At 46.4% G+C, this 273,898-nt stretch overlaps 5 protein-coding genes and 1 pseudogene across 10 annotated transcripts; 5 read left to right on the top strand and 1 right to left on the bottom strand.

Moving 5' to 3' along the window:
- The first annotated feature begins 21,998 nt into the window (after positions 1-21,998).
- Positions 21,999-70,813, top strand: FUBP3 (far upstream element binding protein 3). Of its 4 annotated transcripts, XM_082628727.1 has the most exons (19): positions 21,999-22,162; positions 33,635-33,740; positions 44,751-44,784; positions 47,128-47,177; positions 47,543-47,614; positions 48,900-48,957; positions 50,956-51,118; positions 52,372-52,470; positions 54,921-55,025; positions 56,085-56,187; positions 57,006-57,106; positions 59,130-59,271; positions 63,083-63,243; positions 63,913-63,986; positions 64,321-64,401; positions 64,529-64,605; positions 66,944-67,015; positions 68,301-68,428; positions 69,456-70,813. In XM_082628727.1, exons 1-19 carry the CDS (start codon positions 22,079-22,081, stop codon positions 69,462-69,464), a joined length of 1,719 nt encoding a protein of 572 aa, XP_082484853.1. In that variant the 5' UTR covers positions 21,999-22,078; the 3' UTR covers positions 69,465-70,813. The 4 variants fall into 4 exon arrangements, with proteins under 4 accessions (XP_082484853.1, XP_082484854.1, XP_082484855.1 ...); XM_082628728.1 differs by lacking the exon at positions 66,944-67,015; XM_082628730.1 differs by lacking the exon at positions 33,635-33,740 and having other exon boundaries at positions 22,109-22,162.
- A 19,477-nt stretch (positions 70,814-90,290) lies between these two features.
- PRDM12 (PR/SET domain 12) lies at positions 90,291-103,813 on the top strand (the record flags this gene model as incomplete). The annotated part of the gene is made up of 5 exons (XM_082614152.1): positions 90,291-90,513; positions 92,280-92,470; positions 93,932-94,087; positions 101,898-102,009; positions 103,410-103,813. The coding sequence occupies 5 exons, from the start codon at positions 90,291-90,293 to the stop codon at positions 103,811-103,813; spliced, it is 1,086 nt and encodes a 361-aa protein (XP_082470278.1).
- Positions 103,814-112,407: 8,594 nt separating this feature from the next.
- Positions 112,408-127,060, top strand: EXOSC2 (exosome component 2). The gene is made up of 9 exons (XM_082629130.1): positions 112,408-112,535; positions 113,872-113,973; positions 115,763-115,808; positions 116,062-116,151; positions 117,240-117,305; positions 123,670-123,738; positions 124,900-125,076; positions 125,477-125,605; positions 126,134-127,060. The coding sequence occupies exons 1-9, from the start codon at positions 112,414-112,416 to the stop codon at positions 126,212-126,214; spliced, it is 882 nt and encodes a 293-aa protein (XP_082485256.1). The 5' UTR covers positions 112,408-112,413; the 3' UTR covers positions 126,215-127,060.
- A 3,408-nt stretch (positions 127,061-130,468) lies between these two features.
- On the top strand, positions 130,469-131,347 carry LOC309800464 (uncharacterized protein). The gene has a single exon (XM_082614591.1). The coding sequence runs from the start codon at positions 131,242-131,244 to the stop codon at positions 131,338-131,340; it is 99 nt and encodes a 32-aa protein (XP_082470717.1). The 5' UTR covers positions 130,469-131,241; the 3' UTR covers positions 131,341-131,347.
- A 27-nt stretch (positions 131,348-131,374) lies between these two features.
- Positions 131,375-266,173, top strand: ABL1 (ABL proto-oncogene 1, non-receptor tyrosine kinase). Of its 2 annotated transcripts, none has more exons than XM_082614574.1 (11): positions 131,375-132,089; positions 235,022-235,195; positions 235,742-236,037; positions 243,295-243,567; positions 251,444-251,528; positions 252,186-252,363; positions 254,172-254,356; positions 256,727-256,879; positions 258,090-258,179; positions 258,524-258,688; positions 260,923-266,173. In XM_082614574.1, the coding sequence occupies exons 1-11, from the start codon at positions 131,954-131,956 to the stop codon at positions 262,638-262,640; spliced, it is 3,453 nt and encodes a 1,150-aa protein (XP_082470700.1). In that variant the 5' UTR covers positions 131,375-131,953; the 3' UTR covers positions 262,641-266,173. The 2 variants fall into 2 exon arrangements, with proteins under 2 accessions (XP_082470700.1, XP_082470701.1); XM_082614575.1 differs by lacking the exon at positions 131,375-132,089 and adding an exon at positions 219,009-219,219.
- LOC309801705 (S-adenosylmethionine decarboxylase proenzyme-like) lies at positions 157,077-191,673 on the bottom strand (annotated as a pseudogene). The gene is made up of 6 exons: positions 190,721-191,673; positions 163,207-163,257; positions 162,745-162,917; positions 161,603-161,734; positions 157,653-157,712; positions 157,077-157,172 (listed from the first exon to the last, which is right to left on the bottom strand). The product of its transcript is annotated as an S-adenosylmethionine decarboxylase proenzyme-like (transcript).
- Positions 266,174-273,898: the final 7,725 nt, after the last annotated feature.

Raw genomic sequence — 273,898 nt, 5'->3', positions numbered from 1 at the left:
GGGTGACCTGTCCCTTCTGTCAGACAGGTGCGACGCACCCTGCTCTCTCTGGGCTCAACTGTCACCGCTGTGCACTGTATCAGGACTCCATTAGGGGGCCCAGGCGCTGGCTGGCAGCTGTCAGGCCGGGGGTCTTGAGGACGGCAAGTCCTTACCCCACTGCACCTGCATGTGAAGATAGCTCTGTCCGCTGGTCCACGCTGCAGCCTCCACCTGCCGCTTCCCCAGAGGCAGGAGAGCCATGGGTGCAGGCAGCACGTGTGGGCTTGGCTCTGAGCAGCCCCAGTTTGAAGCCTGCCTCTGCAGCTCCTGGACCTCGGATACGATGCTCAGTTCTCTGAGCTTCAGCTCTCTCATCTGCACGGTGAAAATGGTGATGGCAGCCTCCCCAGGAGGCCAAGGAGAGGTCTCAACAAGGCCCTAGGCTTCAAGGAAGTGCCCAGCACACCGGAGCTGCTATCATATTCCCTGCTTCTTTCGCCTGCCTTGCTACCTGGCGAGGTGCTGGTTATTATCATCACCCGGTCTTTCGCTTCTGCCAGTTTCCCTTTTGGCCTGGTCTTTGGAAGCTCAAAGTCAAAGTGAACCACTGGTCAAAATAACTCACTCTTCCCAGGTTCCTGGTGTAATTACCACCCTCTTTTTTTAAAAAAAAAAAACATTCAGCTTATTTATTTTTTAGATGTTGGGGGTAGGAGTTTATTAATTAATTTATTTATTTTTGCTGCGTTGGGTCTTCGTTTCTGTGCGAGGGCTTTCTCTAGTTGTGGCAAGCGGGGGCCACTCCTCATCGCGGTGCGCGGGCCTCTCACTGTCGTGGCCTCTCTTGTTGCAGAGCACAGGCTCTAGAGTGCAGGCTCAGTAGTTGTGGCTCACGGGCCTAGTCGCTCCGCGGCATGTGAGATCCTCCCAGACCAGGGCTCGAACCCCTGTCCCCTGCATTAGCAGGCAGACTCTCAACCACTGTGCCACCAGGGAAGCCCAATTACCACCCTCTTCACCATCGCTTCTGATGCCTCCTGTATTTTTGCTTTGCAAACTTTAACCATCCTTGGTGAGTGTGATTTCAGAGGCACCACAAAAAAAAAAAAAAAATCTTGCAAATGAAAGTAACTTAATTGCCTCCCTGCCCTTGACAGTGGGCGGTCACTTCCAATCCTGGGATGTGGGCCCTGGAGGCTGCCCAGGATGCCTGTGCTGGGGGCAGCATTAGGGGTCCTTCCTCTTGGCCTCCTGCTCTGCTTCTGGGGGTCCACCTTCTCTCACAGCAGCTACAAGAGGAGCTCCAGTCCCATCCTCATCTCCCACTGTAGAGTCGCTCGCACCGGCATCTATGGATTTTGTGGCCTTTCCTGGAGATGCTTGGGCTAGGGGGTCCCAGAGAGGCCCGTGCTCCCCCCACACCTCTGTTTCTCACCCTCAGCCCCAAAGACGCCCCAGTTCTTCTCCCTCTGCTCTGCAGGGCACCTCCTGACACCCCTGATGTCTTGGGTCCCTCCTGGAGCTCCCATCCAGCCCCAGCTCGAGAGAGCTGCCGCGTGGTTTGGCACGGAGCTCCAGTAAGTCTGCCCCTGCGACACATTGTTTTGCAACACTGATGCTGGATTAAGCCGCGCAGTAACCCACGTGGGGTACCACGACTGGGGAGTGTGCTCCCCTCTGGAGGAGCCACTCTGCTTCTCAGCGCTGCCCTCTCTACAAAGTATGTCGTCGTGGGCGCTTTTATGGAATAGTCTCTCCGCACAGGGAGCTCATTGATCTTTCCCAGGTTGTTCACGTCTTTCTTTTTTAAGAGGAAGAGGAAAATAATTCTTTAAATGCTAGTGGAATGCTCATTTTCCTGTTCCCCAGATAGGTCAAGTTTATATACAGTCAATAAGCCCATCTTCATTTCTCATAAAAAAATATCCCCTATGTTTATGTGACAGCTCACTTTTGCAGTGCATGGGTGAGAAGAGGAGGCCGGGAGAGTGACTTCTGCCATTTTTCATTGATTCGTTAATTCGGCAAATACTGTTGAGTTCCTGTTGTGTGCCAGGCAGACCCTGTGTTACGTGCTCAGGATATAACTTTGAAAAGGGCAAACAAAAGCCCTGACCTTGGGAACCCACAGGCTAGTAGAGGGATTAGCCAGTTAGTATAACAGCCTCAGGGAAAGGAGGAGAGCATCCCTGAGGAAGTTAGGTCTGGCTGGGACCTGGAGGAGAAGGAAGGTTAACCAGACCAAGAGGAGGGGAAGGGTGTTCTGGGTAGAGGGAACAGCACGTGCAAAGGCTAGGAGGTCAGAGAGCCATAGACCTGTCTGGGGACCTGACAGATCCGTGTGGCTGGAGGGAAGTACCCAGCCAGGGTGAAGGGACTCAGGGGGGACAGGAGAGACTTGAGGGAGAAGATGAAGGCAGGGGTCAGGTCTTGCTGTACCCTTGGGCCGAGTTCAGGAGTATGGAGGCCATGGGGGAGGATTATGCAAAGGAGTGGCCCAATCAGATGCGTGATTAGTGGAGGAATGTTCAAGATCTGGCTTCAGAAAGGTTTGAATTCAAATCTCAATTCTGACACTAACCATTGACCTCAGGCAAATTGCTCAAGCTCTGAGCCTCAGTTTCTCCAGCTATAAGATGGGGACAGTCATAGGTTCTACCACCAAGAGATGTGGAGAGGAGTCACTGAGACACTGTGTGAAGCCATCAGCCCAGGACCCACATGCAGTGGGCGCTCCATGGACGGTATCTTCTGTGGGCAGGCTTTTTGCTTGATTTACTCACTGCTGCATCTTCACACCCGGACATGCAGTAAATACATGTCAAGTGAATGGAGAAGTAGACAGTGGATTGGAGAGGCAAGCGGGGATCAACCAGGGATCTCTCTTGATTACGGAAGACAAGAGGATAAGAAAATAAGAAATGAAGCTAATTCAATAATCAAAATGCTATAAGCCGACACAAAAGGTTAAGTAACTTACACACAATAGCATTTTCCCTGCCTGTTTACAGGTGAGGGCACAGAAGCTCAATCAATTGCCCAAGGCCACCCAGAGAGAGAGAGATCTGAGGCTGGAATTTGCATCCAGGCCCTTTGACCCTGAACCTTTGAAGAACAACTGTGATGCCATGGGTCCTACCCATGTCCTGTTCCACTTGATTTACTTACCTTTTGGCTGCCCACACGCAGCTAAGCTACATGCAGGCATAAGAGGGGACTGGTGGGCACATAAATCAGAAATCAGTGGTCCCCAGAAAGGGCCTTGTCCCAACGGCCTTCCAGTCCATCAACAGCTTTTTTTTTAAATTTTTGACCATGCTGTGCGGCATGTGGGATCCTAATTCCCCAACCAGGGATCGAACCGTCACCCCTGCGTTAGAAGGGCAGAATCTTAACCACTGGACTGCCAGGGAGGTCCCCGTCAACAGCTATTTATCCAGCACCTGCGCTGTGCACTGCCCTGTAGATACAACAGGGAGCACGGTCTGTCCGCACGGGGCTTACAGCTCGTGGGGGGTGATGGGCATCAAACCAAGAATGACTAGTGGGCGGACAGTCGTGTTGGAGAAGGACAGTCTGCAGTCAGCGCCCATTGTGGTTGGCTGTACCTGGTCCATGCAGCCATTCAGGATTTTGTGTGGTACTCCCAGGTGCAGAGGCTACAGAGAGATTTGAGGGCCCGCCCTGATGGCGGAGAGGAGTGAACTGGGAAGGCTGCTTGAGGAGGGGACATTTCAGGGATACCTGAGGCTGAGTGAGAGTGAGGTGGGTGAAGAGAGACAAGCAGAGGGAAAGCCAGGAGGAAGGAGACACAGCTGCAAAGGCCCAGGGTGGGAAGGTGCTGGGAGGGGATGGAGAGAGACTCCATGATGAAGCTGGAAGGAAGGAGGCCCTTGGGGGTGGGAGTGGGGGGAGATTTAGTTTTTATCCCAAAGCCAGGCCAATGAAGGGCTTATCCCAAGGTCAAAGAACCAGAAGAGGTTCAAGGAAAGAGAGGGTCCTGGCTTGGTGGGAGGGGCCAGAAGGGGGAAGGGAGATGGGTGGAAGGGGAGGCTGGGGCCATGGTGAGGAGAAGAAGGCCAGGAGAGTGGGCTGGAGAGGGAGGCACAGGCCCCAGTCAAGCAAGAGGTCGAATCCCCCATATAGCCCACCCACCAGGGTCCTGGAGCCTGACGCTCAGACATCATTCCTTGGACCCTCAGAGCCCCAAAAGGAGCTTTCTGGAACCGGAGGCAGCTTCCAAGTTTCAGAGCAGGCAGGTGTGAGCGCTGCAGCGTCCAGGCCCGGCTCCCCGGAGCACCAATTCTGAAAATGACACATGGAGACCCAATAAGAAGGTTGGACAATGGGCACCTTGGCGCCTCCCTGTGTCTATTGCAGGGTTTGGAAATAGCTGAGATGAAAAGAGAGCCACCAGGCGGGGTACCCACTGGGCAGCTGGGAGGCCAGAGGGAACTGCCGCCACTGGTACAGAGCAAGAGGCCGAGGAGGGAAAGGAGTCACAGGGAGGATGATAGGACAGCACGATCGGACACGACCGGAAGATGGAAAGGACAAACGTCAAAACGGACACGCACACAAAGACCAGCTGTGGTGTGTGTGTGTGTGCGCGCGCGCGCACGACGCGGGCTTGGAGGAGCAATTTCAAAAGCCTCCAGCCCCTTAGCCCATCGGAACACCCCCCTACTCTCTTCACTCCCGACCACAAAAAAAAAAAAAAAAAAAACAGAGAGAGAGAGCACGAGAGAAAGAAGGAAAACAAAATATCTACAGTTGTCGAGACAAGAGGAGAAAAATAGAGGCAAACATCCGTAATTTTCTCTGTGGGGCTTTGAGGTAATTGAGCCATTTGGATAAAAATAAAGGCAGCAGGCCCCTTAGGTAAGAAGAGCTTTTGCAATCTAAGAAGCTTGAATTATGCGTCTTGTGTCACTTGAAATCCCCCCATCTCCCCCCTCCCCGGGCAGCCCAATCCACTTTCCCTTTTCTTATTATTTTTTTAAGTACCCTGTCAAATGTCGTCTGCAGAGCAGAGAATTTCAGCTGTCACAACTAATTTCAATTTTTCCATGTGCTTTTCCCCCCTCGGTGTCCCGGGGGAGGGGCCTGGCTGAGCCCCCGTTCCCTCCCTCTAGCATCCGCTCACTCTTTTTATTTATCATTATTGTTATTATTTCAAAACCAGATTTACATCATAAATTTGTTTGGGGAGTGTTTAAGGACTGTGGTTTGCTTCTGTGGGAAACTGGGCCTGGCCTTGTAGGTTTCCAGCTTCCACCCCCCTCCCCCGTGCACACCCCCAGGTCCACCACCTTGAGCCCTCAGGGACTCCCATCACTCTCTTCTCGCCACCCACCCCGACCCCAACCATCCACCAGAGAAAACCCAGACCCCAAACACAACACTGATGCTTGAGGTTCTATCAGAAGCGCGGGAACCACTCACGTCTCCCCTGGTAGAGGGAGGGCCAGCAGGGACACGTGACATTGATTTGGCCCACTCTTCCCCATTTCTCTCATCTTTTCTCATCTTTCTTTCCTTCTTAATTTATGCATTAATTCAAGGGGCATTGAGCCAGGGCCGCCTCCTATGTGCCCATCCTGCCAGGGTTCTGGACACAGGAAGGTCTGCAGGCACAATCCTTACCCTTGAGGAAACAACAATCTGGTAGAGTCAGGAAGGCAGACAGATGGGTACAAAGCATTTGGTGTGCTGGCCGGTGGCTGTGCAAGGACAGTGGGGTACAGTGGAGGCTAGGTCACAGTAGCTCAGCTACTATGAAGCCTTTGCCATGGAGCGGTGCTTGAGCTGACATTTGGAAGCAAATGGAAGCTTTCCTGCCAGACAAGTAAGGGAAGGGAGTTCCACACAGAGAGAACAGCATGGGCAAAGCCTAGTGTTATGAGTTGAACTGTAACCCCCAAATTCATATGCCAAATTCCTAACCCCCAGTACCTCAGAATATGACCTTTTTTAGAAATAGGATCCTGACAGATGTAATTAGTTAAGATGAGGTCACATAGGAGTAGGAGGGGACCCTAATGCAACATGACACAGATGGACACACAGGGAGAGAAGGCCACATGAAGATGAAGGCAGAGATTAGAAGGACGCTTCTACAAGCCCAAGAGTGCCAACGATAGCCAGCAAACCACCAGAAGCTGGGTTCTGCCTCACAGCCCTCAGCAGGAACCAACCCTGTGGACACCTTGATCTCAGACCTCTAGACTCCAGATCTGAGAGACAGTAAATGCTGCTGTTGAAGCCACCCAGTTTGTGGTGCTTTATGACAGCGGCCCCAGTAAACTAATATGCCTGGAGCGCATGAAACAACATGTTCTGAGAAGTGCGTGTGACTCAGCAAGGTGGGTGCTGGGAGTTTGAAAGGGGTGGGGCTGGAGTACAGCAGGGCCAGATCCTGCAAAATTGGAGACATTATCTGGAGAGCAGGGTTGGGGGGGAGCATGCGGGGAGGGCATGAGAGCATTTTAAGCAGAAAGGGGGTGGGATGGAATGAACATTGTTTTCTTTCAATTTTTTAAATTGAAGTAGAGTTGATTTACAATGTTGTGTTAATTTCTGCTGTACAGCAAAGTGATTCAGGTATGCATATACATATTCTTTTTTTTTAAGATTTTTTTAAAATTTATTATTTATTTTATTTTTGGCCGTGTCAGGTCTTCGTTGGGGTATGCAGGGTCTTCGTTGAGGCATGCTGGATCTTTCGTTGAGGCACGGGCTCTTCGTTGTGGCACACGGGCTTCTCTCTAGTTGTGGCGTGTGGGTTTTCTCTCTGTAGTTGTTGTGCACAGGCTCCAGAGCGCACGGGCTCTGTACTTTGCGTCACGTGGGCTCTAGTTGAGGTGCACGAGCTCAGTAGTTGTGGCGCATAGGCTCAGTTGCCCCGCGGTATGTGGGATCTTTGTTCCCTAACTAGGATCAAACCCACATCCCCTGCATTGTAGGGCAGATTTTTTACCACTGGAACACCAGGGAAGTCCCTCTTTATTTTATTTTATTTTATTTTATTTTATTTATTATTATTATTATTTTTTGTGGTACGCGGGCCTCTCACTGTTGTGGCCTCTCCCGTTGCAGAGCACAGGCTCCGGACGCGCAGGCTCAGAGGCCATGGCTCACGGGCCTAGCCGCTCCGCGGCATGTGGGATCTTCCCGGACCGGGGCACGAACCCGTGTCCCCTGAATTGGCAGGCAGATTCTCAACCACTGCGCCACCAGGGAAGTCCCCTCTCTTTTTTTTAAATATTCTTTTCCATTATGGTTTATCACAGGATATTGAATATAGTTCTCTGTGCTATATATACAGTAGGACCTTGCTGTTTACCCATTCTATATATAAAAGCTTACATGTGCTGACCCCAACCTCTCACTCCCTCCCTCCCCCAACCCTCTCCCCGTTGGCAACCACCAGTCTGTTCTCTATGTCCATGATTCTGTTTCTGTGTTGTAGATAGGTTCATTTGTGTCATATTTTAGATTCCACATATAAGTGATACCTTACGTTATTTGTATTTCTCTTTCTGACTGACTTCACTTAGTATGGTAATCTCTAGTTGCATCCATGTTGCTGCAAATGGCATTATTTCCTTTTTTATGGCTGAGTAGTATTCCATTGTATATATGTACCACATCTTCTTTATCCATTCAACAGTTGATGGACATTTAGGCTGTTTCCATGTCTTGGCTATTGTAAATAGTGCTACTATAAACATTGGGATGCATGTATCTCTTTGAATTATAGTTTTGTCAGATATGTGCCCAGAAGTGGGGATTGCTGGATCATACAGTAATTCTATTTTTAGTTTTCTGAGGAACCTCCATACTGTTTTCCACAGTGGCTGCACCAACTTACATTCCCGCTAACAGGGTAGAAGGGTTCCTTTTTCTCCACACCCTCTCCAGCATTTGTTATATGTGGACTTTTTCATGGTGGCCATTCTGACTGTGTGAGGTGGTACCTCATTGTAGTTTTGATTTGCATTTCGGGATGAGCTTTGTTAAATGCACACCCTGGTTACAAAGAAGCACTGGGGGTGAGACATCTTTTTTCTCCCACTCGCTTACTTTCTCTTCCCCTTCAGCGCGTGCTCCAGAGCCAGGCCTGGTTTACTCACCAGTGGGTTCGGGGGCTCACAACACAAGTTTATTTGGTGTGACAGCTCACAGGGACCCTGCTCCACGCAGCACTGGCAGCCAAAGCATAACATTTAAAGTCTCATCTGCTTTTCATTTGTAATGAACAAAATGGGTTTCAGACTCCCTCAGCCAGCTTGCCCAGAGCTGAGAAGCAGCTCTCCCCAGGATACATTTGGGCTGGGCCCATCACTGAGCAGACACCATCATGGCCTGGAAGGATGGACAAGAGAGACCAGCTGGCTGGGAAGCAGCATTTCCTGTGGCAGTTCTGGGTCCAAACCTTGAGTCCTCCACTTCCTGGCTGTGTGGCTTCAGTAACGTTGCTTGTCCCCTCTGAGCCTCAATTCTTCATCTGCGGAAGAAATGATGAGGTCTTTGCCACCAGGGGTTCCCCTAATTCTGATTTCTCCAGCAAGGAACCAGCAGGGGGAGTTCTTGGTTTTCCACCCACCACCCGCCATGACAAAGGCTTCAAAAGTCAGCTTCTATATTTGCACACCCATGTTCATAGCAGCATTATTCACAGCGGCCAAAAGGTAGAAACAACCCAAGTGCCCACTGACAGATGAATGGGTAAACAAAATGTGGTATACGTACAGTGGGATATTATTTAGCCTTAAAAAGGAAGGAAATTCTGACACATGCTACAAAATGGATGAATCTTGAGGACATTATGCTAAGTGAAATCAGGCAGACAGAAAAAGACAAATATTGTATGATTCCACTTACATGAGGTATCTAAAGAAGCTGAATATTAATATAGACAGAAAGTAGAATGGTGGTTGCCAGAGGCTGAGGGGAAAGAAGAATGGGGAATTAATGTTTAAAAGGTCAGAGTTTCAGTTTCACAAGATGACAAAACTCTAGAGATGGATGGTGGTGATGGTTGTACAACAGTATGAATGTACTTAATGCCAGTGAACTGTGTGCTTAAGAATGGTTACAATGGTAAATGTTATGTATATTTCACTACAATTTAAGTTTTTTGTACATTAGAAAGAAAACTCAGCTTCGTTAAAAAAAAACTAAAAAGGAAGAAAAGAGAAAAACAACAAATATAAACATTAGGAATGGGAAAGGGAATACAATGATGGAGGAGATTTCAAAAATGATTGGGGATTCCATGTATAGATCTGGCTAGTAAAATTGAAAATCTGGATGGAATTCACAGTTTCCAAGACATTATAAAATTACTAAAATTGACTTTAAAAGAAGTGGAAAACCAAATAATACATTAACTATGGAAGAGGTAGACAATTTTCTCCAAGAATTCCCTCCCCAAGGAAAGTATCCAGGGCCTGATAGTTTTATGTCTGGATTATTTCAGACATCCATGGAATAAGTAATCCCAAGATTCAGACTCTTCCACAGTAGAGAAAATAATGGAAGCGCCCCAACTTATCTTATGAAATTTGCATTAACATCATTGTCAAATGGTAACACAGCACAAAAAAAGAAAATCACAGACTATGTGTCTTACAAATACAGATGCAAAAGTCATGAATTAAATTCTGGCAATTTTAATCCATCCATATATCATTGTCACAGAATCAGGATTTGGCAACAGCCATTTCTACCTTTCCTTTAATAACTTGCTACATGTGTAAATCAGGAATTCATCTTCAAAAATTTTTTAATTAATTTTTGTCGGAGTATAGCTGATTTACAATGTTGTGTTAGTTTCTGCTGTACAGCAAAGTGATTCAGTTATACATATACATATATCAACTCTTTTTTAGATTCTTTTCCCGTGTATTGTAGTCATTACAGAGTATTGAGTAGAGTTCCCTGTGCTATACAGTAGGTCCTTGTTGATGATCTATTTTATATATAGTGGTGTGTATATGTCAATCACAATCTCCCAATTTATCCCTCCCCCTCCCTTTCCCCCTTGGTAACTGTAAGTTTGTTTTCTACATCTGTGACTCTATTTCTGTTTTGCAAGTAGGTTCATTTGTACAAAAAAAAATTTTTTTGAATGTTCAGTGCTTTTATATAGAAAGCATGGGAGGGATATAAAAATGTGAACTATAAAGTTTGTGTGATAGCTCAGCTCCTGTAGACACAGGCGCTACTGGGAACCCCTTACTGCTTAGAGATAAAACCAAGGCTGCAAGGATAAACCAGAAAGACTTAGAGACGTGACTTTTTGTGGGTGTTAAATGCTGAGACCTCCCCAGAGAAGGGGGAGGCTGTGTGGACTGGGTTGTCACAGAGAAGTCTTCATTTATATACTCATACATTTATTTATTCACACGGGAAACATAATTGAGTGCCCACCCTTCTTGCTCCGCTAAAAATAATCCCTGAGTACTTACTGTGCGCTGGACACTGTTCCAGGCACATGGCTACAGTGCAAACTAGAGAGACAGAGTCCCTGCCCTCAAGCTCCCATTCTCAGAACCCTCAGGCAACAGAGGCAGGCCTGGTAGGGATGGGAGTACCTTCCTGCTGCTGTGCTACAGGCCCCATCCTCCTTGGTCTCTGCTACAGAGTGGAAGTGCTCACAGTTCGGTGGCTCGGTGCTTGCTTAGGACCCAGCCCACAGCCTCATCGGTGATGCCAATACTAACAATGGGCACTTCCGGGCATCCTCTTGCCATCGTCTTCCGGAATGCTCTGCGTGCATCCCATGTGCACTCCTAGAGCAGCCTTGGGACATGGCCATTTTCCAGGCGAGGTCACTCGGCTCAGTCAGAGACTTAAGGGACTTGTTCAAGGTGACTTAGTTACTAAGTGGCAGAGCTGGGATTGGAGCTGGGTCTGACTCCAGAACCTGTGCTCCTAGCCACTGGGCAACCCTGCCTCAGCCCAGGTGTGGCACCTGGTGGCAGTTTTCAACCAGCTCAGGACCCTCGGGATTCTTGAGGCTTCACCCTACAGGGCTCCCAGCACCTCTTTTCTCTGCCCGGTCTCTTTCTCTTCCTTCTTCTTCTTCCCTGCCCCACTCTCATCGCTCTCCTAACATTCTTAGAAGATAAGGGAGTCTGAGTAGCAGGGGAAAATTTTTACCAGATAGTGTAACATTGTAGTTAAAATTTGAGGCTGTGAAGTCCAGCAGACATGGCCTTGAAATCTGGCTCTGCAGTGTACTAACCTTGGGCAGGTCCCTTCAGCTTTCTGAGTCTCAGATTCCTCATCTGTAACATGGGAATAATTGACAGTACCCAACTCATAGGTCATAAAACTTAAATTAGATAAAGCTGCCCCTAGTTCAATAAACTTGGCATCATCATCACCACCGTCACCATTGTCACTTGTTATGATGAGGGGCAAACGACAGGCAAATGTTCATTTCTATCCTTCCTTTATCTGACCTACAATATATTTTTCACCCGGTTAGATATTCTCACTATGCACTAAAGAATAAGATCTTTTTCCAAAATTGATTTTTAATTGGGAACTATATTCAATGTCTTGTAATAACCTACAATAGAAAAGTATCTGAAAAAGAATTATATATATAATATTCAGTTATATATACATAAAATGGAATCACTTTGCTGTACACCTGAAACTAACACAACCTTGTAAATCAACTATACCTCAATTAAAAAAATAAAGGAAAAAATTTTAATTGAGTGTTAATTATATGAGCAATGCACAAATACATACTACTTGTTTTTTTTAAAACTACCATTATAGGTAAGACTAAAGTGTCTTTTTTTTATCCTTATTGGAGTATAATTGCTTTACATTGTTGTATTAGTTTCTGCTGTACAACAAAGTGAATCAGCTATATATATACATATATCTCCATATCCCCTCCCTCTTGTGCCTCCCTCCCACCCTCCCTATCCCATCCCTCTAGGTCGTCACAAAGCACTGAGCTGATCTCCCTGTGCTATGCAGCTGCTTCCCACTAGCTATCTATTTTATGTTTGGTAGTGTATATATGTCCATGCCACTCTCTCACTTCATCCCAGCTTCCCCTTCCCCCACTGGGTCCTCAAGTCTGTTCTCTACATCTGCATCTTTATTCCTGCCCTGACACTAGGTTCATCAGTACTGTTTTTTTTTTAGATTCCATATATATGTGTTAGTATACAGTATTTGTTTCTCTCTTTCTGACTTACTTCACTCTGTATGACAGACTCTAGGTCCATCCACCTCACTATGAATAACTCAATTTCATTCCTTTTCATGGCTGAGTAATATTCCATTGTATATATACATGTGCCACATCTTTTAGGTAAGACTAAAGTCTCTTTTGAGTGCCTGTCCTATAGGCTCCGCCATCTTCTCATCCCTTCCCTCCCCACCCCATCCTTCCCCATCATTCTCCAAAGGTAATCTCTATTATCATTTGCTGCCTCTGCCTCGGGCATTTTTTTTTTCTGTGCATTTGCCAGCGCATGAATTTATGTGTATGCAGTACATTTGATTTGCTTTTTACATAAAGGGATCAGACCTTTACTCAATAACACCTCTTTCGATTTACTAATGTCAGTAAGAAAGGAAGAAGGAGGGGCATCCTAGGTCTGGAAACTTCAGGACCAAAGACTGCAACTCACAGACTAGTCATTCCACTGGGACACTTGAATTTGCTGAGCTCACCTTTGCTCTCCCTGTGGCTTATCTGTTTTATCTTTGCAAACAAACCACAGTTGTTCTCTGTCTGAATCACCTGCAAGCCTCAGGTTCTAAAACATGAAAACATCTTTCTCTCCACTCAGTCGGACAAGAGTATCCATCAAACCCAGCCAGTGGGAGGGAGGCTTTCTTTACAACATTATGAAAAGACAGCTCAGGGTCTGCGGCTACGAGGCCCAGGCCTGTTGTCAAGGCCTCTTTTCTTGAGCCCCAAGTTTTTGGAAGCTGTGATCATCAACAAGAAAAACCAGAAAGACATGTGTCACTGCGAAGCATGGAAAACACACCCGAATATTACAAAAGCAGCCTGTGATTTGACCCTGGAATCACACCTTGTCCCAGGCATTGGGGTGAGAAAGGATAACCCACCACCTGGCCTTTAAGACTTTTTGACCCTTGAGGCAATTCCAGCCACTGATTTTGTCTTAGGGATGAAAGGCCCTTAACCAAGAGTGACATTTTGTTGAAAATGCAGCCAGGTTACTTCCTGTTTCCACATGGGGTAGAATTTTCTTTGGAAGCATCACATTTTTCCTGCTTCATGGCAGCCTGGTTCTAGTGAAGTAGTCATTGTTTTTCCCCCTGGCCTCCAGGTCCAGAGCTGAGTCAAGCACCAAGCCACAGATAAAATAGACAACTAATGAGAACCTACTGTACAGAACAGGAAACTCTACTTGATGCACTGTGGTGACCTAAGTGGGAAGGAAATGCAAAAAAGAGGGGATATATGTATAGCTGATTCATTTTGCTTACAGTAGAAACTAACACAACATTGGAAAGCAACTATACTTCACTAAAAATTAATTTAAAAAATAAAAAATAAAAATAAATAAAAAACAAACAACAACAAAAAGTAAAAAAAAAACAAAAACAAAAAACCAAGCTGCAGAGCAGAAAACTGGTGTCCCTAAAATGGACATAGAATAGAAGCAGGACACCTATGTGACTGCGAGAGAGAAGCCTGCCTACCTCCCTCTCTCTTTTCCAGATACTTCCAGGCTCAACCAGATTCAACACGCACACACACACACGTGTGCGCACACACACACACACACACTTTTAACTCTATCCCTAATTTGTGGGACCAAAAGGCTTGAGAATCTCTAGAAATCTCTGTGTAACAAATAGAGCATATGTTCTGATAGAAACTGTTCTTTTCCTTTACAACAAGCAACTCAGCCTCTGCGCCTAGTTTATTCTTTGCAGTGTTCGTCACTGCTACCACCACCACTCCAGCCCATTTCTGTCTGCTGACTCATGTCTCTTTCCTGTCACAGATATCAATTGCAGGTTTTCTTTATGATTTGGTTATTATCTTGTGTTCCTTGCAACTCCTTCCTGGATTTCATTTCCAGCCCCCATCCTAGCTATCTTTTTCCTGATATCATGCCATCTTGGTGAGGATGATTATTGAAGACAAGGGCCTTTCAGAGACCATACCTCAATAATCCATCCACAGGAAGAGCTTTTGTTGGAAGGATGGATGGGTGGATGAATGCATGCATGGATGAATGGTGGATAGACTGATGGATGGTGGATGTATGTATGTATGGATGGATGGATGGATGGATGGATGGTTGTATGGACAGAGGGTGATGGATGGATGGATGGATGGTGGGTGGATGGGCGGATGGATGGATGGATGGATGGATGGACAGGTGGATGGATAGATGGTTAGATGGATGGTTGGAAGGGAGAAAGTTTAATGTAACAATCCCTAGCAGTCATTATTTACTCTCTATGCAGAAGGAAAAGAAACAGTTTCATAGGCAATCAAATGATTTTGTGTTGGTCTAGCCAGGAAAGAAGATAAGTCCATCCAAGTCTTAGCTAAGGATGAGGGAGGATGGATGTGACCAGCGGGGCACATATAATTTACTGAAGTATAGTTGATTTACAATGTTGTGTTAATTTCTGCTGTACAGCAAAGTGACTCCCATATATATATATATATATATATATATATATATATATATATATATATATATATCCTTTTCCATTATGGTTTATCACAAGATGTTGAATATAGTTCCCTGAGGGCACATATTTTTTTGAATGCTGTCTGAGCATGACCCATTTGAATGCATCCTCTTTCAACCAAAACTCTTTCTTCTCCCACACCCTCAAACTGGTTTTGTGTCACCATTTTTAGTGGACAAGAGTTGTTTATTTCCAGAGTATCCACTTTTCTTCTGGTAACAGTTATATTTTCCTCCATCCCTTCATTCCCTCTCAAAATCTATGGCTCTGAGATCTCTGAGCTCTCAGAGTTCTATGGCTGAGATCCATGACTCAACTTCCTCCCCCCAAGATGACTTATGTAATCTTTTTTCCAACATATTACTATGAAATTTTCAAACAGAGCAAAATTGAAAGAATTCAACAGTGAACACCCATTAACCCACCCCCTAGTTTCTGCTATGAACGTTTCACCCCGTTTGCTTTGTCTCATGTCTATCCATCTATCTGTCCCTCCGTCAAGCACTTAATCCATCTTATTTTTGTTGCACAATGGCAAGCAACATGGACACACTGCTGCTGTCTCTGAAGCTGATGATCTTGTGGGGGAGACAAGCTTTAATCAGATAATCAGGTGAATGAAGTATAACCTAAACTAAAATAGGTGCTCTGACTTCCAGGAAGGAGACTGGGAGTTCTCTATGGAAGGGTTTAACTGGTCCAAGAGAAACAACTTAAAGATGCTGACATTGGGAGATGGCCAACAAACAGCCCAGCTGGACCATTCTACATTGAAACCCACAGTCAACAACCCCCACCCACCCAGAAGCATGAACAGGCCACCATGTATTCCCAAACATCTGAGGAAAGTCTGTAACACGAAAGATAGGGACCATAAAGCCTACCTACTTAGATACATACATACATATATACACACATAAAACAACTGAGATCATTGCAACATGAACTGTGCAGGTAGAAAAAACTTCTATTAAAAAACTATGTTTAGGGCTTCCCTAGTGGCGCAGTGGTTGAGAGTCCGCCTGCCGATGCAGGGGACATGGGTTCGTGCCCCGGTCCGAGAAGATCCCACATGCCGCGGAGCGGCTGGGCCCGCGAGCCATGGCCGCTGAGCCTGCGCGTCCAGAGCCTGTGCTCCACAACGGGAGAGGCCACAACAGTGAGAGGCCCGAGTACTGCAAAAAAAATAAAAAAACAAAAAAAAACTATGTTTATCATCCTCAGATAAGGGAAGGTATTCCATCCACAAAACAAGAATGGAAGGCTACTTTTTAAAGAAAGGACTGTTGGGAGAGCAAAGGAGATCTCTTAGGAATTAAAAACATGACAGCATAAATGAAAAACTCTACAGAAAGACTGGAAGATCAAATTGAGGGAATACTCTTTTTTTCTCCAGAAAGAAAAGCAAAAGACAAAGAGATGGGAAATAGAAAAGATAGGACAATTAGAGGACCAGTAAAGGAGGTCCAGTATCCAAGTAATAGAAGCTCTAGAGAGATAAATAGAGAAAATGATGGAGGAAATCCACAATTAAATAGTTCAGGATAATATCCCAGAATTGAGGGACATTAATTTCCACATCAAAAGGGTAACTAAGTGGCCAGCATAATGGATGAAAAAAGATCCACTTCAAGACACATCACCATGGAATTTCAGAACATTGGAGAAAAAAAGAAGAGTCTATTAGATTTCCAAAGAAAAGGGGAAAAAAGTCCAAAAGGATAATATATCAGAATAGCATCAATCTTCTCAACAGCAACAATGCTTGCTAGAAGATAATGAAGGAATGCCTTGGAAATTATTCCCTCAATCTAAAATTCTTTACCCAGCCAATCTATGCATCAACAGTGAGAGTGATCAGTAACGATCTAGAGTAATTTTCCTTCTGTCAGCAAGGAGTGGGATTGATTCTACTACTTAAATTCTAGCAGATCATCTGAGGGAAATTGTATCCAAGTGATAATATGCTGGGATTTGATAAACTGGGATTCATCCACTCAACATAATTTAGTGTCTCTGTGGACCAGATACTTGGTGTTGGGAATACTGACATGCAACACAGTGTAATTTCTATCAGGAATCTGGATATGTCACTTGACTTCACTATGTCCTTACTTTCTCCACTATTAGAATGGATCAGATGCTCACCTGCTTTGCCTCACAAAGATGATGGAAAAGACAAGAGTATGAGAGAGAGAGTATTTTCAGCTCCTCAAAAGGAAAATATGAACAAATATGAATCCAGTTCTTTCTCTGCTTAGCTCTGTTATCAGCACTGACTTTTGTCTGCCCAGCAAACATCTCCAGGCACACAGTGTATTTGGAGAGCTGGGTGCCTCCCTTCCACTCCAATTCTAAAGTTGATGGGGAACTCCACTCCTGGCCACAGCCGATTGGTTTAGGGTGGACACCCAACCTTTCTGAGCCAATCAGAACCTTGCCCTGGAATTCTTTTTTTATATATATATAAATTTATTGTATTTATTTATTTTGGCCGCTTTGGGTCTTCGTTGCTGCACGTGGGCTTTCTCTAGCTGTGGCGAGCACAAGCTACTCTTCGTTGCGTCCATGGACTTCTCATTGCGGTGGCTTCTCTTGTTGTGGAGCATGGGCTCTAGGCACATGGGCTTCAGTAGTTGCAGCACGTGGGCTCAGTAGTTGTGGCTTGTGAGCTCTAGAGCACAGGATCAGTAGTTGTGGTACACGGGCTCAGTTGCTCCGTGGCATGTGGCATCTTCCCGGAGCAGGGATTGAACTCATGTCCCCTGCATTGGCAGGCGGATTCTTAACCACTGAGCCACGAGGGAAGCCCCACCCTGGAATTCTTAAACTGGAATGGAGATAAAGAAGTCAGTTTCTCTACAGGTGGCTGGCAATGATGTTGTGTAGACTCCAGTGCTGTTTGCTTCGATATTCCACCTTCCAGTCTGAGGAGCAGAAATAGCAAGTTGGCCACAAGAAAGGATGAAGCCACAAAAGGCACAAGACAGTTACCAAGGTGAGAGATGAAAAGAGAACCCTTCCTGACTTGGCAGCCTTGCTCCATTGCCAAACCCATTCCTTTCATGGCCTGCATTTCACAAGCTTCCCACAGAAGCACTCCAACAGATCCCCCCTTTTTTGGCACCTCAGTATTTTATTTCCTAGGGTGATTAAATTTTTTATTGTAGTAAAAAATATATATAACATAAAATTTACCATTTTAAGTGCACAATTCAATGGCATTAAGAACGTTCACAATGTTGTGCAACCATCACCACCATCCATTTCCAGAACTTTTTCATCATTCCAAACTGAAACAGTACCCATTAAACACTAACTCACCATAAATGTACACTTACCATATGATCCAGCTATGCCTAGGTATTTACCCAAGAGAAATAATAGTATATGTCCATAGTAAAGACTGATATTCAACTGTATTTATAACAGCCCCAAATTGGAAACTGTCCAAATATCCACCAACAAGTAAATGGATAAACAAATTGTGGTATGCCCATTCAATTGAACACTATTCAGCATTCAAAAGGAATGAGCTACGATACACAGCATCACATGGATGAATCTCAAAATAATTATGTTGCGTGAAAGAACTCTGACAAAAGAGTACGTACCATGTGCTTTTATTTATATAAAATTCCAGAAAACACAAACTAATCTATAGTGACAGAAAATAGATGGGTGGTTATTTGTGGATGAGGAGGCCAAAGGTGGGGAGGCTGGAGAATGGGGAGGGGTGGGATGGAAAAATTACAAGGGGGCATGAGGAAACTTTGGTGGGGTGCATGTTCATGACTTTGATAGTAATGATGGTTTCTTGGGTGTATATGTAAAACAGTGTCAAAGTATACACATTAAATATGTGCAGTTTATTGTATATCCAAAATTTTTGTTCTTTATTATATATCAAATTTTATCAATAACACTGTTGTAAAAAAAATACTGGATGTTAGAAGACAATGAATGATGACTTCAGTGTCCTAAAGGAGAATTATTTGCAATACCAAATTCTACAACTATCTAAATTGTTAGTTGAGACAGCAGAATAAATATTGTTTTGGACAAGCATGGCCCCAGAGTATTTACTGCATGTACCCTCATAGGAACTTACTTGAGGATGTAGAACTACTCTATGAAGAGTAGGGTGGTATGAGGGCAAGACTGGTACTCTTACTCTGATGGTAAGACACAGGGTACCTGTGTCTTAACATTGCTCTAAGGAATGCCCTTATTCCTCATCAGTGCTGGAGATTCTTAGTAACTCTCCTTTATTTTTAGATTTGATGCTGACATGCTCTTTAGTCTGCATTTGAAATTCCAGTGGATGTTTGACAATAGAAAAGGGGGTCTATGAACACCTCTAAATGGTGAACACCCCACTCACAAAGAGTTACTGCTATGAATTCATTCTACCTCAGAGAGAAAGAAAAACAGTGCAGATCCTGCGATAGGAATGCAAGCCTTCCCCAAATTACAAATGACCAGATGTCAAGGATCCTTAGCATAATGAATACTGGAAATACCCATACTATATCCTTTAGGGTAAGGGTCTACTATACAACATTCCCCATATATATTTTGTTCCTCTTAACTTCTTTAGAAAATCATATCAATGTTCAGAAATATTCGCCTTTTCTCCCTGGAGGTAGATTATATTTCTCTGCCATTTGGCCAATACTTGACCACTGGCTTGTTTTGGTCAATGAAGTGTGAGCAAATGTAATGCATAGCATTTCTGAGGTGAGGCAGAAGCTTTAAAAGACAGTCCGTGCTTTACCACACTTTCTTTTCCCTTTGCCTCAATGACGTTTAATGTTTGAGATAGGCTGTTCTATCAGCTTTGGTTGAAGAGTGAAGGCAATGTATAGCAGAGGCACAACCTACCAGCGATGTTCATCATGTAGCATGAATGTTCGTGTTCATGTGAAAAATAACCTTTCTTGTTATTAGCCACTGATATTTTGACGTTTGTTACTGAAGCATAACCTAGACTCTCACAGATAAAATTTCATTTTAGAGTGGCTTCTAGTTGGTAATATCTAAGGAAGCATTTCAATGTCATCAGTAATGTACCTCTAAATCCCAGGGTGGGATGGCTTATTTAGGTGACAGTCTCATATGCAAAGCGAGTCACAACCACAGTATGTGGATTTTTTTTAACCTCTGAGAATCTTTTCCTATCCAGTTTGGGCAAAATCATCCTTATTCATTCATTTCAGAAATATTGAGAGCCAACAAAATGCCAGGGATTTTGTTAGGTACTGGGAACAGCAATGAACAAGGCAGGTGAGGTCCTGTCTCAACAAAGGTTTTATTCTAGTGGAAAAGACAGACAATAAACAAATAATTACACAGTGATTTAAAAACAGTCGCGATAAATGCTAAGATGATGAAGTCTACGGTGTTAGTAGAACATAGAACACTGGACCTGACTGGGTCTGGGTCATCCTCCTCTTTGGTGCCCCCAGAAATAAGTGAGTTGCCCAGAGTTACTCAACAACTAAAAGGGGGAAGAACCAGAACCTCATCCTCTTACTTAGGCATTCTGTGATCTTTGGACCAAACCTGGAACTGGCCCTTATATTTGGGTCAATAACCCTGTTTTCACTCATAGGGAGAGCCAGCTGGAATTTGGATGAACCAACATACTCACCTCAGATTTTTAAAAGTATTCAAAACTCAAGTATCACTGATACTGGGTCAGCAGAACCATCCCTGTTTGGGAAGGCTGATGCCATATCCTTGATTTTTACAAGGATAGCAAATGAAAACACTCAGCACACCCAGGCTGGACCACAGGTAGATATGTTGGCATGTGTTGGTCCTGCCTCACAACAGCAACACCACCAATTATGTGCTTTCCTACATGGCTCGAACCATTTTGTCCAGAAGCGATACTCTCCAATATTGCAATTTTGCCAAATTCTTTTACTTTACCATAATCTAGGAATTTCCGATTTGGCTTTATTCAATTCAAAATAAGTTTCCTAAGCACCTAGGGATACAGGGAAAAATAAGACTCAGTCTCTGCTCTAAGGGAACTCACAGTCTAGTAGTGAAGTCATTAACAAATGAAGAACTGCTCTTTGATTATTGGCCATTTATTGCTCATACTACTTTCCAAAATCTAAAGTTCTCCTATCATGCTGACACGAGAGCTCAAGAGTCACATTGGATTTTACTTCTTTATTTCCCCTTTCTTAGTGCTCATCTTCCTTCATAACTTCAAGATGGGCATAAAGTAGTTGACAACGTGACTCTCCATTAAATTCGATTCCTTGGCACCATAGAGCTTGGAAATATTAATCATGAGGGCAATCTTGTTAATCCAAAGAGGGGCACCTCTATTTGGATCTGCCACTGACAAAATGTGTGTCAAGCCCCTAAGTCTTGTTTCTTGGTGGGGGCGGGGGGTGGCTGTTTGCTCATTTGTAAAATCCACCTCAAAAGCTCAAGTGTGTTCCAGCGTTAAGATTCCTTCCCTTGCTTTGAAATATCTATATCTAGTTACCATCATTTTTAAAAGTTACTTAAGCATTCCAAGAAGCCCTCTTGCAATACTGTTTTGACTCAGCAGGCAGGGAAGCAATGATGGTCCTGTGGTATTTCCTGTATCCCCAGAGTCCCAGAGTTCGTGAAGGAATGTGTAAGAGGACACCACGCTGGCTTTCCAGTAGAAGCGCCCTTCCTAAGCTTGTGTCGCTAGGCAACCCCAGGTGTGGTATTAGCCCATCCTCGGGGAAACTGATTAAGATGCAAGAACTCGGGCCCAGGACTCTGCAAACGTGGGGCATTATTTTGTGGTGCTGTTCCTTGCCCTCCAGCCTCCCTCTGGGTCCTCACGGTGCCATTTCAAAGCGCTCAGTCCCAGTATTCTTAATCGATGGTCGTTTCTGAGAGGGGCAGCGAGGGTGCCGTCTAGGGAAAGCCAGGTCACTCCTCTCTGGGTTTCCAAACGGTCGACAGCAGGACACCTCGAGAGAGAGAGAGACACACACACACACACACACCCCTCGAGACACACACACACACCTCGAGACACACACACACACACACACACGCCTCAAGGGTCTTTCACGACATCATCGACGGCCCTGGATCAAATCGCGTCTGGGAATGGCGGGATCGCAACCTATCCCTCGAAACCAGATGGCAGCCTCGCTCGCAGGGCCCGCCCCCCACTTCCGGCCGGACCACGGTCACGTGCTCTGACCCCGCCCCGCAGACGCGGCTCCTCTCGCGTCGGCGAGCGTCCCGTCTCCCCTTCCGCCGGAAGTGGGGCGACTTTCCTTTTCCGGCTACGGGTCCCCAAGCGGAGCGGGAGGCCCGACGGGGGAGCCGAGCGGCGGCGGCGGCGGGGGCGGTAATGGCGGAGCTGGTGCAGGGGCAGAGCGCTCCGGTGGGGATGAAGGCCGAGGGCTTCGTGGACGCTCTGCACCGGGTCCGGCAGGTACGGGCGCGGCCGGCTGGTAGGAGCACGGGAGCCCGAGGCGGGGCTGGGTCGGGCCTGATGGGGAGAAGGGGGTCCGGCCTGGGGGCGGGAGGTAACCTGGCTGACGCCCCAGCTGGGCTCGGCCGTTCCTTGTAGCTCCTGCAGCCGAGAGGAGCCGAGGGATGAGGCGCCACTGGGAGGCCCAGGCCCAGCCTGTCGGGCCGGTCTCCCAGGTGCCTGCAGCCGCTGGGAAAGGATTTGTCCGGGACGCCTGGCCCTATCGCGTCCCCACGCCGGGGCTGGACCCGCAGGGCAGCCAGCGTGGGGTTCTGAGGTTTACGGGGGTTGGGGGCTAGGGGAACTCACGGCAAGGACCCGGTCTAGACAGAAGGGGGCTGTCTCAGGCCCAGTAGCTTTTTAAAATTTGGAAAACATTCTCTTCAGACTTATATTTCGAGGGTGGAGTGGAAGGAATTCGAGGGTATTTTACCTTTGAGGGTGCTCTGGGAGAGGAGAGAAGGAAAGATGTTAGATAGGTGTGGGTGGTCCATAAGACGTAGAAATTTCTTATGGGCAATAGTTTTTCCTCTTTCAGGGAGCATGTGATATGAAGTCATTCCAACAGTGAAACTTGACCATCTGACAATGTCGTGCATTTTGTCAGAGTTAAATAAACTGATTTTTAAGAGGTTGCAAGCTTCCCTGGAGAATGAATATGGGACCTGCCAGAAATACTCTTTGGTTTCTGGTATGATGTTTAGAACAGAACATGTCCTTGTATTGTGTGTGAAACTTACTGAACTTAAGTGTTAGCTCTAACACTTAAATTTCTTCTGCTGAGTGTCTTATACTCATCGTCTCTTCCTATTTAATTGTAGGCATACTAACGGATACTTTAAAAGTTGGGCTATCACTAATTACTGCTTGATTCCTAACAGAAAGCTACAGGACTCATTGTATTAGAAGAAAGCCTCCACTCGGTCGCTTGAAGATACGGTCTTTACACCTCTTTCCAGTATTCCAGGGGAGGGAACCCTACCTGTTTCCCAGATACTGACTTTTCATTGTAATACTGATGCTCTTATAGACATTACATTGGATCCCAGAAGTTTCCAAACCTGTGGTTCCGCCTAAAATTTTATCCGATGACTTGTTACTTACTGCCTAGGCACCAACCAATATATAGTGAGTATCCATCTTACTTAGACTTCAGAGCCAACCAGTGGCTGTAATGGATGAACAGTGCCATCCAGCTCCCCTTCCAGCACTCTGCTTGCCGGCGTGTTACACTGCTCTCCTCTACAGTACAGGGTCCTGAACCTTGTTTCTCACTGGCTACTAATTTGTAATGGCTTTCACTCTGTGCTGATGTGTGACAATCACCTTGTCGGCCTCTGTATCCAGGAAGAATTATAGTCACTACCCTAAAGAGCTCAGATCCTCAGTTTGCAGAAGGCCTGTAGTTGAACATAAAATGAATTTTGAACCATTGAGAAGACTTTCTGCTTCTCTTGAGCCAGTGGTTGAACTCATATTCTTGGACAACCTGCTCAAGAGGGAGGGAGACCCTCTGTTAAATGCTGACCTAATGTGGATTGTTGAAGCAGTGGTGTTTACTACTAGCAGAGGAAACTTCACTGGAAATGTTCCCAGCTCCGAAATGCACCATTGACTGGAGCAGTTGTAAGCCCAATGGAGACAGTGCTGTAAATGTATTACTTCCGAATATTAACAGCTGGAGGGCGATCCTATCTCCAAGGATTTGATGGCCTTTAAAAACTAAAGAAAACACAGGTTTGTGGGTAATTTTAGGTTTAATTGTAGATTTGCATTGGGCAAGAATGGAATGTTAGAAATCTAAAATACTGTGTGCTTGTATCAATGGTAAAGCTTACCTCAAAGGGTCTCATATCATTTGGGCATCTGATAATGGTGGTTCTACCTCGCCATTGTATACACAGCATGTTGCAGAAATGTGATTTTCCCCCCGGTAACTGGAGATAAAAGACAGTGCATTTCTTTATTTAAATGATTGGAAAGCTTTCTCTCCTCTTAGGTGTCCTCATAAACACCAGGGACAGTCTGTAAGGCCCTCATAAGTTTGTCAGGGAGCAGTAAGCTGTCTGGTGCTCAGTTTATCCAGAATATCACAGTAGAGTCTGAGTTGCCCCTGATGGGGTTTGAACCTGCAGTTTCTATTAAGTCTGATATGTAGAGTCCAGTACCTAATCCACTGAGCTTCCCTCCTGGCATCTTGAAACCTCCTTTTGTATCCTTTGGACTCTTTCCAACAAAGGGAACCAGTTGTTGTATTCCTAGATCTGAAGGGAGTCTCTGAAGATGTCATATAAAATTTAAAATTCCTGCAGCAGTGCGAAGTCTGGTGAGCTAATAATGTTTGGCCAAAGGGATAACAGAGTCATTTTGTAAGGAAGTACAGAAATGTAGAACTGTGGTCTGATTCAGTCCCACTGGTGAAGATCTAAAACTGCTGGGTGTTAAAAAAAAAAAAAAATCACGTCCAGTTCTCTGAAGTCACTGGCTGGTTAGCAAAAATAGAGTGTTTCTTCAATTCTTCAACTCGTCGTTTAGAGAGCGCAGGACCCTAGTAAGAATGGGATATGGACTTAAAGCCAGATTATCCTGTTCTGTGGCCACACTGCACCTCTAAGCTGACTACTGTCTGTCAGGCTTTCAAGGGGACCTCATGGAGATTATGGATGAGTAGATACAATTCTGTTTTGTTTAGCTTTTCTAAAAATATAAAAGAGTTCCTGGAAAGCCCACTGCTGATAGTTTAGTAGCATCCATCACCAGGTGCACCCATTCGCATGTTAACGGGACGATGTCACACCACAGTGTACTTCACATTCCCAGCAGCCTTCCTTCCACGAGCTGGACCAACCGCCTGCCAGTCATCACCCAAATAGACGTTCTCTTATCAAACTGCTAGGGCTTCTTAGGACTTTAAGCTCCTGTTTTGACCTAGACCCAGTCATTGCCTCTGCACTGCATAATTCCAGAGTGTTCTACTCACATAAATACAGTGTTCATTGGTACCTCATGGAGTTGGGCATCATGGTGATTCTGCTCCCAAATGATTGTGACCAAGCCACTGAAGAGTCCGTGGAAAGTAACCTTTGACAGATTTTAAGGCCTAGAGCCTATTCTCTCCTAGCACTGTTTTTTGGAACTGTTGGTTGGTGTGGGGCCTCAGAAGTTCCACAGTCCTGCAGAGAATGCTTCCCAGGGCTGCCGTCTCACACTTCGGGCCTGAGCAGTAGATGATTTGGCACGTGTGCTGTATGGAAACACTAAATTTCCTTTAAAAGAATGGGCCTCCACCATTTAAAGAAAAGGCCTGTGTTCACTGACTCTTGGGCACTCCTTGAGAGATACTGCCTCTGCTCACCTCGTATGTGATGTTTGTGCCTCATGGCAGAGTCACGTGTGCTGAATGCTCAGTGGCTTTAAGTTTACTCCACTGAGACTGTCTTAGACGTGCCCAGTGGTTGAGTAGCTCAGATCATCATTTCACAAGGGACTAACTCCTGCATGTACATTCGTTTGAGCTTTCTCAGACACTTGAAGAAAAGCAGTGTCTGCAGGACATCTGTGGGTCGCTCTGTGTCTTTGCTTTGATGGGACCCAGTAGAGGACCCTACAGAGAGCGAGTTCTTGTTTAAGGGTTTTCATGATGTGACTGAGCCCATTTGGGTCACCGCCCTTTAGTGGAAGCACTGGACTTCATATTTGGTTTTGAAAAGTAGATGGTAAGTGAACAGTACGTTCCACTGTATGCCTCTAACGCCTTTCTGATATTCAGCTGGGACTTCTTTATCTTTCTTTTAAAATCTGATAACCCATGTGTATCATCAAAGTAAGGTTTCTTAAGTCCCAAATACAAATTTGCCTAGACCAGAGTTTTCAGACTGGTGGCTTGTGGGCTGGAGAAGGCTCAGAGCGGGCCTGCAGGCGTACTTTGTTTGACCACACAGCGCCAACACTTAGAAACTAGAACAGTTGCACGTAAAAAGTGAGATTTTTATCTAATACTTGGCCGTACTGCTCCCACGTTCTGCAGTGACTTTATCTGGCAGGAGCTGGGCAGCAGCTGCCCCTCTGCACGGGGCACGGACTCTCCGAGTTGTCTTTGTTCTCACCACTTTGCTTTTGTTCTGCACTGCCCATCGGGATGCCTAGTCAGCAGCTTTTTTCCCTCATCCTTTTTCCAAATTGTGAGCCCATACAATAGTTTAAATTTCTAATGGAAAGAGCTCTGGTGGAGAGTTAAGAGATCTGAGTCTCCTGCAAGTAGCTGCATGACCTTGGGCTAGGTTGGCCTTTCCCAGCATTTGATCTGCAAGCTGTTCATAGATCTTCCATGGAAAAGGGCTCATGGACAGAGAAGTTTGGGGGATACAGGGTTAAATAAAGGTGAATTGGCTTCTTTACTGCAGGACTTCTCAGAGCCCTTAGTATGCTTCTGTGCGTTAAGTCCTACTAGGCTTTGGGATGTGCATTGTCAATATACCCAAGTCCTGTCACTTCATACCCTCTTTTCATAAAACCAAATCACTGTCTGTGGATCAAACTTGAGGAAATATTAAGCTAGATAATCTCAATGGCCCCTTCAAGCTCACCAACATTCAGAGCTTCCATCTAGCTAGATGTGAAAAAAGTTTTGGCCATATTATTTTGGTTCTTTTACTTTCTAGTGTGTTGTGTTAGGTGTCTGTTCAAGCTCCCCTCTCCCTAGCTTTGCTGTGCAATTCTTTTACTCTGTTAATCATCCCTCTTGAAAATGTTTTGCATTTAGAGTTTTGTTTAAAGACACTTGGGAAAGAATAGCCAATACTTTTGGAGGCATGAACTACATTTTTATCCTAGTATCAGATGATAGCAGATCACTTGCAAGACTGAGTAGTGTTCATGGAAATTGTGATGTGATGGGGATTGCCTGCTATTGTTTGAGGATCTGCTGAGTCCAAGGCCTCTTGCTGGATGCCGGGCCAGTGTAAAGATAAATAAGACAAGTTTGTTGCTGGTTTTATCTTAACTGTGGAATTAGATCCTCAGAACAACCAAGTGAAATAGTCAGGACAAGGGTTATAATTTTCATTTTATATTTGGAAATAATAAGCCAAAGGGAGATAAAGCAGTATTCTCGGAGGCACACAAACAGTTAGTATATGCAGTAGTTCTTGGACCCATGTCTTCTGCATTCTAAGAGGGACTCGGTTCCTTTGCAGAGGTAGCTGGGTAGTTTTCCATCTCAATGAGAATTCTGCAGCAGAATCTTCAAAGCATCAAAGGGGATGCTGGTGGAATTAGATGGGACATAGGGGAGAAAACTAATGGTCATGTCATCTTGAGGGTCTTTGGAGGGGGGTTCCTAGCTGGAACAGTATTTCAGCTTGGAGCCTCAGCTGGTCATCTTAGCATTTTTCCGACAGGCTTCTCCATATTCACTTTAATTTTAGCAAACGTTTAATGAGTACTTTCTATGTGCCAGACACATTGCTGTGCATTAGGGAAGTTCTTGAACTCTTTGGAGCACAGACCTTTTTAGGACTCTTGAGAACTTTGAACCGCTCCTCAGAAATATTTAAATAGTTTGTAATTTCAGGAGTTTCGTGAATTCTCTAAAGCTAATCCCTGGAGCTCCCAGTCAAGGAACCTTTGTCCTGGGAGTACCAAGATGATTGAGACAGGTCCGTACCTCAAAGAGCTCCCTGTAATGGGGAGACAGTATAACCAGCAACTTTCTCAGTGAGGTCACGCTACTTAAAGGTAGTTTGTAAAGTGCTTTGCAGACAGATAAGGGAGTATTTAATTCTCCCCAAATGTGGGTGGCATGAAGTTGTCAGCAAAAGCTACTAAGAAGAGCTGATATCTTATTCAATTGACATATAGAATTCCTTGTTTTGGTTCATGTCAGTTAATAGGGCAGAATCAGCCAGGGCCCCATCTCTAGTGACAACAATAGCTACCATTCATTGAGCTTGTGTTCTGCTGGGTGCCAGGCAAGGGCTTTCATATAAGTTCTCTCATTTGATGGTTGCAGAATACCCAAGAGGTAGTATAGTGAAGTGGTTACTAAGGCTCTGGATTCAGTCTCTATGAGCTCAAGTTCTGGTTCTGCCAATTACTAGCTTAGTGACTTTGGATAAGTTATCTAACATCTTTAAACTTCAGTTTCCTCATCTGTAAAAAGGAGATCATTGATGGTGGCTATATCTATCTATATATATCTAGATAGATAGATAGATTTTTTTTTTTTTTGGAATAGCTAATATTAGAAGTTAGGAGGTTACCCTTGGGAGGTGGAGGTGGGTAGTGACTGAAGGGGTCATGAGGCCAGCTTCGGGGGTGCTGGTTCTGTTCTGTTTCTTGATCTGGATGCTAGTTGCACAGGCATTTTAGTGCACGAAAATTCAAGCTATCAACTCACCCATGTACTTTTTTTGTATTATTATTATTTTTCAATAGAAGGTTAAAATAGCAAACATTTCTCATGCCTTACGATGTGCCCAGCGTTGTTCTGGGTGCTTTACATTGTTATCTTGGTATCCCCGTGGGTACCATTCCAGGCAGACTGGCTCCAGATCCCACAGAATTGAGCTACTGTCTGAGGTCACCATGAAGATGAAATGAGGGCACCATCAGGCACTTAGTGAGTGCACAATAAATTTGATGTACTGCTGTCTTCATAGTAACCTAGGTAGTGGGTGCAGAGCGAGGACTTGCCTCTGTGCACCATGGCTCCAAGACCTGCCCTCTGAGACTTGCTCACTCTCAGCCACTGGGCTCCACCGCTCTGGCCACATACTGTGTCTTCCTGCTGTGGGGAATAGAGACTTTCAGTCCAGTCTGTCCGTTCGCCAGGGCGGGGCCACCCTGGGTGACTTTAGAGCAGAGGTTCCAGGGAAGCAGGTTGGGTTCCTCCTCCCTAAGTGGTGGTGTGAGCTGTCACCTCTACTTTAGAATCGACAGTGACTGTGTTGAATGACATGGACCCAATCAGTGTGTGGATGACTTGCCGCCATTCAGATAGCTTTGCCTGTTTCCATTTAGTGTAAAGTTTTATTAAATGTGAAGTTGTGGAAATATTCACAGCTTTCTGTTTGGGTTTATAGGGTGAGCTACTCTGATTACAAAACTTAAAGATGTGCACTGGGAATAATTAATTGCCATGTTTCCTAACTTTAGTGAATCGTGTGCCACCTTTATTATGATTTTTGTCCTATCAGTGAACCCTCAGTATTCTATTTACTTTGTATTTTAAAATCATTTTAAATTTAGATTTATTTAAAATATTTTTGAACATTCATCCATGCACCTCCCCAAATTGCTTTGTACTCTTTAGAAAACACTGGTTTAGTTCATCCCTGCATTTTCCAGGGAGCAAGACCACTGAAGGTCTTGCCCAAGGTCGTACACCGGAAGAGCCAGCTAGAAAACCAGGTCTCCTGGCTGATTCCTGGTCCGGTGCTCCGCTCTTCCACATCTCCGCTGACTGCTGGCAGCGGAGGGTAAATGTCTATGACGTTGATTTATATTTCATCTATTAGCTGTGCTTAAAATAGCATGGGTAGTGAGGTAACCCATTCTTGCCGCCTCCCCCCAGAAAGGGGGGAAAGTGAATCAAGTAGTAGAAAATCGGTAGCAGCGTCCCCTCAAGGCCTTGCTTTCAGATAAGCACTGGAGTGGCCTTGGTTTTCCTGGAATATCGTGGCTTCTGTGACTATTTTCTGGCCTACACCATTATTAACTGAAAATGTACCTCACTCCCCTTAAGCAGCTACTGTTCAGAATGGTCAGTTATGGACGTGAGGAATTACTTGACTTCTGTGCACTGGAAATCATTAGGTTTTAAGTCCTCGGGAAGTGACTGTGTCTAAGAAAGTATTGGGTGGAGGAAAGAGAGTTAGCCTAGTGCTGTGGTCAGTAGCATGGACTCGAGTCAGGCAGGCCTGGGCTTCAATGCTGTTTCTGCCATTTATAAGATGTGTGACTTTGGGCAGGTCACTCAGCCTCTCTGAGCTTCACTTTTCCTTGTCCTGAAGTGAAAATAATAATACTAACCTCCTGAAGAATCATCATGAGGAATAAAGGGGGTAGCACCTTTACAGTGTTCTTAGCAGAGTGCCTACACATGGTAAGCGCTCATTGAATTTTAACTCATTATTGTAGTAAGCATTTAAAATCATGTCTTAGAACAAGGCTGCATTTGTATCAATAAAGGAATACATTGTTTCTTTATAGCATATTGTAATATAATATATAATGTGATATCAATGTAAGTTATGGTATAATTGTATATTATAATGTTAAACTCACATCTAACATTTGTTTAGCCACAGTTGTTGACTTCAGAGCTACACCTCTTAACCATGATCCTGTGCTGCTTTTCTCGTAATGAAAATTTCCCAAATTATAGATAACCTGAAGCAAACATGATTTAAAAACAAATCTGAAATCCTCAGTCACATTTTAGAAGGTCGCTTGTTGATTTAATCAAAATTAGGAATAGAAAACTATTGTAACACTTACGGCATATCAACTTTGGGGAAAAAAATTACGTTCCAGCAATATATGAAACATACCATGTAAATTATAAGGAATTATAAGGAACGCCAAGGCCTCAGGAATGACATCTGAGCTAATTTGGAAGGAAAAGAAGAGGTCTGAAAGCTAAGAGGTCTCATCAGAAGAGGGTAGAGAGAGTGCCAGATACGTAGAGCTTACATTTAGGGTCCTGTCTTTGAGGGTGATCTGACATGCACACTACTGGGGGACTCCACTGATAACCGTAGCCTTTTCTCTCATGTTTTGGGGTCGTCCTTACTGTCTCTTGCTAATGTTTTGGTCTGTCATCAGACAACTGGGCCAGTAATCTTGAAAACCCTCACATTGGCCATTTACTGCTCAGTTTATTGAGCAGACGAAAGGGTCTCGGTGGGGCACAAGCCACTGCAGTGTCCTCACCTTTTAATCTGCCTGCTTCCTGAGCTGAGTCCTTAAAGATAAGTTTTGCATCTTAAGTAAGTAGCCAACCTCCACAAGCTTATCCAAAACAAATAACGGAGAGCAAGGTAGAAAGCTGGTGGTAGAATGCTGTTAGGCGAGATTTATACAGTATTCTGTTTTAGAGCAAATGCCCACTTGCCTTGAAATCTGAATTTAAGAGATGGGGTTTCTATCAGCAGTCTTAGTATTTTAACTATTTAGCTTAAAATAGTGTTTTTCAACGAGCACCTGTCCAGGCTACCATCATCTGTAGCCTAGACAGGGCAAACATTTTCTTCAAAAGTCCAGATGGTGGGAATTCCCTGGTGGTCCAGTGGTTAGGACTCTGCGCTTTCACTGCCGAGGGCCCAGGTTCAGTCCCTTTGCGGGGAACTGAGATCCCACAAGCCGTGTGGTGCGGCCAAAAAAAAAAAAAGTTCAGGTAGTAAATTTCATGTATATATATATATATATGCTCTGCACACCATATGATCTCTATGAATGGGTGTGGCTGTGTTCTAATAAAACTTTATTTACCAAAGCAGGTAGTTCACCAGCTGGAGTTTGCTGACTCCTGGCCTAGAATACCTCCTAAATGGTCCTGCTACTCTTGTCCCCTTAGAATCTATTGATATTTTCCTTGTCCAGGGCATTTTTTTAAATCATAAATCAGCAGGTTACTCCCCTTACTAAGCCTTGTAGTTGCTTTCCATCACCCTTCATATAGAATCCGAGCCCCAGAATTCCCTGGCGGTCCAGTGGTTAGGACTCCATGCTTCCACTGCAGTGGGGCACAGGCTCGGGGAACTAAGATCCTGCAAACTGCGAGATGCAGCTAAATATATACGTAAATATAAATAAATAAGTGAATAAATCCAAGCCCCTTCCCATGACCTCTGAAGCCCTATGTGAACTGCCCTTGCCCACCCCTTGGAACACATCTAGTTCCTTCTGTTCTAGTGACGTCAGCTTACCTATCAAGCTTTCTCCTGCCTTAGGGCCTTTGTACAAGCTGTGCCCTCTGCCTAGAATGCTCTTCCTCATCATCTAGGTCTCAGATCTCATCTCACCTCCCAGCAGCCTTCCCTGATCACCCTGTTTAAAGTAGCTCCCCTGAGGGCTCTGTGTGTCCTTGTCTTCTCTTATTAGTATCATGCTTATCACCAGCTGAAATGATCAGTTGACTGATTAGCTTGTGTACCTGTGACTCCCCACTGACTGCCGACTCTGGGAGAGTAAGGACCTGCTTATTCTTGTTCACTGCAGGGCCCAGGACATAGTAGACACTCAGCACTTGTTGGGTGAGTTGCCTTCTTTCACAGCCCTGGTATTTGTGAAGTGCTTTCTCGTGTACAGAGCTCCTTTGTGTTCAGAGAATGTTGTTATCTTTTCGAAAACTATGAAGCAGATGGTATTATACCCAGAGGATCTTCGGCAGAGAGGAAGGGGACTTGCCCAACACCACAGAACTAGGAAATGGAAGGGACGAGACCTGACCCAGGATGCCTGACATTTAAAGTCTGCCTTAGGTTTTCAGTATCGTGATTGTCTTTGGTTGTTTATTTGTTTAATTTATGTTGGTCCCAGAAAGTCTCAGAATTCTGGGCACATTTGGACAGCCTCAGGAAAACTACCACTGAAGACGTAGGTCTGGGACATCTGTGCCGGCTGCCCCTAATCCACCCTTGCTTGTTAGGCTTAAGTGAGGGACTAACATCAAGACCAGTCGTAAATATTCCTTTGATTAAATCAAAGAGTTAATTTATTGTGAAAATCACGTTTAATTCCTAATGGAAACAAAGCAGATAAGTGTAGGAAGCTCTACATAGCATTTGTTTCTAGGGGAAAAACTTAATAGCTATGTTCTGTTCTTTGATGATAAATGTTGAAAGTTAGAATAGCTCTCAGAGGTTATCTCGATTTCTCCAGTGCAGGAATCCTTCCAAACTAGTCTGGACAGATGGTCATCTGCCTGCTGTTTGAACTTCCAGTGAAGAGCAGCTTGTTGTTTTATGTTTCTGTAGATCACATCATCACTTTATAGGGGTTAAAGTTAATAGGACGAATATATTCCTAAAGAACTGTCAACATTTGAGCAAACATGGCCTTTTAAATATTGCTGGGGGAATTTGTTCCTTAAGGGAATCCTGTGCTAAAACCTTTTGAACAAAGCTCTTCATATTGTTGGCCTGCTTTTTTCCTTAAAATGTGGTATACCTGTATTTTAAGTGATGACTTAAAAATTTGCTTGTAGAAGACAAATTTTTGGAAGTATCATTTCTAAAGACACATTATTACTAAGACCAAAAGGGAACTCAGTTAATAGTGCAGAGTCCATGTCCTGTCACGACATTGCTTTACACTAATGTCCGTCGGGGGGAGAAATGGGGTAACAGCCCTTTAAAGAAGACTCTTGTCTTTCTCCCTCGATGGAGCCATGATTTGTTACTGAGCATTTAAATCTGATTCTCTCTGTAGATTGCTGCTAAAATTGATTCAATTCCTCACTTGAATAATTCCACACCTCTAGTGGACCCCTCAGTGTATGGCTATGGAGTACAAAAACGGCCCTTGGATGATGGAGGTAAGTTGCTGTAAATATCTTTGCCTTTCAGGTGGTAGTGAACCTGCCAGTTAAGTTGGAGTCTGTGTCAGCCATTTCCTTAACAGCTTTCTCCAGCGTCACTCTCTGAAGAAGAATGGTTGCGGGGAAGTATTTAAGATGATTTTCCTCAGCAGTTCCACGGCATTTGAGTTCTTACTTGCCTTGATAATACAGGAAGTCTTTTCGGCTGGGCTGTAAGGTAAAAGACAGTCTTCGAGCATCAGCTTGGAAGTAATTTGACTGATTCGAGAGTTTTGCTTGATTTAGCCCTCAGTTATTCCTCAGTGCACACGTGGGAATTGAAGTTCCCACTTTTCTCCAAAGAAAAGCTGAGATTTGGTGCATGGCTCTGGGGAGGCTGTGGCTACATACTGACCTTAAAGAAAGGAAAGGGGAGTGATGACCTTTTTTCAGTTTATCTGCTGGTTTTTTTCCCGCCATTCCCATTTATAACAGGCTCTTTCTAGCAGCATCCATTTTTCTTTCATTCATTCCTTCGTTTATTTCATTGGTTTGTTTATATACCCTACTCATCCCCAAAAGAATTTGAGACCACTTAGAAGTGCGTCATTACCAGCACTTTGGCAAAGAGTATCAGATGTGTTTCTGCAGAGAACTTGGACTTCCTTTATCATATTTCATCTCCCACAAAGTAGCTCTGTAAAAGGGATTCTGAAATACACTAGATTGCACGTGAATATGCACATAGTGGGTGGGCCAGTGTCTTCTCTTCCTGTCCTTAATCTGCATGTGTACCCAGCCACGTATGTGTGTTCATATTTCTGTGATACATTATTAAGTGAAAAACAGTCAAGGTATACAACAGTATATATTTTGTAATCTCCTTTCCCAAAAAAAGTGCATGTTTTACGTTCATAGAAAAAATGTAATTTGGCATGACTAATTGCTCTGGTCTCTTTGGAGATTCTAAAAGAGAGATCACCATCGTTTTTGTAAGTGGGAACCTTTTTGGAATAATTATATAGACTCACACGGTGCAGATTTTAATGGAACAACCCGCAATTTGGGTGTAAAAGTTCTTGTCTATTTAAAAAAATTATTAATGTTTATGGTCACTCACAGAAAATCTACCGCAGGGCCACTGGAACTAAGGTGACCATTTACACTGCTACTCTGAAACGGTATCTTGTGATCATCTTATATTTGATTGGCATTAGTGATTTCTTAGACCAAACATGAGTGATTGCATTATCTGCATTTTTGCCTTAGCAAAAAGCTGTCATGCAAAGCAACCTTTTTTACCTTTTCGGGGCAATCATGTTTCAGTTCCTCTTATGGGACATCAATATAAAAAGAACACTAAGTTGTCTGGCTCTGAGCATATGTCTCATTAATGGACAGTGTGTCTCTCTGGCCCACCATTTCCAGAAATTGAGATCAGTACATTCCACAACTCTTAGCCTTGTTTTCACCCACTGCCTGGAGTTGAAGTGTAAAACTTGTGCCCACAGAGAATAGTATCACTATGTCCTTTGCATAATGAGTGCCTGAAAATTTACAAATGAAACCTCTGGCATCTTGCAGACTTTTTTTCTCTCATTAATCCTTTGCACACCCATTTGAAAGAATGTGGCTCGTTAAGTCACCAGTAAGTCCAGAATCTCACTTGAAACTCCAGTTCATTATTATATGTGTATCATCACCTTTTTTTTTTTTTTTTGAGAACCATAATTTTTTGCATTTTGGGGGACTAAGTTCTTGTGATTAGAGAATAAATACAATTCTTCTCTTTCCTCCCCCCAAATATTAAGTCTCCTTTAGTAGGAAAGAACTGAGGGAGACCCTTTGCGCCTTGAACCGCGTCTCCTGTCATCCCCAGGCCTGTGTTTTACCATGACGACAGACTGTATTTGAAGTATGAGAAATTTCTCTCAGGCTTTTTACGTTCTACATAATGGTTTGATAAAGTTAATCCTCTCTTCTGTTTAAATAACAGAATTACACAAATTGTTTGTTTTTCTCCAAGTTGGTCTCTTTGTGTAGAGTTTGAGATTTGCTGTGGAGCTTAAGGAGAGCTGGGCATCCGGGGCCTGCCCCAGCCTCTTGTCAGTTGTCTCCTGACAGGGGTGAGGTCACTGGGCCAGTTCTGTTCTCTTGAATAAATATGTGGATAAACAGATCCTGTCAAGGAAGGTGATGTTCGTGTTTACCCGACAGCTTTCTAAGGGTCACAGTCTTGCTGTTTGTGAGATGAAAGTTTAGAAAAGCAGAGACGAACAACAAGCAGGAATGCCGGCACTTTTTTCTTAGCAGTAAAGATTTCCGAGGGCTTTGCGGTTTTTTGTTTGTTTGGGCTTTTGGGATTTTTTGACGGATGTTCATCAGATCACCTCTTTAGCAATATGAACTTGCAGACTTTCTCAGGAAGCCAGGTTCTTTGACCTCTGGGATGTTAAAGTTCAGTCCCCTAGAAGTTTCTGGAGGTGTTATTTGGGTCTGTTTAAAGGTACTTCAACTCTTAAGTCAACCATAAAGAACCTTAACATAGGGCTTATTCAGGACATTGAGATGTGCAAACACGTGTAGGAATGGGAAGATTTTTTTTAAAGTGCTAGACAGTAAAACAGGAGGAAAGCGATTTGAGTTCGTTGTGTTCTGATGTAGAAAGCGATTTGGGTTAGTTGTGTACCAAGGCAGTTGTGAGTTGTCCGTCAAACTGCCAGTTCATGAGCTCACTTGGAAGCCAGCAAGACCTTTGCACCCAGCCTCCAGAGCCTGCCTTGGTCCCTGATCTGGGAAGAGCAGTCATTCTGCTGCCCTCCCCCTCTGGGTCAGGTCATTTTAACTATCAGCATCTTCCTTCTTGGCACCCGCGCTTTCTCACCGCTTTTGAGGTGCGCCCTACGGATGCAAGAAGCTGCCTGCTGTTCTTGGCGTGACAGTGGTTCCATCCAGTACTTTCTTCATGCTTCTGCTGGAGCCCATCCAACCAGTTCCATCCCTCTGCTCTATGACTTGTGGCAGCTTCTGGTAACCAGGGGGGCCCAGCCCTTCCTAACCTGGCCACCGCCTCCTGCCCTTCTAGTCTCGCTCCCCCGTTCTGCACTCTGCAGCGGCCTAATCAGCTTTCTTCTCTTTGCTCTTCCAGAAACACTTCCCCCATCCCAGCCCTTTACCTGGCTGACTCCTGCTCACCCTCAGTCTCGGATGTGATGTGACTTCCTCCTGGAAACCTGTTCTCATCCTCACCTGTTGACTCTCTTCAGTGCCCCGCTCGCGTGCCCCCTCAGGGTGCCCCCTCCCTTCTTTCGTTTCCTTCGCCCCCTATACTCCTTCCTCCCCCCCTGTTCCCCCTCTTCCTCCCGTTCTCACACGCCCACCTCATCGGGAAGTAATAAATGGCACTCCGCTCTAAACTTGGACAGCAGTTCACTTGTCCCCTTCTTGGGGCACATTTCATCTTCTTTATTCTGCAGGTGACGGGAACGTCACATCCCTCTCCTACCAGATTCCACGTGCCATCATCATCAAGACAGTTTATTTCCCTACCTACCTCATGCAGTGAGTGAATAAATGCTTGATACCTAAGTTCTCCCTCTGTGTATCCTATGATAGCATTGAGGAAATTTTGTGAAAAGGAAGCTCCAAATTTAAGAGAATAGTATTAGCTAACTGATTTAGAAATGCAAGTTTAACTTTACTCTAAATCAGAAGTTGGCAGGCTTTTTCTTAAAGGGCCATGTAAATATTTTAGGCTTTCAGGCCGTATGGTCTCTGTCCCACCCACTCAGCTCTGCCATTGGCACTCGAAAGTAGCCTTAGACAGTATGTATACAAATGAGCATGGCTGTGTCCCAATAACTGGTTGTTTACAGAAGTGGAAAGCTGGCCCTCAGGCGTAGTTTGCCAACCTCTGATCTCAAATCAGCCTTGTCAAATGATTAACTCTAACACTTGCCTAATCGTCAGTTAGGAAGGTGTACAGAGGGTCCCCCCTCCCCTCATTTCCTTAAACAAATCTCCTTGTCTCAGGTTCCACTCTCTGTCTTGACTGCTGGAGAAAACAAGTGGTTTCTACTATTTATGTCGAGCTGGTTGACAGATGGAAGAGGCACTCTTCCCATTGTCCCCGCCGTATTTTGAGGGGCGATGAGAGCATCTTCTCCAGTTTTTTTTTACTCTGGGAGAGTTTTAGGTAATCACGTCCCCTTGAGCTTTTTTAGTTCCAATAGACCACACTCTCTTCCTGTCTTCTCTGTAAAGAGTGGCACCAAAATCAGAACTTGGGGTGAATAAAGCACCATTCCTGCCATTGCAAAGGGTCGGGGTTGGGGGACGGGGAGTGTTATGCTAGTGACTTTGAAAATATGCCTGCCTTTTCTACCAGAGACTTACCTTTGATACTTACGTAGTACCATCTTAGATTTACCACACTTTCCGGTCTTCTTGTGGAATGAAGGAGGGAGAATTTTTAGGGGTGCTACCAAATGAATGATATACAGGAAGATCGGAATAGAATATGGTCCTTTCCAAGTTTTATTTCAGCACTTGTGGCATAGGGCAAGGACGAGGAGGAAAAAAGAGTGAGGAGGAAAGAATGTTTTAAATTCCAGACTTTCAGAGAGAGAAGAGGGATGAGAGGTGCCCGTGCTCGGGAGTGGCGAGGGCCAGTGTACCTGCAGCTGCATGGCAGGGGCGTCCGTGCAGCTGCAGGCACGGAGCCTGCACCACCTCAGGCAGGAGCCTCTGCTTTGGAAAGAGAGAAAAATGCATCTCAGAGATGCTCGTACTCTCCCTGTATGGAGGGTAAAAATGATGCTACAGGGATGAAGAGCCAAGACTAAAACCCGGTCCCTGAGAGTTGGAGGGAGTGGGGGAAGATCTGCCTTTTACAAAGTAGGGAAAGTAAATCAGGGGTGTTGTCAAGCAGTAGTCTTCAAGCTGGGGTGCATGATGTCCTCCCAGGGTTAGGTGGGTGTGGACAGGTTCACGGGATCCTTCTCCAGCTCTTACACTTCTGTGCACCCTCTCCCCTAAAATGAATCTCTCTGAGAATTGTGTCTCTGCTGGGGATGCCACGTGGGCCTTCTCCTTTCCATGCCCCTTTTCACATCGCCCTTCTTTAGTTTATGGCGGTTCGTCATCAAGAGCGGTAAAATCCTCAAATGCCTCAAAAGGGGTGAGTCCAGGATTCTGAGTGGGGAATCCCAAGATGATAAAAGCATGAGAGTCTTGGTAAGAAATATTAAAGGGGTCAGGATCTGATTTTTATTTTATCCAGGTAGCAGCTCATGGCAGAGGCTCATGCTGTCCCCTCCTCCCCTCCATCTGATCCATCCGGTTTAGGATTATAATTCAGAAGTGAGTTGTAGTCACGTGAGTTTATATTAACACATGTGTGAGTTGGAAAAGGGAAGTGAGCTTTTTTTCCCCTGGCAAAGTATGATCTGACTGGTTGGTTTGACAGTTGGCTTAGCCAAGTAGATGAAATCGTAGACATCTTCCATGAAAATAAATGAGCTAAATCTGCAGTATCAGTGTTGCAGCAGAGATATAACTGAAGCCACGTACAATACCTGATTTTTTTTTTTTTTTTTTTGGCGGTACGCAGGCCTCTCACTGTTGTGGCCTCTCCCATTGCGGAGCACAGGCTCCGGGCATGCAGGCTCAGAGGCCATGGCTCAAGGGCCCAGCCGCTCCGCAGCATGTGGCATCCTCCCGGACCAGGGCACGAACCCGTGTCCCCTGCATCGACAGGCGGATTCTCAACCACTGCGCCACCAGGGAAGCCCCCTGATGTATTATTTGCACCCATTAACCTAGGAAAATAACATAATTGTCAAATCAAAAGGGTTTCATAGTTTTTCAAAATTCTTTTAGGGAATATATGACCCAGAGTGGTTCTTGACCCTGGCTGTATGTGAAAACCACCTGATTAGCGCTTTTTTTTTTTTTAATTTATTTTTTATTTTTATTTTTGGCTGCGTTGGGTCTTCATAGCTATGTGTGGGCTTTCTCTGGTTGCGACAAGCGGGGGCTACTCTTCGTTGCGGTGTGCAGGCTTCTCATTGCGGTGGCTTCTCTTGTTGTGAAGCACGGGCTCTAGGTGCGCAGGCTCAGTAGTTGTGGCACGCGGGCTCTAGAGCGCAGGCTCAGTAGTTGTGGCACACTGGTTTAGTTGCTCCGCGGCATGTGGGATCTTCCTGGACCAGGGCTCAAACCTGTGTCCACTGCATTGGCAGGCGGATTCTTAACCACTGCGCCACCAGGGAAGCCCCCTGATGAGCTTTTTGCAAAACTAAATATGCACTTACCATTCAGGCCACAGTTACACTCCTGGGCATTTATCCCCAAGAAAAGAAAACTTGTGTTGACACAAAAACTTGCCCACACATCTTCATAGCAGGTTTATTCATAATAGCCCCAAACTGAAGCCGGATGTCCTTCAACAGGTGACTGGTTAACAACCTGGTACCTCCATGGTCTCCATGGAATACCAGTCAGCAATATAAAGGAACAGACTGTTGATACCTGCAGCCACCTGGATGGATCTCTAGGAAATTACGCTGAATGAAAAAAGCCAACCCCAAAAGGTTACATACTGTATGATCCCACTTATATGACATTTTTGGAACAGAAAATAGATTAGCAATCACCAGGGTTTAGAGATGGAGTGGTGGGAGAGCCCGTACAGAATAAGAAGAGGCCGGAAGGAGCCCTGGAGCCTGAACTCCTTATTGTAGAGGTGTCTAGAGAAGTGGTTTGAGCAAGAGCGGGTACCTGATAAGTGGCAGAGGAAAACTTGAACCTGGGTCCCTGTCTCATGTGCTGTAATAGGGAGTGCTTGAGAATGGAGACTCCAGAGTCTGAGTTTGGGGTTTGAATCCCAGCTCTGCGTGGTGTTAGCTGTGTGGCCTTGGGCAGCTTGCTTCACTTCTCTAAGTCTGTTTCCTCGCCTGTAAAATGGAGATAATATTTACCTCATGAAATTATCATCAGGATTGTAAGAAATTATTTTCACATTTTTAAAATACTACTCACAGTGTAAGAAGTACTCATATCTCCATCAGAACTAGTTACTACACACATACTAAAATCACATGTGTAATTGAAATTATAACTTTATGAAATACATACCCTTAACATACATGGTCCCTTCTGTTTTCTGTTTCATTTTTTAATAAAGCTGGTCATGACCCCCTAAATTGACTTCATAACCGCTGGATGAAATGAAAATAAGGCATAGTGCTGTAAATAAGTATCATACCCTTTATTTTTCCTCTTAATTTTTCTCCCGAGACCCTTGGGTGGGCACTGGAACTGGGGAGGGGTGCGGGTGGGGTCCTAACACCTCTGCTCTCCTGGAGACCAGGGTAGGTTGCTGCTCATCCCAGAGCCGTCTGCTTTCCCCATGAGATTCTCACCTTGAAGGCAAAGATGACCTCGTTCACCATTTCACGCCCAGGACCCAGCACAGTGCCCAACGCCTGAAAGGCGTGACGGTTCAGAGGTCACGTGGGCATGGGCACTCGCTCACCTGTGCCCTTTTCTGAGGGCTTGGGTGTGATCGCGCCTCCATCGGTCAAATGGGACGGGTAGTAACAGCATCTGCCTCGCAGGGCTCTTGTAGGACTCAGTGGGTTCGTGCAGGTGAGGCACCTACAGGAGCGCCCTTTGAAGCTACTGGTGGTCTTTTTCCACTCACAGAGCATGTCAGCTGCAAGTGAAAGTGACATTATTGAGATAAACTTGGATTTACTCTCACCTTAAAAAAAAATAATTTGCCAAATTAGTTACAGATTATGTGTCTAGGGACTTACAGCTGAACTTAGCGTGTCGTGTGTTGTGACTCTGGGATGGGGGTTGCTGCCTTAGAACACAGAAAGCCTTCCTATTGTCCTTGGCAGAAAAGCTTTTTAAAAATGCCTTGGAAACTGCAGACGTCCCTGCAGCTAACTGCAAGTCTCACTGCCCTTAACTGGGGCTCGGAAAGGCATCGGTCAGAGTTGAGGAGACTGGAATCCAAGCACGGGCGCAGGAGGGTTGTGTTCAGAGGCTGAAGAGGAAGGTTTGGTTTATTGCTCTGTTCTGCAGGTCACGGGTCACATAAGAACTGCCGGCGCTTCCTCTCCGGACCTGCCTGCTCACCTGCTGCAGGTCTGCTGCTCTGTGCGGGAGGCCGGCCTGTTGTCTGCGCTGTGACGAGGGATGACGGATGCTTTGGTCCCTTGAGCTTTTCTGAAGGGGAGTGGGAGGGGGTAACCGTTAAGATTGTTGTGTATTATAAAGCTGGGTGTGTTCCCCAGCGATATTTTGATAGCATTTGTTTGGGGGGAAGAAAATGGAGACGTTTTTCCTCCTCACTAATGGGGGAAAAAAATGTGTCCAGTGCCTTATTTTTTTTCAAAGATCATGATTGAAACTGGCAGAGGGTTACTCTTCAGAAAGGATTTCTCTTATTGTAGCGTGAATATTGTCTCTAGGAAGCTCACCTTCCTTTCCCATTGCCCGGGCGGCCTCCCATTACATAGCGCGCAGGATACGTGAGAACCACACCTGTGCACGCTTGCGCCGAGGGGAGCTTCAGAGGCAGGCTGAGCCGTGGTCGACCAGCAGGTGCCATGAACAGGAAATAGGACTGATTTTATTCAGCACTTTTCCTTTTTTACAGTAAAATGACGGTAGTTACCATAAATTGAGCTTGATAGGCGTTCCCATGTGCCTCCCTCTCCTGACCCCTTTTCATCCTGAAGGCGCAGAGAAGGCCCCCTATTCGTGGAGTCGGACGTTAGCGGTTTGCTGTATGAGTGCCCAGTGCCCCTTATCTAACTGCTGGTTTTCATTTTTAGGCATCAAATGGGAATGTTTCCGAAGGGAATGAAACTTTAAATGGCGTTGCAGCCTTGGGCTACAGCATTTGCATGGAGGAGGGAGGCGATTTGTCCTGCTTAAGAGTCCACCAGCTCAAAGAGTTGGATCTGGATTTGAATTTGATTTCATTCTTCAGTGCTGTGGCTCTCAGCAGTCCGTCTATTTGTGGGATGGTGGTGTGTGCACTTTTATTTTCGATCTCTGTAGGCGCCTCCACTTGGCAGCAAAGCAGTTGGCTGTCAGAAATGATACGGTGTGCATGACACCCGTCACACGTACTTTGCCAACAAAAAGGAATTTCCTTTTTCTGATGAGCACAAAATTTCAAATGGATTTTGACCACTTACCCTCTGACTGTTCTTGTGAATCTCATGAAGTCCTTTATGGTAGTGTAGCCCTTTACTGTGTTTCTGTGGCTTTTCTGGCTGAAATATCAGAAAATCATCAGCCCTTTGACACCTCTTACCAAATAGCACAGGAGACCAGGAGCCAAGGTCCGGCCACGTTGCCACGTTTGGGGACTGGGCACCTCTCCTCTGTGTTTGCATCATTTCAGGACATTTTAGTTCCTCTGTCTTGCCTGGATCCTTTACCCCTAAGAGAAGAATTCTGACAGTAAGCAGGGAAGCTGAGCTTGACCCTTAAATAGGAACAGGGGGCCAGCCATACTCAGCAACACTCTGTCGTGGACCTTCTGCTTCAGTGTGTTGTTTTCATACCCACTGCCTTAGGTGTGGGCGTTCCCCTCTCACAATGTCCACTTTTCACGTGGAATGGGAATCATGAACACTGCCTATCCCAGGTGAGGGCGTTTGTCATATTCAAACTGGAAATGCAAAAAGAAAATTTTAAGATGCAGTAAAAAACAATTCTGTTATCCCTGAGATAAGCAGGTTAATAGTATATAATGTCAGTATTTTGGCTGTAGACCATTATGTTGCTGTTGATCCGGGAGAAACATGGTATTGACTCAATGGCTTCTTGTACTTTTTGCTAGCGTGTTTCTCCGTGCTTTTTATTCTTCTTCTAAAACATCATGATCTGGTTTCTTTTCCTTTGTCGTTTTATGACCAGCTCCTCCCCGGTCAGAGAATGACAGGGTTAAGTTCAAGCAGAGAGGAGAGCTATATTGGAGGCCTAGATTTCGGATGTCAAAGCATTCCAGTCTTTGTTCTGAGGTTGATGTAATTGATCCTTCCCCACTTATCGCATATCTGTCCTTCTTCTAACTTTCCCCAGAGACATATTTTTGAATGCTCGTGTTAGCATATTATAAGATTCATTCAATTCTTTGTAAGACAGTTAGGACTTATACTTTTTTGTTGTCTGCTGACCGTGTTTTCTGGGCTGCATTTTCCAAAAGGGAAACACCACAGAATCATTTTTTGCTGATGGCTGGTGGAGACACTCATCAATAGCTGAAAGAGGAGAAACGAACAAAAAGCGTAGATGAAATGTTGTGGGGCTATGATTGCAGAGTTGGTTTTCATCATTAGAGCCTGTTGGGCACCGTTGTCTCTGTGAAATGGGCTTGAAAGGCGGTTGCTCACTCTTAGTGTCCACTGTATACAGACGGCGGTGGTGGCTCAGCGAGAGGCCCGGGGAGGGAGGAGGCCAGATCCTCTCCTTGAGATGCTTGTGCTCTGGAGAGGGTAGGGAGAGTGGAGGGGGTGCCCCATGGCATGGCCGGCGGGAACATATGTGCACTTTCTTAGTGACTGCAGCTGCCACGGAGCAGTCTTTAACAATGCTTCCGAGCTAGGAGGTTAAATCTTCTCATTTGTTTTAAAAAGAGAAAGAAGGGACCCTCGCCATCTTTACATTGAGTTTGGATCCCAAGCCGGAGGGAGGTAGGAAGAGAGAGGGATTTAGGCAAGCAGGATTTTCTCCCAGGCCTCTCAGCATGTGGACACACAGATCAATTTCTTATCCTGCGTTCAGCTGGACACTGGGTTAGAGACTGTGTTGATCACGACGTCCCCTCCTGTTTCATATCATATAACACATTCATTTCAGCCACTGAGCCTAAATTACTGTTTGCTTTCTTTCTCCCTTTCTTTTTTTTCCCCCCTGAAATGGTAAGAACTCATGTAAGGATGAAGTTAGTTTATCCGTGCTAATGCTTTGATTTTTCTTTTCTCTTTCTCTTTGCCACAGTAGGTAACCAGTTAGGGGCCTTGGTACATCAAAGGTAAGCAGTGGGTTATGTTTTATTATTTATTGATCATTTCTAATTGTTTATTGATCCACCATCTGTACTAGAGTGTTAGAAAGTCAGAGGTTGAGAGTGTGAAAAAACATGGGCTCGATTTCCATAAGACTCAACTTTTTTTGTAGTCCTTTCCAAGACAGTGTAAGCTGAAGGGATAAACTAATACAAGGTATTAAAAAGCAGCCGTTATCTTCTGTAAACTTAGAAGACTTCTGGGATGTTGACGCTGCTCTTGCTGCCCACATACATTGAAGTTAAAAGTAGAGAATGTGAGGATTGTCCTCCTGGTTGGATGGTTTTCCCAGTATTTGTTTTATGGACCCTAACCTCTTCGCTTGAGGAAAGCTGTGCTGAAGAAGTGTGACTTGCTGGGCTTTCACAAGATGGAGCTTTTGTTGCTCCAGTAATCACGGTCTGGGAGGTGGGAGCCCGGGTTCCCCCACTGTAGGGAGAGGCCTCGCCACGGCACCTTGGATGGCTGCCCGGTTGACTCCCTTCCTTAGTTTCCCCTCACAGAGTTCCCTTAAACACTGAGGATTTAGAGAGAGACAGAGACCTCTGGGCTTTAAAAAGACCAGTCTGTAAGATGGAATATTTGTGGTCACAGTGTTGTCCTTCAGAAAAGGATAAAATATACAGGAAACCGCCAGGAAGGCTTCTCTTCCCTAAGGGGTGAAATTTTATGCTGTGTATTTGTTACTGTAACATGTTATCCTTAACCTTCACCAGCAATGATACAGTTATGTCCTCTTGTGTTCTATGCAAATGTTTAGGAGTTTCTAGAAATCACCAGGCATCAGATAACCAAAAGATCTATTCTGGGGTTTTTTAGTTATTGTGTCTTTGTTTGCTTTGTTTTTTAATGAATTGAAATGAGGTTGTGTCAGTATCAAATGTAACTTTCCTATAAAGCCATAGTTAATCAGGATTTTACTTTCCAAAATGTTTATACTTTATGTGTTAGACCAGTTTCAGCCTTGCATTTAGAATAGAGCTTTGTCTTCCAGGAAGCCAAAAGCAGTTTATCCTAATACGTTTTTTCCTCAAAGAGAGTCTGCTAAAATTGTTCCTGTGGGCTGAGGAACTGCCTGAGTTTTGAGTTGTGCTGGTGTTGAACCCCTTCTAGTAAATTCCCCAGTACTGTTTCCTGAGAGTAGACAGCTTGTGCTGCGTGTGAGCAGCAGCCTGGTGGCTACACATACAGGAGCACTGTTACCCTTCACCACCATCAGGGAACATCCCAACAGGGACCCCCCGTCTATTGTACGACCTACTGTTAGGCCAGCCGAGCCTTGGCATTAACAGCCACACTCTTACTGATCAGGAAGCCGGGAATTGCCTGATTTCGGTGTGAATTTGGATATCCCAAGAGGTAGAGATAATCCCTGTGCATATGTAATCTGAGGATGTAAACACAAGAAGTCTGTTTGCTCGCATCAGAATGATACAGTGGCAGTACTATTTATGATATTGCATTTATGATATTGAAAACATGCACTTTATTCATTCCTTTCCATGATGGGTAAAATTCCAGCTGTGTTGAGAGATGTTTAAAAATGCTTACTTCTTTTTTTTTTAAACTACTTGCATTTAGCTTCCTCCTAAGGTAAATGTTTAGATTTAATTGCTTTCTGGGGTGTTGGACAAATTGGATATTGTCCACAATATACAGCAAATTTGAAGATTTGTTTGAAAGAGCCAGTGCAATCGTTGTTTGTTTTTTTTTAAAAAAAAATAAAACACATAATGGACGGGGTAGCATTTAACAGAAGTACGTTGCCAAGTAAGCAAGGTAATTATTCTGTACTGGTCAGCACTGTTTAGGCCTCGGTTGGATACCGGTTCCATTTGGGACGTCTCACACTAAAAGGCAGATAAATTAGAGGGAGGCCAGAAAGCAGTAAAAAGATTGGGAAACAAGGAATATTGAAGAGTAGTTGTCCCTCTTCATCTAGGGAGACTTGAATAGAAGTCTAAAACACTCCCCACTCCCCAGAGGATCTTCAGGTGTTCAGCAACGCTGAGGGTAGCTGTAGGAAGAAAAAGCAGTTGTTAGTACAGTTGATGGTTTAATGAAAAAAATAGAGGTTTCCTCCTCTGACACAAGGAAAGGGGAGGCTTGGATCTTTTCAAGGAGTGATGGACCGAAGGGTTCATTAGATGACAGTCCTTGTGGATGGTTGTGGACTTGTTAGCCAAATTGGCATGATTTCTTTTAAGCCTTTATCTTCTAACATTGCCAATATGGGAAATTCGGGGAACCTAAAATGACTGCAGAATTCTTTATTCTGTGTATTTTTCCAAAATGTTCTTTGTTTTTAGGGCAGTAATAACAGAAGAATTCAAAGTGCCTGATAAAATGGTTGGATTTAGTAAGTATCCACATTATCTACTTTTTCCCTCATTTCTGTCCCTTATTTTCATTTTAATCTCTTGGTGTGAGTGTCACCCGTGGTAGAATGCTCTGCACATCGTGTTCTCTAGAGCCCCGGAACCAGGCTGAGGGGGAGACCGGAAGGTTGGGCCCTGGGTCCCCCCCACCCCCGCCCCCACTTCAGCTAGAGAACCCCGTGTCGTCGGCTGTGTTTCACATGCAATTCCTGTGGGCTCGCTGAGGCCGACCTGATGTGTTGTGCTGTGAGCCAAGCGCAAATGTTTGCTGAATTGATTGTCACACGTGTGTGGTTAAATATGGAATGAAGGGGGCGTGGTCTCACCCTGTTTTAATTTGTTTCAGTTATCGGCCGGGGAGGTGAGCAGATTTCACGGATTCAAGCAGAGTCTGGTTGCAAAATTCAGATTGCCTCGGGTAAGGGCTACTTTTTTTTTTCATAGATGTCAGTTTGGTAGAAATCGGTCCTTTTTTTACAGAGTTTTTCATATTTAGTACCTTTGCTTGTTGCTTAGAAGTTTAGGGGCTTGGGTAAGTATATGTAATTGCTGTTTTCCTTGCACTTTTGGAGCTGACCTCCCAGTTGAGAACCAGAAAAACCAGAGCAGAAGTGGGCCCAGAGGTGGTGCCGCCCGTCTGGCCTCTGGGGAGACCCTCTGCAGCTCTGGGCCCAGTGTGGCCCCTCCCAAACACCTGCTGGTCTAGGACCTCTGTTTTCTGCACCAGAATGTTATGCCAGACATAGTGGGGCGTGGACGAGTCCTGGGGCTCTGGGCTCACGCCTGGGGACTGCTCGCCAGCTCCCCTGGATTAGACCGTCCTGCCCTTTGTGGAAAGAGGCCAGCTGAAGGTTCTGGCTAAATTAGCACATGTTAAACACAGTTCAGGACCTTTCCCAGCCTGGTGCATTTTGACCATGTGATATGGAGAGAGACAAACTGAGGAAGGAGAGTTTTTACTTTTCGTTTATAAGTTTCATCATCTGAGTCTGACCTCTTTCCACAGCAGAGGATGGGATTTGGAGGACATTCGACCACAGAAACGTTTGTCATTTTAAAAGATACTTAGTACAGTGTCTTGAAGGCAGTCACTGCTGTTAGCTATTTCTCTTTAATTTTTTTTGAATATGAGTTTTCAGAGGCAATTGTTTTTAGGAACAAAATAAAGCGTCGTGTGTGGTGTTGGAAAGTAAGATTTTTTTCCTCTCTTGTCAAATGACCTGGAACCAGTTCCACATGGATGTCACTGTTCTCTTGAAGTGGTCATGCAATTACTGGTCATAACTCTGATGTGCATGCCATTAAATTCCTTACGAGTGTGCCTCAGAGCTGCAAACAGATAACCATTAAACTACACTACAAATGGACCAACTGAGGAACAACGGGTTCAGTGACTCTGGCACTTCCTAGCGCGCAAGCGGGTCAGATGTGAAGCTGAGGCTGGTAATCAGGACCAACTCAGAGACCTCTGCTGCGTCCTCCCAGCTTCCCGTTCAGGCCTTGTTTTCATTTGGAGAATCTAGGGTGGAGCTACCAGCTTGATATTCTCTCCACAAGTGGAAGCAAGCTGTCTTTTTCTGGGAGCCGGGCCTTCTGTGGGGCTGGTGTAGGAACCAGCCCAGAGAGACAGTCTGTACACAGGCGAAGGTGCACGGTTGCCTGATGCCCACCAACACACCTCATCTTCTTGATTCTTCTTATAGAGAGTTCTGGGATTCCAGAGAGGCCCTGTGTACTTACCGGAACCCCAGAAAGTATTGAGTAAGTTTATTTTATTTACTTTTTCCTTTCACTCTTCTTCCTCCTTCCCCAGATGGGGAGAAATGGAAGGGCAGAACCGTTACTGAGCACTGTCCATCTGTGCGGCAATCTGGCCACGAAAGCAGGTGCTCCCTTAGAGAAGGATCTGGGAGGTTGCCACGCCAGGGGAGTTGTTCTGTTACCTTAAACACATAAGGTATCACCTTTTTTTCAAACCCCACAGAATTTCTCACAGCTGTCATAACATCTGCTTCATAAACCAGGTCCTCGAGAGTGTACTTTCACCCTGTCTGAATGCTCTCATTAACTCGCTTCTTCCGTGTTAATATCTCCTTTACCTGAGCAGGTCTGGATCAGTAAGCCTCTCACTTTGTGAAGCATTGAGAATCCTGGCATCAGGTCTTTTGCCTGGGGCTCATCCCGTTGCCCTTCTGATGTTTGTGAACCAAATGAATCTACTCTTTGTGGCCATCGCTCCACTCAGAGGGCCATATGGACCGGCCAGAGGGTGTTTGGACTTTTGGGGCCCTTACTGCAGCCTTAAGACGAGCATTGCTCTCCTGGTACACGCATGCTTGGAGCCTTGTACCAGATGCAGGCCTCGTAAATCCAAGAAGCCCCTGGGGAAAGGGGAGGTACTAACTTAGAGTCTGCTCTCCTTCCTCTTTCAGTCTACCGAGTAGCGTTGCATTTGGGGACAGGGGTGCTGAGATTATGTCTGGCTCAGTAGGTAGGGCTGTTTTATTGTTTCCATTTCTCAGGGAGTCTAGATGAGTTTAAATTTTCTTGTTCTGCTGTAACATTGCAAGCAGTGAACCAGAATAAATATCACTGGCGGGTGTGCATTATAGGGCAAGCAGGATGCTTTTGCTGGAGTCAAGGCACTTTTCTTCCAACACAGGTTAATCTGGTACACAAGCAAAATATTAAAAAGCTGCCGTAACTGAGAAGATACACAAAGGCTCAAGACTGCAGAAGGCAACATCTATTTCCTGCCATTCGCTTCTTTCTTCCTGCTCTTCTAAACATTCCTGCTTCCTCTTCTACCCAAGCAGTGGAGGCAATGGGATTACAACTTCAGGAGGAAACAGTTTTTCTTCAGTGCGCAGCACAGCCAGCCTGTTGAGTAGCTGAATTTTTCCCCATTAAAAGAACCACAAAATAGATTGTACGTGGTGACTTAAAGAATAAATACTGCAAATAACAGCCAGGGGAAATTCTGGTGCAGAAAAGGAAATTGGCCCAACAGATGACCTTGGTAGGCTGGGTTGTTCTATTTCAGCATTGCCATTTCCCTCCCCAGTCTCCAGGTAAATCAGCATAAAACCCCATGTGAAATGCAGCCTCTTGACAATCTGACATGAAAAGCACAAAGCAGGTGTATATGACTGTGCAGCTGCACCAGGGCCCTGCCTCCTGTTTTTCCCACCCCTTGAAATCATACTGGTGATTTGTAGCCATAGCTTAGAAGTCATGGAGCAGTCTGGTCGGTTATGGAGAAGAAATTTGGAGTTTGAGAATTCAAATGATGATTACTAACCCTTGCTTTCTCTCTTCCCGTCTTTCTCATTGCTTTCTCTCCTGCCCTTATTTAACAAATATCTGTTGAGCGTATGCTCTGTGAGAGGGGTTATACTGGATCGGGGAGCAGCAAGAGATGCAGAGGGGTCAAAGGTAGACAACTGCCACCAGAGCAGCTGACATTTGAATCGGAGACAGGCGTGTCTGTGGTGTGCACGCGAGACACAAGTGCAAGCAGAGGGCAGACATGGAGGGGCTGTGTTGGAACGTGGCTGCTGTGGTGTGCGTTGCTTTTAAATTCCAGCCCAGTAGCGTGGCGGATGGCAGAGACCTCCTGGGTTGTGAGGGCAGGAGCTGGAGCTGGATGGAGGGCTGCCTTGACTCCTTCGCGTGTTCCCCCGGTGCTGTCTCCCCTTCCTGGGCGCCTAGAGCGTTCATTTAATGCTGGTTCTCTTGTGGTTCTTTTCCCTCCCAAAGACAAGCCAAACGGCTCCTGGGACAGATTGTGGACCGCTGTCGGAATGGACCTGGCTTTCATAATGACATAGACGGCAACAGCACGATCCAGGAGATTCTTATCCCTGCGTCTAAAGTGGGGCTGGTCATCGGCAAGGGAGGGGAGACAATAAAGCAGTTGCAGGTGCGTGACCCTTGGCAGAGCAGTGCTCGACAGCCCTCCGCCTCCTCCGTCTTCCCGGGTTGGGAGGTTCTGTCCGAGCTGGGCTGGCTGTGCACCACGGTGCAGAGCTCCCCTCGAAACATCTGCCCGAGTGCCTCTGCAGTTCTGAACATTTTCTGTGGCCAGGCTTGATGCCAGCTGTGATGCCAAGGCCCGGGGTCCCCGTGAACTGGCAGCATCCACTGTGGCGATGAAGCCCTGTTAGGACTCTCAGATAAAAATCCTGTGTCCAGAGCCAGGGGCCCTGAGCCAGGAGCACTCTTGCTCATTAGTTGTGAGATCAGAGTTATGTTCATGTACTTTTCTAAGGCTCAGGGTCCTCGTCTATAAGAGCAGGGAGGTGCCGGCCTTGCTGTTGTAACGAGCTGAAATAATACCCGTTATTTTGATTTACATGAGACCCTTAGTGCAGAGCCCACCGCTGAGTAAAGGCTCCGTGCACATTTGCTGCTCTGAGCTCCAGACTCCCTCGCGTGAGACACGGGCCAAACGTGTTGTTGAATTTAATACCCCCAGCACGTTTTGGGGCTGCATCCTGGAACCAAGTGCAGGTTTCCATGGCTAAACCTAACATCACAGTCCACGAGAGGTGGGCTGGAAGTTCGCTCACGGGAGTTCAGGTTGGTTTTGCCGCCAGATTTAGTCGGAGCAAACTCTTCTTTCCGAGCTCTGGGCTTTCAAAGTTGCGGCCTACCTGTGTGCTCTCGTACAGCCCAGTCCTCGGATGTGGAAGGCATTCTACTGTGGACTCCTAAGAGTTCAGACTTTGGAATCCCCGAATCCAAATTTCGGTGCCGCGCTCATCGGCTCTGGAGCCTTCGGGAGCTTACTCAGAGCTCTCCTCTGTGAGGTCGGGAAGTGGTGGCTCTTCCCTCCCACTGCTGTGCGTGAGCTCTGACCACGTGACGTTACATAGACTGTCAAGCTCAGTGCTTAGTATTTTGTGGAAGTAGCTCATTCATACTTAGATATTCCAGGGACCGGAAAGGGAGGAGAGTTTTGGGAAACGGTTTTCTCTGTCAGGCTGGGATGCCCTCAAGCACGGCGTGTACATCAGCATTCTCGGAGGCCAGCCTCACGGGCCGGATCAGAGAGCAGTGCCTTTGGTAGTGGGGCATGTCTTACTGCGGACCCGACCCGACCCGTGCAGCTTGTGCCATCCTGCGTGCCTCTTCCTGACAGTGAGGGCTGTACCGGTGTGTGTACCCTCACAGGAGCGGACAGGTGTGAAGATGGTCATGATCCAGGACGGCCCATTGCCCACGGGAGCAGACAAGCCTCTTCGCATCACTGGAGACCCATTTAAAGTACAGGTAGGAGAGAAACCATGGATCAGGCAGGTCCTGGGTGTGGCAGCGTCACTTGGTAGTACTTATAGAGCTTTTTTGTCATTAGAGAAATTATAAAACTGGATGTTCCTTGAGCTGTTTTCCCAAACCAAGTTTGGTGATGCAAAGAACGGGGCTGTGCTGCCCAGTACCAGAGCTGCTGGCCACGTGGCTGTTGGAATTTGTTCAGATTAAATAAAAAGTGAGGTCTTCATGTATACCAGCCGTGTCTCAGCACTCAGAGTGCTCAGAGCCACATGTGGATGGTGGCTGCCGTCAGGGCAGCCCATGTACGGAACTTGTCCATAAACGCAGAAGGTTTTACTGGCTGGCACAGCTCTGATCGAATGCAGGTTTCGATGTTGAGCTGCGGTCAGCTCAGATGCAGGCTCCCTCTGGCTTTTATTTGTTTCTTCTCTCAACCCGTTTTTACAAGATCACTGGCTGAGGTGGGAGGTGAGCGAAGGTGACAAGGCACGTGTGTGCCCTCGTAGCAAGCATCGTGTGTGCCCTAGAGGACAGCCGCAGGTGCTGAAAGCAGGGGCTTAGGTCTAAATCACCCAGGTGCTCCATCTTCCAGCACCTGGGCTATTAGCAGGAATGTGCGTGTGCTGTGGGTTTGGGTGTGTGTCCGTCCCCGTGAGACACGAACGCTCTTTTTTCTGCCCGCTGCAGCCTGCCTGACCTTCGCTGCATTTAGAGTAGCTCCAGAGCGACACACCTTGGTGAGCCAGCCCGTCAGCGACAGCTGTCCCTCTGCAGGGGCTGTGGGGCTTTGATCCAGCAGAGGTTACCAGTCTCTGGCAAAAGAATTCCCATAGTTCTTAAGCTGTCATTCAGCTGAACTCAAATGATATCACTGGTAGTTTTTTTTGATCAGGGTTTCTATATGTAAAGTAATGATTTTAAAACAGGTTTGAGGGCCGGTGATAACAATGGCTGCTTTGCTTAGGTTCCCGTCAGCAATGCAGCCCTTCACTATCTGCTGCCCCGTCAGGTCCCCTTTAGATGTGAACAGGTGGGCGTTAATAAAAAAAACAGACTGCACCTAATCTTGCTCATTCGGCTCATGCAGTCCAGCCTGGGACTCCTGTGCTGTGCGTCGTAGAGCTCTTTGCACGGAGGGGAGAGCCGGCTGGACCCAGAAAGCCTGCCTCCCAGAAGCCCTCCACTCTTGCCTGCTCCGGTGGAACATTTGGCTTTATCTTTTGTAGAAAAAATACCTGGGCAAAGAGCTTATTTCATTGATGTTTCATGAATTTGCAGGAAAATTATTATAAAGAAAGGTTTTCAGTATTTTTTTTATTTTAAAACTGTGTATTCCATATTTTTTATTATGAAGAAGCTGTCTGCTGTATTTAGGGTATATTGTTCTTTGGGTTTCTTTTTTTTTTTCCCTCTTCCCAACTTTTTATTTTAAAAAACTTCAAATATATAGAAGAGTTGAAAAGATAGTGTAGCAAACATCTGAATACCCTCAACCTGCTTACTGTTTTGTTTGTGTGTTTATGTTTTATTTTTTGCTTTACCATTTGTAAGTAAATGTCAGATACTGTGACTTTTTACCTCCAGATCCTGCAGTATGTATCTCCTAAGAATAAAACTTGATTCTATAAAACCAGGCCTAAGAAAGTAACGGTAATCCCATAACATCATATTATAGTCAGTCCATGTTCCGATTTCTCCAGATGTCATGAGATGTTGTGTTTTGGGTTTTCTTGCTTTCGTTTGGTTTGATTTTTCCAGAACTGGGACTCAGTTTCAGTTCTCACATGACCTTGAGTTGTGCACGGTTGCTCCTTAGCACGGCTCCTGCGGGGCCAGTGCTGGCATGGGAGGGATGGACTGACTCAAGTGCATTCTTGGGGGTGAGGACACTGAGTGCACCTTAGAGACAGTCAGGTGTGAGGGATGGTCTTGCCAGTTGGTGAGATGTTCGAGCTCTGAGTGCCAGAAGGTATTTTCGGGCTCCCAGGCTGGCCTTTTCCCTTTTCCTCCCTGGAGCTTCTCTGCCATGGGATGCATTGTTAATGTCTTCCTTCCCGTGGAAACTGCCCACTGTCAGAGCTCTCAGACCCCACCCTCGCCCACTAGAAAGGAATGGCACGTCAGAAATACGGTGGAGCGACCATCGTCAAGTTCTGACCGAGCACCAACGTGCTGACCCAGCTGTGGCTTAGAAGACTGTGAACCCTTATCTGTGTGGACATTTTGGACAGTGTAAAGAAAACGTCATTTAAGATGTGATGTACATGATATACTCAGTAGCAGCCTGCCCGTGTCCCATGTAACAATGATAACATAGTGAGTTCTCCCACCGCTGAGCACCTCCTGAGGCTTTAAGCCCAATTTAAGAGGGTTTGATCTTTCATCTGGTGTCGTGTCTTTTTTCAGGATTTTGTTTTCCTTAATACCTTTTATCTGTGTTTATGCAGCAAGCAAGAGAAATGGTGTTAGAGATCATCCGAGAAAAAGACCAAGCTGATTTTCGAGGTGTACGCGGTGATTTCAGCTCCCGGATGGGAGGAGGCAGTATAGAGGTAAGCTTGAGTTACAGGTTAGCAGGTAGGTTTAAGGTTGTAGGGCACGCTTCCGTTAGCTCTTTAACCTCGAGCAAGTTACTTAACTCTTACCTCACCTGCAGAACCCTCCGAGTGCACTCGCTTCCCCGGGTGGGTGTGAGGAGGGAGTGGGGCGCCAGCTGCATGCACTTCAGGGGATGGGGCCGTTCCCCCTGCCCGGGGGGTGTGCTTCAGAGCGTACCCCACTGCCCAGGTGAAGACCGAAGTCCGGGTTTTCGTGGTGATCTATGTTGTGATAGTACCAAAATCCTAAGCCTGTTTTACTGATGAGGTGGAATGGGATCGAAACATATCCTTGATGTCCGCTACAGCATGGGTGGACCTTGCAAACGTTACGCTTGGTACAATAAGCCAGGTACAGAAGGATGAACATTGTTATGATTCCACTTACATGAGGCACCTAGAATAGGCAAACTCATAGAGACGGAAAGTCACGTAGAGGTTAGCAGGGGCTGGGGAAGGAAGCACTGTGGTTTCACAGGAGTTCTTATTGGGGATGATGAAAAGCTTTGGGCTGTAGACATCTGTGGTGGTTACGCAACATTGTGAGTGTGTTTAATGCCACTGAAGTGTGTATTTACAAATGGTTAAAATGATGAATACTATGTTATATATATTTTACTACAATAAAAGAGTGAAGGAAAAGAAAAACATTTTATAGGACCATAGTATAATCAACGTGTATGGTACATTTATGTTTATTTCATAGGATTTGGAAGATAAATTTTTAATCTTAAATTTTTTTTTAAATCTTTCATCTATGAGGTTTATTCTTACTTTACTTCATCTTTATAACTATTTTTGATCAGACCTATTGGATGCATTTAATGGACAGGAATGCAGTCATCAACCACAGTATTTTTCCTAAGAGGAAAAAAAAATGCTTTATTGTATCATTTCCAGAAATGCACTGTGATAAAAATCATTGTATGCACGCGCGCGCGCACACGCACGCACGCACACACACACACACCAGGTTTGCAGAAAAACTCTGATGTTTTGTTTCTCTGTGCTTAGGTGTCTGTGCCTAGGTTTGCAGTTGGGATTGTAATAGGAAGAAATGGGGAAATGATCAAAAAGATCCAGAATGATGCCGGTGTGAGAATTCAGTTCAAACCAGGTAGGTTTTGATGGTTCTCAAAAGTCCTCAGCATTATGAAGAATTAAAGGACACCTCACAAAACAAGGACTTTGTCATTAGCCCACTGTGTGTTCTTTGCTCTCCCTCACCCTCTGTTTTGCAACATTCTGTTGCCAAATTTCCAATTTAGGTTTGTCCTCTGGTCCCTCATTTCTTTCTGTGGATTTGCTGGCCGGGTCACCCTTCTTGTGCCAGGACACTCTAGCCCAGGGGTGTCCAGTCTTTTTTTCTTTTTTTCCTTGGACTAGTAAAATTGGGGGGAATCAACATAGCATTTCCAGTTTTTAATTTTGCCAAGTAAAGACTTAAAAAGAAAAGAATAACTGTTATTTTGATTTCATAAGATTAAAGATAACTTAAAACCATTTTAAAAAATCGTAAAATCAAGGACCGTTCTTTAAATTTTATAAATTTACCTTTGTGAGCAAAACCATCTACACTGTCTTTATTTCCCTCATTTCTCTGAAGATGGGAAGACATCACGATGGGCTACTTCTGGGAAAATAACTGCTGTCGCTCAACTCTGTTTCCCGTGGCACTTTTTTTTTTAAGTTTAATTTAGTTTCTACAGTGATATCTTTTTTAAATGGCTGTAATTGCATAAGAAATGAGTATTGACGTGGATCATGCAGAAAGATGTAGCCGTACACGCTTCCCTATCCAAAAGATTCCCTGATATGGTGATGTTCTTATTACCCCTTTGGCACTGGTAGGAACCTTGATTGCAAATCAGATTGACGTTTGTTTCCTTCTGAAGTTGGGCTTTTCCTAATCCCGTCTCTCACCTTGTTCCACAGATGATGGTATTAGTCCAGAGAGAGCTGCACAGGTCATGGGCCCCCCAGAGCGATGCCAGCATGCAGCACATGTCATCAACGAGCTTATTCTTACAGCCCAGGTGGGTCTGGCTCTCTGGAGCTTCAATATCTCACCGGCAGAAGCAGCAAGTGCCACCTGGGGCTCTCGGGGCAGCACCCTGGAGCAGTCACCCCCTCTCAAGTCACGGTTTTGGAAACCAGTACTCTTGTCAGTTACCTCCCTCCAGGATTATAGCCATGGGCTTCTCTACATCTGTCTCTTTCCCGCTTTCATTTTTGTTTTTGTTTTTGTTTTCCTGCTAGCTTATTATTCTTCTGCCTTTATTGTCGCAGAATCTAGATTTTTTTTTTACAAAGTTCCTGACTATTTAAACTGTGGGATGTAACAGTGCAGATTGCCAGGTTTCAAACAGTTCAGTGTACCTAGTATAAAACTACAGGTGAAGTCTAATCTCGGCTTTAGAAGGCACTTCGTGATCTACCAAAATCCTAACGCTGTCTTCATGTACTGGATTCCATGCACGTCTTTCTCTGAAATGTGAGCGGGCTTGTGTGATGCTGTTAGGATACACCTGCCCCCGTTGTAAATTGCTCTGAAGAACTACTGTAGCTAGTGGCAGGTTGGCACATCATGTCCCCCAGGTTTGTAGGAAAAGTCTGAGAATAATAGGAGCTGAAGAAAGAAGCCAGAGATTAGAAATCACCATCCCAGCTCTGCCATTTTTCGTGTGACCTTCAGCGAGCCTTTGAACTCCTCTTGGCGTAGTTTTTTCAACAGCAAACCAAGGGGTTTGTACCAGGTGATGCACCCCACATGATCCCCTAAGTCATCTGGGGGCACCTGCTGAGGTTACAGGTTTATAGACCCCACCACCTGCCCCAGATCTCCTGAATCAGAGTATCCAAGAGGGTGGCTTGGATCTCACCCACAGTGCCAGGCAGTTCTTAGGATGAGACAAGTTCAGAGAAGTGTCACTAATTCATCTCTGACATCCTTTTTAGTAGTAAGGACTGATGATCCCAGGACTGCAAAGGCTGTGAGATGATGAGGGGACAGCTTGTCTTTGAGAATCTGTGGCGTACCCAGAAAGTTGGCCACGTGTTTGTGTTCTGACATAAATCCCTGAAATCACCTTGTTTACTTGTCGTTTGTCGCTCATGAAAGCAGAGTGCAGCAGAAAGCACTCCAGTGAGCTCGGCTTTCTGCTGGTTTCGGTTCTGGGTAGACATTCAGTTCACCCTTCATCGACAGGAGCGGGCTGTGCCGGACGCCTGCCCAGCTTCTCCTTTCCGTGAAGGGGCTCTCAGCTTGGCTGGGTTCGCCCTCAACCTTTCCAAGATTTTAAATATTGCTGCTCCAAAGTGACTCAAAGGACAAAGGCTGGAATGAGGTGTGTCGCCCTCGAGTGAAAGGAGTTTTCCTCACTTAGGTGTGGGATGTGGGTTTCACTCTCTGGTGGGGAAACAGAATAAGTCGGGAGACTTCTCCAGCCCCGGACCATGGGCAGATGGGCCTGGCTTGTTCCTCCCTGTCTTGGGGAGCGAGACAACCAGTTTTTCTTTAAAACCCTTTTATTCTTTTTGCTGGTGAACTGCAGGGTATTCTGACTCTTAGAGCGGTGTCTGAATTGTTCTCTGTAGCAACTTTGTCGGGGGAGGGTCAGAAGTCATCCTTGCTACTCATGTGTCACTTTCAAAAGCTCGTAGCTCTTCAGCATCTAATATCTGGTTTCTGGTAGGCCCAGCATTGAGAAGAAAACCAGCTCCTGATGCCTGTAGATTAAGGCCCAGTAATTAAAACTCTAGGGATAAGGGCATTGGGCTTCAGACTTAGGAATTTATATCTGACTGCCTGTTTTAGTTGTGTGTGTTTGTGCTGTTTATGTAACCACGTGATTTATCCGCACACATCTTCTTGAATGCACCTGTGATTGGTGTTAATTCTACTTGTAAAGACCACTTCAGAATCTGAAATGTGGGGAGGTGCTCAGGTTCTAATGTGTGGCGTTGATTACATCCTGTCACTTCACCTCCTCCCCGGAGATGAAAAATAGTGCTGGTGGCAGTGACAGAAATGTCACCTGAGCTTTGCTTCCTTCCCAGGAAAGAGATGGCTTCGGAGGCCTGGCGGTAGCCAGAGGAAGAGGCCGTGGCCGCGGGGACTGGAGCGTGGGAACCCCTGGTGGCATCCAGGAGATAACCTACACAGTGCCGGCAGATAAGTGCGGCCTCGTCATAGGCAAAGGTAAGAGGCGGTTGCTGGAGGTCGGCGTTCCCCTTCCGGGTGTTTGACCTGAGAGCAGACAGGCCACGTCCAATACCTTTGAAGCACAAAGTTCCTTCTGTTTGCTGCACTTGACTGAGGGGCCAGGTCCGAGGCATCAGCTGCCTTCTGCAGGAACCGTCCTCTGCATGGGCCTTCTCATGAATGGGGCAAAGCCATTACTTCATTACAGCGTGTAAACAGATGGTCAGGAAGACCCGCTGCCTATGGAAGCAGCTCAGGTTGTTGAAGAGGCACCCTGAAACATTTCAGAGCGGCCTCTGAATGTCTGTCGATCGACGGATTGGTGATTAACTCACCTCCGGGGAGCTTAGAGGAACCGTTAAGATAATTTCCGCGAGTGCGTCACTTTTTTCCTTACTGGATTTGGGTATTTGTTCTCTGTTGACACAGCGTGTGAAAGTGGTTTTTATCTTTTCAACGTATTTACCATGAGTATCAGGCACCCTGTGGAGGGAAATAAAAATTGATCTGTTAGTTGTTTCTAGGCATTTTAGAGGACGTTAGGTAGAAACCCTCATTACTGGCTGATGTGGCTCCTTCCTGTCCTTCAGCGAAGAGCCAGGGAGAGAACAGGCCGGTTTCTAGGCCGTTGTTGCTGGCTCACCTGGGCTGGCCTTGACCAAGGAAGGCTGCTGAGAGCAGGCCTGGGGCTCCCGGAGCAGTGGGCCCGGCTTCTCTGCTCTCTAAGCAAAGCCCTTGACCTGGCGGGAAGCTCATGATCAGCATTGGGTTTTGTATTTGCCTATTTATTCCCTTTGTATGTGTTTGACAACATATGGAAGAAATAAATACAGTTTTCTCCCTAGAGTTTCCCCAGTTTCTGTGATCACCAGACATCTCTCAGCTATTGGAGGGGTGCTAGCATCCCGTGGAACCTGACTTGGGAACGTCTTCACCAGCAGAAAGCTGAGGCTGCCGTGGCGCGTCCTCACGAGCTGGCACAGGGCTGGAATCCCTCTTGTCCCCCTCATTCACCTCCCAGAATCGGCACTGGGTCCCACTCCTGGACAGTGTGCGTTCTATGCTCTTTTAACACGTTTATCTCCTGTATCTGTGTTGTCTCTTGGGTGGTTAACCTCTCAGAGGTGGTAGGAACGACCCAGGTCTGTTTTAATTTTCTGGCAGGGTGTACGTGCTGGGAGGTGTTTAATGGACATTGTTGGCTGCCCAAATGCTGTGATAAGTCACACGTGCTGCCCAGGCCATCAGCGGGCCTGCTGCCGTGAGGTTAAATCCAGCTGATGCCTGGGGTTCAGGAATCAGATCTAGGTTTTTCTGTGCTTTTTGAGAACCGTTTTGTCAACGAGGTTTTCACGGGAAGTGTCTTCTCTAGACCTGGCAGAGCCTTGCTGTCGTCACTGTGACGGTTCCTCCTAGTCAGTGAAACCTCGGGGCTCACAGGACAGTCGCTCATAGTTTGTCCTCCACAACGTCCTCCTGAGCGATCCCCAGAGGGACAGACAGCAGACCGTAGCGGTAACCGATGCTGCGTCCTGGTGCTCCAGTAGCAGCCTTGGGAAGCCAGGCTACGTCTCGTTTAGGCAGGAGCAGGGGTCTTTCTGTAATCCCCCGCCCCAGGGGCTGGGTATGGGGTCTTCCTGTTTCTTGGGAAAGGCGCGGGGTGAGGGGAGCCACACGCAGGCAGGCCCTGCAGCCCTTGGACAGACGCTGCACCTCCCTGGGCCCCTGCTGGATTTCCATGATAAATACAGCAATAGTGACAGATAGTGTGGCCAGCCCTGCTCTTGTCAGCCAAGCCTTTTAGCAGGTTTGATTAATTGCTTTACGATTTCACATCCAGCCGGGGGCCACTGGTGGGTCGCTTCTGCCCCCCGTCAGGTGGAAGAATGGAGCAGGCTGCTGAATGAGCCTGTAGACGGCCACCATGTGCCAAGCTGGCGACCTCATCTTAAAGGAAGATGAACTGAAATTAACTCCTTCCGGCCCCGTGCAGCTTTGCGGTGCCTCCTCGCCTTATTAGCATGGGCCTGAGGCCTCAGGGAGGAGTCTGGGGCTGCTGGCCCAAGTGCCTGATGGAGGGGAGCCGGTCTGGGCCCGTGGGCTTCTGCGTTCCAGACACGCACGCCCTTCTGTGCTTTTGTCTCCGGGACCGAGTGGTCTGGGCAGAGGGTGGGGTGGGGGTCCCTTCACGTGCTGGCTGTGCGGTGGGCAGGTCTCCGCCTATTCTTAGCTCTTTGGCACTCCCTAAGGACACTCTTGCCTAGGAGCGAAGCCGCTTACTTTTCATGATACAGAGGAGGTAAAATTCATGACCTGAGGAAAGGTCGGTAGTTGTGGGGCTGGGAGGGGCTTGCACGTACCTGGAAGCAAAGTGAAGCTGCTTAAGACTTTCTGCGACTCTCTTGCCTTGGTTGGTGCTGCCCCTGAGCCCACGTGTTTGCTCAAGGTCGAAAACATAGGGACACCTCCCTTAAACTGCAGCAGATCTTTAAGAAAACCATGCATACAACACTTTGGTCTGCTGGGCTTTTCTTTTTTTTAATTTGCTTTTAAATTTAAAGCTACCCTAAACCAAGCTAACATCCTCCCCAGACTAACATTTGAACCAAGCTTTCTTGAATGCCGACGGTCTCCTGGTTTCCTTACTGCGGTGTAAGGGCCGCTCACACTGCCTTCAGGAAGAATGGCCGGACCCAGGCTCCATCTTGGCATCCTGACCCTCCTAGAATCCTGTCATGCTTTCTGGATGAGATGAGCCGTGCCTGCTGTTGGTGTCCCTTACTTACCTACTCCTCGATGCTTTTGTTCAGACGTGGCTTTCCAGCAGGGCCGGTGGAGGGCAGGTTGGGAGTTTGAAGGATTGTGGACGTGTTACAATGAATCGAGAAATGTCACTGCAGCTTGTTTGGACTCTGGGTGGGGAGGGGTGACACAGAGACTGGCCTTCAGTCTTCGCTTTGACCCTTTGGGGCTCCCTGGTACCCTGCATCAGATTTTATACGCATCGTCTTTTTCCAGTTCTGCAAAACTCAGTGCTCGAAGTTTTCCTTGAATTCTGGCTCCGCCACCCCAATTGAGCAGAGCTGATCTGTAAGTTCTGTGAAACTTGAAGAGAAGAATCAAACCATTGTTACACTGGTGGGGCTTTTGTTACGCAAATTTCATTAAGAGACTGGGACTCACACAGGTTTTTCAGAGAGTCCAACTACATTTTCATTAGCCCCGCTCCACCCAGGCCTCTGTGACCTCCATTCCCGGGCTGACGCTCTGTCTGGACCTGTCCCCCACCCACGGAGGAAGCAGAGACTTGAAAGGGACAGGATGGGATATTAAAGGCCTGAGTGGGCTCTGGGTATTGGGGCCTGTGGCCGTCTGTTTGACCTGTGGAGGGCGGGAGACAGCAATGTGGTGGCCCACACCGGGGCCGAAGGCCCGCTTTGTGCCATGGAGGGGCCATCAGGTCACCATTCTCATGCTGAGAAGGATGGAGTGCCTTCTCCAGAGCTGAGCTCATTGTGTGCAAATCTGTGGGCCAAGGCCCAGACCTGGTTTCTGGGCCGTTTCTCAGTGCATAGGACACTGAGATGGAGACCAGCTGGTGCCACGTGGTGTCATTGCGCCTCAGCTTTGCTTCACAAGTCTGGCTTCACAAATGAGACGGCTCTAGTTTTTACAAGTGCCGTTTTAAAGTAGAGATGGAAGGTACTTGTCTACTCTTAGGACGAGCACTGGTGTGCAGGAAATAGCCATTCCTCCTCTGGAGGAGAGAACTGTAGCCACTTATTCTTCTGTGTCCTCCTGCCCACAGGGGGTGAGAACATCAAAAGCATAAACCAGCAGTCAGGAGCACACGTGGAGCTTCAGCGGAACCCCCCTCCCAACACGGACCCCAACCTGCGGATATTCACCATCAGGGGCGTTCCTCAGCAGATTGAGCTGGCCAGACATCTCATAGATGAGAAAGTTGGCGTACGTACAAGGTCCTTTCCCCACCTGGCCTGATAGTAGCTGGGTTTTCATTTGGATGTCCAAGGCACCTGTTTCTCCCCAGAACCTTGTACTTCCTGTGGCTCTCGGTCCTCACGTGATGGGAGGGCAACAGCCCCCTCCCACTTCGCTGAGGGGGAAGGTCGGGGCGCAGGGACACCAGGGCCAGGCCCAGACGCGCAGAGCTCGCCCAGGCCACCGCAGCTCAGGCCCCGAGCCGTTGGCCCTGCAGGCAGCATTCATTGACTCTGGCTTTAGTTTCAGGCACCTCAAAGCAGATAAAGAAAGGGAGTGTTGGAGGACAGATTGGCCACTGCTCACCTCAGAGGGGCCATAGAATGGCAGGAAGCTGTGGGCAGCCTGAATTGACGGGAGAGTCAGCAGGTTGGTCCCTACCCCCAGGGTGACATGCCAGGGCAGTTGTGGCGGTGCCAGTATTGGCTGTGTGGTGCTATCGGTCGCTCAAGGGGCAGGAGCTGTTTCTGCAGATAAAGCCCACTGTGGGCAAGGAAGGCTAGCGCGAGTGCCGTAGGGTATCTTCACTTCACTTGTCTCTCTCCCCGAAAGCTGTGGTTTGCCTCGGGGCGGGGCCTGGGCAGAGGGTGCGGGCGCAGCCGACAGGAGGTGAGAGTTCCCTCTGTGCCCTGACAGGGTGCCAGTCTCGGAGCGCCCGGAGCCTTCGCACAGGGCCCCTTCAGCCAGCCACCTGCCGCGCCGCATCAGAAGTGAGTCTTTTCTTGACTGGAAGGACTCACTGCCCCCAAGGGGTCCTCCCTTTCCAGCTACTTCCAGGGAGTGCCAGCCGAAAGCCGCAAGTTCTGGGCGTGGGCAGGACTCCTGTCCTTCTCTCTCACTGGTGGTCCCTCTGGCCTGTCTGTTGCTCAGTGACCAGTGCTTGGGCGAGAGCCTTCCCAGAGGGCGGAGGGTCTTCTGGTCCCGCCAGCATCCCCAGGGAGAGCTCACCGCCCTGGGGCTGGGTGGCGGGAGGGGTGTTTGTTTGTTTGTTTGTTTTTGCAAAAGCCGTTGTATTGTCTTTATTTGTTTTCCACTTTCTTTCAGCACCTTTCCTCCAAGGAGCTCAGGGTGCTTCCCAAACATGGCCGCTAAAGTGAACGGAAGCCCCCACAGCGCGCCTGTGAGGTGGGTGGGCCGCCTTTGCTCCGCCCCGCCGCCTCTCCAGCAGAGGGCGCTGTGCTGTGCTTGCCCCGGGGGCGGGGGCGGGCGCGGGCGCGGCCTGCCCTGGAATGAGTCCTCTTGTCCTCCGCAGTGGTCCTCCGGCCTTCCTGACCCAGGGCTGGGGCAGCACCTACCAGGCTTGGCAGCAGCCCACACAGCAGGTTCCAAGTAAGTGACTCGGGAGGAGGTGCCTGCTGGGCGGGGACGGGGCCCGCCTCTCTCCTGGCCCACCTTCTCAGGCCTTTCTTTCCCACCTACTGCGTCCTTCTCAGAGCTGCAGCCTTCCGTCGCTCTGGTCCCCCAGAAACGGGTCCGAAAGGCCTGTGGGCCCCGAGAGTGTGGTTTGACCTGAGCCCCTCCTGCCCCTCGGCCCCTCCCACCGCTGCAGCCTCTTCAAGCAGCCGCGCCTAATGGGTGCCCCGCCTGCCCCCCCTCCTCTGGCCTCAAGGTGGCCTTCTCCCTCTCTCCTCCCCAGCACCATCTTAGAAGGGGACTCTATCTCCTGAACTTCCAGAAAGCGCACGATTCGAGAATTTGCTCTCTAAGAAAACTGATTGTAAAGAGAAGGTGGTTCTCCTTGGAATTAAACCCCCTCCCACTCTCCGGCCCCCACGTCAACTTCAGGAGTCATTCTTGAGTTCTACTGCTGGTAGAGCCCATCTTGCACAGCCTTCCAAACAAAAACAAAAACAAACCAAAAACCTTACCTTAGGTTCTTTTGACGTCTGAAGGGCTAGCCTGGTGGTGTTTGGAAAGCGCTCTTCAGCACGTCTGCAGGCTCTCGGAGCGCCAGGCAGCTTTGCCCACAAGGGGCTGGTCCCGGGGTTCCACCCCTTTCCCCTTGAGCAGAGTGCTGGGTGTGAGACCCTGCCCCGGGGCGCCTGGTCAGGTTCACAGCTGGAGAAGCCCCCCCACGCGTCTGGAGCAGTGCTGGGCAGCCTGAGGCATGTCCCCGCTTCTCTGGGGCTCCAGTTCTGCAATCTGTGAAATGAAGGGTTTGGATTTGATTTCTAAAGTACTTGTGAGCTCTGAAATTGCGTGGTTGTGTTTGTTCCCTCTCTTCGCCCTTTCTTACTTTCTTACGAAATACCTTAAACGTGCAGAATATCTTAAAGAACTTCACCACAAACACCTACACACCACCCAGATTCTACCCTCCGCATTTCACTGTGCTCACTTATCCCGCAGCCCGGGCGTGTTTTGTTTCCTCCTGTTCCATCAGAGGGCACCCCCAGGGTGGGAGGCGACCCAGATAGGGTTCCCCGGTGCCCATCGACCAGGACAGAGGACCTGGGAGAAGTCCTAGACTGTGGGGAGGCTTTGCGTTGAAGCTGCAGGGGACACGTCCACCTCCGTGCGGGGGCGGTTCCCACAGAGCCCGCCCCGCTCCGCCTCAGGCCAGGCGGGCGGGGAGTTGGCAAAGGCACATGGGCTGAGCGAGAGAAAACGCAGCTAGCGCCTGCCCCTTGCACCGTGCACCAGCCTTCACCTGTGGTGTCGCTTGGTTCGTTCAGGGGAATGGAGAATTGGTTTTGGTCAGAAGAAAAATCCCACTTGCCCACAGTCTCCGTGTCTGAGGGGGCAGTTCCTGCTGCCCGTTGCCCAGGCCTTGCCTTCTCCTGGCGCCAGCGTCCAGGTCCGAGTCCCATCCTGCCGCAGTGCGGGGAGGAGGGGTCCCCCCCACACACACCGAGTGTCCTCGTGCCTGCGCCCCTCCTCAGCCTTGAGGAAATTAACTCTTGGGGAGAGCATTGTGCCACGAGATGTGTTTTTGAGCACGTCCTTCCTGCCTGCTGCAGGCTGTGATTCTAACCCAAGAAAGGACTTGGGGGGTGGGGGGCGGCCCTCAGCAGACAGAGGGTCCCGACTTGCAGCTGTGGTCAAGTCTTTTAAACGCTACCCGCCCCCCGTGCCCCTGGGCAGCCTTTCTGCCCAGCCTTTCTGCCCCCAGTGATGTGGAGAGGAGGGCGGGACGACCCCCAACACGTCCTCGCCCTCACCCCGGACAGGTGCGAGGCTGGGGGTCAGGTGTGTACCCCGTCTTCCGTCGTCACCTTGAGCGCAGTCTCTGGACACTTCCCTGTGTGTCCCCTATACTTCTCCTCGTGCAAAGGCAAAGCCATCAGTCCTTGAACAGAAGGGTCAGGGAAAGGGAGTGGTCAGCGCCATTTGGATTCTTTGTCGGTTTGCAGGCCAATCCAGGGAGCCGCAGATAGCACTCTGGCCCCGGGGGCTCTGCTCGTGGCAGCCCAGGGTCCCCGACTAAAGGGAGTTGAGGCCCTGCCTGCTGGTCGCCCTTGCGGGGCAGCTGTCTGCCAGCCCCAGCCTTGCTGGCCTAGGTGGAGGCCCTCTTGGGGGTCTGCCTGGCTCCTCCCCCACCCCCCACCCCCACCCCGGGCCACAGGGGCAAGGGAGTGAGTGCAGAGAGCAGGGCCTGGAGCCTGCGGGCTGGGGGCCTCGGCCCCGGGAGCCCGGAGGCCTGACTGCTTTTGTGTTCTTCGCCCAGGCCAGCAGAGCCAGCCGCAGAGCAGCCAGCCCGACTACAGCAAGGCCTGGGAAGACTATTACAAAAAACAGAGTGAGTGCGTTGGCCTTCTTAACAAGCAGCTCCCCAGCCACAGAGCCCCCAAGACTGTAGACTTCAGAGTCCGTGGTTCCCTGACCCCTTTTTCTCTTTCCCGCTTTCCCTGTGTGAGTCGGATCTGCGCGTCTACCTTTGCCGCCCTCTCCCCACGTGTGCCTGTCAGGGGAGATGCGCAGTCGTCCTTTGCCGTCCTCCACTCCTCCTCCTCGCGCTTCTCTTCTGGACTCCAAAGGGCCCGAAGGGCATGGCACCTCCCCTCAGGGACAGTCCCGGCCTTGGCCGTCCACTTGAGAACCACTTGGTTAGGACTCAGGCCAGCCACGAGCCGTTTCCTGACTGCCTTGCGGTCTTGCCACCACCCGGCTCCTTCTGGCCGTTTCAGGACAGGTGAAGAGGAAGGGGACGGTGAGGCTCAGAGCAGGGGGTCCAGGGTCGGAACGGGTGCTGAGTTGTTTTTCTTCCAAAGTAAGCTCTTTTCCTAACTGTGCCAGTTTGCTTAATTAAGCCAGTCTTTTTAAAAAGAGGAGGAGGAAACCTAATAACAACAACCAAAAGCAAACAAAAAAATACCCTAAGTGAATCATTTAAAATTAGTACTAAGGTCTCTGGTGTGAATCCCAAAACCGCTGAAGCAGAATGTTCGGGTATTGTTGGAAGGAGGTGTCTCACGTATCTTGAGTCTGAAGGGTGTTACTTGCTAGTTGGAAGAGCTCAGGTCATAGGCCGTCAAAGAAATGTTCACCCTGTGTTTGGGATCATTACAAGGTCAGCACCCTTCTGGGGGCCAGAGTGGGGGTCAGGGAGGTCACCGTCACCTGGAGCCCCTGGTGAAAGTCTTCCCAGAGCCCCCCATCCAGATTCCCAGACACACATGGGCCGGGATGCCCTGCGCAGGTGCACACACCCCCGTGCTGGGGCACCCGCTTTCTCGCCCTCCCTCCTCCCCCTCCGGCCTGGGGCACTGACTGGGAGCTGGCAGGACAGGCAGACAGATGCAGAGAATGTGATTCTGGAGAGAGAAGACAGACAGGAAGGTCTTGTAGGATTGGAGCGGGGACCGGGCGAGGAGAGGCTGATAACCACGCTTTCTGCAGCAGTGCTTGGGCAGACCAGTCCTGGTGCAGCTCGCTGAGGGGTCTGGAGGGAGAGCGTGAGCGTCGGGCACTTGTTCCGGACGCCCCTGAGGCTTGGGGAAGGGATCCCTCCAGGCTCATGGTGTCCTTGCCTCCCACAAGTGCGTCCCTGCCCCCAATAACCCGTGCTTTGCTTTGTCGATCAGGTCACGCTGCCAGCGCCGCTCCTCAGGCCAGCTCCCCGCCGGACTACACAATGGCCTGGGCGGAGTATTACAGACAGCAGGTCGCGTTCTACGGGCAAACATTAGGGCAAGCTCAGGCCCACAGCCAGGTCTGTAGCCGATCGCCAGCACTGCCAAGACTTCCCAGACCAACCCTGACCCCCCTCCCAAGCCTTCTGTGTGTGCCTGTCAGCCCCGGGGCTGTGGAGGAACCGCTTGGGCCCCGGTACTGCTCAGCATGGCCGCTGTCTGCAGAGTGCCCCGCGGCAGCCTCCCTGGCCCCCTCCTCGCCCCAGACAGGACAGGTTTGAGCCAAGTGGAAGAATTGTATGGGCAGCCCTACCAGGACAGGCCTGATCTTCCCTCAGATCCAGACCCAGAGCACAGTGCTGAGTGGCACTCAGTTCTTCCTCTGGACCCCAGGTCCCCCAGCTATAAAGGAGCGTGCCAAACTTAGCTGACCCTGGGCAAGTGTGGCACTGTGCCTAGGGAGTAAGACTAGCATTGGGGTCACTCCCCAGGCCTGTTCTTGAAAAGGGTGGTGTGGCCAGGCTGTCACGCTCGTCCACGGTCGGCAGTGCGGGCCAGCAGGAGCAGGGCTGGTCCGCAGCCTCCGAAGGCCAGGCCCTGCCTGGAAGCCTGGAGACTCTGTCTCATGAGAGGCCCAAAACGCTTTTCTTACAAATGCAGGGAAGAGGACCAACTACTCCCGCAGGCCACATTTCAGGTGCATTTTTCAGGCGACCCGATGCCAGTCAGGTCCCTATGGACAGTGTCAGTTACCACAGGCCCTGGACCCAAGGCCAGTCGTTCATCTCACTGCCAGAATGGCCCTCTGGGCCTGGGCCTGGTGGGAACAGGTGTCAGGGTGGTAGGTGACTGAGAAGAAGTATCACTCGCTCACTCCCCTCTCCCCGCCCAGCATCCCCTGTGGAAGGAGGTGCCCCGGGGCCTCCTGTACAAGAGAGGTTTTGTCTGGGCCAGATCCCATGACGAGGCCCGGAAGGGTGGCGTGTGCCCGCGGGCGTGCGTGCATGTGTGTCAGCTCCTGTCACCTCCCTGCAGACAGCCCCCGAGCCCAGGCCAGCACTTGAGAACTCGCCGTCAGACTAACTGCTCTCCCGCTTCCTTCCACAGGAACAGTAGGACAGTGGCCTGCAGCTCCCTTGCCCGCACCCCCCACAAACCATTGTGAGCAAAACCTATTTGTAACAGAGGTTTTTAGATGTGCAAACCTTTTGATGAAGAACCTTTGTTTTGTTCTGTGAAACACTATATTTAGATTAACAGAATTTTTCTAAAAATCGGGAGAATCAGTTACTAAAAATTGCTGATAATTTTTGTTTTGTTATTTTTGTTTGTTACTTCAAATGTGTAAGCTCTGGGATTCTTTTTGGAGCAATACCTGCAAATTCGGGCACCAGAATGTGCCACAGAGCAGTGACATTTCAACTTGGTGTGTTTTTGTTTTGTTTTGTTTGCATGTCTTTTTATTTACAGTTTTTTCTGTTGCAACAGAAAGTGGCTTGGAAGTCTTAGGTGGCTTGTAACAAATTCTTTAAAAAAAAAATTTAAACAGTATTTAAATATTCTTAAATGTGTAAATTCATTAAATGTTTTACTTCTAATTTCTTGTATCTTGGCTGTCTGGTTTTATTGCATTTTTTTAAAAACTGAACTATTATGTATTGTAATTAATTATGTGAATTCTGAATTGAGACAGATAATTGTATTGCTGTCCAACAGGGCTCGGGAGGGGGCATTTTATAGGGTTTGTATAATTTCTAGAGTTCTAAAGGGGTAATAATATAAAAATGTGTTTGTGTGTTTAGCAGACGTTTTTTCATGTCTCCATTACCTACCGATTGCAATTGTGTATCTAAGACCTCCAAGCTTGTTTTAAAAACAAAACAAAAAAACCTTTCTCTATTCTCTCAGAAATATAAATACTGTTATTTTTAATATTAAAAATAAATTCAATATAACTTTTAACAAACACTGTGGAACATTAAACCGCATAAAAATGTAGTAACTATTTTTTAATTCCAAGGTGTTTTTTGCTTTTTCTTTTAAATATTTTCTTAATATTTGTCAAATTAACTAGATGAATAAATAAATCTAGCATTAACCACAATATGAATTAAATAATTTTGATTTAATAAAAGGGATAATATGATTTCCAGTGTTTACTGTAGTGTATCTTGTACAGATAACATGTATTTTTAAAGGAAAGAAAAACGGAATTGAAGCTATTTTTTCTTGCGTTTTTCAATTGACCTGGGGGACATTCCGTTTGAGATATACTGAAGTTACAGTGTCTGGGGTTTTTCTCCTTATTTTCCTTATAATGCTTGAAATGTCTAACTATTAAAAAAGGCAATTGGAAAATGTTATGCATGTTGTTTTTTTAAAAAAAGTGTTGTTTTTATTGGACTGACAATTCATTTTACACTCTACATAATAAAATTTCCACAAGACATCTTGTGGGCAAAGTATTTTTAGTCTGTTTGCTCTCTGTTTGCTTGTCCCGCCCGCTGCCCCTGCCCGCTGCCCCCTGAGATAAAGGCGAGGATTCTGGCCGCTCTTGGCCGATCGTCTTGCGCTACATCAACCCGACCTAGCTGGTGCACAGCCTACGTGTGTAGCTACTTCGTTAAGCTAATTTTATCTTCACGGCTTTGTATAATCTAACAGTTTAACTTGAGAGCCTTGGTCACCTCAGCCCCTCTTACCTGTCACATCTGCTCATCTCTTGACGTGGCTGTGACACCAAGAAGTCAAGCACGAGGTTCCTTGCGCAGAGGTGCTGCCATCCCAGGTGGAGCCGGAAGATTCATTGAAGGGGGTCAGCGCGGCTCGCCCTCTCCCCTCCACACACCTCCCCACACGTGCGCCTGAGAAGTGGGGACCGAAGTGGTCAGTCTGGCCCGCGGCCTGCTCCCTCCCTGTGTGGGTGCTGTTTACTCTCAGCCCTGGACCGGCTGTGGGACCCTGAGCTGCTGAGAGAGCTGCACTTTGTTTCACTGTTTTCATTAAGGAAACAAAAAGGGGGTGTCCTTACCCATCGGTTGAAACCACCATGGAGGGTCCTGTGGTTTCAGGACACACGGGGACAGTGTGGGCCCTGCACTGCAGGGTTATTGAGGAGCAAAGGAGATGGGCCTTCGACTCCTTGTTTTCCTGCTTCCTTGCCCGTTGACGGAAGCAGCGGGCTTTGAGCACAGCTCTCCCCTTGACTGTGAACGTGCCCTGCCTCTGCCGCTCGCTGTACACGGAGGCATCTCTTCATTCAGACACAGTGCTGCTAGGAGGATCCTGTTAGAACCCTCGTGATGGCTCATGCTTGTGTGTGTGTGTGTTTGCAGTTCTGGTCCCTTTTCTTTTCTCTACCCCAGGCTCTAAGAGGAGGGGAAAAAAAGCATCTGTGGCTCCTTTAGGCCAAAAAGGGGTATGGAGAGCAGCCCATCTGCAGCCATTCCAAGGCCTGTTGAGAGCCGGAAGACAAAAAGGAGATGTGGCATCTTTAACTACACCTCTAGAGAATCGAGTCTGACGTTGAGAAATTGAATAGTAAAAGCCACTTGGAAGGAAGGAGGGGTCGAGCCAGAGGAGGGCATAAACGCTGATGATGGGAAAGGGAATTAGGGAGAGGGCATTACAGAGAAGGCTTCCTTCTAATTCATCTTCCGAGCGCTGTGCCAAAACAGCATTTGGCATGGTTCGCAGGGAGTGATTGTGTGATAATGAACCCTAAGGTGTCCCTTAATTGAAGACTGAGCATTGCGGTTTGTGCCAAGAGTCATAAATGGTGCAGGCTTGCAGGAGGATGCATTTTCTTAAATGTATCGGTGAGTACAGATTAGCCCTTGTCCCCAGTGAAATGCCCATACTATAAATTATGGAAATCTCTCTCTCTCTCTCTGTCTCTCTCTCTCTGTCTCTCTCTGTCTCTCTCTCTCTCTCTCTCTCTCTCTCTCTCTCTCTCTCCCTCTCTGATGCAGCCTTTTATTGAGGCACGGGGGAGGAGAGGCGGGGTGCAGTCCAGCAGGAGGCTGGGGGAAAGTTTGCAAGCATATGAAATTTGGCCTCTCATTAACATGGCGCCCACGGAAGATGGTTTTCATCAGCAGTCTGGTGTCCTGGAAGGCTGAAGTGCTTGAAATGTACCAAGTTCAGCGATTGTGTTCCATTAAGAAAGCTGCATGGTCATCACGGAAGGGACAGTCTGTGTGTTGGGGGAGGCAGGGGAGGAGGGCGGGTGCCCAGTCTGTCTGCAGGACTCTCGCCCCACCTCCCATACTCCAGCACACTTGCACGCTTGGGCTCTGCCCAAACTCAGGATCCAAGGACCCAGCTGGGCTGTTCCCAACCCACCCAAGAGTTTGGGCTGAGGGCAGGGAGTCCGCCAGCCAGTGTGCCTCCATCACTAACCCTGGTCTCAGGTAGGAGGTGCAGTCTTCCCAGTGTCCCTCTCAAGTGGTGACCATCCACGATGTCCTCCTGCAGCCCCCGCAGTCAGGTTGGCTGGGGTACAGATGGCGTGTTGCAGGGCTTTGGTCCAAGAGGGAGTTTGGACGCCAGGGGGCCTCAGCCTCTAGCTGGCTACGGCAGCACTGTTTCCGGAGCCCACTTCTGGCCCACTGGGGCCCAGCTGGGGGTTTTTAAGATGGGCTAATGCAAATGGCCCTGATAGACTCTTCGAGATTAATGGCCAGAAAGTGGGTTGATGCTCAGTTCCGCGGGGCGTGCTGGTCCTGGGTCCGCATCTTGGGTGGGTGGAAGGGCAAGTGAAGACAGCCCTGAAACAATGGGAATCTTCGCTGGCCTTTGTCTTGAGGGTCTTTTAGTAGCATCTACCAAGAAGGTTCTGGCCCTTTCCAGGCATCTCCTTTGCTGGGGTTCTCCACACCTAGGGTGGTAGGCAGGTCTGTTCTTCCCGTTTTACAGACGAGGGCTCAGAGTCCAAAGCTAAGTCAATTGCCCTTATCCACACAAGTACGTGGGGTTCTGGGCCAAGTTCTGTGCTGCCCTTTACCTAGGCCTTCAAGAGAGCATCACGACTGCCCACAGGGGGCTCATGGTCAAGCAGGGGGACACGGCCATCACCACCAAGTGAGACAGTTGATAGGATGAGGACACAGCCCTAAAAGTTAGTGCCGTGTGCCAACCACGGGTCAGGCCCTGTCACTGCATTGCAGTCAATCATAATCTCTGATTCCGTATTTGCAAATTCACCTATTCACTAAAATTTATTTATAACCTTAAAATCAACACTCACCACACTTTTGTGGTCATTCCCAGAAAAGAAAAAAAAAATTGAGTTGCCCGCTGCTCGTGTTCCCAGCTGAAATGAACCAGGCAAACAGTCTGCCTTCCTGTTCCGGCTCCTGTTCCAAGCAAGGGTCCTCCCAGCAGTCTCTTCAGTGCCGTGTATTTTGCATTTTTGTGCTTTCCCTTGGTTATTCTGCGTTTAAAATGACCCCTAAGCGAAGTGCTGTCTAATGATGTCCTTTACAGAGAAGACACAGGTGTTAGATAAGCTTTGCTCAAGCATGAGGTATAGTGCTGCTGGCTGTGAGTTCAACGTTCATGAATCGACAATATATATTAAATAAGATGGCTTTAAACAGAAACACACATAAAGCAAAGTTATTGTGCTGGTTGGTTGGTGAAAAAATGCGGTGAGCCTGTATTTCCCTGAGGAGCAAGGGTTCAGTATTCGCTGGTCCAGTTTCTCTGCAACTTTATAGAGCATCACACTACAAGTAACAAGAACAGCCAATACCTTACTTTCCCGTAAGAGCCTCTTGGCCCTGGGGGCCCACCTGGGAGATGAGGAAACAGGTTTGAACAGGTTCTTGCCAGAGTCCTGGCTATGGAGGCGACAGAGCAGGGCTCAGACCTCAGTCAGACTGCAAGACCGGCCCACTTTGCCACTCCGAGGACAGACACGTATGCAAGGGACACCTAAGTTGGTTCTAGAGGGACCTAACAGGTTCAGCCCACCGGGGGCACAGACTGGAAGATTTAAAGGTACAAACTCAAGCTCCACTACTCAACAGTCTCCTTACCTGCAGCGGGAATAATAATTACCTCCCCGATCACGGGGCTGAGGTGGGATTGAATGACACGTATGTAAAGCCCTTGACATCTGGCTTATCATAAGCTCTCAGACAGTGGCAGCTCAGAGTGGTAACTGAGTCCAGGGCTTCTGACTGCTTTGGTGGCTTCTTCTGCTCCCCTCTGAGCACCAGGACAGACTGTGTGATCTGAAACAAATGTCAGCCTCAGCACGAACCCTCTAAGCTTCTCCTGGGCTCTCTTGGTCTCCCCAGGACACATGATCCCAGGTCCAGCTCGCTGGTCCCCTGAGGTCCGGGCAGCTAGGCCATTAGGAAGGAGCTGCCCCCGAGGGGCAGATGAGGACCAGGACCACCCCCGACCCCAACACACAGATGGGTGGGTGACGGCTTGGGCCAGTTGTTCGGTGATTCGAGGCTGCTCAGTATTGGCCCACAAGATGCTGTGTAGGAAACCCTCTACAGGAATTCCCTGGCGGTCCAGTGGTTACGACTCGCCGGTGCCACTGCCAGGCCTGGGTTCAATCCCTGGTCGGGGAACTAAGATCCCGCAAGCTGCATGGCGCGGCCAAAAAAATTAAAAATAATAATAAGGAAAACCTTTTCAAGCACATCAAAAAGGAATATGTGATCCTTTGGTCTCTCCCTCTTGCATCAGATTCTCTAATCCTGACTTTGCTGGGAAGCAGGTACCTTGGCCCCTGAGCAGGGACCTGAGCCCCCCCCACCTGTCCCAGCTGTCACTCACTGCCAGCCACTCTGCTGCATTCAGACCAAGCCCCCAAAGTCCACGTACCTTCCTTTCACTGGGGTGCGGTCAGATGCTTGCAGCTGCAGCTCTGTGTTTAAGAGAAGGATGACGATCAAGATTGGGTGCGGACAGGACAGAGATCATAGTTTTGTCCTGGGGCTTGATGTCATGCCACGAGGTCACCTGTCTGAGCTTATTTACTGAAAGGTTCTTCCCCAGACCTGCCTTTTCCTCAGTCAAGGGGAGACAGCGACCAGCTGCGGCATCCAGAGTCCTGGCTTTTGTTCCCTGCTTGGATGTCTGACTTCCTCTGTGACTTGAGCGGATCATGTCTCTTCATCTCAGTTTGTCTTCAGGAACCAGACTACACCAGTGGTTTCCTAATTGTGTTAGTGTTCCCTAGTTGTTCAATTCCAATTCCAATAAAATGCATTAAATGTCTTTAAACATTTTCCATTATAATTTTTTTAAGCACCATGCGCTCAAGTATGTCATATGCTGAATTTCCATTTGTTCCATCTGCTTGTCTATCTTTGTGCCAATGCAATGCTATCTTAATTACTGTACATATATAATGAGTCCTTCAACTTTCTTGTTCTTCAATATTGCCCTGGCTATTCTCAGCTCTTTGCATTTCCATAAAAATTTGAGAAGCAGTTTATCAATCCCCTACTCCCCACAAAAATGACTTTAAAACTACTGGGGTTCTGATTGGGATTGCACTGAATCTATGGGAAGAATTGACAACCTAACAATATTGAGTCTTCCTATCCATGTATGTGGTGTATCCCTATCTCTTGTTTAGTTGTTTGATTTCTCTCTGTAATTTTAGTAGTTTTCGGTATAGAGGTCTTGTACATCTTTCTTTCCATTGACTTCCGGGTTTTTTGATATTTTGCTGTTATCGAAAATGGTATTTTTTTAAATAAAAAAGGTCATGGGGCTTCCCTGCTGGCGCAGTGGTTGAGAATCTGCCTGCCAATGCAGAGGACACGGGTTCGAGCCCTGGTCTGGGAAGATCCCACATGCCACGGAGCAACTAGGCCCGTGAGCCACAACTACTGAGCCTGCCCATCTGGAGCTTGTGGTCTGCAACAAGAGAGGCCGCGACAGTGAGAGGCCCACGCACCGCGATGAAGAGTAGCCCCCGCTCGCCGCAACTAGAGAAAGCCCATGCACAGAAACGAAGACCCAACATAGCCAAAAATAAATAATAAATAAATAAATAAAATTTTTTTCAAAAGGTCATGAAGAACCTAGGGATAAGTCAGGAATAAAGACACAGACCTACTAGAGAATGGACTTGAGGATATGGGGAGGGGGAAGGGTAAGCTGTGACAAAGTGAGAGAGAGGCATGGACATCTATACACTACCAAACGTAAAATAGATAGCTAGTGGGGAGCAGCCGCATAGCACAGGGAGATCAGCTCGGTGCTTTGTGACCACCTAGAGGGGTGGGATAGGGAAGGTGGGAGGGAGGGAGATGCAAGAGGGAAGAGATATGGGAACATATGTATATGTATAACTGATTCACTTTGTTATAAAGCAGAAACTAACACACCATTGTAAAGCAATTATACTCCAATAAAGATGTTTAAAAAAAAAAGAAAATGGTATTTTTAAATTTCATTTTTAATTTCTTTGTTGCTGGTGATAGAAATATAATTTACGTTTACACATTGACCTTGATTCCAATGACCATACTTAAATTCCTTGTTAATTCTAATAACTTGTAGATTCATTTGGCTTTTCTATGTTCAGAGTCATGTCATTTATAAATAGTGATGGTGTCATTTTTTGCGTTCCAATCTTTATGCCATTTGTTTCTTTTTATTGCTTCCTTGCAAGGCCAAGACTGCCAGTACATTGTCAACTGAAAACAGTGAGAGTGGACATCCTGGTCTTGTTTGCATTCTAAGGGAACACTTCCAATAACTCACCATTAATTATATGTTGTACATTTGTCGTATATACCTTTTATCGGGTAAGGAAATTCCCTTCTGTTTCTAGTTTGCTGAAAGTTTTATCATGAATGGGCGTGGAATTTTTCAAGTGCTTTTTCTGCATCTATAGACAGCATCACATGAATAATCTCCTTTTTAATTTTAATATAGTGAATCACATTGATGGATTTTCAAATGTTAAACCAGCCTTGCATTCCTAGAATAAATTTCACTTGGTTGTAATGTATTACCTATCCTTCCTGTGTATCATCGGATTGATTTGCCAATATTTTTGTTTAGGATTTTTGTATGTATATTCATGAGAACAATCGGTCTATAATCTACACCATAATTTAACCCACTGAAGACCTGAAACATGCCCACTCATGCTCCTAGCTTAACCCATTTCCATCTGGGTTATGCCACCACCATTCACATTCCTGGTGAGGAATGTTCTCACTCTGGGCTGCTCTTTGAATTCAGGCCTGCAGGCATCGTACCAAAAAGTTCATCACTCAGTTTGTTACTGAGTTCCATGCTCAGTTAGAAGCGAGGCAGATCATCTCACCATGGCCAGTGGTCATTGTGCCGTTAACACCCACAACTAATATTGCTAAAGCACCAGCCATACTCAAGACACTGTGCTTGGCCCTGGGGGGTAAAGCAAAGCCACTTCTCCCCTTACGGAGCTTCCCATCCAGGAAAGGTGTTCGTTTACGCCCGGCAATGGCTACTTAGCAACTCAGCTTTGAGACAAAAATTTCTTCCTACACCTTCCCTTTGAATCTTCTGAATTTGTTCTATTAAAGACTATTTAAAATAACAAGGTAGGGCTTCCCTGGTGGCGCAGTGGTTGAGAGTCCTCCTGCTGATGCAGGGGACACGTGTTTGTGCCCCGGTCCGGGAGGATCCCACATGCCGCGGAGCAGCTGGGCCCGTGAGCCATGGCCGCTGAGCCTGCGCATCCGGAACCTGTGCTCCACAACGGGAGAGGCCACAACAGTGAGAGGCCCGCGTACTGCAAAAAAAAATAATAATAAAAATAAATAAAAATAACAAGGTAAGCAGTTTTAATACTGTTGTCCTTAGCAACTGCTTATTTGTCTGAATCGAGGTCACACCCACACTGTGCAACAAATTCAGAAATAACATGGATGCTGTGGCTCACGTGAAACTCATCCCCAAACTCCTTGTTTTGATTCTATCACCAGCCTCATTGCTGTCATGGATTGACTGGCAAGTAAGTATGTAAACGTGAACTTATTCATCTCTTGCTATTTAAATGCCACTTGTATCTGTTTTCTTTGGTTTTCTGCAGTTTGAATATGTTACGCCGAAGTGTGGCATCTTTTGTGTGTTTGTTTTTTTGTAGTTGTTTGTTTTGTTTCTTGGTTTTTAAAAAATTTATTTCATTCATTTTTTGAATAAATGTTTTGCTTCTTTTTGTTTGCTTTGTTTTGGGGTTTTGTTTGTTTTAATTTTTATTTATTGATTTTTGGCTGTGTTGGGTCTTCGTTGCTGCGTGCGGGCTTTCTCTAGTTGCAGCGAGCGGGGACTACTCTTCATTGTGGTGCGTGGGCTTCTCATTGCAGTGGCTTCTCTTGTTGCAAAGCACAGGCTCTAGGCACGTGGGCTTCAGTAGTTGTGGCACGCGGGCTATAGAGCACAGGCTCAGCAGTTGTGGCACAAGGCTTAGCTGCTCCACGGCATGTGGGATCTTCCCGGACCAGGGCTCAAACCCGTGTCCCCTGCAATGGCAGGCAGATTCTTAACTACTGCGCCACCAGGGAAGTCCCTGACCTTGTTATTTATCTATTTTATATACAGTAGTGTGTAGCTGTTTATCCCAAGCTCCTAGATTAGGAGGAATAAATCAGGTGCCTCTCACTAATTTTTGAAAATTCTCAGCCATCACTACTTCAAATATTCTGCTCCATCTCTCTTTCTTCTCCTCCTCCTGGTATCCCAACTTCACAAACGTTATACCCTTTGAGATTGTCCCGCAGTTCTTGGTTACCTATCCTGTTGTTTCTTTCATTCCTTTTCCTCTTTGCACTTCAGTTTGAGAAGTTTCTATTGACGTCTTTTCAAGCTCAGTGATTCTTTCCTCAGCCGTGTCCAGTCCACTGATGAGCCCATCAAAAGGATCCCTCATTTCTGTAACAGTGTTTTCAATCTCTAGCATTTCCATTCGATTCTTTCTTAGAGTTTCCATCTCTCTGCCTATGTTACCCATCTGTTCTTGCATGGTGCCCACTTTCTCTATTACAGCACTTAACATATTAATTATAGTTATTTTAAATTCCCTTTTGATAATTCCAGGCTTGGTGTCCTATCTGAGTCTGGTTCTGATCATTGCTTTGCCTCTTCAGATCGTATTTTTCCTTGCCTTTTGGAATGCCTTGTAAGTTTTTGTTAGAAGCTGCATACGTCGTATGAGATGATAGGAAATGAGGTTAATAGGCTTTTAGATGTACATTAATCTGCCTAGGAGTTTGTAGCTGCAGGTGTCCGAAGCTTCAAATTCTCGAGTGTCTTTTTTTGTCTCCTCCCTTGACTTTGGGCTTCCCTGCGTGCTCCTCCTCAGATAGAGTCTAAGACCTGCAGCTCTTTCAGCTGTAATGCACCATTAGTATACTGGGGCCCTGCTGGTGCCGTGGTGGGAGGCAGGAGGTGGGGAGAATCCTATCATCTTCCAATTAAATGTCAGTCTTCTAAGTGCACCTGTGTCTCAGGGCTGCTTCTCCAGTGGTAGAGCTTTTCCCTCTGACTCCCCCTCCCTTCTCTGGCTGCAGAAATTCCAAGCAAATTCCTCTTCCCTGTTTGTTTGTTTGTTTCTCCCTTAGGTGAGACAGGAAGTCTGGAGGGGCCTGGAGGGAGAGGAATTCCCTTCCCCCACGTGGGATGAGGCTCTGGGTGAACTTCACCAGGATTTCTCTCCTGTCCCCCTACCAAGGACACTGGGAGGTCTTCTCAGATCTTCTCCTGGAGAACCTGGTAGGGTTCCTGGTGGTAAAACCCATGAAAGTGCAAGCCTTCTCCCCCAAGACTGGGCGCCCCAGGAGTTTCTCACCCTGATGCCAGTCCATACTCGGCCTTCCAGCAATTCATCAAAATTGCCATTCAGTGTTCCTACCAGTTTGTGACTCCAGGGATTCTGCTCCAGGTGAACAGATCTCAGCTGCGATCCTCCAGAGTCCCCCCTTCCCTCCAGATGGCAGCGTGACAGTTTGCCTGGCAACCTCAGTTCTCTGATGGGTCCAAGAAAAACTGCTGATTTTCCATTTGTAAAGGTGAGGGTGATGACTTCCAAGTTTTCTACATGGCGGAGTTGTACCTGGAAGTCCTATAGCTGTTTTCTAATTAGATTCCTTCCTAAGATCTCATCCGAAGAAAGCGTTTCACCACTCACCCAGCATCTGAAGCCACCCCCACCCCGTCCAGGGATGTGAAAGTGCAGCTTCTCACTTCATGGTGGGGTCACAGACCTGGCACAGAACTAGGCACAGTTGGCTGGTGTCTCCAAGCACCCCCTTCACGAGAGCTGTAGGGAAGAAGAGGACATTCCAAGCAGGCTGGAGATCAAGGAGGCGAGGCTTTTCTCCTTGAAATCCCATGGAGAAGAATTCTACAACTCCAGCTAGTATCTCTCAGCCTGGGCACGAGGATGTGCCTGGCTTGCTCAGGAAACATCAGCATCTTGAGGGTGGAGACCAGCTGGGTCCTTTTCAGCCTCTCAATGCTCGGACAGGGCTGGCACAGGGCAAGTTCTTCGTAGATGCTGGTTGAACTAAACAACCTTTAACTAAAGTCTCTGGGACTGGAAGCTACCAGGGTTGGACTGACGCTGCAGGACATGACACTCCCTTGCCTGATGCTCCAAGCTCCAGGTCCAGCCCGGCACACTGTGAGTGTGCATTAAATATTTGCATAATTAAAATAAATACATGATGCTCTGAGAGTCTGGGGTGTCCAGAAGCCTCTAGAATAAATACAATTTGTGACTTACTGGGCACCTGGAGCAGCACATTTCCCTTTCATTGTAACTATACCTTTTTTTTTCTTTCTTTTTTTTTTTTTTTGCGGTATGCGGGCCTCTTACTGTTGTGGCCTCTCCCGTTGTGGTGCACAGGCTCCGGACACGCAGGCTCAGCGGCCATGGCTCACGGGCCCAGCCGCTCCGTGGCATGTGGGATCTTCCCGGACCAGGGCACGAACCCGTGTCCCCTGCAGCGGCAGGCGGACTGTGAACCACTGCGCCACCAGGGAAGCCCCAACTATACCTTATTTAGCTGGTCTTCAGGTGAGTTTGTCCTCCCTGATTGCCCAAAGTCTGCCATTGGACAAAGAGGAGGGAAGAGGTGGGAGGATGTAAATGAGTCTAACATTAAAAAATCTCGGCCTTCCCTGATGGCACAGTGGTTAAGAATCCACCTGCCAATGCAGGGGACATCGGTTCGATCCCTGGTCCGGGAAGAGCCCACATGCTGCCGAGCAACTAAGCCAGCAAGTCACAACTACTGAGCCCTCGTGCCACAACTACTGAAGCCCGCACACCTTGAACCCGTGCTCCACAACCAGAGAAGCCACTGCAATGAGAAGCCCGCGCACCGCAACGAAGAGTAGTCCCTGCTCGCAGCAACTAGGGAAAGCCCGCCCACAGCAACGAAGACCCAACACAGCCAAAAATAGAATAAATTAATTAAAAAAAAAATCTCCATCCAGCCCAGTTTAACATTCATTTCCTGACACCTCTAGAGTCTTGCATGGGGCACACGGATATGATGATACAACCCCGAGGGCTTTCTTCTCTGGCTGTAGAGAGCAGGGAAGGCATAGAAGCGAAGGGCCCAGGCTTGGAGAGCATCCATTACTCTTGCGTAGCCTCCATTTCCTCTGCTGTAAAATGGGGTGAATGTTGGGCCCTATCTTGCAGAGTTGCTACATGAGCTGTTCATAGTCTCGCGTGCGTGTGCCTGACCCAGTGCAGCAGAGGAGCAAGAGGAGCCCTCAGACAGCAGAAGCCAGCACCACTTTATCCTCACGCTGCCGATGGTTTTGGAACTAGGACAGCAGTGGTGATCAGGTGCTACAGGAGAGGCATCTCTCTGTGGACAGGATACAGACTGGAGGCAGGGAGGCCCAGGGAGGCCCAGGGAGTCTGAGGCCCTGGCTGGGACGAATGGGAGGAAAAGAAAAGCCTTGGGCGGGCCTGGTCCCCAGCAGTGGGTCCCTCTGGCTCAGCCTCTCAGGCCTGAGGACACCCGTCCCAATGGCTCATGTCTACTCAGGTGGGAGCATCTGTGGCTGGGCCTCAGCCTCTCTTCCCACATCTTAACCGGGCCCCAGGGTTCAGAGGATCTGGGCTCCCCTAGCTTGTTGGCTGTGCCAGCTTGATAGGGGCTGGCGGTCCCCAGATGTCACTTTGCTGGGACACAGAAGCTCCTTCATGCCGCCCAGAGAAGGTAAGCAAGTCCAGAGGCCTCATGGTCCTTCAAGCTTGTTCACACCATCATGCCTGGAAGCATGCCTATTCATCTCTGTACACTTCATGCCTAGTTCCCCCACAGCAAATGAAAGGTGCTTCCCTGACCACGGGAACAGCCTCTTGGCATTGACAGACAGTGCACGGGTCCGCCTAAGTCACGACTGTGACTTAGCAGCCCCAGCCAGGAGGCTGTACAGGACAGTGGTGGAGGCCCAGCCCTGGAGTCAGGTTGCCTGTTTGGACAGTGGTGGAGGCCCAGCACTGGAGTCAGGTTGCCTGAGTCTGAGTCTCAGCTCTGCTCTTTGCTCACTGTGTGTGACCATGGGCATGTCAGTGACACTGCCCCCTTCACCTTCACCTGTGATGGCAGGGCTGCAGCAGCCACCTTGTGACCATGAGAACAGAGGGAACCTCGGGCCTCTCACCCTTGACATGCTAAGCAAACTTATGCCTACTTACCTCTGCAATCTGTTTTGTGAGAAAATAACCCCCTTCCTACAGCAGCCATTGAGGTCAGGTCCACTGTTGATGGGACCAGAAGTGTTCCTAAGACACCTAAAACTTCTCTGTGCCTGTTTGCCTTTCTGGTAAATGGAGATAATTATAGCAGCTACCTCAGTGTGCTGGGGTGAGGACGGATTGAGAAAAATCCATGTGAAGTACTTAAAAGTACTGATACTTAGTGAGTGCCCAGCAAGTGTTCATTACATTATTGTTGTGGTGGTGGTGGTTGTTTTCATTCCAGCTGCTTTTTGTAAGACATGGACTGGAACACAGACTCCTTAGCATACAGATCAACTACCTTAGCATATGGTTTCCAATGTCCCTTTGTAGGCGATATTTGGTACCCACTTTTGTACTTTTATATTTCCCAAAATTTCAAGCATGGACATGTGTTACTTTTTTAAAATTAATTAATTAATTAATTAATTTTTGGCTGCCTCATGTCTTCGTTGCTGCGCGCGGGCTTTCTTTAGTTGCGGTGAGCAGGGGCTACTCTTCGTCGTGGTGTGTGGGCTTCTCATTGCAGTGGCTTCTCCTGTTGCAGAGCACGGGCTCTAGGTGCGCGGGCTTCAGTAGCTGTGGCTCACAGGCTCTAGAGCGCAGGCTCAGTAGTTGTGGCTCATGGACTTGGTTGCTCCGAGGCACGTGGGATCTTCCTGGACCAGGGCTCGAACCCGTGTCCCCTGCATTGGCAGGCCAATTCCTAGCCACTGTGCCACCAGGAAAGCCCGTTACTTTTAAATGTAATAAAGTTGTTAATGTTTTCGATATATCAAGTACATTCTCTATCCTATGAGCTTTCCACGCATGATGTCTTTTATCTCTCATGACAGCTCTCCCAATGGAGTTTCTATTCTTATCCCCATTTTGCAGATAAAGAAACTGAGGCTCAGAGAGGGAAAGTGAGTGCCTTGGCTCCCGGACAGTACCTGCTGGAGTCAGGATTGGACTCGCATCCTCAGGTCTCTGGTGCTTAGGGCATCTCCTGATTGGGCCAGTGGACCCGTACATGGGCCAAGTGGTCTTTGGAGAGGGGACAAGAATGGGGACGACAGCCACAGGCATCTCCTCAGTGTCAGCTCACGCACCGGGCACATCAGGCTGCATGAGACAGGCAGGGTGATTGTCCCCACTTTACAGATGAGGCCGAAGTCACTTGGACAGAGGCATCAGAGCCAGAGAGGTGCCAGAGCCACCAGGCTGGCCTGGGAGAGGCTGCCACCACCTCTGGCCCCACCAGAGTGTGCCCCACCCATGGAAGCTGGTCAGAGTTCGCAAGGACTGGGTCTGCCCTGGTCACCTGCTCCCCCCAGGGCCTTGCCCAGAGCCTGGCACACATAGGCACTCAATAAATATTTCTGGAACAAAGGAATGACCAGGGCCTCCAGGATTCCCCATGAGGCCGGAGATGGTGTGGGTGGCAGTGGTGGTGGCAGGGAGCTGCACCTTTAGGGCACAACTCCCTGTGCCAACCCTCTCTCCTCTGGGGACATCCCAGGTGGAGGGTGAGCAGATGCAAGGGCCTGGAGATGGAGGAGGAAGGCCAGCAGGCTGAGTGTGGGGTGGGCAGGGCCTCTGGAGAAAGGAAGGGGCATGAGTGAGTCAGGGATGGTTCCTTCTGGCTGCCCCTAGACTCACAGGAGGGGCAGAGAGCTGGTGAGGGTGAGGGGCCAGGCGACGGGCAGGGAAGGGGCCCGCCCATCTCCCACCTACCCCACCCGACTCCCCCTCTTCATCTTTCCTGCCTGCTTTCGTCGACCCCTCCCCCACTCCCACCCCCTCCCCCAGTCTCCGTGTCTGAGGCACCCCCATTCCTCCCCATTCCTGCCTCTCCTCCGTCTCTCTAACTCTCAAAGAGGTCTCCCCAAGCCTCGGGCTCCTTTGGAATCCCTGCCTCCGCTTCCTTCATTTCTCTGTGTCCTTGTGTCTCCACGTCTCAGACTGATTTTTATCTGGATCCTTCCCTCTCGGCGTCTCTTTGCCTCAGTCTCCCTCCACCTCGGCCCCACTATGCCTTCCGAAGCCTGTGCTTCCTCTCCCGCCGTGACGCGTCCCCCTGGAGGTCCAGGACTCTAGCGGTGGCAAAGGCGGGCCTGGGGGTCCGGGCTTGGGAGACGCTGGAGAAGGTTCCCGGAGGCGCAGGAGAGGGGGCACCCGGGCCTCAGCGCCCAGAGAGGCTCGCGTGCCAGTCACCTGCCGGCCCGGGCGCCGGCTCCGCGCCGACGCGCTCGACGTGGACGCCCCGAGGCGCGCCTTTGTCTCTCCGCGGCCTCGGAGGCTAATTAAATTGAGGAAGGGGCGCTGTCCCCCTTCACAGCGCTGCGGCCGCCACTCCACCCGGCGGCCCTGCGCTGGCCGGCCCGAGTCACGTCGACTGAAACCGTCTCTGCGGCCCGGGCCTCCCATCCCACCTCGGCAGCGGTCGCTCCTTTGTACGCGCGAGCCGGGGCGCCCCCGGAGCCCCGAATCGTCCTGCGGGAACGCGGGAGGGGGCACACGGGCCCCACGCGGGGAAGGAATTTCCCTAGGCCACGCGGGCGTGGGGACCAGGCAGATTTTGAGACTCAGACAGCAAGACAGAGAAATGGGAGGAGGAAGCCCAGAGGGTGTGAGAAAGCCGGAGCGGGAGCCGGAGCGCCCGCGAAAAAGGAGAGGCGCAGAGGAAGGAGTTAGAGGAGGAGAGAAGTGGGTGGGGGACGCGCGACGGCGGCGGCGAGCAAGCGGAGGAGGGAAGTGGCGGGAGGAGGGGCGGGGGCGCCGGGCGGGGGAGGGCGAGTAGCCGCCGGAGGCAGCCGTACACGCGGACCGCGAGCCGCGCGGACGGCGCAGGGGCCCCACTCCCGCCTTGCGGCTGAAGCGCCGGAGGCCGGGGGACCGGGGCAGGGGGTCGGGGAGCCGCTCGTCCACATTCTTCGCCTTTTCTTCCTCTGGCTCATTCTGGCCGATCGATACCTGCGCGGGACCTGCCCCCGCCGCTAATAACTTTTTAATGAGTTCGAGGGGCTTAGAGCGAGCGCGATCTGCCCTCCAGGGTGGATTTTCCCCTGGCAGATGTTTCGGGAGGAGGAGGCGCGCGGGGCCCCCGGGAGGTGGGAACCAATCTTTCCCTCCGAGGCGCGAGGCAGAAGACTTTCTTCTAAAGTTCAAAAGAAAGACGGGCTTTCACTCGGCCCCCAAAAATGTATTTCCCGGCGGACAATGGGCTCCTTTCTGCGCCTCCTAGGGCCAGTGGGGCGGGAGGGGCGGGGACCCGTGCGCCTTGGCCCCGCCTGACCGGCGAGCGCCCCCTCCACCCGGGCCGGGACGCCGAGCGAGGGCGCGGAAGCGAGGAACCCGGCCTCGCCTCCGAACGCCCCTGGAAAAGCGCTGTCCGGACCTGGGTGCACAGGCAAGAACGAAAGTGCCCCGCGGGTCGAGAAGCGTGGCCTGGGGAGCCCTAGGCTGCCCCCCACCCCGTGCCCTGGGCCTTGCGGGTGCGGCCGCCGGACCCGAAGGGGCTAGTGCGGGTGCCTCGAGGGGAGGTAGGACAGGTCTCCGGGCTTGGTCAGCGGCCCCGGTTCTCTCCGCGATCCGCCCTGCGCAGGGCACCAAGGAGAGGTCAGCCGGCTTCCAGCGGCCGCGGGGCACTGAGGCCCTCTTCACCTGCCCCGGCCCGGCCACCCCTCCCGAGGTCCCCGTGCCCTTGCCACCTCCCCACCCACCCAGTGCCCCTCAACCCGTGGGTCCGTCGGCCTGCCGCCGCCTCCCTCTCTCCACTCCCGTGGGCGCGAGGAGACGGGGGTGCCAGGGCTATGAGGCTGACCTCCGAAGAGCCGCGGCCGATTGATTCGTTCCGCCCGGAGCCCGGGCCGCGTGAATGGGGGCCCGGGCGGCGGCGGCGGCGGCGGGGATAAAGATGTTCTGCCCGCAAGGGGGAGGGGGCGCGGGGCGGGAAGCGGGGCCATTCACTCCTGGCCTGGCCCCTCGGGAAGCCGCGCCGAAGAAAGGGGGCCGGGGCCTATTCAAGCCCTACGAGCCGCCCACAATGGACCGATATACTGGGGGCCTCTCTATTAACGTCCATGAATATTGAAGAGAGCTCGGAGAGGCGGCCCGCGGCCGCGAGGGGGGCGGTGCCTGCGAGTTCAGGCTGCCGGGGCTAGGGGAGGGGGCTTGGCGCGGGCACACTCCGCGCCCGGGCCCCGCGGAGAACTACACGGCTCCTCCGTGGAGAAACCCCAGAACGTGCCGTGTTTTCCCTCGCGATCTCAGCGAGGGGAGGTGCCAGCGCGGGGGGCCTTGCTCCCCAATTCCAATGGGCCCTGAGACTGGGGCGCTCCCCACAGATCCCCTTTTCCCTGGGGCGCGGTCGGCTGGGTCTGCGGCTAAAACAGAAGCACAAAACTTGAGGGCGCAGAGGAGACGCTCGGGGCCGGCTCCGCTTCCGCCTCGCCCCCAGCACCTCTCTCGGGGTTTGCGGGTCCAGGGGAAAGAAGAGGGCTCCCTGGCCGCAGTCCGGACCCTCGATCCTCTCATCTTCTGACCCCGAGCTAGCGTCCAGGACCCACATGCTGCATCCCCAGGACGGAGGGACCGCACAGAGCTGAGGACTTTTTGTCAGTGGGGTGTGGGCTGGGAATCCTCGGGGCTTTCAGAGGCAAGTGACCTGACCCAGAGAGACAAGAAGGGAAGAAACCTCAGTTCACAAAGTCCAACCCAAACCATTGCACACATCAGGACACTGAGGCTCAGAGAGGGGAAGGGCCGACCCAAGGACGCACAGCGGTCCTCATCCCTCCTTGGTCTCCCGGAGGCGCCGCTGAGGTTGGTTACGACTCCTGGTGACTCTCTTCCCCTCCATCAAGTCTTTGTAGAAGCCGAGGCCCAGGCGCGGGTGAGGCTCCCATGCCCGGACTCCATCCGCCCTCCTCAGATGCGAACTCTGCGCCCAAGCCAGAGCCAGTGTGACTCTCCGGCGACCTCTGGAAGAAAGTTGAGGTTCCGGGACCCTAACCCTTGGGCTGCCCTTGCTCCTCCGCAGCTCTGCCCTCTGCTGGCGCCGGGCCCGACGGTCGCCCCTGCTGCCCAGTGCGGCTTCTCCCGGGCATCAGATTCGAGGTGACCCGGGCTCTGGGTCTGAAGGCCAGTGGTTGCTGCCTTGCTTACTCTACGCCCCGATGCGGACCCCGGGATGCCAGGAGACCACTGGCCGGAACGGGGTACGCAGAGGCCGGGTGTCTGCGGCCGCCAGGTGTGAGACTGGCTTAGCAAAGGCAGGACCCCGCTATGGAGGGAGCACTTTTCCAAGGAGCCTGAGGACGGTCCTCCTTGTAGGAAGGCCAGGCCCCCTGCCCCTCCACCCAAGTCCTCTCTCTGAGGACAAGGCCTGGGGAGTCCGATTCCTCCAGCTAACCGTGAGCCCAACGCACTGCCCTGAACGTCTAGAAAACCCGGCTCCATTATCGGAATCTGACATTGCAGGGAGGTGGGGGGGGGGGCGCTGAGGAGTTCAGCAGATGGAGATGTCCCTGTGCTCCCCATCCCTTGTCTGGGGCTGAGGTGGGGATGAGGCTAACCCTGGGAGGCGGCAAAGCCCGCAGGAAGCGGTGACCTTTCCCGCTTTGGCTCCGGGCTCAGCAGCTCCCTGTCTCCAGGGAAAGACCGCGCTGGCGCTCTGGGTACCTCGGAACCTCCGCGAAGAAAGCCGACCGGTGGGACGAGGTTGAGGTGGGGTGGGGTGAGGAAGCGAGTAGGGAAGAGGGGAGAGAGGAAGAGGGGGGCCAGAAGAGAAAGGGTGAGAGCTGCGAGGCAAGCAGGAAGGAGTGCAGGACGCAGCGGGCCTCCCTAAGTCGCAGCTGAGCGAAGGAGCCTGGAGGCTCGAGCCTTAAGCCGAGGGCGCACAGCGGCCTGGCCCGGGGCTGCCTGCAGATTCGGAGGGCGTTCGCTCCAGGGCACAGCTGCTGCTCCCATTCACGACGGTCCGGAGACCCCTTTCGGTCCCCCTGCCTCCGTAAGGAAAGCCTTTTCCAAGCGACCCGCGGCTGTCTCGGATTTCGGTCTGCCCTTCTCGACCCCGACCTAGCCCCCTAGGGCCGGGAGTCGGTCGCCTACGAAGCCGTCTCAGGCCGGGCTCAGCCCCGACGGCAGCCCCGCCCCGCAGCCCTGTCTGCCCAGGGAGGAGTTTGACAGCCGGCCGCGGGCAGCGAGCGGGGCTGCTGCAGCTGCCCGTTTGAAGCGAAGAGCAGGCCTCCGCAGCGCCGTCTGCGCAGGAGTTCAGCGCGGCCTGCGCCGGGCCTGCTGGCTCCAGGGCGACTACCGCAGTCTGGGGCGTGGAGCCCGGGAGAGCGCGGGACCCGGCGGGCCGGGCGGGCCAGGGAGCGGTAGGGGAGGTGAATGCCGGCCCGGCCGGGCAGGGATGCTGAGCGCAGAGCCGGCCTAGGATAGTGGCTGAGCGCGGGGCCCGAGGCCAGGCGTCCCCTCCGGCCTAGTCTGGTCCCCGGAGTCCGAGCGATCCTCTCTGCGCCCCCTGCCCTGCTCTGTCCCCTCCTCTCCTCGCCCCGGGCTGAGCCTCCCTCCCTGCCCGGCACTTCCCACGGGGAGAGGAGGAGGAAGAGGAGGGGGGTGGAAGGGCCGGGGAGGGGCGGGAGGACGCAGGGTGAATGTTCCGAGCGGCCCGAGCGCCCCCGCCCCTTGAGCTCTCGAGGCGGAGGCTCCTCGAGCCAGGCCGGGTACAACAAGTCTGTCCTCCGACGTCAGGGGGTCATTAATAACCAATTAGGAGGGTCACTGCGGCTCCTATAAAGGCGCTGAGATTTTGCCAAGGGGAAGACCGTCCGGGCCGGGTGTGCGAGAGGCGAGCGCGCGGCCGAGAGCCCCTCGCCGCCGTTTCTCTGAAGCCACCCGCCTCCCACCCACCCCGCACCGCCCCCCTCCCCGCACCCGTCTCCGCCTCCACCCCTGGCTCTCCAGCCCTCCGCGCCGCCTCTGCCATCTCCGCAGATTTCTCCATCTCTCTCTTCATTTCTGCCTCGCTCCCCCTCGTTCACTTTCCTCCCAGCCACCCCGCCCCCCGCCTCCCACTACCTCCGGCGTCCTCGTCCTCATCCTCTCCCATCCCAGCCCTCTTCTCTCGCCCCTGTGCTCCCCACTCGCCCACCACATCCCCGCCTCGGCCCGGCCGTCCGTCCGTCCGTCCGTCCCCGGCGCCGGCGAGCCCCGGGCCGCCCATGATGGGCTCCGTGCTCCCGGCTGAGGCCCTGGTGCTCAAGACAGGGCTGAAGGCGCCGGGTCTGGCGCTGGCAGAGGTCATCACCTCCGACATCCTGCACAGCTTCCTGTACGGCCGCTGGCGCAACGTGCTGGGCGAGCAGCTCTTCGAAGACAAGAGCCACCACGCCAGCCCCAAGACAGCCTTCACCGCCGAGGTCCTGGCGCAGTCCTTCTCGGGCGGTGAGTCGCGCCGTCGAGGCCGATCGCATCCCCTCCTCCCCGCGGCCCCTGATTCCCGGGCCCACACGCGCAGGACGCGGCGGGGACACGGGGCGTCGCAGCAGCTCGCGCCAATCTGGGCGTTCCAGATGCTGCGTGTGACTCAGTTTCCCGCGAGCCGAACCAGGGAGCGAGCAGCCCAGCCCGGGCGGGGAGGGTCCGGGGGAGGGGGGCACCTCCACCCCGCGCGGCTCGGTGAAGAGATCTCGGCGTCCAGGCGGCCGGGCGCGCCGCCCCCGCGCTTCCCCATCCGCCCCTCACCCCTTAGAGCCGGCGGGTTCCCGGCATTTAAAGCCTTACTAGGCGTGTAATAGCAGTTGACTCAAAAAGAAGGGGTTTTAAATTCATTTAGTTAACTTGGGCTTGACCCGCGAAAGTTCCCACTTAAACCAAGAACTTTAAAAGGCAGTGGGGGCTGGGGAGGGGGCGGAGGGCGGGCGGACGGGAGAGAAAGCCGCGGAGAGAGAGACGGAGAGAAAGAGCCAGAAAAGTTTCTTTTCTTTAAGATGTCTCAAGTTCTTACTCCTCATTCATCAACCCGCAAACAATATCTTTCCCCGGCGCTGGCATCTCTGCGCGTCGCCCCCTTTTCCCCCTTTACGATTTCTGTTCCTCTCTTAATTTACCGTGCAGACTAATTCCACTTCCATTCACGCTATGTCAACCATCTAATCCCCCCTTTTTGTAAGGGGAATTCCTCGGCCCCTTTTAAACAAGTCCCCTCCGCATTGAGCTACAATTTACTGCTACAGCATTCTTCCAGGGCTAATGAATTTAGAATTAGCAATTTCTTTCGAATGGAGCCGAATGAATGCGATCACTTTAACAGCGTGACAAATTGCCGGCCGCGCCGCAATGGACACCGTTTAACCCCCCCTTTCAGCTGGCCCGCTGGCCGGGTATTTTCCCAGGTAGCTTAGAGGGGGACCTTGTAAGACACGGAGGCCGCCCCTGTGCGCCTCGCCGCTCCCACTCCGGCTGCCCGACCAGGCGGGGGGACCCCCGGAGGTTGCGGGCCGCCCCGGCTCTTGTCCGTCCAGAGAGGCGACTGCGCGGCTCGCCTCGATCCGGGCACTGCCCTTCCTGGCACCCCGGATCCTGGCGGCGGCGAGGGACCCAGGCGCGCCCGGGGTCACCCAGAGAGCGCGAGACACGGCCCGCCGTCGCCCGCGTTTCTTTTGAGCTTCCGCCGCCTCGAAACTAGGCTTCCTTTCCGGGCGCTGCCAGCCCTCCCCGGGCGCGAGGCCCGCCCCCCGCACCGCGAAAGGAGTCAGAAGCCCTGACCGCGTCCTGGGTCCTCCGACAGTGCCCTGTGCTCGGTGCCGCGACGCGCAGTGAGCGCCGAGCGACGCACGATCGGCCCAGAACCAGACAGGGCGAAAGAGTCTTGGCTGGGCCGTCACCCCCTCGTGGGAGCGGGCCTCAGTTTACCCACTGGTAAAGCCACGCACTGCGGTCGGCTCAGTAGTTCTTAAACTTTGCCGGGGTGGGGGGCAGGGGAGGTTGTGGGTGCTTTGAGAATTCGTGGAGAGACTAAAAACAAAAACAAATGCAAACAAACAAACAAAAAACTCTCCTCGAAATGAGTCCCAAAGCACCTCTTGCTTTCGGAGGGTCCCCGGGTTGCAATCAGAGGAGGCTCGGGTCGCTGAGCCTCCAGCCCCGGGGAAGAGCCGGGCCTCCCCTGCCTCAGGCTCTGACCCGGTCCCCATGCCTGGCGGCCACAGAGGTTCAGAAGCTGTCCAGCCTGGTGCTGCCGGCCGAGGTGATCATCGCGCAGAGCTCCATCCCCGGCGAGGGCCTCGGCATCTTCTCCAAGACGTGGATCAAGGCGGGCACCGAGATGGGCCCCTTCACCGGCCGCGTCATCGCCCCGGAGCACGTGGACATCTGCAAGAACAACAACCTCATGTGGGAGGTACGCGCGGGCTGCTGGGCGCTGGCTGTGGGCTTCGGGTGGGGCCCAGGCGTCCGGCCGCTACTTCCGCCCTCGCTGGAAGCTGCGGGCGCCTTGGGCCAGGCCTTGACGCTCCCTGAGGCCGGATCCTATGCCGCCTGATGCCTGGAGGTTCTTCCCCAAATCGCGAGGCGAAGGCGCTCTCCTCTGGCCAGCCCTAGGGATCACGTCTGTTGTTAGGTCCGCTTCATAGAGGAGGGCACGGAGACCCAGAGAGGCCGTGCCCTTTGCCCAGGGTCCCACGGAGAGCCGGCAAGCCACTCCTGGGAGCCACCGCCCAGCCACCTGCATTCTTTCCCTCACTCCAGAAGCAGCAAGGAAAGCCCCTCAAAGCCAGCCTGGCCTCGGGGTGAGGGTGGCTGGAAGGATGAAGGGAGCCTGTGCTCCTTGGGCCTCGGGCTTCTCAACCCAAGCACAGTAATGGCATTGGAAATGAACACCGACTAACCGGCACTGAGTCGGCTTTCTGAGCGCTGGGCCTACATTCCACCAGATTACCTCAGCAGCCCCATGAGTTATTATTCCCATTTTACAGAAGGAAACTGACCTTCCATCCAGGCTCTTCTGACCCTCCTCCTCCACAACTGTGCCAGATGCCAGGGAGGGCCCCCCTGGGGACAAAGCCCCTCCCAGAGCATTTCCTCCTCTTGGGGGTCTCACCTTGAGGAGGCCAGGCTGAGGCACCCTCTCCCTAATGTCATTTCCCCTCTTCCCCCCATGGCTCCCCACCATAGCCCCCACCGGGCAGACCATTAAGGAGACGAATGGGCCAAATCCTGCACCTGGTCACCGGAGCCAAGGAAGAGAGCAGAGGGCCATGAGGCCTCTCCTAACCTCACCTCCTCCCACCTCTGGAGGCCTGGGCCGTGGTTCCCATCTCCCGTTGTTGCTGGGTTAGGAAGTTGGGGTCCAGTTTGGTTTCTGAGTACTTTTGGTAGCTCCCACAAAGGGGGCCTGGGCCAGGCCAGGGTGACACAGTGAGCCAGGCTTCCCTTTCTAGGCTCTTCTGTGTCCCCCGCTGAGGTCCTGGCCAGTGCCCTCCGCTGCTTTGGGGAGCACCTCTGCATCCCCGGAGAACTAGCTGGAGTGGATGTCACTTTGTGTACTCAGTGATCTCTTGGAGATGCTTTTCATCTGGGGATGGGGAGAACATGGCAGCAGGAGCCTGTGGGGCCCTAGAGACTGACTCCCTGTTGGCCACTTCTAGCCAGCTGGCCTCAGGCAAGTCACCGTCCTGCTCTGAGCCTCCCTTTCATCGGCTGGCAAACCAAGACAATAATAGCTGCGTCCACTTCCTGGGGCTGTTGTGAGGATGGAGAGACAGAGTGTGTGGATGTGCCCAGCCTGAGGCCTAGCCCTGGCCACGGGCAGCACACATGACCCAGCCCCGCCTCACCTGGCTCCCGATTCACCTGTGCCCAGGTTTTCAACGAGGATGGCACGGTGCGCTACTTCATCGACGCCAGCCAGGAGGACCACCGAAGCTGGATGACCTACATCAAGTGCGCACGTAATGAGCAAGAGCAGAACCTCGAGGTGGTCCAGATCGGCACCAGCATCTTCTACAAAGCCGTCGAGGTGAGTGTGTGTGCTGTCGTGTAGGGAGAAGCGCGTGCAGCTGGCGGGGGGCGGGGGAGCCAGGCAGCTGTGTCCAGGGACTGAGGGGGAGAGAGGGGCGTACATGCTGGCCCAGCTGGCCCTGCCCAGGCTGGAGGACTGAGGCCCATGCATCAATGTCTCTGGGAGCACGACCTCCAGGGCAAGCTTTCTGCTGTAGATCAGAAAGGACAGGGCTTTGCACTTTATGCCGTTGTGAATATCATGAGCACCTCAACTGGGGTCCCCAGATAACTGCTGAGGGGGTGCTGGGGTTGAGAAGCCATAGAAATACAGAGAGAGAGACACCAGAAGGCAGCCCAGAGAAAGCATTTGGGTGGGAGAGAGGGTGTTGTCTCGGCAGCATCTTGGTTGTGCGTGGCCTGTCACCGGTGACGGGTGGACCACGCGCGACTCTAATCTCAGCTATCACATCCTGATCGCTTGTGGCATCAGGCTTTTCCTAGACACTGTATGTGCATTATTGTATTGAATCCTCACGTATTTAATCCACAAGGGAGGATTCTGTGATTACCTACAGTTTGCTGGGTCTCACTTGATGACTGGCAGACTCAGCAGCTTTCATGGGCATTTGTGAGGGATGCGAACACTAGTGTCTGAGCTGGGTGAAGCTTCTCAGATGAGAGAGAAAGGGAGAGATTAAATAGCATATCCCATGGTGGGTGGGAGGGGCTGTCAGAGGAGCTGGCCAGGCCCAGGGCAGGGAGAGGTTCAGGCGGGATGGGGAAAGAGGTGTCCCCAGTGGGGAAACGCCTGGGCAGAGGCAGACAGGCTCGCAGTGTCTGGAGAGCTGATGACAGCACAGAGCAAGCCGAGTGGTGGTAGCCGGGCGGTGGTAGCCGAGGCAGCCATGCTGTTAGGACCCTCCCTGCACGTTGTCTCTTGGCAGGACATTTGCTCAGCGTCCCGCCCAGGAGGGGGCAGGCAGCCCAGCTTCCCTGTGGCAGGTTGGTGGCGAGTGCTCGGCCCGGGTGGTGGTGGGGCTCTTCCCCCAAGAGTCCTCTGGACCCCACGCTTCTGCTCCTCTGGAGGGAGAAGCACGGTGCCCCTTGGGGTGCGGCTAGGCTTGGCTGAGTTTGGAGGTGTTCTGAAGGAGCCGCCCGCCCCAGGCCAGAGAATGACTCTCCTTTCGTTTAGTCCGTTTTCTTCCTGTAACTCAGAGCCCCATGTCTCTCTAAGGCCCCGAGGGGCACTGGACAGCTGTCCCTCAATAACCAGGCCCCTGGGAATCTTCCAGGAGTGACAACAGAATGGCCTTTGCCTGGGCCCTGGTGTGGTCCAGCCAAGGGCTGGACCTGAGGAGAACCAAGAAGGGTAAAGAAAGGTTGGGACTTCCCTGGCGGTCCAGTGGTTAAGACTCGGCGCTTCCACTGCCGGGGCCTGGGTTCGATCCCTGGTCAGGAAACTAAGATCCTGAAAGCTGTGCGGCACAAAAGAAAAAACAAAGAAAGGTGAGCCGTTCTTGGACTGGGGTTCAAGTGAGGTGGGACAGTGCAAGGATAGGACGGACGGTGGCCCAGGCTGAGGACTGAGTTGTTTCTTGTGACTGTTGGCCGGGCGGCCACCCTGTGGGAGCAAGGGCCTCGCATTAGACTTCCTAGGACCAGCCTCACGTGTGGCTGAACCTCGCATCTGGCAGAGAGCACCCCCCTTTACCCGCTCAACCTTACACACGGCCTCACATTTGCACACTGCTTCCCGGCCCCCCTGAAACAGATGAGATGGGGGACACACAATCATTCCATGCCTCCACGCAGACATACGCACGCTCACACACACACGTGCTTACACACAGGAGAGAGGGTAAGGATGCTGATGTGATTTTGGCAAAAGGACTCCCCAAGGCGTCAGATGCGGAGGCCTGAGTCTCATCTTGCTGTTCAGGTCACACTGGCTGAGAGCTGGACAGAGTCAGGAAATATTAATAGACGTTTATAGAGAAATTCAGAGTCGGAGGGCAAGGTGGCTGAAGTGTATCTCCACGGAGGAATCTAAGATTATCAGATTTTTTAAAAGTCATCTACATCTGATCAGGAATTTAAGTTGAAAAAAGAGGATCGGGAAAACCTACCGTATATGACCAAGATAAGTAGATATCACCGGTTTGGCTATTCGTGCTTTTACAGAGTTAGCAAGCCGAGTGCTGGAGTGAGGAATAAGGAAACACAAAATATCACCCATTTTACTTTTAATAAGTGAAGTTAGGTACATTTTTCGTGGTGGCAATTTTCTTAAAGCAATGTGTCAAAATGTCAGACGCCACTTACGGGACCAACTGCGTGTCCAGGTGTGTGTGACTACTGTGCAGCAGGGCTCGGCCAGAAGAGATTCCTGCTGCTCCAGGCCACTCGCCGGACGCCTCTCGAATTCGTGGGCTGTTTGTTCTGTGCATGTGTGTGAGTGAGCCAAGAAGGGTCTGTGCCGTGACCTGTTTTCTTAATCTTTCCGCCACTCAGAACCACTGTGTAGATTTCATAACAGTAACCCATTACTTGCCAAAAAAAAATGAGAAGAAACATCTTCATTGAATAAGCAGAATATACTACTGCTGCCCTAAAATTTCCCACAGATACAAAATTAACAGCCGTCCAAACAGAGACGAGGGTGATGGGTCTCCAGGCTGGCCAGTCTGTGCAGAATCCCTAGGCGGGGTTTATGCATCTGGCTGGATCTACCAACATGTTATCCCAGGCTCTCCCCTCGCTATCTTCAACCTCAGGTGCCTAAAGTGACATTTCTAGAAAGTGCCCAGCACATAGAAAATGGGCACTAAATGTTGAATGAATAAGTCTTTCTCCAGGTGGTGGGGGCTGGGTTGAAAATGGACACACGGACCCTTTTCTCCCAAGAAAACAAAACTGGCAAAGAAACCAGCTGCCCCAGGGAAGCAAGAACTTTGACCCCAAAACTCAACACAAGAAAACGATTTAGGAATAAATTATGAAAATTTTGGATTTGGGAACTGGGAAGAAAATTCCCAGGCTTTTCCCCTCCTGAGGTTTTGGCAAATGACTGTGCCCTGAAGTGTGGGCTTTTTCTTTCAGCTGCTTTTCTTCTCATTTCAGGCAATTGAGGTTTGTTTTGGGGTTTTTTTTCCCCTAGAGCCTCATAGCCCCATCTCTCTTTTTCTTGGCTCTATGAGGGCAAGCACCATTTTCCTTCTGATCTTGCTCACCGGTGGGTGCAGTTAGGCACTTTGATTATTAATAATCAGCATAATTAAGGATGCTACGATCTGTGGAGCCGTTACCGTGTGCCAGCACCGTGCAAAGGGTCTTAGCAACTTTGAAAAAATCGAACCCACTCAGTCCGGTGCTATCACTGTCCCTGTTTTAATGACGTTGAAACTAAGGTTCGGGAGATCTTGGGAGACTGTTGAGCTGTGATTTGAATCCAGACCTGTGTGACCCCACGGTGGAGCCCTTGGTCACCACGCCGTGGGACCTCCCTGGCCAATATCTATTTGCTGGAACTCTATTAATTGGTGTGTTGGGACATCTGTGGTACAATGGAAATTGATATTCGTCCAGATGACACTGAGGTCCTTCTAGACAAGGGCTTCTGTACCACCGGGGGACGGGGAGGACATCAGAGCCTCCTGGGAGCACGTTCAATACCGTGACATGAATTTGTATTAGGAAAACAAACCAAAACCCCCAAGCGTTTTCAACTGATAGTAAAAATTCAGAAATGGGTCAGAGCAGAACTTCTGGGCCAACAGGGAAGCTGAAGAGGCACCAGTTGGGAGATTATATAATTTGTCAGCCAAGGAGTCAGGCGCTGATGTTCACCCCGTGTCTTGAGGATGTGGATTTTATGGTACAGGATGCATTTCTTTGGGAATTGCTTTGTTTATTGTGTATCCTGAGCCAGTCTCAGATCCCCAGAAAAGTAGAGAAGCAGCTGATTCTCCTTCTCCGAGCCCCCGTGGAAAGCCCTGGCTGGGCCAGGCCAGAGTGTTGGCCATAAAGAAACAGGGCTACTGAGGAGGCCTGCACGGGACTGTGGCCGTTCTTTGCTCTTAGGTGATTGGCTGATGGGACCCTGGCAGCCTCTGGACAACGGTACTAAGATCTCAGGGAAGAGGCTGTGGGTCTCCCCGGCACTCCTGGTCTCCATCTCCGGGGTCATTGCATGAGGGGTGTCTGGGAGCAAGCAGATGACAGAGGTCTAGGCCAGGAGGAGCTGCTGCTGGTTTCCCAGAGCTCTGAAGGGCAGAGAGAGACTCCAGTGCCCGGTCTCTGTGCGGGTGAGGCCGCCTTCCCCAGCGCTGCCTTACAGCTGGAGGCTTCTTGCTGTCTGGGGATGTGTGTCATTCTCAATTCTAGTAGGTTCTTTTTAATAGATTTTCTCTCTTTAAAAAATATTTTTTTGTATAAACGTAATATGTGCTCATTAATTCTTAAAAAATCAGGTGCATCTCGTAGAAAATGAACGTCACTCTGCTCCATCACGCTGTTCCTCATGCCCCTTAAATCAGCATTAAAAAAAAAAACTGGTCTCAAAACGACAAACCCTTCTGAGGAAAGATGCGCAGAAAACCGGCCACAGTGGCTGGATGCCCTGAGTGCGAGAGAGAGTTACTTTTCCTTATGTACTGCTTTGTGTCTGTATCACTGTTTTAATTTTTAAAATGCACTAGTAAAATTAATTTTAGTGCATTTGAAAAATGTGTTAGTAAATACATGACTCAGCCTATATTGAAGCAGTCAATATTAAAGCTCTTACTGTAAAAATATGATTCCCAACCACCATTTTCTTTTTTTTTCTTTTTTTTTACATCTTTATTGGAGTATAATTGCTTTACAATGGTGTGTTAGTTTCTGCTTTTTAACAAAGTGAATCAGCTATACATATACATACGTTCCCATATCTCTTCCCTCGTGCGTCTCCCTCCCTCCCACCCTCCCTATCCCACCCCTCCAGGCGGTCACCATTTTCAATAATAATATTCAGGATTTGTTCTTGGCTTCTCACTCACCACCATGATTGTTGTTGCTGTTATATCTGTTTTATATTTAATAATAATTGTTAGTCAATTCAAATGAAAAGGCCGGTGTTGACTTAGATATTTGATTCCCAGACTGCACGTCTGGGGGTGGAGATGCAGCTCCCACTGGCGACTTGCTGAATCTGTCATCCCACATCTGTGCTCCCCCCGGGCAGATGGGCCAGGGAAGAGGTGGCACCGGAGGGGCACTGGTGTCCTGGGAGCATGTGGGTCCAGCCTGTGCTTCTTTTTGCTTTTTTCGCTGTGCGGCTTGTGGGATCTTAATTCCCCGACCAGCGATTGAAGCCAGGCCCTCAGCAGTGAAAGCGCCGAGTCCTCACCACTGGACCACCAGGGAAGTCCCCAGCCTGCGCTCTTGATGGTCACTGAAGGCAAAGCCGCAGGATATCCTGGGCCACCCCTCACGTTCCGTGGGGACAGCTGAAGGACCCCATGTCCCAGAGATGGCTGCCAGCTTCTCTGAGCGGTTGATGAGCTCTCAGAAAATAGTACAAACAGCTTTAAGTGCGTGGCCCCGTTGAGCCCGGACAAGCACCCTGTGAAACTACAGAAGGGGCTGTCCCTGTTCTGCAGTTGAGGAAACTGAGGACCAGTGACAGAAGGCACCTTGCCCAAAGTGGCACGCTCAGCAGGTGGGGAGCCCAAGTGGACCCCGACGTGTGTGAGCCCAGGGCCTGAGCCAGGAGCCTCAGCAGGACGGTCTCCTGAAGGAAGGGGCGTGTACAGACATTTGGACAGGTGGTTGGTTGCTTTAGAAGAACCGTGATGTATAAACATCTGGTGTCGTCTGAGAATTGAAACCAGGGGTTGGGACAATGTCAGAGGTGACATAATCAGAGTCTTAGAGTTGGGGGAGCCTCAGGGATCATGCTCCCCACCCCCTTCACTTGAGGAGACAAGCTTAGAGAGACAGAGTGCTTGCCTAGGGTCACCCAGGGACCTGGTGACCGAGGGCCCACCGGCACCATCTCTCAGCAGCTTCCTTCACGGTGAATTTATCTTGAATATTTTAGCTCCGTCACCCTCTTTTCTAAGGGGTTCACAAAACTCTCTCAGCTCCACCCTTTCTCCAGCAGGGCCTCCAGCTCTGACCCCCACTGGCCTCCTTTACAGCGGCCGTGACTATGAATGACCAGAGAGGCCTCGAGGACTCTTGCTGTGGTGCCAGATTCTAACCTGCCTGCTTTCTTTGACACACTGCCTAATTTTCCTTGGGTTCAGGGACTGCATTTGGTTTTTCCATATTAAAACCCCGTCACTCCGCGCTGGTGTGGCACCCTCTGCCCGGCTCCTCATCACTCACTGTCCCTGAGGCTTGATGTGACACCCCATGGGCTGTAGGGTCTGTTGGGAAGGGGCACAGTGACCCCTGGCTGAGTCTTAGGAGGATGGACGTTGCCTAGGCCCCCTGGAGCTTCACTTCTCCCACCCCCTCCTCTCTCTGCTTCCCTCTCCTTTCAGGGTCCAGCAGGGCTGGCTGTGATGCTCTGAGGCTCTTCCTGGCTCTGACCAGAGGAAGGAAGGTGTGGTGAGCAGATCGGGGGTCTGCAGGCCAGAACCAAAGGGAATGGAAGGGAGCCTTCTCTGTGACCATGGAGGCCAAGGAGAAGGGCCCTATTCTGGTGTGATTTCAGACAGCCCTAGATGGAGTCCTGTGTGATCTTTTGTACTTCAACTAAAAGAAGACCCACCAGGAAAACAATCCAGCCATTGCCCGGGGGGCGGCATCCATTTTTCTCTGGGCAGATAAGAGAGTGACCCCCCAGGGTGGGTGCCACAGCTAGCTCCTCCGGGGTCCAGGCCTTGGGAGGCGATGGGCCTTCCCCTCTCTCGTTTGCTCTAGCTGTCTGGGGCCTGAAGGTTCTTTGCTTTGATGAATAACTGGCTTCCACCAAAGGTGTGGCGGGCCCCTGGGCTGTCCCAGAGGGCGGGGTCAGCCTCACCTCTGGAGCAGGCCTTCCACTGCCTTCCTGGATTGTCGCTGCAAAGCCCTCCCTCCTGACCGCAGGCACCGTGTCCCTGGGGCAGTCCTCCCCTGGGAGCAGCAGAGCCCTGTCACCATTTGTGGAGTTCTCTGCCACAGACCTAGGACATGGCAAACGGATCTTGTTTAAGGCTGTGTGCCCCAGTATTTCCGGAGGTGGAGGTGTTCACTGAACCGAATGCTTCTTTTTTAGCTGCGTACAGGGAGTCAGGCAGAACCCTGTGATGGGGAGAGAAGGGTATGTGACGTGGCGCTGCCTCGTGGCTGCTCTGGATAAGAGATATTTCCAGAACATCATCAGGCTGGGTGTAAGCGAGAACCACAGGGTGCCCCGCAGGCCACTCTCCTTGGGAACGTCTGGCTCAGCCCCACAGACCTGAGGGCTGGCTGACTCTGCTTCCCCTCGGAGAGAAATGAAAAGTTTTCTAGCTTTCCTTCTTCTTTTACTTCTGCTTGTGGCAAGGCTTCTGTTCCATTGCTGTCAGTTTGGGAGCTCCTGTGTGGCCAGGAGACAGCTCTGATCCCAGCAGCAGAGCCAGGACAGATGCAGCGAGAAGTCCAGGCAGAGGGGGGCAGAGGGGGAGAGCAACCCAAGGCCTTCCATGTCTGTGAAGCTTGCCGGGGATAGAAAGGGACCCAAGTGTGCCTTTCTTGGGGCTGAGACTGTATCCACATCTCCATGGTGGGCACCAGGACAGCCCCTCCCCGCTGTGAGGGGACCCCCCCCACCCCCGGGCTGCTGCCTTCCTGATCTCCTTTTGCCTCCTTCCCTACAGATGATCCCTCCAGACCAGGAGCTGCTGGTGTGGTATGGAAACTCACACAACACCTTCCTGGGGATCCCTGGTGTGCCCGGGCTGGGGGAGGAGCAGAAAAAGAACAAGCATGGTAGGTAGTCCCCATGAGGCCACAATGACAAGGGAGCCACGGAAGCCAGAGAGAGAGAGTGTGTGTGTGTGTGTGTGTGTGAGTGTGTGTGTGTGTTTGGCAGGGAGGCTCCTGGTCTCTGGGGACCCTGGTTCCACGTCCAGCAGCATCAAGCACATGGGACCTACTGGTTCAAGGAGGCCAATGCCCCTGGAGCCGCTGCCATGGTCCAGGCATAGATGGAAGACAGTTCTGATTTTGGACAAGACAGACTGTCTGGGGGCAGATTGGGTGGAGGTAGCAGCAGTGCGTGGTGGAGAAGCAACGGGCCAGGCAGTAGGAGCCTGGATTGAGTCCCAGTTCTGCTGTGCAATCTTAGGAAATGGCTCGGTGCCTCAGTTTACCCACCTGTAAAAGAAGGATGTTGGGCGAGATGATCTCTAAGCTCCCTTCCAGCTTTCACAATCTACATTTCCCTGCCCTGTCCCTGGTGCCGAGCCTGGCCCAGAGTAGGTGCTCAGTATAAACCTGTTGAATGAAGACAGAGCAAAGTGTGCCTGTGTGTGTGTGTTGCAGCAGGGTGGGGTGGGGCGCTGATCATCACGGTAGAGACCATTTGCTCAAGACCTATTTCCTGCCAAGTACTGGGCTAAACCTTCTACAGGTGTCATCCCACATGGGTCCTCATAAAACCCTTGTGATATTTGGTTATCCTTATTTTTAGAGGATGAACCTGAGGCTCAGGAGCTACTGTTTATCCAGCACTTGCTCTGCAGCTAATGTTTCACAAACCGTTTCTCTGATCCTTACAGCAACCTTTTGGGGGTGATGCTATTATTCCATTTCGGGGATGAGAAAAGTGAGGTGCAGTTCACTGGTACATAGTTGGCATTCAGTAAATATGTGTGGGATGAATAAATGAAAGGTTTTGGGGGGAAAGGAGGAGTTATAACAGTGGCTACCATTGATGGAAGATTACTATAAACCTGGTACTTCCCCATATCCGGCCTCAGGCAGGTAAAGTGATCAATACAGAGTAATCTTCAAAGACGTCAGTTTTTTGTGATCATCTCGTGTAGTCGTGCATAGCCCCGTGAGGTCGTAGTAGGTTCCCATTTTACGGATGAGAAAGTTGAGGTTTCCCGAAGCTAAGTCACTAAGTCCCTGAGATCTCGCAGCATGGTCTGGAGTCCAACTCCTATTTGATCCCAGGCCAGGGCTCTTGCTGCCCCTACCACCCCTCTGCCAGCGCCAGCAATCTGCGCAGTGGGCACCCGACGATCGGAGGCTGTTGGGCCCTGGGAGGGGCGCACGTGGGGGAGGGGTACGGGGAGATCAGGCCGCGGCCGCACGGGTTCTAACAAGGCTGCTCTCTCTCTCCCCCTCCCCGCCTACCCCCCGGGCCCCGCCCGCGCGGCCAGAGGACTTCCACCCGGCGGACCCGGCGGCTGGCACCTCCGGCCGCATGCGCTGCGTCATCTGCCATCGCGGCTTCAACTCGCGCAGCAACCTGCGCTCGCACATGCGCATCCACACGCTGGACAAGCCCTTCGTGTGCCGCTTCTGCAACCGCCGCTTCAGCCAGTCGTCCACGTTGCGTAACCACGTGCGCCTGCACACGGGCGAGCGCCCCTACAAGTGCCAGGTGTGCCAGAGCGCCTACTCGCAGCTGGCCGGCCTGCGCGCCCACCAGAAGAGCGCGCGCCACCGGCCACCCAGCGCCGCGCTGCAGGCCCACTCGCCCGCGCTGCCCGCGCCGCACGCGCACGCGCCCGCGCTCGCCGCCGCCGCCGCCGCGCACCACCTGCCGGCCATGGTGCTGTGAGCGCCGCGGCGCGCCCGCTCCCGCCCGCGCGCGTCTCCGCCGGCCAGCCCGCCGGGGCGCGCGGCGGGGCTGCTCTCCCTCCCGACTCGCGCTCCCTGCGGCACGCGGCCGCCGGACCGGCGCTGTAGGTGCGCCCCAGAAATGACGCCCAGGCATACACTCTTCGCCCCGTTTCGCAGATGAGGACACTGAGGGGCGACGTCCTTTTCGCCCAGCTGGTGCAGCTGCTCGGCCGCCTCCTCTTCAGGGGATCCCCATGCTCGGCCTCACCCCTGAGTCTCCCTCCTCTTGTGGAGTCGGCTGCCCAGGCTGATAGCCCCCTGGTGGGTGCCAGGAGAGGGGACCGAAAGTCTCCGAGGGCCCTCAGCGGGGAAAGGGGGCCCTCACCACCCCCACAGAGAGCTGCGTGTTGGGATGGAGCTCTCTGTCCCAGTGTGGGCAGCGGGCCCGGGCACTACGCGCATCTGTCTCCTCCTGCCGCCTCTGAGACTGATATCTTGCAATGTCAGGACTCAAGGACGCGACCTTGAGAGTTGGGGACTGAAGGGGTTCAGGAGCAGCCAGAAGAGGCCGGAGAGACCTGCCCTTTCCTGCCAAGCGGGCCCTTCTCTCCTTCGGGCCACCTTCCCCCGAAAGTCGGCTCCTTGGGGACGGACGAGGCACAAATGTGCCAGGTAGGCTGAGAATGAAGGCAAAACGGAAATCCACTATGGGGACCCCGGGAAAGGCCCTGCCCTTCTTTGGGCCTCCGTTTACCCTTTCCCCATCTGTAAAATGAGAGAGTTGGACCAATGCCTCCTCCCCTTCGGCTCTGACATCAAGCTTGGAAAGAGGAATTTTCCCGCCCCTCCTCGCCACTCTCCGACCCGAGGAGGCCAAGACTGGCTTCTCAGCCCGGAAAGCATCTCCGAGCTGTGCGGGATCCCGGGAGGTTCCGCCCTTGCTCTGTCCCAAGTTTCCCCAAGCTCCGGCCGTGGGCGCCCTCTGGTGTCGCCTTTCCCACCTTGCAGTCATTTACTAGAATTCCCGTAGGGCGTTTTGTAAAATAAACTATAATAATATTAATGAAAAGTACAAAATGTATAGGATTTTCAAAAACTTGTGTTCTACTTCCAGAAAATGGTCACTTTAACTTTGTAAATATTTATCTAAAATGATATTTACGAAACTGTGATATATATTATTTGATTGTATATGTACAACTGTAAATACATTTGTACCTCTCTTGTATTCTAAAATAAAAATTACTTGGAACATTTATCACTTAGCATCTGAATGGATTGACGCTTTTGTCTGCATGAAAAGGAAATATAGAAAAGGAAAAGGAAAAATGTCTAGAAGTTGGAGAGGGGGCAGGAAGAGTTGTTCCACTTACTGGTTTTGAAAGTCACCCTTGTCACAGCTGGGTGTCAGCTCCCAGAGATATGACCACAGTACAAATCAATCAGAAATCTCCCGAGGGGCTGGCAGATTCCTCGTGGTTTCCAGCTGACTCCCAAATATCAGTGTCTTGCTTTGTTACTGCCCCCAAATCTTTACTTACTTTTTTTTTTTTTCATTTTCATGGACAACTTGAGGAATCTAAGCAGCCAGTGTGGGTGGACCAAGATGGACACCAAGTGCACTCCCAAGGCCTAGAATTTCCAAATGCTCTGGGCACCCATTTCCAGACCCTCCTTGAGGAAGACCAAAGAGCAAGGAGGCCATCAATGTAGGGCCAGGCCCTGGCTCTCCTCTCCAGGACCTCCTGACCAGGAGGTGTACAAACTGGGAAGTGTGAGTTCTCACCTGTGCTCCGGCATGTAAGGCTGTGAGGCTGTCACCCTTCCAACCTACTGGCATCCCCCAGGCACACCTCTCTGTGCACCCTCGTCTAGCTGTACACACACACACACACACACCTGAAGACACTGGAATTCACACTTGTACACACAGGCCATCCCAATTTGGAGCTTCAGGTATTCCCAAAGACTGCATACTTTGGGGGACTGGTCTTGCACCCTGGAAGATGGGGGCACAGACAGAGATGCACACTTGATGTGTTCACTTGTAGGTCCCATCTGGGGTCTGGGGTTTCCTCCTTGGGCTAGTGGGGGATGTCACCCTTGGTACTCCCCCTCCTCCCATTACAAATCTTGCCTCTCCTTTGATTCCTCACCGTGAGGCTTCCGATGCCTCTGGTGGCCCCTGGCCTTACCCTTCTCTCACTGCAGTGCAGGTGTCAGACTTCAGAGAAGTCAGTGGGGCCCTTGATCAAAAAATCTAAATCGCTCTCTGTAGGTAATTCTGTGAAGTTTCAGCTGCAGTTCACAGGGCCGCAGCGCGGGCTCCAGAACCCACCTGGTGGCAGCAGGCTGTAATTGCAGACGAAAGTGCATGTGCTCTGCCGGCTGCTGACCTGGTTCTCCTCCAGAAGTGTGCTGGCGCTGGAGATGCTAGGATGAGCAGATAGGAATCATCATTCTGAAGAATTGCACGCTGGTGGGAGGCCTGGTACTCAAAGCCTAATCTACCTTGCTCCCATTTCCAGAAGAGGCTTCGGGCCCCTTTCCCAAGAGTGCACGCCCCCTCCTCCCCACAAAGGCATGCAAACACAGCCAGAGTCATTTTGGGGTTTAGAGATTTACCTGCGTGCATTCCAGGAATCCTCCCCGTGAACCCATGAGCTTGGTACTCTTTTTTCTTGTTTCTCCCCCATGCTCTATTAAAGTCCATTTGAAGCATGAGAAAACTGTGGCAGAGAGGAAGTCATTTGCCCGTGTCACTCAGCCAATGAGTGGCAGAGCAGGTGTCACCATGGCAACTGACCTTAGAAGCCACGCTCATGACCAGCAGGCCACACCACCTCCCAGTCAGCCTGCAGATTCGGCCAGAAGGGCTTGCTGCATAACCCATAGGGATGCAGTGTAAACCAGCACTGTAAATTGTCCTTGTATATTTCAACCTTGCAAAACTCACTTATTCATTCTCGTAGTTTTTTGGGGTAGATTCCTTAGGACTTCTATGTACATGATCATGTTGTCTGTGAATAAAGGCAGTTTTATTTCTTCCTTTTCAATCAAGATGCCTTTTATGCCTTTTTTATTGCATGGTTCAGGACCTCCAGGTGTAGAGGATTCTAGATAGAGGCCACTGGTCTGTGCTTGAAACCCTGCTCGGCCATTCACTAGCTGTGTGACCTTGGGCAAGTCAGTTAATGGCTCTGTGTCTCAAGTTCCTCAAATGAAAAGTGGGGTGATACTTAGCTCCTCAGGATATTGTGAGGATTAAGTGGGATAATATAAATAAATGAATAAAGTACATGGCTTGGTATCTGGCACATAGTACGTGCTCAATAAATGGGAGCTGTTGTTAGCATATGGATGCCTTTGGTGGGTAAGAAGGGTTGTAGCTGCTTCTACCACCTACCTTACTGTACATCCCCCAGAGGGCATCTAAGGCAGCTGTCCATCTCCTCTTCTCCTGCCCTTTCCTATAGCCATTATCCTCAGATCTCTTGAAATGGAAGAACAGATATCCTAAGCTTTCAGCTTCCTTCCCACCTTGGATCTGGTCTGCTGGGATGTGTGGCCGTGAGGGGTGGGAAAGGTTATGGATGGTGGCTGGTTAGCACCCAACCCGACTGCTTCCTACAACATGGCTGCCTCAGGGAAGTCAGACTTCTTGCATGTTGTCTCAGGGCTTCAAGGGCAGGTGTTGCAGGAGAACCAGGTGGAAACTGCCTCGTCTATTCTGACCAGTCCTTGGAGTCCCCTAGAGGCACTTCCGACACATGCTAACTATCGAAGCAGTCACAAGTCTGCCCAGATGCAAGACGAGGAGGCACTGACTGCACTTCTTAATTGAAGATGTAGCAAAAATTCTGTGGACATGTATAAAAACTGCCACAGACATCAAGGCTATTTCTATGTTTTCAGAAGGCAATACTTTGATGAGGGTCCTCGGGCAGAAATCTTTGTGCACATCTCTGATTAGAAATTTTCTGAAGAAAAAAAAAAAGGGGAATTCCCTGGAGGTCCAGTGGTTAGGACTCCATGCTTCCACTGCCAGGGGCATGGGTTCGATCTCTGGTTGAGGAACTAAGATCCCACAAGCCGCGTGGCACGGCCAAAAAAAAAAAAAAAAAGAAAACTTCTGCAGTTACTTTTTTACCATTTCATGGAACACAAGCACAAGGTGAAGCCAGCGGGTGGATCAGGACTGGGCAAGAGCTCAGGGCCAGAGGGTTCCTGCTGCTTCGGGTTTCACACTTTTCAAGATTTCCTTGTTGTTTACTTTCACTTGAAGTTCATCTGTCCCTCTCAACCCACTCCCCAGTGTCAGTAGTTCCTTTCCTTCAAGGCTCACTCATATGCCGCCACTGTCAGGAGGGCTTTTCTGTCTTCCCCTCACCACCACCCCCATCCCTGAGCTCCTGACCGAGCACCTTGATGCCTGGGGCAGAAAATGCTCCAGAAATGCTTGCCGAATAAGTTTATTCATTCGTTCTGCAAATATGTATTGAGTGCTGTTCTAAGGGTACCTGGGATTTGTTTTAATCAAGTATGGTAAGACATGCAAACATGGAAATGACTGGCCTGAAGGGAGAAGTTCATCATACTTAAGATTGCCTAGAAACAGGAGGCACGGCACACCACGCAGAGCCACATGGGGAAGCACGTGGGGGGCCGATCAGAAGGCAGCGGGAATGAGGAGAAAATGTGGGAAAGAGCCTTTGCTAGGGTTTCCAAAAGGAAGGACCAGGGGAAGCAGGGGAAGCAGGTTTAGGATTGGCTGGTTTGAATAATTTCAGTAGGCTCTGAGGCACAAAGCCTGTCCCTAGTTGTCTGGTACGGGGCACTGGGGGGATTAGGGCAGGCGCATAGGGGTCCAGAGTCTGAGAGCCCTGTAAAAGAGGTGGTAGGGGGCATGGGCTCTGGATTGATTGGTTTGCATTCAAAAGGCACACTCCTGGGCCAGGTGTTTACCATTTCTAGGAATCAACTAACCCTGGAAGGGGCAGTCCTTCCAGGATCTGGGAGGCCCCAAAATGTCCAAACATCAGACTACCATCAAAGATATGGTTAATAAAAGGGCCTACTCTGTACCCAGACAGTGCTAGGGACTGGACAGTGAACAGAAAGTCTGGGCATTTGCGGGGCTTATACCCTGTGGGGAAGATACATGGTGAGTAAATATTTTGTAAATATATGTCATTTTTTCGACAAATGTTTTATGGTTGCCCTCTAGGTACCAGATGAACAAAATAGATAAAGGCCCTATTCTCAGAGTATTCCCGTTCTAGTGGAGGAAGACTGCAATAAACAAGCAAACAAAAAAACAAATAAGAAAATTCAGTGACAAGAAATAAAACAGGATCAAGTGGTAAAAGAGGGACTGAGGATTATTCCAGATAAGGTAGTCAGGGAAGGCCTCTCTGAGGAGGTGATATTTGAGCAGAGATCTAAGTGAGGAAGAGCAGCCAGCTACACAAAGACTGGGAGAAGAGCATTCCATGCAGAGAGCACAAAAGCACGCAGGTCCTGGGGCCAGCGCCTCTGGCTGCAGCGTCTGTAGTGAGTAATAGAGCAGGTTAGGTCAGAGATGGGAAGAGCCAGGCAAATGCGAGTTTGGATTTCATTCTTGTGTACAGGGAAGCTGCCAGAAGTGTTCTAAGCAAGGAAGTGGTTTAATCTGATCTGTTTTTATTTATTTATTTATTTATTTTTGAATCTCCTAAAAGATTTATTTATTAATTTTTATTATTTTCCATTATGGTTTATTACAGGATATTGAATGTAGTTCCCTGTGCTATACAGTAGGACCTTGTTGTTTATCCATTCTATATATAATAGTTTGCATCTGCTAATCCCCAACTCTCAACCCATCCTTCTCCTACTCTCCCTCCCCCTTGGCAACCACAAGTCTGTTCTCTGTGTCTGTGAGTTTGTTTCTGTTTCATAGATAAGTTCAGCTCCCTCTGGCTGCTGCATGGAAATTGGGTGGTAGGAGGGGCAAACACAGAATTAGAGAGCTGAGTTAGGTGGTGATGCCCAGGTGAGAGATGACATAGATTGGCTTGGGGAGATGGCCCTGGAGATGCCCAGATGGGGAGGTAGAAGGATATGGGAAGAAGTGGTGAAGGTTAGACCTGATCAGCAATTAAAATCACACTGGGGGTTAAGACACACCCTCACAGACTTCTGGACCCCACTTTGCAGAGCCCCAGTGCCTAAATCTGGGCTCAGGAATCTGTATTTCTACCAAGCCCCTTAAGGATGTGCACTCAGTGGCCCCAAACGTCCATCAGGGATAGCAATGCCTACGTCCAAGATGGGCTGAGTATAAGGAATTCATAAAGTAATGTTCGTAAAGCATTCAGCAAAGGACCAGTCCTTCAGGACGTGTGGGCTCTAGGGTAAAGCAGGTGCAGTCTGAAGGAACATGGTCCTGCTACCAACTGCTGTATGAATTCTAGTCCTTTTTGGGCCTCGGTTTCCTCCTCTTTAAAAAGGTACCTACAATGGACTGAATGTTTATGTCCCCCCCCAAGTTCATATACTGAAATCCTAACCCCAAGGTGATGGTAGTAGGAGGTGGGACCTTTGGGAGGTGATTAGGTCATGAGGGTGGAGCCTCCATGAATTGGATTAGTGCCCTTGTACAAGGGACCCCGGAGAGTCCCCAGCCCCGCCCACCATGTGGGGACACAGGGAGAAGACAGCTATCTGAACCAGGAAGTGAGCTCTCACCAGACACTGAATCCGCCACTACAGTAAGACAGATCCATAATCCCGAAGTTGTGACAAGCTCCCTAAATGTAAGTGCTGTGAGAATGGGAGGGGTTAACGTTATGTCCATCCCTCCTTGAAACTGAATGATGTCAAGACTATACCCCAGCCTTGGTCTAGGGGCACTCCAAGGCCTAGCTGCCTAGCGGACTGAACTATGCTGGTTCAAAGGACAGCACCGCCCTCTTCTGGCTGAGGCCAGACTCCACATATGGACCCGTCTCATGCTTTCTTGGCTCTAGCCCCTTCCTCCAGGCAAGGAGGAGGGCAAGCGTCTGGCCTGTCCACTTACCCATGACCTGTGGGGCATTCGAATTTATATCATTGACTGTCTCACAGGGTTGGCTTTCTTGACAAGTGTAGTTTGTGAGCCGTGCTTAGGTGAAAGAAATGCTGTCCTTTTGGAGATTTATCCATCTATTGGTCTGTTGGACCTTCAGGAGGCAGCAGACCTGATTTACTGGGCTCAGTGTGTGGTGACGACACAAGTTATTTCATTGAATCCTCTTTAGAGTCTCTGTGCATGAAGAAGTATCATCTCCAGTTCCCTGAGGTTGAAACTCAGTCTGTTGTGGATGCTATAAACCATGCCGGGGAAAGGTGAGGGAGAGGGTAGTGGGAAGCAGGGAGAGAAACGAGGGAAATGCTCCTGGCCCAGAGATAAAGCCACACATCCATCTATCTGTTCATCACGGAACCCTTAGAACAGCTCCTGGCTCAATTCACTGTATGAGTAAATACAAGCGAAGATCTCCGTATTATGTGTGCATTTGTCCTCCCTGCCAAATACACCCTTCTGGCAATGTCTTCCTAGACGGTTCCTTTTTTTTTCAAAAGAAATACTAGGGAAATCAGCTCACTTAAGAAAGAATGGAAACAGCACCTGGAGCATTGTTTGGGGGTGTAGGTGATGGTTGGTGCTGAACCAGCACCCACGAGGCAGTGGGGGTGTAGGTGATGGTTGGTGCTGAACCAGCGCCCACGAGGCAGCAGCGTGTAGAACACAGGGGCCACTAGTAACAGTATGAAAAGGGGCTCTTCTCTCTGTCCAGATGGTGTTTTCTGTATATCCCACCTCCTGATCCTCCTGGGCAATCTCATACCCAAAAAGTTCGATTTTTTTTTAAGATAAGGACTTCTTAAAAATTAATTAATTTATTTATTTTTGGCCTTGTTGGGTCTTCGTTGCTGCCCGTGGGCTTTCTTTAGTTGCAACAAGCTTCATTGTTGTGCGTGGGCTTCTCATTGCCGCAGCTTCTCTTTGTTGCAGAGCACAGGCTCTAGATTCACGGGCTTCAGTAATTGCAACACACGGGCTCAGTAGTTGTGACACATGGGCTTAGTTGCTCTGCGGCATGTGGGATCTTCCAGGACGAGGGCTCAAACCTGCGTCCCCCTGCATTAGGAAAGTGGATTCTTAACCACTGTGCCACCAGGGAAGTCCTCCCCAAATTAGATTTTAGCAGCTTAGAGTTGGAAGGAAGCTCTGAGGCCCATTTCTCAATTATCTCTAACCCTGTAAAACAATAACTGGGATGACGAGTACAAGAGAGTTTTGGTGAAAAGTCAATACATCATACAACTTGAGATTTTCACTACTCCACAAAGGCAGCCTTGCCAATAATAAAAATGGCAACTCGACTCCTTCCTTCCCTTCATGTTAACCTAATGGTTGACAATAGTCAATATGGCAGCCAGACCGTGAGTTCCCATTGGCGGCTTCTCTGAGGCCCCGCCCTGCCCCGCCCCTAAGAGCGAAGGGCGGGAATTGCGGAGGCGGATATTGCGACTCCGAGTCGGGCTGCGCCTGCGCAGGTTATTGACACCAAGATGGCGATGGAGATGAGGCTTCCCATCGCTCGCAAGCCTCTTAGCGAGACCCTGGGCCGTGAGACGAAAAAACACCTGGTAGTGCCGGGGGACACGATCACCACGGACACAGGCTTCATGCGGTACGTGGGGACGTGGGGGACTCTGGGCCACAAGGGGCGGCTCCATTGCTCTCCACGTGAGACCCGGGCCTGTGCTCTCTTCCATCTAAGTTCCCGTGGTACCCGGGGCACATCTGCTGAGCATCTCAGTCGCCTAGTTTTCTAGGTTTCGGACTTCTTACCCCCTGCATCTTATGTGGCCTTGTCTGCATTTGCCCCAGTCTCCCGAAACCTTCCTCTCTTGACCTCTGGTGGCCGCGACTCGTGGGTCCTCTGCCTGAGGCCCAGATCCTGAGCCTTCCTCGTGGAGGACTTGGAAAACTGGGGTGGGTTAGGAGCTGGGGCCCCTTAACAGTTTTCGGCGGGGAGACGGTGGGCGTTTTTGACTTGGCCCCCGTATCCCTCAGCGCCGTCTCCTAGCCAGGGGTTACGGTTTTGGGACGAGTCATTGTTTGGGCTTAGGGCGTACAAATACATTGTTATATGCACCCAAATATCCACCTTTGAATCTGAGGGCAGTACCGTATGTTGTCGTTAAGAGGGCAGGCTCTTGAGTTGGACGGCTGGAGTTCCAGTCCTGCTGCCGTCACAATATTATTGGCTGTACTGTCTCTCCGAGGTCAGTTTCCTCATCTGTAAACTAGTGATATTAACTATTCGACAAGGTTGTGAGTATTAAATTACGTAATGATTACGAAAAAAAGCAAAACTCACCGTTCTGTCACCATGATAGAGAAACACTAGTGGTTATCTCAGCCTTTTTGGGGGGTGGGGTACACTTGTACATACAGGAGAGGTACAGCATTTATACCATTGCCTTTTAACCTCTTAGTCTGGGGTCGTTGGATCCCAGAAAACCTTAAGATTCAGCCCTTTATTCATGCATTCAGTATATGTGCGCTTGGGGTACAACAGTGAACCAAGTGGAAATCAATGTCCTGGAGAAGTTTATTTTCTATTTGGGAGAGACAGATAACAAACAATAAGCACAACAAGCAAATACGTTATTCAGAATGTTTGGCGATAAATGCAATAGAAAACATTAAAAGCCAAGCAGGGTGAGTGGAGCGTAGTTGGGATGTGGTAGTGGCGGCAGCAGGGTGGGTGACTATTATAAATGGGATAGTCGAGGAAGGCCTGGTGGAGAAGGTGATATTGGAGTAGACTTGAGTGGAATGAGGGGGATGTCCACGTAGCTGTCTAAAGAAGGAGTGTTTTGGGAAGAGATGGCAACCAGGGCAAAAGCCTGCCTTTAAGGCAGGAGGAGGCTGTTAGGTTTGAGGATCACATTGGGCTTGATGCGAGAGGTCACCTCAAGTGTTACCCTGGTATTCTTTGTATCTTCCTGTTGCAACAGGGGCCATGGGACCTATATGGGCGAAGAGAAGCTGATTGCATCTGTGGCTGGCTCTGTGGAGAGAGTAAACAAGTTGGTCTGTGTGAAAGCTTTGAAAACCAGGTGAGAACAAAAGGTGTGTATTCTCTTGTGGCATCCGAGTTGCACAGCCAGGTCTTTTCTGCCACGACAAACCCTCCACCCCCATCCTGGCCTGCTGTATCCTTCTGTAGGTCTGGGATTGTGGGAACATGGCTATAGGAAGGGTATAGATGACTACAGGTAAGCGCGGGCTTCAGAGGTTTGCCTATGTTTCCTGACCTCTCCAAACTTTGGTTCCCTCCTCTGCAAAATGAGACCTAGCATGACCTACCTTGTAGGATTTTCATTGGAATTCATTGAAGCAGTGCATGTAAGGTACTTACACAGAGCCTCCTACCTAGAAGGGCTCCATGAAGGTTAGCCCCAGAATGTAAGCCAGTGGGGTTGGAAGAGAGCGAGCAGGCGAGGGGTAGGAGCGGATGCAGGCAGAGAGGTGAGGTGGGCAGTCTGTCTGCCTTGTAGCCACACTAAACATTTTCGACGTGCACTTTGTGTAATCTGGGAAGCCACTGGAGGAGGTGGAGCAGAGGGGGGACATGACCTGACTCCTGTTGGAATAGAATCACTCTGGCTGCTGTGGGTGGCCGGGAAGGTGGGGGGATAGGGACAGGGTTAGGGAGACAGATGAATGTACTGTTTTGAGTACGTTTTGTGTTCTGAGTATTTTTTTTAATCACGAAAATGTGTCGGATTTTATATTCTTTGGCATTTTCTATATATAGGACCATGTCTGTGAGAAGAGATATTCTTCCTTTCCGATTTGGATGCCTTTTATTTTCTGCCTATATTGTAAAGGTAGAGGTAGTAGGATCTGCTGCTGGACTTGCCCTGGAGCCTGAGAGAGAGAGAGACAGAGAGCGAGAGATTGAGAGAGATCAAGGGTTCTTCCAAGGACTGTGGCTTGAGCAACTGGAGGAGTGGAGTTGCCATTTCCTGAGCTCGTGACAACTGGGAGAGTTTCAGTTTGCTATGAGGGAGTGAAGGGGGCTGCTGGATAGCTTTGTCGTAGGTGTGTTACTTTTGCAGATTCCTATTAGCCACGTAAATGGAGGTGCTGGGTAGCCAGCAGTTGACTAGAGTCTGGAGTTGAGGGGAGTGGTATACTCATCAGTGGTCTTTAAAGCCATTAGGCTGGATGAGCTCACCAAGTGGGTATGGGCTGAAAAGAGAAGAGGTCCAAGGACTGCGCCTTCGGCATGGAACACGTCATCATTAGAATTGGGATGAGGAACTGGCAAAGGGGCCTGATATAGGCAGCCAGTGGTCGGGGGGACAGTGAGCAGGCTGGTTTGGGCGGTGTCCTGTCTCAGTTTCCTTTCTCCTCCTCTGGCTGAGGCAGAAGCCATCTGTGTTCCAGAGCCCACCAGAAAAGATTCCATGCTTATCGTTTTCTTTTTATTTATTTATTTATTGTTTTAAGTTTTTGGCCGCACCCCACGGCATGTGGGATCTTAGTTCCCCGGCCAGGGATCGAACCCGCGCCTCCTGCATCAGAAGGCAGAGTCTTAAACCACTGGACCGCAGGGGAAGTCCCTCATTTTCATGTAATTAACAAAATAGGGGTTTCAGGCTTAATGAACTATTTGCAATAAATGGTTTAAGAATAGTTAGTTAATGGAGACTTGATACATACAGGATGTTTGAAGTTATCAGTTCCTGAGAATAAGTCCAAACAGCATAGTTATGTGAATTTACTAAATGTGGTGCCTCATCAAGGCCTTCATCCCTGTTTAACTGAAATCTCAAATGGTAACTTGGTCTTGTAATGAAGTCTTTTCACTGATGGAGGACCTTCTGTTTTATCTTTCAGATATAATGGTGAAGTGGGAGACATTGTAGTGGGGAGAATCACAGAGGTAAAGTCTGTCTGATTGGTTTTTACAAAGTAAAAGCAGGCTGGTGAGAAGAGATATTCTTCCTTTCCAATTTGGATGCCTTTTATTTTCTGCCTATATTGTAGGCATTTATGCGAACTAGGCATTCGTTGTGTTTGGCTCTCATGTGACCTTTGATGTAAACAGTTTGTTACATTTGGAATTATTGGTCATTTACAGTGTGAGCTCTGGTCCCTGGCGTGTGTGTCCAGGTGTGGGGTTTCTTTGTTTGTAGGTTCAACAGAAGAGGTGGAAGGTGGAGACCAACTCCAGGCTGGATTCAGTCTTGCTTCTCTCATCCATGAACCTTCCCGGAGGAGAGCTGGTAAGGGTCTCTGGCTGGGACTGAATAGTTTGCTGGCGAGAGCTCTGGGGTCCTTTGCTCCACCAGAGAACTTTGCTTTACCCTGAGGTTGCCACTTTTACTCCTGTTTGTCTGCTGTGAAGTTTGCTGCCTTGATGTACACGAAGGCTTTTCACTTGGCTCAGGCCTCCCAACTTAGGCAGCAACTGGTATATGGTAGGATCTGGAATGTCCATGGGGAGCGATCCCAAAAGAGAGTTGAGAGAAGCTCTCAGATGCTTGGTGCTAATAATTTTCCTTTTCTGGGTGTATCAGCTTTGCTCAGTGAAAGTGTTCCTTGAAAAGTTGTGTTTAGATGAGCTTTTCATGAATTGAGTGGCATTTGATTATTCCAGACAACCACAGGACCTAAGCTGCCTCCTTCTATAAAATGCAGTGGTTCAGCTTTACCTTCAGGCCAGCATCTATCTATAGAGAGGCTCACTGTGCTAGGCTCTCTGGAGAATGCCAAGATCCAGGAGGCACGACTGAGTTCCTGAAAGAGCTTAGACTAGCAGGGGATATGAGATAACTGGTCTGAATACCCAGCAGTCCAAGAACAAACAAGCGTGTGATTGTACAAAAGGAGTGATTAAGTTCCCGGAGAGAAGCTCGTAGGAAAGATGAGTGTTGGAGTTGATCCTTGAAGGATGGGTAGAATTTTAGTGATGAGTTCAGGGAATCTGAGATAAAGGGAAACGTGTGAGCAAAGATACAGTCAAGCTGGAGGTAGTCTGGTCCTGCTGGAGCGTGGAGGGCCGCCACAGAAGGTAAGCGTGGAAAGGGGGCCTGGTCTAGATCGGGAGGGTTTTGAATAGCACGTGAGGAGCTTGAGTATTATTCAGAGGAAGGCGAAGAGAAGCCGTGGGAAGGTCTGTCTGTAAGACGGAAAGCAGTGGTTGTCACTTTGTCTTCCTTCAGTGGTACAGGTTACCTACTCTGGTGTGTGAACATTGTGGCTGCCTTCAGAGATCGCGGGAGGAAGTGAAAGAGAAAGAAGAGATGGATGGAGAGAGATCTTCCTTTAGGATCTGACTTCTATAACGTGGCCATCTCTTTGTGTATTTCAGAGGAGAAGATCTGCAGAAGATGAGCTGGCGATGAGAGGTTTCTTGCAGGAAGGGGACCTTATCAGTGTATCCTGTACCTTGCATTCCAGCATCTTTATGTTTGCTGTGGAGCTGGCAATTGGGGCTTAAACTGTAGGTCTCCCACACGAGAAGCGTGTAATCCTGGCAGGGTTCTGAGTCCTTGACTGAGTGTCAAGGGCTCTGCTACAGCCTTTCTCTGTCTCCTTAACCCAGCTGACCCTCCAGCTCTTGTTCAGACCTGCTGCTGCTCAGTCATGTCTTTGGGTCTTGTAACTTACGGTGGCCCATGCTTTAAGCTAGCTCAGATTTTCTTAGCGATGTTAACTTTTTTTTTTTTTTAATGAAACTATAAGAAAGATATTGTTTGGTAAAACTTTTGTTTCAGTTGCTTACACAAACACAAATACATGTACTCTGAGTAAAGTATGCTTCTTGCTGTGGGTTGTATAAAGAAAAGTTTGAAAGCCACTGATCTATATATCTATATCTATATCTATATCTATATCTATATCTATATATAGATATATTTTTTTTTTGTGGTACGCGGGCCCCTCACTGCTGTGGCCTCTCCCGTTGCAGAGCACAGGCTCTGGACGCGCAGGCTGAGCGGCCATGGCTCACGGGCCCAGCCACTCCGCGGCATGTGGGATCTTCCTGGACCAGGGCACAAACCCGTGTCCCTTGCATTGGCAGGCAGACTCTCAACCACTGCGCCACCAGGGAAGCCCTGATCTATATTTTTGTTTATTTATTTATTTATTTGAATTTTTGAATTTTATTTATTTTTTTATACAGCAGGTTCTTATTAGTCATCCATTTTATACACATCAGTGTATACATGTCAATCCCAATCGCCCAATTCATCACACCCCCACCCCCACCACCCCTCCACTTTCCCCACTTGGTGTCCATACATTTGTTCTCTATATCCGTGTCTCAATTTCTGCCCTGCAAGCTGGTTCATCTGTACCATTTTTCTAGGTTCCACATATATGCGTTAATGTATTTATTTTTCTCTTTCTGACTTACTTCACTCTGTATGACAGTCTCTAGATCCATCCACGTCTCTACAGATGAACCAATTTCATTCCTTTTTATAGCTGAGTAATGTTCCATTGTATAGATGTACCACGTCTTCTTTATCCATTTGTCTGTCGATGGACACTTAGGTTGCTTCCATGTCCTGGCTATTGTAAATAGTGCTGCAATGAACATTGGGGTGCACGTGTCTTTTTGAATTATGTTTTTCTCTGGGTATATGCCCAGTAGTGGGATTGCTGGATCATATGGTAATTCTATTTTTAGTTTTTTAAGGAACCTCCATACTGTTCTCCATAGTGGCTGTATCAATTTCCATTCCCACCAACAGTGCAAGAGGGTTCCCTTTTCTGCACACCCTCTCCAGCATTTGTTGTTTGTAGATTTTCTGATGATGCCCATTCTAACTGGTGTGAGGTGATATCTCATTGTAGTTTTGATTTGCATTTCTCTCATAATTAGTGATGTTGAGCAGCTTTTCATGTGCTTCTTGGCCATCTGTATGTCTTCTTTGGAAATATGTCTGTTTAGGTCTTCTGCCCATTTTTGGATTGGGTTGTTTGTTTTTTTAATATTGAGCTGCATGAACTGTTTATATATTTTGGAGATTAATCCTTTGTCCATTGATTCATTTGCAAATATTTTCTCCCATTCTGATGGTTGTCTTTTCGTCTTGTTTGTAGTTTCCTTTGCTGTGCAAAAGCTTTTAAGTTTCATTAGGTCCCATTTGTTTATTTTTGTTTTTATTTCCATTACTCTAGGAGGTGGATCAAAAAAGATCTTGCTGTGATTATGTCAAAGAGTGTTCTTCCTATGTTTTCCTCTAAGAGTTTTATAGTGTCTGGTCTTACATTTAGGTCTTAATCCATTGTGAGTTTATTTTTGTGTATGGTGTTAGGGAGTGTTCTAATTTCATTCTTTTACATGTAGCTGTCCAGTTTTCCCCGTACCACTTATTGAAGAGACTGTCTTTTCTCCATTGTATATCCTGCCTCCTTTGTCATAGATTAGTTGACCATAGGTGCGTGGGTTTATCTCTGGGCTTTTTATCCTGTTCCATTGATCTATATTTCTGTTTTTGTGCCAGTACCATATTGTCTTGATTACTGTAGCTTTGTAGTATAGTCTGAAGTCAGGGAGTCTGATTCCTCCAGCTCCTTTTTTTTCCCTCAAGACCGCTTTGGCTATTCGGGCTCTTTTGTGTCTCCATACAAATTTTAAGACTTTTCGTGCTAGTTCTGTAAAAAATGCCAGTGGTAGTTTGATAGGGATTACATTGAATCTGTAGATTGCTTTGGGTAGTATAGTCATTTTCACAATATTGCTTCTTCCAATCCAAGAACATGGTATATCTCTCTATCTGTTTGTATATCTTTAATCTCTTTTATCAGTGTCTTATACTTTTCTGCATACAGATCTTTTGTCTCCCTAGGTAGGTTTATTCCTAGGTACTTTATTCTTTTTGTTGCAGTGGTAAATGGGAGTGTTTCCTTAATTTCTCTTGCAGATTTTTCATCATTAGTGTATGGGAATGCAAGAGATTTCTGTGCATTAATTTTGTATCCTGCAACTTTACCAAATTCATTGATTAGCTCTAGTAGTTTTCTGGTGGCATCTTTAGGATTCTCTATGTATAGTATCATGTCATCTGAAAACAGTGACAGTTTTACTTCTTCTTTTCCAATTTGTATTCCTTTAATTTCTTTTTCTTCTCTGATTGTCGTGGCTAGGACTTCCAAAATTATGTTGAATAATAGTGGTGAGAGTGGACATCTTTGTCTTGTTCCTGATCTTAGAGGAAATGCTTTCAGTTTTTCACCATTGAGAATGATGTTTGCTGTGGGTTTGTTGTATACGGCCTTTATTATGTTGTGGTAGGTTCCCTCTATGCCCACTTTCTGGAGAGTTTTTTTTTTTTTTTTTTTTTTTTTTTTTTTTTTTTTTTGCTGTACGCGGGCCTCTCACTGTTGCGGCCTCTCCCGTTGCGGAGCACAGGCTCCGGACGCACAGGCCCAGCGGCCATGGCTCACGGGCCCAGCCGCTCCGCGGCATATGGGATCCTCCCAGACCGGGGCACGAACCCGTATCCCCTGCATCGGCAGGCGGACTCTCAACCACTGCGCCACCAGGGAGGCCCTCTGGAGAGTTTTTAATCAGAAATGGGTGTTGAATTTTGTTGAAAGCTTTTTCTGCATCTATTGAGATGGTCATATGGTTTTTCTTCAATTTGTTAATATGGTGTATCACATTGATTGATTCGTGTATATTGAAGAATCCTTCCATCCCTGGGATAAATCCCACTTGATCATGGTGTATGATCTTTTTAATGTGTTGTTGGATTCTGTTTGCTAGTATTTTGTTGAGGATATTTGCATCTATATTCATGAGTGATATTGGTCTGTAATTTTTTTTGTAGTATCTTTGTCTGGTTTTGCTATCAGGATGATGGTGGCCACATAAAATGAGTTTGGGAGTGTTCCTTCCTCTGCAGTTTTTTGGAAGAGTTTGAGAAGGATGGGTATAAGCTCTTCTGTAAATGTTTGATAGGATTCACCTGTGAAGCCATCTGGTCCTGGACTTTTGTTTGTTGAAAGATTTTTAATCACAGTTTCAATTTCATTACTTGTGATTGATCTGTTCATATTTTCTATTTCTTCCTGGTTCAGTCTTAGAAGGCTATACCTTTCTAAGAATTTGTCCATTTCTTCCAGGTTGTCCATTTCATTAGCATAGAGTTGCTTGTAGTAGTCTCTTAGGATGCTTTGTATTTCTACGGTGTCTGTTGTAACTTCTCCTTTTTCATTTCTAATTTTATTGATTTGAGTCCTCTCCTTCTTTTTCTTGATGAGTCTGGCTAATGGTTTATCCATTTCGTTTATCTTCTCAAAGAACCAGCTTTTACTTTTATTGATCTTTGCTATTGTTTTCTTTGTTTCTATTTCATTTATTTCTGCTCTGATCTTTATGATTTCTTTCCTTCTGCTAACTTTGGGTTTTGTTTGTTCTTCTTTCTCTAGATCCTTTAGGTGTAAGGTTAGATTGTTTATTTGAGATTTTTCTTGTTTCTTGAGGTAGGATTGTATTGCTATAAACTTCCCTCTTAGAACTGCTTTTGCTGCATCCCATAGGTTTTGGATCGTCGTGTTTTCATTGTCATTTGTCTCTAGGTATTTTTTGATTTCCTCTTTGATTTCTTCAGTGATCTCTTGGTTATTTAGCAACGTATTGTTTAGCCTCCATGTGTTTGTGTTTTTTACGTCTTTTTCCCCGTAATTGATTTCTAATCTCATAGCGTTGTGGTCGGAAAAGATGCTTGATACGATTTCAATTTTCTTAAATTTACTGAGGCTTGATTTGTGACCCAAGACGTGCTCTATCCTGGAGGACGTTCCATGCGCACTTGAGAAGAAAGTGTAATCTGCTGTTTATGGATGGAATGTCCTATAAATATCAATTAAATCTATCTGGTCTATTGTGTCATTTAAAGCTTATGTTTCCTTATTAATTTTCTGTCTGGATGATCTGTCCATTGGTGTAAGTGAGGTGTTAAAGTCCCCCAGTATTATTGTACTACTGTCAATTTCCTCTTTTATTGCTGTTAGCAGTTGCCTTATGTATTGAGGTGCTCTTATGTTGGGTGCATAAATATTTACAACTGTTATATCTTCTTCTTGGATTGATCCCTTGATCATTATGTAGTGTCCTTCCTTGTCTCTTGCAACGTTCTTTATTTTAAAGTCTATTTTATCTGATATGAGTATTGCTGCTCCAGCTTTCTTTTTATTTCCAGTTGCATGGAATATCTTTTTCCATCCCCTCACTTTCAGTCTGTATGCATCCCTAGGACTGAAGTGGGTCTCTTGTAGACAGCATATATATGGGTCTTGTTTTTGTATCCATTCAGCAAGCCTGTGTCTTTTGGTTGGAGCATTTAATCCATTCACGTTTAAGGTAATTATCGATATGTATGTTCCTATGACCATTTTCTTAATTGTTTTGGGTTTGTTTTTGTAGGTCCTTTTCTTCTCTTGTGTTTCCCACTTAGAGAAGTTCCTTTAGCATTTGTTGTAGAGCTGGTTTGGTGGTGCTGAATTCTCTTAGCTTTGATTTCTCCATCGAATCTGAATGAGATCCTTGCTGGGTAGAGTAATCTTGGTTGTAGCTTCTTCCCTTTCACCACTTTAACTATGTCGTGCCACTCCCTTCTGGCTTGTAGAGTTTCTGCTGAGAAATCAGCTGTTAACCTTATGGGAGTTCCCTTGTATGTTATTTGTCATTTTTCCCTTGCTGCTTTCAAGAATTTTTCTTTGTCTTTAATTTTTGCCAGTTTGATTGCTGTGTGTCTTGGCGTGTTTCTCCTTGGGTTTATCCTGCTTGGGACTCTCTGCGCTTCCTGGACTTGGGTGGCTATTTCCTTTCCCATGTTAGGGAAGTTTTCGACTATAATCTCCTCAAATATTTTCTTGGGTCCTTTCTCTCTTCTCCTTCTGGGACCCCTATAATGCGAATGTTGGTGAGTTTAATGTTGTCCCAGAGGTCTCTTAGGCTGTCTTCATTTCTTTTCATTCTTTTTTCTTTATTCTGTTCCGCAGCAGTAAATTCCACCATTCTATCTTCCAGGTCGCTTATCCGTTCTTCTGCCTCAGTTATTCTGCTATTGATTCCTTCTAGTGTATTTTTCATTTCAGTTATTGTATAGTTCATCTCTGTTTGTTCTTTAATTCTTCTAGGTCTTTGTTAAACATTTCTTGCATCTTCTCGACCTTTGCCTCCATTCTTTTTCCAAGGTCCTGGATCATCTTCACTATCATTATTCTGAATTCTTTTTCTGGAAGGTTGCCTATCTCCACTTCATTTGATTGTTTTTCTGGGGTTTTATCTTGTTCCTTAATCTGGTACATTGCCCTCTGCCTTTTCATCTTGTCTGTCTTTCTGTGAATGTGGTTTTTGTTCCACAGGCTGCAGGATTGTAGTTCTTCTTGCTTCTGCTGTCTGCCCTCTGGTGGATGAGGCTATCTCGATCTGCTAGTGTTGGAGGGTCTCCTGCAGAGGCGGGGGGTGGCTGTGTCTCAGCGTGAGGACAGGGACACTCGCAGCAGAAGTCCTGGGAAGTACTCCTTGGTGTGAGCCCTCCCAGAGTCCGCCATTAACCCCACCCGTGATGTTAACTTTTATCTGAGGGAGTAGAAAAGGTGGTGTTCATGTCAGCGTATTCATGACAGCCAAGGGGGAGAGGTTAGGTCTCAGCAGTGTGACCTCCAGGTCCGTCTACGACTTTGGGCGGGACTCTTGGCCATTAGAGGAAAGGATGGAGCGGGGAGCCAGGGACGCAGGTGACGTGAAAGTGTTTCTTCCTTCATCACCTGGCCAGGCTGAGGTCCAGGCAGTGTTCTCTGATGGAGCTGTCTCCCTGCACACGAGGAGTCTCAAATACGGGAAAGTAAGTTGGGCTCTGGCTGTTCTCATTTGCTGACGGAGACTTCAAATCCATGTCCCAATCCCCAGTGCTCTCTGGAATTCTGACCTAAAGCCCCCCAGAAGTCAAGCCTTCACAGGCTGGCATCCTACACACTGATTCACACAGTCAAGGGCCGGTAGCGTCATAAAGGATGACAACTCTTAACCCTTTTCTACGGAGGAGGTTGTTCTGGCAGAAGAGCCCCTGTGACCCTGGACCCCGGGCCCTGCAGCTCTGCTGTGTCTGCTCTCCCCCAGGGGGCGTGGCAGCTTTGCGTTGCATTTGTGCTGAGAACAAAGGGAGGCCACGGACTGATGAAGTAGGATGGCCTCAGCCCTGAGACACGTGTCCCGTCAATAAAATGGATATTATTGTGAGGAAAGGTGGGCTTGTCACTTGAGCCTCTTAATGAAATTTCACCGCTTTTCTAATATAAGGTGACAGTATGGAGGCTAGTTATTTTTGTAATGATAGCATACTTTCCAAAACAAATTATGATTTATCAGTCTCTTGCCTTTCTCCGGGTGAACGTTCTCGTTTTCTGGGTGGAACAAAAACCTCTCTCCTCAGTGGAGTGGCTACAGCCAATCATGCTCACATCCTTGAAGCAGGAGAGGAAACAGCTGCACTGCACCTGCTGACCTTCATGGGCCCGGGTCCTGTAATAGACGCGCCCTCAGTGGGATGTGGGGCTTGAGCTGACCTGCCAGGACCAGGGATGGATTTGCACCCAGCCCTAGGCCAGTCGCCTTGTCCAATGGCGTATCTCGTGGGCAGGATGGGTGGTTGAGGTCAAGGTGGAACAGAATAGTGCTCCTTGACCCACAGGAGGCTCGAGCCCACATTCTCACTGGCTCCAGCTTCTCTAACAGCTGTGGCACCAGCCCTGGATTAGAATGTGAAGACGACTGCAAAGGAAAATAAATGGTAGAGAAGAGATAGAAAGTTACCTTCTGTTGGGATATGTAAACTACTTACTGCATCCGGAAGTGTTCTCTGTGTTTACTATGTATGTGCATGTAGGGGCAGTTATCAACAGGAAGGACCCTGATTCCCGTCTAACTAGGACACATCCTGTACTCTGCTTTTAAGTTACCTCACTGATGATCCTACAGTGACTTAATTTACGATATACTTTTTTAGCTAGGTCAGGGCGTCTTGGTTCAGGTCTCCCCCACCCTGGTGAAACGGCAGAAAACTCACTTCCATGACTTGCCATGCGGTGCCTCAGTGATTCTGGGCAACAACGGCTTCATCTGGATCTACCCGACACCTGAGCACAAAGAAGAGGATGCAGGGGGCTTCATTGCAAACCTGGAGGTGAGTAAACGCCGTTGTCACTGCTGGGATGGAGCGGCACTTAGTCGGTGCTGTGCTTCTGTGGCAGGTGGGGACGCTCTCTCTCTGCCACGTTGCTATGGTTTGAGTTGGTTTGAATTTCCATCGAAACATTGTGTCGCCCTCTCGTGTTCTGAAGAGATGAAATCAGCTCCTGGTTTGATCTTTCTAGTCAGAGATGGCAAAGTTGCAGGGTAATAGCCTAAGAGCCACTGAAGAAGCTGTCCTTTTTAATCTCCCTTGGAGCTAGCTGTTTGATTGGTTTGGAGTCCCAGAGTGATATTGCCTCAGTTATAAATGATTCCTGGGATTTGCTGTAACCATTTGCTTCTTTTGGTCCTGATTCTGTTTCCCTCCCCTTCCCCTTGGCATCCCCTGGTAGCCTGTCTCCCTTGCTGATCGAGAGGTGATCTCCCGGCTTCGGAACTGCATCGTCTCACTGGCAACTCAGAGAATGATGCTGTATGATACCAGTATCCTGTATTGCTATGAAGCATCCCTTCCACATCAGGTACTCTACCCGGGGCTTCCCTTTTCCTTGTTGATGTGTGAGCAGCCTTAAGTGTCATCTGCCCCATGTTTCCTCAGACAGCAAGCACGTCTCCCACATACCTTAACCATGTCCATCGGTGTGAACTGATCTGGTGGACAGCCTTGTTGAGTGTCTGGAGAGCTTTCACCAAGATGCTAGTAATATTCTCAATGTCTAATGTCAGTGTAAGGATTTGTGGGCGTTTGGAGGTGCCAGGTGGGGCTAATTTACAACAGCAACCCCCTGGACTTCATCGTGCCCGTCCCAAGTTTTAGCTGTCTTTCTAGTGACTGCCAGAGTAACATCTTTGTTCTTGTCAGCTATATCCCATAGAATCTTGCTGATTTATTAAGCTGGTTCTAGCAGATCATCTCTTGCAAATAGTTAGCCTCTAATACATGAAAGCAAAGCAGAAGGTTCATGCTTCTGCTTCTGGTTTCTGCATTTGGATTGGCTTGATGGTGTGCTGATTGATGGAACAAGTACCTTTTTTCCTTTCTTTTTCAGATCAAAGACATCTTAAAGCCAGAAATAGTGGAGGAAATTGTGATGGAAACACGCCAGAGGCTTTTAGAACAGGAGGGATAGGGAGAAGCATCTGAAGGACAGGACTGTGTGTACCTGACCGGAGCAGTCCTTGAAAGTGAACAGTTGGCTTGGTGGTCCCCATGTGCAGCTCAGTGAAGACCTGGGGAGCTCATCACTTTACCTACAAGGGGCCGCCTCCACCCTGAAGTCCTGCTTTCTCCTGTTTTAAGGCAAAGCCTGGGGGAAGGTGAAAGCACTGCTGGCCCCTTGGGTTGCCCACAGAGCTTTGGTACTAGGGGTAGTTTCAGGCCTTAAAAGCACTCAGTGTTCCAGCCGAGTGGACTCCTATCCTGGAATAATACAAGGAATCTTTTGTCCTGTACTTAACCATCAACTCACCAGGCACAATGCCCCATGAAATTACCTGTATAAAAAACATGGCCTCCCTGACCACCAAATTGTCTGTTTTGGCCTCCATTCCCACCTCTTCTACAGCGCAGGTACAGCACTGAAGAAATAGTTGGTAAAGTTAACCCAAGAATCTAATGGAAGAATAAAGCAACCAAGCAGCCTTTTGCTTGGTTGGAATCTTATTTCCCATTGCATGTTCCTCCTAGATAGATGCGAGTATATTCCCGCCAGGCTGCCTTAATCTATCCTGCCTTCAAGGATGAGTTGTAAGAAGTTGAATTATTGATAGAAGAGAATGAATGTTTTGGGTACTCTGATAAACATGAAAACAAAGTAAGAAAAACGGAGATGGGAAAAGAAAAGGTGTTTTCCTCCTACGATTGAAGGAGTAACGCATTAACTTTTTAATAATTGAGGGTTAAAAGGTAAAAACAAGATGTTGAAGTTCTCAGTGGGAAGGGCTAGAATGTCTACGCATTGTTTTTCAGATGACTATCTAAAAAGGATGCCCTGATTGGGGTTTTGGGAAACATTCTTTTAAAGTCAGTATATGAGAGTGCTATTTGGTGAACTATTTTTTTATATTTAAAAATGTGGCATCACTGTTTCTGTTCTTGTGTTCTCTGTCATACTTGGGAGCTGAGTACAGTTGAAGGAAGGCTTGGGAGATAGGAATTCTGACAGAGACCTAACTACTCGAGTCACCTAGTAAAATGTAAACCTAGGACAGTTTCAGGAGTAAGGTAGAGCATCTGACAGTTTTGAAATATAGCTCAGCTCTTTCTTGTTAAATTGTATGTCTTTTCTTTATAACATTATTCAGACAAATTTTATCTCTCTTTTTTTTTTTCTATACCAAGTGTATCACCTGTTTTGAGGAGTTTGCAGACACCTGAATACTGTATAGGCTATGTTGCAACTTTGGATTTGCTCCCTTGTTTCTGAAACACATTCCAGGTTGTGTGCCCCTTAAGAGAAGGGAATGGGGAAGGATGGGAGCCTGCATCCCTGGTTTGGGTTGGTTTTGCCAGGACCATATGGGGGTTCGTTGCAAGTTTATCTTTCTCACTTGGTCTCCCAAGCTGCCAGCCTCTGCTGTTCATTCAGTATATTCTGAATAGTGATTACCTACTAAGTGGAAATGTATAAAGGTCTGAAAGCACCTTTCGGTGATTATCCACTTTCTTTGGCCCACTAGAGGGTGCCCTTGTTAAGTGTAATTCCAGTAGGTGTTTTTTTTTTTTTTTTTAAAAAAAGCTGAAGTTTTTACATGGGTACTGAATCCCTGTAGCAACTTGTGGGTTGCTTTGCTTTATAAACATGAGGACAAAATTAGACTGAACTGAATCACTTTTAATAGAATATATGAGCTTAAAGGGATTTATTCAAAAATGGCAACACTTACTTACTTCTGACTGTCAGGCATTTGCTGGGCTCAGGATTCTAGTTTTAAGTCCTTTAGAGTATCATTCTACAGTGTTATACAGTGCATCTGTGGAAGAAAATATTACAGTCTGGGCTTGGGATTCACCTAAAACTAGTGCCGTTGGCTTCTACCCAGACTTTAGGAAGCATAGTCTCAATCTTTGTAGGAAACAAGATCCCATTTGATCCTCACGATAACCTTGTAAAGTTTGATATGACCCCCATTTATAAATGAAAGCCATTCACAGAATTACAGTGACTTCATTAAAACTCATTAGCAACTATGAATCAGTAGGTTTAAGCTCTAGAGAGGCGTCATAAAGCAACCCTTTAGAGAATGGGTTGGACTGATTGTGAAAGGTTATGGGGTCCAGAAATTTTATTTCCAGCATCGAGACCAATACTTCGGATTTTACTCATTTTACTTATTGCCTGTCCCTCCCACGTCTGCTCTGGGAGGACAAGGATGAATCTGTTTGTGTCCCCCCCTCAATTTTATCCCAGCACCTAGGACACTGGTACACAGGGGCTCAACAATGCTTGTGAATGAATTATTAGTTTAAGAAGTGTGGGTTAGTAAGAGTTCTGATTTGATTGCTCAATTTTAAGCTAAACTAGAGAGAAGAATGAAGATGTGTAGGAAATGATTAAAGCTTTAATAGGAATAAAAAGCAAAATTCAAAGAGAAAGATTAGGGTGATAATCAGGATAAGAATGGGTGAGTTGTTGAAGAGTCAACAACTTCAACAAAGTTGTTGAAGTTTGAAGAGTGATCTACAAGCCAGGACCAAGTCTGTCAGCCAGACTATTTAGTGATAGAGCAAAGCTAACCCAATTAACATCTAAATATAAATTCCAGTTCTAAATTTGGGCACACATATTCATATGCTTCACATTCAGTACCTCCAAGTGACTATTTTTTCTTCAAGCCAATATCTATAAAATTAGCACCATTTCCCAATCCAGCAAAAGTATTTCTAAAAGACACAACTCAGTAACTGAATGTACAACACCTGTAATGCAACTGGTTTCCCCCTACTGTCAGTAGCAACTTCTAAAAAATCAACTGTCTGGGTCTTCCCTGGTGGCGCAGTGGTTGAGAGTCCGCCTGCCGATGCAGGAGACACGGGTTCGTGCCCCGGGTCCGGGAAGATCCCACATGCCGCGGAGCGGCTGGGCCCGTGAGCCATGGCCGCTGGGCCTGCGCATCCGGAGCCTGTGCTCCGCAACGGGAGAGGCCACAACAGTGAGAGGCCCGCGTACCGCAAAAAAAAAACAACAACAACAACAAAAAAAACTGTCTGACATTAAGTCAACAGTTACTTGATGCTGAATGGTACGGTGGAAAAATAGTGACTTTGTCACATCAGTAGGCCAGTGACCTTGAGTAAGTCACCTCTCACTCGGTGTCCCCATCTGTATATGGGGGTTAGCAATCCATGCCTCACTGGGCTAGAGTATGAGAATACAGTTTAGGAGAAGCATAACAGCATGGTATAGACTAGGTGTTGTGATGAGCGGATCCCCGTAGAAATGGGTATGTCCGGGGAAGGTAGGTGCACTGCTCTGGGGAGACATGGAGTGAAGAACTGGGGACAAGGGTACAGTGTAGTTGCATAAAATGGGTTATGGCAGGTGTGGGTTTGGTGTGTCCGGGTCATCGGCTAGCTCTGTAGGCCTACTCAACAATCTCGGCTAACATGTTTCCATGTAAATATGTGTACACCGCTGAAATTAGATTGTTTAATCTTCCCGCCCCCCACCCCCCGCCAGAAGTTAACATACATCACTGTATGAGTTTGAGATTAATCTCAAAGGTTCCTTCTCACCCAAACATCTAAGATTGGGTTTGGCTTTGCCTCCGAAAGGTTCTTAAATGCTGTTTCTTTAATGGGTGAGCTTTCTGATACTCCAAAGAAAGAATTCGGTAGCAGAATGTCGGACGCTTTCCAGTTGTCTATTTTTCGCTAGTTCTAATATTGATGCTTCTTGGAGTAAAGGTGGAAGCTGGGGGTGAGGGGGGGCGGTGAAGTCACCAAATACCTCAGTTTCCAGGAGCGAGATAAATTTTCTCTCCTAAAGAGGCTCAAGGAAGTAATCCAACTCCAGTTCTGGGGAAATCCAATCCGCAGATTTCCCCTTGCTTTGGTTCCTCGCCGGTTTTAATTACCCGCTCAGGGGAGCCATCGGCCAGCCCTACGCGAGGCCGGATAGAGTCCACCGGCTCCCAGGAGGGCGGGACCGAAGCTCAGGAGCTGGGAGTAGAAGGCAAGTCCCCGGCGAGCTCTGACAGGGGCTGGCGCCGCAGGACCACGACTCCCAGCATACCCTGCGGGCTACGCCAAAAGTGGTTGGCTGGGAGCTCTAGCCGTACTGTCCCTACTGGCCAATGGGATGCAAGATAGTGATCTGACCCGGACTCTCGGAGACCAACGGCAGTACAGGGGAGGCGGGAGCTTCCTTACCACTCACCTTGTGCTCGGAAAAACCACATTTAACAGGTCGTGCGGGGCTGGGCTCCGGGGGGCAGGGAGACTAGAGCCGAAAGGTCCGGCGGCATCCCAGAAAGCGGCGCCGGGAGGGTACCGATCACCTCGCGGCGCGCACCGGACGTCACCGGGGGCGGGGCCAGAGGCGGGGCCTGGCCTCGTTGTGAGCGGCTCGTAATCCATCATGGCGGCTGCGGGGGTCGGTGACCGTCCCTGAACAGCGTTGGAGCCGGAGCCGGTTCCCGGGTCCTGCGGCTGAGGAGCCCTTCCGTTGTCCACGGCCCCTACCTGGGGGGGAGGTCGGGTCCTGCGACGGAGCCCGGGGGATGTGACTGCCTGGCGGCGGCGGCCGTAGCAACGTCCGGGGCCGGGGGAGGGGGTGTTTCGGGCAGAGACCCCCAGGATCGGAGCAGCTGAGGCGGCCGGGCCTCCTCCCCCGCTCCGCCCGCGACCCGCCTTCGGGGCCGTGAGAGTCCTTCGTCCCTTACAGCCCCGCCCCGGCTCTGGGACCCTCGGGGTGGTCTCTTTCCCCAGACCTGGGACACCCCGTTTCCTGAGGCGTGGAGGAGCGTCGCCCCCGGAGTAAGCCGCCCGTGCCTCGCCCCGGCAGCCTCCCTCTTGCCCCCGAGCCGCTCCTTGCTCCGACTCCCGGCCCCAGGTTTGGTCTCGGAGCCCCCCATTCAAATCCCATCCCTGCTGTCAAGGGGCCTCCCCTTCCCCCCAGGTTGCTCCCGTGAGCCTCTAATGCCCTGACTTCTTCCAATGTCACCTACGGCCCCCTTAGTCTCAGCCCAGCCAAAAACTTTAATGCAAAGGAAAAGCTTGGACTGGTTTCACAGGCCTTTTAAAAAGCGGACTTAAAAGTTGCTGGCAATGCATTCCTTCTCGTCTGAGTGGAGGGCCAGCTCTCGCTGAAGTCGGGGTGACCCGTGTCCTTTTCCGGAGAGCAGGGTAGAGAAGCAGGAGCGGCAGCTAGTGCAGCAGGAAGTTTGTCGGAAGATGAAGACACCAAGATAGGGGTTGGGTGACTTCCCCAGGAAAAGTTCTGGAGGAGCATCCAGACACGATCAACGTTTCCTTGATGTGTGGAAATCGACATGACTTTAGCCTTACTGACCCTTGTACAGCATACCCTGTGAATATTTCTGTTTAGGTTTTTCTCCTTGAAAGGGAAGAAACTTACTCAGCCAGTAAAAGACACTTAAAATCAAGAAACTTTGGGATCACGTCGCAATTACATTACTTCGAATTGATAAACTGCGAATATAATCTGAACTCCTCTGTTTACATATGTCAACCTAAAATCTTCGCTTCCTTTCATTATGGAAGATGTCTTGTGATTGACCTCAATGACTGACTTGTGGAGATGCGGTGAATGTGAAATCCCACATATAGATCGTTTTCCTTCTAAGCTCACTGATCATTCTGAAAGATCTTGAACCCTCTTCTGGAAAGGGGTGCCTATCGTTACTTTATGGGTCAGCAGCCTGGAAAAGTTCTTGGGGACCAGAGAAGGCCAAGTTTGCCTGCCCTGCACTTTATCAAAGGAGCAGGGAAGAAAGAATCATCGAGGCATGGGGGTCCACACTGCAATGTTTTTGTGGAACATGGTGAGTGCTTTTCAAGCTTTCTGGTCCTGTTTTCAGCTTCGGGATGCCTAAGGAACTTTTGAACCACAGCCCTTGTGTCGGTTCTTTCCAGTTTTACTTAAAACTTCTGTTTCTGTAGTTAACTCTTAGTTTCTGGTGGGACTTTCTTTGTATAAGAAAAAGTTACTTGGTGACACTGGATGGCTTTATTCAAAATCTCTTTGAGTTGCTTATTTCTTGCCTGATTCCCCTTCTAACTCACTGTTGACCTTGGACACGCCATTTTACTATTCCACCTTCCTGAGGAGGTTGGATTTAAGTGGTTTCTCAGGATCCATAGTCCACGATTCTGCTCTGATCTAACGCATGGGGTCTTCTTCCCCTGCGGTGCGTGGATCTTTTACTACTTTACCTACAGGGAGCTTTTACCATATCCTCAAAGGGGTTTGTGCTCCCCTCAAAGTTAAAAACCACAGGTCCTAGTTGACACTAATATTCTTGACCTTTTCAGTCATAAGTAGAACTTGAAAATACTCACTTTGGAGCTATGTGGGAACAGTCGAGGCCGGGGAGACAGCATTCCTTGTGAATTGAGGATCCCCAGCTTCTAGTTATTTCACCTTACACCAGGAGTATTCCTTTGCCATGGATGGAGCTTTTTCCTCTGCCCCTCTCCCTGTTTCATATGACATTTGGGACAAGAAAGGTTGTCTTTGACATTTTTATGAAAGTCACTGACATTTGAGTGCTGACAGTACATATTATACTGGTCACGTCCAGTAATTTTGCGTGACGTTTTAAAGCTAAGCGTCAGCTTAGACTGATGTCTGGGACAGGGGACAGCCATGCACCAATTAATTAGGGTCCTGTTTGTACTGTCACAGCCTGACATTTTTCAAACTGTGTACTTTATATTAAAATATCAACTGAGCCCACCCACCCAATAAGCAAATGTAGGACGTGTGCAAGTAGCATATACTTTGAAATTCAATCACAAATACCCTTAACAATGGGTGACTACAATGAACAAAGTTCTCTATTCAGTGAACTTGCATTTGACAGTTGAGGTTGATTTTCTTAACGGAAATCGTCATCTAAATAATCTGAGTACTTGGATTTTACTTTGCCTTGAAACATTAGTTATATTTTAGCATTGGTTTTAGACAGGCAAATACAGTAATGTTATGGCGCTTCCCAAATTCAGGATTTATAAAGTGAATTGTTTACATTTTTAAATAGTGATGATCATGCAACCCTTAGTGAAAATTGGTACAGACTTTTTGGAGAGCTTTGGCCAAACTTATCAGAATTTAAAATATACATACCAGTGACCCAGTAATCTCACTTCTAGGAAACTATCCTGGTATAGAACACTGTAGTGCCTTACATGTGCCTTATACCCCTCCGGGGGGTCCAGAGGTTAAAACTTTCCGTATTAACACAATACTAAGACGTTATTTGCACTCTTTGCTCTATTGGTGCAAAAGTAATGCAGTCTCCTAAGCATGAATCCAGGCTGTGGCGACTAACTATGGTGGCCATTGTATTCTTCATGCCATGCACTCATAGTAAAAAAAAAAAATTTTTTTTTTTGGTTTTCACTTAATGTTCCTGGTGAAGCAGCAAAAATGATTAATTTCACTAACTCTTGACTCTTGTTTGTATCTTGTTAATCTTCTGTGGATGAACGGGGAAGTAATTTTGTGCGCTGGTTGTCTCTAGGAAGAGTGCTTGGGCAGTGGTTAGTTGCGAGCTGAACTTGCCGCTTTTTTCATGGACTACCATGTTTACCGACAAACTATGGTTATTCAGATTAAAAAATGTATAACAGAGTCTTTCAAGGAAGACAACTGGTAGGGTCTATTGTCAGCGAAAATTAGGATTTTGGAAAACCTGTATCTGCTACTGTGATGTAGAGATTGGTGGTAATATCTACAAACGTGCTATTTTGATATCTTATAATGGAATGTATTATTTGGAAAATCTACATAATTCAGTGAACTGATATTTTCTAAATGATCAACACATGATGTTATAAAATCAGGCACAGGTAAAAAAGATTCATTCAAGGTGCAAGATGGACCATTGGATTTTAATGTAACAGAATACAAAAATTAATTGATAGAGTTTTAGATTCTACTCAAAACTAATCTTTAAGAAACTACCACTTAGCGAGTTTGGTATAGCTTCAGAGAACAATACCTACAATTATCTATAAACAGGGGAAAACAAGTTATTTTCCAGTGATAATAAACTTTATTTTTAGGTGAACAAATGAATAAATGATTTAACTTTTTCAGTTTAAATTTATACTGTGGTAAATATTGATGAGATAACCTATATAAACAAAAGCACTTTGGGGTCCTATATAATTTTCAAGAGAGTAAAGTGGTCATGAGATAAAAAAAATTTTAGAACTGCTGCTACAGAAAGTCTATCAAGAAGTCATATAAGGGTGTGTGCAAAAAAAAAAAGGAAAGTCATATAAGGATGTTTATTGCCAGCATACTGTAAAGTACCAACACTGAAAGATGTCCATGTAATGGTAAGTGGAAAAAAGCAATTTGGGGATCAGTCTGCATGATATGGCCCTATTTTTGTAAAACAAAAATTAACTATTTGTACATGCACAGAAAAAAGTGGAAGAATTTAGACTGACATAGTTGTTAATCTCTAGGGAATTGGGATTTAGGTGGAACAGCAGAAAACTTTCACTTTTTACTTTGCATTTGTGATATTTCAGACCTTTTACAACAAATTTGTTTTATTTTGTAATACCAAAATTATGAGGGTTTGAAAACCAAATTGATGGGAGCCCAACCAAATAATCACTTCTTTGTAGCACAATTTAATGAAAGAAGTTGCCTAGATCATGTTTTACTGAAGACAAATCAATTTCTTTGGACTTCGGGTATACTTTTTCTAGGGGAACAAATGGTTCTTGATCTCTCACAGGCTGATCTTTCTAGAGTTGGTTAACATCCATATAGATTGGATTAAAAAACTCGCAGCCATAACATACAACGTTGAACCAGACATGAATCTGGAAGCCAAGAATAATGTTGCGCGGTGGTGGTGAATCTGAAAGGGGTGGGCAGATGGCAGCTTTTTGCTGGGATCTTTCAGGGTCAAAGGGCTGGTCATATGTGCAGGGGGAAAAAAGGAAACCATGATATTATTTCAGGGACCATATGTTCCAAATTTCCGTGTCTTGACAAAGAAAATTCACTTTTTTTTTTTTTTTTTTTTTTTTTTTGCGGTACGCGGGCCTCTCACTGTTGTGGCCTCTCCCATTGCGGAGCACAGGCTCCGGACACACAGGCTCAGCAGCCATGGCTCACGGACCCAGCCGCTCCGTGGCATGTGGGATCCTCCCGGACCGCGGCACGAACCCGTGTCCCCTGCATCTGCAGGCGGACTCTCAACCACTGCGCCACCGGGGAAGCCCAGAAAATTCACTTTTATGAAAGCTGGTAAAACAGGATTGAAAGCATTCACTAGTAAACCTGTTTACCTTAGTGTGTCCTTCTTTCTTCAGCAAATATTTATTGAGCTCACACTATGTTCCAGGTAGTGTTTTAGTCATTGGTGATACATTAGTGAATAAAAACACTTCCCTGCCCTTCTTAAACTTACATTCTAGTGGGTGGAGACAGACCATAAATAAGCTAAATAAGTAAAATATAGAGTATATTAGGTGGTGGTAGGTGCTGAGGAGAAGAATAACATAGAAAAGGGGGCAGGGAATATTGGAGGGGGGTGATTTTCGTTAGGGTGGCTAGAGAGGCCCCACTGAGAAGGTGGCTCTTGAATAAAGACCTGAGGAGGGAGGTGAGGGAGCAAGCCATGGAAATAATGGCTTTCAGGCAGAGGGGAATCAGGGCGCACAGGGCCCTAGGCAGAGCTTGCTTAGCAGGTTCACGGAGGAGCCTAGAGTAGCTGGAGCAGAGAGAGCAGAAGGAGAGTTGTGGGGGAAGAAATGGGCGGTGGGGGGAGGTGGCTGGAGAAGAATGTGGCCTTGTTGTCCATCTCAAGAATTTTGACTTATGTGGTGTTGGGAGAATTTTGAGGGAGGAGTAACAGGGCCTGGTTTACGCTTTAATAAAATCTCTCTGGCTGCTAAGTTCTGAAGGAAAGCGAAGGAGGAAGGAGGGATTCCACTTGGCTGTTGATGGCACTACCCTAGATGAGAATGGTGAAGGCTTGGCGCAGGGTGTGGTGGTGGTGAAGGGGTCAGATTCTGTGAATATCTGAAGGCACGGCAGACTAGATTTGCTCTTATATTCGATATGAGACGTGGGGTGTGAGGGAAGTCAAGGGTTTTTGGACTGAATAACTGGAAAAATGGCGTTGCCTTTTACTGAAATGTAAACTAGAGGAGCGGGGTTTGGGGAAATGGGTTGGGGGATGAAGATCTGGAGCTGAAGTGCCTGTTAAGCATCCAGGTGGATATGACAGATACACAGTTGAGTCTACAAGTCTGAATTCAGGGAAGCAGTCCAGGTTGGGGAGAGAACCTGGGAGTCACCAGGTTCTAGATGGTATTTAAAGCTAGGAGAATGTATGACATCCCCAAGGGAAATCTCCATGTATGTGTCTTTCATATAAGTAAGGTGCTATTCAGTAGTTTATGATATTAAGACTTTACATTTTTATATAGGATTAGTTTGAATCTTTTTTTTTTGCGGGGGGGGGGGTGCGACATTCAAATTTTGCGTGGGAATGATTTTTAAATCCTATATCTCTGTGGATTTTTTCCCCCTAAATCAGAAAGTTTCAGAGTTTAAAAAAAATTGCACACAATTTTTCCTATTTTTCTTGGTAGTGAATATTTTGAATATAAAATCATTTCAATTTTTTTTTTGGCGGTACGCGGGCCTCTCACCACTGCGGCCTCTCTGGCTGCGGAGCACAGGCTCCGGACGCGCAGGCCCAGTGGCCATGGCTCATGGGCCCAGCCGCTCCGCAGCACGTGGGATCTTCCCAGACTGGGGCACGAACCCGTGTCCCCTGCATCGGCAGGCGAACTCCCAACCACTGCGCCACCAGGGAAGCCCTCATTTCAATTTTTAAAGTTTTGTAATGCTTTTCTAGTTAATGCTTTAAAAAAATTGAAGCTTTTTTTTCTCTATAAATTATTTCTGGATTTTCTAATTTTAACTTAGTACATCTGTGTCCTTCAAGGTATTACTTAATTAATTTGTTTATATCAGATATTTTGCTATGTGTGACCTTAACTGAAAAATGATTTTAAGAAATTGTTTACTCTCAATTTAAAACTACTCTTTTCAAATAAAAGTTTATTCAAGGTAATCGAATAGGAACTTGATAGATCAACACTGTAATTCTCATCACTGTTAAATTATACTAAGCATTCAAACACATCAGGAGGTGGGAGAACATACAGCTATTGAGTCTTATAGGTATTAAAGTTCAATCAGATCCTTAAAAAGAGGTTGTTTGGAAAGATTATATCCCTGTATTTATTAGGTATTGGGTTGTGGTACATGAACTAAGAAAATGCAAAATTGTATGTTTGTACATTTTTTTTAAGGCATCCTGTTATTTTCCATAGTCTAATACATTTTGTATGGCTTTCTTGTTTTTCATGAAATCTTATTGCCACTTTAAGAAATATGCTTATAATATAGAAGAATACGGAAATTTCAGTCTTGGGATAAGTAACGGAGGATGATCAAAGATGATTTAACGAAAAGAGTTTTTACCTTATTTAAATGAAACATCCTGTTAAAGAAAATAATAGAAATTGGAGAAAACAAGAAATCATTTTGTATTGGTTAAGATCTGTGCTTCAGATCTCCATGTGATAACCACTGGTGTGTTGTGAAGTGTGTTGCAAAGAGATACATTTTATGAGTGGGAGGAAAAAGGATGAGTTAACATGATTGAGTTAGGAATTATACCCATAGGAGTATGTCAGGCATATTATCTGGATCTACGGGGTAAAAAGATTAAAATTGCTACTTAAATGATGAGCGTCAGTAAAAAGAAGCACTCCCTTAAGGTCTTCTGTGTGCGTATTCTGCAGTTCCCTGACTCCTTGCCTTTTTGGTGGTTGTGCCCCTGACATCACTCTTCTGTGTGTTCAAAACCCACCTGCCTTTCAAAACTCTGCTTGGGTCCCACCTCCTTCTTGAACACAGATTTTGATGTGTTGAGTTTGGAGTGTTTATTTCCCAGATATTTGGGAGAGTCTAGATATCTTACTGATTTCTAACTTAGTTCCATGTGGTCAGAGAACATCCTCTGTAAAATTTCAGTTTTTTGACATTTACTGAGATTAATTTTATGGCCCAGCCTATGACCTGTCTTACTGAATGTTCCATTTGTACTTGAAAAGAATATGTGTTCTGCAGTTGTTGGTTGTAATTTTCTATAAATGTGAATTAGATCAAGTTGGTTGACAGTGCTGTTTAAAATCTTCTACAGCCTTACTTATTTTTGGTATACTTTTTTATCTGTACTTTTGCTAAGTTTCTTTTTGGTCTCTTTTGTCACTGAGCAGGGGTGTTAAAAATCACAGCTGTGATGATAGATTTTGGGTTTTCTTTGCTTTTAATTCTATCTTAAATTTTTTTTTTAGCTTTTAAAGTATTTGTTAGAAAACAAAGATGGCAGGGGTGGGGGAAGGAGGGGGGCTAAGCAATTAACTAAAGAAGCTAGAAAAACAAAGTAATCCCACAGTACACAGAAGGAAGAGAATGGTAAAAATAAAAAGAGAAATTAAGGGACTTCCCTGGTGGCACAGTGGTTAAGAATCCGCCTGTCAACACAGGAGACACAGGTTCAAGCCCTGGTCTGGGAAGATCCCACATGCCATGGAGCAGCTAAGCCCGTGCACCACAACTACTGAGCCCACATGCCACAGCTACTGAAGCCTGTGCACCTAGAGCCCATGCTCCGCAACAAGAGAGGCCACCACAACGAGAAGCCCGTGCACCACAATGAAGGGTAGCCCCCACTCGCCACAACTAGAGAAAGCACGTGTGCAGCAGTGAAGACCCAACACAGCCAAAAAAAAAAAAAAAAAAAACCCAGAAATTAAGAAATGGAAATGATAAAAATACCAAAAGCTGACTTTGAAAGAAATTTGTAAATTAGGCGAATGTCTTGCAAGATTGATGAAGAAAAAGAAAAGGCATACACACGCAATACTGAGAATGAAAATATAAGTATTCTGTTAGTTTTTGTTTCATGTATTTTGAAGCTCTGTTACGTAACCAAAACTTAATTTTTTTTTTCTGTTTTTCAGTTGGGATACTTTCTGTTGATCTGTGTTCAAGTTCACTAACTCTTCTGTAGTTTCTAGTCTTAAGTTTCTTTAAAATTTTCATTTCAGATATTGTCATTTTAAATTGTGAAATTTTCATTTGGTTCTTTTTTATAGTTTGCATTTTTCTAGTGAGATTCACCATCTTTTCACTCATTAGGTCCATCTTTTCCTCCAAATCCTTGAAGGTATTTATGATAAAGATCTGTCTGTTAATTTAAATATCTGGGTCATCTTGGGGTCTATTTTTATTGATTGCTTTTTCCCTACACTATGAATCACATTTCCCTGCTTCTTTGCATGTTTAATCATTTTTTATTGTATGTCAGACATGTGGATGTTATATTTTAGGGATTTTTGGATCTTTTCTTACTTTAGAGAGGTTTTCATTTTGTTCTGACAGGAAGTTAAGTTACTGACATACTCTTTTGACCCTGAAGTTTGGTTTGTGTTTTGTTAGACTGAGTCTATTTTGGATTTATCCTTAGTCCAGAGGCATGGCCCTTACTCTAGGGGGCATTCTTTTTTTTTTTTTTTTTTTTTTTGGCTACATTGGGTGTTCATTGCTGTGCGCAGGCTTTCTCTAGTTGTGGCGAGCGGGAGCTACTCTTCGTTGTGGTGCATGGGCTTCTCTCATTGCAGTGGCTTCTCTTGTTGCGGATCACTGGCTCTAGGCACGTGGGCTTCAGTAGTTGTGGCTTATGGGCTCTAGAGCGCAGGCTCAGTAGTTGTGGCGCACGGGCTTAGTTGCTCTGTGGCATGTGGGATCTTCCTGGACCAGGAATCACACCCATGTCCCCTGCACTGGCAGGCGGATTCTTAACCACTGCCCCACCAGGGAAGTCCTAAAATTCTTTTAAATTAAAATTTTTCTTTCAGATTTTCTTTGATACTTAGTACTTGGTTCCTTGATGGTAGAGACCAAGTTCATACATCTTCATGGGTCAAGCACTATATTTTTTACAGGCTAGATGCTCAGTAAATATGGAATTGAATCTAGTTAAGTGATTTTTTCAATGCCCCCTCTGTATCATGAACTGTGTCAGTCTGGGGTAGGACAGCAGACTACCCCAGAACAAGGGGACAAGGTAGCTAGCCAACAAAAGACTCTTTGTGTCCAGTTTACAATTCTGAGGACCACCATTGGCCATCTGCTTGGGAAAATGGTTATTGCCTTAGAATCAACAGTGTGGGATAGGTGCGATAAACAGGCTGAAGTTAAGGGGTACTTGTTCAATTTGATCTTGGTGGTTAAGTGGTGGGGAGACCCCTGCTGGAGCCAACAGTACCTTTTATCTTTTTATGCCAAGGGCTGCTTGTCGCCACTAACTGAGTCTGGAAATACAGTATAGCACAGGAGTATTGGGCTGAATTTATAGTAATACCTAAACTTAATTGGAAGCTTCACTTAAATAGATTTTATTTTTTGGCATTTTCACTTTTATGAGAAAGAAAGAAAGGCAGCCAATCCAGTATTAAGAATCTGGTCAAAACAAACAACTCCTGAATTTGCCCTGGTATTGAGTAGATTCAACATTAACTTCTGTACTTTATGCTTCTGCAATATCATTTAGTAATTCATGGTTTTATTGGTGATTCTGTAGAATCCTGAATTACAGAGGGTGTTTCTTATGGATGTGTAAAGATCTAAATATTTTAAAAGCACTTTCATATACTTTTTTGGGGGAAATCTCTAATGTAGATAGGATAGATGTTATTCCTCTTTTTCAGTAGAGAAAACTGAGGTTCAGGGTGGTGAAGTCGTGTTTTTAGGATTATATTGCTGATTCATTATAGAGCTGGGGTTGAAATCAAGTGTTTTTTGATAGCTTGAGTATTTTTTTTGTCAAAAACATTACTTTTTTGAAGATGGACTAATGCCTTTTGAAAATCTTCACAACGTTGAAATGGGGCGGGGGGGTGTTTAGATTTAGAATGCATCTAATCAAGAAGTTTATTTTTTTACTGTTTTGTGGAATATGTTTTTGACACTATATTGAATATTCTTACCTTTTGGTAGTTGGGTGTTTGGGGATGGTAGTGCATAACAAAAGACCTTATTTAGGCATTTATAATTTACAATTTATGCTTTAATAAATTTAATTTTATTCATAATTTTAGAAACCTATAAATTTTCCATGCTTTGTGACAGTTTTAAATTTTATTTTAAAATTTTTAATAATTTCAAATAGACAGTACAATTTCTGATTTAACTACAAAACTACATTACATATATTTAAACTATAAAACTATATTACAAATGTCTATTCTGAGAAGCTTGCTTCTATCCCAGTCCTGTCTATCCTTTTTATTCCACTACTCCCTTTGGGAAGCCAGTTTTATTAGTTTCTCTTATCCTTCCAGTGTTTCTTTTGCAAATATGAGCAAATATATATTTATTAAACAAACGATAGCATGCAGTGTATACTGTTCTGTACTTAAAAAAATTTTCACTTAATATATCCTTAGGATCTCTACATATTGGAATATAGATATCTTCATTCTTTCCGTTGGTTTCTGTTGTATCCCACTGTCTTAGAAGTACCATTGGTTTTTCAACTAGTCCTCTGTTTCTGGATATTTAGGTTGTTTCCTGTCTTTAGCTATTACGGACGAAGCTGCAAGAATAACCTTATATCTGTCATTTTATACTTGTGCAGGTATAGCTGTGGGAATGGGAGTACTGGGCTAAAGGGTAAATGCATTTGTCATTTTTATTAATAGCTAGATATTACTTAGTAGATAGTAGTAGCAGATAGTTAGATATTAATATGGATACTATGTTGATAGCTACATTCCCTTCATTAGTAATGCACGAGAGTGATTATATCCCCAGAGCCTAGCTGAGAGAGTGTTACCAAGTTTTGGGACTTTTAAGTAAGTGATAGTATTTTGGATTTACTATGGATTTAATTAGTAGCTCTCCTATGAGCAAGGTTGAGCATTTTGAACATGATTAATGGACATACATATTTATCTTGCTGTGAGCCATCTCACCAGGTTCATTATGTGGCAAATGCTGCAGTAGGGAACTGTGCAGGGCCAGGTTGGTTGCCTGAACAGCATCCTCTGTCCTCTGATCCGTCACTGCCCATGTATCTCACGAGAAACAGCCCCATCCCAACCTCCGGAGGGGGCCTGATGAGGTGGTTTTCAGCCCTAGCTGTACAGTAAAATCTCCTCAGGAGCTTAAAAAGACTTCTGTCCAGGTCCCACCCCTAGGGAGGATTTAATTGGCCTGGGGAGATGCCCGAGCATCAGTTTTTTGCTTGGTTTTCTATTAATGAAAGATTTTATTCAAAAAGATTATTGCGAGGGAGGGTAAGGGACTACTGAAATAGAGAGAATGCTCTGACCATAAGGGCTGCAAAGTGTCCCCTTGTTTTTGTTTTTAACTCTCCAGGTGATTCTAACAGGCAGCCAGGATTGAGCACCCCTGGTCTAAGACAATCATGGCATTCTGAGTTGACGCAGTCTGATGGAAAGCAAGGCCTTTTCTTCCCTGGAGCTGGGGGTGGACCATCTTTGCTTCTGGTCGTCCGTGTGATCCTAGAGGGCAGCCAGCCTCAGGCTGGAGCCTGAAAGCCTTGGGGGGGGTGGAGTTGGGGGAGGGAGCGGGCACGGCATGGTGCTGCTGTGCCGGCTCGCCTCTGGACTTTGAGTTCAGTGACGCCGCGTGTTGCCTCGTAGTTTAAGTCAGTTTGCGTTGGGTTTACCATCACTTGCACCACCAGTATCCTCGCTGAAAGAGCAAATACATTTCACCGTGGTCAGTTGTCCCACCTCGCCATCTTCTGAGAGAAAAATGACAGGTTCCACTGACAGACGACGTTACAAGTCTTTATGTTTGTCAGGCTCTTAATTTACATACTACTTGCACACTTGTTTCTATGTTTTGTAAAATTGGCGAAATCCTGTGTTATAGGGATATCCCTACTTCTCCCTACCACAGTGTACTCATTACATCCCCGAGGTATATTGCTGGACTGCCATGTTATAGCACCACTTTGGGAAAGATAATGCGTTATTTATATGGTCTTAAAACCCGCTCCTGGGTTGGTAGTGGGGACTGCCTGGATCAGCCACTGCCAGCCCTCCTGTGCCCCTGCAGCGTAGCTTGTCCTGCAGTTGGCACCTCCAGCTAACGTGCTAAACTCCGGGCCGCTTTGAAGAACACAGGACTTCTGGCTTAAGGACCTTTTATGTTTGTTCCAGACTGTGCTGCGAGGAAGCCACGGGGAGAGTGGTAAAGCCTGCTGAGTGCCCAGGGGGAGACTGGTCAAGGACTCAGCTCAGTTCCGGTATCTATCTTGAAGAGTGCTTCTGGCTACCGTTTGCCTAAATGTTAAAACAGCTTCTTCCTCACAACAGTGTCTGTTCTTGAGGAATGACGGTCAATTAGGAGGAAAACCAAAAAAAAAAAAAAAAAATCCCAATGCTAAGAACCTCATAGCCTAAGATGTAGTCAGAACATTGCCTAAGGGGAAAGAAATGTCATGATAATGTTGGTCTTTCAATTGCCCTTCCTTCCGGAGGCTAACAATACTAACAAGTGACAGACATTTGATGAGTGCGTACTACATTCAGGCATTAGTCCAAGCACTTGTAATATATTAAGTTATTCAATACAACAGCAATTCAGATATTTTTAACAGCAGTGAAAAAATGGAAATTAAGAAGTGATCATTGGGCTTCCCTGGTGGCGCAGTGGTTGAGAGTCCGCCTGCCGATGCAGGGGACACGGGTTCGTGCCCCGGTCCGGGAAGATCCCACATGCTGCGGAGCGGCTGGGCCCGTGAGCCATGGCCGCTGAGCCTGTGCGTCCGGAGCCTGTGCTCCGCAGCGGGAGAGGCCACAACAGTGAGAGGCACGCGTAAAGCAAAAAAAAAAAAAAAAGTGATCATTATTAACACATCTGGAAGGTTTGTTTTTGTTTGAGAATCGCATTTGAGCTAGTTGCTGGGATCCGGTGGTTTGTGTGGATGAACGATAACACATAAGAATGTTAAAACATGCTATTATGAGTAATAGTAACAGTTATTACTCTCCACCCCCCCACTATTCAAAACAAAATATATTGTTCAGTGGCTACAAGGTAAGGAACATTTTTTACCCTTAGAGAAATGTGTTGTTTTTTTTGGGTGGTGGGGGTGATTGTGAGCCTTTTCAGTCTAGCAGGGAAAATAGAGCTCTTGAAATACAGAAAAGTGCACTGCCTCTATTATGTGTTCGCAGGAAGCTGCCCGCATAGCCCTGTGTTACTTCGGCTGAGCCATGACAAGTGACGTTTAATTAGTAGCACCCTCCTTGGTATTGTTTAATTCACGAACATGCTATCATGTCTTGTCAGTTAAATTAAATGTGTAGTGTTTCCTGAAAAAAATTTTTGAGGGCTTTTTTAAGTTTAATTAAGATATGGGCATAATAGAGAAAAGCCTTCAGGAAATATAAGAAAGGTGTATTATTTTTTAAATAGCTACATTGTTTTTTATTAAAAAAACATGCATTTCTGTAAATTATTCAAAGAAGATTTGATTCAGAAAGTAATTCGAAGTTCAGTCAGCCAGTCAGCATGATCAGTGTTACTTTAATTCCTGTTCAAATAAAAGTAATCATGTCCTAGTAAAAGTAATACATGATCAAAGTAAGAAAAATGTAGGTGTCCTAAGAGCAGTTTTCAGGGTGCATTTGGGTTACAGTGTTTCCAACTTATGAAGTCAGTTATTGGATGGATTTTTATAAGTTGATCAAATCCTGATATGACTTTCTGTGTAAGTTCACATCATTGCTTTGTAAGAATGTGTAATCATGATGTTGATAGTGAGTCAGAAGGGCCAGTAACTTATGATTCTTTAATAGAAATGAAGTTTTTGTTTAAGTTGGCTTGTTGGAGAACTTATCAGTAAATTCATGAGTCCCATAATGAATGGTCACAAATACACAGTCCAGAGAGCCATGTCCTTGCTCTTTGGGATGTCCTTTCATTGCAGGACTGGAAAGAACTGGAAACTGCCTCCTTCTTTGTGCTCAGGTACAAAGTTCCTAAGCTTCGTGGGCGGCTGCTCTGCTCTGTGTGAGTGCTAGTCATGGGTCTGCCTGCGCCCACAGATGCCATTGCAGACCCATGAGCAGGGATGCCAGTTAACCCACTGGAGAGCATGTTTTGGCCAAGAATTGTGGCTTACCCAGAAGAGGGCAAGACCACACCTGTCCTCAGGCATTTACAATCCAGTACAGAGAAAAACAAGAGAGAGGTAAGAAAAATGTGGTAAAAAGGAAATTGGGGGCTTCCCTGGTGGTGCAGTGGTTGAGAGTCCGCCTGCCGATGCAGGGGACACGGGTTCGTGCCCCGGTCCGGGAAGATCCCACATGCCACGGAGCAGCTAGGCCCGTAAGCCATGGCCACTGAGCCTGCACGTCCGGAGTCTGTGCTCCGCAGTGGGAGAGGCCCCAACAGTGAGAGGCCCGCATACCGAAAAAAAAAAAAAAGGAATTTGGATGAGGGCCTAAGAAAAGGGATAAAGTAGGTTGGTTAGGATTGGTGACGCCCAGCTACTTGCCACTGCATAGCACCGGGGCTCTGGGGGCTGCAGTACATCTGACCCAGACCTTCTCGAGCAGGGGACTCTGTGCCCTCTTCAGACCAGTTGTCAAGAGAGGAACCCAGGTCAGAGGGCAGACAGCAGAAGCAAGAAGAACTACAATCCTGCAGCCTGTGGAACAAAAACCACATTCACAGAAAGACAGACAAGATGAAAAGGCAAAGGACTATGTACCAGATGAAGGAGCAAGATAAAACCTCAGAAAAACAATTAAATGAAGTGGAGATAGGCAACCTTCCAGAAAAAGAATTCAGAATAATGATAGTGAAGATGATCCAGGACCTTGGAAAAAGAATGGAGGCAAAGGTCGAGAAGATGCAAGAAATGTTTAACAAAGACCTAAGAATCAAAAAACAAACAGAGATGAACAATACAATAACTGAAATGAAAAACACACTAGAAGGAATCAATAGCAGAATAACTGAGGCAGAAGAACGGATAAGTGACCTGGAAGATAGAGTGGTGGAATTCACTGCTGCGGAACAGAATAAAGAAAAAAGAATGAAAAGAAATGAAGACAGCCTAAGAGACCTCTGGGACAACATTAAACTCACCAACATTCGCATTATAGGGGTCCCAGAAGGAGAAGAGAGAGAGAAAGGGCCTGAGAAAATATTTGAGGAGATTATAGTCGAAAACTTCCCTAACATGGGAAAGGAAATAGCCACCCAAGTCCAGGAAGCACAGAGAGTCCCAGGCAGGATAAACCCAAGGAGAAACATGCTGAGACACATAGTAACCAAATTGACAAGAATTAAAGACGAAGAAAAATTATTAAAAGCAACAAGGGAACAACGACAAACAACATACAAGGGAACTCCCATAAGGTTAACAGCTGATTTCTCAGCAGAAACTCTATAAGCCAGACGGGAGTGGCTTCATGTATTTAAAGTGATGAAAGGGAAGAACCTACAACCAAGATTACTCTACCTGGCAAGGATCTCATTCAGATTCGATGGAGAAATCGAAAGCTTTACAGACAAGAGGGAGGAACTCGGCCATTTGCCCCATAGTCTCATTTGCCCCATAGTCTAAGTCCTCTGTTGTGGTGTGAGTTTCATTCCTAGGCCCACCAAGGTTACAGTGTCATATGTGTTCTCTGGTTGTCTTTGGTTTTGGCTGAACTCAAGGGATGGCCGTTTGAGAGGAATATTGGTACATTTTACCACTTATGTGCTCCAGCTGCAGTGGATGTCATTTTGAGGATGCACGCTTGGCAGTGAGTCAGATGGGATGCACACATGGCTTTTCAGTTATTAACCCAATACACTGCACTCTCCTGACAGACTTCTGAGAAGTACTGGTGACTACATTTAAAAGCTTTTCTCCGCTGGCTGGAGGTTGAGCCCTATTTCAGCAAAAGCACTTCCATCTCTTCTGAAGTGCATTAGGAAAACTGGAGTCCGTCCCTGATTCACAGACAATGGGTTGCATGTAAATAACCCATCTTAAGACACCAGGTGTTGTCATACATTCCTTACCTGTTGTAGCTGCCCTTTGAGTGCTTTCTCTGTGCTAGACTCTGTGCAGAGCCCTTGGCATATAATTTTTAAAAGTTACCAAACAATGCCAGAGCCCTTATGCTAAGAACAATCTAAGTTTGGGGTTTTGTAGCTTAAAACCCTCTCGTGGTTCCCACTGTGTGGAGCAACAGTCTCTATTTTTGTAAAAAATCACGTACCTTTATCCCTAAAAATTTTTTGAGCAAGCAAATTATAGTTACCAATTAACGTCAGAGCCCTTATGCTAAGTTGGAATCTGTTTGGCATTTTGTAGCTCAAAAATTTCTGGTGGTTCCCATTATATAGTGCAGCAGTCTCTAGTTTTGTAAAAATTTATGTACTCTTTGTTTTTTTTTCTTTGCTGTGCCACGTGGCACGTGAGATCTTAGTTCCCCGACCAGCGATTGAACCCACGCCCCCTGCAGTAGAAGTGCAGAGTCTTAACCATTGGACCACCAGGGAAGTCCCCAAAATTATGTACTCATCTGAAAATTTTTTGAGCAAGCAAACCATATATATATATATATTTTTTTTTTCTTTTCTTTTGCCAAAGTTGTGTTTAAAGTTTTGGAGTTGAATTTTCTCACCTGTTTGCTTTTATGGAGACCAAGTGGGCAAGGAGTAAAGGTAGGGAGGTGAGAGGATACTACCCTTCCTTGGGACCTTTAATTGTCTAGTGTGTGGGTGGTTTTTGCTGGCCTACCTAATAGAGCACCCTGCTGTTTTGATTTGCACTTTTCTGTAGAAAGAAAAAAAAAATCAAACCTCCTCATTTCTCCCTTCCTTCTGCCTACATACTCTGGCTTATGATAGGAAATGGAAACTCCCAGAGTGAGCGGGAAATGACTTTCACATTTAGCTTTCTCATTCTAAAGTTCTTTCCCTCAGATTTCAGCCTGAACTCTTTTGATAACAGACCTTAGCTCTGTTCTTTGAAGTGCATATGGAAAAATGTTTATCAGTGTTGAAATTTAGCATTTTTGATTTCATAAAGCTCCCAATTTGGCTGATTATTAACTTCCTGCTTGTTTGGTTTTGGCTAAATTCTGTTTTTAAAAGAGTAGAATGTGCTCCCAGCAAATTGAAGATCAAATTAATAAATAAAACTGGACCTGGAAAAGTAAGGCTTGACAGTGTGACGGTATATGTTAAACCAAACCTTCCCAGAAATGAAAGTACAGACTGTAGAACGTATAGTTATTTTGTCCCTTGACAATTTCCTGCTTCTGTGTTTATCTCCTAGTCCAACAGGGAGACAGGGGTGATATTGAAATCATGGTTTTATCTGAATGCAAATCCCAGCTTACCGCTTACCAGCAGTGTGACCGCAGGCATCAGGACTGACGTAGTAGATACTAGTTGAGCACGTTGCCAGCAGCTGGCAGTGCAACAAGTCGTTTTAATTCTCGGAGTCTCTGGTTCCTGATTTGCAAAATGGGAATATAGTCCTTACCTTGATTGTGCTGTTGATGAGAGAATTAAATGAAATAATAAGTAAAAAATGTCTAACAATGCCTGGCACTTAGCCTCTAACAAATATTAATTATTGCTGCTACTATTATTTATAATTCTAGAATAATATACCTGTCAGTAATAAGGAGCAGGCCAAAAGAGACTACACCAGAGAAAGACTAAGAAATAAACTCCAGGGCTTCTCTGGTGGCGCAGTGGTTGAGAGTCCGCCTGCCGATGCAGGGGACACGGGTTCGTGCCCCGGTCCGGGAGGATCCCACATGCCGCGGAGCGGCTGGGCCCGTGAGCCATGGCCACTGAGCCTGCGCATCCGGAGCCTGTGCTCCGCAGCGGGAGAGGCCACAACAGTGAGAGGCCCGCGTACCGCAAAAAAAAAAAAAAAAAAAAAAAAGAAATAAACTCTAGTAGTAATAATGTTGTGATGAGCAGTTTGCCTGAGACACGGTTGTACGCTGTTGGTAATTATGGATTATCTATAAAATCCGTGGGTTATATCTGAGCACATTGATGACACTGGAATGCAACTCCTCAAGAAAATTCTAGAGAAAACCCCTGCTTAAACTGTAAATACTTTTTTTTTTTCAAAGTACTTCCTATAGGGTGATTGGAGGATGTCAGCTGTAGAGATCTTTCCACCCCTGCTGCATGAAATCCGGGCTTCTCATGACTTGCCCTGAGGCTTTCCATGTCGTTTGGGCCTTCAGGCAGTTCTTGCTGTGAGAGGCAGCGTCCTCTGACCAGATGGCTGCTTTTCTTTTCCTCGTGTAATTTATTGTTTCTTCAGGACAAAGTTGTCTAATCCTAAATCTGCTGCTTCTTGTTTAGCACACATTTTTTCAGCTCTTTTCTCACAGTCTGCATAGGTTTTATTTATGAACCTGTGTAGATGACAGATTCGTGAAGCACAGTTTGGTGTAATATATATTGTGGTTAGTTGGCTAGAGGTGAGTTCTGAGGTTTATAAGTGTGTGTGGTCACCAACCCAGCAAGCTTTTAATTTTCCTTGGTCCGAAGGATTTCTTGTGTGGACAAAAGCCTAAGCAATTTACTGGTCTACCAGAGTATCTGGGTTTTTTCTTTATGTTGTTGTGATGGCTAATTCTCCTCATGACTTTCTGGGAATCTGTCAATTTAAAGAAATTTATAGGAAGTTAAAGTAAACCTTACGCTCTGTGCCGTTTATTTGGAGATTGGTCTTCCAGGCCCTTTCTTTCAGTCTCCTCCCTTCTTACGCCATTTAGCCATGTTATTTTTTGCCAGCATCTTCACTACCCATACGATGAAGGGAACAGGTGAATTTCTTTGAGGCTGTTCCCCTAAGGAGCATTTTTTCACTTTATAGTCCTTAAGTTTATATTTAATTGTGCAATGACAGTGGGCTGACCCAAACGGCTTTGGAGAGTTCTTCTGGCTCAGAAGTTATTTCATTCTCCTTTGTTACTGTGCTAGTACTGATTTAAGTAGGGAAGATACAGAATAGACTATAAATAAAACTTAAAGATTTGTGTAACTACCAGCCATCACAACAGGACGCAAAATACTTCCATAACCCCAAGAACCTTTCTCATGTGATCCCTTTGCAGTCATTCCCTCCCCTCACCCCTGCCCCCTGGCAACCACTGATCTGTTCTTGTCGCTGTATTTTGTCTTTCTGAGAATGTCTTATAAATGGAACCATGAAGTGTATAGCCTTTTAAGACTAGCTTCTTTCACTGAGCATAAGGCCTTTGAGATGCATCCAAGTGTTGCCTATAACAATAGTTTGTTCCTTTTCATTACTGAGTAGTATTCTGTGGTATGGATATACCACAGTTTGTTTATTCGTTCACCTGTTGAAGGACATTTGGGTTGTTTCCAGTTCCTGATGCTTAATGAATAGAGTTGTTATATATCTTTGTGTACAGTTTTTATGGGAATACACACTTTCATTTCACTTGGCATCTTAGTTTCCTATGGATGCTGTAACAAATTACCACAAACTGGGTAGCTTAAAACAAGAGGAATTTCTTGGGAAAAGAAATTCCACTATTCTGGAAACTAGAAGTCTGAAATTAGTATTGCTGGGCCAAAGTCATGGTGTCAGCAGGGCCTTGCTCCTTTAGAGGTTCTAGGGAAGAACCTCTTCCTTTACTCTTCCAGCTTCTAGAGGCCACCAGCATTCCTTGACTTGTGACCCCTTCCTTGAATCCCTCCAACCTCTCACTTCCATTGTTACATCTTCTCCTGTTTTGTAGTCGCATTTCCCTCAGCCTCCCTCTTGTTTTTTTTTTTTTTTTCCTGTTTTGTTGTATTCATTCACTTGCTTTATTTTTTAGATTCCACGTATAAATGATAACATACAGTATTTATCTTTCTCTGACATTTCACTAAGCAAAATACGCTCGAGGTCCATCCATGTCCTTGCAAATGGCAAAATTTCATTCTTTTTTATGGCTGAGTACTATTCCATTGTATGTATATATACCACACCTTTTTTATCCATTCGTCTGTTGATAGACACTTAGGTTGCTTCCATATCTTGGCGATTGTAAGTAATGCTGCTGTGAACATAGTGGTGCATGTATCTTTTTGAATTAGTGTTTTTGTTTTCTTTGGATATATACCCAGGAGTGGAATTGTTAGATTATATGGTAATTCTAGTTTCAGTTTTTTGAGGAACTTTCATATTGTTTTCCACAGTGGAGTTTACGTTCCCACCAACAGGGTACAAGAGCTCCCTTTTCTCTACATCTTTGCCAGTATTTGTCGACTGTGGTCTTTTTGGTGATAGCCATTCTGACAGGTGTGAGGTGGTATCTCATTGTGGTTTTGATTTGTATTTGCCTGATGATTAGTGATGTGGAGCATGTTTTCATGTGTCTGTTGGCCATCTATATATCTTCTTTGGAAAAATGTCTATTCAGTTTTTCTTTCCATTTTTTAATGGGGTTGTTTTTTTGATAATGACTTTTATTAGCTGTTTATATATTTTGGATATTAACCCCTTATCGGTCATATCATTTGCAAATATTTTCTCCCATTCTGTAGGTTGTCCTCTCATGTTGTCACTGGTTTCTTTTGCTATGCAAAAAATCTTAAGTTTAATTAGGTCCCATTTGTTTGTGTTTGTGTTTGCTTCTTTTGCCTTAGGAAACAGATCTCAAAAATATAGCTACAATTTATGTCAAAGAGTGTTCTGCCTGTGTTTTCTTCCAGGAGTTTTATGGTTTCTGGCCTTACATTTAGGTCTTTAATCCACTTTGAGTTTATTTTTGTATATTGTGTGAGAAAATGTTCTAATTTTATTCTTTTATATGTAGCTGTCTAGTTTTCTGAGCACCACTTATTGAAGAGACTGTCTTTTCTCCATTGTATATACTTGCCTCCTTTGTTGTAGATTAACCATAAGTGCATGGGTTTATTTCTGGGCATAGACATTACTGGCTCTTGTGATAAGTTTATTTAGTTTTATAGGAAACTTCCAAACTATTTTGCAGAGTGGCTATCATTTTACATCCCTACCAGCACTTTTCCATGCCAGAATTCCTGGCATCCTTGCCAGCACTTGGTATTATCATTATTATTTATTTTTGCCATTCTTGTTGAGTACTCATTATGGTTTTAATTTGCATTTCCCTGCTGGCTAATGATGGTGAGCATCTTTTCATATGAAAACTTCAGGGGCTTCCCTGGTGGTGCAGTGGTTAAGAACCCACCTGCCAATGCAGGGGACACGGGTTCAAGCCCTGGTCTGGGAAGATCCCACATGCCGCGGAGCAACTAAGCCCGTGTGCCACAACTGCTGAGCCTGCACTCTAGAGCCCGCAAGCCACAACTACTGAGCCCACGTGCTACAACTACTGAAGCCCACGCGCCTAGAGCCCATGCTCCGCAACAAGAGAAGCCACTGCAATGAGAAGCCCGCGCACTGCAACGAAGAGTAGCCCCCACTCGCTGCAACTAGAGAAAGCCCGCGTGCAACAACGAACACCCAATGCAGCCAAAAATAAATAAATAAAACACATTTATTTTAAAAAAACAGAAAGAAAAGAAAACTCATGGCTTTTAATTTTTGTCTTTTTGTTGCCTTCATAAGTATGAGGAAGAAAAGCGTGAACTGAATCATAGCTAAAGAAAGAAGAACATTATAGTCTTATAGCAGAATCTCGCCTAACAGCATTGTTATACAGTACAGTACCATAACACGTTCCAAGTCTCTTTTATTCCATTTAATCTGTCTTCTGTTAAATTTCTTTAATTTAAAAATTTTTTAAAAAGTATTATCTGAGTTGTTGATATGCTTGGTTCTATTTTAAGGGGCAAGTGTTATATAGCTTTCTAATGAATAATAAAGAATCTAAATCATGCTGATTCTCTACCACATTATCTTTTTAAATGAAAAATCTCTACCAAGCCTCACCACCTCCATGATCCCAAGCATGATATGGGCTTATCTTTTTGCTGCTGTCAGGCTGCAGTTCACGCTGGTTTAATGTTGCTGTAGATCACTTTTAGGGACATTTAATCATCACTTAGACTAGATTTGAAGTCCTGACCATTTATCTTCTCTTGAAGCAGTGGCTTATAGTAATAAATTGTGCTAAGTTGTATTTTGGTCCTTGATTAAGTCCAACATAGTAGCTTCTGATGCTTGAGTTCTTATTGAGTTATGATGGGCAATTAAGTGAATGCTGGTAACCATTCTGTGAGAATTAAAAACCTTGGTTCAGAAAGGCATGGCAGAGTAGAATAAAGGAACTGATGCAAAGTAAATGACATATCTTTATATTATTAAGTTATTCTAATTGTGCTCCTTTTAATATGACATTTGGGGTTTAACATAAATAAATAGTACCAAGTTTCAGTCTCTGAAAATTGAAGAGCCCATTATTTAACCTAAAAATGGTCATGGCTCAGAAAATGGCATTACATGTCATTTCCTTGCTACCTACCAGAATCCGCCCCCTCCAAAGAGGTATCACTTCCTCTGCTCCCACAGCATTCTTTGCTTATCACTGTGGTGTTTCTCGCACTGTGTTATAATTGCCTCCCTGTCACTTCCTTTTAAATGCCTTTAGAGCAGAGATCGTGTGGTAGTACCTATCACATAGGATGTTCAGTAAATATTAAATGAATGAATGCATAATGAATGGTTAAAGAACCTGGGTGATGTTTGGAGCTTGGAGAAGAGACTAAGGGAAGGTGTGTTAGCTGTCTGAAAATATTTAAAGGATGGTCATATAAGAGGGAGTTGGTCTCACCCTGCACTGCTTTGGAAAGCAGAATTAGGAGAAGTGGATGGCAGTCACAAAATAAGACATGTTTGAGCTTAGCGTGGAAAGAGCTTTCAGAGAAGGAGAGCAGTCAAGCAATAGAATGGGTGCCTTGGAAGACCGTGATTATTCTGTCACTGGGGATATTCAAGAGGAGGCAAGATATGACAATAAGGAGGGATTTGAACCCAGTGGGGCTTCTCAGGACTCTTCCTTCTCTGAGTATCTTTGTTGAGTACACTAGGGAACAGTCTCAGGGAGATTCTTATCTAGTAAGGGAGAGATGATAGCTTCAGGTGGCAAAGGGCAAAGTATGTTAGGAATAGCTTGGCTGGGATATTCAGGGTAGTACATGGATTAAGATGGAAAGGCACGTTTGGTCTACTTCAGTGATGACCTTGAGTGCCAAGCCAGAGATTCCAGAGATATTTGGCGGCTAATGAAAGCTGTAGATGTTAGCATCATGAAAGTATCCCCGGTACGTAGAACAGTGATAGTACATGTTCAATAAATATTTGTTGAAGGAGTTTGTCAAAAGATCAGAGCCATGATTTAGCAAAATTAATCTGTAATCTAAGTTTAGGTTGCAAGTGGAAGGGAGGACACTTAAGTAGAAGTAAGGAGAGCCTGAAGAAAGGAAGGTGACACCAAGAGCCCCCTTGGATATGGGATTGGCTGGACTGGTCAAGTGGGCAGAGATGGGGAAGAGGTAAAAATGATTCTCTGAACTTCAGTCTGGTGACCAGAAATGGGAGTGACATTCACAGAAATAGGGTGGTTCCTTGTAGTTCTTATGGAAGCAGAAGGCAAGGCTTTTGGTTCTGGACATGCTTCAGTAATGGTGTTGGGTTGACAGTGTCTGTCCACTCTTCCCACTGTGGTTTGTACGCATGTGTCACTCACTCCTCACTTACTTCCATGTTATTCACGGTTCTCACCATGACTTGGAAGTCTGGGTCTCTAGAGAGGATCAAATATAATGATGAGAATAAGTGCCTGGTAGAACTTATTTCCTGCAGGTTCAGTAAGACACACCCCTTCATGTGGTTTTCCTGTTCACTCATAAGGTGTATTTGATGTGTTAGCTGTAGTAGTGGGTAAGTTAGGAGACCCTTTTGACCCATTCTCCCCTTTTTGCTATCTTGGAAAAGCCAAACAAAGCTCTGTCTTGTTGAGTCGTTGGCGCCAGCCCTGGAGGTCCTTCCCCTGGGCATGTGGGGTTGTGGAATAAGGGCACTCTGCGCAAACCCAGCGCGAGGGGCCTCTGCTTGGATGCTGCTCTGCCTGGTCCCCAGAGATGGGGTCTGTGACCTGCCATCTGTAGATGTCCGCTTCAGGTGACCGAGGAGGACCAGGACGCGCTCCAGGACCTATGCCTTTCAGGACTTTCATTGTGCAGAAAGAGCACTCTTTAGTGTCAGGATAAGTTTTTGTCAAAATACAGAAAAGTGTTGATTACACTTCTCATTTATTAAGAGTGATTTGTAAGCATTGTAGTTGGCCCATTATGTAAGCCATTTAGTATAATATTTCTCCGTGAGAAAAGGGGCAGCTGCTTTTCTTACGAAGAAGAATGGGTTTATTTATTTATTTATTATTTTTTTAATTTTTCGGGGCTGTGTTTGGGTCTTCATTGCTGTGCACGGGCTTTCCTCTAGTTGCGGAGCGGGGGTGCTATTCTTCATTGTGGTGCGGGGGCTTCTCTTGTTGCAGAGCATGGGCTCTAGGCGCACGGGCTCAGTAGTTGTGGCTCGTGGGCTCTAGAGCCCAGGCTCAGTAGTTGTGATGCACGGGCTTAGTTGCTCCGCGGCATGTGGGATCTTCCCGGACCAGGGCTCGAACCCATGTCCGCTGCATTGGCAGGCAGATTCTTACCCACTGCGCCACCAGGGAAGTCCCAAGGATAGGTTTAGAAATGCAAAGATCAACAATAGAAGTTGGTTCCCTGCTGTAGCCTGCTTCCAAATTTATACTGCTTTAGGAAAGCAGCTGAATTCGGGAGGCTTTGTATTTTTTCCTTTCTCCTTGACTTTTTTTTTCTTTTGCTTTACGCAGGCCTCTCACTGTTGTGGCCTCTCCCGTTGCAGAGCACAGGCTCCGGATGTGCAGGCTCAGCGGCCATGGCTTACGGGCCCAGCTGCTCGGCGGCATGTGGGATCTTCCCGGACCGGGGCACGAACCCGTGTCCCCTGCATCAGCAGGCGGACTCTCAACCACTGCGCCACCAGGGAATACCCTCTTCTTGACTTTTGACACACCGGGTTCACACTGAGGCTTCCCCCCAGTTCTCCTCTTGCAGAAAGCTGCTTCTTGGGCTTTCTGCATTTGAATAGGGAGTTTAATTAATTATTTGGTCAAATGAAAGACACTTACCTCAGATTTTCCACGTGAAATTGCAGCAGTCTTTAGATTTCCAGTCAGCTAATTCAGTAGGTCACGTAGTTCTTCGTAACTTTTAAAACATTTTACAAATTCGAACACTACAAAGTTGGTGCCTTTTTCAGCTATTTTTCAGCACTGCTATAAATGGAAGGTTTTCTCTTCCGAGCCATTGAAGTGCATTTTATCCTAACATTGTCTCTTCACCTTTGGAGTTATCTTGACAGTGTCTAGGGCAAAGAAGAGAAGTTATTAGGGCTGCGGGGTGAAGGGAAGGTGTTGTTTCTGTTGCTGCTACTTGCCGAATCGTCTTTGGATGTCTAGAGGAACTTCTGTACCCGCAGCGCAGGCCGGCTGCTGGCCTCTGCAGCATCAGCGCTGGCTGGCTGCGTTTAATATGTGATAGCTGATCCGTGTCCACTTTGACTTGACTGTAAGAAGGTTTTGAGGTGTGTGTGTCTGGGGCGTTTTAAAAGGAAATGAAAACAAAGCTCTTCCTTGCCTTGCGCTCATGGTTCTGAACTTGGGCATTTGGACTCCTCCAGGCCCTCAGCCTGGGCCGAGTTGGGCTCTTCTTGCTGCTGCCTGCTGTCCTCTCTACATAGCTGACCTCGGGGAAGGCGGGGGGGGGGGATCCTGAACACTGGATTTTATTCTGCACAATGCTCTTCTGACCTTGTGGGAAGGCAGTTTGGGGCCCTTTTAGAAGCTCGCTTTATAAGTAAAGAAACTGAGGTTGGCTCAAGCGTACATTCTCAGAGCTCAGAACAAGTTGCTCTAAGACAGGCTCTGAGATCAGCCCCCTTGGGAAGGGCTGCTCGCCTCCTGGAGGAGAACGCCAGATGGTGGGAAGCATACGGGCCCTGTTGAGAATCTAACTTTCATACAAGAAACTGGAGGAGTTTGAGGAAGATTCTGAGAAAGCTAAGAAGCTATGGTCCCTCCAGGGCATCCCCCAGGCACTGTCTTTTCTCCCCCAGGAGTTTTACCTCAGTTCCTTTAGAAACTGGGACCAGTAATACCTTCCTTGAAGGGAAATTGTTAATGCTACTTAGGTGATTCGCCGACTTACACTGAGTACTTACTCTGAGCGGGTGATGTGCCGGGTGCTTGACATACTGTCCCCCTTTTGATTTGCAGAGTGGCTAAGAGTTTGGGCGCAGGAGGCAGTCAGACCTGGGATGGAGTTCTGACTCTGTCTTTACTAACCGGCAGACCTAACTGCTTATTTCGGCCCTAATCACACCTGTTTCATTGGGTTTGGGAGGTTGACTAAGAGAGGACATTCTCTCATTCATCAGAGGAGAGGGAGGCCTGGTAAGGTGCCTTCCAACCGTTCTCCAGAGCTGTGGGGGCCTGGGGGCACCTGCACAACTTGCAGGCACAGGAGCAAGGGGTGAGCGTTTCCCAGGATATCTGCCATTATCGTAGTAATTGTTGGGTATATTGTGTGTCTGGGATTCTCCTAGTCTCTTGCTTAATCTTCCCAATAGCACTGCAGGGCCAGGATTACTCACTAGCCACGCTTCTCACTTAGTGGTGAGGCCAGGACGGGAGCCCAGGCTCCTGTTGCAGACTTGGAAGGCTCACCCCAGGCCACGTTGCAGTTGTTTAGTTTTCATGGTTTAACCTGGTTGAAATTGGTCTCCTTAGGCTTGGGTCACAAACCAATAGTCATTGCCTTGCTTGCATATCCTGGTGCCGTTGGGATGTCATTTTGCTGTACCAAGGAGAAGCCGTTGCTGTGTTTGGTCCCTTACCGCCTCCGTAAAGGCAGTCCTGTGGTGTGGGGACTCGCCCTAGTAAGGACTGGAACCTTGTTGTCAAATGGATTCCTGGTATCCTTGGGTTTGTAATAGACACTACCGTCCTGTCACAAGAGACCTGTTTTTCCTGGATTTCTTTCTGTTCACTTAACATACACCCTTCCCAGTCTTACAAATGTCAGGGGTTCTTGAAAGCAGGAGATATTGTGATCTTTTCCAAGGGGCTGCATAACTCATCCTTGTAAAAAGACCCCAAAATATTAGGAGATGACTTTTCTGCTTAAACGTTAGGATAATAAATCATTAGACTGCTTCTCTACGTCTTAAGGAAGAAAATTTCTCTTATAAATTTCTTTTGGTGGCTAAATGTATTTTTTCCTACTTTTGTGACTAGTCGCGGTCTTTGGCATATTACTAAAATCTGATAATTGACTTCTGGTTAGCAAAGTGACATCTATCTTCTCTCCAACCTGTCAGTTCTTCCCCATCCTGAAGCCTCTCACAGCCTTTTCTCTTTTCTTTGTGAAGGAAAGGTCTTTGTTCTGAAGCATTTTTAGGACCAGGAGAACAAAAATCAAGAAATGCTGAAATATCCTGTTTTAACCAACTCCCCCTTTAATTTTTTTAAAAGTCATCATTAGACGTTAACAGACAAGAAGCCGTTCACTGTTACCCAGCATTGAGAGCATCATTTCTTCCCTGCTCTGTCATGGACGTTGCATTTCGCTGTTGCAATGTGATCAGAAGATTCTCCCAGTTAATATTATTTCTCCTTTGAAATGATATAAATCTTCATTTAGTGGACTATCCAGCCATTTCTTCAAATTTCTTTCTTTTTCTTTAAGTATACAGAAAAGTTAAGTGTTTTCCTACAAAGGAAAACAATTTTATATTTATCTCTATTAAATAAATAAATGTTCATTATTAAAAAAGAGAATTCAGAAGTATAGAAAGGGATAACGAAGAAAGTAAAAATGACCCACAACTGCACTGACACCTCTAATCCTATTTAGAGATAACCACTGTTTATTTTGTGGAAACCATTCAGATTTATTTCTCTGCTTAGTGCCATGCCCCTCATGCGTAGAAACTGTTCATTTGCTTTTTAAAAAACCTTTAACAATATATTGTAAACATTTTTCCATGCCATTGAATGTAGAATATGGTAAGTTTTTATTCTGTGTTGTGTGCATGTGTACTTTATGGTGATTGCATACGTTTATCGTGATTTTCAAATTGAGCATTTGCAAAGAAAAAATAACAGTTGGGTGCCTAACGTCTGCCAGGCGTTGTGCTAAGCACTATATAGGAATCATCTCATCAGATCCTCACTTCATCTGGGCTTGTGCAATGGCCTCCTCTTGCTTTCAGACTTTCTGCTTTACAACTTATTTTTCATACAGAAACCTGAATAATCTTTCAGGAATGCAAATGAGATCATCTTGCTCCTCTGCTAGAAACCCTGCAGTAGCTTCTCAGTCCACTTCAACTAAAAGCCAGATGGCTAACTGAGATCTGGCCTGTGTCCCCGGCATCCCCTCACAGCCACATTGTCCCATCTTCCTATTCATTAAATATGACAAATCTATCTCAATCATAGGGTCTTTGCACTGCTTTCTAGTTCTTCTGCCCTGGGGCCTTTGGATGATTGGCTTTCTTTTCTTTCAGATCCCAGTTCCAATTGAATTCAAGTGAGGTGAACCCCATCATACATGTACTTTGTAGAAAAAATTTAAAATATAGCAAAGTATAGAATAGAACATGTCACCTATAATCCCATCATTGACTCTTAACATTTCTGTGATTCTTTTCATTTCATTCACTCCATTTATTCATTCTTTTGACAAAATATCTGCTGTATGCCAGGTATATTGTACTAGCGTTTGGTAGGGTTACAGCATTAAAAAGACAGTCATGATTCTTGCCTTGTGAGGTCTTCTGGGACATTAATCCTGCTGTGGAGAAGGCTGCCTGGTGTAACGGTTAAGAGCTCAGGCTCTGGAGTCAGACTAGCAGGATTCAAAACGTTTGGCCCCACCACTTATAAGTTGTGTAACTGTAAGCTAGTTACACTCTGAGTCTCAGTTTTCCCATCAGTATTAGTTATCTATTTCTGCATGACAAACCACCTCACAATGTAGTGGCTTAAAACAGCAAATATGTATTATCTCACAGTGTCTGTGGGCCAGGAATTTAGAAGTGGGTTAGCTGGCTGGGTCTGGCTTGTGGTCTTCACTGAGATTGCAGGCTGGATGTCAGCTGGGGCTGCAGTCATCTGACAGCTTGACTGGGGCTGGAGGGTCCGCTTCCAAGGAGGCTCGCTTGCAGGGCTGGCTAGGCGTTGCTGACTGTCAGCAGGAGGCTTTAGTTCCTGGCCACATGGCCCTCTCCACAGGCTGCTGGAGTGGCTGCAGAGCAGGCAGTCCAAGAGACCACAAGGCAGAAACCACTACGTCTTTTTTGACCTGGCGGCAGAAGTCACACTGTCATTTCTGCAGTATCCTATTGGTTACACAGGTCAGCCCTATTCAGTGAGGGAGGGGACTAAACAAGTGCGATGGGAATCACTGGGGACCATTTTGGAGGCTGACTACTATACCAGCTGTACAGTGACCATCATAATGGTACCCACATCCTTGGTTTATAAGGAGGATTAAATGAGAAATACATGTAAGGTGAATGAGGAAAAGTCCTGGTACTTAGTAAGCACTCCAGAAATCTTAGCTGCAATTGTGTGTTGTCATTACCATCACCACTACCTCCTCTGCCAGCCCAAGTGGGAAACGAACCTAACGTAATGGGGTCGGGGGGGTGGGGGAGGGCAAGAGGAGGAGACATTTAAGCCGAGACTGGACCAAGGGGCAGGCTTTGGAGAAGTAAGAACATTCCGGGCTAAGGGGCAGTATATGCGAAGGTGCTGAGTGGGCAGGCTGCTGAGTGGAGAGGGCAGAGTGGCCACGAGGGGGCAGAGATCATGTCACGCCCAGCTGCCGAGGCCAGGATGAAGTCATCACCATGCTCTTTAGGGAGATTTTCTTCTCTAGGAGTATAGCTGAGTTTATCCAGAAACCAGTGGAGAAAATAAGAGCCGAGCTTTCTGGATTGCATTTATCCTGCAAAGTGAGGTTCTTGTGTACCATGCATCTCCCCAGAGCTCTTTAAATGGTTTTGTTTTATTACCCTGGGGGCGAATGTACATCTGGGTCTTCTGGTTCAGACTAAACTCCGTTGCTGACCTTTCTTTTGGTGAGAAGGTCCATAGCCTTTACCGGCTTCTCAAGGCGGTTGCCGGAGGTGCTAGGCGAGGCTTTGGCGCGGTGATGATAGCGCTGCAGCCAGCAGCCCGGGGCCACCTGTGTGCTGCTCACCTGCGTGCTGCTCACCTGCTTCTCTGCTGAGTTCTTGCAGGAGGAGAGAGTGCCATACAAACGTGTCGCAGAATGGAAATCTGCCATGTGAGAGATGTGGATATATCATGATTTATTCTCCTAATCCCCTATTCATGAGCACTTAACGTTGTTTGCAGTTTTTCTCCCCAGGATCTTCTTCATGATACATTTTTGTATGTTCTTATTATTTCCTTAGGATAAGTTTCTAGAAGTGGGATTTCTGCATCGAAATAATAGGTACTTTAAAGGATTTAGAGACATACTGAGAACTGCCCCTCTGGAAGGTGTGTCCGGTAGAACAGTTTACCTGCACGCTGACAAGGACGGATCAGTATGTATTTCTCTTTATCAAGGAGGAAATCCAAGTCAGTTTGTGGCGTAGAGCCATAATTCCACCCGACACCCTGTGTTTCTGTGATCTGTCTCTTAGGCCACCAAGAGCCCTTTTTGGGTTTTTTTTTTTTTAAACACCATAGCTTAATGCTTTAACAAATGTTGAAATTTTTGAAAGTGTTATAAATCCAATAGGGCATCACAGTCTGGCACATTTTCCCAATCCTGGGAAAAACTGACCAAAAAATCAGTTGTAGGGCTTCCCTGGTGGCGCAGTGGTTGAGAGTCCCCTGCCGATGCAGGGAACACGGGTTCGTGCCCTGGTCCGGGAAGATCCCACGTGCCGCGGAGCAGCTGGGCCCGTGAGCCATGGCCGCAGAGCCTGCGTGTCCGGAGCCTGTGCTCTGCAACGGGAGAGGCCACAACAGTGAGAGGCCCGTGTACTGCAAAAAAAAAAAAAAAAAAAAATCTGTTGTATGTGGCGGCTTGGTGGAAAAACCATTCGTCAGCAGAGTTAGGTAAGGAGACTGTCACAGGACTGGGTGTTGGTCTCCTTTTGAGCACTTCCCCGAGGAGAGAAAAGATAAAGCAAAGAATTGGGTAAATTCATCAGATTGTATTTGGCAGCATGGAGACCAAGTGGGTGCGGGTCATCGCCCACGACAAGTTTCCCAGGGTTGTGGAGAAACGGCTGCCCGGGGCTTCCGGTGCGTTGGTGTGCTCTGAGGAATGCGGCCGTGGCCGTGGCATTCCACCCGCACATACCGATCACACTTGGCCTCCCCCGGCGCCTCCCGCCACTTGCTCACGGTCAGGCTGAATAACCAGAGCAAGCCGTGTGACCACAGCATGGAAAGCGGGTCTGGCCGGGCAGGACAGACGCCTTACTGTTGGCTCAGGGAGAGAAAGGATGATCCTAGACAAACTTCTGAGAAGGACCCTGAGAAAAGAATGGAAAACCCGTTGTGAACGGCAGCCCCAGCCAACATTGGCTTCTGATAGGAAATTGTAGGGCCGAGTAGGTAGGCTGCCGGGGTCGCTGTGTTGGACGCGGCTCATTAGGGCGCAGATGAGAATGTGCCCTATGATTATGATGAGGAGGAAGGGCAGGTCTTTCAGGGGCTTTTTCTTTCGCATTAATGGGTTCTCACCAAACCTGGTCTTCACATTGTCGTCCTGTTCTTTTTTGGATGGCTTAGGACCTGGGGAAAGGGTGACAGCCTGTGATCATGGCATCATACCCCCAGGTACCCTGCCACCCCCGTAGGTGTCATCCTTGACTCCTCCTCCCACATCGGATGCAGCAGCAAACACTCCAGAATAATGAATCCTACAGTAAATCTTAGAATAACCCTGGAGTCCTAGAAAAAATCCTAGAGTAAATAAATACCACCCTGGCCCCTTACCACCGCCATCTCTGTTCTGAAAAATTTCTCAGCCTTCCAGCCTGGTCCTGTTCCCATCTGTGTCTGCTCTCTTGCCAGCAGAGAGACCTTTCCTCGGACATTTATGTCAGACCTTTTCACTACCCAGTTTGTAGCCTCCATTGGGTACTCATCTCAGAATAGAATTCCCAACTTCTCTCCACAGCCTGTTGGCCCTGTGTGGTCTGGGCCTGGTTTCCCTCTTGGACTTCCCCTCCCGTCACTCCCTTTGTTTACTGGGATCCTCTTCTCTGTTAGTGCCCGCCCCAGGCCCTGCCCTGCCCTCTGCTGGGTACTGTTACACCAGATCTGGTGCAGGCTGATCATGTGGCACCTTTAGGAAAGACCTCCCCTGATGACCTAATCCAGAGTACCTATGCTGGCAGAGTACCCGTGCCAGCACCAGCTCTTTATCTGCTTTCCCCCTTTAATTTCTTCGCAGCTCATGCCATCTGAAATCACCTTGTTTAGTTATGGATATAGTTGTTTGCACTCTTACTAGAATGCCGAGGATCCCTTCACACTCCTGTTCTTCTGAAGGCGCACCTGGCCTCAGAATGCCCTGGAGAGTCTGACCTCGTGAGGAAATACCAAATATTAGTTCCGGAAGAGCTGCAGGTTGTATGAGAAACACATTTGATTCCTCAAACCAGCCACGGCACCGCCTTCCAAAATAAAGTGCACACATACACCCATTCCTCCCCACCCCCCGCAGAAGTAAGGCATCTCTTTTAAACAGAAACTGTCACCTGCATTTGAGCAAGCAAAGTTCTCCCATGAAAGGAAACATCAAAATATAGCTCCTACCATGTTAAGCTCAGTCATCAAAATTTAGACAGAGGGGAACTCTGGAACAAATGACTTGGTTTAATTAATGAGTAAATTGGAAGAAAAAAATTAAGTGGAACCTATAGATTAAAGGAGACATAACACAATATATGGAGCTTATTAAGATCTGAATTCAAACAAAGTATAAAAATTGGGGTGGTGGAAATCCATAAATTATATAATATTAGATATAGGCTTCAAAACTATTTGGGCTGGAGGAGTGGGTGGGGGTGTAGGTGAAAGAAGGTGAGCTATGAGTCGATGCTTGTTGAAGCCAGGAAGACTAGGACGTGGGTACATGGGTACGTGGGGTATGTGGAGTGCATGGAGGTTCTGATGCTCTTCTACTTTGAGGTATATTTTTTAAATTCCATAATCCTTTTTTTTTAACTGGGAGATTTTTATCCCCTGCATTTTTTTTTTTTTTTTTGCGGTACGCGGGCCTCTCACTGTTGTGGCCTCTCCTGCTGCGGAGCACAGGCTCCGGACGCGCAGGCTCCGTGGCCATGGCTCACGGGCCCAGCCGCTCCGCGACATGTGGGATCTTCCCGGACCGGGGCACAAACCCGTGTCCCCTGCATTGGCAGGTGGACTCTCAACCACTGCGCCACCAGGGAAGCCCTCCCCTGCATTTTTACTTGCAGCTGTCTGCTGGAGCTGAGTGGCTGCTTTTCTCTTAAGTAGCATCTCTTAAAATGGGAGAGCTCTCCCTGTACATTTCATTCATGTGTACAACTGTCAGAGCTTACGATCTCCTCTTTTTATGTCCTTTTTTAAAAATTTAATACCTGTCTACCTATCTATCTATCTACCTACCTATCTAGGCAGGCTGCGCTGAGTCTTAGCTGTGGCACTCAGGATCTTCAATCTTTGTTGAAGCGTGTGGGATCTTTAGTTGCGGCATGCGGACTCTTAGTTGTGGCATGCATGTGGGATCTAGTTCCCTGACCAGGGATTGAACCCAGGCCCCCTGCACTGGGAGCACAGAGTCTTATCCACTGGATCACCAGGGAAGTTTCCTTCTTGATAGAAAGATTGGTGGCAGGATTTACTTGGTGGCTACATTTGTGAACATGTGAAATAATTCATGATTTGCTGAGTATACAACTTCCTCGGAGGCTTGGTGTGAACTGGCATTTAGTAGCAACATGCAGCTTACGCTTCCTTTCGTTTCGAGAGCAAAGCCTCTCTAGGATAGAGCCAGTGTTGACTCTCACTGTGTGTCCTTAATCTGATGGGGATGGAGGAGAGGCAGCACCAAGTAGCAGAAACAGGAAGCCCTGCCCGGTGGTCACTCTGCACCCAGTCCGGGCTGAGTCCCTCCGCAGGTCCCCAGAGCCCTCCTCTCATCAACCCTGACTTGTATGGTCAGGGGGGTTGAGAGGGTTGTTGCCTGTTACAGCCAGTGAAGAAGAAAGGTAGTGAGGGGCTTCCCTGGTGGCTCAGTGGTTGAGAGTCCACCTGCCAATGCAGGGGACTCGGGTTCGTGCCCCGGTCCGGGAAGATCCCACATGCCGCGGAGCGGATAGGCCCGTGAGCCATGGCTGCTGAGCCTGCGCGTCTGGAGCCTGTGCTCCGCAATGGGAGAGGCCACAACAGTGAGAGGCCCGCGTACCGCCAAAAAAAAAAAAAAAAAAAGAAAGGTAGTGAGTTACATGATGGCCAGGAGTATCTGACCCTGTGCACTGTTGTATTCCTGGCACAGAGTAGTATTTGTTGAAGGAACGAATTAGTGCATCTTTCCAAGTCTCGGGGGACTTATCTGTAACAGGTCCACTCTACAGGGTCGTTGGGGGAATTAAACCCTCTGTGAGGAACCTAACTTAGAGCATTTGGAATAACTTAAATATTCATCATTAGGGAATGGCTAAATAAATTGTGACCAGGGTTCTGTGTAACATTCTGCAGCTGTTAAAGAGGTGAAGGTAGCTTTATGTGGGTTGCCACGGAGAGATGTTTAAAGCATCCAATAGAAAAGCAAGTGTACTACAATCCCATTCATACTACAGGGAAAACTGTGGGTCTGTACAAAAAGTCTATCGATAGCTGTTATTTCTTGGGAGTGGATTGGATGGCGGAGTATGGTGTGGAGAGGTGAGGGGTCATTTTTCCCTCTTTATTTTACATACATCTGTAACTGACATAGAAAATTAAGCAGTAAACCTAAAGAAACAGAATAGTACTTGTTACATAGTTAGCTCAATAAATTATAACTATGATAAAGGCTAGTTATAAAGTTAATAAAGGCTAGAGGTCTAATTAGAGTAGGTCACTTACAGAGAAAAAATCTAATCAGGTTTTGTTTAACTTTTATGGAATGTAACTTCTTTAGCTTCTGAAAACATAACCAGTCTTTAATTTGGAAAGCCAAACTATGGACCTAGTCTTTTATTGTACTTTATCTTATTATTTATAGTCAGGTTTATTGAGTTATAATTTCCATATAGTATAAAACTTACTCTTTAGTGTACAGTTCTGTGGACTTTGACCAATGCATACAGCTGTGAAATTACCACCTCATTCAGATACAGAACAGTGCTATGACCCCCTAAATTCCCTTGTGCTGCTCCTTTATAGTCGTCCTTCCTCGACCCCTCCTCAGCTCCTGGCAACCACAGTCAGTTTTCTGTCCTTATATGTACAGGATGACATATAATGGAATCATGCAGCATATGGCCTTTTGAGTCTGGCTTCTTTCACTTACCATTGTGCACTGCAAGTCATTCACAATGTTACACGTTATCATAGTTCCTCCTGTTATATCTCCGAGTGGTATCCCCTTGTGTGGATGTACCGCTGCTTGTTTATCCAGTCACCAGTTGAAGGACAGTGCTCCAGCTTTTTGGAGCACAAACAGACTTCTGGCTTTTGCTGTTAGCTTTATTTCTACCCATTTTGCCTCCTTTTTTTTTTTTTTTTTTAAACCCTAGAAGATTGTTGAGATTTTATAACATAGGCTGTTATTTCAGAATCCTCAGATGAGAAGAGTTGCATTAAATACAAATTATTTAGAGGCTTTAATTTTTTGTTTATTCGACACGTATAATGCTTACAACAGTTGCAGGCACATAGTAAGTGCTATATACATGTTTGTTAAATAAATAAAAAATTTAAAGTTGCCAAATAACTTGCATTTTATATAGAAGAGCCGGGCTGTGGGATAGTACAGAGAGGCAAGAGACCAGGGTGGTAGCCCCTAGCGATATTCCTTCCCCATCTCACCCCTGCCCCAGTTGCAGGCTTTGGTACCGTGGGTGATTAATTGACTCTGGGTCTCACTAACATGAGATAAGGGTCCCAATCTGAATCGTCCTGAAAGGAGCAGATAATATCTTAACTCTAATATTTTAACTCTAAAGTTTGATCATTGTGAAAGTAATCTGTTATAAAATATCCTATAAAACGTGGCCTGGGTAATTTGTTCCTTCCCCTACTGTTTTCAAGTACATAACACATCCTATTGGTATCTATGTTAAAAGTGTACTAAAGTTAGTCACCACATGGTGGCACTCCCTTAAAAAATGAAATTTAAAACATTATAGGTTTGGGCATGGAATTGAGTACAGGCAGCTAGAGTGCCAGTTTATGTTCTATACATTTGTGCCTTGAGTTTTGGGGGACAAATAGGGACATAGAATCCTTTCATTCTGTTGGCTCAGGAAATTATGCAGATGTCAGAATATAGGAGCATTTGTTCTTTCTTAAACAGTGTGACAGATTCATGTTACATTAACCAATGCTATACTTTTCAAAACGTTGTGGATATCTTCACTCAGAAGCTTGTGTGCTTAGCAGGAAAAAAATACATCTGTAAAGAAAATATCACCAATATTTCTCCTTCAAAATTTGGTATTAAAAAATGCTGCCTGGGGGCTTCCCTGGTGGCTCAGTGGTTGAGAATCTGCCTGCCGATGCAGGGGACACGGGTTCGAGCCCTGGTCTGGGAAGATCCCACATGCCGCGGAGCAACTGGGCCCGTGAGCCACAACTACTGAGCCTGCGCGTCTGGAGCCTGTTCTCCGAAACAAGAGAGGCCACGACAGTGAGAGGCCCCCGCACAGCAATGAAGAATGGCCCCCTGCTCGCTGCAACTAGAGAAAGCCCTCGCACAGAAACGAAGACCCAACACAGCCAAAAATAAATAAATTAATTTTAAAAAAAAGCTGCCTGATAATTACTGTAGGGAGTGCAGTTTTAACATTTTAGGTGTGATTCTCTTGAAGCAAAGTGTACATGCCTTGTAGATTTGAAATGGATGCTTCCAAGCAGTTCTTGCTGTGACTGTCTGGATTTAGGACATTTACATCAGAATGTCAGGCTGGTTGACCTTTGCACCTTTCAGAGCCATCTCCCATTATACTACTTTCCCTTCAGGATTTTCATTCCTGCCTGTGTTCAGTGATTCACTTGCCAGGTATTTATTGTTTGCTCACATGAGCACAAGGCATTGTGCTATAGAGCTGTGGGAGATTCAGAGATGGTCCTGATTTTCAGGAACCAAATTGAGAAGATGAAACACCCAAACATTTAATTCAAATGCTAGGCCTTATTTTGTTGACATTAATAATATAGGTAAGAAGAATTACAGTGGTTGAGAGAAGGAGAGACTGCTCTTCACTAGGGTGAATGGTCAGGGAGAAACTTGGGAGTGGTATTTGGTGGGGGGAGATGAGGAGAGAGAGCTTTTGGGCATATGAAGAGGCCAGGAGTAAGGAGGTAGAATTTCACCCCACCCCAAATCTGACTATTGAAAGGAGTAAAGGGTACAGGACAGTGACACAGATTCCGGGCAGAGGGCATGTCCTTCCTGTACAAGAGTCTGAGGAAAGGAAAATACAAGGTCCTTAGGAATTAGCTTGTGATCCAACTCTGTATGCTCGCCTAAGGGGTTTTGTTGTTGAAGGATTTGGGATGAGATGGGGACAATGTGACAGAACTTTGGGGAAATTTAGCATTGCCTTCAAACACAGATATGAGGGAGACTTTTGCTGGCGATATGACAGATTAACTGTTCTGAAAATCCACCTGATAAAAACACTTAGACATGATGCCTAAATATATGACATCTTTTTAATGAATAGCTGAACTTGCAAGAAAAGGGGGAACTCCTCATGGCCTAAAAAATAAAGGACAAACTGGAAGTTTGAGGTGCAAGCTCAAACTACAGCTGTCATGGAGTCATTTGCTGATTTCAGTAACCAAGAGGCTTTTTTTCCCCCCAGATAGTTTTATTGAGGTTCATTGACATACAGTTAACTGCAGATATTTAAAGTGTACAATTTAATAAATTATGACATGTGTGTATACCCATGAAATCATCACCATAATTAAAATAATGAAACTATAAGTCATCAAGTTTATGACCTTCTGCAGTCTTTTGCTCACCTACACCCCTCCATCCCCAGTCAACCACTTAGCTGTTTTCTATCCCCATACATTAGTTTTCATCTGTATAAAATTCTAGGCAGTACAGTCATATACTATATACTCTTATCTGCCTGACCTAATTATTTTGAGATTCATCTGTGTTGTTGTGTGTATCAATAGTTTGTTCCTTTTTATTGCTGAGTACTATTTCATTGTCAGGATGTACCATACTTTGTTTATCTGTTCACCTGTGGGTGGGCATTTGGGTTGTTTCCATTTGGGGGTTATTACAGATAAAGTTGCCAGAACATTTGTGAACAAGTCTTTGTGCAGACATATGCTTTTATTTCCCTTTGGTAAGGAGCTAGGAGTGGAACTGGTTCAGTCATATGGTGGACGTCTGTGAGACTTGGGTTTTAAAGGCTATTTGGGCGCAGGAGACAAAGTCTTGGGCTTGTGTTAAACATGGAGGTGGAACTGAGACTACCATATAAAGCTGGGACTTTTGAAGTGCTATCCATATCTCTAGCAAAATGGTAGAATGAGAAAATAAGCCCATTGGCAGATATTTTTTTTTTTAAACTTGTCTGATTTGGCCTGTACTTTGAATGGGGGAAAAAAGTCTCCTCAGGTAGTTTTTACCCTAGGCCTGCCTTCTCTTGAACTTTGTTTGAATTTACCTGACCTATGTAATCTGGGTATTTCCAAGAAGAGACATTGTCTTAAAGAGATCCTAGGTTGATAGAGTTCCCAGATATTGGCAGTAGTCAATAACATAACCTTTTTGGATATTCCTGCCTTTATCCAGCCTTAGCCCAGGATTCCCACAGATAAATCCTCGCCAAACATGAGCTCATAATCCAAAACTTAAAAACACAAGGAAATAAACAACTATGAATGAGAGAGAGAGAAAAAAGCAGAACTAGAGTGGAGCTTTAGATATTAGAACTATCAGGTTCAGAATATAAAATAATGGCTTAAAAACATTTAAATAAGTAAAATGTGAAGTAGAAAGTAAGTAAGGGCTAAAATCCTATGAAGAAAGATCTGGAAGAATTGAAAACAGAGATATATAATCAGTGAAATTAAACCCTAATGGATGGGTCAAACGATGAGTTAGACACAGCTAAGAGAGATTTTGTAAATTGGGGATAAAGCTTAAGAAATTATACAGAATGCAGTATAGAAAGACAAAGATGAAAACTATGAAAATTAAATCTAAAGAAACAGAACAGAATGAAATGATTTAAAATAAATGATGAGAGACTTCCCTGGTGGTCCAGTGGTTAAGAATCTGCATTCCAGTGCAGGGGACGCATGTTCGATCCCTGGTCGGGGCACTAAGATCCCACATGCCACAGGGCAGCTAAGCCCTCACACCCCAACGAAGAGCCCGCACACAACAATAAAAGATCCCGCATGCTGAAACTAAGACCCGACGCAGCCCAAAATAAATAAATAAATAAATTTTTTTAAATGGTGAGGCAGAAGATGATAGAGGTAATAGGGGAGAGGCAGTATTTGAGGAAATTATGCTAAAAATTTCCAAAAAATATTGAAAACCAGAAATCTTTAGATTTAGGAATCAGAGTAAATCCCAAGTAGAATTAAAAAAAAAAAAAAAAAAAACCTTATCCAGACAAACTGGAGTATAATAGAACACCAGAGACATAAAGGTGATCTTAAAGCAATCAAAGGGAAACTGATTGCCTCCCAAGGAATGCTGTTGACTGCAAGGAAACTTCTCTGCAGCAACGATGGAAACCAGAATACAGAGGAATAGTATCTTAAAGTGCTGAGAGAAAATTATCGCCAACCTAGAATTTTAAACTCAGCTAAAATATAATTTAATAATGAGGGAATGATAACATTTTCAGTTAAACAAAAACTGAGCTTTTGCCTCCAACAGACTCACAAAGGAACTTTTATACTTTAAAAAAAGGGGAAAATGACCCCAAAAGGGAGAATGTCTGCAATGCAAAAGAGAATGTCTGTGCAGTGCCCAGGAGACTAGCTCTTGAACGATAAAGTCACTCTGAGATAAAGGAGTTAAACAGAGAGTCCTCTGTCAGTCTGCTCTAGGTGTCCGCTGTGAAATTTGAATCAAGTGAGCTTTAAGTTAACCTAAATTAAGAAGTTTTGGTAACTGATTTTCAGGCACATTGGTGGCCAAGGGTGGTATGCAGGAGAAAGCCCTGGAGGGGATGGGCAGAGTTGCAGGGATAGTGCCAACAGCTACAGAGCGATGAAACAGGGTCACGTTTCTTAGAAGGGGCTCTTTGTTCGTATTAATTTAGTATTTGCCCTCCTGGACCTTTGCCTTTTTTCCTTTGCTGTTTGGGAAATTTCCTTGACTACTTTTCATTCATTTTTTAAATTTTTTATTTTGGCGGTCACATTTTTAACTACCAGAGGTTTTTTTAAAATTAATTTTAAAAATCTTTCTCATAACATGACATTCTTGATTTCTGAGCATATAATCCTTATGAGTCTCTCTGAGGATATAAACTAGAGGAGTTGTGGGGTTTTGTTTTTTGGTGTTTTTAAAAATTTTCTCCAGTTTCCAAAATTATCTGTTTCCTTCAGGGTTAATCTGTTTGTCTTGGTCTTGTTCTGTGATGTTCTACGCTTTCCTTAAAAGTCTGATGATCCTTGTTGTCTATTCCTATTTAAGAAAGTGGGAATGGGAAGGTTGATTGGGAGTTCTATGTATGTGGGTGGGATTGTAGCTTGGCTGGTTCCATTTCTGGATTAACGAGTAGGGGAATTAAGAAATCTTCTCAGATGGCTTCTATGACATTGGGGCACCAACATGCTGCAATGTGTTTTAGTGTTTTCCAGACTTTGATTTCTTTTTTTTTATTAATTAATTAATTAATTAATTTTTGGCTGCGTTGGGTCTTCACTGCTGCGCACGGGCTTTCCCTAGTTGTGTGAGCAGGGGCTACTCTTTGTTGTGGTGTGCGGGCTCCACATTGCAGTGGCTTCTCTTGTTGTGGAGCACGGGCTCTAGGAGCGAGGGCTCAGTAGTTGTGGCTCGTGGGCTCTAGGGCACAGGCTCATAGCTGTGGCACACGGGCTTAGTTGCTCCGCGGCATGTGGGATCTTCTCGGACCAGGGTCGAACCCCTGTCCCTTGCGTTGGCAGGCAGATTCTTAACCACTCCGCCACCAGGGGAGTCCCTCCTTTTATTTCTTTAGAGGAGATTCCTCCTTACCAGTGGTCAATGTCTGGGCGTGCAGAGGTGGGTCAGTGTGTGTTTTGGCTGTTGACCATTTCATGTACAGATGTAGAATCATCAGTTTTCACCCCTGTGTCTCACTCCCACCTGCATTCTACCTGCAGTCTTCATGTTTGGAGCTTTTCCTGGCACATGGGCTCCCTCTATCACTCTACTCTTTCAAGACTCTCCTCAGCAGGGGTTTCCTCCACTCTGCTTCACTAGGCAATGTGCACCCATCCACTTTCAGATTCCAAAAAATGTGTCAAAATTTGTTGTATGATGACAACCCCCTTTCTTTTCTCTTCACTGTTGTGGGTTTAGACGTTTTAAAAATTCCTTTATTGTAATTTAAAGGGATCACAGTCAGGAGAGGGGATAAGCACATGTGCTCAGTCCACCATCTTTCCCCAGAAACCCAGTCATTAGTTTAACACCTTTGATGATTATGGATTACTGCAGATAGAGAAAACATAGGCCATGAAGCCAAATATATATTAACCTCTAGGGTATTATCCAGAGCTTAGAATTTTTTTTAAGTTCCTTATATTTTGAAAATTTGTCGTTTTCTCCTTGAAAATTAAAAAAAAAAAGTTTATGGCAATTTGGGAGGAAAAAACTTTCTAGTTAATTGAGAATTATGATTAAGTGAGATTTAAATATTATCATATATTGAGAACTATGACTTTTTTTAAAAATCTGAGAATTAATTTCTAATTACTTGTTCACAAAACAGCCCCCCTGTGTGATGTGATAACAGCCTCTGGTCTAAGCAGCTGCCAGGTGAATGAAAGCTGAACTGGAGTGACAGAGTGGCAATAACAGCTCTGGAGATGTGTATGCAGTTGTTAAGATGATTCAAATGGTAGTTATGGCAACGAAGATCAACAGAGGGAAAAAGAGACACTGGAAAAGCAGCAGCACATTTTAGTAACAGTCATTATTCACAATGGCCAAGTTGTTTACTATAAAAATTCCATCCTCCTCTGCCTCTTTGCGGCCCTCCGCCATTTTTTACTTTATGTTAGAGCTTGCTGATTTATGGCGTAATGTACAATTTCGCCTCTGAAACCAAGTCTGTAAAGTCTCGAGGTACGTTAAAGACTTTAGTCCCCAACAGTAAATCACGAAAGGATCTTGTACTGTTTATCCCTTTATGCTTGGAGAGGGGGAGCTTATACATTTATATAGAGAAATGAGTTTGAAGTGGTGCGTTTGATAGTGAAATGCCTCAGCTAAGCAACCAACAACATGTATATCATATGAGTAATCTGTTTTGTGGGGAGTTACTTTGGGTTTAAAACAATGTCACACTTTTGATACTTTCAGGTGGCTGATGTCTTGGTCAGGATAAAATTGAAATACGGTGAAGTTGCATTTGATACCATGGGCTGATGCTCTTCATTTGGAATGGCTGGGTGGAGGTCTGCCATTGCCAGTCCTTTCCGTTATCCACTATGCCCATGGTTGGTGGATGCAGATGGGGACTGATTTGGGAGATGAGGTGAGCCATTCAGTGTCATCTCTATTAGCACTGGAAGAAATATTGGGTTACAGCCAGCTTTCAGTTATCTCTAATAATGGGGCAGGAGAGCATGGCTAATTTAAGTTGCTCTCCCAGTCCCCACAATGAGTTTTCTTTTTTCAGATTAAAAAAAAATTAGAGGAGGGAACTGGAGATGTGTGAGACACCCAGCACTGGAGAAGTTTGAAGTGGATTTCTTGTTTCCATTCTTTTCTTACCACATGATCAAGTAAGTCCAAGAAAGCAGATTGGCCCCTAAATGGGCAGTGAAGATGGAAGTGAGGTCCCAGAGAGGATGGGCAAGTTAAGAAAAGATTTAGAAAAAATGGTCAAGCTCTTTTACCAGTTGAGGAAAGTGCTTGGACTACGATGAGACTGGCGATGAGGCGCAGAGCATTCTTGTCGCCTGCCCGGTCCTTGCGGTTCTGTGAATGGGTACCTGATGGATCTCGTGGTTCCTAAGACAGCCTTTGCCTGGGTATATCCACAGTCTGTTTTGAAGTTGTACAGAGAAGCTCACTTGCGTCATTCTGAAGATGTAGTGAGTCAACACAGTCCCAAGGGAGCAGTAATGGCCTCAAACAGAAACTTGGAATGAAAAATGGCTGTGGATTTAAAGACATAGTACTTTCTTCCTATGACTTCATTTGGTAATGGTAAGATGAATTCAGGTGACCCTCCTTTAACGGTGGGCCTTAAACCCATGTGGAATTTTTTTTTTTTCCTTCACTTTTGTCATTTAACCTTTTAAAATAGGACATCTAGTTGGGTGCTTGGTCTGGGGAGACTCTATTGATATAATTGTCTACCGCTCACTTGCCCTGCCCACCTCCCCCCACCCCCCCAAACAGCACAGACACATACATACACTCCTCAACTTGGACTTCTCAGGATAGTTTTCCCTGGTCATTCTTGACCTCAGTCATGTTGACATGCAATGGGATTTTCAGTGGAGAAGGATCACCAGAGAAGAATCTTCACTTAACTTTAACAATGGACCATATTTATATATACTATTTCAGCCAGAATTTTAAATCGATATTACTTAATAGGATTGCAGATAACATCTTACTATAACAAACATCAAGGGGATTATCCAAGTTCCTACTTGCAAGTGTCTTTTATATTAGCACATTTGCCAGCTGCATGATTATCTGATAGTGTGTACTAAAAGTATATTATTTTGGCTTACTTTGAGATTAGAGAATTCTCAATAGAATTTTTCCCTTAACTATCCAAATCTGCATTGCTTTTTTTCCCTCTAGTCCCCTAAACAGTGAGCCTTCTGGGCAGGAAATGAAAGAGGTGGAAGGAGGCAATATAGAATAATGCAGTGGTTTTCAAGCATTGCAACCTGCGTGGGGAATACATACTCTACTGTGACTCGTGTGTGTGTGTGTGTGTGTATCTGAAGAAAGTCTGTAAATTAATACATACCCTCATTATACAGCACAGTGATTGTTCTTTTTTATTTCATATTGAAAAATGCTGGCTGTGACTTACTAGTGGATTTCATGACCAAGCATGAGTCCTGATCTAGGTTTGAAGAGATGGTAGTGTAAAGAGTGTGGGCTCCAGAGTTTCTCTACCTAGAAATCCCGACTCTACCATAACTTGAGTGGGATCACACAGTCACTGGATTAGCCCTTGAAAGCTTTGGCTCTGACGCCTGTGAGATAGGAATGGAGATAACACACACCCACCTCAAAGGATTATTGAGAGGATACGAAGAGGCAGTGCACTAAGCTCTGAGCGCGGTGCCTGCAGAGAAGCCCCAGTAACTGTAGCTCCTGCAGTGGTCGTTGTGACTGTCCTTACTAAGGTGCCGTAGCTGTATTGGCTTCATGGGAAGTCGTGGAATTTCCTTTCCTGAAGATGTTAAGAAGGATAGATTGTATTTATCAAGAGCATTTTTTATTTTCTTAATTTTTTATTATGAAAAATTTCAAACCTATAAAAACTTGAAAGAAGAGCGCAAAGAACAACCAATCCATATCCCTCACCTTGATTCCAGCTCTTAACACTTGCCACACGCTCTCCATCTCTCTTTACATAAAACACTGCCCTTTTACCAGACCACCTGGAAATTGGCTGTAGACTCACGATAGCCAAGAATAAGGACATTCTCTTACACCACCACAGCACCGTTGCAGCGCATAAGCAAACCAGCATTAGCCCAATAACATTGTTCAACATGCAGTCCATATTCAGAATTCCCCAGCTCTCAGTAATGTTTTAAACATGAGCCATTCAGAGAGTTTAGGATGAACTAGATGGCCTAAGAAGTTCCTCATGGAGCTGAAGGCTCCTGTGAACTGGAGAGTAACCACCAGAAGTGTAACTCTCATGTGGAATATCAAATCAGTTGTTGGCATCCTTTTACGTGAACCTGAGAGAGCTGGTGAGATGAGATGGAGGTTGTGGTTGTCTCCTCTGTGTGGGACAGTCAACACACCTGCTTTAGAGATTGCATCCTTTACTTTGCCAGTTCACACAGATGTGTTCTGGTCATAAAATGAGGCACCAAAAAGATACCCGCCGGCATGCAAAGTGGTAGAGCAGTAGGTTACGTAAACGGCTGTGAATTGGAAACACACACTTGTTGGAATTAGAATGTGTCTAGGTAGGAATTTAAGTTCTTCCCTCAAATGGAGGATGACAAGGATGTTTTTTTTTGTTTTTTTTGGTTTTTTTTTTTGTGGTACGTGGGCCTCTCACTGTTGTGGCCTCTCCCATTGCGGAGCACAGGCTCCGGACGTGCAGGCCCAGCGGCCATGGCTCACGGGCCCAGCCGCTCCGCGGCATGTGGGATCTTCCTGGACCAGGGCACGAACCCGTGTCCCCTGCATCGGCAGGCGGACTCTCAACCACTGCGCCACCAGGGAAGCCCGACAAGGATGTTTTCTAAGGAGAGAATTTAAGATGAATAGTATGGAAGTTTGTACATGTGTGCTTTTTAAATACACATACACACACAGTAAGAAAATTAAAGCAACAAAGGCAGGCATTCAGTAGAAGTAAGGCCTACCTTACTGGTTTCTTCTGTATTTTTTCTTTTTTTTTTTTTTTTTTTTCTTTTTGCGGTATGCGGGCCTCTCACTGTTGTGGCCTCTCCCGTTGCGGAGCACAGGCCCCGGACGCGCAGGCCCAGCGGCCATGGCTCACGGGCCCAGCCGCTTCGCGGCATATGGGATCCTCCCAGACCGGGGCACGAACCCGTATCCCCTGCATCGGCAGGCGGACTCTCAACCACTGCGCCACCAGGGAGGCCCATCTTCTGTATTTTTTCAAAGCTACTTTAATTCATTCCAAAATGTCCATTATTTCACGTTAAAAAAACTCTGTAGCAAATATTTTATAATAACTACAAATGGAATACAACCTTTAAAAATTGTGAATCACTATATTGTACACCTGGAACATATATCAACTATACTTCAGTTTAAAAAAATAGTTAAACAATAAAAAATGAGAAGAAAAAAACTCTAAAACCAGGATGGATCTTATAATAATTCTATTATAATAGAATGCCATGGTTTAATGGAACATAAAGTAAAGGTGTATCTCACAGTGGCATCTTAGATGTGATGAAGTACAATATTCTATGCATTTACAAGTTTGTGTGTTCTTTTTGGTTTTTTCCTCTTTTTTTAAGACATACAGTAATGTAGAAGAGTCATAGATTTGTATACTGCTCTACTACCCAGCTGTGCAGAGATATGATAGTCTTAAAAAAAAAAATCACCTATCTGCCTTCCTCATAAATTGCCATGTTGTAGTGGGGAGAAGTAAAGAGAAGTGTTTTAATTAGCCAATTAACAAGGTCTCTCTGCCTTATCCTGCCATGCTACTCCCAACTTTTATTCTGTGGCCATCCGTGTATATAGGGATGGGAGGTGGCATCCCGCAAGGTGATCTTCTCTCAGTTTCAATTAGGAGGTGGGGCAGAAGTTCATTATTTCCCCCTCAATCCGCCAGTCTGCCCTCCCTTCCCCTCACGGTGTCAGTTACCAGTTTATTTTATTTTATTTTATTTTTATATATTAATTAATTTATTTATTTTTGCTGTGTTGGGTCTTCGTTTCTGTACGAGGGCTTTCTCTAGCGGCGAGCGGGGGCCACTCTTCATCGCAGTGCGCGGGCCTCTCACTGTCGCGGCCTCTCTTGTCGTGGAGCACAGGCTCCAGACGCGCAGGCTCAGTAGTTGTGGCTCACGGGCCTAGTTGCTCCGCGGCATGTGGGATCTTCCCAGACCAGGGCTCGAACCCGTGTCCCCTGCATTAGCAGGCAGGTTCTCAACCACTGTGCCACCAGGGAAACCCCAGTTACCAGTTTATTGCCCTTCATCTCCAAATCCATTTTTCTTCGCTCTGCTTTGTGACATAGGATCTGGACTCCATAAGCGCTTCTCCCTTGCCAGCTGGCTTAATGTTAGGCTTTGTCAACAGAGGGACAATGTTAAAGGGACGCTGCAAGGCCATCGAGGGAGAAGGGGTTTCCTTTCCTATTTCCGGTGTGCTGATTTTCAGTGGGGTACGTCCTTCGGTGGGCTATGCCCAGTGACACTCAGCGTCCCTCACAGACCACCCAGGAGGCCGTACTGTGGACTGTCGCCAACCCGTTCACACCCTCCAACAAATGTCTCCACTGCACAGTGGGCCGCTTTCATAGACCTCTGTGGATTACTCGCTGTGTGTTCCTGCGGAGCACCACCTCTCTGCAGGGTCTGAACCGAGTCTTTGGAGTGGAGGGGAGGTTCTTCTGAGTTCTTTAGCTCCTTCCTTGTTTGCTTTCCCTCGGCCCTAGTTGTCTGGTGCTTGGCCCTGGGTGACTTAGGGCAGGGGAAGTACTGGCTGGGTGTATGAGACTCGGATAAGGGGGTGGTTTCGAGTGTTAGCTCTGGATCACAGGGCAGATCTAACCAAGTTGGCCCTATAATTAATGGAGGCCAAATAGACAAATATGGACTCTTAAGAACACACAGTTAGAAAATCCTCTTATTCGTTAACAACTTTCTGTTAGTTAATTCTTTATATTAAAATTTCCCTGTACAAATTACTGGTTTGGTTTCCTTCTCTTGACTGGACGGACCCTGACTGATACATCATCTCTTCCCTCAGAATTTTGCAGGGAGGGGAAGTAATGACACTTGTTTGACTATTGGCTTCTTCCTCTCTTCTTCTCTTTACACTTTGATATGATGGAAGGGTTGGACCTTCTACTTCTTTCTGGTGGGATGGAGCTCCTCTCATATCATTTTCTCCCTCTTCCCTAATGCAGTTGTTCCTAAAACATCTCTGCCAATTTGTCATAGAAGGACATTTGAGTTATTTTGCTAACGCACAGTGCTGCAGTGAAAATATGGCATATTTTGAAATGAGTTATTAGCTGTAAAAGCTGGTTATCATATAATAATAAGTAAATGATTATGTAAATAATTAGCTGTAAAAGCTGCTTATCATATAATAATAAGTAAATGATTATGTAAATAATTAGCTGTAAAAGCTGCTTATCATATAATAGTAAGTAATAAAAGTTGGACCAGTAAGGATGGAGGAAAAGCAAAGAAATGACTAGTCAGAATTAAAGGGAAGACTAAATTACTTTTATTTACATTATTTCTTTTTATATTTTGAAGCTCTGTTATTAGGTACATACGCATTTAGGATTGTTAAGACTTTTTGTTGAATGGACCCTTTTATCATTATGTAACATCCCTCCTTATCCCTGGTAATATTTCTTGTTCTGATAGCCAGTTCAGCTTTCTTTTGATAATGCTTGCGTAATATTTTTTCCCCATTCTTTTACTTTTTTTTTTTTTTTTTTTTTTTTTTGCGGTACGCGGGCTTCTCACTGCTGTGGCCTCTCCCGTTGCGGAGCACAGGCTCCGGATGCGCAGGCTCAGCGGCCATGGCTCACGGGCCCAGCCGCTCCAAGGCATGTGGGATCTTCCCAGACCGGGGCACGAACCCGCGTCCCCTGCATCGGCAGGCGGACTCGCAACCACTGCGCCACCAGGGAAGCCCTATTCTTTTACTTTTAACCTACCTTTATTATTACCCTAGTGGTAAATTGCTTTTTACTTGGAGCCAGGCTCATGGTTGGTTGGGGCAGAGAATTTCTTGGTCCTCTTAGTCCTTAGTCTTAGACATGTCCTGTGGTGGGGCTCTCTTAGTATTCCAGCACTTCCACTGGTGCTCTGTGTCACCCAAACTCTACCTTCCAGGGTGGGGGGTGTTGGTTGGGTGGGATAGAATTTCTCATGGGCTCCTCCTCCCCAGCAGTAGCAGACCTCTATATTGTATCAGTGCATGATCCAGCTGACAACGGCTTTGCTTCTCCTCCACCCCCAGAAGCGGTAGATCTTTGCCTGGATCCTGGGGGGCAGGGAGGGTTTCCTGCCCTTCCCCCAATGGATTAAAGTTTTCACGCTATATGAGAGAATGGTCCAGGAAGTGGGCAAGATTTTATCCCAGTTCAGTATTGGGGGGCTCTCTCTAGCCTCCTTCTCTGCTACCAATCTTTATCATGAGCATCTGGTAGAGACCCCATGGAAAAAAGCTTGCAAGTCAGTTCAGACAGCTGTGATGTCTGGAACTCCCAGGGATTTGATATGTTATACTAAGCCACACTCGGCTTTATAAGACTTTATTAAAATTTAAGCTGTTTTCCTCTTACCTAATTTTATGGCAGCCACCTGTTCCTCCTGTGCTCTGTGAAAGGTCACACAGTTTGTATGCCTTGTCTCTCTTTGGAGGGACTTGTCACTCTTTAGAATTCTGTTCACTTGGTTACCTTGTGACCTCAGCTCTCTGATTAGCTCAAGAAATGTTACGATTTTATAGATTATCTAGCCTTTTCTTGTTAGGTTGGGATGGATGTTCTCTTATGGCTTTCTGTGTCTTAGGCAGGAGCAGAACTCTATATTATTTCTTCACCTGTTCCTCAGCAGAAATATTTGGTAAAATGGAGTTTGGGTTCCTCACAGATCAGTACAGTTTGCTAATGCAAACATTGTATGTTTGTTTATTCTGTTTTCCACATCTACCATTGGCTCACGTTTGACCACCCGTGGTTTTTATTTTGTGTTTTGAAACTGTTTCAGAATTTGCTAGAATAGTAGAGATTCCCACATACTCTTTACTTAGAGTCATCAACTTTTAGCATTTTGCCACATTACATTTGCTTTATCATTCTCCCCCCTCCTCTCTCTCTTTCTGTATGTGTATGTGGATAGAAAATTCCTTTTTCTGAGTCAGTTGAGATCAGGTTGTAACATTTTGTCCCTTATGCTTCAAATGTATTTCTTTAGAACAAGGATATTCTCTTATTTAACTACCGTATAATTACCAATTTTAAGAAATTTAACCCTGATAACTATATTTTTGTTTAATCTACCATCCATATTCCAGTTTTCTCACAGTAATGCCTTTTATAGCATCCCCCCACCCCCACCCCCAAGTGTAGGATCCAGATCATGGATTGCATTGTCATGTTCTTTAATCTCCTGTAATCTGGAACAGTTCCTTAGTATTTCTGTCTTGCATAACATTGATATTTTTAAAGAGTATAGGCCAGTTATTTTATAGAATGTTTTTCAGCTTTGGTCTGATGTTTTCTTACTATTAGATTCAGGGTACACATTCTTGGTTAGAATACTACAGGAGTAATGTTATTTCTCATGGTATCACATCCAGGTATACACAGTGTCCTTCTGCCTGTCATTAGTGACATTAATTTTGATTATCTAGTCAAGGGTGTGGTTTGGTTCCTCCATTGGATAATTAGTTGCTAGTTTTCCTCTTGCAACTAAAAAGCAATCTGTGGGGAAGACATTCCCTGACCATGTAAATAATCTGCTCCTCACAAAACTTTAACCCCAGAAATTGATGATAACCTGGGTATACAGATTCAAATGACCCAGAACTCTGGTGGGGTGAGGGAGGAGAGTAGTGTGCCTGTGACAAGCTTGGGCTCTCTTAGGGTAGAGAAAGGGGTCGCTGATCCAAGACCATTTCTTGTAAAGCCAAGACTTCAGAGAGGTTACACTCTCAGAGAAAAGGTGGACTAGGAGAGGAGTACTTTACACAGTATCAAGCAGCGAAGAAAATTTTCTGTTTCACTTTTGGCTTTGGGTGGAGGACAAAGTAAAAAAAAAAAAAAAAAAAGTCACAGGAGAACTTGTGGCTACTGACCAGCTCTCACATGGGTTTGGAAATTGATTTTATACTATTTGTGTGACACTGCCCCCCCCATAATTGCAAGTTGGAAATCTTGATTTAAAGTGGACCTAGGTTTTTAGTGTCCGTGGGCACATGACAGAAGCAAATTGAAGTCTTCTCTGGACTCAAAAGAATTCCCATGGATCATTCCAACTAATATGAACACACAAAAAGAGACAGACAGACACACAGACACACAGAAACAGGATATCATGAGCAAGAGTCAATAGAAATCATAGTAAACTCTGACATCTAAAGATTTCAGATATTGGAAATATTGGATATTGAATATAAAATAAATTCACTTAGTAATTTTTGGAAACAAAAGAAGGAATTGAAAATATGAGTGAAGAAAAAGATACCATCAAGAACAACCAGGCAAATTTATTTTAAAAACCAAATGTAATGTCAAGAAGTGAAAAGTGTAATCTTTGAAATAAAAAATTCAAGAAGGGGTTGAATATCAGAATAGATATAGCTGAAGAGAGAATTAGTGAACTAGAAGATAAATCTGAAGAAGTAACACAGCTTGCAGTTTAGAGAGATAAAGAGATAGAAAATATGATTGGTTAAGAGACAGGGTATATAGTGAGAAGACCCAACGTAGGTTTCATTGGAGTTCCCAGAACATAAGAGGATGCTAGGGGCGATGGCAAAGAGGAAGTAGTGAAAGAGATAACTGGTGAGAAGTTTCATAATTGAGGAACATCAGGCCACCCCTCGTCATTTGTGGAAGTTAGGGCATCAGTATAAATGGAGGCCCACAAACTATATGTCTAAATATTTAAAAGTTACAAGTGTAACAAACTACTAAATAAAATATGTTCTACACTCCTGCCTTGGTGAATATACCATAGTAACCTAGAAATTTAGAGTGTTTGACCTTCACAGAGTTTTGCACTGGCATGTGGCAGCACAGACTGAGCCAGACCCTGAACTATGGCCCGACCCTCTTCTCTTTCTTCCCCCAGCTTTTTTGTGCACTGTGAGGGGCCTCAAGCACGCATGTATAGATGTTTCAGCCTGCCTATATAACCTCTGTTCACATTTCTCACAAACATGCCACTAGAAGACGCCTCTGGCGTGTTTAATCTGCCCACACTGCTGGTGCATCCCACTTTCAGAGTAGACCTGGGAAGAGATCCATGTAAGCCCTGAATGTGGCCTTGGAGCTGACTAGGTAGGGAATTCCAGGGTCCTGGATACCTAGAATATGGTAGTTAGGCTCTTGGTAGGCACATCCCCTGAGCCTTCAGACCCCTTGCCTTGTGGGGAGAGCTGGAGTCTGTTAAATTGTGGAATTGAGGACGGGGTCCTCTCTTGTCCTAAGTTCTAAGTGTGGTAGAGAGATAAAAGTTCTCAGGTTCAGGAAGCCCATCAAAGTCCAACACAGTCAAAAAGGAAAGGAAAAGAAGGAAAGAAACCCATGTCTGAATATATAGTGAACCTATAGAATATCAAAGACAGAAAAGACTCTTAAAATAGCTAGAGAGAAAAGACAGATCACCTGCAAAGGATTAGAGTGACAGCTGGCTTTTCTACAGCAAGAGTAGAAGCCCTGAAACGGTAGAATAATATTTTCAAAGTAGGCAGAGAAAATAACTATTAACCTAGAATTGTATAGCCATAAAACAGTCTTTCAAGACTGAGAGTGAAATACATTTTCAGATAAATAAAAACAAAAAGAATTTACCACTGAGAACTCATCACGAAAGGACATTCTCAAGGATATATTTCAAGAAGGGAAACGACTCTAAGAAAGAAGGTTTAGAATTTAAGAAGTTAAATAGACCCAGCGAAGTGGATTAACTTGCCTAAACATCCCAGTTGGTTTAGAACCGAGCCAGGACTTAAACCCCCAAATCATCTTTCTTCCATCCAGACAGAATGAAAGTAAGAAATAAAGTTGAAAATAGAATAGCATTTTCATCTAGGAAGTAGACCTAGGTTGCCTTGGGGTTCACTTCTGAGGTATGCCCTACGTTTGTGCGAGGACACACCATCACTTAGGTTGAGTCTTGACAGCCTCTGGGAATTCGCTCTGAGCTTCCCATTGCTAATGTGTCATTTTTCCTTTCTCCTGACACTGAGTTGGTTGCTCAAACTGAGATCTTTACATTCTGCCCTTCAAGAGGCCACATGGTAACCTGAGGCCACAAATAACTGAAAGCCTCTCCAGGGAGGTGACCCCTTTCATGTCACTGCTTGTCTCTTGATTTTCTTCTTTTTCCTTTCCAGTTTCCATCAGCTACCTCCTGCACCAACTGGTCCTTCAAGAATTTCTTCATCCTCCCAGCCCTCCACTTGTACCCTTTCTCTATAACAAACCAGTAACTATGTCAAATAAGATTTCTGATGTGGGGTCCTGGGCAGCACAAAGAGTGGAAGTATTGGATGGGGGAGGGTATAAGATGGGTTAAGATGTGTGGAAAATGTTGAATAGGGTATTTTAAGAGAAAAGTAACTATACTTCAATAAAACTTAAAAAAGGATTTTTTTTAAAAAATAGGATATTTTAAGAGATATTTCAAATAATACTGTACTGTCTATTTACGTAGTTGTGCTTGAATTCTTAACTGGTGGTAGTCATAATCATCAGGGTTTCCTGTAATTGGAATGTTCTTAAACCTTTCAGAACATGTTGATACTATTCTCTCCGTCCATTTTAGAAGTTTCAGACATTTCTTCTAAGAAACAAATCTGTTCCATACAAGCTGTGTTGTGAACTGCACGTTTTGACTTGAGTTTTAGTACTGAGCTTTGCCTGCTTTTTAAAGAGTCAGGTAAACACAGCTAATGAGTGCACCTCATTAGCTACCATCATCCTGCAGGTGACATTGGATCATGGTACATCGCTATCTTGTTGAGTTTGGTGCTTCAAACAGCAAAGTTTGTGACTGCCCTTAGGTCATATATATTTTTTTACCTGCAAGCTTACATCCATAAAGTTAGCAGAATATATCATGGTCAAGTTCATAAACTAGCTGATTTATTTTGTTCATTTACTGAGCTTGGGAAGAATCTTTTTTTAAAGGCCAAGTTTAAGATACCTTAGAACATAAAAATATGTGTGTTTCCTGGCCCATTCTATCTTTTGAAGGCCAGATTTCATCAAAACAAATGAATCACTGTTTTTTCTTCCTTCATCATCCCCTAATTGGTTTCCAAAATAAAATGATTAATGGCTGCGTTTCTCAACTGCATTGTTTTGATTACAGTCGTACCACCAGTACTGATGATACACTGGGAAACATTTTCAAAACGGATGGATGTTCTTGACTGGGTCACATGACTTCCCGAAGGGTTCCCCTGATATGTCGCCACCAGGAAGTCTTCAAAGGGGCAAGCCCCTTCATATGCGTTTGTTATAAGTTAAGGAAAGTGATTTTAAATAATGAAACCTTGGTTATGATTCAGGCTCCATTTTTCTTCAGATCTGTTTTAGTTTTCAGATTGGGAAAAAGTATGCATTTTAGAATTCCCTAGAGCATATTTTTAATTCCTGGAGGTTTTTTTTGTTTCATTTTGTTTTGTTTTTTAAATCATCAGTTTGTGTGAAAGCGTCATCAGTTGACCCACTGGCAGAATATGATTATTCCTGACTGTAGGCACCTCTCTCCTGGTACCCTCAAAAGAGCGACTCTCTTCACATTTCTTTAGCACTTTGTCCGATGTGTGATAAGGAAGCATAAAGCTAGTTGGACTAGCTAGAAGACCCAAGGGTTTCTTGTGAGCATCCACTTGTACTACAATTGGGCCTTTTGTTCATTGGTGAACTGCTCCTTGCCATGCTGTCTTATAGCTCGTTGGCCATTGAGTATTTCATTTATAGCAACAGGAAGGAATAATTACCCAGATATTACGAAGTGGGTGGTTTTAGAATTCCACTTCAGATGGCATCAACCCTTAATGCAGCTGGTTTCACTTAATACATTTTGTTTAAACAAACCCTGTTCCTGGAAGTGGTTTCGGAATAGTCTGTTCCTTGTAGCTGTTCCTTTGCTCTTATTTTTAAAAATGTTTTCCCAACGATATCATAAGTGCATGAGCCTGACAGATACAAAAATTTTGCTTAAAGTTATTGCACTTATGAATAGAGTTGTGTCCAGATATGATATATTGATTATCGTATTCAGAGCTTAAAGATTTAATTTGGTACCTTTATTTTGCATAACTGGCCACATTGTTTTGTTGTTTAGGTATATTTCTCTTTAAGGGACTCTGATGTCTAGAAATCACGACTGACTGACTAAATAGATAAATTAGAGAATAAGTGTTTTCCACTTTGTAAACATGAAAAATTCTTAACAAAAAGCCATGGCTGGGCTGATTAAGCAATCAGTATATTTTCAAGTGGGATATAAATTTCTAGTTTAGGTATGATACCACAATATTAAATTTTTAAAAAGACTGAATAGAAATAAAAAATAAGATACTGGTAGTCTCTACTCTGACTTTTACTTTATCGAAAGAATTTTAATGAGAGAATCTTTTAAAAACAGGAATTTATAAAACATATGCAAGTCATTAAGAACTTTTTATATAAACTTTCATTTTATTGTATTCTCTCATAGGATTTATTCTTGTCTTCGGAGAACTTATTTCGATTTGTAATTATACTTTAATTAATGTGATACTTTGTTCACTGCCCCTCCCCCTCCTGGACTGTAAGCTCCCTTAGCACAGGAACATGCCTATCTTGTGCTTTTATTAAATCTCAGTACATATTCTATTACCTGGCATATAGTAGATGTTTAGTAGAAACTTATTGAGTGAATGAATGAATCAGTGAAATGCTTTTCACATTTCTGTGCTACTAGAGTGCAGTATAATGATAATGATAGCAAACTTACATTACTGTTAACTATGTCAGACCCTGTTCTGAATGCTTTATATACTCCGTAAGTATTGGGTAGTCACTGCATACAAAGCATTCAACAACGTGATGGTTAACATTTAAATCTTGCTGCCAAGACCTTTCTTATTTGTATTTGACAGTTATTCCAGGCATTTTCCATATAGGAATATTTTGGTAATAAAAGAACACAGGATGTTCTTCCGCTCCCAGGACTAGTGGGTTTGTGATTCCAGGTGCAAATCTCTGTTGCCAGGACCCATGGACCTGTTCTCAAAGCTCAAACACTACATCAAGAGATTAGACCAGGTACCTTTTCCTTTTTCCCCTCTTTTTCCCCCCCTTTGGTGTTCATCTATTCAGCAGGTCAGAATTGATACAGCTTCCAGAAGCTTCCAGTAAACAAATGATTACCTTTTTTTTTTTTTTTTTTTTTTTTTTTTTTTTTTTAATATGCCGTCTTATTTATTTAGGCTATGTTGGGTCTTCGTTTCTGTGCAAGGGCTTTCTCTAGTTGTGGCAAGTGGGGGCCACTCTTCATCGCGGTGCGTGGGCCTCTCACTATCGCAACCTCTCTTGTTGCGGAGCACAGGCTCCAGACGTGCAGGCTCAGTAGTTGTGGCTCACGGGCCTAGTTGCTCCGTGGCATGTGGGATCTTCCCTGACCAGGGCTCGAACCCGTGTCCCCTGCATTGGCAGGCAGATTCTCAACCACTGCGCCACCAGGGAAGCCCAAATGATTACCTTTTAATTCTTATCCTGATGAATACTTTTTGATTGTAATTGTTTTTATTACAATGGTAGTGTTTACTCATTATTTTAAAATAAGTAAATGTCTCTTTCTCTTGATCACCCCCCTTAGGAGTATCCCCTGTTGTTTGTTGAATATTCATCAGACCTTTTTCTCTCGTGGCTTCTTTTTTTTTTTTTTTTTTTTGCTGTATGCGGGCCTCTCACTGTTGTGGCCTCTCCCGTTGCGGAGCGCAGGCTCAGCGGCCATGGCTCACGGACCCAGCCGTTCCGCGGCATGTGGGATCTTCCCGGACCGGGGCACGAACCCGTGTCCCCTGCATCGGCAGGCGGACTCTCAACCACTGCGCCACCAGGGAAGCCCCTCTCCTGGCTTCTTGAATGTTTAAGAAGGTTGCATTTGAAAACACTGTATCCTACACCATATGTAAAAGTGGATGTTCTGCTTCTCAGAGTACAATTTAATTTACTTTGTAGATGTTATTAATGAAAAGCAGAGAAGACACTGGGCCCAATATTAAGTGTGGAACTTACAAAACATATATTAATGATTGTTACTAAGTTATTGCTCACAATGGAACCTGTAACATATTCCTGTTAAATTAATCTCAAATTGCTAAGTGTATTATTCCAATAATCAGAAAAGGTAGATAAGTAACAAGGAGCAGGAGACTCGTGCCCAAGTAAAAGATAAATGTGCATTTACAGCATCTAAGAATCTTTTGGCAAATCAAGAATGATCACCAGTAGCAAACAGCTTTACTGGTCATCTGTCTGCTTGGATTTAGTACTTTGGTTTAGTACAATATTTGGTAGAACATTACTGACCAGAAAACATGGATGTCACACCTCTAGAAAGAAAACCTATAGTAGTTCAGTTCCCAATGTGTACCTTAGTTGTTTTTTGTTGTTATTGTTACTTTTTTTTTTACTTTTCAAGTAAAAATAAGAATCTCTAAAAAGAAAAGAAAAGAAAAGAAAAGAATAATCACCAAGCTCTTTCACACTACTTGAGAATAGTGGAAAGACAGAGGAGACATGCTATGAGATTGATTGGGATTTCCCAGCGTGCTTTCTCTATTTCTTGAATATTGTACAGTACTTTGCCACGGTTTGTTACCTGGATGAAATGAGAAACCTTTGCCTTCAGTATTTCCTACCAACCCTTTCTTGACTTTGTTCTCTGCCTCTTCCTATAATAACAATGAATTCTTTAAGAATAGCAGGGGGATTGAAGAAGCAAGGTGGTTAAACAAAAATTGTCTTTACACATACCAGCCCATTCTGTGATGTACATGAGTTCAGAGCAACCTCAAAGGCCCCTCTTCCAGCCCCATGCTTCACCCTTAACAGTAATGTGAATGAAGCCAGGAGAGTCATAAAACTGTGGGTTTAAGGTGCCATAAGGAAAGGAGGCCGCACTAACGCCAATGTTTGGAGCTGTGTTTGTCCTCCCAGAGGTGTTGGTACTGGTAAGCAGTGCTCCGTGGTGAGGGTGAGCTTTGCCTTTGTAGAGTGCATGATGGGTGATAGTGAAAGGGCCATGGGAAAGAATTACTGGGAGGGTTGCAGGTGCATTGGCTCAGGCAGATTGGTTGTACGAAGAGTACACAGGAAGGCTGAGGTTTGGGAGTTTATTCTCTTAAAAGTGATCCGTGTCTAATAACCCCTGGAAAATCTTCATTTACTTCCAAGGGGTACACATACTCCAGTCTGAGTCCTGATCTAGATTCTATCATGTATTAGCTGTGACCCTGGACAAATAACTTTACTCTTATGGCCTCAGTAAGAAAATGGATCATAATGCCACCTCCCTAAAGGGTTTGATGGGATTTCAATGGGATATTGCATATAGAGTGCTTGATACAGTAAGTAAAAAGTTATGTGTCAACCATTATTGATATCATGATGATAAAATCTGTAACATAATGGTTTTTATAAGTGAAATATAGTTGAAATTTGTTAACAGTCAACTCCTCACAGACCTTCAGGGAAGCCTGTCAAGGAAGGAAATCTTAGTGAAGTAATGGAGAACACTGAACAGTACCTTGACAACGTCTTAGGGGAGGATATGTATAGAATATTAGGGCCTGGGTTGGGAGATTTTTTTTTAAGTAATTAAAAAAAAATTAAGGTATTCTTTACATGTAATAAAGTCCACCCATTTTAAGTGTACGTTTTGATGAATTTTGGTGCGTAATCATGGAACCTCTGTCACAACTGAGATTATAAAACAGTTCCCTCGTTATTACAATTTTTTCTGTGCCCCTTTCCAGTTAATTCCCTTCTCCAACCACTGGTTCCAGGCAACTACCCATCTGCCTTCTGTCTCTGTAATTTTGCCTTTTCAAGAAGTTCATGTAAGTGGAATAATACAAAAACCATAGACTTTTGTATTTGACTTCTTCCACATAGCATGATTTTTTGGTATTCATTCATGTTGTTGTGTAGACTGTCTCTTTTCTTTTCCTTGCTAAATTTCTTTATCCATTTATCGAGACGTTTAAAACCTTCAATCTTCTGGGGCAAAGAAAGCACTGTGCGACATTTAGAACTCTGATTTACAAACAGGGTGGTCACAAATTTTCCTGGCTGGAAGACTTCCACAACTTTCCTGATCAGGTCATCATAGGAGGTCTGACTTAGGTTTGTTTCAAAGCTAACATAAGAAAATTGTGGTTCTGGAGTGATGGGAATAGTCCAATAAGTTCCATCCGATTTCATTCCATTCATTGAATACCCACAAGGATTGAACAGTGTGGGATCAATGACAGAACCTGGTATCAGGTCACGAATTCCACTCTCACGAGTGCCATCCTTTGCAGTAACACCATCTTTCATGTAGAACTGGTCCATAACTGCTGGGTCAAGCTCACTCATCAGAATTTCCAGGGTTTGATCTGGCTGATTGATTACCCGACTCTCTGGGAAATCCAAAGTATACAAGTACCAACAATCAGAATTCATGCCTCCCATACAATATGCTGCTCCATTTGGGGAAATTGAGTTAAGAAACTTCCTGGAAATTCCGGTGTGGGTACCCTTGGTGAGAAGACTTCATGAAATTCTTACAAGAATAAAAGAAGCTTTGAGTCAAACCCGCTGTAATCCCTAGCAAGTTTCAACAGGGGAACCAGTGCTTTCAGCAAGAGGGTGGTACCACGTGTCTTCAAAATGAAACGTCTCTTGGAGACAAACACGCTACTGTCACGGAGTACATAAGCTTCCTGCTTGTCAGTTTTTGTCACACGTACGATTGAACACTGCACATCCTTCAAAAGTATGTCCCACTCGGATCTTGGGATGGTGCGAACATCCCCAGATCCTTGGTTTGCGCCGGGTTGCTGCCTGGAGAACCAAACCTCCAGCAGCTTCTGGGTCCCTTCGAAAAAATGTGCAACTTCCATCAGCGTGAGACTAGCGAACAACCAACAACCCCCAAAAATCAACTAAATTAAATCTCTTCTCCCGCTGCTGCTGCCGCAGCTGCGGATTGTTCCGGCTGTGTTAACTAAAGTTGAGGTTCCATTTTTGCTATAATTCTATGTTAACTTTTTTTTTAAGGGTTAATAAAATTTTCCCGGCTTTGTGTGTGTGTGTGTGTGTGTGTGTGTGTGTGAGTGAAAGTTGAACGTGCGTCTGTTGGAAATAGAGGCAGATACAGCTCAGTCCCTTGTAGTCCGCTGTTTCCGCGTTAGAGAGTAGAGCGAGCGCTAGCTAACGTCGCCGGCCCTGCTGCCTTTTTATTGCTAATGTATAGAAGTAAGAACGACTTTTGTATACCGAACTTGTATCCTGCAATATGCTAACTTCACTTATTAGTTCTAGTAGCGCTTTGGTGTGTCGCTTAGGGTTTTCTCCAAACGCTCGGAGTTTTTTGTTGTTGTTTCTATCTTCAGATCTTTTGTCTTTAGCTGAGCTGCTGTGAGCCTGTCCCACATATGAGTATGAGTAGTTCAAGGGTCAGTGAGAGATGAGTGTACAGAGTTCGGAGATCACCCCGTCTCTGTCCCTTCTAGGATTACTCGGCACTCTTCGGCATTTGTAGTTTCCTGGCTTCACTTTTCTGATTCACCAAGTCAGAAATGCTGTGACTTTCTCTATGCATGTTCCAACCCCCTCTGCATATGACATGTCATAGTATCCAAAGACAAGAAATTGTTGATTATAGGAACTTAAAAAAAAAAAGGGAACTTTTTTTCAAAATGATTCTTGAGTAATGACAGAAAATTCAGATAGTTAACATAATATTTTGTTGATAAAAGGGAAAGGAATCTTTTATCTGGAAGTGGAATAACTTGGTCACTTTACAGAAAGAAAACCCAAATTCTGATTTTACTTTTTGTCTATCATTCATTTAAAAATTTGCAATAAAGATTTATAAGTCCTTTTCTTAATGAATAAATAAATTTATTAACATTGAGCCAAGATTTCCAATATTTTTAAACACAATTCAATATTTTCTTCAAATTCACTATCTGTAGGCATTATAAATCTAGACAAACAGTTTATTTTCCTCAGACCCTTTACATTTACAATTAATAGTTTATCCTCAAATTTGTCTTCTGGTATCTTTTATCATTTATAAAACTTTGAATTAATTAATATACCTTCTTAGGTATGTGTTTATGAATAGATGACAAAAATTTTTTTTTAATTTTATTATTTATTTATTTATTTTTAGCTGCCTTGGGTCTTCATTGCTGCACGCAGGCTTTCTCTAGTTGAGACGAGCTGGGGCTACTCTTCATTGTGGTGCGCGGGCTTCTTATTACGGTGGTTTCTCTTGTTGCGGAGCACAGGCTCTAAGCGTGTGGGCTTCAGTAGTTGTGGCATGTGGACACAGTAGTTGTGGCTCCCGGGCTCTAGAGCACAGGCTCAGTAGTTGTGGTCCACAGGCTTAGTTGCTCCGTGGCATGTGGGATCTTCCTGGACCAGGGCTTGAACCCGTGTCCCCTGCATTGGCAGGCGGATTCCCAACCACTGTGCTACCAGGGAAGTCCCATAGATGATAAAATTAAACCTCTTAACTAGTTGTAAAATGTAACTGATTGCATCACATTAAATAAAACAATGCATAGATTATATTGGTTTACTCTCTTAATAAACTAATAATTTTCTTAATGAAAAAACAGACAGGGCTTCCCTGGTGGAGCAGTGGTTGAGCGTCCGCTTGCCGATTCAGGGGACACGGGTTTGTGCCCCGGTCCCGGAAGATCCCACATGCCGCAGAGCGGCTGGGCCCGTGAGCCATGGCCGCTGAGCCTGCGCGTCCGGAGCCTGTGCTCCGCAACGGGAGAGGCCACAACAGTGAGAGGCCCGCGTACCGCAAAAAAAAAACAAAACAAAAACAAAAACAGACAAACCACATTTATCTTAGGTACCTATTCCTATTTCTCTGTAACCATTTATATTAGCTAACTTTAAAGTTAAAGTTTTTAGACACAAGAGAAAACTAGAAGACTGGAAACCAAGAACTGTCTAGCAAATTTTTCTATGAGCATACATTTTATGTCACTTTAACAAATTTTAAAGTGACAAAATAAGCATGGATATATCATTTAGAGAAATTTACACATCCAGTTAATCAATCTATTGGTAACTTTTATATAAAAATAAGGAAGAAGGGTAATTTAAAGCTATATGTGGTGCCCAATGTTTGGATCTTTTCCTTTAGTTAGACATTATCCATATATCAAAAGATTATTAATTAACTCAATTTATCATTTGTTTAAGAGATCTTTAAGTGGACTAAACAACTGGAAATTAAAACTTAGACCAACACATCAAATCTTTATGATTTAAAGCATTATAAGAATTCATGAGATTAAATCATTTTAAAAAGATATTTTATTATATAAGTTCTTTCAATTAAATTCAATTTTATTTTTTATAATTTTAAACAATTTGTGGAAACAGTGATAACTTACTGGATCCATAGAACTAATAAAGTTAATTTAGAAGGTTTAAATCATGAGAAATTAACCCCAAATCTTACATTGATTTAATTATTGCATTATTTTTATATCATAATAAAATCAGGAGGCATAGAGTTATTTTTAAGCTAATTTTATCTCACTCTTGTATACAGTCCAAAGAATCATCTAATTATCAGGAATATTACATAAATATTTTAATATAAATAAACCTCCTATGGTCATATATCCAAAAAGATTTTTAAGACTCTTGGATATACTAAGCCTAGGTATAGGAAACAAAACTATTACCCAAACCCACATTTAAACTTTTGGGTTATAATTTCAGCAAGGGAAAAGTAGAAGCAAAAATAGTTTAATTTTTCTCTCTTTCTTATGGAAATTTTGGACTGTTAATCTGTACTAGATATTTCTTGAGTCTGCACATAAGGACTGAAAAACTATTTATTATTAGTTAATCTCCAGACTTACCCAAGAAAAGAGAAAATATGGGAAAGGAAGGAAGAAAGAAGTGAGAGCAAGCTGACTGCAGATAGATACGAGTGGCTGCTTATCTTCTCTGTGTAAGGAGAGGAGAAGACTTAGACAAGGCAAAACCCATTTTGACAGACCCACTCAAAACTACCAGAGCTAAAGTCAGTACAGCTCGTTTAAATAGTAATTCAGATTCTTGGCATCCTATTAAGTCATGTCCTTTAAAAGCTGGCACTTAGTAAGTATGGGAGAAAAGAGGAGGTCTCCCAATTTAAAAAGGTGATCTGTCTTTTAGATGGGCAAGGCAGAGACTCTCCTCATGAGGTTTCTTCCCTTTTTTCTTCTGTGTTTAATGTGTCTCTTAAATGAAAAATCTTATTCATAACAAAATTTTCAAAATGGCAACTGCAATTTCAGATTGGTAGAATTACACCAGTTAGAGAGAGATACATATGCGTTCAAATATGAAGAGAGCAGGTATTTGGCCCAAAGGGCCAGGAAAAGAAGACCTCACAAAAATGGTGTCAGTAGGAATGGTGCTTATGCAATCTTGAGAAAGAAGAATAGAGCTAGAGGTATCACACTCCCTGACTTCAGACTATACTACAAAGCTACAATAATCAAAACAGTATGGTAGCAACACAAAAACAGACATATAGATCAATGGAACAGAATAGAGAGCCCAGAAATAAACCCGTGCACTTAAATGGTCAACTGATCTATGTCAAAAGAGGCAAAAATATATAATGGGGAAAAAAGTCTTTTCAGTAAGTGGTGCTGGGAAAACTGGACAGCTACATATGAAGGAATAAAATTAGAACATTTTCTTACACCATATACAAAAACTCAGATTAAACGTAAGACCAGAAACCATAAAACTCCTAGAAGAAAGCATAGAACACTGTTTGACAGAAATTGTAACAGTATATTTTTTATCTGTCCTAAGGCAAAGGAAGCAAAAGCAAACATAAATAAATGGGACCTGATTAAACTTAAAAGCTTTTGCACAGCAAAGGAAACCATTGACAATATGAAAGGACAGCCTACAGAATGGGAAAAAAATAACTGCAAATGATATGACTGATAAGGGGTTATTATCCAAAATATATAAATAGCTCATATAACTCATTATCAAAAAAATAAACAACTCAATTAAAATGGGCAGAAAACCTGAACAGACATTTTTCCAAAGAAGACACAGAGATAACCAACAGACACATGAAAAGATGTTCAGCATCACTAATCATCAGAGAAAGGCAAGTCAAAACCATAGTGAGATATCACCTCACACCTGTCAGAATGGCTATCATCAAAAAAGACCACAAATAACAATTGTTGGCAAGGATGTAGAGAAACGGGAACTCTTGTACACTGGTGGTGGGAATGTAAATTGGTGCAGGTCCTATGGAAAACAATATGAAGTTTCCTCAAAAAACTGAAAAGGAATTACCATATGATCCAGCAATTCCACTCCTGGATATATATCCAAAGAAAATAAAAACACTAACTTGAAAAGATACACGTACCCCAGTGTTCAAAACAGCATTATTTACGATAGCCAAGATATGGAAGCAACCTAAGTGTCCATCAATAGACAAATAGATAAAGAAGGTGTGGCGTGTGTGTGTGTGTGTATATATGTATAATGGAATACTACTCAGCCATAAGAAAGAATGAAATTTTGCCATTTTCAGGGACATGGATGGACCTGGAGGGTATTATGCTTAGTGAAATGTCAGACTGAGGAAGATAGATAGTGTATGTTGTCACTTATATGTGGAATCTAAGAAATAAAATGAATTAATATAACAACTGAAACAGACTTACAGAGAACAAACCAGTGGTTATCAGTGGGGAGAGGGAAGGCAGAGGGGATTAAGAGGTACAAACTACTATGTATAAAATAAATAAGCTAAAAGGATATATTTTACAGCACAGGGAATATAGCCAATATTTTATAATAGCTTTAAATGGAGTATAAGCTATAAAAAATTTTTGAATCACTGTGTTGTACACCTGAAACTAATATAATATTATAAATCACTATACCTCAATTAAAAAAAAAAAAAAAGAGAGACTGGTGCTTATGCAAACCTCATATCTCCAGAATCTGGTCAAAGGCCAGGGAGTCACCAAGTGGAGTCCCAATGAACCCCCCAACAATTGATGTCTATCACTACCCTTAGAAAACAGGGCTTGTGGAAATTCACTTTAACACCATTTGCTTAACGGTGGAATTAGGTTCTTAATTCAACCAACCCAAGCAATCAATAATGAGCGACTGTATACAGGACTTGGCTGTAGGTATATACAAAGATGGATCAGACATAAGACATAGTTTCAGCTGCCTAGGGAGCTCACAGTCTAGCTCTTCTTTTGAGCAAAATATTGCTTAAGTTGTTGCCTTAATGGTAGGATAAATCTGCCTTGGAATTGATCCAAGGTGATTTAATTACTGTGAAATAGTTACACCAATAAGGCTTAAATTCCAGAGAAGCCCCTACTGGATTCCAGCATGCTGCAGAATATTAGGATTCCTGTTCTTATGTTGGTAAGCCAGGCCAGCCCTATTTTCTGTGATGACTTTTTTTAAAAATAAAATAATGCATTCACTAGTTTAAAAATTAATATATAAAAATGTAGATTGAGAAGTCTTACTCTGACCCTTGTGTGTATCTACTTGGTTATTGCATTCTCATTTCTCCCATGAATAAACACTATAATCAGTTTCTTAGATGTCTTTCCATTGTTTCTTTGTGCAAATACAAGCAACAATGAATTCATGTACTTTTAAATCCCATTCTTACACAGAAGCTAGAATACCAGTTCAAAGGTGGTCAGGCAGGAGGAATTCTGTCTTACTTGGGGGAGGATCAGCGCTTTTTTTTCTAGTCAGGCCTTCAACTGATTGGATGAAATCCACCCACATTAAGGAGGGCAATCTCATCCAAAAACACCCTCATGGAAACAACCAGAATAATGTTTGACCAAATATCTGGATACTCTGTGACCCAGTTAACCTGACACATAAAATTAACCATCAGAAGGGTCTTGCCCCAATTAATGGTAGAGTAAATGCTACTCTGGTCTTGCCTAACAACGTTTAAGAGCAAAACCCAAAAGGATCAAATTGTTTTCAGACTGTATCTCAGAACAAAGCTAAAGAATATTTTTAGCAATGCAAAAATATCTAGGACCCAACATGGTAAAATACACAATGTCTGCATCCAGTCAAAAATTACTAGGTATGTAAGGTAGTAGGAAATACTCCAGTAACTGACCAGAAATGACACAGATGGTAGAAATAGCAAATATGGACATTAAAATAATTATTATAATTGTATTCCATATGTTTAAGAAGCTAGAGGAAAGGTGTTAATTAGAGACATGGAAGATAAACTTCTAGAGATGAAAACTACAATTGCTGAGATGAATACATTGAATGAAATTGATGTCAGAATAAACAGCACAGAAATAAAGATTAGTGATTTTGAAGACAATGTAAACTGTCCAAAATGAAACACAGAAAGAAAAAAATCTGAAAAAAATTAATGAACAAAGCATCAGTGAAGTGCAGGGCCCATTATATGTGTAATTGGAGTGTCTGAAGGAGGAAGGAAGTGTGAGGGATAGAAGAAATAACAGAAGAAAAAAATGACTGAAAAAAAAAACCCTCCAAATGTAATGAAAGTAATAAACCCATAAATCCAAGAATCTCAAGGAACTCCACGCACAAGAAACATGAAGAAAAATGGTATCAAGGCACATTATACTCAAATTGCATAAAACTAGTGATAGAGAAGAATGTTAAACGCAGCCAGAGAAAATGAAGATTAGGATGAGAGCAGATTCCGCTTTGAAAACAGTGTAAGCCAGGCAACAGCGGAGCAACATCTTTAAACAAAAGAAAAACGTCGTCAACCTAGAATTCTTTTCTTGGTGAAAATATCTTTCAAAAACAAAGGCAATATAAAGTCTTCTTCAGACATATCAAAAACTGAAAGAATTCATTACCAGCAGGCTTGCACTAAAAAAAATGTCAAAGAATGTCCTTGAAGCAGAAGAAAAATGATACCTGGTGGAAACCAGAGTTACAAAAAGAAAGTGATACACTGGAGAAGGGTAACTACCTTGTAAATATATACTATTTTTTCTCATTATTTATTTATTTAAAATCATTTATTTATTTATTTATTTATTTTGGGCTGTGTTGGGTCTTCGTTGCTGCGCGCAGGCTTTCTCTAGTTGCGGAGAGCGGGGGCTACTCTTTGTTGCGGTGCGCGGGCTTCTCATTGCGGTGGCTTCTCTTGTTGTGGAGCACGGGCTCTAGGCACGTGGGCTTCAGTAGTTGTGGCATGTGGTCTCGGTCGTTGTGGCTCACGGGCTCTAGAGCGCAGGCTCAGTCGTTGTGGCGCACGGGCTTCGTTGCTCCACGGCATGTGGGATCTTCCCGGCCCAGGGCTCGAACCTGTGTCCCCTGCATTGGCAGGCAGATTCTTAACCACTGCGCCACCAGGGAAGCCCTTTTCTCATTATTTAAATCTCTTTAAAAGATACGTCTTTTAAACAAAAGCAGAAATAAATAACACAGTGGCATTTACAGCTTATGTAGAAGTAAAGTTGACGACAGCAGTCGCACAAATGGGAGTGGGAAAATGGAAGTCTACTGTTGTAAGAGTCTTATGCTATATGTGAAGTAATATATCATTTGCAAGGAGACTGTGATAAGTTAAAGACGTATATGATAAACTCTAAAGCAGCAGAGTTATAGCTCATAAGCCAACAGAGATACATTATAATAATGAAGGTATTTAATTAATACAAAAAAGGGCAGCCAGAAAAACTTGGAAAAATGAACAAAGAACAGATTACATAGCAGTACATCTGAAACTTATTTTTTACAAAAGAACAGATTGGATAAATATAAAATAGCAAGATGGTAGATTAAATTCCACATTGATAGTATGTTAAATATAAAAGTCTAAACGTCCCAATAAAAAACAGAGACTGTCAGATTGTATAAAAATAAGACCCATTTATATGTTACCTACAGTGAACCCAGTTTTCATATAAAGATACAAATAGATTAAAAGCAAAAGGGTGGGAAAAGTTGTACCATGTCAACATTAATCAAAAGATTAACTTGAATGTCTATATCAGACAGTAGATTTCAAAACAGAGCATAGTACCAAGGATAAAGAGAGTCATTTCGTAATGGTAAAGAGGTCAATCCAATAAGAATATATAATCCTGGGCCTCCCTGGTGGCGCAGTGGTTGAGAGTCCGCCTGCCAATGCAGGGGATACGGGTTCGTGTCCCGGTCTGGGAGGATCCCATATGCCGCGGAGCGGCTGGGCCCGTGAGCCATGGCCGCTGGGCCTGCGCATCCGGAGCCTGTGCTCCGCAACGGGAGAGGCCACAACAGTGAGAGGCCCGCATACCGCGAAAAAAAAAAAAAAAAAAAAAAAAAAAGAATATATAATCCTAAGTGTTTATATATGTATTAGAGATTCAAAATACATGAATCAAAAACTGATAGAACTGCAAGGAGAAATCCACAATTATATTTGGAGATTTTAACACCTCTCACTCAATTGATAGAACACATAGACAGAAAATCAGTAAGGATATGGGAGATTTGAACAATATAATCAACTGTCTTGGCTTAATTAGCATTTATAGAACACTCTACCCCTCCACCCCAAACAGTAGAATACACATTCTTTACAAGTGCACATGAAACTGTTACCAAGATAAATCATTTTCTGGGCCATTAAAAAAGTCTCAATGAATGTAAGCTGATTCAAGTCATAGTATGATCTCTGACCACAGGAGAATTAAATGAGGAATCAGTAACAGAAAGATATCTGGAAGAGCTTTCAATTATTTGGAAATGAAATAACACACTTTTAAATAAACCATGAGTCAAAGAAAAAAAAATCAAAAGTGAAATTAGTAAGTATTTGGAACTGAATGAGGGTGAAAATGCAACATAAAATTTTGGGGATGGGGCTAAAGGGAAATTTATTTAACACTAAAACCCTGTATTAGAAAAGAAAAAAGCTTCAAATAACTGACCTTGGGATCCCATCTTAAGAAACTAGAAAAATGAAAGCTAGTGAAACCCAAATTAAGCAGAAAAAAAGGTCAATATGGAAATCAGTGAAATGGAAAACAGAAAAACCATAAAGAAATCTATGAAACCAAAAGCCAGTTCTCTGAAAAGAGCAATAAAATTGATAAACCTCTGGCCAGACCAATCAGGAAAAAAAGAGAAGACAAAAATTTTAATAAGTATACCAAATAGCAACCTAGAAAAAACAGACAAGTTCTTTGAAACACACAAACTGCCAAAACTCTCTCAAGAAGAAACAACCAGAATAGGCCCAAATCTATTAAAGAAACTGAGTTTGTATTGTAGTTAAAAACCTTCCCACAAAGAAAATGCCAGGGCCTGATGGTTTTACTGGTGAATACTACCAAACATTTAAGAAAGAAATATTACAAATTCTATACAGCCTTTCCAGAAATTAGAAAAAGAGGGAACAAACACTTCCCAGCTCATTCTTCAAGGTAAGCATTACTGTGCAGATGTTCCCTCTTAGTCTCTTCTCCCTGTGCAGCCAGAGTAATCCTTTTAAATATAATCAAATCCCAGTCTCTTCTCTGCCCCAAACCTCCAGTGCCTTCTCAGCTCCTTCAGAGTAAAAGCCAAAAAGCCCTGGCAATCACCTCAGGCAGACAAGATCTCCCCACCTCTCTGCAACTTCTGACTAATGTCCTTTTACTCTCCCTCTTACCTACTCTGTTCCCTCCACATTGACCTCTTAGCTCTTCCTTGGACCTCCCCCAGTCATCCTCCCTGCCCCATTGACTTTGCAATTGCTGTTCCCTATGCTAGGAAAGTGCTTCCCCCATAGTTCACGCTACCTCCTTTGGGTCTTTGCTCAATTGTCATCTTCAGTGATGGTGTTTCTGACCACTTTATTTAAAATTATAATCTCAATCCCCACTCCTCAACCTCAGCAACCCCATCCCTCTTACCTGCTTTTTCTCCCTAGCGGTTTTTACCCTCTTATGTATTCTATAATTTATTTTGTTGTCTGTCTCCCCTACTCCCAATGGAAAGTGAACTATCGAGGGGCAGGGATTTTTTCCCCATATTCTACCTGTTGTAACCCTAGAGCGTAGAACAGTACCTAGCTCTTAGTATGTACTCTGTAAACATTTGCAGAATATTTCTCTCTTAATGGTGCTCTCTTTGCTTTGTTCTCAAAAAAAAAAAGAAAGAAAAAGAAAACCACCTTCCTGTCTAAAGCGATATATTCTCAGATTGTCCCATAGTTTGATGACCAGGAATTTTTAAACCCATGGATTTACAAGAGGTGTTCCTCTCTTTTGTGGGGAAGGAGAGGGGTAATTACGAAAGCAACATGAGAAAAGGAGAACTGACAGAGGAGTTCTTAGGCAGATCAATTTTAGAAAGGATGATGTATGAAACTGAGGCTTTGCAACTTGATTCCTTTTTAAATAAATACTTGCATACTTGGAAAGCTCACATGAACCCCCATCCAGGCATCAATGTACCCCATTTTGAAGGCTAAGACCAAAGTTTATTTATCTTAATGATAGATCCTTGCTATTTAAACAATCTACAGTGAATATATGTGTATTCATATTCACTTGTATGTGTATGTGTAGGCAAGTCTGTAAATTCCCAGAAATAGAATTGCCGGGTCAAAGGGTAAATAAATTTGAGGTTCTGAGAGATACTGAATATTGCCAAATGTCACTTATGGGGCTTTTTGAGAACCAGGAATCAGATATGCAAATCCTAGGCAGAGTCAAGAGCTAGCAACTATAGGACAAAGTTAAAGGCAATTTTGTCACCTTAAATATTGGGAAGCTGCAGAATTAATTAAACGCTGCTTTCAGTCCTTAGGAGACCATGTACAAACCTGATAAGCCCCCGCCCCTTGTCTTTGTACAACTCACTGGCAGGAAGTTGAACACCCAGGGCTCTGGACACTGTTTTTCATAAAGCTTTCTGGCTCACTTGCTCTGGAAATGTTGAGACAGGAATCAGTTGCAGCCAGCCAGGGCTGACTGTCCATGTTCTTGATGTGGTTTGCTGGAGACCTGCCCCTCATCCTCCTGTGGCCCAAAGGCTCCTAAATCCATTCGTGAGGATTGGTTGGTTGTGGGCACAGTCTAGATAAGGGAAGCCAGTTTTTTGGTACAAGTGCTGGCATTTGTAAGTTAGCAAACTCACTCTTTCTAGTCAGGAAAATGTCATTTTTAAAAAGCCCTTGACAAGGAGAAAGAGAAAAATTTACCTTAGACCTTGAATCAGCTCACAGACTGAGAGCCTAGACAGGTGGTACCAGGCATTTGGCTCAGCCTCCATTTTGCAGGTGAACGAGGCTCAGAGTGGGGGAAGTGCCCCCCCCAGCCTCCTACTGGAACCCAGGGCCCTGCTCTCTTGCAGGGTTTCTCTCTACCACCCCACAGCTGCCTCTCCTGCACGGTCACCAGTGCTTTCCTATCCAGGTACAGGGAGGTTTGCATTAGAGAAAGACAACCCTTTAGCATGGATTTCTACCACCTGGCATGACAATGGATAAAGCTACTTATCGGTGCTGTTTGTACTTCTGATATATATTCCACTTGGGGTCTTGTAGAGCAGAAGGAACAAAGGGAAAGAAACCGAATTGTACAGACTGTACTCACTCTAGGACCACTAATCTAATTCTCACCAGCCAAATCAAGTCCAGCAATGGAGTGCCCTCTCACAGCCCCAGAGGGGCTCTATTCACAGGGAAGCACCAAGCAGGGGCTCTGGCAGTGAGTGGACTCCCCTGAGGAACGGGACATTTGAAGAAGGAAAACAGTGTTTTTATTGAGGTATAATTTACATATGGTAAAATTTGCCCCTTTTAGAGTATGAGTTTTGACAGTGCTTATAGTCATGTAACTACCACCACCCTTGACATCTAGAACTGTCCCATCACTCCCTGCCCCTCCTCCGCCAGTCCTAATTCCTTTGGTCGGCAATGCATCCTCCCAGACCCTGCAACCACTTTTCAGTTTTCTGTCCTTAGAATTTTGTCTGTTACAGAATATCATAAATAGAATTATAAAGTATATAACCTTTTGAGTCAGGATGCATTTAAGATTCATCCATGTTGTTGCATGTAATCAACGTGGTTCATTCCTTTTTATTGCTGAGTAGCTTTCTGTTGTATGAAGATACCCCAGTGTGTTTAGCCATTCAGCTGTTGAAGGACATTTGAGTTGCTTCCAGTTTTTGATGATTATTAGTAAAGCCACTGTAAATTCACATACAGGTTTTTGTGTAGACATTAATTTTCATTTCTCTTGATTAAATAATTAGGATTGGAATTGCTAGGCCATATGTTAAGTGTATGCTTAACTTATGAGAAACTGCCAAACTGTGTTACAAAGGGAATGTATTATTTTGCATTCCCATCAGCAGTTCCTACCAATTTGCATTCATGCCAGTTGCTCCACATTTTTACCAGCACTTGATATTTTCTCCCAGTCTTTGACTTGTTCTTTTCATTCTCTTAACAGTGTCTTTAGAAGAGCATAAATTTTGGGAATTCCCTGGCGGTCCAGTGGGTAGGATTCCACGCTTTCACTGCCATGGGCTCAGGTTCAATCCCTGGCTGGGGGGAACTAAGATCCTGCAAGCCTCATGGCACGGCCAAAAAAAAAAAGAATGGCATAAATTTTTAATTTTGATGGAAGTCCAATATATGAGTTATTTCTCTTAAGGTTCATACTTGGTATTGTACCTAAGAAATTTTGCCTAACACAAGATCACAAAGATATTCTTCTAGAAGTTTTATAAGTTTTATTTAACATTTAGATCTATAATCCATTTTGTATTAAATTTTATATGTGGTGCATACTGACCAAGTGTCATCATTTTGTATATGGATGCACGATATTCCAGGACCATTTGTTCAAAAAACTATCCTTTCTCCATTGAATTGTCTTTGCACCTTTGTGGAGAATCAATTCAGCACATATGAGTGGGCTACTTGTACGCTTTTAACTGATTTCTAAATTGTGAAAGGAGAATGGTAAAAGGAAGAATCTTCCAGTCTTTCTATACTACTGATTTCTCCACTAGGAAGCCTCTCCTAACATCTGTAGGCAGAATTATCCACTTCTTCTGTGCTCCTTTTTATTATTATTTATTTATTTACTTATTTATTTGGCCGCATAGCACAGTTTGCAGGATCTTACTTCCCCGACCAGGGATTGAACCTGTTCCCTCAGCAGTGAAAGCACAGAGTCCTAACCACTGGACTGCCAGAGCATCCCCTGGGCTCCTATAGCTATTATGCATACACTTATTATGGAATTTTTCTCACCCTTATGATTCCTTGTTTCAGGGTCTGCTCCTCTCTCCTTCCCACCTCTCTCTCAAGACCAAGCATCCTTGGAGGCCCAGAAGTGTGTCTTCTTCCTTTTTATCATCTTCATCACCACTGGCTCTATAAAGTTTGTTGAATAAATGGCCCATTCTCAAATCTCTGATGACAAGTCAGATCTTTGATTGACAAGTGATGACAAGTCAAGAGTTTTATGAGAGCTCTACCAGTCAGATGAGGACCAAGAAGTGAAGATAAAGACCCAATTCTCTTTAAAGCAGGAGCTGTTTCTTATTCTATTGTGGTGTGACCTCTGTTTTGCCAGGCATGCATAGGGTGGGTCTGTCATACCAGGCACATTTGGGTTATTGGTGGAATCTCAGCTTCAGAGCATGCCTGGCTTCTTGAGTCCCTCTTCCTTTGGGATTCCTTCATGCTGGGCTTCAGTCACTGTGGCTTTGTTGGGAATACAACTCCCTACTTCCCTTGAGTTGTTTTGGAGATCAGACAAGAAGAAGTAAGGGAAAACGCTGGACAGTATTGAGAATTATTGACTGATTAACCTTTGCAATTCATTTGTTTATCAGAAGCCTAAGACTCATGAAATATTTATTGTTAGTTCCAGTATTTAATTGGTTGCTTCTCCTTCTCCTAGTACTTTGGAAACATAACATTTACCACCTAGAAATTTTACTACCTAGAAATTTTCCTCCAATAGATCTTAAATATTCTTCTTAACATTTTGATCTCAACTAACTTACTCTGATTCTTGGTTTCTATGAGAAGTTTAACAATTTGGACTGTCTGTCCAGAAGGTGAGTGGTGCCAGGGTGTACATTTGGGAACTCTTTAAGTTGCAGCCCTTCAGGCCTCTGTGAAGGCTGCATACTGGAAAGCTACAGTTACTTGTGAGAGTATCCAGGTGCTTCCTAGGAGTGGGAGATGTGTTTCTGTGCCTTTCAGTCTTTGATGTGCCAGGCTGCTGGCTTTCTCAGATGTCTCTATTTTAATCAACCTGAGCTACATCTCCTACTCCCACCCAGGTCTCGATCATCTTAGTTGTATATACAGTCCTCCCCCTCACATACACTCCTTAGCCAGGAGTATGCTGGGAGTCAGTAGAGGTGTCAGGGCTGGGTGGAATTGTTGCATGTTTCCTCTCCGGGAATGTGGCTCTCATTAGAAGCATCTCTAAATAAGATGCCACGTACCTACAACACACAGAGCATGGTCTTTTTAGGTTCACAGCATGGAACTGAGCAGCCAAACTTATTGCATTTCTAATCCTCTGTCTCATCCTTTCTATGACATCCAATGAGGAAATGGGGTCAAAATTTTAGAACACGTTGCTTTCTCCCTTTTTTATTAACATTTTTTGAGGTAAGATTTACATGCCATAAAATTTACCATTTTAGTGTACAATTCACTGATTTCTAGTAAATTTATGGAGTGTGCAGCCATTACCACAATCCAGTTTTAGAACATTTCCATCATCCCAAAAAGATCCCTTGTGCCCCTTTGCAGTCAGTCCCACCCCCATGCCCAGGCAGCCGCTAAATCTGCCTTCTGTCTCTATAGATTTGACTTTTCTGCACCTTTCCTATAAATGGAATTATACAATATGTAGTCTTTGTGACTGGCTTCTTTCATATCACAGTGTGTTTTTGAGGTTTATCTATATCGTAGCACATATCAGTACTTCATTCCTTTTTATTATTGAATATTATTCCATTCTTTGGATGTACATTTTGTTTATTAATTCATCAACTGATGGACGTTTGGATTGTTTCCAATTTTGGCTGTTATGAATAATGCTTCTGTGGACATTCATGTACAAGTCTTTGTGTGGATATGTTTTCATTCCTCTAGGGTAGATTCCTTGGAGTAGAGTTGTTGGGTCTTATAGTAAGTTTATGTTTAACTTTTTAAGAAACTGCCACAGTGTTTTCTACAGTAGGGCTGTACCATTTTACGTTCCCAGCAGCAGTGTATGAGTGTTCTAGTTTCTCCGCGTCCTCACCAACACTTGGTTTTGTCTGTCGTTCTGATCATAACTATTTGAGTGGCTGTGAAGAAGTACCTCTCTGTGGTTTTAGTTTCCATTTCTGGAATGGCTGATGCTGAGCATCTTTTCATGTGCTTATTAGCCATTCATATTTCTTCTTTGGTGACACATCAATTTAAATCTTTTATCCATTTTTTCATTGGTTTGCTTACTGTCTTATTATTGTGTGTTGAGTTCTCTGTATTCTGGGTACAAATTCTTTATCAGATATATGCTAGAACACAGAATTTTTTAATCTTCCTCACACCAGTACCAGAGACTCTGGAAAGGGGAAGGGACAGTTAAGGTAGCAATAATAATTAATGTGTAACTTTTGAGTCTTTGTTATGAGCTGGATACTGGACTATGTGTTTCACAACGATCATTTAAGACACTTTCTCATTTTCTAAAGGTTATAGGATAATTTCAAACACTTGCTCTTCAATTAACAGTTTTTAATAGATAAAGAAAAGAAACAATTGATTTGGGAAATTCTTAGATTTAGGGGAGTTAAAACTGGTCTTTTAGTATTACTGTAAAGACTAAATGGCTGTTATACAGATGCAGAATACCAGCGGTTTAAAACAGCTAGATGTTTATTTCTCGCTTCTGTTAACAGGCTGACATTAGCAGTCCTGCATGTGTATGGGCACTCCACAGAATCAGACACCTGCTATGTTGTTACTTTTTTTTTTTTTTTTTTTTTTTTTTTTTTTCCAGTACACGGGCCTCTCACTGTTGTGGCCTCTCCCACTGTGGAGCACAGGCTCCGGACACGCAGGCCCAGCGGCCATGGCTCACGGGCCCAACCGCTCCGCGGCATGCGGGATCTTCCCGGACCGGGGCACGAACCCGCATCCCCTGCATCGGCAGGCGGACTCCCAACCACTGCGCCACCAGGGAAGCCCTATGTTGTTACTTTTAAGGTGTGGATTCTACCTCAGGATCCAAATGGCCACTCCAGCAAGCCTGTCCCCTTGCAGGCAGTGGGAAGTAGAAAAGAGAGGGAGGGCATTCTCATTCCTTTTAAGAACCTGACCCAGAAGTTGTATGTATCGGTGCTGCTCGCCGTGTCATTGGTTAAAACTTGTTACATGGTAATGACTAGGCCCAAGAGGGACTAGGAAATGTAGTCTTTATTCTGGGGCCATATGTCCATCTAAAACTTAAGGGTTGATGGTGAGAGAGGAGAACAGATGTTAGGGGACATTGTTGGGCTTGGCAGTTCCTGTAACTAGTCTGTGTGGGATTCCCATTACTTTTTCATCAAAGAAAGTCTAGTTGATATGAGGTTATTGGCCTAAACCTTTTGGAGCAGTTCATTTTACTTTTGTTTTAGAATTGCACTAGAATGTTCTTAATGGTGAAGTAGCCATAAATATGAATTACTATTGCTTAGGGAAGGTGAAGATACCTTAGTGATTAAATACAATTCTGGAGTTGCTTTACTGAATACAGATTTTATATACCAGCTCGTAGGAAGGGTAGCAAACAAGAGGACAGCTTCTGCCAGGTTGACTTTGTTTTGCAGTTTTCTTTTCAAGGGGCCCTTTCCTCCTGACCGTGCCATTTAATGAGCAGTTTCTCCAATGTTAACCGTAGCTGTTCTTCTCCAGTTAGTATGTAGTTCTGGATCAATATGCCAGATCTGTCTCTTTAGGAAGAAAAAGAGCAGTACTGTTTCATTTAGAGATGTCATTACTTGTCTAAGGACAACAGTAATTTCTAACACGTGTAGGGAAGCAATCTTCTGGATCCATTTGTCCTTTGTATGTTTAAAACCCTGACAACAAAACAAATTGGTACTGAATGTTTTGAAGAAACAAACATTAACGCTCTCTGAGTGTTTCATTTCTAGGTTTTCAGGCCTTGGTAACATTACCAAGAAATCTGCTTTCCCGGGTGCAGCTCTATTGCTGAGAAGATTTTAATATCAAAGGAGCCCATACTTTTACAGCCCATTTCAGCTGCCCCAGAGATAACTTGGATAAACATGGGCTCCTCCACGTACCTCCTAATCCCTGCTGGGTCTTACACTGTGGGGAGGTTCAGACAACTTGTTTTCTTTCCCTTCTGGCCCTTCTCTCTACACTCCCCTCCAGCTGCCTTCTTTCCCCCACCCCCAAAGTAACGTGATCTCCTAGGCCTGGTCTGCTGCTTTGGCAGATTCTTTTAGTCTTAGAGAAAGAGAGGAAAAAAATTAACCATTGGTTTTCCAGTTCAGACTTAACAAAACTATAAAAGCCAAAAGCAGTACCAGTGTTTGAAAATAAAAGTATTGTTTGTAAATAACCAGTGCTTGGACTTTTCTTTTATCAACGAGTTCTACTCAAGGGAGATTAAATTTACCTTATTATAATGATGATAGTTTATCGCCTTTAGATTTTTGCAACATTGCTACTTTTGTTTGTTTTGTAGATATCTTAATCTTTATTCAGTATTCAGATTAAAAACAAACAAGACTTTCCACGATTTAAAATAAAATTCTGTGGCATTTATTTCAAAAGTTAACCAAAGTAAAAGGGACAAAGACAATTCATGAAATCATGCAAAACCTCTTTAAGTTGAATTCAAGCACTTAGATTTTAATAAGTATCTCAAACTATTTTTGTTTAATAACATAACTGTTTATAATTTAACTTTATGTGACTGGATTTAAGAATTCAGGGTTTGGTTGTTTCTTCACCACCAGCAATATTAAGATTTGAGACCTGTAGTTTGCAACAAATTTTAAATACTTTTTCAGCCTAGTATCCTAAAACTAGTCTGTCAGCTCTTAATTATGGGTGCCTAGTGGGTGTCACATAATCGAAAAAATCTAGCAAGGTGGTTTGGAGATCTGGGCTCTTTTCCTGGCTCTGCCACTAACTTGCTATGAGACCTTGTACAAGTTTTCTTAACCTGTTTGTGCCTCAGTTGTCTCATCTGTAAAATGGTCGAACTAGATTCTTTTTATTTATTTATTTATTATTTATTTATTTATTTATTTATTTATTTTTGGCTGTGTTGGCTCTTCCTTGCTGCGTGCGGGCTTTCTCTAGTTGCGGCGAGCAGGGGCTACTCTTCGTTACTGTGCACGGGCTTCTCATTGTGGTGGCTTTTCTTGTTGTGGGGCACAGGCTCTAGGCATGCGGGCTTTAGTAGTTGTAGCACGTGGGCTCAGTAGTTGTAGCTTGCGGACTCCAGGGCGCAGGCTCAGTAGTTGTGGCACACGGGCTTTGTTGCTCCGGCATTTGGGATCTTCCCAGACCAGGGATCGAACCCGTGTCCCCTGCATTTGCAGGTGGATTCTTTTTTTTTTTTTTTTTTTTTTGCGGTACGCAGGCCTCTCACCGCCGCAGCCCCTCCTGTTGCAGAGCACAGGCTCCGGATGCGCAGGCCCAGCTGCCATGGCCCACAGGCCCAGCCGCTCCGAGGCATGTAGGACCCTCCCGGACCGGGGCACGAATCCCTGTCCCCTGCATCCGCAGGCGGACTCTCAACCACTGCGCCACCAGGGAAGCCCCAAAACTAGATTCTAATTTTAAATGATTAAAGTTTGCAGACCTGTTTTTATTTCTATTACGTTCCCCAAGCCCCACTGGAATGATAATAAAAAGATTTTTTGAAAAGTGAAAATGCATAAGGACAAAACGAACCCAAAGGGAAAAGTAGATAAGAAAGGTGAACACATTTTTGGAAAATGAGAGGCAGTCAAAAGCGTGGTAACAGACTTAGCAGAATCGAAGAAGCTGAAGCCTAACCTCTTCTAAGAGAGACATTGATTAGAAGTAAGCCAGTTTACTTGTAAGAACCTGAGAGAAAAAGTCAGAAATTAGAGGCATTAGTACCACAGAAAGCAGGGGGTCATGAGGCCTTAACTGAAATCAAGGGGATCAGTTGAAAGTCTGTAAAGGACTTTTTAGATTCTTCACACCCTTCCCCATCCCTGTACAGCCAGGTGACCACTTCTGTTTCCCACCTACATGAGAGAAAAGTATTATTGAGAAATTGCCCTATAAAGGCTCCAGACTCAGGGATATTACCCCCAGCTGGGGTGCAGGTAAGCCATTGAGCTGAAAACAGTGGGGTGGGCAAGAGCAGATTTTTTTTTTTTAAGTCTGCATGCTGAATAATGAGATTCTCAGGCCTCTTCCAATACCTGGTAGCCAGAGCCCTAACAGAGAAGAGATGGAAAGATTCTTTTCTAGAGAAAAAAACAAAAAAATAAAATTTAATTGTCCCAGAGAGAAGCCCATGTGGGGGTTCTCTTGATGGAAAAGTAAGCTCACCACTTCCCTTCACTGAAGTCCACATGTTGTGCCACTTCCATGCATATTTTTTTAGTTCCTCTTTCATGTATAATGAATGGACAGCCAAATTAAAAGTCTCTACATGATAGATAAAGGGCAAAACAAATTCACAGAAAAAGGGAACATGGTGGAAATAAAGACAATGCAGGAAACAGAAGAAGAGTTCAGAAGAACTATTCATTGCTCTCCTCAGAGAAAAATACAGCAAACATCAAACAACAGTGTGTTATTAAAAAGTAACAATCAGAATAAAATGAGCTCTTTAATATTGAAAACATGATAGCTAAAATTTAAAATTCAACACAAGACTTGGCAAATAGTCTGTCTCAGAAAGCAAAACACAAGACAAAGGCTTGGACAACAAAAGAGAACAGATAAGATTAGAAGCTCAATCCCAGGGCTTCAGTATACATCTGGTAGGAATTCCAGAAAGAGAGAAAATGGAGGAGAATTTAGGAGACAATAAATATCAGAAAAATTCCAGAGCTTAGTGAAGTGGGTATTTTCTGGAGTTAAATGAAAAATCTTTGAATTGCATTGGCTCCCTGAGTACACAGAATATATATATATATATATATATATATATATATAGAGAGAGAGAGAGAGAGAGAGAGAGAGAGAGAGAGAGAGGGTCCAAGCCATATCATTGTAAGATTTCAGAACACCAAGAATATTAGAAGATCCTAAAAGCTTCCAAAGAGAAAAGCAGGTGATATATAAGGGATCAGGAGTCAGAGTGGAATTGCATTTCTAAACAACAATACTGAAAACTAGAAGATAGTGGAGAAATGCCTTCAAAATTAAGTGGGGAAAATGATTTTCAACCTAGAATTCTATACCCAGCCAAACTGAGTGGAATGGAAAGGCATTTTTTAGACATGCACCTCCCCTCACCCCCCCAGGAAGCTACTGGATGATGAATTCCAGCAAGATGAGGATGTTAAGTCAATACACAGAACTGAGAATATTTTAAGTGTCTTAGTATTTGGAAAAAATTCTACTGGGTGTTTGGCAGATACTTGAAATGTTTGGGGGAAAAACAGTAATAGGCATAATAGAGAAGACGAATCAAATGAAAAAATCAAGGCAATTAATATCTCCAGGATAAACAAAGTTATATAATAAAGGAGACATTCATAGTATATTATTGGTGGAGCAATGAACAATATTTGTATCATCATAATAATATCAACACTGACCAATGATTTAACCAAAAATTGTGATTTTATTGTTATGGGAGGTTGGAGATGGTGATAGTATAATACTACTATAACAAGTTAATATATAGTGTGGAAAGCTGATGAATCCAGAAACAATAATATGAGGATATTAAAAATCTGAAGAAGGCTGCCTCTGGGGAAACAGACAAGGGGATGGAGTCAGGGGACTACTGATTTTATTATAAGACTTTTAGTGTTTGATTCTTAACCATGTACGTATTGATATATTACTTTGATTAAGAAAAATTAATAAAAAATATTTAGGGCATACCAACAATATTTCCTTCTTCCGGGAGAAAATTTGTTTAATCATTATGTTTGACTTGTTGATTATAAAAAATACAGTAAAATCTTACTAAAATGAGATTTTCTAGAAAGTGGATGTAATTACTCTAAAGCAGTTTAGATTTGGCCCCTCCATTAAGAATTGTAGCTCTGTAAATACTAAAGGGACTAACAAAACAAGCAGTGTTATATGAAAGACAGTCCTATGTGTGGCCTGCACATCAAGTTCTGGGCCTGAAATAGGCCCCCACTAAAGATGTGGGGTGTGGGGCTTCCCTGGTGGTGCAGTGGTTGAGAGCCCGCCTGCCGATGCAGGGGACACGGGTTCGTGCCCCGGTCCGGGAAGATCCCACGTGCCGCGGAGCAGCTGGGCCCGTGAGCCATGGCCGCTGAGCCTGTGCGTCCGGAGCCTGTGCTCCGCAACGGGAGAGGCCACAACAGTGAGAGGCCCGTGTACCGCAAAAAAAAAAAAAAAAAAAGATGTGGGGTGTGGAGTTTGTGTTTTGCCACAAAGCTGTGGTTGTAAAACTTTGGCTTTAGGATTAAAGATAGGACTCTGTGTGACATTGAACCTTGGTTGCTACTCCTACCCCACAGCTACTGTTTCTTTCCCTTAATCAAATAAGTTGATTTCCTTGTCCCTTGGAAAACCTCCAGACTGCTTTCACTCCCTCAGACTGTGCTTTCTGGAATCATTTGCACATATCACATTTGTTAATTTTAGCTCTTGACTTAGTGGCAGTAAGACTTAGGCAGGTAAACAGACCATCACCTGATATAGTTAAGAGGCCTCTTTTGGAAATAACAATAGTTATTGTTTATTGAGCACCTTCTCTGCATTGGGCACTTTCCATACATTATTTCCAATCTTCATAACCCAGTGAGAGAGCTACTCTTAAGACCATCCCCCAGTTTTACAGACTAGAAGATTGAGTCACTTGCCCAAGCTATCACAGTGAGTGGCGAGTTTGAGACTGAGAATAAGTTTGCGAGATGTCACACCTCATTCAGTCTCCACTGTGTTGCCTCCCCCTCTCACCTGGTTTCCCCATTACCAGAGTCCCTGGACCTTTCTGACACTTGACCAATAAACAGTGTTATCTCACTGAAAATGTATGATACTTAAAGGGTTGCATGTATGCCCTTTACAGGGGCAAAAGTGGGTATGATTGATGTGATATTCTAAGCTGCATTCTCCAGTGGGTTGGGCCCACAGCACTAGGGAGCCTGGCAGTCTCTCACTGGACAGTGTCTGCAGAATCAGAGGATGTGGGCTTTGTTGGCATGTGAAATAGCATACACATACCTCAAGATCTTTGCTTTTTCCTCCTAAAGTTATTAACTGGGCTGAAAACAGTGAAGGGATCAGTCAGATCTGGGACCATCTGGTCCTGGGTGCCCCAGACCAGGCACCATGTCAGATTCATCTGTCTGTCTGCCTTAAACTCCCACCCCCATCCTGCTGCTCCCAGGTGGAGATTCCGCATCCTGCATCTGTGTCATGCTTTCTTCCCTTGACCAACTTCTGTGGTGGGCCCTTGTCCACCCGCCCACCCTGCTTTTAAAAAAATAGGACTGAACTTCAAACTTAAAAAAAATTCAATCTGTATCCAAAATTTTCAGAGAAGAGTTCTCTTTTGGTAACTTGTTTAGAGTTATACAATTTCTTTAACTCACAAATTGCTTTCCAATGAATAAATTTTAGAAATATCCATCCCTGTTTGTCCTATTCCCAGGGAAAATAAGAAGCAGCTCTTCCCACTTCCAAAACAGTGGTTTTTAAACTTAAGTGTGGGGACTTCCCTGTGGTCCAGTGGTAAAGAATCCACCTTCCCATGAAGGGGACGTGGGTTCGATCCCTGGTCGGGGAACTAAGATCCCACATGCTGCAGGGCAACTGAGCCCACGCGCCACAACTACTGAGCTTGTGCGCCTTAGCAAGAGAGCCCGTGTGCAACAACTAAGACCCAATGCAGCCAAAAAGAAGAAAGAAAATAAATAAATAAATATAATTTTAAAAACATCTAAAATATGCACACAGATCATCTGGGGAACATGTTAAGATACAGCCCGCTCCATATATTCTGATTGTGTAGGTCTAGAATGGAGATCAAGAGTCTGCATTTTAAATAAGTACCCCAGGCGATTCAAAATAGGTTGTCCATGGACTGTACTTTTAGAAACACACAGCTCAGATCACATACTTTAATGTAATTAAGGACCTTTATTCTTTCTTTCTTAATATTCTTAATATATTTTAAAATATTCTTAAATATCAATAGTTCTAATTCCCTGAATTGTTTTAAGACATATTTTTCAACAGTTAATGATTTTCATTTCATCCTCTGGCTTTGCTACAGTTATCCACCTTTCACTTAAATTGCAAATTATGTCCATTTTGGAAAGTTCAAGGGCTTTAGACCTTACTACTTCTAGGTGTGTGAACCTGGACAGAATACCTACCTGTCCCGATCTCTGCTTACCCCCCTGTTTCCTTACCTGTGAAATGAAGTTAAACTACACAAAATTCGTAGGGTTTTGGAGGCTTGTGCCTGGCACATATTAGGCGCATATTAAAAGTTTATTCCTTTCCCAAACTGAATGTAATGTAGCAAACACATTAGTTCACAGTCTTTTTAATTTCTTTGTTTTTTTTTCCTTTTTTTTTTTCTTCTTTAAGTTAATGGCTTTTAGGTTTAAGGTTGCTTAGAGGGAATCCTTCTCAGGCCTTTCTTCATTCTAGTAAGGAGATTGAAGCTCTCTTATTTGCTTGTAACAGAATGTTTTTTGTATCTTGTGAATAAGCTTCAGAGAGCATCAGAAGCCAGATCTGGAAAGAATAGTACTGGTTTAATTTGGTGGTGTGCAGCTTGACAATGTTTTCAATATTCGTTGCTGCTAATTCAGAGTGTTTTGCCAGACCTGTTGATGTATGGTTTTATAACTAAGTTTTAAAAGATTTGGACACAGTTTATAAGCATTACTCATTTTAAGAGTTTTTAAAAGGATAAAGTCATTTTATTTTATTTTATTATTTATTTATTTATTTAGGCTGCACCCGACCTTCCCGGCGGCATGCGGCATCTATTTAGTTGCAGCATGCGGACTTCTTAGTTGTGGCACGAGGGCTTCTCTTAGTTGCAGCATGCGGACTTCTTAGTTGCGGCATGCATGCGGGATCTAGTTCCCCGACCAGGGATCAAACCTGGGCCCCCTGGCATTGGCAGCGTGGAGTCTTACCCATCGGACCACCAGGGAAGTCCCCAAAGGGATATGGTCATTTTAGACTCAAGAGCAGAATATTAGTAACAGTCATTAGCTTTTTAAAATAAACTTACATCCTAATATAAAGTATAGCACATGCAAACAAATACCTGGGCCTGTATTAAGTGATAGAATTCAAGGATATGGTTAGAATTGCAAAAATGTCCATTAACATATAATCCTTTGCATTAAGGTGCCTATTTAAATATAGCCCATTAAATCTTTTTTTTTTTTTTTTTTTTTTTTTTGCGGTACGCAGGCCTCTCACTGTTGTGGCCTCTCCCGTTGCGGAGCACAGGCTCCGGACGCGCAGGCTCAGCAGCCATGGCTCACAGGCCCAGCCGCTCCGCGGCATATGGGATCTTCCCAGACCAGGGCACGGACCCACGTCCCCTGCATCGGCGGGCAGACTCTCAACCACTGCACCACCAGGGAAGCCCGCCCATTAAATCTTAAATGCTATATAATGACAGACTTTATTATAGTCTGGTCCAAGACCTTTAACTTTCTAAAATGGCACCAACACAGTAGTTTTCAGCTTATTTGTACTGGTGGCACCCTTTGGGATTTTATTTTTGGCATTACACTGGAGGTTGAAAGTTTCAAGTAACACTAAATAAGTTGGCTATCATTACAAACAGGCTCTCTAGCAGAATGATAGTGTCTCCCAGAATCTAGATAGCATCCACAGTCACTTGTCACCTGGTGGCCCTGTAGCCCTGTGTCTCCAGGCGATGGGAACTGCTGTGTCTTCTTAGGTGCCTATGAGGCCTGACCTCGTACTACAACACAAACCATAGGTCCCTTACTTGCAGTAGAAACACATTTTGTACATGAATCAGAATCTGACAGGACATCTCTAAAAAGTTAATGACGCCCTGGCTGAGAAACCCTGTGATATACACTAGTCACATCCAGTCCAATCTTGAACTGTCCTGTACTCTTTTTGGCAGACCTGAGTGAAGATCTTGTTACTTAGCCATTCCTGGTGTACTGAAGATACCCAGGTTTTTGTCACTGCGGGGTAGGCTAGACCACGAACGAGTCCAGCTTTGCCTCTGGAGCTGATCACCATAGCTGGGGTCTCTTGACCAAGGCTGCTTCTGAAACATATGACAACCTTAGTTATTTAACCAAAGATATAGATATCCAACGCTTTAATTTCCTTGGAATTTATTCTTGGTGGGAAGGGGCTGCATAATCCACTGGTTAGGAGCCTGATCCTTGGAGCTAGGTAGACCTGGGTTGAGTCCAGCTCCACCTGTTTGCAGCCATAGGACTTTGGGCGAGGTGCTTGACTTCTCTAAGCTTCAGATTTTTACCTGAAGAATCATATAATAATTCTGTTTTCCTCACAGGATAGTTGTGCAGATGCAATGTGGTAATGAACAGAGGGTGCTTCTCACAAGAGTCTGACTCATAGTAAGATCTCAATACATGTCAGCTTTTAGTGTTCATGTGCTCTAAGATGTGTACTAACTTAATTCTTCTCCCTGTTGCAATTTAGTTATCTAACACTATTTAGATAACTTCACTTTCCTATAGTTACTGAAATCTATCTTATTTATTTAATTAATTTATTTATTTTTGGCTGCATTGGGTCTTCGTTGCTGCGTGCAGGCTTTCTCTAGTTGCGGTGAGCGGGGGCTACTCTTCGTTGCGGTACGCGGGCTTCTCTTTGCGGTGGCTTCTCTTGTTGTGGAGCACGGGCTCTAGGCGCACAGGCTTCAGTAGTTGTGGCGCACAGGCTTAGTTGCTCCGTGGCACGTGGGATCTTCCTGGACCGGGGCTTGAACCTATGTGCCCTGCCCTGGCAGGTGGATTCTTAACCACTGTGCCACCAGGGAAGTCCCTATCTGATTTTTATTAAATTATTTGATATAATTGGATTCCATATGGTTTCCCACTGATGTGGATTTCCGGTTTTGTGCCAAGGAACACATTATTGTGATTATTGTTATTTATTATGTTGTTATATTTTATGATATTGTCTTATCATTAGTTATAAAAGATTTGAGCCAAGTACAGCAATGAAATGGGTTTTAAACAATGGCCCCCCATGGCACACACCAAACAAGGGAAGAGTTCTGTGTTGAAGAAAATGAGGCTTCTTAAAGAAGGGACACAGGCCATGACCCTGATGAGATCTCATTGCGGAGACTAAGCTAGCTCCCTTTACAAATTATCAGAAGTTATGTTTGAATTTGAACTCGCCCATCTCTTTTGTCTCCTAGTCTGGATGTATGGTTTGACAAATGTGTTGCAAACTCGTGTAGTTGTAGTGTGGGTTGCAGCTGATTATTCATTCCTCAGACACCCATTGAGTTAGCCTGAATCACAGTAAGTTCACTGAGTGTAAATGAGACCAGAATTGATAATTCCAGAGGAATTTGCATTATTCACCAACAGTCTAGGGACACAGGGTTCGCCAGGGCACCGCGCCCAGTGGAACTCGCTTGGCCTTCAGTGGTGCAGGTTGGGGGCACCTCCTGCCACAGAGATGCAGGCCTGCCCTCCCGAACTGCCGTAGTTGTCGGTGTCTTTCATGGGGAGTTAGGACCGCACTTCCCAACGTTGAGAACCCATGAATGCCGCGCTTAAAATAACCACCGTCTCTCTCCTTAACCTAGAAATTGGCGGGGCCTCGTTTTCGGACCGCGGTAACGGTCCAGGGCCGGCCTAGGCCTTGAGAACGCCGGGAAGCTCTGGGTCCGGGCGCGGCGCGGCGCGGAGAGGGTTAAGGCGGCGGGGGCGGGCCTCGCGGGCCGGGCTTTTGGCCCTTTGTTAACAGGCGCGTCCGGAGCGGAGACCGAGACGCGGCCGCGGCCACGGGCGGGCGCGCGGGGCGGCGGGGAGGCGGCATGGCGGGGCCGCGGGGGCCCGGGAGGGCAGGCGGGGCCAGCCGGGAGAGCCAGGCTTGAGCCGCGCCGCGGAGCCAGCCCAGGGCGCCGGCCTCGACGCCGCCGGCACGCGAAAATGTTGGAAATTTGCTTGAAGTTGGTGGGCTGCAAATCCAAGAAGGGGCTCTCGTCCTCCTCCAGCTGTTACCTGGAAGGTAAGCGCGGGGCCGGCGCCGGGACTGGGTCTAGGCGGCCGCGTGTCCGCCGCCGGGCCTTCCTAGGCCTCGCCCGCCCGCCCGCGCGCGTTCCCTCCTCTTCCTCTCCCTCCCTCGCCGTCCCTCGCCCTTTCTCTTTCTCCCTCTTTCTCTTTCTTTCTCTTTCTTTCCCTCGCCCGCCCCTGGGCGCTGCCGCGAGCCGGGAGGGTGCGGGGCTCCGGCCCCCGCGCACTCACCGCGGCACAGCCCATGTCGGGAGGGCGAAGTCGCGGGCCCCGGACTGCGGGGCTCTGCCCGAAAGTTGGGGAAAGCAAACTCTACAGGCCTGAACGGCCTTGTGAGCCCACGTTGTGGAATTTCCACCGTTAATTAGGAATTATGTGTCAAAAAGGTCAACCCGTGTTTGTGAAACATATGATTTTCATTAAGTCTCGTGTACAAAGAGAACACGGCTCTACCATTTATGGATACAGAATTTCAAGTGATCTTTCTACTCCCCCACCCCGACCCGTTATCTACGGACCACGAAGAGGTCTTAGGAATTCTCTCACTTTTGCGGGGTGAAAAGAAAAGTTACGCCGCATTTTAAGAAGGCATTTTGAATGAGTCCAGGGTACTTGGGAGGGAGGAGGATAACCTCCTGTTCAGTTCCTTCGAAAAAGCCTCGGAGCCCGGAGCGGTTCACTTTCGCCCTCCTTCCATGCTACTCTCCTTTTCTTCTCTGATCCCATTTTTTTTCTTTCATGTTTATTTGTCTTTGTTTTCTGTCTTAGTAAGGTGACAACTGAAAAAAAAAAAAAAGCGCCAATTGAGTATGATGAGTGGCCCTCATTTTGTAGCTTCAGGATGAATCTGAAATTTATCTGATTTGGGGACTGGTCACCCCAGACTGCTTGCTTTCAGCAGAAAGGCTAATTCTTAAGAGGTGTAATCCTGCTTGCATTTGTTTGTCATTTTCATTTAGGACTTGAAATAGGAATAGAAATGTAAAGCTCATTTTAGAACAAGTAGAATTTCTGCTGCGATAGTGCCATGAAGTTGTAATGTTTTTATTTTTTAAATGAAGGCAAAATAAACGGAGGCCTTGTTAATCGTCTAACCTATTTTTCTTTTCTTTCCAACTTTTTGACTTGAGGGTCTGCCTGCAGTCACATACATGTGCAGCTCAAACCATAAACACCAGTGATACAGGTGCCCCTCTTGCCATGAGATGTGTATATTGTTAGCCCAAGGTTAGTCCCTTGGAGAAGATGCATCCAGATGGAGTGGGCTCACAAAACCTAGCATTTAGAGGGGAAGATGGTTTATTTGTCCCTAAAAGTCGGCATCTGAGCAGCCAAAATCATCTTCAGTTAATACATTGCTTACTTTCCAAGTTGCTCAAAATTCTGGACACATTCTCATTTACATCTGTAACGAGTTAGTGTTAGGCATTACCGTCTCCATTTTGCAGATGGATACTTAAGGCAGAGTAGATGAATGGGCTTTTGTAACTGCAGTGATGGAAGAAAGGTTAGGTCACAGCAATGCTGTGACATTGTTTTGTTTTCCTGGGAATAAACAGGAGATTTAGTTCTTACCTGGCTGGTCTAATTATTGTTTTGGGGGAGGGGAGACAAAATCTAATGCATCTTATTCCAGCATATCTTGAAATAATGTTGACTGTCAAGTCTCAAAAAAAAAAATTCTGATTACAGCAGACTGCCTTGCATTAAGGCTTCATCTAGGAAGGTATCACTCTAGGAATTCTTTTTTGTGACTGAGTTTTCCTTCTTTCATTGTTATGGTTAATCGGAGAAAGTAAATGGAATTACTGTTTTGTAGTTGAGAGAATTTAACAAACCTCAGTGATCATTTCTTAAAGACTGGATGTGCTATTAGTCGCTTGGGAAAAACACTTGCCAACATCTGGATAAGTAATCCAGGCTTTTTGTTTTTACTGACATCCTCAGTCAATCAGTCAGTGTTTAATTGACATGCACTAGGGACCCAGGCATCCCGAGTCACGGAGAAAATTGAATATGGTCAAGTTTTCCATTCTATCAGAGAAAGTTCAGCCATAAATGCAACTTGATTGTGCATCTATTGCTACTTGGGCCTAGCTGTCAAAGCAACAATTATTAAATGCTTACTGTGTTCCAAGCACTGTGTTTCAGCATTCTATATGATTTAATTTGCTTATTTCTCATGATGGCCCTTTGGTTACTTCCGTTTTATAGATGAGGAAGCTGAGGCATCTGAAAGTTAGGAAAACATGTCTAAGGTCACAGAGCTAGCACGTGGTGGTGTTGGGATTTGAACCCTTGCTGTCTGGCTCCAAAGAGCCCAGTTTTAGCCAGTGTATGCTGTACCAGCTGTGACTGTTTATATCCTTTGGAGCTCTCTGTGGATGTTAAAATGGTATCTTCAGAAACGCTCTAAAGCCTGAAACAAGGATATTCTTTTTTTCTCTTCTAGAAGCCTAATACTGATAAAAATGATTACCTTTAGCATTAGATGTATATTCAAATAGCTGTACATCATAAAAAATTCTAAATAGGAGAGTGAAAATAAAATTCTGTCCTTTATCCAGTTTCCCTACCCAGAAGCCTCACTTGAGTTTCTTGTGTGTCCTTCTAGGAACATTTTATGCATATATAAGCATTTATAGCATTTAAATTTTGTGCTCCAACTTTGTGAAAGTGTATGTTTATAGCAGTAAACTATTCACCATGACCACATTTTGCTTTACAACCTTAGGTTTACTTCAAGCACTGAATTTTCTGATTATTTCTTCCCTCTCCTAGAGGTGTGAAAGAAAACATGAACATTAGCCAATTGAATTCTTTTTTTTTCCAGTTTACTTTTATTTGTTCATGTATTTGTATTTGCATACATTGTGCATGAATGTTGTACATGGGCATGTTAGTTCTGTACTGTGGAATCAAAAACTAATGTCTGTGAAGTGAACTCTTCCTGAACTTTCAAAATTTATTTTAAGGGCCCACTTTTAAACGCTTCTTTTCAGCAGTTAACTTTCTGGCGAATGCTTTATGTGGTGCCAGCCACACAGATACACTTTTAGAACTTATGCCTCAGAGAAGCTTATGCTCTCTTTCTAAATACTCTCTTCTGAGGTCATCAAATACTTCCCTTGTTTAGTAACAAAGAAAATCTGAAGCTCTTTCTGTAACCAAATAGAAAGCCAGTCAGTCCTTTTCATTTGGGGTTACGTTGAAATTGTTGAACATTTATGATGTGACAGTTCTTTGGCACCAAGCGCTTCATAGACATCCTCACTTCATTCTCATACCAACGCTATGAGGTTTCTAGAGAAGAGGAGGAAGAAGGGCCCCAGTTCACTTTGGTTGGAAATACTTTTGAATTTGGAGTCAGGCGATCCCAGTTTGCGTCTCTCAGCTTTTCTGTCTTCTTACCTCTAAAGAACGAGAGAACAAACATTCTGCCCAGCCCACCTTCAAGGATTGTTTTGAGGATCTAGGAGATGATTCAAGGGAAAGTGTTGAGACCAATAAAGTGCTAAATGTATGTATTTATACTGATGTGAGGTTCTTCTGAGATGTCCTTAAATCAAGGCAGTGTTATGGCTAGGGTATTGCCAAGGTCCCATTCTCATGTGAAGCACACAGCTCTGGAGCCAGCCCGCCTGAGCTCAGATGCCGGCCTGGGCCCAGATGCTGGTGACCATGGGCATGTTGCTCTCTGAGCCTTGGTGTTCTCCTTTTTAAAATAAGGCTCTTGGGGCTTCCCTGGTGGCGCAGTGGTTGAGAGTCCGCCTGCCGATGCAGGGGACACGGGTTCGTGCCCCGGTCCGGGAAGATCCCACATGCCGCGGAGCGGCTGGGCCTGTGGGCCATGGCCGCTGAGCCTGCGCGTCCGGAGCCTGTGCTCCGCAACTGGAGAGGTCACAGCAGTGAGAGGCCCGCGTACCACCAAAAATAAATAAATAAATAAATAAAATAAGGCTCATAGTAGTCCCTACCTTCTTGAGTTGGGAGATTCACATGAGAGATTTCATTTAAATTGTTTAGCACAGAGCAAGATGTTTGCAAATGTTAGCTGTTGTTATTTTAAGTAAATATTTCACAGTCTAAAATGTTGGCATTGCCAATTTCTCTAATGGCTGAAGTGTGATGGTAGAATAGAGCTAAACCCACCCATAGTTTTTCTTGTTGTTAAGAAAACAATTTGTTTCCAAGTTTGCTTTGATGTATATAATTAATACTTCCTGTCCTTGGTTTTAAGGAAAAGTATCTTCCCTTCCTCTGACCCCTTTTTTTTAATATAAATTTATTTATTTTTTGGCTGCGTTGGGTCTTCATTGCAGCGTGTGGGCTTTCTCTAGTTGCGGCGAGTGGGGGCTACTGTTTGTTGCGGTGCGCGGGCTTCTCATCGCAGTGGCTTCTCTTGTTGTGGAGCACGGGCTCTAGGCATGCGGGCTTCAGTAGCTGTGGCTCGTGGGCTCTAGAGCGCAGGCTCAGTAGTTGTGGCGCATGGGCTCAGTTGCTGTGCGGCATGTGGGATCTTCCCGGACCAGGGCTCGAACCCATGTCCCCTGCATAGGCAGGAGGATTCTTAACCACTGAGCCACCAGGGAAGCCCTCTGACCCTTTCTTATTCCCATGGTGAATATTTTAATTGTGGAAGAAAACTCCCATTGGTTCATGGTTGGCATCTTATTTCTTCTCTCTAGAGGCAGCATTTCCACAGCTCCAAACATATGAAAGCTGAAAATTTCATACTACTTATTACCTTTATTGCAAAATCAAATAGTAATTTTGCCAGTGTAATCACTGGTCTGAAATAGAAATAGAAAAAATCATTGATGAGTAGGTTTTTAAAATCCATAACATTGTATAACATGATGACTATAGTTAACAATACTGTATTGTTTATATGAAAATGGCTGAGAGTAGATCTTCAAATTAAAAGTTCTCATCACAAGGAAAGTAATTTGTAACTATTTATGGTGATGGATGTTAACTAACTTTCTTGTGGTAGTCATTTTACACTATATACATATATCCAATCTTTACGTTGTACACCTTAAACTTATACAATGTTGTGTGTCAATTATATCTCAATAAAACTGGAAAAAAGTAAAACCAAAAGTATGTATAACAAGAACTGAAGATCAGATGAGGCATTGGAAGAATTTAACTTTTCCTCTGTAATGGTGAATCATCATTAAACACCCAGAAGAATGACTTACAAAATAAATTCTTAGGTTAGTTGTGGTTTTTTTTTTTTTTTACTTTTTTTAGTGGAAAACTTTTAAACCTGTAACAAAAGCAGACAGCATAATGAACGTCCTTGTACTCATCGCCCATCTTTAACAGTTATCACTTATGGTCAGTCTTGTTTTCTTGCCTAAGCCATTTGGAAGAATAGCTTGCGAGTTACTGACTTTTGCGAGACTAACTTCGTCCTCAGATAATGACAGTTGTTTTTCTCTGAAATTGGTTTTCAAATCCTTCTTTCTTTTTCATTCATTCATTTATGGCTGCAGTGGATCTTCGTTGCTGCACGCGGGCTTTCTCTAGTTTCGGGGAGCGGGGCCACTCCTCGTTGCGGTGTGTGGGCTTCTCGTTGTGGAACACAGGCTCTAGGCACATGGGCTTCAGTAGTTGTGGCACGCGGGCTCAGTAGTTGTGGCGCACTTTCTTAATCCTTCTTCCTTAATCCACACCTTAATCCACACCTTCGATACTTTGTTATACTGTATGTTGGGTGGTGGCGATAGAGAAGACAGACAGAAGGGAGAGATACAGACAGACTGGGAGACAAAGACAAGAAGTCAAGATAAGAGGGAAGGAAGGGGTGGGGGCTGGGACAGGGGCAGAGAGGGGATGGGGGTGGCAGGGAAGAGATCCAGAGATGAGAAGGAAAAAGAGCCAGATCATGAGAGAGCAGTGCTGGAGACTGAGTGAGACCGACAGACTGACAGACAGACAGGTGGCTGATGGATGGATAACTGGAGGGAGAGCAGGTGAGTCCCTTCACCTCTGCTTCCACTTCCTGCCCTCTCAAGTGCACTCGGTACTAGCTGTTATTCACTCACGTTCAGTGGCATAAACTTTAGCCTTCTTACTCTTAAATTCTCTTTGGAGACCTAATCCTTATCAGTCTCACCAGTCCTCAAATTTACCTGATAGCATTGTACATTGAATACCTTAAAATTTAATTTAAAGGCGGGCCATAGGCTTCCCTGGTGGCGCAGTGGTTGAGAGTCTGCCTGCCAATGCAGGGGATGCGGGTTTGTGCCCTGGTCCGGGAGGATCCCACGTGCCGCGGAGCGGCTGGGCCCGTGAGCCATGGCCGGTGAGCCTGCGCGTCCGGAGCCTGTGCTCCACAATGGGAGAGGCCACAACAGTGAGAGGCCCACGTACTGCAAAAAAAAAAAAAAAAAGGCGGGCCATGAGTAGAATTAGCCATTGCTTTTTGGAGCCAAGATACCTGTTTGGGGGTCATGTTCACTTACTCCAATTAGCAATAGGAATAATAATGGCTAATGAGACATTCTGGGGAACTTGCCTGCCATTGGGCAGCCCCTTCACTTAAGTCAGTCGGGTCTAAACTGTCCCAGGAGCCTTGATGATGCTTTAAAAGAGAACAGGAATTGTGAAATGAGTGCTTTCAAACCATCCCAGGCCTGGCAGGCAGAGGGCAAGGCTTTCAGTCTGTTGCAATGGCCTGTGACAGAATAAAGATGCTTTTAGGGTTAGCAGGCTCACTGTGGATAGTTTGCATCTGGGCCAGTACAGGGATTCATGGAACCTTTCTTCACCCACAGACAAGAAGTGTATAGAGGCATCGGGGTCTCACCGGGTGTCTGCCTGTTAGGAGACTGTAACAAATGGGTGTCTGCCTGTTAGGAGACTGTAACAAACGGGTGTCTACCTGTTAGGAGACTGTAACAAACGGGTGTCTGCCTGTTAGGAGACTGTAACAAGTCCTGTTTCTTTTGGAAGCACAGAGAAATGTACTTTCCTGTTATACCTTGTTTTAGGATCTTGGCCATGGTTTACATTCCATTAAAAAGTTACTGTATTTTCTAGATCTTTATAAAAGTTTTCCTGGTCAGGTTGCATTTACTTTTCATCTTTTTTTAAAAAATATTTTATTTTATTTTTTTAAATTTTATTTATTTATTTATTTATTTATTTATGGCTGTTTTGGGTCTTTGTTTCTGTGCGAGAGCTTTCTCTAGTTGTGGCGAGCGGGGGCCACTCTTTATCGCACGCGCAGGCTCAGTAATTGTGGCTCACGGGCCCAGCCGCTCCGCGGCATGTGGGATCCTCCCAGACCAGGGCCCGAACCCGTGTCCCCTGCATCGGCAGGCAGACTCTCAACCACTGCGCCACCAGGGAAGCCCTGCTTTTCATCTTTACTGTCTGTCATTTCTGCTTTTCTTAATTCAGGCTAACAGATAATTAAGGTGAACTCTTCAATCATGACTTAATATTTTTACCTTCTTGCTAAAGACAAACAAGTACAGGGTGTTCTTACAATTGAGTTCATTTTAAGAAACACTGAGCGGTGTGGTGCTGTATGTCCTGCATTGCATTAGGCAGGTGCTGAAGACTCTGCTAAGAATGCTTGGTCTCTGCCCCAAAGGAATTCACATTATTGTGGTAACAATAATAAGAGAAGGAATAATTATCCTGTAGTGCAGTGCCCTGGTGCCAGGTACCACTCCCGCATTCGTGCAAAAATTCTCTGCATGGCAGTATGCGTTGACCCCTCCTGATGGCCCAGCTAGGTTGAAACCATCGTGCAGTTGAGAAACTGACGCTCAGAAATTAACATCTTAAAGACATGGTGGGCTGAGATTTGAACAAGGCTTGTCCACCCTGGAGCCCAGGCTTACTGTACTGCAAGGGACATGGGAACAGATTCCTTACTGTGTCCCTATCAGACACCAAGTGCTCCCCAGATGAGGTGAAGGGGAAGTAGTCAATGGGGGGAGAGGCGGTAGGGGGGCAGACAGACCCGTCAGAGGTTTCCTAGAGGGCGTGAGGGCGCAGGGTGTGGAGTGGGCTGGGAAGGCATTCCAGGGGGAGTGACTGGCCCTTGTCCAGGTGCACACGGCTGAGGCAGCAACAGGGAAACTGCAAGGCATTTGGGGAGGCTGGGTGAAGAGTGGGTGTCGGGGGGAAGGTGCTGCTTGTGGAGCGCGGACTTGTCCTGCCCAGCCGTTTTCTGAGGGCCTGAGTTCCTCGCTGGGCTAGGAGCAGTGTCGCCTGCAGTATAGGCAAACTGCCAGCTATCCTGCAAGGCACGTGATAGCACTGTTCCTTCTGTTGCCACAGGTGACAGTGCTAGTATTGATAAATGTGACTGAGCGTTGACAGGCAGAGCTGCCTCGCAAGGTTTCTGTTCTGCCTCTTGGCCAGCAGCCATCTCAGTGGGTTTTAGCAGAAGAGTGGCTCGGCCAGATCTGCATTTTAGAACGACTGCTCTGGTGGCAGTGTGGAGGTGGAATGAAGTGGGGGGTCAAAGGGGGAAACCAGTCAAGGGCGTGGTGGGGCCTGGAGAGTACGGGACTGATCAGAGGTCTAGGGGGGAAAGTGGCCAGGCTGTGGGTGTGCGCTTACTGGGATGAGAGGGAGGGGGGTGTGAATGATGGGGTTCAGAATGGTTTGAACACCGTAGGGTCTTATTTTGTATTGGTCTTTATTCTTCATTTGCAGTAACGGTAGACTTCTTTGACAGTAGATTCTTAGAAGGTGACACAAAATTCCTTTTATTTTTTTGCTTTCTGGCGGAGGGAGGGGGGCAGGGACTGTGTATCTTCAGAAGGGAGCACTGTGTATCTGGACTGCTGATAGGGACAGAGGTTAGCATGGAGAATTCTGTTTTCTAAAGTTGGCTAGGAACACTTTAATGTAAAAAGATTCCCAGACATAGTTAGACCTTGGGCTAATTTAAATAACTTTATTTTTAAACTTTTTATTTTTTAAAGGAGATTTCTCTAAGAAACCCATTTAATTTATTACCTACAATGCCCCTAAGTGGGAAGTAATAAAACTGCATTTATCTATAAAGAAAACTGAATAATGCGGGCTTGGCACTAATTTATTGCAGCCCCCTTTCTCCGCTCCTCTCCCTGTCAGGTTACTGGGGTTCTAGTGAACCAAATCTGTAGTGTAGCAGTTGTGAACCTGCAAGGCCCTCGGGGTCTGGCATGGAATTCGGAGCCTCCATGTCCTTGGATGGAAAAATATTCAAACTTTATTTCACTAAACATAACTGGAAATTAGTATATTATTCTTTTAAGAATGTAGGTAACAAACCACAGTAAAATTAGCAGCACTTGTGACTTTGCCACCAGTAGAGATCAGATATTTTCATATCATGTAACAATTGTAATTATTACTGACACTCATTACTACTTTGAAATGACAGTAGCTACTACTAGAGCTTGTTATTTAAGGTGTTAATAAAGGAACATATATTTAATGCATTAATAAAGAAGCACCGTACCACAAATTCCTTCTTTAAAAATAGTTTGAGGACTGTTTCAATAGAGTTGTTTTCCTTTGCAGTACTCCATATGTTTTTTTTTTTTTTTTAGATGTTGGGGGTAGGAGTTTATTAATTAATTTATTTATTTTTGCCGTGTTGGGTCTTCGTTTCTGTGCGAGGGCTTTCTCTAGTTGTGGCAAGCGGGGGCCACTCTTCATCGCGGTGCACGGGCCTCTCATTATCGCGGCCTCTCTTGTTGCGGAGCACAGGCTCCAGATGCGCAGGCTCAGTAGTTGTGGCTCACGAGGCCAGCTGCTCCGCAGCATATGGGATCCTCCCAGACCAGGGCTCGAACCCGTGTCCCCTGCACTAGCAGGCAGACTCTCAACCACTGCGCCACCAGGGAAGCCCGCTCCATAGGTATTTGATGCATTTACAAACTGTATTCTGAGAAGGAGTTCCTGGGCATCACCAGAGGGTCCACAACACAGCCCAACTGAAGACCCCTCCCTTAGTAGCCTTGATGTGTCGGGCTGGCCTTGGGTCCCTGTGTTAATCCTGCTTCTCTTGCCAGGCATGGTCTGGTTCAGGGTCCACCTCCTTCCTACTGAGCTCGCCCCCCGCACAACTCCTGGCCCTCAGTGTCTGTGTCCTTATCAGTTAATCTGCAGGACAGCGCCCATCTTCTATTAGACTTTTGCTTTGAGGGTGTGTACATTTTCATGAACTGTGTTCCTCCCACAAGGAGCGGAGGCTGTGTGACGATTCCTTGCATCGTTACCACGTTGCCCTACCCCTGCTCCCCAGCAGCTGACGCAGTGTTTTGGGGTGCTGGGAACATTTTGTTCAGAATGAGAACTTAATGCCAAGGCTATATTCAGCCAAACTTGTTTTTTTAAATGATTTTAACTGCTCCAGTGAGGGTGTAAATTACAAAATAAAGGTCCCTGTAGCATGTAGATACCATGGCTTTCATCGAGTCCAGATTGTGGGAAATAATACTTTTCCTTGAAGCTCATACCATAAAAAGTTGCATTAGACCGTTATAAACTGGCTTGAGAACAGTCTGAGCATGACCTCATCAGTTGGAACCGAGTATGAAATAAAACACGAAGGCTTCCTTCTTTTTTGAAGGATCTGTTCTATAGATTTTTAAATTACAGAGATTCCTTGAGCTAGAGCATAATAATGAAGGGCCCACAAAGGAAATAAGACTAAAGCAACCAGGGTTTAAATAATTGAACGTGAGCAAAAGTAAAGGGAATGCGTATCACAGGCGACACGCCCCACCCTCGCGCCCCTCCCCCACACTGAACCCCAGTGAGAGCCCCAGTGTGGATAGTAATGACTGCCGCAGAGCTGGCTACTCTGACTCTAGAAGGAACCGTGAGCTTGGGCACGAGCGCCAACAGGAAGGTAGGAAGCTTCCCAGGGATGTGTTTCCTGGAGGTGAAGCCTCCCCTCCCCTCCCCTCCCCTCCCCTCCCCTCCCCTCGGGACTGCAGTAGCACATTACTTCCTCCTGCTTTTGCCAGTGGCAGCTCCGGCAGCAGCCCCTGAAAGTCTAGACAGATGTGCCACATGGGAGAATCTTCTGTAAACAGTTTCGACCAGTGACTCACAACTTTAAGAAAGGATTGTCTTTGTATAAAATGCTCTTTAAATTGTACTTTAAAGACCCAAGCTATTGTCTTAGAATACTGTCCAAAGAAGTCAGTCACACACAGATCCAGTGAATTCTGTGGCATTGTTCTTACAGAAGTTTCAGTTTGTTATTCTCGTAGTTGGAGCCATGGCTTTTTAGAGCTTTGGAGGCATTTTTTTAGATAGCACCATTCTTGGTATATGACTTTTCCTGAGTTTTGTTGGTGAGTAGGAACCTTCTCTTTAAAGATGTGGTGAAATAACAAAAGGATTTTCAATGAGATGGGAGACATTTTTGAAGATATAAAAAATATTTTAAAAATATAACTCAGGGTGCCGCAGAAAATGTGAACTCAAATTTTTAAGAATAATAGATGCTAAGATTTCTTTATCCATTGGCAGAACAGAAGAGGGGAGCTGCTTGGGGCATCCTTTTTTAATGAATCCTTGGAGCTTCTTTAGGGGGTCTAACCTGGGACTGGCAGGAAGTTCATGTGTTAAGCAAGGAAGCTTTAAGTACATTCTGCAACTTTGGCCTTGTAAACTGTGATCATTTTTAAGGTTGACGAGCATAGTTCACTGTGAAATGAAGCAAGGAACTTGGCATTTATACATCGTGAGTCAATTTTGACATCAGCCTGAATTGGGAATTGACTGGAAGGTTTTGGTGTTCGACTGTGGCTACACTTCAGTGTCTCGATCCAGAGGCAAGCATGAGCAATACTTCCCTTTGGGCTTCGGCCATTAATCTGTGGAATGGAGCAAGAACTGGAGAGGAAAACTGAAAGGCTGCCTTGGATTTCCTGACGTCCTGTTGAATCAAAAAGCTGTGGGAGGCCCTTTCCTTCCTGACAAAGGCCTCATCCCCTCACATGAAATTCTCAGCATCTGTCTCCATGTTAGGGACAGTCCCCCTTTAACCCATACTTCAAGTCGACAGTCACCCCTGAGCCAGTATCTGTGTTCTGCCTATTCCAGGTGTTTTCCAGGCTACTTCCCCTGATTATGTAACTTTGATCAAATCCAGATGCTGCAGAATGTTTGATAGAAGAGGTCAAATGGCATTTGAGAAGAAAAGCATTTCTGTATTCATGACTTTGCTTTAATTTCCTGCGTAGGCCTGGTCCGCGAAAGTCGTGTGCTCGTGGCCACGAGGTTGGGACGCTGGAGGGGAATGCACACATACTTTTTCAGGACAGCTTGAGGAGATGCCCTCCCCACCCACCCTGTGTACTTTTTCATGTTAGATGGTCAATTATATAAGTGTCCGCTGGCTTCTATATATGACAGGTTTTTTTATTTTTGTAATTGTTTTCTGATTATAAAAACAATCCACATTCATTGTGAGAAATATGCCAAAATACAGAAAAGAATAAAGAAAACTTAAAGTGTTCGTAACCCCACCACCCCAAGTTAAATTACTCTTAGTGGTACTGTTAACAAACCACCATGCATTAACTACTGTTCACATTTTGATATAGTTCCTTCCGGACTTCTTTCAATTTCTATGAAATGGGGGATTGTTATAGTATAGTATATTTCCAAGTTATTAGGTATTTTTTCCAGTAAAATAACTAGGTATTTTACCTAGTTATTAGGTATTTGAAGGGCTTTATGAATGTATTCTATTTTATCGATGGACCACGAACTAACTATCTTGTATTGATAAATATTGTGTACCTTTCCTTTTCTGTGCTGTTACTTAAAAATCAGTATATACAAATCATTGTGTGGGTCTCCTGGGATAAATTCCTAGCAGTATGTCAAAGGTGATGGAATTCTTTAAAGACTCAGTTCAGTTCACATTTCCAGTTTTCCTCCTAAAATGTTACAGCAATATCTATACCAACTATTAGCATTGTATGAGAGTGCCCATTTCATTGAAATTTTACCCTGTTAGCCTCAAGAAAATGTCCCTGCCCAATTTCATGGAGAATTTGCATTTCTTTGATTATTAGGAGGGTAGACATGCTTTCTGTGTTTAACGGTAATTTAAATTTTCTGTGCGCTGCTTATTCATAGTTTCGGCCTATTTTTCCATAGAGGAGGGTTTTATCTTTTCCTTTTGATATGCAAGAGTTCTTTTATGTTAAGAATCCTTTGCCTTGGACATATATACACTACCAAAGGTAAAATAGATAGCTAGTGGGAAGCAGCCGCATAGCACAGGGAGATCAGCTCAGTGGTTTGTGACCACCTAGAGGGGTGGGATAGGGAGGGTGGGAGGGAGGGAGACGCAAGAGGGAAGAGATATGGGAACATATGTATATGTATAACTGATTCACTTTGTTATAAAGCAGAAACTAACACACTATTGTAAAGCAATTATACTCCAATAAAGATGTTAAAAAAATAATGAGTAAAGAAGAGAAAAGAAAAGAATCCTTTGCCTAATAATTTTAATTAATATCGACGTAACGACAGTAGAAGCTCCTTTGACTTGCTTTCACCCAACTGACTTGCTGAAGTGACCAGCGGCTCGGCTTCCTTCATAACACATGCCTCTCTGGTGCCCACGGGGTAGGGCAGCCACTCCGCTACCACACGTCGCTCCCACGACCTGAGTCACAGCCACACCCAGGGCCACTTGTGTTTCTTTCTATACCTCTTTATTTCAGATACACTTGTTGCTTTAATTACTTGGTTAATATGAAACCAGTGAAATCCAAATGTGAACAGAGATTTGTCTCTGAAAATTTAAGTGAATGTTTTAGATAGCCTCTGTAAGTGCAGGTAACTTTTTAAAAATTGCTACAGGACTAGGTGTGAGTGACACACCTATAAACACTGGAAGGGATTGTACTGGGATGACATATCAAATGGCTCCAGCTTCTTCTTCCACCTGTGGAAAGCTGAAGTGAGATGGTGCATTATAGGTAGGATGGTAAGACAACATCCAACTGTAAACACATGCCCACACTCAAAAGGACAGTCCTTGGCCCTATCGTCAAGACTAGCAAATCAGTGTACATTCAGGTGGGGTTAGGGGATCACAGATGTTAATTTTCAAAAATTCCCTGCTTTGACCAGCTTTTTTTGGTTAATCGGTCAATCTGTGATCATGATGGCACTAGATACACTTTTAGAGCTCCTGCAGGTACTCAGAGAACAGGGCCTAACACATCACTAAGCCTTCTGCACATTCTAGGAAATGGTAGTGTTACAAGACGCTCTTCCTTGAAATTATCTTTGCCCTCAAGATTCATAAAGCGAAATTACCAAGCACAGTAGTGACATAATTTGGGATCTTCTCTTTTAGAAAAACAATTCCTGAAGGTTCACTATAGTCAGTATACAAAAGCTAGAATTGAGAGGCCTTCTTATTTATGTTCTATTGGTTTATTCCAAAGAGATAGTTTAAAGAATGTTTGTTTCTGAAAGTTCTCCAGTTGCGTTTCTGGAAGTTTAGGCTAGTCTCTCAGATGTATTAGGTGCCTCCAGTGTCTTTTTTGAAGTGAGTACTACAGAATCACGCCCATCCCTGAGATGGGTGTTATTGCCCAAGAAAAGATGTTTGGGGGTCCTCTAAATCCATAAAAAGGGAAATTTAAAACAATTTTGTTCTGTTGCCATTTATGTTTGGTGTAAACAGATGGTAGATCTTTCCATTCTTCTCAAATTAGAATTTTCCCCTTTCCTCCTTTTTAAAAGTTTGAGTTCTTAGCCATAATATTCTATAACTGTTAAGATCTACTTGGAGTAGATTTGCTGGCATGAAAGGACCCATGGAGAGTTTGAACATAGTTCAAAAAAAAAAAAAAAAGAAAAGAAAAAAAACTTCAGGAAAAAATATCGAACTGTATTTATCCCTGTAGTGAGTAATAGTCACACTTTCCTAATGTAGAAGATGTTGATTGGTTTTCAACTTTTAGAATCTACCTATAGACAAAAATGAAAGACTTTATTAAAGAATAGAAGAACAGAATTTCTTTTACACGAAGTGGAAGAAAATGTAAAGAAGGCCATACTTTGAGTGTAGAGTGGGGAAAGCTGGAAGAAAGGGTAGGATGTTAATATCCTTATCTTGTGAGGTAAATAGTTGAGAGATACGGTCTCTAGCAGGAAGAAAAAGAAATAAAAGTGTAAGTCTGTTACTGAAAATGCAAAGGTGACCAGTAGAGGCTGGTGCAGGAGAGATGGGGGGAGAGGGAACAGCGATTATAATGATACAGCTTCTGTTCAGAGAGATGGAGGTGGTCACCAAGAAAACAGCTGTTGCCTCTGGGTGTAGAGGGGAGTGGGATGGAAACTGTTTGTCCTTCATTGTAAGCTCTTCAGCACTATTTGACTTTTAAATTATGCACGTTTATTAACTTTCAGACATTTAAAAATGCTTTAAAGCAAGAAACTTTTGCTCCGTGTTATAACATAAGCAACGGCAAAGACGTGTGAGGATGGACTGTCTCTATTTCTAGTTGAATTTTTTGAATTAGTGAACTTAAAAAGTTTAAACCATTTGGGAACGGTAGTTACCACTCTGGAATGTAAATATTTAGGGTTTTTCACAAGATTTGGGAAAGGAAGAGTCCGTTTTTTTAAATCACCTTTCTGATTAATAGATAATACGTGCAGATGTTAAGAAATGAAATCAATTAAGAATATATATAATGTTGGATACACAGACTTTTTTGCTCCTGAGAATAAAACTTTCTTCCCTGTTTCTTTCTTCTGTTTCTCTCTTTCTCTTCCAGAAGCCCTTCAGAGGCCAGTAGCATCTGACTTCGAGCCCCAAGGTCTAAGCGAAGCAGCTCGTTGGAACTCTAAGGAAAACCTTCTCGCTGGTCCCAGCGAAAATGACCCCAACCTTTTCGTTGCACTGTATGATTTTGTGGCCAGTGGGGATAACACTTTAAGCATAACTAAAGGTAAAAGAGCTGTGGGCAGCTGGTGATCGTTGCAAGAGACAGAAAGCCGGGGAAGCCGGAGCCGGACTGGCTGCCCTTTTGCTGGCGGAAAAAGCAGCTTTAGTTTGGAATGCAGAGAGACCCGAAAAACTAACAGCATCCTTGCAAGAGTCACTTTTCCTTAAGGAGAAGAGTTCCTGCATAGTTCTTGGCAAAAACAGAGCTTTCCCTATTTTATATTGAAAAAGACATCTGGACCAAACACTGAAAACACTTTTTTTTTTTTTTAAGAAAAAGTATCTTTTCACTAAAAGCTTCCTTATATTAGAAACAAAGCACTTGAGTAATAGATTTATAAAAACTGAGGCTATGTATTTATCTGCATATGTAATATAAACAGGAAGCTTCCTACTCATACGCTTGTAAATACATATATTTATGTGGACTTGTTAAAATGAAATAGGTATTTAGGAATTTGGAGATCTTTAGTAATCATAGAAGAGTACATGAGAATGAACGAATTAGCTTCTAAAACTGATATGTCTGATTTGGTTCTTTTCTTCTAAGGTGAAAAGCTCCGGGTCTTAGGCTACAATCACAATGGGGAATGGTGTGAAGCCCAAACTAAAAATGGCCAAGGGTGGGTCCCAAGCAACTACATCACGCCAGTCAACAGTCTGGAGAAACATTCCTGGTACCATGGGCCCGTGTCCCGCAACGCCGCTGAGTACTTGCTGAGCAGTGGGATCAATGGCAGCTTCTTGGTCCGGGAGAGCGAGAGCAGTCCTGGGCAGAGGTCCATCTCGCTGAGATACGAAGGGAGGGTGTACCACTACAGGATCAACACTGCTTCTGATGGCAAGGTAGGGGGCCCCAGGCAGGGGAGCCTATGGGCCAGGGTGGGCACAAGAGGTCCTGCTGCTAGGCTGATACGTTTTTGCAATAAAGCTCAACCAAGAAGATGTTTGAAACAGCAGGCATCATCCCACTAGCCTTGTTAAAGATCCTCCGTTGAGGACCGATCATGTGACATTACAAGTCCACGGGCTGATGTGGTTCTCTGATTGTCCTGCTGGAGTTTGGTTGTTAGCAGTTTCATAAGATAAGTGGATTGTCTGTTGGGTTTTGGATGTATTTATTACACTAAGACTCTTCCTTTTTTAAAAAAATCTCTTATTATGAAAGTAATTTATCCTCAGTGAGGACAATTCACACAATAGATGGTTATTTTTAAAGTGAAAGACCACCTTAATAGCACCTCCCCAAAACAAGTCTGGTACGTGGCTTTCTTTCTATAGATAAAATCACATTTGTGTGTGTGTGTGTGTGTGTGTGTGTGTGTGTGTGTATAATACATATATACACACAGTTTTTAAACAAAAATGGGATCATGTCATACCCGTGTATTTCCAAACCCAAACTGTAGTTTTGTAAAGGAGTTGATATATATGGTTTTGTGATCATCATATAAACAGTCATTAAGAGTCCATGAAGGGAAGGGAGAAATTAACACTTACTGAGTTCCTACTGTTTGCTGGCGCATTTTTCAATCTTCATTTCTTTTAAACCTCACCTTAGTCCTCAGGGCAGATACTGCTTTCAGCTGCATTTTTGCATTAAGGAAACGAAGGCTTAGAGGGATAAAATTTCTTGCTGAAGATCACGTAGTGAGTAATTGATGGAACTAGGCTCAGATTCCACTGTCTGCTCCACTGCACCATGCTGTCATTGAGGGTGTAGATAGGTGGATTGTCGGGATGGGCCCAGATGGTGTATGTATTTTTTAGTAATATGTAATGCATGCACATGGTTTAAAAAAAAAAAAAAAGAATTACCGTGAAACATAATTCTGTCTCCTAGTTCAGTTCCCCTGCCCAGAGGCAACCACTGTGACCAGCTTCTTCCAGAGTTCCCCAGTATATATATGTTTATATATTTTCAAAAACACGCATGATGCATAATCTATGCTGTTCTGCGTCTTGCTTTTACCACCTCATAATATATTTTGGAGATTGTTTTATGGCAGCACATTTAGAGCCGCCTCATTCTTATTAATGCCTGCCTAGCATGGTTGGGCCATCATTTATTTAAGCACTCCCCTGCTGGCCGACTTTTAGGCTGTTTCCAGTCTTTTGCTGTTATAAATAATGCTGTTGTAAAGTGGATTTCAAACCTTTAAAAAAAAACAGCCCACTGTAAAAAAAAAAAAAAAAAGAAAAAAGAAAAGTTTTCCATCACCATCCAGTACACACACTGGGAACAGAAGGTTCACGAAACCCTACTTACTCTGACCGTACGTAATGCATTCCGATCTTTTATATACCATTCTGTTCTGTTTCTTTTTTTTTTTTTAACTCCTGGTCACAATGCCCTGAGTTTATTTCATAGACCCACTAATGGGTCACGACTGGCATTTTGAAAATACACTGCACATACTTCTTTGCGTACAGTCCAAGCATATTCAAGGTAAGCTGCTAGAACTGATTGGCGGTTATGTGTATTTAAAACTTGTGTAGATATTGCCAAATTACTTTCTTTAGAAATCGTACAGATGTGTTTTCTCACCAGCCATGTTGTGAGAGTGCGTGTTTCCCCTTCCCCTCATCAGCAGTATATTCTCAGACTTGTAAAAACATCCCTGTCACTGATTGGTCAACATGGTATCTCATTATGTTTAATATACCTCTGCTTCCTATGCCATCTACTAAACTCATCCTTCCCTGTGTATTTGAGGTATACCAAATTTGCATATGTATTTAGGTCTGTTCTCTTCCATCCGTCTGTCTGTTCATATGCCAGAATCAGACTTTTAATTGTTATGGCTTTATGATATGTTTTAATATCTGGTAGGGCTAGTTTAGTTCCCTCTTCTTTTTTTTTTTTTTTTGGCCGCGCCATGCAGTGGCATGCAGGATCCTAGCCCCCCACCACCACCACCGACCAGGGATCGAACCCATGCCCCCCTGCAGTGGAAGCACAGAGTCCTAACTACTGGGAAGTAGTGGGAACTACTGGGGACTGGGAAGTCCCTAGTTCCCATTTCTTAATCTTGCTAGCATTTTCCTGGCTATCTCACACATCCATTTGTACCACACAAATGCATAATACGTTTCTTTTTTCAGTGTTCTTATCTGTTGTTTTTCCTACATGTCTCAAAGTCTTCTGGCTAAAGTCCTTATTGCCAATATCTGATCCTTTTCGTCATTGCACATGTCTTTATACCAGCCCTGTAGTCTGTAGGACAGACAGCATAGTCTGCCTTTGATGTGTGACCAGAGAGCGGCCTCATCAGCATGCTTTTCAGGTCATTGTTCTCATCCCAGATGTGGGACGAGGTCCTCCATTCTGTGGGATATATTGCAGGGTGCTGGGCCCTTGGAAACCTTGACTTCAGACCACAAGGGTGCCTTTTTAGTGAATTAGAACACCAGAGTGCACCGCCCATGAGGGAGGTGATTTCCTGGAGCTGACAGCTTGCTTCCCATCTGTGCCGTTTATCCAGGGCGAGCCCCGCTGCACCACGGTAATCAGTTGAGGTTTGTACTGAACAGGATAATGGTTCCTTTTCCCTGGAGCTGTTTAATCAGCATCCTTGGAACAGATGCAGGCAAGCATGATCTAGTCTGACAACTCATTAGCTGGGGGTTGGTCTAAAATATGGTGAAAAGGGGGAGAGCAAAGCCTACGTGGATACATGATTTGCAGAATTTGAGAGTCATCTGACGAGGAAGCTGAGCCCTCTGTCTAAAAGCTCACGTGTGCCGGGTGGGTTCCTTTCATTCCAGGTAGAGCACAAGGAACCCATTTGATCAGGCTGTACCCGCTACGCATCGAAGTGACCTGGGTATCTTGCCCTCCTCCTTCCCTCCCCGACAAAGACTCTCCCTTCAGCTGTCCGAGCACCTGGAGACGTCTCAACCCATGGGGTCATCCGGCCACACTCGAGGGGGCTCTGTTGGGTGGGATTATATTCCTGGAATGAGTGGAACAGTGTCAGAGTCAGGGAGGGGGCGTATTATAACGACGCATGGGACAGTGTGGCTCGGCGTTGAAAAAAAGCTGCTCACATAGCAGAGCTTTGATGCAATCCTTTTTGGATTTCGAAGGGGAAAATTTAAAGTTTGGTGGGAGGAATAGGCCGGGGTTGAATACGTTTTAATTCTTATTTTCAAATTAGCTAATCTTTAGAAAACAACTGAATTTAGAAGATTCTTCTCTAAGGCCCCAAAGGATTTCTTTCTGCCTCCACCCTCTTGGCTCTGGTTTACCTCCCTCTCATGTTCCTGAGCTTTCAGCAGCCGTTGTCTGTTGGTCAGTCAGCCCGGGGCCACCGGCTCAGGGCCCAGAGCCTAGGACTCTGGGAGTTTCAGGCTAGACTCTTGAAAGCACCATAACAAACTGAGCCATTGCTGTTTCCTAGGCGTCCTGAGAATCTTAACAGCCCTCAGATACCCTGGGATTTGGTTTTCCTTCTTGCTGCTTTCTTAAAGTTTGGAATCCTCTGCCAATGTAGTGGAATCAGAGACTGATGTCCCTCCTCCACAGCCCACTCTCAGTCATTCTTCACTTGTTCTGGTTCTCTGTGCCTGCGTCTTAGTACCTGGGTGGGTTGCTGCCACCAAGCCCCACGATTATAGCCCTTGATAGAGTCTTTCCTCTCCTTCCTTTTCTCCAAGAGATGCAGTTGACGTTTATTTTCATGGTCTCCTAAAGTGACAGGTTGGGGTTGACAGGAGTGGAGTTCAGCTTTAGCAGAGGTGGCAGGACACTGGCTTAGCAGGTGCAGGCATCTGGTGAAAAGCCTGCTAAACCGTAGCTGATCTTCCCTTGTCGAGGAGACTGGGGGCCTTATTGTGAAGTACTGCTTCATTATTAAACACTGCCTTCCTGCTGGTATTTGAGTAGCTTGGAGGTTGGTGGGGGGGGGTCACTTCCTGGCCTTGCAGCCTGTAAATACTACATCCCAGGTGGGACTCCAGGGTCTGAGGCAGCCAAAAGTTGCACACGTCCGATAAGCCTGTGAGTCTGGCTGTCAGGAGGAAAGCTGTTTCTGGTGAGTTTCTTTGACAAGTCCTATCTTTCTGGTCCCTGCATGATTAGGAAGAGGCACACCCTGGCTGAGCACCCAGAGTGTTTATGTAACTGGGTGCATAGCATAATGACATGTCATTCATAACACTAATTTCACTTTCTTCTGTGAACATGCCATGAATTCCTGATGAAGATTACCCAATTCGCTAGCAAAATGCTGCTCACAAACTAGCACTAATCAGAAGGAAGCCACCAGCCTTGACTGTTAGAAGATGACTGTGCAGTACATTTAAGGGAGTTTCAATATTTAATGTGTTGGTACGTTGGTATTTTATGTTGAAAAATGAACTAAGTTTTGGGGTCTGTAAATTTAATTATTGAAAAAGATAAAGCTTGCCCATTCAGTGAAACCTCCCATAACTCTGAAACCTCTAATAAAGGAGCCTGAGAGGGAATCAGCTGAGACCAAGAACAAATTCTGCATCAACTAGGGCTTCGGGGAGTCATTAGCATTCTGGGCGATTGAGTGAACTTAATCTTCGGGTTGGGGAGTGCTCCTTTCAGGCTGACAGGGAGAAATAGGTAATGAGCCTTGCTCCCAGGCGACCTGCCCCAGGAGCCCAGCAAGTGAAACAGGCTCTTTTTTTTTTTTTTTTGCGGTACGCAGGCCTCTCACTGTTGTGGCCTCTCCCGTTGCGGAGCACAGGCTCCGGACGCACAGGCTCAGCGGCCATGGCTCACGGGCCCAGCCGCTCTGCGGCATGTGGGATCTTCCCGGACCGGGGCACGAACCCGTGTCCCCTGCATCGGCAGGCGGATTCTCAACCACTGAGCCACCAGGGAAGCCCAAAACAGGCTCTTTTGTGTGTACTGTGCCAGTGACTTCCAAGGCGGGAGGGGTGCTGTGGCTCCAGGGGGTGCCTTCTCGGAGTGGGTTTTCTCTCTTCTCGTCCCTCCTTAGTAGGAAAAGTGCCCACCGGCTGAGTAGCCAGAGAGAAGAAGGCTTGGAGCATTTGCAGCCTGTAGTGAAGCAGTTGGACAGCTGACTTCTCCAGAGAGGGGCAAGGATTTGGAACTCTCCCTGCATCCCCCGCTCCATCATCTTTGTGAATTGCACGTGCATTGGTGACTTAACACCCAGGAGAGTGCCGTGTTGTCAGTGTGCGGGCCTTAAGCTAAGGGCAGGCTCAGCGGTGCCCGTCTCTGCCCCCCACCCCAACCCAGCCCCCGGCACGTTCAGGGACCTGAGTGAGGCTCATGGCCTCTCCCTAGAGTGGTTCACTTAGAGGTTTCTCCTCGGTGCCCTGATGTCTAAAAGTAGGGCCTCCTCACGGGCTTTCTCCTCACCCTGAAAGGTCCTGCTGTTGTTCAGAGGTACCGTCTTCCAGAGGGATGAGGTCCCCAGGGCTGCAGAATCTTTCTGGACAATTCTTGGGTTGCTCAGAATTTTATTTTAGTAGGATTGCTACAGAAAGATTGTAAATTATAAATCTCTAAGTCAAAGTTTGCCATTGGCTTGCATGATTTTTAAAAATTTGTTTGTCATCTCCCCGAACAAAAAAGGAAGAAAACAAATCTCCTGTTAAAGCCTCCTGTTTACCCTCTTGAGACTTACAGATGGTTCCGATTGTATATTTGTTGTTATTTCCTTCTTCTGAAGTATTTTTATTATCTAACATTGCAAACATGCAGAAGGTAATGGAGCCTACCATCGCCGACAGCCAAGGCCTTGGCCCTGCCATATGTGTTTCAGGCTTTTTCTTCCTGTTTCTCTTTCTTAAGTAGTAAGATATTACAGCTACAGCTGACTGATCCTGTTCCTTTTTGTCCCTTTGGCCTCAGGCATCACCACTGTCCCAAATCTGTTTCCTCCTTCCCGTGTCTTTGCAGTTTGGGCACGTCTTAAATGAACACCTAATCGTGATTCTTAGTATCCTTTCCACCTTCAGCAATCATGGGCTGCCCTTAGTGCGCCAACAGATTCAGTTATGTGCCTGGAGTCCAGATGTTCTATGTGAGTTTTAATGTGAATTGGTTTTGGTAAGGAAGTATCCCCTCACTACGTCACCGAACCAAACAAAAAAGAGAGGAGAAGAAAGATAGCTGTCACCATCCACCTTGTTGCTCTCTGCCAGCCTGCGCCTTTGCCTGCCTCCCCTTCGCAGCGTCCAGACGCGAATGACCCAGGGAGGGGCTCCCTGCATGGGTCCTCACCCGCTGTAGGTCTCAGTTAGAGACTCACATGCACTTGTGTCTCATATCCCTTCTCCTGACTTCCCTGTGCCGGAGGAGGCTGTACGGCCTCTGTGCAGCCCTCCCACTCCCCACCCTGTTCTGGGGGAGCGCTGGCGGGGGCATCCCATGTGGGCACACTGCTGGGATTTGCAAGTCTCGCCCTCTGATGCTTCTTACTCAGCCCAAATCGAGGGAGCAGGAATGCGAGGGAGATTTGTGTTTTATAGTGATTTTCATCTCTGATCACTGTTTAGTTCTAGATGATTATATAATTATAGGTTTCAGGTAATAATAATTAAAATTTTCTTTCTTTTCCAGTCAGCAAATGCTTATTAAGTTCTACTCATTATTAATTTAATCAACAACATTTACTGAGTACCTGTTATGTGCTCATCTCTTGTTCTGGACATTGGGGATACAGGATAAAAGCAGACAGCTTAGGGCTCTGTTGTCATGAAGCTGTCATTCTAGTAGCTGGAGGCAGACAGTAATCAGGCAGATAAACAAGGAGTTGTCAGCTAGTGGTAAGTGCAATGCAGAGAAGTAAGACGGGTGATATGGTGACTAACTGGTGCCGGTGATGACTCTACACTGGGTGGTCAGGGACTGCTTCGTGGACATTTACGCTGGGCTCAGAATGGTTACAGAGAGCCAGACATGTGAGCATTAGGCAGGCGGAGGAGGTCCTGGAGAAACACAACATAAGTGGTTTTCTGAACCCTCGGCCCTGTGTGCAGAGTCGTTTATCTGAGGTTCTGCTGTACATTCATTAAATTAAGGCTCAGCGAAGCTGGCCTCCGGAGTTGTTGGCGTGTGTGTCGCTCTGTGGCTGAAGGCCGTCCCTGTCCCCTCAGCTCTACGTCTCCTCAGAGAGCCGCTTCAACACTCTGGCCGAGCTGGTTCATCACCACTCAACGGTGGCCGACGGGCTCATCACCACTCTCCACTATCCGGCCCCCAAACGCAACAAGCCCACCGTCTACGGCGTGTCCCCCAACTACGACAAGTGGGAGATGGAGCGCACGGACATCACCATGAAGCACAAGCTGGGCGGCGGCCAGTACGGGGAGGTATACGAAGGCGTGTGGAAGAAGTACAGCCTGACGGTGGCCGTGAAGACCTTGAAGGTAAGCCCGGGACCGCCCAGCCGTCCGTCCAGTGAGAGCCTCGCCGCTCACAGCGCCTCAGGGTGGCGCACCACCTTAGCTCAGGGTGGCCTGTTGCCCGCCGGGGCGCAGCGACGCCTGCCTGTGCGCACAGCCCAGGGCCTCGCTCTTCAGCTCGAGCCGGCCGTGTTTCTGTGTTCGGCTTGACTCATTCTCTTATTCTCAGTGTGTTTCCACATAGCCGAGAGCTGAGAAGTGCTGTGGGTTTTTTGGTGTAAAAAGATTAGTCATTTGGAGGAGTCTTTTCATTCTATGGCAAGGGTGTTTTAAAGCCGTGGGTTTCCGTTCTGTTTGTGTGGCATTTGGATCGCTTCCTACTGAGTTAAGAGAAGGGGGGCGGCGGGGGCGGGTCTCTGAGTTGTAGGAGATGTAACCAAAATGCATTTGACTCTTCCGTGGATTTTTGTTGGTGGATTTGAGAGGCAAGTGCATTGGGTGTTTCTAGCAGGTTCCCATTCCCCAAATCGTATGTCCAAACTTCGGGAAGCATAGGTGTGGGCTGCCTCCTCTGGGAACGCACCAAGGAGACATGGGGGCTTCACAGGGCCTCGGATACTGCCTGCCCGCTGTGGATGACTGCGACTTCCACTCTCAACTGACGCCTGGCGTCTGTAGTCTCTAGCGGCTGTTGGCGAGCCAAGGGAAGGAAGTTCAATTTGCAGGCCTCGCCTCCTTCAAACTGTGAGCCATGTTGTTAGCTGTGGTGAGAGTGTCCCCTAGTGTTGCCCTCTGTGGCTTTCGCTTGCTTTAAATGAACTCCCATTGTGTTGACCTGTGCACAGAAATTGAGAGAGGGAGCCCCGTTCTGCAGCTGTTAACAAAGAAGCAGAACTGAAACACCCACCACTGGGAAAAACGAACCCGAGTGTGCATGCTTCTTGAAGGTCGGTCAGGTGCACGCAGCCAGAACGCCCACCTTTTCGGGACTCGGTCATTTCCCTGCTGCCCTCACTCAAAGGCACAGTAAAATGGAAATTGTGATTTCTGGTTGATATGAAGTGACACTTTAGAGAAACGATTGCATTCTTCAGTCCCAGAAACCAAAGGTGGCTTCCTGCCCTTCATGTTGACTGTGTCCCCTCAGCTTGGTCCTTGGGGCAGGACTGACGCTTGGGGAGGGGGCTGGGGAATGGTGGTGGCATGGGTATTTCGAGGAGCCCTGGATATTTTCCAGGTAGGATTTTCTTTAACTTAATAAGCATTTATCAAACTCCTCACTTTTATTTGCCAGACCCTGAGCTTAACACTGGGATTGTGGAAACGAATTGGACAGAGTTCTTCACCTCAGGCTGGTCTAGGTGGTTAGAATCATCTGGTTGGTCGTAGTCTAGTTAGTAGGAGAAACAGGCGAGTATGACAATAATTACAGTGTGGTGTGACAAGGGCTGTGTTAGAGGCACGAGCTCAGAGCTGTGGCACCACACGGGGACGAGAGGAGGGACGGGTGAGCTCTGCTCAGCAGGGAGAAAGCAGGACGGGAGTTGTGAGCGGGACGAGCAGGAGTTGGCCAAGGGAACAGGGCCAGGAGAGGAAGGTAGAGGGCAGAGAGGGCTCGCCGAGTCACAGAGGCCTTGAACCCGGCTGAGGGGCTGGGACGCTGTCCCGGAGGCAGTGGGGCGTGTTGAAGGCTTTGACGCACAGGAACAAGGTGGTCGGATTCGCTGTTCTCAGGGACGCCTATGTTGGCGAACCCTCGAATGAGCTGAACAGCTATTGCCCCACTTCCCAGAGCTCAGGCCAGGGCACGGGGAGGCGTGCGCTCCAGTGTCCCAGGGCGGCACACGGCCGAAGACCAGGCGCAGGGAAACTGGGCCTTGACCAGCTTGCAGAAGTGTTAAAGGGGCAGGCGCTACCCACACGTTTGCCAGGGCTTGCCAAAACAAAACAAGAGTAAAAGCACAAAATACACTAGATAGCAGTGCAGGAAAGGCTTGTTGGAAAACTTTAAAAAGAGGTAGAGTTTGCACTTGGGGAAACTGTAGCTCAGTAGCTGATGCTGTGCCATTATTTTCCAAACAACTGAAGAAGATGATTCTAGAGGAGGGACCCCCTGGAGCTCGGCGGTCGTTTTTTTTTATACCAATACATCAGAATTATCTGGAAGTGGGTGCCTTCTAGAACATACTTCTCTAATGGTGTGTTATTAAGTTTTTTATTATACTTTTAATGATTTTTCCTAAGAGCCTTATTAACTTGTGATCCCATAGTTCATTAAAAAAATTACAGAATATAGTTGCATAGATTTCTGTGAATAGTCACTCCAAGTGGTAGCTAATTAGGCAAAAGAGAATGTGTCATTTTCTTTCTTTTTTTTCTTTTTTTTTTTTTTAACTTGTGAACGTGTTTTTTTTTTTTAATAATTAATTTATTTTTGTCTGTGTTGGGTCTTCATTGCTGCACACAGGCTTTCTCTAGTTGCGGCGAGCAGGGCCTACTCTTCGTTGCGGTGCACGGGCTTCTCATTGCGGTGGCTTCTCTTGCTATGGAGCACGGGCTCTAGGCCCACAGGCCCACTAGTTGTGGCTCGCGGACACTAGAGCACAGGCTCAGTAGCTGTGGTGCACGGGCTTAGTTGCTCCGCAGCATGTGGGATCTTCCCGGACCAGGGCTCGAACCCGTGTCCCCTGCATTGGCAGGTGGATTCTTAACCACTGTGCCACCAGGGAAGTCCCAAGAGACTGTGTCATTTTCTAGACGTATATTAACCCAAAATAAGGTACTGAGCAACTGCTAAAGAAATTATCCCTCCTTCCACCCAACCCTGCACAAAAAAACATCTGTACAGTATGTTTCCCACTTGGCAAATAAGATTAGTATCAACATTTGGGGCGTTCATCTCCACTACAGACATTGAGAGTTTGAGTGGGTTCTAAGTAGCAGTGATGGCTAACATTTATTGATTCTTACTACGTGCATGAGTCTGAGTGCTTTATGCTTTACAGAGAGCATCTCACTTAATCCTTCCAACCACCTTAAGAGAAGGCTACTGATATTACCACCATTTAAGGTTGAGAAAACTGAAGCAGAGAGAGGTTAAGTAACTGACCTAGCGTTAGTTCCATGGCTAGCAGTGACAGAGCCAGGATTTGAACCCAGGCATCCTGCTCCAAAGCCCAGGTCTTTTTTTAAATTGTTACTCAGGTTCTGATTTCTCATATACCATGAAAAATATGCATAAACCACAGTTACACATTTTAAAAATCACCTTTTCCCCAACCCCCCGTTCACTTCCCTCACAGGCTGTAGCTACGATCTGCCTCTCTCTCGCAGACTACTTGGGAAACCCTTGCAGTTCTAGCCCGAGCTTTTGTTTGTTCAGCCGCTTCTCACCGAGCCCCTCTTTGTGCGGGACCACCTTGTCCTGGGTGTTTGGTATAGCGGGCCCTCAGTGGTCAGGACCAGACTCTTCTTAACCAGCAGGGGGAGCGAGCCCTACTTTCATCCACCACTGGGCCCTATACCTTCAGGGCAAAAGGAAGACCCGAGGAGAAAAAAGAGGGAGCCCTAGGTTGGCCCCTATGGATGGGAAACTGGAATTACAACAAAGACCCCCTGACGGGGACCAGCTAGTTGGAATTTTGACACTCTTCAGCAGGTCGTAGGCACGCACTCTCTTTGTTAAAGGCAGGATGTGCCTAAGAGAGCTGTCAAGTCCAAGAAGCCCCAAGTTTCAGATGAGCTGTATAGTAAGTTTGTAAGTCAGTTTTCTTTCCTGAAACAGTGGTGTACGTAATAGAATTTGGAAAGGTCTACTGTTAATCTAATTGTGTTATTAAAATTGACTCATACGCTAGCTGACAAATTTACTAAAAGAGCAGAAATTAACACTGTTGAGAAAAGTTAAAACTTAGCACTGTACTCAATTCTTTACCTATTTTTCCAATAGGTAATATATACACAGATAGTTTCCTCCACCCTTGGTTTTGGTGTCTTTCCAGAAACAGTCCACATGCACATATCTTTCTTAACCATACGGCAGTGTGCTCTAGACACTGCTGCTCTCTACCCTCTGTTGTTTGCTTAATGTGTCTTGGCAGTTATTCCTTGACAGTACGTGTAAGGTGGCCTTGTTTTTGTATGGATATATTGTAATATCTCACCAGCCTTCAGTCGACGCTTGTCTTCGTTCCACTACTTTGCTGTTACAAGCAGTGCACAGGGATTCTCCTTGTGTGCACACGTGGGAGGGTGTCCTGTTAGGTCAGCTCAGAGTAGAGGTGCTGGATCAAAGAGCTCGAACCAATTTGCGCTCCACCTGGTGTGGAGGAAGTGCCTGTTTTCCCTGCCCTCACCAACACAGTGTGTTTCGGTTTGGGTTTTATGTTTGTTATTTTCCCCCGCAGGAGATAAGGGCTCCAGGACAGCATGAACACTGGGCCGTCACACGCGGTGGCTGTCACTTCACGGTGGGACGGGGGCTGTGCGCTGGGGAGAGAGGCTACTGCCATGTCGCAGTCGCTCGGGCAGCGGCTTCCCTTCTGGCCATGGAGCTAGATACGGCCGCAGTACTGGGGGACCAGAGTCATGGGGGCTCCTCTGTGAGATTGTTTCCCGTGGACTTTTCACTTGAGCTTCAAGTCCCCCACCTGGTTTGTGAACCATCCGCCTTCCTCGGTCTAGCTCGGAAACCCATCTCTCCAACGTGTGGACCCTGGTCGAGCTGATAGGTGCAGGGTGGCACTTCGCTGTGCTTGTAACCTTGCTCCCCTGACATCGGGTAAGAACCGGAAGCATGTGGAAACTGATCTTAGACACGAGCCCAGCACTGCGGCCACGGGTCCCTGCTGAGAGGAGGCATGGAGAGGTCTAAAAGCTGTGCAGCAGCAGCGGGGCGCTGAGCTGTGTTTAAAAATAGTGTTCTTTTTTATGCTGTAGAATTCCTACTCTTGGGGATGAGGCCAGTGAGCAAAAAGGACGAAGCTGGTTAGAAAACACCTGTGAGATGTTGAGTCTGGAAGAGTGTATCTTTGAGAAAGACCAAAAAGCCAGCGTTAATTAAAGAACCAGGCTGTCTTCCATACAGGCAGTGTGTTTAGTCTGCTTCTCAGGAGTAGAGATCAACTGTGTTAATAATAAAACTGAGTCCCACTGAGTGGGTGCTGACCGTGTTCTGGGCACTGCACTCGGCACTCTGTGCACGAGGCAGATACTGCTGTTCTCTCCATTTGGTAGATGAGAAAACAAGTTCACAGATAATCTGTTATCTATTATATAGGTAACTTACCATGGTTACACAGCAGCAGAGCTTGGTCGGTATAACTCACAATCATCCTCTTAACCTCTGTGCCAGCCAAAGCATTCGTCCACATCTGGCCAGGCCAGTCAGTCCTCATGAAGAGAGGGCAGTTGACCCAACTCCCCCGCTTGACAGACAAGACTGAAATTCACAGCTTTTATTCAGAGCGTTGCCTTTTGCCCTAATCATTCGGAATTACTTTTATTTTTACTATGTAAATGGAAGAAATCCTCTTCAAAAAGATGATGGAAATTTTTACAATAAAAGTAAAGGAATATAACAGGGATAAGCATCAGGGAAATTTCCAGTTTAACACAGCTAGAAATGTAGGATGCTGTTAGTCGTTTAAATTATAAATTGAACCAGGTCTGATTCCAGCAGGGGGAGACAAGTTCACACTGATTGTCCTGAAAGAAAAAACAAGGAATTATTTATACTGTCCACACATCGTGTGTGTGTGTGTGTGTGTGTGTGTGTGTGTGTGTGTGAATGAAGAGAGAAAGGCAGAAGAGGGAAGCCTTTGAAAGCCATAGTGTTCCTTTTGCATGTCCATGCCTCTCAAGACCTAGAACATGGTTCTTGTAGAAAAAAGTCAGTAGTTATAAGAGCATTGTTACGTCGGAAACGAGTTCACTGTGCGAGGCTCATTACGTGGTGCTTTAAATCTGGAAAGCTTCATTTGAGAGCTACTTTTTGAACATATTATTGCCTGAGCAAGATTCTTAAAGGCCCTGGTCCTTACATGAGCAGCATTGAATCCCCTAGTTCTGGCAGGCACTTGGCTCTCCAGCCGTTGGCAGTAGTAGCGTGTCACCCCGGTGGCTCAGAGCACTCCACGCCAGAAACGGTATGGTCTTGTGAGCATGTTCAGGGGCAGGGAGGACTCCAAGGAATTAAACAGCCAGTGAGGTGGTGGCAGAGATGTGTTCTTTTCCCACCCGTGCAGCTTGACACAGAGACTACCCAAGATGTTTACTTGACATTAGGAGCAGCTCACCATTTTTATTTATTTTTATTTTTTATTTATTTATTTATTTATTTTGTGGTACGCGGGCCTCTCACTGTTGTGGCCTCTCCCGTTGCGGAGCACAGGCTCCGGACGCGCAGGCTCAGCGGCCGTGGCTCACAGGCCCAGCCGCTCCGCGGCATGTGGGATCCTCCCGGACCAGGGCACGAATCCACATCCCATGCATCGGCAGGCGGACCCTCAACCACTGCGCCACCAGGGAAGCCCCAGCTCACCATTTTTAAAGAGCAATAAACTGTGTCTAAGTTTCAGTCCCATCAAGCTCTAAGCTAAGTGATAGCGGGCTGACACATCTCCTCACTGGTCATGCTTCGCTTGTAAACATGACTGACCAGAGCAAGACAGCACTAAGTAAAGGGTGACCCGTCCTCTGGAAGTCTTCCCCACATGCCAGGGTAGGAACCGGCTAGCCACAGTGAGTAGGACACTTTAGCTCTTTGTTTCCCAAAGGGGCAGGTACAGTGTAAATAAAGCACCACATTTAACGTGCAGTTGATAAAGCTTCTCTTGGGGAATCTAGTTTTCAAGAAGCTCTCTCCCTATCTCCCATGCAGTCTTGCTCTTCAGACAGTCTCAGACTCCATGTTGAAACGTGGAGGGTGGGGTCCTGCTTCCCTTGCTGGTTTTTGTAGCAACAGACTGTGTCATGTATCACCCACCCGCTTCTTGCTTTGATGGTCAGTTGCAAGGACAGTGGGTTCTTTAAGTCAAAAAGAGGTTTACCCGACGTAAACCCACAGCCAGGCTCCTGAAAACAGAGCCGACAACAGCACTCCAGGCTGATACGTGAGGAAGTGCAGAAACATTATCGCATCTGCTCTGGGCATTTGCTGATATCTTTGTCTCCCCTTGGCATTTAAATACTGTGAACTTGCCTAAAACGTGATGGGTACTGATGATACTTGTGACGCCGTTGTTAGGGGAGCTGCTAGTGAAGATTATTTTAGAATCTGTGAGTAATTGACCTGACAGGTAGTGGTGATTGCTTCATTGAGAGCCCCCTGAGACCGCATTCTTAAGAAGTTCAGCATCCTCTCTTTCTGCCATATCTTGAGGCATCGTTCTTCGGTAGTGCTATACATCTTTTTGTGTCATCAAGGCCTCTTCTCTTAAATCAAGTACATTTCGGATTCTTCAAGTGATTTTTCTGTTTTTTTATATTAAGCATTTTGGGAGGCCTTGGAAGCCAGCTGTTCTTTAGGGAAGTGGCACCAAGTTTGTGGTATTTGCCTGTACACATCTCCCTTGTTCCCCACAAGCTCCACGGGTGATGGAAACAAGTATAGTCTGCATAGAGCCACCAGGGCAAGTCACCAGCGTATACAGCCAGCCTTGACGTAGTGCTCAGGGTGAGAGTTCCAAAGCTCAGCACCGAAGTGGAAAATTCTCTGTGCCGTTGGGGGTGATGATCGGGCCACCTTGGAACCTGACCAGAGCGATGTCGTGGTTGAGACTGGTGGACCGGGATGATCGTTCGTGGAAGCTCCAGTTTGTATTAACCATTCGGGTCAGACTTCCCCACTTCAGCACTTTCCTTGCTGAGATAATGTCATCACTTCTTTTTTTTCCTGCAGGAGGATACCATGGAGGTTGAAGAGTTCTTGAAAGAGGCCGCAGTGATGAAAGAGATCAAGCACCCCAATTTAGTACAGTTACTCGGTGAGTGCTGGAGCTCTGGAGAGAGCGCCTCCTAATTAAACCCTCTGGGGTGACACAGGTGCTATGAGAGAAGAGGGGGGCGGCTCACTGCACTGAGGTTTCTGATTTGTACATGTGTCCCCCAGCAGCACCCAGCCCTTGGTAAAAGGAGGCCTGTGTGGTAGGGGGGGCGTGTGTGTGTCCGTCCGTGTGCCCACGCGAGCGAGGGAGAATGTCATTACTTTAAATTGATACCCCAAAGCAGTCAAATGCAAATTGGCCTCGGAAACCTAAGAATTTCAAGGGTTCCTTCACGGAAGTGATTCTGTACGTAGACATATCCAATTGCGGGGAGGGGGTGGGTGGGCGGCGGGCGTTAAACTAACAGTGATTGAGTTTGTCTGATGTGGCCGGGCCTTTGCTTGTGAACTCAGTGGCAGCCTCTTCCTGTTGAAGTTCATTGGCTCGAGAGGAAGGAAAGAGCGGGGCCACGTCCCTCCCCCAGGAACATAATCTCAGCCCACCCACCAGCGCATGGAACCATGTTAGAACTCGGGCCCGGGACACAGGGGCGGAGTCCGAATCCGTTTCGGAAGCCTTGTTCTTCAGGGCTCGTCTTCTGTGATCTGTGTTCGGTCGGGAGCAGGGCAGCACACTGAAGCCTTGTCTTGTTGGCAGGGGTCTGCACCCGGGAGCCCCCGTTCTATATAATCACTGAGTTCATGACCTATGGGAACCTGCTGGATTACCTGAGGGAGTGTAACCGGCAAGAGGTGACCGCCGTGGTGCTGCTGTACATGGCCACTCAGATCTCGTCGGCCATGGAGTACCTGGAGAAGAAGAACTTCATCCACAGGTAGGAGCCCGGCCAAGCTGCCCCGCCACGGGCCTGTAGGGCGCGCGTGGGGCGCGGGCATCCTTCGACAGGAAGCCCCAACCTGCGAGGTCTTCTGGCTCTTCAGTGCTGGCAGCTTATCGGACCTTGGAGCACAGGCAGACGCCAGGTTCCTGACGCCGCCGGCTTCGGGCGTGCATCCGGGACTAACTTCAGCCCGGCCTGGCCCCTGGACCGCCAGAGCGCTTCATCCCCAGCCTGAGAAGTATTGAATACTTCACTTCGGAACCATTTTGGGCTGAGAGGAATATTGAATGAAGTTTATAAAAGGCGCCCCTTCTGATCATCACGGCTCCCTCCGGAGTACAGCGCTCATTGCCCCTCCAGGGTCGGGGTTCATCCCTTATGACCTCTTCCTGGGAGCCGTCGGCATTGCTTTTACACAAGCGCTCAGTAACAGCTGTGCGTGGGTTTTGTTTCTGTGCTGCGTGTTTTTCCTTCTCTTCATTATCGTTTCATTCTCCACTTAACTCGCTGTCATCTGGTTCAGGGATGTTTCCACGATTGTCAGAACTGTGTATACGTGGTTCTGAATTAAGCGTCTTTGCTGCTTTAAAGCCTGGAGCATTTTGACCTTCAAGTGTGCCACAATTATCTTGGTCTTTGCATTCTTGGCTGGTGGAAATGGCTTCCTAGCAAAGTGACGGCCTCTGCAGGACAGAGCCTGACGGGCTTTGCCGGAGTCTTTTACACAAGACGTTCTCCCCGCCACCATGGTGACCTTTCCTACCCAATTAACTCAAGTATGAAACCTGTACATGAGACTTCATAGTGAGGAGTAAGAGCAGCATGTGTGAATTGCCGGCGGCTCCTTGTAAGACGGATTTTCTCTGCTCCATGAGAGCCTCTGCTTCAGATGCCCCTGTCACTCTAGAAAGTGAACCCTCTGAGGCTGCAGATTGAGATTTCTTGACTCCTGGTTTGCCTTGCACGGCTAGGTTCCTTCTCTCTTCATTCAAGCAAACTTAAAGTGCTTTACCAGAATCCTATTAGGCACAACTCTCCTGTATTTCCTTCCCCTCTGATCGCTGATGATCAGGCTATCTTACGCAGCCGTCGCCTTAAGCTGGCGTGTCTTCTCATCCCTCATTCCGGTTTGCCTTGCGATTTCATGGTTAATGTCCGTGAACCAAAGATTAGACTCCTACTTCCCAGGGAGAATCAGGAGGCGAGAGGAAGCTGATTACACAGGGGAGAATTTATAGGACACGTTCGGATAAGCATCAGGAAGAAATAGGACAGTGGGAAGAAATACATTTGGGTAAAGGATGTCGTGGGCTTTTTTTAAATTTTGTCCTATCAAGTCTGAATAGGACCAGCGAGGCTCAGTCTGATGTAAGCTTCTCAAGGTCGAGGCCTGGCCTATGCGTTTGTGCCCCGTGCCCGGCACAGAGCAGTAATAACTGAACGGACGCTTAGATGACACTGTTCTCCAGGCGTCAGTCGAAGTGCTTTACCTATTAATTCACTACCACTCACAACCACCCTAAGAAGTAAGCGCCGTCATTATCACCTTCATTTTATGGCTGCCATAACTGAATCCGAGGGTGATTAACTTGCTCCAGGTCGTGGGGCCAGGGAGGCTGCTCCCTGTGCCACCCTCTGCGCGTGGGAGCGCGGTGGGTGCTGAGAGACGGGCGCTGCTCCCCAGGGGGCCCAGACTCCATCTTCCCATTGTCGGTATTGCACCTTTATAGACAACGGGGGTGGACTTGTGAAGCTGGAAAGCTAGCTGGGAACTCTCACAGATTAACTTTATCCTTTCCCAGAGATCTTGCTGCCCGAAACTGCCTGGTAGGGGAAAACCACTTGGTGAAGGTGGCTGATTTCGGCCTGAGCAGGTTAATGACAGGGGACACCTACACAGCCCATGCCGGGGCCAAGTTCCCGATCAAGTGGACGGCACCTGAGAGCCTGGCCTACAACAAGTTCTCCATCAAGTCGGATGTCTGGGGTAAGGGCTGCTGCTCCGGTTTTGCCCTCGCCCGTGCAGGGTGGGGCTGTTTCCCTGCTTTTCTTTCTCTCCTTGCTTTTTCACTCCCTCTTTCTTGCTCTTTCATTTCTTTTTCACTACTTAATTCTCTTCTTTTTCATTTTAAAATCTTTTCTCCCCTATTTTCTGTCCAAAATGAAGTAAAAGTGAGCTTTTTTCTTCCCAAATAATTCAGATTAACTTTTTTTCCCCACTCACCATCTTTATGTCTTCACTCTTAGTTTGCTGCCTAGGTTTGCAGGGGCAGCCGGCCCACCCTGCAGGCACCCAGAGTCTGCCTCTGTGGAGAGAATGCTGTATAGTTTGGTTTGGGATTCAAATAGAATATTACCCTCTGAAGCCTCGTGTGACAGTATTTTATTTTTACTTTTTTGAAAAGAACTTTATATTATGCCAATTGTAAGCATACACTGAAGAAGACAGAGTTGCCTAATGCGCTCCAGGCATCACCCACCTTTGCCGTCATCACCTCATGGTGTCTCTCATCCTGTACCCCTGCCCACCCCTCCGACCCTTGTTATTTCAAAGCAGGTCCCAGACAGCATAATATCTTGTCCATGAATATTTCATATAAGTCTCTTAAAGATGACTTTTTTATTTGTATAACCACAAGTTGAGGTTAATTTCTGAATATTATCAAATATCTAGTCAGTGTTCAAATTTCCAATGAAATCATAAAAGTCATGCTTTTTTGCTTTTTTAAAAAAATTATTTATTTATTTTTGGCTGTGTTGGGTCTTCGTTTCTGTGTGAGGGCTTTCTCTAGTTGTGGCAAGCAGGGGCCACTCCTCATCACGGTACGCGGGCCTCTCCCTATCGTGGCCTCTCGTTGGGAGCACAGGCTCCAGACGCGCAGGCTCAGTAGTTGTGGCTCACGGGCCTAGTTGCTCCGTGGCACGTGGGATCTTCCCAGACCAGGGCTCGAACCAGTGTCCCCTGCATTGGCATGCAGATTCTCAACCACTGCGCCACCAGGGAAGCCCTTTTTTTTTTTTTTTTTTTTTAACAGTATGTTTGAATTGGGATGGAAATAGGAATGTCACAGTGCTATTAGTTGACAGTGGCCCTTAGGTCTCCTCTACAGTGTAAATTCCTTCTTTATCCCTCTGCGTCCCTTGCTAGTTATTTGTTGAAGAAATCCTGTCATTTGTTCTTTAAAGTCTCCCACACTCTGGATTCTGCTCACCGTACCCCTGTGGTGAGATTTATCATGTTCTTCCGTCTTCACTCTCCCTAGATAATGGGTATTTGGATCGAGACAGCTTGATCCCGTTCGAGTTTGACTTGTTTTTCTTTTAGTAAGAGTACTTCATAGGATGGGGTGTACATTTTCATCAGTAGGCCCGTAATTCTTGATTTTCTCTCTTTGTCTAGATCTGCTGATTTATTAGGGGTTGCCAAATGATAATTCTCTAATTCTCATTCCTTTATGCATTTATTAGCTCAATACTTCTATTGAGGAAGAAAAGGAAAGATAGGAAAGATAGGATAAATGTTTGCTTCCTTCCAAATGTTTGCCATTATTTACCGGTTTCCACGATAACAGATTGATTTCTTAATACCCTCCAATGGTGACCAGGTTTGTATTGTTTTTCTTTTGTGATATTATTATAAGCTCTTGGATTTAAATATATTTGAGTATATTATTGATTAATCCACTGCAGTTGTTTTTTAAATTGATATTCAGACTGTCTCATCTTTGGCCAGTGGGGACTTCAAATCGTTCCTGGTCCTTTTGACAAAACCCTGTAGTCTTCTATAGCATCTCTGCTCTCTGGAATGATAAAATATTCCAGGTTCATTTTCTGTCCCAGACCTGAATCACCTGTTTCTCCAAGGAGTTCTGGTTCCTTAATGGGGCCTGGAATTTCAACGATTCTGTAAGATTTGAATGAAATTTTTGGAGTTGGAAGGGCCCTTAGAGATAATCTCATGTACCCAGAAAGGAGAGGTGGCCTGTCTTAGGCACATGGCTAGTTGCTCACAGAGCCATGAGTAGTAATGGCCTCCTCAGTTCCAGTCCTAGGTCCCTTTCAATCACATCTCCCAACAAGATGGCTAGGCTACCTGAAAGACCCTGGAGGGGCTGATCAGCCCAGGCCCCTTCTCTCCTTCTGTTTTAGTTGGTGGGAGTCAGTAAACGGAAAGCCTCATATTCTGTCCTGTTCTCTCCGGGGCTGTTGGTAATTAAGAGCCGGGTAAAATGTCAGTGTCTGACCTGCTTCTGAGGGGGTAACTTCTGATGTCTGCCGCACAGTTAACCAGTTTTAAATGCAGCGTAGTTAAATCTTACACATCTTGAACAATCCTGCTCGCTCTTTTTTCTTTTAGCATTTGGAGTGTTGCTTTGGGAAATTGCTACCTACGGCATGTCACCTTACCCAGGAATTGACTTGTCCCAGGTGTATGAACTCCTAGAGAAAGACTATCGCATGGAGCGCCCGGAAGGCTGCCCAGAGAAGGTCTACGAACTCATGCGAGCATGTGAGCCTCCCCCTGCCAGTTCTAGAAGTCTCTGTGGGCACTTTACATATACCCAGGGCAGGAGGATATATGTAAAGTAAAAAAATCGAAGTATTCCATTTCCTCTCTTCATTCCCTTCTTCAGAAGCAACTAATGTAACAGTTTGCTACCTTTTTTTTTTCACTTTTTTCAGTATGCCTTTATTTACCCATAGTATTTTATGTGTGAGTGTTTTTTGTTTGTTTTGAATGCAAAAATGAGATTGATAGATACCAAACCTGGGTTTCTTATTAATAAATACAAATTTCTGGTATAGTAGGCAAATATTCCAGGTGACTTTTATCCACTCGTTCTTTTATATATATGTATAAAAATTTATTCCCTCAACTTTTTTTTTTTTTTTTTTTTTTGCACTTAGCTGTGTAATAGGCATGTCTTTCCATGTCCGTAATTCAGAGCTTGTGCTCTTTCTCTCTCTCGCTCTCTCTCCCGCTTTCTCGCCTCGTGTCTTTCTTTATATAGCTGCCTGGCATCTATTACGTGATTTATTCATTCATCCAGTCATCTTTTGATGAACATTTGTTTGTTTTTTGCCATTACGAACAAGACAGGAACCAGCACCCTCATACATACATACCTCTGTGCGTTATGCTAGTCCTTACAGAAGTTGAACTGTTGGTTCAGAGAGCCATGTGCATTTTAAGTTTTGATAGATTTTCTCAAATTGTTTTCCCAAAAAGTTTCTATGAATTTATATTCTCACCCGAAACACGTGAGAGGGACCCTACGTCCTCACCTACACTGGGCTTATCAGGCAGTCCTTAATCCTCATTTTCATCTTGTTTTAATTAGCACGTCTTTACTGATGAGGAATTCGGACTTCGATAACCATGAAGTAAGGGTGAGATAGGAAGCAGGCTACTTGGTTGAGTAATTTTCTACATTTGCTGGAGGCAGGTTGGGAAGAATATATTTGTAAATGTAGTTGTTGCTGTCAGCGTGTCCCTGGGATTTTATAATCCATATTCCTGCCAGTATCTAAAGTCTTCCCAAATTCTTAATGTCTGCAGCAGGGCACAGTGGCATTCATCACTTTAACTTGTCATAGCAAAAGATGGTTAGCAGGATTGGAATGTTGCTTTAATTTCCAGGGTTTTCCTTGAGAATTTCTCGTCCTCTGCTTGTTAGCAAGGCCTCATGGGTAGTCTGACTTGGGTCTCATCTGTCCAGGTTGGCAGTGGAATCCCTCTGACCGGCCCTCCTTCGCTGAAATCCACCAAGCCTTTGAAACAATGTTCCAGGAATCCAGCATATCAGATGGTAAAGTGCTGGTCCTTTGGGTGCCTGCAGTGGGGAGAGAGGTTGGGATGGGAGGGACGGCCGTGTGGGACCCAGCCCAGTCCTTCAGTCCGCTTCCTGCTAGAGTGCATGGGCCAGCAGCTTACCTGAGACCAGAAAGCTGGGCGGGGGGTGGCCCTCTGTCTCTCGCAGCCAGGGTTCTGAAAACTACTCAAGTACTGTTTCCTCAGGATGTGTATCTCTTTTCTGTAACTGTGTATAGATGACTACTCTTGTCTTAAAAAGAAAAAGAAAACCAACATACCAAAATGACGTCGTTACTGATGACTGCTGGTTTTGTTGTTGATTTTTTTGGTGGTTCTTAGAAGTGGAAAAAGAATTGGGGAAGAAAGGCATGCGAGGGGTTGCAGGTACTCTGCTGCAGGCCCCAGAGCTGCCCACCAAGACGAGAACCTCCAGGAGAGCTGCCGAGCACAAAGACGCCCCCGACGTGCCCGAGACGCCCCACTCCAAGGGCCCAGGAGAGACTGGTACGTCCTCACCACCCGCACCCGCCTGAGGCCTGGGGGAGTCGACCCTCAGAGCCAGTGCAGGCAGATGGGAAGCAGTGAGTGGAAACTGCACAGAAAGACAGGCAAACCCCGTGTTAGTGGCCCAGCTTCGAAAAGAGGAAGGTTCTCCTTTTCCTACAGCAATCCCCTGCCCCATCATTTAGGAGCCATCGGCTTAGGCAGTGGTGCTTATGAAACCTACTAAGAACAAACCCACCTCTTCATGTATTATTCACAGCATTTGTGGTTGCTGTAGCGGCAGATGCAGCAATAATAAAATATTGAACCAAACGAAGAGCAGCTCGTTGTAAAAGCACTGATATGAAAAACTCACTGTCACTGACGCAGCCAGGAGACACCTGTGGAGAGCTGGTGTCCCCTCATGGTCTCTGAGAAGAGACTGTTTCTGGTGCCGTTCCCTAGACTAGCGAGGGCAGTGGGAGTGGTGAAAAAGGGCTCTCAAGATGTTATCAGGAGTAGCATTAGCAAACACTGATCCAGTGCTTCCTATGTGCCGGGCCTGACTCTAAACGAGACTGTTCTGATTTAGCAGTTCCCCCAACAAAAAAAGAAAGAAAAAGAAAAAATACAGAAGCCTCGGTTCTACAGCAGACCAACTGAATGGAGGTGTCTGAGGTGGGCCCGGCATCTGGGTGATGGTCTGATGGGCCACACGCTGGGTGAATGGGAAGGAACAGGACAAAGCCAGACTCTGTAGATCCCATGATTCCCAATTTTTTTCATCATGTACCCATATTAATTTTAAAAAGTTGAGGGTGGGAGGGGGACACAAGAGGGAAGAGAGATGGGGACATACGTATATGTATAACTGATTCACTTTGTTATAGAGCAGAAACTAACCATTGTAAAGCAGTTATACTCCAATAAAGATATTAAAAAAAAAAGTTGAGTGTGCAGGTCTTATACATAGGTATGTGTATGTACTACTGCACAGACATGTATACTATAAAATATAGCAAAAATATACACTTGAAAGGTTTACATAAGAAATGAACCTAAATTAGAGTGCGTTCTTGGCGTGCCCTCGGACCGTCTTGCTCACCCCACTTTGACAGCATGTAGACTATCCAGAATCTGGCCCCTGTGTCCTTCTGTTAGTGGTCCTGATTTCAGGTCATGGAACGGTGTGGGGAGGAGAGGCTGCTATGAAAGCTTGCAGCTTATTAAAAGCCCACTGATGAGCAGTCGTGTTCATTTATGCCCATCAGTATTCATCTGAGAGGTATTTTGATACGTGATCTCATGGTGAGCCAAGAGTGTCAATTAACTGTTCAGCCCTGAAATAGAGCTGTGCAGAATTCATCAGAATTTCACTTTCTTCACCTTCTTCCGCTGGATGAAGGTTTGGGGAGGTCCTTGGCTTCCCCTGATTCAGAAGCCCCATGTACCGCCTGGTGTTCTCACAAAGGCCCCCGCTACCTCAGCTTTGAGTTAACAGGGCGCTGACGGCAGCCGCACTCGCAACTGCCCTCGGAGGGAGAGTTCTGTCATTCACTCGCGGGGAGCTTGGCAACAGCAGAAGGATTTCTTAGGAGCTATTATTCATATTTAAAGAATGCCCATTTAAAAATTTTAAAAGGTCACCCATCTTGTTTCCCAAGCATAATGGCCCATTGTCACTGCACCCTGTGGTATGTGGCCCCTTCCCTCCTGACCACCCTCGTGGGAGCCTCAAGCGGCTGACTGGTCTGAGAGGCACAGGTTCTGACCCTGGGCTTGGCCTTGTCATGCTTTTTACTCTCCAGATAGTGGTGTTGAGGGGACTCTGCTACTTTAAAGGAAACCGGCAAAGAGATGAGGGGAATGGGGGTGTCCCCGCTTTTTGCTGGGCTGTCTTCAAGGAGAGAGGCCTAAGCTTTTCCTAATAATAGTACCAACAACAGTGACAAGTTACTGAGAAATTTCGTGCCAAGAGCTGTGACGGCTCCACGTTCATTAGCGCATTACATTCTCACAGCAGCGCTGTAGATAGGTTTAATGTCCCTCCGTGTTATAGATGAGAAAGCCGAGGATGAGCGGAGAGAACTAACTCGCCCAGGTGGCTGGCAGCGGGACCGCACGCAGGCCTATCAGAGCCCAGTGCCCGGACCCGTGGCTGCTCTGTAGGAACAGGCCGGCCGGTCCAGGCAGCTTCCCCGCGCACTCAGTCGCCTTTGGCCTGGAGTCATTAAACTCTTCCCCATGTGTTTCAGATCCTCTGGACCACGAGCCTGCTGTGTCTCCATTGCTCCCTCGAAAAGAACGAGGTCCTCAGGATGGCGGCCTAAATGAAGACGAGCGCCTTCTCCCCAAAGACAAGAAGACCAACTTGTTCAGTGCCTTGATCAAGAAGAAGAAGAAAACAGCCCCAACCCCTCCCAAACGCAGCAGCTCCTTCCGGGAGATGGACGGCCAGCCGGAGCGCAAGGGGGCCCCTGAGGACGAAGGCCGAGACATCAGCAACGGGGCGCTGGCGCTCGCGCCCGCGGACGCGGCCGAGCCAGCCAAGTCCCTAAAGCCCAGCAGCGGGGCTGGCGTCCCCAATGGAGCCTTCCGGGAGTCAGGGGGTACAGGCTTCCGGTCTCCCCACCTGTGGAAAAAGTCCAGCACGCTGACCAGCAGCCGCTTAGCAGCCAGCGAGGAGGAGAGCGGCGGCAGCTCCAGCAAGCGCTTCCTGCGGTCCTGTTCCGCCTCCTGCGTGCCCCACGGGGCCAAGGACACCGAGTGGCGGTCGGTCACGCTGCCTCGGGATCTGCAGTCCACGGGCAGACAGTTTGACTCGTCCACGTTTGGGGGGCACAGGAGCGAGAAGCCAGCTCTGCCTCGGAAGCGGGCAAGTGCTTCCGAGAACAGGTCTGACCAGGTGACCAGAGGCACGGGCACGCCCCCCCCGAGGCTGGTGAAGAAGACCGAGGAAGCAGCCGACGAGGTCTTCAAAGACGCGGCTGAGTCCAGCCCGGGCTCCAGCCCTCCCAGCCTGACCCCAAAACTCCTCCGTAGGCAGGTTGTGGTCGCGCCTTCCTCTAGCCTTCCCCACAAGGACGAGGCTGGGAAGTCCAGTGCCTTGGGGACGCCTGCTGAGCCGGTGACCCCCACCGGCAGGGCAGGGCCAGGTGCTTCTGGAGGAACCAGCAAGGCCCCTGCCGAGGAGTCCAGAGTGAGGAGGCACAAGCCCTCCTCCGAGTCCCCAGGGAGAGACAAGGGGAAATTGTCCAAGCTCAAACCCGCCCCACCGCCCCCTCCTCCAGCCTCCGTTGGGAAAGCCGGGAAGGCCTCCCAGAGCCCGAGCCAGGAAGCAGCCGGGGAGATGGGTGCCAGCGGGAAAGCAAAACCCATGGCTCTGGTTGTGGATGCTGTGAACAGTGACGCTGCCAAACCCAGCCAGCTGGGAGAGGGCATCAAAAAGCCCGCGCTCCCGTCCATGCCAAAGCCCCAGTCGTCCGCCAAGCCCGCGGGGACCCCGACCAGCCCAGCCCCTGCTCCCTCCGTGTTGCCATCAGCATCCTCTGCCCTGGCAGGGGACCAGCCGTCCTCCACTGCCTTCATCCCTCTCATATCGACCCGCGTGTCTCTTCGGAAAACCCGCCAGCCTCCGGAGCGGATTGCCAGCGGAGCCATCACCAAGGGCATGGTCCTGGATGGCACCGAGGCCCTGTGCCTGGCCATCTCCAAGAACTCTGAGCAGATGGCCAGCCACAGCGCCGTGCTGGAGGCCGGCAAGAACCTCTACACATTCTGCGTGAGCTACGTGGACTCCATCCAGCAAATGAGGAACAAATTCGCCTTCCGCGAGGCCATCAACAAACTGGAGAACAATCTTCGGGAGCTTCAGATTTGCCCGGCGACAGCGGGGGGCGGCCCGGCGGCCAGCCAGGACTTCAGCAAACTCCTCAGCTCCGTGAAAGAGATCAGTGACATCGTACAGAGGTAGCAGAAGCCGGGCGTCGGGAGCCTGCAGTGCGTGAGGGCTCCCCCGTGCCCGTGACGCTGGCTGAGAGAGGACCAGTGAGCTGGGACCTTGGCCCAGGAGCTCTGCGCCGGGCAGGGCCGAGGCCGCCGTGGAGTGCAGCCCTACTACCTATGTCATGGCCCCGCTGTTGTCCTCCTGCACTTGCCTTCTCCTCAGCCCGGGCTCCCTGAGCCATCTGTCCGAGTTCTATCTGTGGAGTTCCTGCTCTGTGGACTGCACGCCAGCCTCCTTCCCACATCGTGCTTCAAAACTGAGCTCTTGGGGGCAGGTGGGAAGGCGGATGAGCACTCCCTTTTCATCTGTCTTTCTGGAGGACCTCCCCTGGCTATGCCTTCACCTCCATTTCACCCCAAGACGAGTACCCCGCATGGGAGCTGTGTCGCCAAGGCCTTGGGAACGGTCACCTCCACTCACCCTGCGCAGAGAGGTTGTGCACTCATCTTCCTCGGGCCTCCTGTGCCGAAGACGCGTTTCCAGAACTGCATCTTGGGAAGTGCTGCCAGCTGGCCACCCTGCCCTCCACTGCTGCCGCGGGCTGGTGCCCTCACCATTTCCTCACGTGAAGGACAGCTCTTGATTTGGGGGGTAGAACAGGGTGCTAAAACCAACCAGCCTCCGGGTCCTAGGACAGGTGGGGAAGCTGAGGAGGCCCGTGATGTGGGAGAGGCTCCTTGTCATTTGCTCTCTCCATGTTCTTAGAGCCCAGTTCCCGGCTCTCTTGTGACATGCACTGCTAATCCTGGATAGAAAGCTTGAGTCTTAAGGGTAGCAGGGTCGCTGGTCAGCATACAGGGGCTCCAGAGGCAGGAGGGGTGGCGGTGGGTGAGCAGCTGCTGCCGAGATAGCCCAGGGCTGGGCCGGTCTGCGGTGAGCGCAGGGTTACCTTCCTTCTGAATTTCCAGGTGCCCTGAAAAGGCGCTTGGTCTCGCTTTCCGACTGATCTCTTTCCGCTCTGTTGTCCTCCTCTAAGGCAAAGCAGATGCTTGCAGGGCTCTTTCCCTGGTGACAAGCCAGTCTTCAGCTTTCTGGAGTTCTTGAAGCCTTTCAGAACTCGGCCCTCAGCACAGCTGCCTCCGATACAGAAGGAGCTGCCATTGGGCGCCAGTGCACGCAGAGGAGGAAAGGGACTGGAGCACCCAAGCCCAGCCAGTGTTGGCTGCACCGTGACGGGCACATGTCTTATTTAATTACCACGAGCAACACTTAACCTAATGTTTCGGTTGGGCTCATCAGGGATGAAGAAAATCACAAACAAATGAACCCCCAGAAAGGGTCTCAGAGAGCAGCGTAATCTCCCCCAGGCTGTCCAGGACCAGGCTCATAGGGCAGGAGCCCAGTGTCCTTGACCTTGACCTAGAGCGGCTGCTGAAGAGCAGGCTGATGGGCACCTGCCTGGGCCTCGCCGCGCTCAGGAGCGCCCCCTGGAGAAACCAGGAGGAAACCACCTTCTGCTCCCCAGGCCTCCTAGGGCCCGTGACCTGCACAGGCCCGATTTTTACGCTCATCACCTAAATTTGTATCTTATTTCTCTGGTAGAGGTGGTGTCCTCTGAGTCGTTTGATGCTGTTTACACAGCACGTCACCTCTTTGCCCCCCAGACTGCTGTGCTACACAGACCGAGGGAGGTGCCAGAACACCGCCAGTGGCCTTGCAGACAAAGCAAAACAAAGCCCACCCAGGTTCCCTCCACTGCCTGTTTCTGTGAGGTACTGGTCTCTTCTTGTTCACATGATGTGCCACTATATTTTGCATTTATACTTTGGTATTACACTCTTTTTATAGACTTGCTCTTTTATAAATGATGTGTAAAGAGTTTTACACCGTCCAACCTTCCGGAATGCCTATGGTGTCTTTTTTTTTTTTCAGTCCAGTACATTTTGTTTCTGTATGTGACTCTGTGTTTTGACTCCACGTCTCTCCTCCGTAGTCTTTTTTAAATAAATGTTTACAACACTAGTGAATGGGCAGGCTGCTTTGGTCTGCAGTCCCGCCCTGGTGGTCAGAGCCGTGGCGTGCGTGTGGGCAGGGAAGGGGTCAGGCTTTCCTGAAGGGGCCGGGCTCTCCGTGTTGGGTCTTGCAGAATAGAATGATCCCGCATTGGCCGTTTCACAAGCCTGTCCTCATCTCAGGCCCTTCCTGTGCCCTTGACACCTAGCTGCCAGAAGCCTGGCTCTGGGCGGCGGCACTGAGAGTGGGCTGTGCCACCTGTCAGGCCGTCACGGTGTCACTGAAATGGGGGAAGGAGGTCACGTCCCAGATTTCTCTCTGGCCTGAAAGGGTTAATCCGTCCCCAAGTGCATTCTTTCTCTTTACATTTGAACTCACTTTCAGCCACTGTCATCAGTCCCCAAAGCACCCCTCGCTTGTGTTTGACGCACCGGGCATCATATTTCTTTGTGTGGATGAGGAAGAACAGGGTGTGCTGGCCCGGGCCGGGCTGTGACCTCTCCCAAGGGGACTGTCGAGGAGGGTGCTGATGAGTCCTCGTCTTGGTCTCCATTTAACGCCAGCTGGCAGCTTGGAAAGTGGAAGTCGGGGGGAGTGAGTAGCACCCGCTGATAATGGTGCTTATTAAGGCAGCAGCCTTGTCAGAGGATACGGATCCTGTCCACCAAAGCACATTGAAGAGCACGGTTCCGTGAAGCCTCTTCCCCAGAGACCTCGGCAGCGCGCTGGGCTGCACGTCGGGCGGCGCGCTCGAGCCAGAGCTGCAGACGGCCCCCGGGACGCACTTCTTCCCTCGTTGCAGAGGCAGGACCCAGGCCCAGGCCGCAGAGTCTGGTAGTGGCTGAACCATCACTTGACACCAGACCTCCTGAGTCCAGGGCTTTTCCACAGGCAACACGCTCTTCCCTGGAGCTTGCAATCTGAAAGAGGGCGTTGAGCGATTACGTTGACAGCCACACTGACGTGGACCCGTCACGGAATCCTCACGGCAGCCTCTTAGGCAGGTGCGTTGTCCCGTTTTCCCCACGCTCTACGACTGGAGTTTACTTGTCCAGCCATAGCTCACACGCGGTGAGGCCAGGACGCAACCTCGTATACACGCTAGCCACCTTGGCGGCTGTTCCGGTGTGAAATAAGGGTCTTAGAAGACTCTTCTCCAAAGTGAGAATCTTCCATGAGTCTCACCTGAGCCCAAGAAACTTACTTGGGTCTAGCCATGCTAGGACAGTGGTCCTTAACCTTTTTTTAGGTCACAGAAACCCTTGAGGACCAAATGAGGACTGCGGATTTAGCCCCAGGAAGACGTACGCATGTGCGCACACAATGGTGTTCAGAGAATTCTGAGTCCTGCCCTCAAGGTCCAGAACCGAGGAGTGAGTACCCGAGGGCCAAGCCCACCGAAGGCGGGCAGCTGCTGTGGATAGTGCTACCGCAAAATACAAGCCTCGAGTGTCAAAGTTTTAAAAACAAAACACTTGCTCTTTCTGACCACGGAACGTAAAATAGATAGCTAGTGCGAAGCAGCCGCACAGCACAGGGAGATCAGCTCAGTGCTCTGTGACCACCTAGAGGGGTGGGATAGGGAGGGTGGGAGGGAGACGCAAGAGGGAGGAGATATGGGGATATATGTATACGTATAGCTGATTCACTTTGTTACACAGCAGAAACTAACGCACCATTGTAAAACGATTATACTCCATTAAAGATGTTAAAAATATATATATACATAACAAAAAAAACCCAAACACTGAAGAACCCCAAACGGAAAACAACCCAAGGTCATGAAGAGCAGGAAGGATAGGTACGTGCGGGGTGTTCACTCCGTGGAATGTCGGGGAGCGGTGGGGTGGGACAAACTCGCCCCACTCTATGTTGTGTGATGCCGGGCAGCCGCCAGGCGACATGATGATGTGTCAGCTCCCATGTACTTCAATGGGCATGTAGTCTGGTGTAGAAGTCAGGGGGCGGGTGATCGGGGTACGGGAAGGAGGCTCATGCCTGGTCGGGGCACAAGGGAGCTCTGGGGGCAGGCGATGTCCTCTTAGTCTGGGTGGTGCTGGCTAATGGGTGTGTCACTTGGTGAAAACTCATCAGACTACACTTAGAATTGGGGCACGTTCTGGATGTGTGTTATATTGCGATGAACGTTTTCTTAGAATGACAGCTCACACCTGAGTGCTTTTAGCTATTATAGACGCGCTCTGCATGACTACGTGAAACACCCACACCTTTTTTTTTTTTTAAATGAGGGAGGTTCTGTCACTGTCTTCAGTTAATGGGTGAGAAAGCTGGCTTCAGAGATGTGAAGCAGCTTGCCCGAGGTCACACAGCACGTGCCAGCTTAACATCTGCTGTGCCAGACAAATTTGTTGATGGTCCAGATGGCCACAGCATGACTAGCAGAGACCTGGGCTCCAGGGCCAGGCTCCTGCCTTCATCATGGAAGAGAAGAAGTCAGAATTACAGCTAGCCCAGCTTTTTGGGTGTCGGGGATAGTTTATAGACAGGGTTCCCAAACTGAGTGCCCTGGGGGATGGATTTCTAAATGTCATCTTGGTACAGAAGGCATCAGGTGGGATAAGACTGCCCAACCACAGTATCCCCTGCCTGTGTCTGCCCTCCTCCCTGGTCGCCCACCATCTTGGGTGGGGCCCCAGCTCCCTGCCTGGAGGGTGAAAGCCCCTTGCCTGGGTCGGGGTCTCCAGTGGAGCGTGTCATACAGCATCTTGGGCACCAGTGCCAAGTTAGGATGAGGTGGCCTCTTGTTTACTACAGCAGTACCCTGATGGCTTGCTGGCCACACAAATCTCTTTTTTTCTTAGACATTTTTATTAACATTTCAAACATAGAAGAAAATATACACAAATATTCCCCGTCCATTTTTTTGTTTGTTTGTTTTTGGGGGGGTGTTTTGCAGTACGTGGGCCTCTCACTGCTGTGGCCTCTCCCATTGCGGAGCACAGGCTCCGGATGCGCAGGCTCAGCGGCCATGGTTCACGGGCCCAGCCGCTCTGCGGCATGTGGGATCTTCCCGGACCGGGGCACGAACCCATATCCCCTGCATCGGCAGGCGGACTCTCAACCACTGCGCCACCAGGGAAGCCCTCCCCGTCCGTTTTAGTAGCTAAATACCTTGAGATCTACACACCAAGATGAAGCCTTTTTTGTGTCTTGAATGTATAAAATGGGTGAATGCAAATAGCTCTCGGGTGCCTGGGCTGGAGGAGAGAGCACGGCCACGCCAGGTGGAGCGGGCCTGGTGGCCCAGGGGAGCTTCATCTCCCCGCTTGCAAAATAAGTGTTTTCCGAAGAGCCTCACCTTCACTAATCTGGGGAGTAAACTTCCCCACCAAGAAGAGAGCGAGGGTGTGGGGTGGCACGAGAGGCCCCCAAACCTTGGCAGAGCCAGTAGGGTCGAGAGGACTGGGGGGTAAAGAGGAAATTGAGCTAAATGTAGTGGGAGTGGATCTAACAGATCAATGCCCTCAGCAGTGTGATTGCTCTGATTTCCAGGGTTATTGAGCTCAAATAGACAAGCCACTGGGAAGAACAGCTTTGTTGTTGATTTTTGTTCAGTGACGAAAAAAGCCTAATGACGGGATATCCTCTGCTTTGAAGGCTCTCCCCCTCCCCGCTTTATCTCAGATTTCTCCATCAAGGTTAATCTAATCCTACTAAATTAAAAACCAGCCAGCGTACACCCAGAGCGGGTGTAAACACACGCAGGAGTGTCTCCACCTTGGTGACCTCCGAGTTCTCACAATTAGTGACTACAGGGGTGGCTCCTTTGGTCCTAAGAGTAGAAGTTGGCGAGAGAACGTCAGCCAGGGGACCTTGCCGTCCCTCCGCCCTTGGCCTCTGGTCTGTTCTGTTTTACCTGGTCTTTCGTGAGCACGTTCTCTGGCTTCTTTGTGTGTATCAATGAGCTAAGGGATGGGGTGATCCAGGTTGCTGCCCCCGCACCGCCCTTAACAGAGTGGAACTGAGCACGTGCTTGGCTGAGAGCCTGGGCTGGGATCATGCTTCCTTCATCCGGCCACCCTGTATTGTACAGTCTCAGCACCAGGGCTGTTCTTTATGGACACACTGGGGCTCGTTTTCTTGAGATTTGCCTTCCGTGGCTTGAGGGCTGAGTGTCTGCCTCTTTCACCAACAGACAAAGACCCACCCCTGTCAGTCTGTCTTGTTAGCAGGAGGCATCCTGGATCATCCCTTCCTCGACAGTGGCAGAGGACAACGGAGTATGATGTGCCTCCCAGACTCAGTGTCACTGTCTGGCCCCCGTCACAGTGGCCCTGAGCCCCAGGGCACGTATACCAAGGCATTGGGGGGAGCAGGGAGGAGCCCCAGGAGAAGGCAGCTCGCCTCAGCATAAGGTGATGTTCTGACTCCCGTCCCATCTCTCCAGCCCATTTCTGCTCCCCAGTCAGCCCGCCTCTTTTGTGGCTCAGATCCGTCACCCTTTAATGAAGTGGCTTTCTGGCTGTCGAGGACTGAGAGCTGCTACTGGGGAATATAAGTCTCTGATAGAATGGAAAACACTGTGAAATGCTCCAAGGTGCCAAGCTGGGCCCGGCCCGGTGTGGCTCTAGAAGGCTAATAAAAATCTACCAATTAATTGTGACAGCTCAATGGAAAATTATTCAGTTGTGAACAGGGGCAAGCGATAGCTCAAAAGGAGGAGGGGAGATGTTGCCATGGGAACATCAATACAGGTTCTCATCTCAGCAGTTGAAGCCAGCCTAGGAGCGAGCAGCATCAGACTGCTGTATCTGACTCGGGATGGGATGCAGGACACAGCAAAGCAGCGTTTGAAAGAGATGCTGTGCCTCCCGCCCGGGCTGCCGCCACTCCAGGCCCAGCGCCGGCTTCCCTCGGGGTAGAGAAGCTGTTTTCAGAACGCTCCCTGCTTTGAGAAAACCAGGGAGAGAGCAATCTAGTGGGAGAGGAACACGCACTTTGTGTGTGTTTCCCTATACTTTCGGCCATGGGTAGTTTACCAACTGCCAATTAAGGGGATGCTGGGAGGAGTGTGTGGGTACATGCAACACGATCTCCATCTCCCCAAAGTTAAGGCACTTGCAGCTCAGGAAAGCGAAGTTCCTGGGACACAGAGGACCTGTAGCCAAGAGTCAGGCGGGCTTTCCCTTACAGTTTTGCAGTTGTTACAACTTTTATTTCAAAAGATACAACACATTCATCGTCTGAACATTGGAAATGCAACCTTGCTACAGCAAAAATGTATTCCTTCCTCGTTCATCTCCCACGGGACTCTTGGCTTGGCAAATGCTGCACCACCGAGAAGGACAGTTGTCAGAAGGGGATGGGCAGGTGGTTCCAAATGGCATCTCAACACCAGCGGGATGAGGTTTTCTTGCCTGGGGGATGTTGTGTTAATGGAATGGAGAACAAGACTTCTTTTTTCCACTGTTAACTTTCAGAACCATACTCTGTGCCCAGCGGAACGTGCTCGCTCACAGTTGCACTTTGGATGTCAACCACAGACGTCCCAATGGAGGCGGTCAAAACTTTGATTATCCCACTGTAATCGCTCAGTCCACCGACCTTCAACTCGGGGCCAGCACGGCCAGCTCTGCCTATTCATATTCACGGCCCAGCGGCATCCTCAGGCATCCTCGGCTCCATGCCACCCCGGCCAGGGGACTGCTCAGAGCCAGCCCCCCAGCGGAGGGGGCTGAAACACAACAGTCCGCCAGGGAGCACACCAGCAGCAGTGTTCTCTTCTAAACCGGGACTTGCTTTTGGTCGCCTCCTTTTTGACACCATCCAGAATTTTGCTTCAGCAAAGTTGGAAATCAAAAGTAAGCACCCACCTAACCAAACCCACTGCTATTAGAATTCCTGTTATAATTCATTATACTGATACCCACACCTTCTCAGCATCTTGGTCTTTGAGGCTCGAGGAGAAGATGGGAATGGAAACGGCGGGGGGGCGGCTCGCGGAGGAGCCCTTTCTGGGGTGCTCTGGCCCCTTCTCCCCCGGCCGAAGCGGAAGCTGAAGCCGCCTTTCTTCCTGCTGTAGCCATTGAGCTCCTCTGCCCGGGTCCCTAACAGGCCACCAGCTTTCTCGCCGTCACCCAGAGGGAAGCCGCTGGCCTCACTCCATCATCCTGCTGCCGCCCGAGCCTCAACGTGAAGCCGGCACACGCTCTGCCCAGCGTCGGCGGCTCCTTGGCCGTGACGCGCAGGGCGTGTGGGTGTGGCGCTCTCGGCCACCCAGGGGAGCCCCAGGGGACGTGGCGTCCCCCCGCCAAGTCGGCCCAGCTCATTTCGCCTCCGATGCCACCCACGGCGTCCACGGGCTCTTCTGTGTCCAGCAGAGGAAAGCAGGCGCCCAGCGGCAGGAAGAGGAGGTAGGGCAGGGAGTAAGGGCTCGTCATCTGGTCCCCAGGGGGGAGAGAGGAGGGTGACACGCTGCACTCCTGGGCCACAGCACACTTCCCAGGGCCCAGGCAGCCAGCAAAGGCGTAAGCTGCTGGGGCTTCCCTGGTGGCGCAGTGGTTGAGAGTCTGCCTGCCAATGCAGAGGACACGGGTTCGTGCCCTGGTCCGGGAGGATCCCACATGCCGTGGAGCGGCTGCTGAGCCTGCGCGTCCGGACCCTGTGCTCCACAACGGGAGAGGCCACGGCAGTGAGAGGCCCGCGCACCGCAAAAAAAAAAAAAAAAAAAAAAAAGGCATAAGCTGGTGGCTCGGCTGAGCCCAGCTCGCAGGCAGCGAGAGGAAGTGTCACCCTGTCGGGGGACCGGCCTTTGTTGTCTCAGCAGGCTCAGGAGCCGAGCGCACCAATTAGGCTGGTGCTCCCTCTCCTGCAGTCTTTGACGGCCTTGGCAACTGAGCACTCTTAACACCGCTGCTGCTGGGATGGCTTACAGGCAGCCCCGGGAGAGCCGAGCAAATTTGGGCTCATTCTTCCTGTATTATAATTACTGATTCTTGGGCCATATCATCTCAGAGCCGTGGGCTAGAAAATTAATAGCATCAATCGCTCTTAGTTTTCAACTTGATAATGAACGGGTCTGGTTAAGCCGTTTAGCCGGGACGCTCTGCTAATGTCTCTCTGACGTGGAAACGAGTTACTCCTGAAAGCAGGCCTAACTCAGACGTCTCCCTGGAGAGGAGTGGCCGCCAGTCCCCGCTGAGCACCACCTGTGTGCCAGGCTGTGAGCGAAACCTCTACGTGCACGGTTGCACTTTATCTTCACGATAAACCTTATTTTAAGCACGGTTATTCCCATTTTTTTCAGGCAAGAGCACTGTCAGAAAGGCTAAGAGATTGTGCCCAGGCCACACAGCTAGAAAGTGGAGGCTCTGGGGTTCCTGATCCTAATGGCCAGGGGACTTGTTGGCGTGCCAGACCTGTGGGCAGTGCTTTCCGTCCGTACCTGATACTGTCCCTCCTACAGGAGGGCATCCCTTATCCCCATTTACAGAGGAGGGAGCAGTCTCAAAACAGGTGACTTGCCCAAACTTGTCACAGTTTTGTAAGTGACAGAGCTGGGATGCTAGCCCAGGTCTAATTGGGCCTGATGCAGGAATTGCCACTCTACCCCAAGGATGGCGGTCCATGGGGGATTTGAAACAGAAATAGAGCCTTCCCAAAATGCCCCTGCCTTGCAATAATTGCTCGTTCCCTTGCAAAGGAATCCTTTTTGGTAACGACCACGGTAAGTCTATGCTGGCTGGTCCTCTGAGGAGTGGAACCGAGGCTGGAATAAAGAGAGTGGGTTCTGGAGAAGGTGCCACAGACTCCCCAGAGCTCTTTCCAGAAATGGCTCCCTTGAAGACATTTCAAAGTGTACTCAGCCAGAAAGCTTAAAAAAAAAAAATCATAAAAGCAGCCCTCCTCTTCCCAAATCCAGTCCTCCTAAGCTTCCCTCATCCCCTGAGGCTGGAGCAGCCTCTTACCTGCTTCAGGGAAGCCTCTGCATCGGAGCCTGGATGGAGTGGGGGCTTTTCACAAGGTGTTTCCTCCCCATAGAAAGCAATGCAGACAGCTTTTGGACCGGGTGGGATTCCATCTGGTGGATGAATCCACCTGGGAATGGCCTCTGGGTCTCAAGAAGGGGGGCATCTTGATGCACAGAAAGAAGTGACACTTCTCCCCTCCCCTTTGGGGGGACCATGGACCTCTTCAAGAACCTAGTGGAAGCTTGGGACACTCAACACCAAAAATTGGGCCCCAGCACAGATGGAAGACAAGGGGCCAAGCCCTGGAGGGCACTTGTGGCCAATCTCTGTGCTGCTCTGGGCTGCAAGATGAGGTGCTGGTCTCCACCTCTCTGGGCCTTCTCAGCCCGGTGGGTCCCCGTGGTACCTACTGTCCATGCCCAGCTCCTGACCTGGAGGAGGGCCTGGATGGGGCTCCTGCTGGCTCCTACACCATGCTGTAGGCCTGCTCCCAGGAGGGCAGCTGGACCCTGGGCCGGGCTGGGCAGATCTGCTCTGTGTTCCCATCCAGGAGGTGTGACTCCCGGGTTCTCCCTGCTTTCTATAGGCCCCCTGGGTGCACTTGTGTGGCGCGCTCTGATTGTTGCACATTCCTGACCCTGGGATTCCACTGGGGGCCTGGTGGTGAAGGAGGGCACAGTGTGGACCACATTGATAAAAGACCCAACACAAACAGGATGTGGTCTGATGAGAGGGCCAGACGGGGCTGCCCTTTGCCCAGAGGCCCGCCTTGTTCCGAGGAGCACGGGCAACATCCTTAACTATGAGTCACAGGCGTGGCCCCTGAGTACCCTTGGAAAAGGCATCCGAGCCCCCCCTGCAGAATCCTAGCAGGGGTCTGCCTTTGGGGGGTCCGCCTTGCGCTCACTGCTCACACACCCGCCGCCCAGCCAGCACCACCGCCGCCGTGGGCTCAGGAGGTCAGATGGCTGTGAAGCCAGACCTGGCCTTTCACTCTAGTTCAGTGTGAAGTTGTGTTCGGTGCCATAGCTCACCTGCTCTGGAGCCTTATGAGGGGCATCCGGTGCCAAGAGGCTGAGCTGGGCAGTGGGAGAGGGCGCAGAGGGGGTTTGGCGAGCCCCTCCCTCAAGCCCATGGCCCCCGAACCACGGTAGGTTTGCTCCTTAGGAGAGAAGCTCAGTCTTCCCGTCACCATAGCCCCAGGGCCTGGCTCGGTGCCTGCGGCCCACTTGGGAAAGGACAGACGGACCAGCGAGTGTTTTCAAAACTCATCTGCCTCTCTGATGTGAGTCATGGAGATGAGGCTGTTAACCCAGTGTGGGGTTTGTCAAGGGCTGAGTG

This window comes from Mesoplodon mirus (assembly GCF_964341445.2).
Source record: "Mesoplodon mirus genome assembly, chromosome: 1".
NCBI lineage: Eukaryota > Metazoa > Chordata > Mammalia > Artiodactyla > Ziphiidae > Mesoplodon > Mesoplodon mirus.
Note: the sequence above shows the minus strand (reverse complement) of the source record. Positions and strands in the feature narration are given on the sequence as shown.

What these genes read in the sequence shown, in the direction of transcription:
- FUBP3 (XM_082628727.1), top strand. Translation starts at nt 22,079, where the DNA reads ATGGCGGAGCTGGTGCAGGGGCAGAGCGCTCCGGTGGGGATGAAGGCC. An exon ending in GGGGCCTTGGTACATCAAAG is followed by an intron (nt 44,785 to 47,127) that starts GTAAGCAGTGGG and finishes CTTTGTTTTTAG; the next exon opens with GGCAGTAATAACAGAAGAAT. An exon ending in GAGACCCATTTAAAGTACAG is followed by an intron (nt 52,471 to 54,920) that starts GTAGGAGAGAAA and finishes GTGTTTATGCAG; the next exon opens with CAAGCAAGAGAAATGGTGTT.
- EXOSC2 (XM_082629130.1), top strand. Translation starts at nt 112,414, where the DNA reads ATGGCGATGGAGATGAGGCTTCCCATCGCTCGCAAGCCTCTTAGCGAG. An exon ending in AGGAAGGGGACCTTATCAGT is followed by an intron (nt 117,306 to 123,669) that starts GTATCCTGTACC and finishes TCACCTGGCCAG; the next exon opens with GCTGAGGTCCAGGCAGTGTT. An exon ending in GGAGTCTCAAATACGGGAAA is followed by an intron (nt 123,739 to 124,899) that starts GTAAGTTGGGCT and finishes ATACTTTTTTAG; the next exon opens with CTAGGTCAGGGCGTCTTGGT.
- LOC309800464 (XM_082614591.1), top strand. Translation starts at nt 131,242, where the DNA reads ATGTCACCTACGGCCCCCTTAGTCTCAGCCCAGCCAAAAACTTTAATG.
- ABL1 (XM_082614574.1), top strand. Translation starts at nt 131,954, where the DNA reads ATGGGTCAGCAGCCTGGAAAAGTTCTTGGGGACCAGAGAAGGCCAAGT. An exon ending in CACTTTAAGCATAACTAAAG is followed by an intron (nt 235,196 to 235,741) that starts GTAAAAGAGCTG and finishes TTTTCTTCTAAG; the next exon opens with GTGAAAAGCTCCGGGTCTTA. An exon ending in GGAATCCAGCATATCAGATG is followed by an intron (nt 258,180 to 258,523) that starts GTAAAGTGCTGG and finishes GGTGGTTCTTAG; the next exon opens with AAGTGGAAAAAGAATTGGGG.